The 249,424-nt window shown below is 33.6% G+C and overlaps 1 protein-coding gene and 2 long non-coding RNA genes across 8 annotated transcripts; 1 reads left to right on the top strand and 2 right to left on the bottom strand.

Moving 5' to 3' along the window:
- Positions 1-48,189: 48,189 nt before the first annotated feature.
- LOC143222505 (uncharacterized) lies at positions 48,190-139,393 on the bottom strand. Of its 5 annotated transcripts, none has more exons than XR_013012277.1 (3): positions 136,598-138,642; positions 105,437-105,568; positions 48,190-48,375 (listed from the first exon to the last, which is right to left on the bottom strand). It is a non-coding gene; the product is annotated as an uncharacterized LOC143222505 (long non-coding RNA). The 5 variants fall into 5 exon arrangements; XR_013012276.1 differs by lacking the exon at positions 48,190-48,375 and adding an exon at positions 79,849-84,309; XR_013012279.1 differs by lacking the exons at positions 48,190-48,375; positions 136,598-138,642 and adding exons at positions 123,996-124,203; positions 138,664-139,393 and having other exon boundaries at positions 104,945-105,568.
- Positions 87,527-170,829, top strand: LOC143222507 (uncharacterized). Its single transcript, XR_013012281.1, has 3 exons — positions 87,527-87,809; positions 169,756-169,865; positions 170,153-170,829. It is a non-coding gene; the product is annotated as an uncharacterized LOC143222507 (long non-coding RNA).
- Positions 157,830-218,395, bottom strand: LOC143222504 (homeobox protein engrailed-1-B-like). 2 transcript variants are annotated; one of them, XM_076449109.1, is made up of 2 exons: positions 217,646-218,395; positions 157,830-160,484 (listed from the first exon to the last, which is right to left on the bottom strand). In XM_076449109.1, exons 1-2 carry the CDS (start codon positions 217,989-217,991, stop codon positions 160,156-160,158), a joined length of 675 nt encoding a protein of 224 aa, XP_076305224.1. In that variant the 5' UTR covers positions 217,992-218,395; the 3' UTR covers positions 157,830-160,155. The 2 variants fall into 2 exon arrangements, with proteins under 2 accessions (XP_076305224.1, XP_076305223.1); XM_076449108.1 differs by having other exon boundaries at positions 217,637-218,392.
- Between the last annotated feature and the right edge of the window lie 31,029 nt (positions 218,396-249,424).

The following is a 249,424-nucleotide window of genomic DNA, read 5'->3' as shown; positions in this document are numbered from 1 at the left end:
TTATGTCTGTGTGAAGTTTTAATATTTACTTAACATTGTAGGGGTGAATTAAATATATGAATCATAAGCTTTAGTAGCTTTTCAACTCATTTTATGTCTGTGTGAAGTTTTAATATTTACTTAACATTGTAGGGGTGAATTAAATATATGAATCATAAGCTTTTGTAGCTTTTCAACTCATTTTTATGTCTGTGTGAAGTTTTAATATTTACTTAACATTGTAGGGGTGAATTAAATATATGAATCATAAGCTTTAGTAGCCTTTCAACTCATTTTTATGTCTGTGTGAAGTTTTAATATTTACTTAACATTGTAGGGGTGAATTAAATATATGAATCATAAGCTTTAGTAGCTTTTGAACTCATTTTTATGTCTGTGTGAAGTTTTAATATTTGCTTAACATTGTAGGGGTGAATTAAATATATGAATCATAAGCTTTTGTAGCTTTTCAACTCATTTTTATGTCTGTGTGAAGTTTTAATATTTACTTAACATTGTAGGGGTGAATTAAATATATGAATCACAAGCTTTAGTAGCTTTTCAAATCATTTTTATATCTGTGTGAAGTTTTAATATTTACTTAACATTGTAGGGGTGAATTAAATATATGAATCATAAGCTTCAGTAGCTTTTCAACTCATTTCATGTCTGTGTGAAGTTTTAATATTTAGTTAACGTTGTAGGAGTGACCTAAGTATATAAATCATAAGCTTCAATAGCTTTCCAAAACAGTTTTATATCTGTGTGAAGTTTTAAGATTTACTTCAGATTGTAGATTTACTAATATATATGAATCACAAGCTTCGGAAGCTTTCCAACACATTTTTATATCTTTAGTTTTGACACGTGGTGATACCAAACAATTTCAGCTGTGGATACGTTATAAGAGAGATAACGAATCCAATTATTTGGTTAAGAGTTTCTTCTCAGGCAGCTAGACCTGTCACTGGTTGCCTTTCTTTAGATTTACAGTTTAAAATTAGTGATGACTGTGCCTGTACCTTAGTGGTCACTGACTTGACCGTGTAGCCCACGGTGTGCATAAGGTGAAGTTTGGATGAAACTTATCTTATGTGCTATTTTGTAAAGTTACTAAGATAAAAAGTAATAAATATCTTAGTTAACATAGAGCAGAAGAGAGTAAACACTTCTGTGTCTTGTTTTTCAACTTCTTCAATAACATCTTTGTACTCGGGAGTTTATAAAGTCATCAATCGAAATATCCAGATATGTAGTTTGTTGATTATAATTCTGGTGGCTCTTGGTGACCAATATTATATAAGTCGGCTTAAAGAGCTCATGTATTTATGCTAAATGCAAATAATGTGTATTTTGTGTGTATGTATAATAAACATAAGTATTTTATGAATACTGTACATATTTATTTGCTTATTACATTCATTTTGTGGAGTAACTTGATGGATAACAGCACTCGTGTTTTCTAACCAATCATGAAAAGCTTTACTTTAAAATCTATACTTTGTAGATGTCGCCTCACTAAGAACCTGAAGTCAATATTATTAGCATTCGATAAATTTATTGGAAGTTTACAATGATGTTTTCATTCATTTTGTAAACTATTACGCGACATTTATGGTCGTAAGGAAAGGGAGTGAAAGGAACAAGCGAAAACGACACATACATATATGAATACATAACACACAAACATATATATATGAATACATAACACACAAACATACATATATGAATACATAACACACAAACATACATATATGAATACATAACACACAAACATACATATATGAATACATAACACACAAACATACATATATGAATACATAACACACAAACATACATACATGAATACATAACACACAAACATACATATATGTATACATAACACACAAACATACATATATGAATACATAACACACAAACATATATATATGTATACATAACATTGTACGAAAATATTCTATTTAGTCTCAATGAATGGGCTTTTTATCATTTGATTTATCACTCAGTTCTTTTGTCTCACCCAATGATAAGACCAGATAACCCTGGTGACACGTTTCGAACAAAATAAACACAAATGTTACTATGTACAACCGATGAAAGCTTTTGTGAACTGAGAAAAAAAGACAATACATAGTTGTGTGTCAAGACACCTAAAGTAAGACTGTTGGTCTTACTAGATTACAATATGACTAAATAATAATAAACAGAAAATGCACATGGCATACTTACAATCAAATATTATATCTAATCCACGTTCATTTCGCTATTTTCTCGGTGGCCGTGAAAACAGACTTTTCTTCCATAATCTCGTATAATGAAGCACGATAACACGAACAAAGCTTCATGTTACAACAGTGTAATGCACACAGAGTGCTTGTTATAATAGGTTTATGCGTGTAGAACTAATGTTGTAAGTACATAAGTAGAGTCGTAATACGAGATCATATTTACTTGTGTTTAACTTTTTGGTTTATTTTTACGAGTTCTTACAAAGGAGAGACAAAAGGTTAAAGGAAGTCATACATGACTGAAGTAACAAAAGGAAGTCATGCATGACTGAAGTAACAAAAGGAAGTCATACATGACTGAAGTAACAAAAGGAAGTCATACATGACTGAAGTAACAAAAGGAAGTCATGCATGACTGAGGTAACGTCACAATTGAATCTCATTATTTCTTACTGGCCAAATGCGGGTTTCCAGTAAAAAACGTGTTTAAAAATAACATTTTAATTACACCTTTCATGATGTGCACTACTGTCGACGAGTACCTTCGTACAATACCAGAAGTCATTAGTTAAAACCTTACTTATAAAATAATTCCCAAGGTGTAGAAATCAACTGCGGCATTCTACTCCATATAAATTATAGTTCACTGTTACACAAAACTTTGTGATGTAAATAACTTCTTGGTATGTGCTGCTTATAACTGATGTTTCTCTTCCGTTTTCTCTTCGTAATGCAATTACTAAACACTGAATCGTTCTTCTATAACAATCGTAAATAACTAATGCTGTTTAATGTTTTGTTTACCTGTTATTTCAACTGTACATGTTTTTACAACATGGAAAATGTGGAGATTACATTGATAGAACGCTCTCTGGCGTAGCTGTGATTTAGGTAATGATAAGGTACTCTTGCAGTTTAAAATTTAATACCTGTTTCAATACTACTAAACACTTGTTATATAAAGGGTGTTAATAAATAAGAAACATTATCAACTTTACATTTATATATAGGTCTGAGTAAAGACGTATAAAAACCAAGGAACTCAGATATTGATTTTCTTGTGTTAACTTCTTCACTAGAGTGTGAGACAACAACACAACCAGTCACTCAAGTATCATTTTCGTCATTCGCAATAACTTTCACTATCTTATTTTATAGAACAGCTAACATTTTTAATGTGTTAGGTGCATGTACTTCCAACGACAGATGTTATCTTTTGAAAAATCATAAACATTTCTTCGAGCTAAAAACCAGTTTTCTTTATTCGGTAAACCACTACATCGGTTTTCACTCGCACTAAAGAATAGAGGATACAAAATGAAATCAATAACTGGATGCTTCCCCCCCCCTCCCGATTCTTTACATAAATTATTGTGAAAACCGCAACGTATTAGTTATTGAACTACGAGACTGCTCCACACGTTTAGGTCATAGGTGAACTTTAAGAGCGACAATCAGAAAATCTTTTATTTAATCAGATATGGCTTAACGACTAAAGGCGAGATGCTTTCTTTCCCTTTAGTCTACGAGTTAACATTAGGATCACCATACACAGCTAGTCCTTGTATAGCTTCCGGGCTGAGTTTGAAACAAACCAATAAACACCACCTGTTGTTATGAATATCTTCACTTTAAAGTATTTCTGTAGATAGCCGAGATATATTGCTTATAATGCAGAAGTTCGTGTTTCGATCTCTGCCACATGAACAGCGCGGAGAGCCTATTGTATTGTGTAGACTTACCCTTCAATGGACAAGAACATGGCGCCAGGTAGATTTTATATAAAAAATTTTTTTATATACTTTTGTTACGTGCATTAAACGGTATATCGTTCGGTATATCAGCACTAAGTTAAGGGAGTTACAACGCTCAAATCTGGAGTTCAATCCCTGCGGTGAACAAAGTTCAGATACGTTTAAAAACACACGATTATTTGAAAACAGCGATTGGTTGACACACGGTTCTGAAACAGTTTCCGGTCTGGAAAGTAAAATAAAAGACCATAACTTAATATATAGCATTAAAATCAATAAACACCGGAAAACATACACTACATATTTCGATGTATATTACTGAGTCATCTTCAGGCGTGTAAAGTTTTACACAATATAATTCAATATTTATACAATTATAAGAGTATAAATTTGCATACTAAAGAATGTCATGCCATCTACTGACAACATATTCATCCTTATTTAAAAACATAAATTTGCTTTAATTATATTTAATTATCTGAATAAATTCTCGTGTATTCATGCCAATTAAATTTCTATATTATGTTAATATGACAGTTTTTACTCCCATTGAATGGTTTGTCTAGTTTTACTGATGTGTCCAGATAAAGATAAAATAGTATTAGAATTGTTTTTAACATTTCGTTTGTGTTTGTTTATTCTGAATTTCAAATTTCTTCCAGTTTGTCTTATGCAAATTAGTTTATATCCAGAAAATGTGTTATATATACCGAATTTTTCTATTAAATCAATTTTACTTTTAATTGTATTAATAATTTGGCTAAATGTATTTCTCGGCTAAAATATCGGAAAAATATTCATTTGTTTCTCATTGTTTGATAGGATAAGTCTGGTATAATAACAAACACTCATTTTTACTTTTTTCAGCAAATGGTTTTTAATTTAATATTTTTATTCCTGTCTCTCGGTTTCTTAACAGCTCTGTCAACAACAACAGAATTAAAATATCTTTTTACAGCTGTGTGTTTAATTAATAATAACACATTATTAATATCATCCTGTTTAAAACATAATTTTAATTTCCTATCCACATAAAAGTAAAATAAAACAGTAATATTTTTAAAGATTTAGTATAACGATATTTCTGAAGTGACATACCGATTACAGAGAAAGGTCGGCGATAAATGCTAGTTTTCCAGTTTATCCAGTATGTCATTCAGGTACCTTAACCTCACTCCGGGATTTTTATCCTCTCTTTCTGATGTTTCAATCTCAAAACCGTCCATAAACTACATAATAACGTAGATAAAGGAGAACCCATAACTAGTAGATAAATGAAAACCCATAACTAAACCTTCGTTCTGTTTATAAACTTTGTTATTAATTTTGAAAACAAAAGAGTTTTCAACACTTACTTCTCCTAAGTTAATCTAATCCATTGTTTCTAAATCGGAGTTTTTGTTTTCTTTCAATTGTTTTTTTTATCAAAACGTGCTATAGTTTTTTTCATAGGTACTTTAGAACATTGACACAACATCAAACGAAAAAAAAATATATATTTTTGATCTAAAATTACATGCTTTGTTCTATATATTATATTTTGATCTAAAATTACATGCTTTGTTCTTTCCACAAATTATATGCTTTGTTCTTTCCACAAATTATATGCTTTGTTCTTTCCACAGATTACATGCTTTGTTCTTTCCACAAATTATATGCTTTGTTCTTTCCACAGATTACATGCTTTGTTCTTTCCAAGATTATATGCTTTGTTCTTTCCACAAATTCAAACGAATTCTTAACATAGTATTTGTTTTTATCCCTTAATAATCAGAATTTTTACACATAAATGTTGCTATATCGTAAGTTGAACTCTTAATATTGGACGCAATAGGTCTGAAACTGTTACCTATTTTGTGGACGTTAGATAAAGCATATAATCTAGATAAAATGAAATTACTTGGAGGTAAACTTTCCTTTCCATAAGGTATTAAAGTTATACAGATATTAATTTTTATTTAACAATTTCATGAAGTTTATTTATAAGATTAATATTATCATACAAAATCTGTTCAACTTTAGAAACGTAATCATTTTTATTATAAATTACAATATGCCCACCTTTATCGGCCTTGCAAGTAACAACAACTTGTTTCTTCAAATTTTGCAAAATTCTAAAGTCCTTTTTGTTATTATTTTTTAATTTAAAATTACTTAATAAACTACAACACGCACTTCAAACAATATGCGCTTTTTCATTATTTCATTTTTTAAAGTTAATTTCAGTTTCAGTAATGATATATTTTTTTCAACCTCTTATTAGACCAAACGAGAAATTTATACCTGATTTATTTATGACTTTTGGGTTATTTAAAAAGTGCAGATAGCCTGTTGTGCAACCTTGTACTAAAACAACAACTGTTTGTGTGTTTGCTTTTGAATTTCGCGTAAAGCTACACGAGGGCTATCTGCGCTAGCCATCCCTAATTTAGCAGTGTAAGACTAGAGGAAAGGCAACTAGTTTTCATCACCCACCGCCAACTCTTCGACTACTCTTTTAGCAACGAATAGTGGGATTGACCATCACATTATAACGTCCCCACAGCTGAAAGGGCGAGCATGTTTGGTGCGACCGGGATTCGAACCCGCGACCCTCAGATTACGAGTCGAACTCCTTAACACACCTGGCCATGATAGGCCACTAAAACAACAACAGTGTATTAAACAACGAAAAAAACTCGAACTGTTCAGTTGAAACCGTCTATACAGTGTGATATTTGGACAACTGTGCAATTTAATAGTAAATACCTTAATCACCTGATGTGTTAAAAATCTTTAACATACTGCGTAATTTAACTCAGCACTTTATTACATATGTGATAATCTATCTTGGAAATGAATTGAGACACTGATTTATTATTCCATCGACAAAACTGTTTCATGTGCATATTTTTATTGTTTTAGAGTGATATTGGACGAATGTGTAAACATGAACAAGACATTAATACATGTGCTCGATGGACGAAGGCTTAAACTAAAGTATAATTTAAGTAGAAATATATTAAATTTTGATTACAATTAGTATGATAAATACATGAAAAATCTTTGTCGACTTAATAATGAACCACTATTTTAACTCACTTCTAAGATAGATTATCACATATATAATCATACACTGATTAGACGCATAGGCCATGTCTAGATTAAAAACAGTACAAACTAAAACTTTATAGTATGTACATGAAATATTAATAAAACCGCTCTTTCTTGTGTTTCTTTTCTTACTAACAGATGGCAGCACAATAATTACAAATGTCGCGCTTTTCTTTTTGTTTCTATCATAAAATAAATGGTTTTTGGGCTAGTTCTCAGTTGCTATGTGAAAAGGTTTACAATGTCCTTTGCATGATACGACAGAAGAAAGTCGTATCTTAAAATAATTGATCGGAAGAGACAAATTTTGATGTTGATTCCGTTTTTTAAGTCTGAATCAGTTCGTTTTTTTTCTTGAGTCAACTATATTTCATAATACGAGTTTTTAGTAAGCGTGTCTTTTGCTATTGTCTGTTTTTTATGAACAACCAATCAAAGAAAGAGCTGGTGATAAAAGTTCTTCTGTACGCAGAGAGTCTTATACTCGCCCGGCATGGCCAGGTGGTTAAGGCACTGGACCATAAGGTTGCGGGTTCGAATCCACATCCCACTAAATATGCTCGCCCTTTCAGCGGTGGAGGCGATATAATGTGATGATCAATCCAACTTTTCGTTGGTAAAAGAGTAGCCCAAGAGTTGTCGGTGGGTGATGAGGACTAGCTGCCTTCTTTCACAATTTTAAATTAGGGTCGGCGGTACAGATAGCCCTCGTGTAGCTTTGGACGAAATTCAAATGGAACATACTTAAACCACGTTTTATTTTGTTTTCTGCGAAACTTTTGTCTTCTGAAGAGTAAAATAATTAAAAGATATACAGAAAAAAATGATTATTTAAATTAATTAATACCTCAATGAATTTTTGTTCCGTTTCGACAAAAAAAAATGCGTATAATGAGAGAAAGGCCCGGCATGGCTAGATGGTTAGGGCGTTTAACTCGTAATCTGAGTGTTGCGTGGTTAAGCTTACAGTGTCAGTAAACCCCAAAAGTAATTACTGCTTGTATTACTCTGACTTTAATTATTACAAATAAACATATCATGTTTTTAAATTTTATTCTTATCAAATAATTCCCTTCACCCAGTGGCAATTCTGGAAACTTAGAACTTTAAAAACCGGGTTTTGATACTATTTGTGGAGATGGAACATCGTGTAGCTTTGTGCGTAACTATAAGATAAAAATTTATAAAATAAATACAACAATTAAATTTGTTGATAAAATGTTGTTCACGGGTCGAGTATGTTACACTTAAATTAAAGTCTTATATTCGTAATTATTTCTAATAGTTATCTTTCTGCTTACCATCTTATTGTTTGGTTAATCTCTCGTGCTCAGGACCGGCATGGCCAAGCATGTTAAGGCGCGCGACTCGTAATCTGAGGGTCGCAGATTCGCATCCTCATCGCGCCAAACATTCTCGCTCTTTCAGCCGTGAAAGCGTTATAATGTGATGGTCAATCCTACTATTCGTTAGTAAAAGAGTAGCCCAATAATTGGCGGTGGGTGGTGATGACTAGCTGCCTTCCCTCTTGTCTTCTACTGCTAAATTAGGGATGGCTAGCACAGATAGCCCTCGTGTAGCTTTGCACGAATTTTAAAAACAAACAAACAAACTCTCATGCTCTTCCCGTACCATCATTCAAACAAACTTACTTTTAGGAACTTGCAGTTTTCATTATCTCGATTGTGAATTTGTCTTGTTCCACTGCCTTCCGGGACAGCGGTAACTCTGAAGACTTACAAAGTAAAAATCCAGAGTTAGATTCCCCGTGGCGGTTATAGTTAATAGTCTATCGTGATTCTGTTCTTGAGTAAACAAACACACACTGAATTACGTATACATATATTAACGAACCAATTAAAATGATTCAGGGAAGTTTGAGAACAATTACTATGTTAAGATTGTTTCTAAAACAAACATTTTAGTCACTACACATAAGTAATTTAAAATAATGTTAAAAATAATTATTTTAATCAATAAACTGTTTAGTTATTTCGGTCATTTATATATTTTCAGAAGAGAATTTTAACGTTTGTTTGACTACCTTGGTTATAAAAAATAGAAACTGTGAGTTTACAATATTAATTTACATTATAATTTTATCCCAATATCTGTAACATAGCGTGCCATCTATTGAGAGAAGTGCAAATCATAGCTACCTAGGTATTAAAGATTTCACAGGAACTCTTTTGAGTAGACTCGGAACTATTATCATCCAGTAAACTCATAAACTGAAAGGATGTACAGGAAAACACAACAATACATAAAAAATGTTGAGAAGTATATTAAAACACGCAAAGCATAAAATCATGTGTGTATACCAAAGTAGTTTCCGTATAAAACATCTATATAAATATAATAGAACTGTCTGTTGTATGTCCATGTAACTACTTCGCAGGATGTGCATGGATCTTGACCAAAATTGCTATGGAGTTGTATTAGGTCCATTTAGGGATACGTATAAATTTTCAGTTCTGTATTTTCCGGCGTTTGCGTTTTTTACCACTACTTCGCTCCCTGTGGACGGGTATTTAACAAATTTGGTGCAATGGCTAATTGGATCCATGGAAAAATACACATAAACACGCGGTTTCACATTTTCTGTTTAGAATTTTTTTATTGGCGTTTTCTTACAATTAAGCTTAAGGGAGGCAACTTTTCTTTTCCTGATAATTAATCACGTCATGACTTCCGTCCAGGGTAAGGGTACTACAGCTAGTATTAAATATATTAAAATAATTTGTTGTTGTTTTGAATTAAGCACAAAGCTACACAATAGGCTACCTGTTCTCTGCACACCACGGGTATCGAAACCGGTTTTAGCGTTGTAAGTCCGTAGGCATACCGCTGAGCCACTGGGGGCATTAAACTGAGAAATATAGAGTTAGTATGTACTGCTTCACAAGAATCATCTTTTTGAATAGACTTACAATATTACATAATTAATTTGTAACTTATTTCACACACATCCGTAAGCGGAACAGCGGTATGTCTGCGAATTCACATCGCTAGAAATCGGGTTTCGATACCTGTAATGGGCAGAGCACAGATAGCCCATTGTTTATCTCTGTGCTTAATTCCAAACATAACAGTGTTAATCTTGTTATTATAAAACGTTCGCTTCAGTACAAAGCCACACACTCTGTCCAACGCATGAAATTAAACTCATCTGATTTTAGTGTTGTAATTCAATAAGTTGACAGCTTATCCATCGGAAGATATTACAAAACAACTACAAGTATGGATAAATATGTCTGAAATCTTAATTCAAACAAAAACAAACGTAAGATTACCACGACGTAGATAAAACATGCTGACCAAAAGTTTCAAAATTACCTGTTAATGAAATCAGTATAATATAAAAATAACACTGTGCAACGAATTTCAGGTTCAAAAAATGTACAAGTTAAGTAAGACTTGTTTCTGGGTCAAAAAATTGTCCTGATTCTGAATCTGACCTTTATTCCTCCAGATTAGGCACCGTTTTCCTGTACCATGAACCATATATTTTATAATATACTGCAAAATATCGCGTATTGAACACAACATTGCAAATACTGAAAGTTACAAAAACAAAACAAAAATTTAGTTGGTGTAACAAAACATTTATTGGTTATGAATTAAAAACACACACCTGTCAGTTTAAACAACTTTTGTTCTTCTAAGCCTCTTGTGTGGAGTGTGATCTTCATTTTTTGTACCCCAGCAGTAGTCTGCCAACATGCCAGGGTTCCATTTTCCTTTAAATCGTCGCTCCATCACTGAAATATCCTGATGGAATCTCTCGCCATGTTCATCACTCACATCATCAAGATTTTTCCGCAAAAAGATCCAAATGAGAGTGGAGCACATGAACTTTTAGAGACATGTTACATCCAATATCATGATAATGACTCAGCAGATCATTCACAACTTGCACATAGTCTTCTGAACGATGGTTCCCCAGGAAATTATCACAAACTTTCTTGAATGACTAAGAGGCAAGCTTCTCTTTTCTCTTGAGATGTGTGATGAAGGTTTCATCAAGTACAATTTTTCGAATTTGGGGACCTATGAAGATACCTTCTTTAATTTTAGCTTGACTCAGGGAAGGGAACTTCTCTGCAAGATATGTAAATGTGGAGGATTCCTTGTCCAAGGCTTTCACAAATTGCTTAAACAAACCAAGTTTAATATGCAAAGGTGGTAAATATAATAAACCAGAAAATATGATTTTAAACTGTACTGTGCTATTTATCATATCACATTGTAGGTGTTACTAAGATTGGTCTCTAGCCCTGGGTTGAAAACCATTTTACAATGCGGTAGAGAATTTTATTTAATAATAATGACAAAAAGGGTATACAGTGACAATTATGCAAAAAACCATGCCTAATTCAACAAAAAGAAGACCAGAAATGGATTTCCCATGTCATTTTGCATATAAAAATGGCCACAGATCTCTTGTACTTTTTTGAGTGTTGCACAGTGTAATTAGGGTGAGATTTTATTGTTAATGTAATGTGTCAGTGAAAATGGAAGACATTTTTCAAAGATGGTGATATTTAAAAAAACAAAAGATAATTTACCAATTTTATTTGCTAATTTGTCCCGACATATTTATCATAAAGTATGCTACATTGTGAAGGCACCTAAACAAAACTTACATAATAGAAAAACGACTTTCTATTCTATAAATAAATGTTTTAAATATTCAGAAGTTTGCTTGCTGATAGAATTAAAGAGATTAACGCCATTTTGCTGTAATAAAAGTAAACCAATTTACACCGACACATAAGGTTCCCAATTGGTTTTAGTTAAAATAATTTAAATTTCAAAAAACACCCAACAGTTTTTTACACCCAAAAGCATCTCTAAAACTCTAGTTTATAAATCTTTGGATTTGTTTGTTTTACAGGTAAGCCAAAGCTTCACAACGGGCTATCTCTGCTCTGCCTACCACAGTTACCGAAACCCGATTTTTAGCAGAATGAGTCTGCAGACATGCCACTGTGCCACTTGAGGGGGGGGGGTACAAATCCCCAGAACTCTATCTTATAAGGTTACCATCATGTATGTTTTACTTAGTATACTGTTCTCCTACAATACAAATACAGTTATTATCTTATACATATGATTCAAAACTAAAATTGTGACGTGTGATAATATAAAACGTGTGTGTGTATTTTCTTATAGCAAAGTCACATTAGGCCATGTGCTGAGTCTACCGAGGGAATATAAGACGTAGATGTATATTTTCCCACTTAATCTGTAACTTTTCCAATTTCAATAGAAAAATCATAAATTAAAGAAACTAATCTATATACGATTTTTGAAATAATTTTTAAATATTTAAAAAAAAACATTTAGAAAAATGAACTTTAACCTCCAGATATATAGAATGTAAGGATCTCTTTTTGTTCTAAACTTTTTATTAAAATGTGTAAGTTCCTCCAGTATGCACTACAATTTTTTAATATTTTGTTTACATGTAATATTTCGCTGTTGTCAGAGTTCTTTTCTTGTAAGTAGGTACTTGAGACAGCCTGAAATGCGTTTCAAATTTTAAATTTTAGAGCGAGGTCACGTGCTTGAATAACAGATGCTTTCAACAACGTTACGAAAACAAAACATTTTATAGATATTTTCCGAGTTTTTTTTCGAAACTCACAGATACTGAACTAGCGCTCCCCGTGGCAACTTGCAGACCTACTAGGCAGAGCGCACATTGTCTAGTTTGTAGCTTTGTGCTTAACTTTAAACAAACAAACAACTGAACTTTGTTGAAATTCTTTGTTTTTTAATTTTGCGCAAAGCTACACGAGGGCTATCTGCACTAGCCGTCCCTAATTTAGCAGTGTAAGTCTAGAGGGAAGGCTAGACCACCCACCGCCAACTCTTGGGGTACTCTTTTACCAACGAATAGTGGTATCGACCGTCACATTATAACGCCTCTCACTTGATTGGCAGGCATGTTCGATTACAGAATTTGACCCACAGATTGAGAGTCAAGTGCATTAAGTACTAGATCATGCAAGGTTCCACACATTAAGGAACATAATAGAAAATTAAACCTTTCATATATTATCATTCAAGATGTCTATGTATTTATGCTGTAATCTTGTTCTAATGTAGACTTGTCTCGTCCTTAAAATATAACTCGTTTTTTTAACGTTCACAAATACTTTAAATAATGTACATTGAGATTTCAGCTCTATGTATCACGTTACAACCACAACCGGTATAAACTAGCATTTGTTAATGGTACATTTTGACATTGATTGGTATTTGTAGGTAGTGTGATGTCAAGGACAATTTTCAGTTTTTGTGACGAATATGCAACAACCTTTTCTAAAGCAAAATATTCAATAAAATATGTTAATATACGGGACTTAGAATGTCTAAGATGGGGATATCCATTTCCCTTATATTTAGCAGCACTAGAAAACAAGCGAATATAAATTAACTGGGGGACAAGATCCTCTAGAAAGAGGTACTAGCTAAAGATACAGTAGAAAGAGGTACTAGCTAAAGATACAGTGGAAAGAGGTACTAGCTAAAGATACAGGAGAAAGAGGTACTAGCTAAAGATACAGTAGAAAGAGGTACTAGCTAAAGATACAGTGGAAAGAGGTACTAGCTAAAGATACAGTAGAAAGAGGTACTAGCTAAAGATACAGTATTCTGAGTTAATAGTTAAAGACACTTTCTTATGAGCTGTTAACCAAAGATATAACCTTCTGGCTATTAGCTAAAAATATAGTCTTCTGACTATTAGCTGAAGATATAGCCTTCTGACTATTAGCTGAAGATATAACCTTCTCAGTTATTTTAAACGTGTACCATCTATTTACTCCACTTGGAGCTGATAACTTCCACAAACTTCTCTCTGTCGATTCCTTAATAGTTGTATCTATTAAATCAGAATTACAGCTGTTAATAGTTGTATCTATTAAATCAGAATTACAGCTGTTAATAGTTGTATCTATTAAATCAGAATTACAGCTGTTAATAGTTGTATCTATTAAATCAGAATTACAGCTGTTAATAGTTGTATCTATTAAATCATAATTACAGCTGTTAATAGTTGTATCTATTAAATCATAATTACAGCTGTTAATAGTTGTATCTATTAAATCATAATTACAGCTGTATCTATTAAATCATAATTACAGCTGTTAATAGTTGTATCTATTAAATCATGATTACAGCTGTTAATAATTGTATCTATTAAATCATAATTACAGCTGTTGATAGTTGTATCTTTTAAATCATGATTACAGCTGTTACTAGTTGTATCTATTAAATCATAATTACAGCTGTTAATAGTTGTATCTATTAAATCATGATTACAGCTGTTAATAGTTGTATCTATTAAATCATGATTACAGCTGTTACTAGTTGTATCTATTAAATCATAATTAAAGCTGTTAATAGTTGTATCTATTAAATCATAATTACAGCTGTTAATAGTTGTATCTATTAAATCATAATCACAGCTGTTAATAGTTGTATCTATTAAATCATGATTACAGCTGTTACTAGTTGTATCTATTAAATCATAATTACAGCTGTTAATAGTTGTATCTATTAAATCATAATTGCAGCTGTTACTAGTTGTATCTAGCTGTTATAGTTGTATCTATTAAATCATAATACAGCTGTTAATAGTTGTATCTATTAAATCATAATCACAGCTGTTAATAGTTGTATCTATTAAATCATAATTACAGCTGTTAATAGTTGTATCTATTAAATCATAATCATAGCTGTTAATAGTTGTATCTATTAAATCATAATCACAGCTGTTAATAGTTGTATCTATTAAATCATAATTACAGCTGTTAATAGTTGTATCTATTAAATCATAATTACAGCTGTTAATAGTTGTATCTATTAAATCATAATTACAGCTGTTAATAGTTGTATCTATTAACTCATAATTAAAGCTGTTACTAGTTGTATCTATTAAATCATGATTACAGCTGTCACAGTAGTCAGTGATATATTCAATTTTGCGAATCCGTATTCAAAATGTTAGTGATAGATTAGGTTTTGTTAACCTATAAAAAAAAAAAGGACTCAAGGCTGGTAGTGATGTAAACATTAATTAATCAAAGTACAAATTCCTGATTTCACTCAACCAAATGTAATTCTATGTAAGCCTGGAGCCAAAATAATTATTTGTATTACAGTTTGCGGGAAGTAATGTCTACAGTACCTCCAGCCTTGTTTTTTACTTTTTTACGATCTTTATTTTGCAGGTTCTTGCATTATCAATTTTGTATTTATCTTATCATCTAAAGATAAATTTGTATTATGTTAAAATGTTATAAATTTAGTTTAAGAATATTTTCTGGTTACTTATCAAGCATAGTTTTTTTCTATGACTAGTTTTAATTAATTTTTAAATTATTTTTACTTTTCCAACCAGGTTAGGATAATAACATTAGCACCTAAAACATGTTAACTTAAATTATGTTATTTATAGGAATGATACTGCAGACTTTTCGAAGGTTTATATATTTATTTCTGTCTTTTCCTATTCATATAGGGCCCAGCATGGCCAGGTGGTTAAGGCGCTCGACTCGTAATCTGAGGCTCGAAGGTTCGGATCCCCGTCACATCAAATATGTTCGCCCTTTCAACCGTGGAAGCGCTATAATGTGACGGTTAATCCCATTATTCGTTGGTAAAAGAGTAGCCTAAGGGTTGGCGGTGGGTGGTGATGCCACTGCTAAATTAGGGACAGCTAGCGCAGATAACCCTCATGTAGCTTTGTGTGAAATCCCTATAGTTGTGTTCAGTTGCTCATGATCATGTTTAACTGATTTTATGTTAAATTCTGTTAATTCTACTTTAGTCAAAAAGCAATGATACTGATGACGTGCACGAGTGTTTTCCTATTGCAAAACCACATGCGGCTATCTGCTGTGTCCACCGAGGGGAATCGGACTCCTCACTTTAGAATTGTAAATCCGTAGACTTACCCCTGTACCAGCGGGGAATACTGATAACATAAATTGTATAAGATGTTAGTCATGAAATATGTTAAGTTTTGATATTTCATGTGGTAAAACATCGTGTGGAACATGGTAAGTTTTAACAGTACATGTACAAAATGTTCTTGAAATAAGTATTTTATAGTATGTGAAATCATTACTTGAAGGTTATGGAATTGTTCGTGTGTTTGGATTTAAATGGCTGTAAATAATTTACTGTATCAAGTGATATAACATAACGTCTTGAATTCATTGTTTTTCAGAAACTATTTGTAATAACAATAGAAGGTTTGATATTTTATTACACTGTTATATTTCTTGAAAGTCCCCTAGTTGCACAACGGTATGTCCACTGACCTACAACGCTATAAATCTGGTTTTGGTACCCTGGATGGACAAAGCACAGATAGTCCACTGAGTAGCTTTGTGCTTAATTACAAGCAATCATTTCACATTTAAAACTTTTATGGTTGAAAAAAAAATCATAAAATTGTGACTCCATCTAGTGCTATACTGGAAAGTATGTTGCAAAATAATTTCAGTAGTTACACAGTTGACATAAAACTTCGAAACAAAACGATTCATGGATAGTCCTTTACATTATTGTTTTTGAATAATTTATAACACTTCTTAAATAATAATTATATACAGACATATATAGGGTGAGCTCTAATACCAAAGGTGATAATTTTATTGTTACACCAAACATGCTTGACCTTTCAGCCTTTGGGGCGATATAATGTTACGGTCAATCCCACTATTCGTTGATAAAATAGTAGCCCAAGACCTGGCGGTGGGTAGTGATGACTAGCTGCCTTCCTCGAATCTTACACTGCTAAATTAGGGACGGCTAGCGAGATAGCCTTCGTGTAGCTTTACGCGAAATTCAAAAATAAACAAAAATTTAATTAAATAGTATGCGCAATGTTTTACATATGTTTTGCAATGTTTTACGTATGTTTTGCAATGTTTTGCAATGTTTACATATGTTTTACAATGTTTTGCAATGTTTTACATATGTTTTACAATATATTACATGTTTTACAATGTTTTGCATATGTTTTACAATATTTTACATCTTTTACAATGTTTTACATATACTTTACAATGTTTTATATATATGTTTTACAATGTTTTACAATATTTTACATGTTTTACAATGTTTTACATATGCTTTACAATGTTTTACATATGTTTTACAATATTTTACATGTTTTACATATGTTTACAATGTTTTACATATGTTTTACAATGTTTTACATATGCTTTACAATGTTTTACATATGTTTTACAATGTTTTACATATGTTTACAATGTTTTATATATGTTTTACAATGTTTTACATATGTTTTACAATATTTTACATGTTTTACATATGCTTTACAATGTTTTACATATGTTTTACAATATTTTACATGTTTTACATATGTTTACAATGTTTTACATATGTTTTACAATGTTTTACATATGTTTTACGATATTTTACATATGTTTTTACAATGTTTTACATATGTTTTTACAATATTTTACATGTTTTACAATGTTTTTACATATGTTTACAATGTTTTACATTGTTTTACATATGTTTTACAATGTTTTACATATGTCTTTACAATGTTTTACATATGTTTTATATATGTTTTACAATGTTTTACATATGTTTTACATAACTTTTACATGTTTTACATATGTTTTACAATGTTTTACATATGTTTTACAATGTTTTACATATGTTGTTTTAATATTTTACATGTTTTACATATGTTTTACAATGTTTTACATATGTTTTACGATATTTTACATATGTTTTACAATGTTTTACATATGTTTTACAATATTTTACATGTTTTACAATGTTTTACATATGTTTTACAATATTTTACATGTTTTACATATGTTTTACAATGTTTTACATATGTTTTACAATGTTTTATATATGTTTTACAATGTTTTACATATGTTTTACAATATTTTACATGTTTTACATATGTTTACAATGTTTTACATATGTTTTACAATGTTTTACATATGTTTTACAATATTTTACATGTTTTACATATGTTTACAATGTTTTACATATGTTTTACAATGTTTTACATATATTTTACGATATTTTACATATGTTTTACAATGTTTTACATATGTTTTACAATATTTTACATGTTTTACAATGTTTTACATATGTTTTACAATATTTTACATATGTTTTACATACCTCTGAGTACTTTAATTCCATCTGATCAGCTAAGAAATATTTTATTTTTATATCGTCTTACATTATATATGAGCTTTCTTAATGTTTTAAGGAATAAAGGTAACTGTTTCCTCAGTTAGATGGATGAAAATTTAAAATGAATTACAATTTTTAAATATAATAGCATTTTCCATCAGAAAGGTAACCAATTTCTTACGAGTTAAACGGCCATGTAAGAGACCCAAAGGTAAAGAAAAAGCCTTTCTTAATTTAAAACTGCTCACCAGATCGGCCAGTTGGATATGCTACCTACGTGGCCACACTTTACCAAGTCGTGAGATTAACAGCCACATTTATTATAACCCCACAAGAAATCTCGGATCAAACCTTAGACCTGATACTTTGCTGTCTGACAGACTGGCCATATTTTTCCTATTTGAATTGAATTATAAAAACTAACGCCATCTAGTGTCAATTATTAGTATTACATTTGCTGTTTAGATAATATTTTTAATGCTTTACAAACTATTTCTCTTGAATAAATTCTAATATTAAATTATGTATATATATTATATCAAACATCCTTTTATGATAGAGTTAGGTGCTTGTTGAATGTTTAAAGTTACTTTTGCTACAGTTTGACTTAGTTTTAACGTTTGAATTTACATAGTTGTAATACATTTTGGTATATTTATAATGTTGTGTTTTTTATTTTCAAACAATTCAAGCATGCCATTATTTTCCTAGAGTTGTTGTACTTTGTTTTTCTACCCACTAACGGTGAGAATTTTCTTAAAATTATATGAATGTAAAAGAAAAAAAAACTTAACAAAGTACCACAAACTAAAGTATCTACCGAGTCATTTTGACAATGTTTGTTTGTTTTGAATTTCGCTCAAAGCTACACGAGGGCTATCTGCGCTAGCCGTCCCTGATTTAGCAGTGTAAGACAAAAGAGAAGGCAGCTAGCCATCACCATCCACCGCCAACTATTGAGAGATTGAAAGGGCGAGCATGTTTGGTGCGTCAAGGATTCGAACCCACGACCCTCAGATTAAGAGTCTAACACCTGCCCATGCCAGGCCTTTTAATAATAATTAAACGTCATCTGTAATCTTCACATAGCTTGCGTTTCTCAGAACTCTTAAACTGACTGTTTTAATACAGTCTACTATAACATTTTATCATTTTATTTGAATACAATACTGAATTTTACCTCGTCCTAAAAACACCTTAAAACAAGCGTATGAATGACAATAATAATGACATTTTATTTATTTAGAAACACGTAAACGTTTTTTTCGTCCAGTGGCAAGATTGGATGTAATATTAGTGTTTCTTACTGTATAGTTTGTATTTATTAATATCAAAACGTCGGCATATTTGACAACAATAACAAAGTACGGAAAACTGTTATGTATTTTTAAAATTACATAAAAATAATAATTTTGTATAGCTGTAATCGTGGCTCGGCATGGCCAGGTGGGTTAAGACATGCGACTCATAAACTGAGGGTCGCGGGTTCGAATCCCCCGTGGTACTAAACATGTTCGCCTTTTCAGCCGTGGGGGCGTTATAATGTGACAGTCAGTCCCACTATTCTCTCGTTAATAAGAAAATAGCCCAAGAGTTGGCGTAAATATACCTTCTGCAAATTATAGTTATTACTTCTAATTTGAATATGAAGGTAATTTTAGGCATGTTTGGTTGTGTTTTAGAGTAAAACCTTTGTCTGCAGTGCCCACCGTGTGAAATCGAGCCCTTGATTTAACGTTGTAAGTCTGTAAACTTACCATTGTCTCATTGAGAGCCCCCCCCCACTGGCGTAGTTGTATTTCTGGGGACGTAAAACTGCTAGAAACCGAGTTTTTAAATCATTGTGTAACCTCGTGCTTAATTCCAAAACAATCAATCAAACCTACCAGGAGACGTTTTTAAGATACAAAGTCATCTCTCATTTGTACACAAGAAAGTCAAAATGTCTATCAAGAAACTAGAAAAGCAAAAACAAGTCACGTATCAAGAACAAGAAAAACACAAATATATTAGAGAAAAAAACCTTCATATAAATATTCGTCAGAACGTTTCATGCTCATATCTTCTCTTTTGTACTACAAATCGTGCTGGTGAAGTTAATTGGAAACAAGGGAAGTTTCTGAGAATATTTTATTTCTAACGTTTCAGTGTATCCAGTATTTTAAATTATCTCATAAAGGTGTGAATAAACCTAATTTGTGATAAAATATATTTTTAATTTCGTTTAAAATAAGTTTGTTTTCTTTTCTCACATGCAGATCTTTACTTAAAGTAATTGAAGTTGAATTTTCTAGAGTAACTTCATACATTTCCCGAATACTGGAAAGCAACTGTTTGAGTTTCTTAAGAAGTCTAGATATGTTATCGCTGAGTTGGGCGTCCAGTGAAATCTATACGATCCAACAACATACATTCATTGATGCAGTCGAATTCTCTTTTCTTATTGGCAGCTGAAGATGAATGACTGGGAATAATTTTAGTGGAAGTTACTATAGAAATGGAACTTTTTACTTCATGTCAGATTTCATGATAATACCTGGTAGACTGTTCGTGGTTGCTAGGTTGCGCAAAGCATTTAGTTCGTAGCATGTGATTGACGTCTTGATGGAGACAATGAGAGAGTCCACTTACTCAGTAGATGATTTTGAAGCCTGGAGCCAAGCAGTTATTGATTTACATACCAACTCACTTTCCGGACATTTGTGCGGTTTGCTCGAGGACTTGCCCCCGTCGCTGTAGATCCTTGCCCTCGTACATCATACGTCGCGTTGGCCTTGACTGTGCAGTTGGTCGCGCTCACAGTTTGTAGCAAGAGTCTTGGACCTCCTGCGAAGGGTCGGTACTTTGGCCACCAAATCTTACGTCTACTCATTTTTCCTATTCTTAAAGGACAAGATAATAATCAATAGTAGAGAAATGAAGTTTCCCGAACCCTCGAGGCTAATTATTAAGAACCATATCTGTGCTAAATTCCTGGTACATTCTTAAAAAATATCTCACGGAAACATACTGTCCTCTCCCAGAAGAGAACCCGAGGGCGAAAGTGTGTTATGATTAAGTTTCTTTTTTTTTTCTTCTGATTACATACAAAATAATTCATTATTTTTTTAATGGAGTAAGTTTTAATTATGCTATTTTGATTTATATAGGCAGAACGTTCTTCTTTTCAAAAGCGCATGCAAGATTATTGATTAAAAATTATAGTTAAACAAGAAATCTGAGTCAGTTGATACACGACACTTCATAACAAAATAGATCATTATTTTCCTAGTGGCCTAAGTGGTTAAGGCGGTCGACTCGTAGACGGAGGATTTGTCGGTTCGAATCCTCGTAGCAATATATGCTTGCCCTTTCAGCCGTTGGGGCGTTATAATGTGACGATTAATCCTACTATTCGTTAGTAAAAGAGTAGCCCAAGAGTTGGCAGTGGGTAGTGATGACTAGTTTCCTTCCATCTAATCTTACCCTGCTAAATTAGGGATGGCTAGCGCAGATAGCCCTTGTGTAGCTTTACGCGAAATGCAAAACAAACAACTATTATTTTCTGTAGATGTTATAGATAAAAACAAAACACAAAAACTACGTTTTATTTGAAACTATCACTTCAAGATATAACTACTATTTTAGTACCAATAAAATAAAGTTTATGAATTTATTATCTCTACAAAGTTATGAACAAAATTCCTTATATAAAATAATTCTTTAAAACACTTTTTGTACCAGTAAGCAAAACTTCAACAGAAAACACACTGAGAATTACAAAGAAGGTTTGGGCATGTTGCATTTTTTTTTTTCAAAACTATGGAAAGCTAAACTTTCCTAGACTCACACTAAGAATCACAAAGAAAACGTGAACATGCTACGGGGTGTTTTTAAAGCTAAACTTTCCTAGACTCACACTGAGAATCACAAAGAAAATGTGAACATGCTACGGGGTGTTTTTAAAGCTAAACTTTCCTAGACTCACACCGAGAATCACAAAGAAAATGTGAACATGCTACGGGGTGTTTTTAAAGCTAAACTTTCCTAGACTCACACTGAGAATCACAAAGAAAACGTGAACATGCTACGGGGTGTTTTTAAGGCTAAACTTTCCTAGACTCACACTGAGAATCACAAAGAAAATGTGAACATGCTACGGGGTGTTTTTAAAGCTAAACTTTCCTAGACTCACACTGAGAATCACAAGGAAAATGTGAACATGCTACAGGTGTTTCTAAGCAAAGAAAAGCATTTTTTCTTTCAACAGACACATACTGAGAATCACAATGAACGTTTGAATATAATTACAGATGTTTCATGTTTAAGGTACAACTTACACCATGTAACTATTGCCTTTCTCATAAACTTACACTGTGTAACTATTGCCTTTCTCATAAACTTACACCGTGTAACTGTTGCCTTTCTCATAAACTTACACTGTGTAACTATTGCCTTTCTCATAAACTTACACTGTGTAACTATTGCCTTTCTCATAAACTTACACTGTGTAACTATTGCCTTTCTCATAAACTTACACTGTGTAACTATTGCCTTTCTCATAAACTTACACCGTGTAACTATTGCCTTTCTCCTAAAATTACACTCGATTTATTTATTTATTTTTCAACGACACGAGATTTGTGATTCCTTAAAACATTTTGAGAATTTTTCAAAACCATTCAAAACAGAGTAAGTTGTTAGGCCTCCCTTGAATGATCAAAATCAAATTGAACACAGATTTAAAAGCTGTTTGTTATTTTCAAATTTTCCATAATAAAGATCTCTTGATTTTTGGTGTGACTTTGATGTACTTCAGTTGGCATGGAATAACTACAGTTTTATAAGGTATTATTATTTCAAATGTAGGATTTCCTTTTATTTCACCCTATAGAGAAAGATTCACATCTTATCGTTTATACAGCTAAAAAAAAAAATCAAAATGTTTAGGATAATTATGACTTTCAAACAACTATTATGGACATCTGAGAAGCTAAGTGAAGTGGGATCAAAACCTTAACACAAAGTTGTATGTGTGAATGTGTGAAAAGTTGATCGCAGTCTTAACACAAAGTTGTATATGTAAATGTGTGAAAATTTTTCATCTACAGAACTATATTGTAGCAAGTACGACTGTAAGAAAAGAAGACAAAGCGAGGGAAGCAGCTATACTGTGTACTGCTTTCAAATGTTGTAGAGACAAAACCTTTGGGTAATGGAACTGTAGTTCTTTGGAGTTTCAGGTAGAGTTACGTGCATTGCTGTCACACTACGATTCAACTGCTTCTTTTAGTTTCTGGTCAGGAAGAGGAACCCGTTTTAGATTTAGTCTCTATCATCAACATGGTGAAATGGATCAAAATAAATAATCTAATTATGGGTCCGATGTTTTTGTTTGTTTCTTTTGGAATTTCGCACAAAGCTACTCGAGGGCTATCTGTGCTAGCCGTCCCTAATTTAGCAGTGTAAGACTAGAGGGAGGCAGCTAGTCACCACCACCCACCGCCAACTCTTGGGCTACTCTTTTACCAACGAATAGTTGGATTGACCGTAACAGTATGACGCCCCCACGGCTGAAAGGGCGAGCATGTTTTGTGAGACGGGGATGCGAACCCGCGACCCTCAGATTACGAGTCGCACGCCTTAACACGCTTGGCCATGCCGGGCCAGGGTCCGATGTAGTTTTTGATAAAATGATCTTTATACTTTAGTATCAAATTTTGCTATTTGATCATAATTCACCCAAGATTTACTGTGGGTGTTGTTAAGTAGTTACCTTCCTCTGATTTATGAATCTGAAGTTTGGAATGTCAAGGCACAGATGGTTTTATTTAGATTTTGTGTATGTGTACCATTTCATGTTTTCTCGGTTAAGTTAGAAAGGTAAAGTGTTTATTTTATCACCATTTTCATTTGTTTATATTTTTCAGAAATAGACACTTTCAAAGAACATGCCATCTTTCGCGTGTAGAAAACATACGTTGTGTATTATCTTATTTCCTACACTAGTTACACATAATTAAAACACACTTGAGTATTTTGCAGTGTTTCTCACTGGCAATGACGGCGGAATTATCGTTTGTGGTAATATTGTCTTGTTTAATTTTAGAATTGTCTGGGAGGTTTGTCCCTTAGTTAACTTGGGACAGTCAGTGGCGGGGGCGTAAGGTCTGTCCGTAATTTAACTTGGAACAGTCAGTGGCAAGGATGTAAGGTTTGTCCCTTAGTTAACTTGGGACAGTCAGTGGCAGGGGGTGTAAGGTCTGTCCCTTATTTAACTTGGGACAGTCAGTGGCAGGGGGTGTAAGGTTTGTCCCTTATTTAACTTGGGACAGTCAGTGGCAGGGGGTGTAAGGTCTGTCCCTTATTTAACTTGGGACAGTCAGTGGCAGGGATGTAAGGTTTGTCCCTTATTTAACTTGGACAGTCAGTGACGGGGTGTAAGGTTCGTTCCTTATTTAACTTGGGACAGTCAGTGGCAGGGGTGTAAGGTTTGTCCCTTATTTAACTTGGGACAGTCAGTGGCAGGGGGTGTAAGGTCTGTCCCTTATTTAACTTGGGACAGTCAGTGGCAGGGATGTGAGGTTTGTCCCTTAATTAACTTGGACAGTCAGTGACGGGGGTGTAAGGTTCGTTCCTTATTTAACTTGGGACAGTCAGTGGCAGGGATGTAAGGTCTGTCCCTTATTTAACTTGGGACAGTCAGTGGCAGGGATGTAAGGTTTGTCCCTTATTTAACTTGGACAGTCAATGGCAGGGATGTAAGGTTTGTCCCTTATTTAACTTGGACAGTCAGTGACGGGGGTGTAAGGTTCGTTCCTTATTTAACTTGGGACAGTCAGTGGCAGGGATGTAAGGTCTGTCCCTTATTTAACTTGGGACAGTCAGTGGCAGGGATGTAAGGTTTGTCCCTTAGTTAACTTGGGACAGTCATTGGCAGGGGGTGTAAGGTCTGTCCCTTATTTAACTTGAGACAGTCAGTGGCGGGGGTGTAAGGTCTGTCTGTTATTTAACTTGGGACAGTCAGTGGTAGGGGGTGTAAGGTTCGTCCCTTATTTAACTTGAGACAGTCAGTGGCAGAGGTGTATTTGCACTCTCTATAAATTATTTTATCTACGTCTGGAATAGAAAGTCTAGAAAAGAGCTTCAGAATATTTGTAGAGTCTTAAAAGATTCTCTACTGAATGAGCCTAGATGTGCCATCAGATGTTGTGTGCATTCGTTTTTTTTTTTTTGACGTAATATTGCTGTAAATACATATTGATTTTACTTTCTCTTAATTTGTGTTCAGTGATGACATATGGAAGACAAGAGCTTCTTGGAGACAAGAGGTGTTCTGCCTCAGCGAGTGTGATGTGGTAATCAGCACGAAAAGCAACAGGTTGTTTTCAATAAAACTTGTGGTCCTTCCCAACACATGTAAAAATTTTGACCTTGTCCTTTCTTATGGCAGGGATCCTGCAGCCAGGCCATGTTACGTGAATAAAATCCAATCTAATAACCATTAACACCATAGTGATGTTTTATCTTATTACTAGCCGATGTAAGTATTTCTCAGGTGAGGACAGAAGATTTAATGACACCTGACATGTTCTTTTAAACGTACGTGGTAATAGTACGTGCAGACAACGCTGTAGCTAATAACTAACAGTGGAAGCCCTCTTGATCACATCTTTTATGATTTTCATCCACATAAATGTCTAACTAATTTAATAGTGTAAGTTGTATCTCTGCACCATTCCGTCCGAAGTTGGATGAAGAGCTTTTCTCGTGGCTTTTTTTTTTTACTCTAACATTCCGATATATTTCCGCAAGCAAGACTGACTCACACTCCCATCTCTGATCTAAGTGGAGTTCTAAAAACGCCCCAAACCTTAAAGATAAATTCATTGACGTGTTGCCTTGATAGAATTTGTGCTTCCAGGTTGGGATCAGCATATACTTCTGACCACCTGGTGAAAATTTGTATCATAACCACTATATATTTTTTCCCAATACTAATTTGTAGCGAGGGAACAATCACATTAATAGCAATTCTTTTAAGTGTTTTCAACTTTAATTACTCAAGACATTTTTTTTTCGTAGATAGCATGTTCACAGATTTTATACCAGAAATCAGAACAACACTCCATCATATCCACAACCTTTCAACAGTTAGACTATTAGATGTTAAGAAATACTTTAAAGAAAGTAAGATAGCGTTTCTTCGGATGTTGCAGAATGTAGAATTTGAAGAAGTACCAACTATTTTTATTCACTGGTATGTTTACATTTCTCACACAATAAGTTTAATAAATCCCATTGTGTCCAGTAAACTGTTGTGTCTGGGATTTGTGTCGTAGTTATTTTCAGTGACGACTTTTCTCTACAAATGTTAATTCTTAATACAATATCAAACCCGTAAGTTTTTACTTAAGTGTGTATTGGACCACATCAGTTCTCCATCACCACCTGTGGATGTTACATCTTGCATGATAACTTAGGTTCGTCATGCTTCCTATTATGTTTTCCTTTTTTCCACAGTCTTTACACTCTTCAGTAACACGCGGGTTTCCTAATAATGTGTTATGAGGGAAATTCATGATGTTAATCTTGAAGTTTCTGGAGCCACCTTGCTATCTGGCTTAATGTACTATGAAACTTCATCAGCCACTTCAATGTTGCATGATATGTCCTAAGTGTTAAATTTTGTTCATATATATAATGGAAGGAATAACTGAAGGGTCGAACGACACTTAATATAGTTCTGGTTGTACAATATCTCTTATTCTGTAGCATTTAGTGTTTTGCAATAGCAGGCAAACACTTGCTTTTTTCTATGTCGTATTAGCTGTAACATTATTTCTAGGAGTTGTATATAAAATGAGTGGATATCTAAGAATTGGGTAAGTTAATATACGAGTAGTGGTCAGTTCCTTCTTCAGCTTGTTAAATGTTTGTTGAGAATCAGCAGTCAAAGAACGTATTTGAGTAACTTTTCTAGATGAAAAGTTATTCCAGAGAATGATTATACTTCACATAGGTTTTTTTGGTGTTGACCAGTTCTGGACAGAACCAGTTTTCAATGATACTCTAGACACACTCTCTCTGCTGAATATGTTTCCCAGGAAATTCATCTGTTGATGAAACGATTCACAATTTTTGAATTTCGTCTTTAGATTATCTTTTCTAAATTTATTCAGAAGTTTTCTTAGTTAATTACAAGCACTATCAAAGGTCTTCTTATGTGAGATTATGTTATCGATGTAAAGATGCAAGATACTTCAGTGTAGTTCAAATAGAGCAAAATCTTAGTCTTTAAAATGTATCTGGCATGTGCATTACCTTATTCAAATTGAAACGTCACAAATTACCGCAATCCATCTTCTGCAGTAAGATTATTTTCTCTCTACTTGCACTGCCAATGTTCACACTTAAAATCAAATGTTGAAAACTGTTTTAATCCAGATAGAATATCCAAAGTAGAGTTAATCATTAACAGATTATTGGTGTTGTACCTCCAGTATAAATTTTGTGAGGTATTTTATTTTTAGCCTAAGGTTTATAAACCAAATTATACTCTAGGCTTAAAGTGTTACACGTCCAATATTTGTTTTGTGAGGTATTATTTGTTCTTTCTTTTGATCCGCCTATCTTGGTTTATTTGTTCTTTCTTTTGATCTACCTATCTTGGTTCATTTGTTCTTTCTTTTGATCCACCTATCTTGGTTCATTTGTTCTTTCTTTTGATCCACTTATCTTGGTTTATTTGTTCTTTCTTTTAATCCACCTCTCTTAGTTTATTTGTTCTTTCTTTTGATTCACCTATCTTGGTTTATTTGTTCTTTCTTTTGATCCACCTATCTTGGTTTATTTGTTCTTTCTTTTGATCCACCTATTTTATTTTATTTGTTCTTTCTTTAGATCCACGTCTCTTAGTTTATTTGTTCTTTCTTTTGATTCACCTATCTTGGTTTATTTGTTCTTTCTTTTAATCCACGTCTCTTAGTTTATTTGTTCTTTCTTTTGATTCACCTATCTTGGTTTATTTGTTCTTTCTTTTGATTCACCTATCTTGGTTCATTTGTTCTTTCTTTTAATCCACGTCTCTTAGTTTATTTGTTCTTTCTTTTGATTCACCTATCTTGGTTTATTTGTTCTTTCTTTTGATTCACCTATCTTGGTTCATTTGCTCTTTCTTTTGATCCACCTATCTTGGTTTATTTGTTCTTTCTTTTAATCCACGTCTCTTAGTTTATTTGTTCTTTCTTTTGATTCACCTATCTTGGTTTATTTGTTCTTTCTTTTGATCCACCTATCTTGGTTTATTTGTTCTTTCTTTTGATTCACCTATCTTGGTTTATTTGTTCTTTCTTTTAATCCACGTCTCTTAGTTTATTTGTTCTTTCTTTTGATTCACCTATCTTGGTTTATTTGTTCTTTCTTTTAATCCACGTCTCTTAGTTTATTTGTTCTTTCTTTTGATTCACCTATCTTGGTTTATTTGTTCTTTCTTTTGATCCACCTATCTTGGTTTATTTGTTCTTTCTTTTGATCCACCTATTTTATTTTATTTGTTCTTTCTTTAGATCCACGTCTCTTAGTTTATTTGTTCTTTCTTTTGATTCACCTATCTTGGTTTATTTGTTCTTTCTTTTGATCCACCTATCTTGGTTTATTTATCCTTTAAAGGACCAGGATATCTTCTTTCTTTTTTTCTTTTGTTGAATTTTTGCCAATTGCTGAACCAGTCTGGTTATAAAGGTTGCATTGTTTGAAAATTGTGACCGAGTTACTTACAAAATGTAGTGATAAAGATATTTTGACAAATAAATATAAAGTTATTGGTTGTTTCATCTGCTGGTCTCGAAACATTTTTTCTTCAGTTAAGTATTCTGAAGATTATTTAGTATAGTTTCAATGAAGTATTTGTGTATTAGGTGTATTAAAATAAAATAACTGATCCTATTGTTTATTATTCCTTTCACTGTTCAAACCATTGCAAAAATATGAGTAGGATTTTCTTTCCAACTTAACATTGGACGTCTATTTGATCTAAATGTTTGTATAACGTTAATTTCAAGATATTTGTTAAATTTAGGTATTTTTGTTTGTTTGTTTTTAATTTCGCGCAAAGTTACACACAGTCTATCTGCTAGTACTAGTCCCTAACTTAGCAGTTTAAGACTAGAGGTAAGGTAGCTAGTCATCACCAAATCCGCCAACTCTTGGGCTACTATTTTACCAACGAATAGTGGGATTGACCGTAACATTATATTGTCCCCACGGCAGAAAGGAGAGTCGAGTGCTCTAACCACCTGGCCATGCCGGACCTTAGGTCTTTTAATGATGAAAAGTGTTAAATGTTCATTTAGCTAAATGTTAAGGTTTCAAGTAATGCTGTGTTTAGCGGGTGTATAAATCCAGAGAGAAGTAGAAAAATCAGAATCTCTATGGAAAAAATGATGTTATTAAAACCCAGAGTCATAACCCAATGTTAATCTCAGCTAAAAGTTAAACTCATAATTAAGAGTCGTGTTTTCGTTGTATTGTTAGAGGTTAAACGATGTTGTTTGATATTACAAGTTGCAGGTAGTCATTGCTGTATATAATTTTCCCGAGTAATAGATCCTAGTTTAGTAAGTTCTGTGCTTTTGTTAATAAATGGAATATCGACGAATGTCTCATTTTTACTTTTCTCCGTTTCATATTCATTTCGAAAGACTGCTGGCAAGTGACACGTTATAACTAACTTAAGCTCATTATGAACAAATTGAAAATATAATATAACACAAAATCAACAGTGATTCGTCTACTGTGCTTAATAGTACTAGTCCTAACACCAAATCAACAGTGATTCTTCTACTGTTCTTAATAGTGCTAGTCCTAACACCAAATCAACAGTGATTCGTCTACTGTGCTTAATAGTGCTAGTCCTAACACCAAATCAACAGTTATTCGTCTACTGTGCTTAATAGTGCTAGTCCTAACACCAAATCAACAGTGATTCGTCTACTGTGCTTAATAGTGCTAGTCCTAACACCAAATCGACAGTGATTCGTCTACTGTTCTTAATAGTGCTAGTCCTAACACCAAATCAACAGTGATTCTTCTACTGTTCTTAATAGTGCTAGTCCTAACACCAAATCAACAGTGATTCGTCTACTGTGCTTAATAGTGCTAGTCCTAACACCAAATCAACAGTGATTCTTCTACTGTTCTTAATAGTGCTAGTCCTAACACCAAATCAACAGTGATTCGTCTACTGTGCTTAATAGTGCTAGTCCTAACACCAAATCAACAGTGATTCGTCTACTGTGCTTAATAGTGCTAGTCCTAACACCAAATCAACAGTGATTCGTCTACTGTGCTTAATAGTGCTAGTCCTAACACCAAATCAACAGTGATTCGTCTACTGTGCTTAATAGTGCTAGTCCTTAAGCTCTGTTTATTTACCAGGACTACGGAGAATATTTTTAACAGTCTGAGAAAATAAGGATTTGTGTGAAAATTGAAATTTGAAAAACTTTACCTCGTTTTACAACTACATTTTATAAAATGTGAATTGGTAAATAGTTTGGCCATCCAGTAGTGTACCGTTACATTTTTGTTAATTGGCGGACTATTATGTCTAACACGTTTAATTGGTTGAATTAGAATTTTTCGAAACTGTAACCAGGAGGGTTAAACTTCTGAGGCAAAAAAAAAATATATAAATACATATATATACACTGCTCTTTAGTGATGTCGAGAAAAATATATATGTAAAAACGGCTCGTTTGATTTGAGAAAATTTTTTACCTAGAGGAGCGAACAACGTTTCGACCTTCATCGGTCATCGTCGGGTTCACTGCTTTTTAATATAAACTGTGTGTCTATTGATTCCCTTACGTAAATATAGAGGTGTCTCTCCCCCACATATCACACCCTAGTTTGTTTACAGCTAACTAAGCAGGTTATATGTTTTGTTCCACAGTGTAGTTTTGGTGAGTTTCAGTTATGAACCTCAAAAAGTTTTATTTGTGTTTAGCTAAGAAATGCATTTTAGCAAACAACGTTATAACATGTAAAACCATTTTTATTATGGCACAGTGTTCCTCCTGTGCCATGACTAAAGCAGGTCTTTTCAGTTAAATCCTGCCTGTGATGATATGCTTCGAGATGCTGGAGGAGTGAATTGAAGTTATAACTTCATAGATGGCGCTACAGTATTGGAAACCCGGCTACCGAGATACAGCTCGTAAAAGAAACAGTTGACGTTACCATGATTATCGTGTGTTAGTCCTAAAACAGTCTGCTGAACACTCTTAGCGTATACAATGATAAGTGATGTTTTTATATGTGTATATTGCATTATAATTAAATGGATATATTTGTGTGCGTGGTATATCACCCGTGCATAAAGTTTCGTACATGAATCCGTTACACACAAAAAAAGAAAAAAAAAAAAATTGTCAATCAATTAATACACAGAAATTAAACAAATGTGCAATTTGACTAATTTTGTTAGTGGAAAATTGCATTCTCAACTGAGCCCTTGGTGAAAGCCAGACAGTTTCGGTGAAAGTCTGCACGTGAAAATACATAATACGTTTTATTTTTGAAGCTCTTCTAATGCACTTGAAATATTTTGCCTGAAACGTTTTTCAGGTAATTTTAAGGAGACTAAACTTCCCCGTCTCCTTTCTCGTGAAAACTTTGAAAACATGTACAAACACGAGAGGATTTTCAGTAGCATACATTATCTAAGTAAATTGTTGTAAGATGGGGGAAGTTAGAAGGTGTATCAGTCAAGTCTAGAAACCTGACAGAAGTGGTATAGTAATGTGAGAAAACAAATACCTTTCTTATGTTATGATTTTGTTCATTATTCGTTTGTTTCTTATACCGTTTATTTGATCTATATGTTTTTAGTTACATTACGATAACCCACCTTCTAACTAATCAAGTCCATTGTGAACAAATGTGTATCTATTATGAAACTGACACAGATTTCCCTTATGGTGAAATGGAGATGTTATTAATGTATCAAAAGATTACGTGAATTTATGATCACAAGAGATATATTCTCGTGACCTAAAGTTGTAAATAAATGCCCTGCTATAAGCCTCATAAACTGAGTCACGAGATAATTAGTGACAGATATAGTTAGTAAATTATTACTGTTTATAGCTCGATATTGTTATTGATATAGAAAGGTGATTTTAAAATATTGTGTTTTTTTATAGAAGGTTAGTTTATTATTTTGATTCGTATTCCTCATTCCAACAGTTCAAGTAATTAATATTAATATTTATGTTCTATTCTTTATTATCATTGGTATCAAGTCCTAGACAGGCACATGTTTATTAGCACTTAACAAAATTTTGTTCCAAGTGCTGTTAGAGTTTTATTTTTTGTGGAAAATTGCTATTATAGACCATTAAAGCAGTTGTGTTACTTATTGTTTAAAGCAACTCATTTCACGATAGAAATATAGTTAATGTTTCTACTGTCTGAATTTGATACATATAATACATTAAATTTAACAATACTCTTGAATTTTATTTTGACGAAAACAAACACATTATATTCTACATCAAGAAGTAAGAGATATTCTAAAAATAATTTAAATTATTAAGTGCTTCTCTAATTTAGGCATAAGTGCTTATTTTAACCCTAATATGCACCAAAAGTTAAATGATGCGAATCAGAAACTTAAACAGCAGCACTGTCTTTATTCTACACATTGTAGCCGGGTATTTTATTACCGTGTATTTTGGTTGTTATGGGAATCAAACCGAGATGCTGAAATTTGTGCTTACAATCTTCAACTTATAGAATGTGGTTGTGGTGTGAGTTTTGTTTCAACTCAACTAATTAGTATAGATGCTGCAGTAACAATATACTGGTTATTATATAAAACATTTTTATTTTTCAATGTATAGCAAAGTTTGATGTGAATGTGATTTACTTTTGGACTTCTAAGTTAGCTTGCCAAATTTGGTTTGATCGACCGACTTCTTTTGGTGTAGATGCTTCGACAAAAAATAAAAAACGCTTCCCTGATGTTTGTTTGTTTTTGTTTTGTTTTTTGAATTTCGCGCAAAGCTACTCGAGGGCTATCTGCGTTAGCCGTCCCTAATTTAGCAGTGTATAACTAGAGGGAAGGCAGTTAGTCATCACTACCCACCGCCAACTCTTAAGCTACTCTTTTACCAACGTATAGTGGGATTGACCGTCACAGTATGACGACCCCATAGCTGATAGGACGAGCATGTTTGGTGCGACGGGGATGCGAACCCGCGACCCTCAGATTACGAGTCGCACGCCTTAACCCACCTGGCCTCCCTGATGTTCTATAGTTACCAAATTAGTATGTCTGAGTATGTATAATGGATATGCGAAGAACGTCTGTAGCCCAGTTTTCATATGCAGCTGTGCCTCGTTTCGCTCGCTGGTCTTGGATAAAGAATTTCATACGAAGTTTAGAGCACAATACATGAAGTGAAACAATGATTATTGATTTGTAAAGCATCATTGGAAGATAGTTTACCAGGACTTTCACTAATATTAGTGAGAAAATGTTTTCAGATTAGACAGTGAAATATTCAGCGGGTAGTGGATTTTAATTGAACAGATGAAACTAAGAGATGAGTTCACACTACAACTGAAGAAGAAAACAGTTTGATTTTGTGTTTTACAATGATTGTAAAGAATGATTTAGGTTATTTTGATTATTGTTAAGCAGAAAATACATAATGGACCAGCTGTGTTCTGTTTACCACGAGTATCGAAATTTTAGTTTTACTGTCGTAAGCCTGCTGGATTTCTGTGGACATTTTCAGTTAAATAGAAATGAAATATTCATGAGTTGGCAAAATCACGTTTAATAAATGTTTTTTGATAGACATTGTTTTTATTCGGTTTACGAGACCGAGATTTTGTACGAACTTCTAAAACTTATGGTAATTAATTGTAATATAATGATACTAGCTGTATTAAGGTAGTTTTCGACCTTATTAAGGTTTTTAAGAAATCGTAAACATTTATTATCCAAATGAACTTGGCATCCCAGTTGAGCTTGTTATTTGAATAAAATTCGACGGCACTTGAGATATGAAAACGTTTAAGATATGACTACATTTAAATTGTTCAATTTCATAAAGATTAGCACTTAAGGCATTAAATATACTAGACGATTTATAATAGTTTCAACCTGGCATGGCCTGATGGGTTAAGGCGTTCGACTCGTAATTCGAGGGTCGCGGATTCAAATCCCCGTCACACAAAACATGCTCGCCCTTTCAGCCATAGGGGCGTTATAAGGTTACAGTTAATCCCACTATTCGTTGGTAAAATAGTAGCCCAATAGTTGGCGGTGAGTGATGATGACTACCTGCCTTCCCTCTTATCTTACACTGCTAAATTAGGGACGGTTAGCGCAGAAAGTCCTCGGGTAGCTTTGCGCGAAATTCAAACCAAACAAACAAACAATCATGGAGTAATATTAACTCTTCAATTTTCACTAGATTTATGATCACACTATTAGTCTAGGTTCACAATGCAGTTCCACTAAGCTGTCATATAGACACATAATCCTATTTTTATACACAAAAATATTTTATAATAGAACTACACTTATGTTTAGAATTCAGTTAGCCAAGAAGTGTTTGGCTTGTAAGTTTGTTATTTATGATGTTTAGAGAAAGGATGGCAGGTTCATCACATAACTCTTTAATTTACTCATCAGTTGGAGAGAGAGGAGGGCAGGTTCATCATATAACTCTTTAATTTACTCATCAGTTGGAGAGAGAGGAGGGCAGGTTCATCATATAACTCTTTAATTTACTCATCAGTTGGAGAGAGAGGAGGGCAGGTTCATCATATAACTCTTTAATTTACTCATCAGTTGGAGAGAGAGGAGGGCAGTTCATCATATAACTCTTTAATTTACTCATCAGTTGGAGAGAGAGGAGGGCAGGTTCATCATATAACTTTTTAATTTACTCATCAGTTGGAGAGGGAGGAGGGCAGTTTCATCATATAACTCTTTAATTTGCTCATCAGTTGGAGAGAGAGGAGGGCAGGTTCATCATATAACTCTTTAATTTACTCATCAGTTGGAGAGAGAGGAGGGCAGGTTCATCATATAACTCTATAATTTACTCATCAGTTGGTTTCTATTAATATATTTCTAATAATATTGAAGCAAGATATCCACAAATCTGTGTGATAGTCTTAGAATGTTTGAATATTTTTGTAAAATCTTAACCGTTTTCTTACTCGTTTGATTTCATACGCTTTCGTTAAAACTTTCGTATTTGCAATAGTTTGTTGATACATTTATCCATGTTATATAGACATATACTTCCACCGGTTTTAGATACGTTCCGTAAATTGTGATTATGTTTTCTGGTGCAGGTCTTTCTTTGTTGCCAGTCTCACTACTCGGGTAACTTGTTCTTTTTCAAATTTTTGTTTTTATGTTATTAATGTGTGGTATTCAGTTTAATATTAAGAACTTCACTGATGTTTCTAGTGTAAGAGAGTTGTGTCCATATGTAACCGTGGTATTACTTTGTTTGTCTTGTACGATTTTGTAAATAATATGACTTGTGTTTCGTCGCGTTAATTAAATTCTCTGTATATTAACAGTGAGATTCCGCTAATAGTGGCTGTATATTATATGAATCAGCTATATGATGAGTTTGTGTGAGATTCCGCTAATAGTGGCTGTATATTATATGAATCAGCTATATGATGAGTTTGTGTGAGATTCCGCTAATAGTGGCTGTATATTATATGAATCAGCTATATGATGAGTTTGTGTGAGATTCCGCTAATAGTGGCTGTATATTATATGAATCAGCTATATGATGAGTTTGTGTGAGATTCCGCTAATAGTGGCTGTATATTATATGAATCAGCTATATGATGAGTTTGTCTGGTTTGAATTTCGACGGTTATCTGTGCTAGCCGTCATAACGTAGCAACGAAAGATTAGAGGGACTGACTGTCCCATTATAACGCGTCAAATTATGTATATAAAGGACAAACATAGTCAGTCGGACAGAGATTCGAATCCGCTATCCTCGGATCGCGGGTCAAGCGCCCTAACCACTTGATTATACGTTAGTTAACATTTTTATTTAACGCATAAGCAGTTTAGAAAATGTGTCCATTTGAACCTTATAGTTAATACTTAAGCAATCATGATCAAAATGTAAGCGACAACCCAAGTTTTTTATTTTATCTCGATGCAAAATTTAGTGTTAACATATTTAACTCATTGAAGGAAGCTGTTGTCTTTTGTTTATCAGATAAGTACTGAAGGTTCTTATGAAGTCATGACTGATGTTCACACTTGTTTAGTTATGCTCAACATTTACCACACCACTGTCATACGGCTTATATTTACTTGTTTTTAAATGTTACAAAAATGTAAATGGCTAAGTTCTCAAAAATAGAGTATATGTTTAATTAAGCTTATGAAACCTCGCCACCAAAATATGTACCTCAAAAATGACAATAGTTTGGAATTAGTTGAATTAACACCATGCAGAAGTGTTAGTTAGTGTTCCTTCATTTTGTGTTGATTATAATTGGTTTATATTTTACTTATTTTAACTCTATTAATTAGTTGAGCTATTTTCCGAGTTTATTTATTAAATTTCAGCTATCTACTGTTAATTAGTTCATTTTAGGAGTGACACAAAATGGCTGACATTACGTAATTTGAGGTTTTTGTCACGATAGTTAAAGAGCGTAACTACAGGTGAGATAGCTTGTTCCAATATATAAATACGTCGATCTGAGACCCCCGTCATCAGTCAAGATGAATCCTTGTTGAATTGTTATCATTCAGTTATTATGTGTTATAAATATAGCAGCTATTTCATAATAACCTTCGAAATTAGGTTCATATACCAAAATTATATTCTTCAGTGGAGGTTATTTTGTGGAGATAAAGGTTTTGACGTTTCAGATGTGTAGTTTGTAAAAGTCTGTTCCCAAGATATGTTTTAGATTGTTGATATGTTATATTTTGCTTCTGAAGATTTTAATAAACCATTGTTTTGCTAAGAATCCTAAAGTAAAGGTTCATTTGTTTTTGGTTAGAAAACAAAGATACTTGTTATATTTGGCGCTTGAGCAGGGGGTTGTAGAAACGATGTCAGTAGTTATTTGTTAATCAGGGGTAGTTATTTAGTAGTTGAGGCGAGAATTCGATCAATATTGGTTATTGCTCCAATCATAGATGTTACCTCTTGTGAATAGAAGTAATAATATTTATCCGTGAATGAGTTGTTGCTCATCTGGCTAGAAACGTCGCTTCCTTTGTACAATAAGTAAAACTATTAATACTTCACGTTACAAACTTGACGTCACGAAAGCGACGTCAGCTGTCAATCTTTGACATACCATGCAAATGATAAACCAATTATTACAACCAGGGTACAAATCTAGCAACTTGTCATGTACAACATTTGCAAATACAAATTGCTACACTTAATATACCAAATAGCAAGTGGAAAAATTTGGTGCTAAGACAGATTTAATAAAAACTTCGAAGTAACTTGTACTACTGAACTAATATCTAGAACTACATCGTGTTAGTTCTGTTGCTAACGTTTTTAAAGTAACGAAACCATACGAATATGCCTGTATAACTAATTTGAAACGAATATCTAACTACCCATCGCAACTTGTCTCAAAATAAAAAAGTTAGGTAAAACTACTTTTTGCTCGAAAAGCAGCATATGAAAGAATAAAGTTTAGAACCTCGTTATGAGTTAAGCCCGTCGTGTGTTATTTTAACTACTACACAAAGGGCTTTCCACATATTGCAGTAGAAAGAAATGCTTAGAAATTGCAATAAATGAAAGGGTTTAGTTAGAAATAGAAGAACAATATTAATGTTCCATTAATAAAATTAGAGAAAGGAAAAATATTACTTGTTGTATAAAAGGAAAAAAGCTACAAATAATTATGAATTTATACGTGTTGTTCCCAATCTGTAAGACTAATTGTATTACATGACCATCAAACAGCTTGTCATTTAGGAAAAATAAAAACGATAAATAAGATGGTAAACAGGGGCTATTAGTCTGGAATGATCAAATGAACTAAAATTTGTTTTATCTCACGCCATATTAAAACAAAAATCAATCAGGAAAGCGGCAGGCCTAATGGACAGTTCTGAACCATTTGAGTTTATTCTTCGTCTAATGCAAGAAATTGTTACTTATTAGTTGAGATAGATTATTTAGTAAATGGGTTGAAGTGTACCCATTAAGACAAATTAACACAAAGTGTTGTAAGGAAACCAGTAAATGAGTACTTCTACTTTAGTTTCAAACAGGGTACTACAATTTATTTCTCATCTAATGGCAGAAATTCTGTAAAACAATGGGAATAATCACGTGTTTGCTAACGTGAGAGGAGGAGTAATGAGGGACACTGGGGGTGGGTGAGTGATATCTGCATATGTTCATAAAGAAATTATAACTTTGGATATTCATTTACCTGTTGTTGTTTTTACTGCTATATCTTTCATCCATAAATCAACCAGTTTTACACAAAATGACCTGCATTGGGGGCGTGAGATCCCCCTGCCACAGGATTGGCTTGCCCAGTGTCCAACAAACCCCAAAACTGTCAGAAAATGTACTTAGAAGTTACCAAACATTTTACCGAAAGAAAAAAAAAATGTAGTCCAGCATGATAGAGATGAGTCTAACGTTGCAGAAACTAACCACTTGTGTTTTAATTGAATGAATGAAGTTTTAATGAAATATCATTGTATATGATCTGTTAAAAGTTTACTGCTGAATTCGTTCAAAGCTGGACAGGATCTTAACATGTTGTGATATGGGTAACAACATTACTGTATGAACCAATAAGTTCTACAAGTTGTGCTGTATATGTTAAATACCATGAACTACAACATCTTAGTAGGATGAATTCAGGTCATACGACAGTTACTGCCAATAACTGGCCAAATGAGAAACAAACACGTGTCGAGGGAATTTCTGCTCTTGAGAAGAGGTGTATGTATAATGTTATAGTAAGTTGAACCAGATCAGAACCGTTTCTGTTTTTATAATCATCGTTGATTGTATAACTTCTCTGATAATTAAAGCCCCAGTGGCACAGAGGACAATTAACGCCAGAAATCGGGCTTCGAGACTCCTGGTGGGCAGAGCACAGATAGCCCATTGTGTAGTTTTGTGTTTAACTGCAAACAAACAAACTGATAATTAATCTTCATTATTCTCCTAGTAAGCCAAACCAGAGTCATAACAAATGTGGGTAAGAATTTATAACAATATCATACACGATACCAAGAAAATAGAACGTGTACAAAATGATTAAAATCTGGAGTGGTGGTATTCGTTCATGTTCGGCCCGGCATGGCCAGGTGGGTTAAGGCGTGCGACTCGTAATCTGAGGGTCGCGGGTTCGCATCCGCGTCGCGCCAAACACGCTCGCCCTCCCAGCCGTGAGGGCGTTATAATGTGACGGTCAATCCCACTATTCGTTGGTAAAAGAGTAGTCCAAGAGTTGGTGGTGTGTGGTGATGACTAGCTGCTTTCCCTCTAGCCTAACACTGCTAAATTAGGGACGGCTAGCGCAGATAGCCCTCGAGTAGCTTTGCGCGAAATTCAAAACAAAACAATCGTTCATTTTTGAATAATTAGTAATACGTATATTCTTCACATATTAAGTTCTGCTAGTACATTTCAGGAAAAAAAATAGAAAGTAATGGTAAATTTAGTTTTGTTATTTATAGCTAGCTTTCAAGGATAGTTTTGTTGGGCGAATTACATTACCTTATATTTGAAGTTATGTATAGTATTAAAGGATAGTCGTTGCAACTTATGATAAACTTCATGAACTATGTCCGCGCGCGATTATTTCTATATTTATTGAACGTGCTTAAGAAAGGTGCTGTGTGGATCTTATTGTTTGTCTACGTTTGTGGCTTTCGTTTTCCTCTGGGAAAATATAATTCACATTGGTGCTATCTTGAGGACTCGTTCTTCCTGACTCCCTTACTAAAAGACCCTGGAAATTGCCAGTCATTAATACTACGTACAGCGCGTGACATCACAGCCGACTGGTTCCGCCCCACATCTCTTGTTTTGGACCTCGGTTACTTTTCTTGTCCTAAAGTTCATCTCTCCACCTCTCCTTTTACCAGTTTTCATTATTACCTTACTTGACCTTTCTTCTTCCTCCTCATTCTAAACCTTCTGTTAATGTTTGATTAATAATGCCAAGTGTGTTTTGTTGACAAGCCACAATTCTTTATTTGTTTTTTGTTTTCTGAAGAGGAAAACTGCCACCTTGACGCCCTTGTATATATCAATTACTCTGCCAATGACAAGGCGATCTTTTTCAGTTAAAATTATTAATGCTCTTAAAGTTTCAAGAGGTTCGTTTTTAATTTGGCGAAAAGCTACACGAGGGATATCTACGCTAGCTGTCTCTAATTTGGCAATGTAAGACTAAAGGGAAGGCAGCTAGTCATCATTACCTACCGCCAACTCTTGGGCTACTCTTTTACCAACGAATAGTGGGATTGGCAGTCACGTTATAACGCCCCCAGGGCTGAAAGGTCGAGTATGTTTGGTGTTACAGGGACTCGGCAAGAGGATAAATTATAATTTGTTATTATGTACATAATTTTACGTTCAGTAAGACGGTATTTTAAATTACGTTTAGTTTGACCAATATATTTTTATTGCATCCACAACTAACTTTGTATATATATATATATATTATCTAAAATATTCTTTCTTGTCTTTTGTATTAGAAACTACTGTTTTAACTTTGTTAATTGGTTTAGAACTAAGACGGTTTAGTGAACACACTGGCGATTTGGTGGTTCACACTTTGAATATCTGTGGTAATATTACTGTACTATTTATTTTCTTATCGTAGACTATCTCCGGTTGCTCAGTGGTAAATCTGATGGTCTAACTGTAACGCTAAAAGCCTGATTTATATACCTGTGTGGGGCACGGGGACTAAAAGGTCATCGTGTAGTTTTGTGTTTAACAAGAAAAACAAACAATTTTGTTGTAGATGTTGCTTATTTTAATATATTGATTAATGAAACATGAGTTATATTTTTATATTTGATATTTTTTTATTATTAAACATTCAGTGGTGTCAAAATTATAACCTCTATCAATAGAAACGCTCAGTGGTGTCAAAATTATAACCTCTATCAATATAAACATTCATTGGTGTCAAAATTATAATCTCTATCAATAGAAACATTCAGTGGTGTCAAAATTATAACCTCTATCAATAGAAACATTCAGTGGTGTCAAAATTATAACCTCTATCAATAGAAACATTCAGTGGTGTCAAAATTATAACCTCTATCAATATAAACATTCATTGGTGTCAAAATTATAATCTCTATCAATATTAACATTCAGTGGTGTCAAAATTATAACCTCTATCAATATAAACATTCATTGGTGTCAAAATTATAATCTCTATCAATAGAAACATTCAGTGGTGTCAAAATTATAACCTCTATCAATAGAAACATTCAGTGGTGTCAAAATTTTAACCTCTATCAACAGAAACGTTTTTTATTTAATCAAATTAGTGCTCTGTCTATTAAGTATAAGAAGTTGGTAGTTTTGAGTCTTTTGATGTTGGTCGTCGGCCAAATGAAGTTTTAATGTGCATTTTAAACACAGTCGTTCTTTCAGTTTCGGTTGGGTTGTTTGTAAAAGTCCCCGTCCATAATTTTTTTAAGGTTTTAATAAATACACGTTTTACTTAGAATCATGCTAGTGTTATTTCAGTTGTCCTTAGCAAGAATAACATTTATTACAGAATTAGTTCGTTGAGACTTGATGATTATAATAATATATTAAGATAAATAATAAAAATATATATACACGTGTAGATGTTTCACACACACATGCACACTGCTGTTTCTGTTGTTTTTGTTTTCATCAATTTCAAACGCTGGCCTTAAAGATGCCCCATATCAATGTACACAAAATACTATTGACCATTTACAAAACGCTTTGAGAAACAATCTATGGACAATAAAAATTTCTTACCCAGGAACATATCTGGACATCGTTACATGAAGCCAGAATCGAATGAACTATACAAGTGAAATATAATAAAGCTCATTCACTTTTAATAATTAAGTTCATCTAAGTTTTCAGTCCATTATTAATTAATTATTGTGTATGTACACTAAGCAAATAGAAATATATTTTATAAATACAACCTGTTTAAAAGAATAAGTATTTGAATTTAATTCAAATAACTTAATGCTTTAATTTAAATTACTTAAATAGTGCCATCGACAATACTTCAATGGCCCTTTGTTGAGAAAGGTAGAAACCTTTCCTACACTTGTGTTGATTTTGGCAAAGCTTTGCTGTAGTTCTAAGATTCAGATCATTATAAAATATCTGGGAATGTTTACCAATTCACTGGTTTAGTACATATACAATGCTTTGTAAAAGTATTAACTTGCTAACTATAACACTACATTTTGATGAAATACAAGTAATGTAAACAGTTCTTTTTAATGGACTTGTTTTTATTCAAAACTGTAATAATCAAACTTAACACTGTTATGTGTGAAGGAGGTTGAATGTTAGCAAAACCTGCAAAGAAAATATATCAATTGACATTTGCTGAATACATAAATATTCAGCCTTTTAAGTCAGCAACGACTGTAGTGTGTCTTTTGGAATAAGTCTCTGCTAGCTTTATTTAAGGGGATTGTGTAATTGTTGCCCATTATTCCTGCCAAAATTGCTCTAATTCTGACAAATTCGTCGAGGATCGTTGATGGTCTGCAATCTTTAAGTCTTGCAATAAATTTTTCATTGAATTCCAGTCAGGGTTTTGACTGGGCCACTCTAGAACATCCACTTTCTTCTTTGGAGAGCACTCCAGTGTGTGTATTTTGCCTTGTGCATCGGGTCATTGTTTTGCTAAAATGTGAATTTTTGACCCAATTATAGAGTCTTGTCTGACTCAAGCAGGTTTTCCTTCAGAATTCATCTGTACTTTACACCATCCATCTTCTTCTTAATACTTACAAGCTTCTAAATCCTCGCTAATGAGAAGCAGTCACATAACATAGTGCTGCCACCACCATTCTTAACAATTGGTGTGATGTTGACTGGATGATATGCTGCTTTAGGCTTGCACCAAAAAACCTTTTGCTGCTTTTCAGTAGTATCATTTTGCATGTTTTCTCTCAAAGTCATTTTTTGTCTTGTCTGACCATAAAACATTCATTCACATGTTTGCAGTATCACTTACATGCTTTATTATTGTCACTCGTCCATACAAGTCAGCTTTAGGTAGAAACCAGGATGTTGAGGATACATGAACATTGACTTCCGTCTCAGATGTGAAAAAATGAAAATCTTTCAAAGTCAATGTTTGCTTCCCAGTGGCATCCTTAACCAGTTTTCTGTTTACCTGGTTGCTTAGTTTGGAAGGATGGCCTGATCTGGATAGTATCAAACACAATACTTCTTAATAATGGACTCCACTGTACTCAAAGCAACAAAGGGAAAATTTGTGAATTGGAAATTTTCTTGTAACCTTCTCTTGATCTGTTCTATAGAAAGGAATTCATTTTGTCCAAGGAGAGGACATTCTATCTATAAAAAAGGATTTATTTTATCGAAGGAAAGGGCATTTTTATCTATAGAACAGAATTCATTTTATCCAAGGAAAGGACACTTTATCTATAAAAAAGGATTTATTTTATCGAAGGAAGGGGCATTTTTATCTATAGAACTGGATTCATTTTATACAAGGAGAGGACATTTTATTTATAAAAAAGGATTTATTTTATTGAAGGAAAGGGCATTTTTATCTATAGAATATAATTCATTTTATCCAAGGAGAGGACACTTTATCTATAAAAAAGGATTTATTTTATCGAAGGAAGGGGCATTTTTATCTATAGAACTGGATTCATTTTATTTAACTGTAAAGAACAGTAAAATATATAAGCTGCTGCTTAGAATCTGTTGTATTAGCACTATTAATAACCATTTTTACATTAAATTTTCAGGCAGTTGATAAAGAAACATAGTTCGTAATAAGAAATATCCTGAACTTGAATGATGATTTACCAATTCACAAGAAATGTTAGGTGTTATTATCTTCCCTGAATTAAGAAATGGGTATATAAGAAAATGTATACACTCTTGTATGTAATAAAACAGCGAGCATTCATGATTGTGTTTGTTCCTTTCATTTGCTATCGTACAGACTAATATGACAGATATACAGTTCGCCAGCTCACTTTTTCCATATATATATATATTATTCCACTTCGTTACGTACTACGAAGGGTAATATGACAATTTCACAATAGCTTGTTTTCATCTCCTACAAACTTTGAAAATGATACGAAACTGACTCCTTCTCTACCTGCCTTCGATGGTTCAATAAAAGATTTGAGAGCGTATACGCTAGAACTTGTGGTTCGATACGTAAATAGACCATTGTTAGTAGCTTTGTGCTTAAACACAAACTAAAAGTCTTTTTAAAAATTACCTTACGATTGATAGTTAAGCTATGTACCTGATAAGGGTCTAATTTCAATATATTTATTATTTTCTTTCATGAAATCAACACTGGTTAGCTTTACTAAAATATACTATCTGGCAGACACATTTCCTTACAAAATTATTAGAAAACCTACTGCGGAGATTAAGAATGGTTAAGGAATTCAACTTTGTTCGTATTTTATGAAGTTAAATTATTCTTTGATATCAGTGACGTTTTGATTTATTATTTACCTTAGTTTGGGATTTTACAAAAAAAAAACAAAACGAAACCAAAACCTTCCTATGTTTCTTTTTAGGTAATTGTTAAATTCCTGTTAAACTCCTGTTTTTACGACTATGTTGATGACTTCTTTCACGCACGGTTTCATTTTACACTTAGTTACGTTTTTCTTCTCTTGATAACATTTACATTCGACAATGGAAAATTTTTTCATGGTGATAAGGGAGAGAATGTGTTGACAGATTCATTAATTATATACTAAGAAATGTTACATATTTCTTTTGCTGATTCATGGTGCAGAACATTTTTCAGGTCAGTATGTTCTAGCGGTATCTGTTTTGTGCTATTGATTCATATCTTAGTACAATTGAATTTCAGGGTTTAGTTTCCGGTGGCGGACAGAGCTCAGATAGCTTATTATGTATCTCTGAACTAAAATAATATCTCTCAAATTCAGGCCTGCCATGGCCTGGAGATAGGGTACTCGTATCGCATTCTGCAGCTCGCGAATTCGATTCTCTACCACACCCACAAAAAAGATGATGTCACTTTACTATACGAAAGACGTTTTCCACCATAATTCCCCACTTAATTGAAATGGTTATGATTTTTTTCCCTGTTTACATATAGCAACGTAACGCTTTACATTAAGAACCCACACTTTAATTAAACGGTTATTAATTTTTTCCTGTTTAAATAGAGTAACAAAACGATTTACACTAATAACTCACACTAAATTAGAATGGTTATAAGTTATTTTCTTGCTTAAATTTACCAAAGAAACGCTTTAAACTAATAACCAACACGTAATTAGAACAGTTATAAATTATTTCCTTGTTTAAATGCCCAACATGACCAGGTGATTAGGGTGCTCGACTCGTAATCTGAGAGTTGGGGGTTCGAATCCCTGTTACACGAAATTTTCTCGCCTTTTCAGCCGTGAGGGCATTATAATGTGACGATCAATCACACTATTCGTTGGTAAAAGAATAGCCCAAGAGGTGGCGGTGGGTGGTGATGACTATTAGGGACGGCTAGCGCAGATAGTCCTCGTGTGGCTTTGTGCGAAAATCAAAAAGAAACAAATTTGTTTAAATATAGCAAAAAACGTTTTATACTAATAATCCCCAATTAATTAGAACGGTTATGAATTATTTTACTGTTAGAATATGGCAAACAAACGCTTTTGACCAGTGTTGAATATGGCAAACAAATTATTTTGACCAGTGATCCCTTACTTAATTAGAATAGTTATAAATTATATCCTTCAGTCATGACGAGAACTATATCCTTGTGTAAAATCTAAAAATCAGCCCTTACCAGAAATTACTGCATTACGTGGATAATCGTCGTATTGGATGCGTATTTATAAGGTATTCCATGTGAAACGCGCATCTAATATATTAATCTTGTGAAAAATGATTACATTCATAAACATGGCCAGATAAGGGAAGTATGAAAACAGTTTAAAATTAAGCCTTTTTATCTCAGTTTTTGTGACACCTTCATTAACAGTTTATTATAAAATAAAAGAAGGCAGAAGAGATCCAAATCGCACGTTATCCTCTCGTGTCGCGATCTAACATTCGATCGGATAGCACACGTTAACATTCTCAAACTGTAGTACGTGTTCCCCCTGAAAGTAAAGGTGATCACTAAGGGCGTACGCGAAACGAAAGGGCGGGGTGCTAATGATTCGAAGTGTTATGATAAGGTTCCTGTTTTAATAATTAAGTATAGCAACGGTTTAAGTACTGAGCATTATTTACGTTTGAAATTGTAGTATTGAACCATTGTGTGCTCTCCAAAACAAAAATATCCGTCCTGTTAATCAGGTTTGTTTGTTTGTTTGGGAATTTCGCACAAAGCTACTCGAGGGCTATCTGTGCTAGCCGTCCCTAATTTAGCAGTGTAAGACTAGAGGGAAGGCAGCTAGCCATCACCACCCACCGCCAACTCTTGGGCTACTCTTTTACCAACGAATAGTGGATTGACCGTCACATTATACACCCCCACGGCTGGGAGGGCGAGCATGTTTAGCGCGACGCGGGCGCGAACCCGCGACCCTCGGATTACGAGTCGCACGCCTTACGCGCTTGGCCATGCCAGGCCATGTCTGTTAATCAGGAATTATCACGAAATGTTACTGTCATTCAATCCAGTAAAACCAAGAATTATCACAGAACTTTAATGCATGTCAAATGTTACTGCCATCCAATCCAGCAAAACCGAGAATTATCACAGTACATTAATGCATGTCAAATGTTACTGCCATCCAATCCAGATAAACCAAGAATTATCATGGCATTTCTCTATCATACAATCCAATTGAAACAAAAACTATCATGATATTTTACTGCCATACAATACAGTTACATCAAGAATTGTCATGCCATTTTACTACCATACAATACAGTTAAGCCAAGAATTATCATATCATGACATTTTACTGCCATACAGTACTGTTAAACAAAGAGTTATCTTAGAAGTTTTCTACCATGCAGTCCAACTAAAACAATAATTATCATGGCATTTTACTGCCACACAATACAGCTAAACCAAGAATTATTACGGCATTTTTCTAACATACAATCCAGTTGAACGAAGACTTATCATGACATTTTACTAAGAATTATCATGAACGTTTACTGCTATCAAATCCAACTAAACAAAGAATTATCATGACATTTTACTGCCATACAATCCAGCTAAACAAGAATTATCATGATATTTTACTGTTATCCAATCCAACTAGACCAAAAATTATCATCGAATTTTTCTTCTATCCAATCCAGCTAAACCAAGAATTGTCATGACACTTTTTTGCCATACAATAAAATCAAGTCAAGAATTATGATGAAATTTTACTGCTGTACAATACAGCTAAACCAAGAATTATTATGACATTTTATTTTATCAAATTCAGCTAAACCAAGAATTATTATGACATTTTACTTTTATCAAATTCAGCTAAACCAAGAATTATCCTGGCAGTCTCCTACCATGCCGTCCAACTAAACCAAGAATTATCATGACATTTTATTGCCATACAATACAGTTAAACCAAGAATTATCATGACATTTTATTACCATACAATACAGTTAAATCAAGAATTATCATGACATTTTACTGCCATACAATACAGTTAAATCAATAATTATCATGTCCTTTTATTGCCATACAATACAGTTAAACCAAGAATTATCATGACATATTAATGCTATCCAATCCAGCTAAACCAAGAATTACCCAGGGCTGAAAAGGCGAACTTGTTTGGTGTGACCTGGATTCGAATCCGCAACACTCAGATTGCGAGTCGAGTACCTTATCCTCCTGGCCATGCAGGGCCCGGTTGAGCCTGGAAAGTACATATTACATTTTTAAAATAAAACCCATCCTTTATGAAAAGAAAATCACTTTCATAAATGAACACAAAACTTGTGAAGGTGGAAGTAAGTAGGAGTTTGCTTCCGTTTCATATTAGGAGAGACGGGCGAGTAACCCACAATTACATTATCGTTTGGTCCAACATTACTAATTACTTTTCCAATAATAATATTGGATTAAGGTAGAAGCTCTTCCACGATACAATATTTTTATTGCGCCAGAAACATAAGGTCAAAAGGTGTTATACTCTTTCTGGTCACTTACGGAGCTAAAGCATACGCATCTATATTATATTCAAACCAATCAGCAAGATGTTTCAAAGAGCGATGAATTTTTAATTCATTTTTTTATCTAGTAAAGTTTTTCAATAAAGCGCTTCGTTAGACAGATTAAATGTTTGACGTCTATAGCGAATAAGTGGGTGAGGAAGACCGTTTTCCTTTTCACCATTAATTGGTTTAAGTGCCATTAAACATATCGAAATTCAACTAACCATATAGCTGTGGTATTTTAAACAACGGTCCAGGATTGTGAAATATCGAATTTGTACTTGAAAAGATGTTTACAAAATATCCTTTTTAATAACATTTTCAATATATGTACCTTGAGGGATATAAACATTTAACCTACAAAATGACGTTATTTCTGGATAGAGCTACGAAGAGGTAACCTTGAGATAATATTGGCTCCTCGAAGTGAAATTCCAGAGACCAGACTATGTTTTCTCACGTTATATCATCGCAAGATATAACCTTCTTATTAAGAAAACACTGCAATAACACAACGTGAGGTTATGTTTACACCAATAGCATATGATTCTCAACTAATTTACAAGGAAGCAGTGCTTTAATATTAAAAAACACTTAAATCGGTGTTCTCAGGTAAAATTGATACTAATTAGCAAACAGGGGGGATTTAAGCGTTGAGATCTATACAACAATTCTTATAAACTGTACATGTGTTGAGATCGATACAACAGGTCTCATAAATTGTATATGTGTTGAGATCCATACAACGGTTCTTATAAACTGTATATGTGTTGAGATCTATACAACAGTTCTCATAAACTGTATGTGTGTTGAGGTATATACAACAGTTCTCATAAACAGTATGTGTGTTGAGATCTACACAACAGTTCTCATAAACTGTATGTGTGTTGAGATATATACAACAGTTCTCATAAACTAAAAAGGTGTTGAGATCCATACAACGGTTCTCATAAACTGTATGTGTGTTGAGATCTACACAATAGTTCTCATAAACTGTATGTGTGTTGAGATCTATACAACAGTTCTCATAAACTGGATATGTGTTGAAATATATACAACAGTTCTCATGAACTGTATATGTGTTGATATCTATACAACAGTTCTCATGAACTCTGGGTAAGAGTTGAGAGCTATACAACAGCTGCAAGAAACTTAAAATTGGTTTGTTATTGCAATTAAAAGCTCTTGTTAGACAATATTAACTATATGCATTAACTCTATAATGTTATTTTCACTTCCTATTAATATATAGCTTTAAAAAACATAGTTTAAGATGAGTATTGAGATGACAACACTTGTACAAAGCTTAGCTTCCTGCTGAGCCCGATGTGGCGTTGCTATAAGAAAATACATATATAAACAAATATATTTGTCTTCTGGCGAAATAACGCTACGTTTATGGACCTACAACGCTGTAATCTAGGTTTGATTCTTCTTTGTGAAAATCTTATATACATCCCAACAAATAAATTTAAACTCAAACATTTCATGTGGCTCTTGTTTTACAAATCGCTGGGTTGTAATTATTTACTCAAAAACAAGTATCTTCGAATTCTTATAGAAGATTTTGTAATGACAAGTACTAATAACTTATTATATAAGCTATATGTCTTCCCATCGCACAATTTTGTATTATTATTACTGAATTCAAAATACATGTGTTCAAACCAGTTATTTAGTTACTGAACGCTACCTCTAGTCTTTAACTGACAAAATTATCTGTGATCTAGAAGTTTAAAAAAAACCTCGATTATTCATCTGTTTTACTCAGAATCTCTAAAGCATTAATACATATAAATGACTAGATTGCAAGTAAGTGTGATAAAAAAACACAACAACAGAAAGTTTGGCTTAATTTCGAAAGTTTGTTTTGAATTTTTTTGTTTTTGAATTTTGCGCAAAACTACTCGAGGGCTATCTGCGCTAGCCGTCCCTAATTTAGCAGTGTTAGGCTAGAGGGAAGGCAACTAGACATCACCACCCACCACCAACTCTTGGGCTACTCTTTTACCAACGAATAGTGGGATTAACCGTCACATTATAACGCCCCCACGGCTGGCAGGGCGAGCATATTTGGTGCGACCGGGATTCAAACCCGCGACCCTCGGATTACGAGTCCAACGCCTTAACACACTTGGCCATGCCGGGCCTGTTTTGGAAATTGTTCCATTTATGTAAAAAACTTACACACAAAAAACAAAGAACAGGTTATATTGAGTAATTGAAATAAGACATTTATTTATTCTTTAGAATGTGTACAACAAACAGAATACCGTGAAAAAAATGAATATATATGAATGTAACTAAAGGTTTGTACGAAATCGGGCTGAGTGCGGAATCTGACAGTTGAAGAGAGAACTGGATTAGCTTAAAAAGATCTGTGTATGTTACAAATATCGTGGTCTTCAATAAAAAGTTAGGCTTGGCGGGTGGTCGCTATTCAAGGAGGTGGCTAATTGTTTTCGAAGTTTGAGGAGTAAAGAAGACGCAGAATAGTAGGGGGGGGGGTGATATTCACATTACACTTACTCAAACACACCAGAGGAATAATAATAGAAGCGATCCGGTGCAGAACCTACATTCCTTCCACTGCCCTGGTGACCTCTAGTGAGCACGTGAGAAATCTCTAAAAAGCGGAAATACGGATGTATCTGAATATATTTGATTGCGTGAGGTTACGCTCTGCCGGGGGCCTGAATACTAGAATGTTGGGTGGTCGGGGGAGGGAGGACGGAGACATCCCCAGTCATTAGATACATCAGGTAGGCGGGACTTGTGTCTTACCCGTAATTACTTAATTAGCAGCGCTTCACCGAAATCCAGTGGACATCCACGGTTATCATGTTTCTAAGATTAGGTTTAGCTGAGCCTAAGTGAATCTCGTAAACAACGGAAGTGGGCCGTATGATCTTCAATGAAGACAGTTGAATGTTACTCAGTTGAAAATTATGGAGAATAAGTAAATGTATCCCTACGCATCTCCCTTCATTGATTTGCTTTGAGGGACAACAAATAAAACCTTAATATATGGTTATCTTTTGAATATAAAAAAAGCTATTGATGTACTTGCGTCATCGTTATAAGCCATGAAATATATATATATATTCTTTAACAAAGATTAAAGACCACCAAAGTCCAAACGTAGCGAATGGTAGTATTCAAGTCAAACTTCTTTAATCATATTAGAAAATCAATTATTCTTTTGGCTTTATTCGGTTGGTAATTTGTGCTGTCCAAGGAAGAAATTTGTGGTGGTTTATAGACGTTTAACGAAAATGATTGTTATGTAGCTGTGCGGTTATTTAAGTTCTGCCATCCATATTTTCTCGAATACAATGTGTGTGTAACCAGAATTCGCAATTGCTGTATCTACACGAGAGCTATCTATGATATCCGTCCCTAATTTAGCATTGAAAGACTAGAGGGAAGGTAGCTAGTCATCATTATCCATCGCCAAACCTTGGGCTACTTTTTTACCAACGAATATTTGGATTGACAGCACATTATAATGCTAAAACGGCTAAAAGGGTAAGTATGTTTGGTTGAACGGGTATTCGAACTCGCAACTCTCAGATAACGATTCATGTACCCTAACCACCTGACCAGCTGTGAGTCTGCAGGCTTGTGACGCTAAAATTCAGATTTCGATACCTGATGTAGACGAAACTCAGATGTCCAATCGTGCTGGTTTTTGCTTAACAACAATAATAAAACCATAAACTAGTTTTTTTTAGGTCTAGGTCCGAAATGTCAATAAACTTGCTATAATTTCTTGCACCAATTATTTGATTCTTTCTTCTTTTAAAAATCTTAAACAATTTTTATCAGTCTGAAATTATTTTTGTGCATTGTAACTCAGTTTTCCACAAAGTACAAAAGCCTAGTGTGATGTAGCATCATTCAACTGTTTATTTAAGCTGCGAACACGTACAAAGGCCTAGTGTGATGTAGCATCATTCAACTGTTTATTTAAGCTGCGAATACGTACAAAGGCCTAGTGTGATGTAGCATCATTCAACTGTTTATTTAAGCTGCGAACACGTACAAAGGCCAAGTGTAATGTAGCATCATTCAACTGTTTATTTAAGCTGCGAACACGTACAAAGGCCAAGTGTGATGTAGCATCATTCAACTGTTTATTTAAGCTGCGAATACGTACAAAGGCCTAGTGTGATGTAGCATCATTCAATTGTATATTTAAGGTGTGAAGCATTTTCCATTATACAAATATGAAGAGAGAGTGAGAGAAAAGAACATTGCCTGATTAGTCGAAAATCGAACAGTTTCGAACCATTTTTTAATTATCAAAGATCATTAGTTACTATATGTAAGAATTGTACAGTTTCTGTGTAATTTCCAGGGACCACCAATTCTAAAGAGCGTAACTTGGAGTGTAGTCTCAAGTAAAGGTTTTATTACATTGGAACTTAACCACTTAACCCGATTACACCTACCTTAATTTATGAGTTTACTGCCGTACATTTTTTAATCTTAGGAGCTAATAACGTTTTTATTTTGTAAATTTCAGTTCGTAGAGAAAAATATCGGTGCGAGAGAACTCTGCGTCAGTTTCTACCAAGGAATTTGGAAGTATCGTTAACTTAACCACAAAATAGACTTAAGAAAAAAAAGAGGTCATAGATAAAGGTGCGTGAATAATTGATTAATAATCGTGTTTAAATGTTACTTCTATTTGTTGCTTCTCCAGTGACAACATCGCTAGCAACAAGATTTCGACACCAGTGGAGAGCAGAGAACAGATATCCCATTGTGAATACTTGTGCCTAATTCCAAACAAATAAACAGACTATTTCCTGTGACGTGTACACTGCTCTTGACGTAATGATTTACAAAGAATTATATCGCTCAATATATCACAGTCAACTGAATTATGGCACATTTAAGTTTTAGTTTATAAAATTATTTAAACAAACAAGTTTTGTTGATATTAGCTTTCAACATTTCTGATTAAAATAAATTAATTGTTGGCATTACTACTATGAAAGGAGGACTGTTTGTTGTTTTCGAGTTTCGCGCAAAGCTACACGAGTGTTATCTGCGCTAGCCGTCCCTAATTTAGAAGTGTAAGACTAGAGGAAGGCAGCTAGTCATCACCACCCACCGCCAACTCTTGGGCTACTCTTTTACCAACGAATAGTGGGATCGACCGTCACATTATAACGCCTCTACGGCTGAAAGTGCGAGCATGTTTGGTGCGGAGGGGATTCGAACCCGCGACCCTCATATTATGAGTCGAGCACTCGAACCACCTAACCGTGCCGGGCGAGTGGAAGAAGGAAGTTCCATAACTGGTTCATAAATTATTTGAGTAATAACGTTGGAATAAGAGCAATTGGAGAAATAATGAGTGATTATTAAATATAATATTCCACAAGGTTTTATACCGGGTTCACTAGTAATTAACTTATATGTTAATGATATTGTAAATACAGGTTTAAAGAGCAAAATATATCAGTACGCAGATGATAGAGCTTTAATCGTAACTCATGGTGATGTGGAAGTTGGCGAAAACAAGTTTGAAGATTGATTTCATCAAACTAAAGAATTGGGTTAATATAAATGAAACATATATAAATACTGATAAAACAAAAGCTGTGATAATTCACTCACAATGTACAAATATTATTAACATTTTTTTTACAAATTATTAGTCAAAGAAGTAATAATAAATATAAACGTTTATTTGTAGATAACAAGTGGTATTTGAATTGTAAATGTATGTATATAGCAAATATTAACACTAAGACTATCTAGGGCTAATTATAAATGACATTATTATTGGTCTAAAATATAAAGAACTTACAATAAGCTAAGACGTGTTACAGCAAAATTATGAATGATATAGAATATTCTACGAGTTAATATAAAAACTATTTACGTATCATTAGTATAACCTGTTATACGTTGTGGATTGACAGTATATGGCTCAAGAAGTAACATTCTCATAAAACATTATGTTTAACATAATCTTAAACAAAGTAGACGAAATTTTCGCAAATGTTACTTTAATAGAATAAATTATTTTATTTGATATAAATACACTGTTTAAATAAATTATAACTTTAACTTTATATTATAGTCTAAATTATAAACTACTAAAATTATATTTATAATACTAGAACATTAAAAAATGAATATTATAAAGTTTCAACTTACGATAATAACTATAGGACAAGTGTTAAATAATATAAAAAATACGATATGTAATGAACCAACTCTTTAAAGGCTTGTGGAATATAGGTAAAATTATATGGTTGAATAACAAAATCAAAGGATTGGTTTCTAGCCTGTTTACCTAGACAAACTGATTTATATTAACTACATGATATTTTAGCCATATAGAATTAATATTATCATTAACTTAACTGGTTTACTGTGTAGCTAACTGATTGTTTGTAATAATTGTGCACAAACGTTACATGATATTATGTTTGTTTGAAACTAAACACAAAGCTATCGAAAGTGATGAGTGTGTACTGCCCTCCACATGAATCGAAACCTGGTGTCAAGCAGTGTGAGACCGTAGACATACCACTGTGCCATTGGGTGGCAGAATAGTATGTTTTTCTGTGTGTTTGTGTATTTTTTTCTCACAGCAAACCCGTGTGGAGCTATCTCCTGTGTCCACCGAGGAGAATCGAATCCCTTATTTTGTAAATCCAAAGATTTACCTCTGTCCCAGCGGAAAAAATGTTTTTCTGTTATGTTCAACAAGTTGTTAATTTCAGATGTACTTTAATATAGATTAATATAGATTTCTGATACTACTTCACCTATTTATTAACATCTGTAGTTTGGTTTGTTTTGAATTTCGAGCAAAGCTACTCGACGGCTATCTGCGCTAGCCGTCCCTAATTTAGCAGTGTAAGACTAAAGAGAAGGCAGATAGTCATCACCACCCACCGCCAACTCTTGGGTTACTCTTTTTACCAGCGAAGAGTGGAACTGATCGTGACATTATAACGCTCCCATGGCTGAAAGGGCAAGTATGTTTGGCGTGACGGGTATTCGAACCCACGACCCTTAGATTATGAGTTGATTGCCTTAAACACCACATCATGCCAGGCCAATATATATGCAAAAATATATAATTACAGTTATTAAGAAATATTTCTTCATTTTCTACATTTACTTTTATATTAATATGTAATATTGCGTGTAACTCAAATAAGTCTAAAATAATTTATTAACCACTATTAATTATGCGACTAAGTGCCTTAATGCTTGAACGAATTAAACATTTTTTAGCTTATATAATGTGTGATGAAAAATAGCTTTGCTTATTTCTTTGGACGTATATTTGGCAAATCGGTTTGATAACTCTCAATAAATAAAAAGAACATCTTGAATATTCATAGCGTATAACATGTATAAGTACTATAGCCCAATGGTTGTATATTAATTCCTAAGGAAAAAACTAATATTTAGTGTTAGCTCTCACATTATTGGCGTGTTTTCTTATTTTTACATTATATTGAATAATTTTTGTCATAACTGGTCCCTAAAAGTTTTAATAAAATTAATTATTATGTGAATATTACAAGGAATCCAGTAGCAATTAGAGGGATTAATTGCGCTATTGATAATGTTTTAATACATTTTTTTACGTGTGCGTGATGCGTGTGTTATTAAGAACCCTGAAATTAACAAAGGTACGAACCCAAGAGTAATTAGGTGCATGAATAGTTTAGAAAGATTTGTTAAAAAAATCGATTGGCTTCATTTATTCCATAGTTTAGTTGTCAACCTTGCATGAGCTATGATTAAACACCATGTTAATACAGCAGCATATAGTGCACATTAACAATAAAAAAAAAAGACCACAAAGTTTCTGGACAAAAAAAAAAACGTTATCTAATAGGACTGAATGAAATAGTGTAAAACACACGCGTGTTTACATTATGAAGTTAAAACTTCCAATAGTATATATATATATACTGCTGGCCAAAATGTTAAGGCCAGTGAGCATAAAGAAAAAATATGCATTTTGAGTTGTCAGACTCAACCGCTTATTTGAGTGGAGCTTCGAAAGATGAAAATAAAAAAAGGAAAAATAAAAATAAAAAACATTTTTAGCTTTTAATAGGGAAAATGTGAACACCATGAAATTAGCCTACATACTAACTGGTCAAAAGTTTAAGACCATACTGAAACGAAGCGTTAATTGGTAAACATGTAACGATATTTAGTCATTTGTATTTAAGCATTAGCGTTGTCAACATCTCCCACTGACATCTCCTGTGTTGCATTGGGTAAAAACATGGCAAAGGCTAAAAAGTTGATAGGGTTTAAACGTGGAAGTATTGTCGAACTGCAAAAGCAAGGTCTCTGTCAACGTGCCATCGCTGGTGAGATTGAGCGTAGTAAAACTGCTGTTGCAATTTTTTTAAAAGACCCTGAGGGATACGGAACGAGAATTACAAGTGGTCGACCCAAAAAAATTTCGCCGGCGTTGAGCAGGAGGATTCGATGGGTTGTCCGGCAAGACACCAGCCGATCGTAGAACCAGATTGAGGTCCTTACGGACGCAGAATGCAGCTCAAGAACAATAAGACGGCATCTACGAGAAAAAAAGCTTTAAAATCCGTAAAGTCTTCAAAGACTACGCCTCCTTCCACACCATGAAACAGCTCAGTTACACTTTGCTGAAAAGCACCAAACATGAGACGTAGAAAAGTGAACGAAGGTTTTGTTCTCTGATGAGAAAAAATTTCATCTGGATGGTCCAGATGACTTCCAACGTTACTGGTACAATAAGGATATCCCACCGGAGACATTTTCTACACGTCACAGTGAAGGAGGTTCCATCATGATCTGGGGTGCTTTCTCCTTCCATGGAACAATGGAGCTTCAGGTTATACAGGGGTGTCAAATAGCAATTAGATACATTGGCATGTTGGGGAGAGCATCCTTATTGACTGAAGGCGCTCGCTTGTGTGGAAATGACTGGATTTTTCAGCAGGACAACGCTGCGATCCGCAATGCCCGCAGGACAAAGGACTTTTTCATAGCGAATAACATGATTCTTTTGGACCATCCAGCGTGTTCGCCCGAACTGAACCCTATTGAAAATGTTTGGGGGTGGATGGCAAGGAAAGTCTATAGAAATGGACGTCAATTCTAAACAGTGCATGATCTTCGTGAAGCCATCTTCACCACTTAGAATAACATTCCAGCCAGCCTTCTGCAAACGCTTATATCGACCATGCCAAAGCGATTGTTTGCAGTTATTCGCAATGACGGTCGTGTACCTCACTACAGAGACCTCTTGTTGAGTATTTCCTACCCTGTTTAGGACTTCTTTTTGGTATACTGGGCTACTCTTTTACCTACGAATAGTGGGATTGATAGTAACATTATAACGCCCCACGGCTAAAAGGGCGAGCATCTTTGGTGTGATGGGGATTCGAACTCGTGACCCTGAAGGTCGAGTGCCTTAACCCCCTGGTCATGCAGGGCCTATGATAGAAACAAAAAGTAAGAAAACGGAGATAAAAATTAATAATACAATAAAACAACAACAAGATGTGAACAAAACGGTTTGTTTTGTTTCAGTGTTTCACAGAATACTACTCAAAAGGCTTTCTGCACATAGTTATCCCTAAACGTGAATGATAGACTGGAGTGGGGGATAGACTACGTTGTGAGAGACGTTTCTTTTTGAGCAACGGTTGCGAAATATGAATCCTTGGAATAAGCGGTGTAGATTTTTTACACCCGATGGGGAGTGGATGATTTTTGCAACCACTTGTGTGGACTGTTCAATTTGCAAATTGGTAATCTCTGATTACGTAAACCTGAAAGCTGTAAACATGCAGTTACAGAGTAATCTTGTTGCCACGATACTTGCATGTATACTTAGGCCTACTGACTGATACTTACTTACGAACTATCGCTTAGATCGAAAAGCTCAGAAGCACGCCTATATTAAAGATGTACATTTCGGCTACTGAAAAAGACTACATCTAGGCCTAATTATGTAATTCGATTGGTAAGAACACGAGAACCACAAGAACAAACACACAATTTGTAGGCCTGTGGTGTAATAAAACAATTCAACATTCCAAACTGTAGGGGAGATAATTGTATACACCATGCCCCCACCTAAAATGAAGGGGGGATGTACACCCTCCATCCTCCCCAGGATCTACGCCCCTGCTTGGAACTGACAGCTCAATCAGGCTGACCTCTATCAACGAAACAGAAAGTGCTTTGTTTCATTTCAATACTGTGTGTCTTATTTAAAAATAATAGAAAAGTTTTTTCAATTTTTGTTTTTCTAAATGTTTTGAATAAATATTTTAATACATTTTAATTTGGACATTTTGGGGAAAATACGAAACTATCGCTTTTTGTGTGTTGTTTGTATCAAAACGTTAGAAAAACTTTATAAATTTGTGGCGTTAGATTCTAATACTGATAACAGAAAATCAATTTTGAGACTGAGTTATAAAGTTGAATCAAAAATTAGTTGAGTCACAAACACACAGAGACATTGGTTTTTGATGGTTGAATTGAGAAGGTCTACCCGAAGTCTTAAATGGAATAACAAACGCACACAAACATTCATTGTTAGTTGTTTGTTTTGAATTTAACACAAAGATACATGTGGACTATCTGCGTTAGCCGTCCCTAATTTAACATTGAAAGACTAGTCATGACCATTCATCGCCAACGTTTGGGTTACTCTTTTATCAACGATAGTGGTAATGATCAATACTTACAATGCTCCTACGGATGAAGGAGAGAGAGTATTTGGTATAACTAGGATTCGAACCCGCCACAATTGGAACTCTAACCACCTGGCAATGCTGGGAAGGTGGGGAATTCGTTTCTAAGGATTGTTTGAGAGGGCTACCTAAAGAGGATTCTCCAATATTGAGATCTTTTATTTCGTCTGTAATTTTCTCGAAATTTTTTACGTAATCATGTTATTAACCGTTTCAGAAGTGTGTGGACAAACAATAGTAGGTAAATCTCATAAATATTGGCGTATAATTTTAATTAGGAGATATACAATGAAGTTTATGTAATATTGACGGTCAGCATCTACACTAAAGCACAATTAAAGAGACTGTGAAATAAAAAAAAAAAAAAGCCAGTTTCTAGCTATCGCCATCTAGTGGAAACCTGAGGTTAGTCATTTCAAATATATCATCAGAAACAAATTTAGTATACCTGATCCTTGAAAACATTATTGGATCTTAACAACGTATATACACATATGTATACACAGATTTACGACTGATTAGCTTTCATAGCTTACTGTCGTATTTAAATAAGCAGTTATGAAATTTACATATATGTAGCTGCTGTGCGATCTGTTGATGTTTAAATTTTCGAGAAAGATGAAGGATTTTTTTTTTAAATTTCAAATTATTCAGGTTCATCACGACGTACTCTTAAAAATATTAATAAATATCAATCGTTAAAAGTTACTGTTACAGTTATGCTTTCAGCGACTTCCAAAGAACTGAATGAACTTATTTTCAAAATAAAATATTATCACGTCTTACGTTTTGGGTAAGGCAATATTAATTGACTTAAATGATAATTTTGGGATATTTTTGTGCATTTAGTGCCCTCTAACTGCAGTGGAAGTAAATTACCTTTATTTCGTTTATCCCAGGTAACCAAACACCACTTTATAATCAATCATTGGCGCAGAAACTGCTTAATGTCAGTTTAATAATAAAAAATCACCCAGTCAATAATTTCCCTCTTCTCTTATTATAAAAAAAATTAAAACACACAAACATAACTTTCATTTTATAATATTCCCGGCCGTCGCAAAGTTTATTTTCAGGCCCGGTATGGTCAAGCGTGTTAAGGCGTGCGACTTGTAATCTGAGGGTCGCGGGTTCGCATCCCCATCGCGCCAAACATGCTCGCTCTTTCAGCCGTGAGAGCGTTATAATGTGACGGTCAATCCCACTATTCGTTGGTAAAAAAGTAGCCCAAGGCTGTGGGTGGTGATGACTAGCTTCCTTCCATCTAGCTTATACTACTAAATTAGGGATGACTAGCCCAGATAAACCTCGTGTAGCTTTGTGCGAAATTATAAAAAAACATTTTAGAATAAAAATAATGCCTTTATTATGAATTTTAAAGAAATGTTTTAGGGTTGTTAGATTTATTTAGACTAAGAGCTAGGAATGAAATTTTAAGTAGAATATGTATTTTGCAATTATTACATTACTGCTACAACGTGGTTCCAAAATATTGTTTTTTTGGATATTGAGATATAGATTACTTTTCATACGGATATCATGAAGTAATCGTATTATTACGTGGTTATTACAGAACGAGTTTCTCTACGTATGAATGTTGTTGTTGTTGTTTTGAATTAAGCACAAAGCTACACAATGGGCTATCTGTGCTCTGCCCACCACGGGTATCGAAACCCGGATTTTAGCGTGTAAGTCCGCAGACATACCGCTGAGCCACTGGGGGCACGTATGAATGAAAGAGACCTGCAATATGAAGAGAAAATGTTAATGTTTTTCTGTAATTAAACGAACTTTCAAAATAAGTTTTCAATTTCAGATTGGAACATTATATATTCGTGGTATTTGCTAACTTATATCGTTGAGGAATTACATTTTTGCTGTTATTATAACTCATATTTATAACTGACATGATAATCTGTCCAGCTTTAGTATAATTAAAGTAACTATCCGACGAAAGTGTGCAACAGAGGACTACTAGTTTCAAACGCTTTATTTTTTTATTTTTTTTTTTCAGAAATGAGCTGCCCACAGCATCATAGGGTGGTCCTGTTATTGTCGTTCCGTGATGTTTGGCCCTGATAGATTTAATTTGCTTAGAACGCCATCCAATGGGAGACAGAATAAATGATACAGTCAAGTTAATTGCAAGACTTTGTTCTCTCTTCACAATAGGAATGATATATTGTAATTACCTGAAGAGGAAGATAAAGTGAACCCATTCATTATTGGCAATTAGAGTCTAGCACAGACCTGGTGTAAGGTTAATAAAACAAAAGAAACCAACGTTGTTGAAGATCTTACCTGCATCCTTTTGACCAGTGACTGATTCGTGAAGTTTTGGTTTCGTTTTGTCAGAAGGTATTAGACCCTCTAGCCATACATTAGCCATAAATGTTCTTAAATTTATTCTGTGAAGTTTGTATTAAAGTATAGACTATAGGGTATAAATTAGTGTTGAAATGTGATCAGAAATTCCTAAAATTTAAATTGATCATAATCAGATCTTAAAGCTTTATCTTCATTATAGAAATAAAATTATAAACCGATCACGCTAGGAAAGATTTCGGAATACAGTGCGTAGTACAATCCACAAATACTTATTTGTTAAACATTTGTAATTCTCAAACAATAAAAATATAATAAACAATCAAATACTGTCACGCACATTCACTTAGACAATCAGGAATAAGATAATTGTGCTATAAGTCTCAACGTAATGTTGTAAGCTGTATTTTCAGTGTTTTAGTTTAGATATTAAGACAGGTTTAGTAAATTTGATTACATTAGTAAGAAATACGAACAAGCAGTTTGTTCATGTTGGATCCAATCAGTTCATAAAGTAATGAATAAGTAATGGATATCAAAGTGAAATATCTAAAGAGAAGTTATTTAGATCGGTGAATTATTCAGTTAATTACTGAGTGAAAATTCTAAAAGTTAATAAGCGATCGCATATAGTCAGTTAGATCGGTGAATTATTCAGTTAACTACTGAGTGAAAATTCTAAAAGTTAATAAGCGATCGCATGTAGTCAGTATTCAAAGGGTATTAAATTAACAATGAGTTAGCAAAACATTCTGTTAAAGTGTAGCATTACTCATAAACTTAGGCCTGCAATTATATACAATTGAAAATAGCCTGGGGCTAGCCAATCTTATCTGAAAACAGTCTGGGGCTAGCCAATCTTATCTGAAAACAGTCTGGAGCAAGCCAATCTTATCTGAAAACAGTCTGGAGCAAGCCAATCTTATCTGAAAACAGTCTGGAGCAAGCCAATCTTATCTGAAAACAGCCTTGGGCTAGCCAATCTTATCTGAAAACAGTCTGGGTCTAGCCAATCTTATCTGAAAACAGCCTTGGAGCAAGCCAATCTTATCTGAAAACAGCTAGCCAATCTTATCTGAAAACAGTCTGGAGCAAGCCAATCTTATCTGAAAACAGTCTGGGTCTAGCCAATCTTATCTAAACACAGCCTGGGGCTAACCAATCTTATCTGAAAACAGTCAGGAGCAAGCCAATCTTATCTGAAAACAGCCTGGGGCTAGCCAATCTTATCTGAAAACAGCCTGGGGTTAGCCAATCTTATCTGAAAACAGTCTGAGTATAGCCAATCTTATCTGAAAACAGCCTTGGACTAGCCAATCTTATCTGAAAACAGTCTGGGTCTAGCCAATCTTATCTGAAAACAGCCTTGGGCTAGCCAATATTATCTGAAAACAGTCTGGGTATAGCCAATATTATCTGAAAACAATCTGGGTCTAGCCAATCTTATCTGAAAACAGTCTGGGGCTAGCCAATATTATCTGAAAACAGTCTGGGTCTAGCCAATCTTATCTGAACAGGTTACCCAGACTTGCAGACATTTTGGTTCCTTCCCTCCCCACTTCTTATAACTCATTTGAAGTATCTGCTGATGGATTAATAAAAGGATTGTAAGATATCGCAGTGTAACCTCAGTCTGATTTGAAAGATTAATATTATTTTTTTTTCTTATGGTGTTAAGTGGATGTGAATCGTAGAACCTTAGCTCCACAGTCTAGTTTGTTTGTTTTTTTGAATTTCGCGCAAAGCTACAGGAGGGCTATTTGCGCTAGCCGTCCCTAATTTAGTAGTCCAAGACTAGAGGGAAGGCAACTAGTTATCATCACTCACCGCCAACTCTTGGGCTACTTTTTTACCAACGGATAGTGGGATTGACCGTCTCATTATAAATCCCCCACAGCTAAAACAGGCGAGCATGTTTGGTGTGACGAGGCCACAGTTTAGTATAATAGTTACTGAGCTGTGCTCGGATCCAAAGGTTACTGAGAAAAGACATTTATTCAACAGTATCCACAGTGTACTCTTTATCTACTCGATCGTATATCTTACCAACCACCTCAGTAATGAATTCCCATTAAAGAAAGCAAATTACTGTTATAATAATTTCGGCAAAGGTTTATTTTCTTTCAACTTGTTTTAAAATTATTTCTCATACTTACTTGACTCTGTTGTGATCATTTTGTCTTCTTGTCAGTATTATTTGCTTTATTATTTTTTATTGCAGGAAAATAATAACGTTTAAACACTTCACATGAAACAAAACATTATGACGTAACGTAACATGGAGTATACCACATGATGTGCAATGTTACAAAGTTCACAGATACATATATCGAATCTACACTAAAAAAATAAACCATTTTGATCATTTTTATTATTATACTAAACTATCCTGTTGTATATTTACAAATACTTTATAATAGTCCCTCTAAAAATCATTTAATAACATGAACGTTTAAGTCTTACATTGTATCCCTCATTCCTTTCTTTATCAGTTTTCTAGCTTGGACGTTTTTAGACGAATTTTGTGAAACCAAAATAGCTGTTTAGCATAACTAATATTTTAAGAAAATATAAATATCTCTTTAAAAACTTTTAAACTTTACATAGAAAAAAATGAATGATGCAACATTGACCAGTAAGTGTTTGTGAGTATTTTGCGTTTATGGAAAAAAACAACACGAAAAACCTATTTATAATTTTATTCACAATTTTGATCATAAAGTAAATATATTTAATACAGTTTTGTTACTTTATGTTTTCAGACCTTAACCCCAAAACTAAAGTAGCAAAACTTCTTAAGGTGATGGTTGATGTAATTTTTCATCTGTACCGACATGACTGTTTTTAATTGCTGTACAACTCATTAATGGTGATTACATTATTAATTTGTTCTTAATTTTACACGTAAATTAAAATCTTTATATGGGATAAGAACTGGATTGATTGAATATTTCAAAATTAAACTCCCAAATAGCAACTGACTTTAAAACACAATGGGGATTACTGGTAAGTTAAACTGAACTTTGTTTCAACTTCCAACTTTAATGTGTCTTAAGAAGTTTACGTATGTAAAAAGACTGGACCGATTTCACTTCCAGTTCCATGTTTTTATAATATATAACTATTCATCACCACCCATTGCCGACTCTTGAACTACTCTTTTACCAAAGAATAGTCTGATTTACTATCACATTATAACGCCCTCACGGCTGAGAGGGCATTTGGTGTGATGAGGATTAGAACCTGAGACCTCAGATTGCGTGCCAAATGCCTTAACCACCTTGCCATGCCAGGCTTTATTATTTCGAATATGGAGACAATTGTAGATAGTTCAACATAAAAACTTTGCATTCGAAGTTTCACATTTCTATTTGACTAGGCATTGCCCGAAATGTGAATCGAAGAGTTTATGTCCCCTTACCGCCAAAACGCGCTTAAGACTTTTGAGTCAAAACAGACAAATCTCACTATTCGGTGAGACAAAAATAGCTCAAGCATTGGTGAAGATGTTTTTATACGAGTTGTTTTCTTCTCTAGTCTGTTAGCTCAAAACGAGAGAATACAATGAATACAATGCTCAAACATCACGATGCTCAAACATCCCTTTGTGTAGGTTTGCACGAAGTCAGGGTCAGACGAAACATTAGTTTAAGAATTTCATCGCACTTAACAAAGATTTATTTAAGATACCTAAACATTTAAGCCTAAATACAAACATATATAACAAATACCTTAAAAATTTAAGCTTAAATACAAACACATATAACAAATACCTTAAAAATTTAAGTAATATTTTTTAATAAATCTAGATGACACTGAAAAAAAAACTCTAACCCTTCTATTATCTATGTATCGAAATAAAAGTAGCACGTTATTTGCATTTGTTTTGCTGTTTTTGTTTTTTAACCATAAAACCGATTTATGAAATTAGTTCCTCATACAGAAGTTGAGTAAGTTATATTTAAACGAATCTGGAGTATCTTCACGTCATCATAGTTGATGTCACCACGTTCAGTTGCCGTTTCATCTGACGCCATCATAGTTGATGTCACCACGTTCAGTTGCCGTTTCATCTGACGCCATCATAGTTGATGTCACCACGTTAAGTTGCCGTTTCATCTGACGTCATCATAGTTGATGTCACCACGTTCAGTTGCCGTTTCATCTGACGTCATCATAGTTGATGTCACCACGTTCAGTTGCCGTTTCATCTGAGGAGAGTGTATCCATTTCAAGACACAAAATGTTAATATAGTTTCCATTACGGAAAGTCACATTTTTAATTAAGTTTTCTGCAATATGTCTAGTGAATGAAGACGATAGCTTTCCAACATTTTTTTTCAACAGTGCGACTTCTGTCTACTTAAGGTGTTTGATAGTTAGGCTGGTATATAGTGAAAACAAGTGTTGAAGATATGAGTTGTCACAGATGTACATCCTCCTATGGACGGGTTTAGCTATTGACGACTTTGTTCTTGGATTTTTCATCTGTTTATACGTGGGTCCAAGTTTTCTTAAGGCATCTTAATTAAATCTTTGTCAAGTGCAATGGCATTTTTTATCAAAACTTCGTTTGTTTTGGAATTCAAGCAACACTATTTATAGGCCTATCTATGCATAGGTGTCTCTAATTTTGAACTAATAGACAAGAGAAAAAATAACTATTCTTTCTTTGGATAGCCTCAGTTCCTCTGCTTTTCTATGCCATCAGTTGCAAAGAATATCCTTGTCATAGAAATTCTAAATCCCTGATTTGAACATTTTTTTCATAATATTAGTGTAAAAATATTTAACGACAGAAAGGACTGTTACATGTCATTTCCAAAAACGATCACTTTGCAATGACATCACGCTACCTACGAAACAATGTCAAATTATAGTTCTGATGCATGCCGTTCCATCGGCTATGATAATCACTTGAATAATCAAACCTCTACTTTAGAATAACGTATTTTACCTTGTATTCCTTGCAAGACAGGTCATTAAACATGGAGGCGCGGCATGACCAGATGTTTAAGGCACTCGACTCGTAATCCCGTCACACCAAACATGCTCACACTTTCAGCCGTGGGGCGTTACAATGTGACCGTCAATCACACGTATCGTTGGTAAAAGAGTAACCCAAAAGCTGCCGGTGGGTGATGATGACTAACTGCCTTCTGTCTAGTCTTACACTGCTAAATTAGGGTCGGCTAGTCATCACCACCCACCACCTACTCTTGGACTACTCTTTTACCAAAGAATAGTTTGACTTACCGTAACATTATATCGCCTCCACTACTAAAAATGAAAGCATATTTGGTGTGATGGTGATTCGAGCTCGCGATCCTTGGACTATGAGTCGATAAAAGGTTCATCAAATGTTACAACCCAGACAGATGAAGTTAGTAGGCGGTTCAAAGCTAGTGGATAGCTCAAACGTGTTTTTATTTTTGATAATTAATTAACAGCGTAATTCAACACCAGTAAACAGCTCATACTTCTTTTTACTTTTTGATAATTTATTAAAACATGATTCAACACCAGTAAACAGCTCATACTTCTTTTTACTTTTTGATAATTTATTAAAACATGATTCAACACCAGTAAACAGCTCATACTTATTTTTACTTTTTGATAATTTATTAAAACATGATTCAACACCAGTAAACAGCTCATACTTATTTTTACTTTTGATAATTTATTAAAACATGATTCAACACCAGTAAACAGCTCATACTTCTTGTTACTTTTTGATAATTTATTAAAACATGATTCAACACCAGTAAACAGCTCATACTTGTTTTACTTTTTGATAATTTATTAAAACATGATTCAACACCAGTAAACAGCTCATACTTATTTTTACTTTTTGATAATTTATTAAAACATGATTCAACACCAGTAAACAGCTCATACTTCTTGTTACTTTTTGATAATTTATTAAAACATGATTCAACACCAGTAAACAGCTCATACTTGTTTTTACTTTTTGATAATTTATTAAAACATGATTCAACACCAGTAAACAGCTCATACTTCTTGTTACTTTTTGATAATTTATTAAAACATGATTCAACACCAGTAAACAGCTCATACTTGTTTTTACTTTTTGATAATTTATTAAAACATGATTCAACACCAGTAAACAGCTCATACTTCTTGTTACTTTTTGATAATTTATTAAAACATGATTCAACACCAGTAAACAGCTCATACTTGTTTTACTTTTGATAATTTATTAAAACATGATTCAACACCAGTAAACAGCTCATACTTGTTTTACTTTTGATAATTTATTAAAACATGATTCAACACCAGTAAACAGCTCATACTTCTTGTTACTTTTTTGATAATTTATTAAAACATGATTCAACACCAGTAAACAGCTCATACTTGTTTTACTTTTGATAATTTATTAAAACATGATTCAACACCTGTAAACAGCTCATACTTCTTTTTACTTTTTGATAATTTATTAAAACATGATTCAACACCAGTAAACAGCTCATACTTCTTTTTACTTTTTCATAATTTATTAAAACATGATTCAACACCAGTAAACAGCTCATACTTCTTTTTACTTTTTGATAATTTATTAAAACATGATTCAACACCAGTAAACAGCTCATACTTGTTTTTACTTTTTGATAATTTATTAAAACATGATTCAACACCAGTAAACAGCTCATACTTATTTTTACTTTTTGATAATTTATTAAAACATGATTCAACACCAGTAAACAGCTCATACTTCTTTTTACTTTTTGATACTTAATTACAGTGTATGATGTGTTTCTTTAGCTCCCGCTGCAGGTTTTATTGGAATTTCTTGACTTGCTATGGTTTTTGTTGTTCCTAGAGGCGGAAAAACAGGTTGCAGATACATCCGCCATATTTGATTTCGAAATACTTTCTGTTGTACTTCTTTTGTTCTACGAAAGTATCTATTAATGTGAACACCATTAGGATTGTTTCTTACCAAACTTTTACGTTTATTTTTATATTGATATTTCATAATCAAAACAGCAGTTCTCCTCAGTTCTGTAATCTGTTTAAAATGCTCTTATTTTCTGTTTATACTAAAAACAAAACCTTGTCGTTCATATTCTAAAATTTAAACAGAAGATAGAATTGAAAAACAAAAAGAGGCTTATGATTTTTTTTTAAAATGCATCACCCACTTCCCAAAGAGAGGTAGTGACGATATATTTACCGCTATCCATCATTTGATCAGACAGTGTATCACGATGTTGGCCCGGCATGGCCAAGCGCGTTAAGGCGTGCGACTCGTAATCTGAGGGTCGTGGGTTCGCATCCCCGTCGCGCCAAACATGCTCGCCCTTTCAGCCGTGGGGCGTTATAATAGTACGGTCAATCCCACTATTCGTTGGTAAAAGAGTAGCCCAAGAGTTGGCGGTGGGTGGTGATGACTAGCTGCCTTCCCTCTAGTCTTACACTGCTAAATTAGGGACGGCTAGCACAGATAGCCCTCGAGTAGCTTTGAGCGAAATTAAAAAAAACAAAAAACAAACAAACATCACAATGTTAAACTTCTTTATCAACGAGAGGGCGCTTGTAATCAGTTGTCAACTCTTATCTACCATGTACGTAAAGTGTAATGAAAAGTAGGTCAAAGTTTCATCTCCTGTGGGCCATCAGATCTAAGAACATCTAACACATAATAATCCTCAGGGTGAAAACCCTCAACACGTCAAATCCAATATTCTTTCAAGAAACCATGACTTTGATTTTTATACAGTCGATGATTTGTATACAATGACATGACATAAAATACAATGTTATTGTTTTCTGATAGACGAATGCGTATTTTGTCAACTTGGATGAATCGATATAAATTATCTTCATGAATTCAAAACGAGACTGGTTTAGAAATAAGTTACTATTAATAACTATTAATTATGTAACTGTATATAATCCATGAACAGAAATAATATCACATATCTATGAAGACAGCTAGAAAGAGTAAAACCCATATTTTAAACGCTAACAAACAAATTACACCTGGTAGGAATTATGATAAACTGACAAAACAAACTTTCATAAAACTCTCGTCTTTACGGATTCGGAACTACGTACATTTTTTTATTGTTTCTATTGGCACAATTTCAAAACAATAATTTCTTCTTATACGCTATCAAGGATAATTCTTTTCTCACACAAAACCACAGTGGCACGGCGGTATGTCTGCAACCTTACAACACTAGAAACTGGGTTTTGATACCCTTAGTGGGCGGGGCACAGATAGCCCTTTGTGTAGCTTTGTACTTAATTTCAAATAAGCACAAAATTCCTTACTTCAAGCTCTCACTTAGACGGATAATATTTCAGACATTACGAACCTTGTGACTAAACAGATAACAATGAAATAAAAAGTATAGAAAATTTAATATTTAACGATATTAACCAACATTCCACAGTCTGATATAATGTTATCATCAATAAGTTCATCCAAAAATTAATAAAAAATCTTGGACTTAAAAAATAATGTCTCCTTTAATTGTCAATCCATAGAGCAAAGAAAATAGGCAGAATGAATCGAGTAAGTAATTTATGATCAAATATGAATTGAAACATAATATAATTAAGCAGTTGCGGGTTTTCACTACTTTCCAACATGTGTGTATAAATTTAAGACCTAGCGCAAATGGAAAATTTACTCTTCTATGATATAATTAAATACTTATTAAATACTATGTTGAATAATGTTACAATTTTCGGAAAATGTTTGTGAAATGGTGACAAATTAATAATGTTTCTAATTATTTCTTCACCTTCAAGGTGCGGCCCGGCATGGCCAGGTGGTTAAGGAATTGGACTCGCAATTTGAGGGTCATGTGGGGATGTTATAATGTTACGGTCAATTCCACTCTTCTTTGGTAAAAGAGTAGCCCAAGAGTTGGCGGTAGGCGGTGATGAATAATTGCCTTCCCTCTAGTCTTACACTGCAAAATTAGGGACGGATAACGAAGATAGCCCTCGTGTAGCTTTGCGCGAAATTAATAAAACAAACAAACATTATAAACAGAAAATATGTTTTTAGCGTAGAAATACACAAAATATACAACGAGAAACGCTCGATGTCCAATTATCAGCTAAGAAATACTAAGACAAATGTTATAATAAAATGTATGTACAACTGATTGGATCTGATGTTAAACAAATCCTGCTCTTCCTGATGGAGGTAACTTGGAGCTAAAAGTGGCGTCTTTGAAATATTTCTGCCTATACAAAATCATTAAAACTAATATTTCGAAATAAGGTCTAGAGTTACTTCCGTATATTATATATATTTCCAAATAAAGTCTAGAGTTACTTCCGTATATTATATATATTTCCAAATAAGGTCTAGAGCTGCTTACGTATAGGATACTACATTATCACTCTATATGTAGGGAGGGCACAGACGCTCGAATTAATGCAAGACAAAGTTCATGTGGAATTTCTTCTCTAAAGGACATCAAACACTGGACATGAAGAGCTGCCTACAGTATTCACTCTGTATGTGCTGCTTTTCAACTATCCAAAGAGTCCCAAAGACGAAAACCAGCGAATAGAGTCAAACCTGAGATTTCTAACTTCAGTTTATCATCATCTTTCTCCCACAGGCCTAGCGTCTGCTTTGTTCTAGTTGTAACTACAGTTTATCATCATCTTTCTCCCACAGGCCTAGCGTCTACTTTGTTCTAGTTGTAACTACAGTTTATCATCATCTTTCTCCCACAGGCCTAGCGTCTGCTTTGTTCTAGTAGTAACTACAGTTTATCATCATCTTTCTCCCACAGGCCTAGCGTCTGCTTTGTTCTAGTAGTAACTACAGTTTATCATCATCTTTCTCCCACAGGCCTAGCGTCTACTTTGTTCTAGTTGTAACTACAGTTTATCATCATCTTTCTCCCACAGGCCTAGCGTCTACTTTGTTCTAGTTGTAACTACAGTTTATCATCATTTGAAGGAGCAAAACAGTCTTTAGAATCTTTAACTACCTATTTTATTATTATTATTATATAGAAAATTGGCCCCCGCTAGCAAAACGATATGTGTACGGGCTTACAACGCTAAAATCAGTGGTTCGATTTCCCTCGGTGGTCTCAGCAGATAGCCAGATGTGGCTTTACTATAAGAAAACAAACAAATATATAGAAAATTTATAAAACTTTAGAATAACTTATTTAACCTAGTAGCCCACGTACGCCATCTTGTGAAAAAAGTAAAAATGTCAACAAAAAATAACTTGTTAAATGAAAAATATATATGTGGGACTGGTTACTGACCAAACAAGACAGGGATGAAAAGTAGACTTACTTCAGCCACTGATCATGCAGCAGACCAGACTAGCTTGACTTTATAAGGAGAATAAAATACATACATTATTGGTTTATTAACAACAAAACAAAATGTTTCTCAGCTGTAAAACAGTCATAACAATAGTATTGTAAGGTTAACTAAAGAAAGGTACAATGAGGAAAGCTGAGATTCCATTCAAACGTCAAGTTTTCAATAGACAAATTGTAGAGATTTTATTCTCTATGTAAGTCGTGTCGGCTTAGTCTGCTATGATCATTAGCCGGATCAAGTGGTATGTCCACCTCCATCTCTATTTTATTTGGTTTCTGTTTTTCAAACTCGGTAGCCAGCCCCACGTGGCTTTTATATGTAACGATAAATGTTTTTCTAATATTTGTGTAAAACGTTTTCAAATAAACTCTATAACTCCTTGCGCATATAATATCTTAACTACTACACTAGTCACCCGCTGGGACAGCGGTAAGTCTTCGGATTTACAATGATTTTAAATCAGGGATTCGATTCCACACGGTGGACACAGCAGATAGCTTGATGTGGCTTTGCTATAAGAAAACACACACACTTCTATACTGAAATACACTTTCTACCATATATGACAGTGTCAAATTTTCTGAGTAAGTTAAAACATTAAAATTGATCCCAAACGTGACTCGAACCCATGAATCTGTATGCTGACAGATTCATTAAATTATGAACAAATCTACAGATTTTAAATTCGATTTCTAACAGTTCTGTGAGAATTAAACATGTAGAATAAGACACACAACCATTGAAAGTGTCTTGATGTTAAGTTTCCTCCTGTCGTGTGTTTTCTTATAGCAAAGCCACATAGGGCTATCTGCTCAGCCCGCCGAGGGGAGTCGAACCCCTGAAGTTCCGGAGACATACCGCCTCCTGTCGTAGTGATGGCAAAAATATTTAATCTTTTCAGAGTAACACAACCCCATGAGCATCTATAACCAAATTCACTTCTACAGATAAACCCTGCAACTCGTATTTTCAATTACTTACTGTTGATTCAGTGGCACTCACACTAATACATGTTTTTAGTGCTTTAAGTTTTACTATTGGTTATATCGGTTACTTTAAAATCCAGCAGTTGCTCATGTAGGATTTAACACTTTTGATATAAAAAATAGCCTACTAGTTTTTATCTTATCTGTCGAAAGGTATAGGATGTATTTATTTTCAGACAAACAATAGAAATATAATACAGAGTTAGAAGATAAAATCACATCTAGAATAATAATGAATTTTAGCAAACAGTACTAAGGACTTTGTATATCAAATATCGTATGATATTATTTTAAATAATGAAATGATTTGCCAAGGAAATCAAATTACTGCCTTATGTTATTTATTCTAAAATTACTCAACAGCTACCAGTCCAAATAGGCATTAGAAAAGTAATTATTTTTCCATCTATACATTGAACTTTCTGTATTTTTCATTGTTATTTTAAGTGGATGAAACCAGTGATAAAAACCAAGACAATAGACAAAAAGTAGGTGTCACTATCCTTAGAAAATTCAGTATACGGGATATACAGCTTTAAAGACGACTGTTGAAAGTACGAACGTTCCTCTGTAATATATATCTATATATCTTTTTGTGATGACAACTTCAATTTTTTATTTCATTGCTAAAATTCAAATATTTATATCGATTATGTATTTTTAACTATGACCCCGCTTAAGCCCGCTTTCACTTTTGAGTTGAGTATCAATCTGTATTGCATTGTCGATCTATTCGTGAATTTATTTGCACATATCTAAAGTTGGCAATAGATGGCGCTTTAAGCTTAAACATTTTTATGGCTTGGTTCCTACGTGATTAGAGACCAATTGTAATGAGTTTCTAATAAATAATCAGAGAAATATTATTTGGCGACAAAAATTAAGTTTTCAAAACTTTTATCTGTTGCTGTTGTTTTTAAGATGGTACGAAAATCAAACTGATGGAAAGTTTAAATTCCAAACTCGAATTATATTTTTAAAAATCCTGTTCAAGATACCCCTGATCCATTATTGTCGTCTAGTCTTAGCTTAACACTAAATACTCATTAGAAGTGGTTTAAATAGTAGTTGGTTTTGGTTTTTACTTTTTTTTAACATACCAAATATACTGCTATATATTTAAACCATAGGTTTATAAATAAAACTTGAATGAGATAAACGGATTTAAATATTCTTTATAACAAGTTTTGAGTGAAAACAAAGCAAAATTATAATATGTCAACCACACAACACATGCCACTTCCGGTGACAATGAGAGATTTTCCACAATACTACTAGGACTGCTCTTTAAGTTGGCTGTAAAACACAATGACCGAATCACTCATGGAGACAAATGAGATTTATTCCCTAAGTAGTAAAGTGTAATTGACAAAGACGAGTAACTTGTGATCTCTGATTTTGTTTAAAAACTTTTCTGAGTAATTTGTGGACAATACAGAGAAAAACAATCATAATTCTATATTTTCATTGCTTCAAACGCACCATTTCTCTCCATAAAATATGTGTCTAGTCGATGCTTATTCATATAAATCTAATTATTTAATTAGTACAAAGTATCATTATTGCTGTACAATTAGATACAATAGCACGCAATTAGATAACAGAATATGATTAACCGTGAGCGATTAAGGTAATTTGTAATAAACGTAATTAGCTCCATAATTAATTATAGACAATGATTAACATCGTTTACAAATAACTTGTAGGTAAGAAATGGTTCGTTTCTTTGCCTGAATGCCACATTATACTCAAAATGGAAAGACAATCAGTCGGAAATACGTTAGGGAAGTAATATTAATATTGTAACAGTCACACTTACAGCTAAGCACAGCTAAAAGTTCGAAAAGTGTTTGATAATACAGTGTCTCTTTGGTCCTAGGCCTGATACAGTCACTATTAGTCCACACTCAGGTCCATCAGAAGAGATGGATGGTACATTATTCTATCTTTTATAAATTAATCAGTACATTTCAGACATTTATATCTTTGTGAAGCCAACCGTCGAAATTTGTCCCATAAAAAATGACAATGGCTTTGAATTACATAAAATAGCCCCATAGAAATAGTGTGTTGAAAATTATTTGAAATAAGTCTCACATAAGTGATATGTTAAAATTACTTGAAACAACTCCGTCGTAATAGACTGTTGAAAATTACTTGAAATAACTGTCCCATAAGTAATGTGTTAAAATTACTTGAAATAACTGTCACATAAGTAATGTGTTAAAATTACTTGAAATAACTGTCACATAAGTAATGTGTTAAAATTACTTGAAACAACTCCGTCGTAATAGACTGTTGAAAATTACTTGAAATAACTGTCACATAAGTAATGTGGTAAAATTACTTGAAATAACTGTCACATAAGTAATGTGTTAAAATTACTTGAAATAACTGTCACATAAGTAATGTGTTAAAATTACTTGAAATAACTGTCACATAAGTAATGTGTTAAAATTACTTGAAATAACTGTCACATAAGTAATGTGTTAAAATTACTTGAAATAACTGTCACATAAGTAATGTGTTAAAATTACTTGAAATAACTGTCACATAAGTAATGTGTTAAAATTACTTGAAATAACCTCATAAAAGAACTGTGTTAAAATCGATTGTATCTCACAGATGACATCTCACTAATCAAGTAGAAACTGTTTATGTTGTCGCAACATTCAACGTGTTAAAATTAAATTAACACACAAAAATAAAGGTATTGTGTAAACTCATAACTCTGTGAATTTATGGAGATAAAAAAGGGATTTTTTTTATATTTTAATTTGTTTTTCCCTCGACTTTTCTTAATTAATCAGGTGTCTGTAAGTGTAACAGCAACTCTGCCGCTTTATCAGTTAATGTTTTGATTTTTAGTAAGAAAAATGACCGTATTTTAGATAGGAGACTGACAGTTTTACCATATTTTAGATAGGAGACTGACAGTTTTATTTTCATCCAAACTGATGGTTGAGTGCACGCTATTCCGGTGTGCGTTTTCAGTTTAATGTTATTTGTTGTCAACATTCGAGGTTAATCTCTACCAACTCTGACTAATTAATGTTATATGTTGTTAACACTCGAAGTTCATTTCTGTCAAGTCTAACTAGTGTTATGTGTTGTTAACTCTCGAACTTCATGTTTATTAAGCCTGATTAACTAATGTTATCTGTTGTTAACATTCGAAGTTCATGTCTATCAAGTCTCACTAATTAATTTTACCTGTTGTTAACACTCAAAGTCCATCTCTATAAGTTCTCACTAATTAATGTTATGTTTTGTTAGCACTCAAAGTTCATATCTATCAAGACTGGCTAATTAATGTTATGTGTTGGTAACACTCGAAGTACATTTCTGTCAAGACTGACTAATTAATGTTATGTGTTGGTAACACTCGAAGTACATTTCTGTCAAGACTGACTAATTAATGTTATGTGTTGGTAACACTCGAAGTACATTTCTGTCAAGACTGACTAATTAATGTTATGTGTTGGTAACACTCGAAGTACATTTCTGTCAAGACTGACTAATTAATGTTAACACTGAAAGTTCATCTATACCAAGTCGTACTACAACCGAAATACATATTTTGAACGATCAGCAGTTTTTTCTGTGATTTGTTATGAGATTTTTACATTTTTCAGGGCAACCTGACTTTAACCAATAGAAGACAAAAATAGTAATATGCTCAATTGGTATTGTATTAAATTGTTCTGAATTAAAACGTTTGGATCTATCTCTAAAGTTTGTTTGTTATTAAGCACAAAGCTACACAAGTAGCTCATCAGAAGTTGTTTTTTTCTAATCTAACATTGACACTGGTTTTTTATAAGATTCGTCTTGAATTATATATCAAATAAAGTTTTTTTGCTTTGTTTTTTGTGGGGGGCGTCAGAAAAAAAAACGCTTAGGGCGAGAGAGAAATTAAACATAGAAAAGGATAACTGTATCAACTGGGCAAGCACTGACACTGTACAGAGTGTAGTTATTAAGTGTCTGCAACTATGGCGTTGGATCATGGAATGCGCGAGCCTCACTAGACCTCCCAGGTAGAAAGCCCTGCAGGTACATTCTGAATTGCTGGGTAAATGTTGGGAAATTACAGAACAATGCCACGAGCACCCGCACGATATACTGTTATCAGGCCAACCGTTCTTTAGCCGATAGAGGTCGAAAATAGTAGTATGTTCACTTGGTACTGTACTAAACTGTTCCGAATTAAAATGCTTGGATTTATCTCTATAGTTTGTTTGTTGTTAAGCGCAAAGCTACGCAATGGGTTATCTGTGCTTTGCCCATCAAGAGTATTGAAATTCCGTTTCTGGCATTGTGAGCCCTGCAGACTCACCGCTAAGCCACTGGGGCGTCTCTTTATAAAACAAAACAAAAAACGTTTTATTTAAACATATTTTTCTAATAATAAGACAAAACATTATTAGTTCAGCAAAATCAATCATATATTAGAACAGAACCTGACGAAAGTGTTTTCCTCATAATTAAATGTAGTTTTCTTTCCGTAAAGCGACATAATGGGTCATATACGCTTTAACTACCGCGTGGAGGCCCGGCATGGCCAGGTGGTTAAGATACTCGACTCGTAATACGAGAGTCGTGGGTTCGAATGCCCCTCGCATCAAACATGTTTGTCCTTTCAGCTGTGAGGGTGTTATTATATATTGGTCAATCTCATTATTCGTTGGTAAAAGAGTAGCCCAAGAGTTAGTGGTGGATTGTGATGACTAGCTGCCTTCTCTCTAGTCTTACACTGTTAAAATAGGGACGATTAGCGCAGATAGCCCTCGTGTAGCTTTGCGCTAAATTTAAAACAAACCACCGCGTGGAATCAAAATCCGAACTTTATTGTTGTAAGTTTGTCAAGCTACCACTGGCTATAATTAAAAGAGGTCTTATTTTATGTCTATACGTTTGTTCCTGTAAATTTGAATAATAAATATAAAACTGCTAGTCAAAGATGATCTTAACACTAAATTTTCACTATTCGAATCCATGATTCTATTGATATTTAAGAGAGTATCTCATTCTAATTTTGATCCTCTATAGTAAGAAATTACGAGAACTATATATTTATAGGAATTATTGTTGTAGTTATTTGCTCACTGCGAAGATACACAATGAACTATTCACTGTTTCTATCGCAAACGATCGAGACCCGGATGTTAGCGATGTAAGTCCGTAAACTTTCCGCTGACTAAACGAGGACTGACTGCTAATTACCAACAAGTAGAACTGTTGCCAAGGGCAACGTTAATGTAACTTTATGTAACCAGAAGTAGAGAACGTGTAGCGTCCTCTATCTCCCCCCCCCAAAAAAAAGAAAAGTATGGATTTCGATTTTTTTTAAAAAGCAAATATAATTCAGTTTCTGAAACATGGGTTTACTGATAAAATGATGTACGCACATTGTATAAAGTTTTGAGAATAATTTCATATGACGTAAAAAGTATTATTTCTTTATGAATTTATTTCATATTTTCACATCTTATTTTTATGGTAATTTTACTTTGTATATATTCTTTTGCAAAGTACGACTATATTTCACTTAATGTTTAGTAATTATGGTAAATTTAGCTCGTGAAAGTCAGAAAAAAATTAGTGCAATTACAATAAAGCAATAACTCTTCAAATTTTTCATATGAGCCAGACGTGGCCAATTGTTTGCGTGAATATCTGGGAATTCGATGGTCTCAAGTTCGCGTTCTGTTGTTGTAAAATCGTGCTCCGTACTTTGGGGCCGTAGATGCGACATAAACGTGGTGTTCATATCCCACTACCCAGTTCTTTGGAGTAGTCAAAGAGTTGACGGTGTGTGCTGTTAATTAGCTTCTTTTTTTCCAGTTTATCAGTTCAAAATTAGGAACGATTATCGCAGATGGTTCTTGCGATAAGAAAAGTGATAAATTGTGGATATGTTCTTGAGCTGTCTTTATCTCGAACCCCAAATTTTAGCGATATAATTTATATTGTTACACGTAATAAACGTTGCAGGTAAATCGTTGTAAGAAAGTTGAGAGATTTTTGGCTGTTTACTCTTTGAAAACAAAATTAATATATTTTACAAAACTGAGAGTGGAGGTGTAAAGTCTTCTAGTGAAGTATTACAGTGGATATAGTTTCACAGGATTTAATTAGAAAAGACTAATTAAAAGAATAGCAGCTCATGATTTTTTTATGTTAATATTACCTGAAACTAAAAGCGATATATCTTACGAAACAATATCTAATTTAAACACAGCATTTACAAAATCTTTCGGTTGACAAAGTTATAAAGGATCTTTCTTTTATTGCAACCGAATTTCTCTCAACAACTTATTCCAATTAAGAGTAAAATGTAAGACGATAAATTGTATCAACTAAACCCGACGTTTCTAGCAGCAGTAACGCATCTGCACGTATCTTTATTTTCCTGTTTTAGCCTGAACTTTACTAGTAGTAACGGGATTTATATTTTAGCCGTTTTCAAAATAAATAAAAAATGTTCAGAATAATTTGCAAGATACTGGCATACCATCCTGTCTGATGGCGTACAAACATCACAAACACTTTCAATAACATATTATCTTGGTATAAACATCTGTTGTTGTGGATGTGATTTACTTCCTCGTCCATCCTTTATCAGCACAACAAAGAGAAACTTGTAGCTGTATTGACAACAAATAGTTCATTGTGGTGGTCAAACAATTTGAAAGTGTATTACGTATGTATCTATAAGACACGAACAGTGACATGTCACAATGTTAACCAAAAGACAACAAAGAACAAAAAGTGCCAAGGAACGTTCAGTATTTATTGATGGTTGTTTACGGTCCCCTTCATTCCCTTTATCGTATACTTAATTATTTCTCGATATTTATCGATAAATGCTGATGGCCTCTTTCTCCCTTTATCAAATACTTTTTTTTTTCGATATTTATTGATGACTGTTAACAGTCTCCTTTTTACGTAATCTTCGGATTTGATAACGCTAAAATGAGAGGTTCGATTCCCCTCGGTGCACACAACAGATAGCGGTATACTATAAGAAAACACACTTTTACGTGATCGTATAGTTATTTTAAAATATTTCAATAAAAAGGAAAATTGGTAGCAATTCAATTTGATGGTATAATGTTGTTCCATTATCAATTAATGGTGGAAATCTGTGTTTCATACCAATAATTTAGTTTGTGGATTTGTTTGTTTTTTGAATTTCGCGCAAAGCTACTCGAGGGCTATCTGCGCTAGCCGTCTCTACTTTAGCAGTGTAAGACTAGAGGGAAGGTAGCTAGTCAGCACCACCCACCGCCAACTCTTGGGCTATTCTTTTACCAACGAATAATTGCATTGACCGTTACATTATAACGCCTACACGGCTGAAAGGGCGGGCATGTTTGGTGCGACTGGGATTCGAATCCGCGACCTTCGGATTACTAGTTTATGGAGTACGTATAACAAACAATACATGCAGTTAATATAATCTCGGACTTGTATGAATGGATCGTTGTTATATTTTTAGGAATTTGTTGTTTGGAAAGCAAAATGAAACATAATACATGACATCATTTTATACTTAACGGCTAAACAATTATCGCTCAAGAATGTATTAACAATTAAACGAATAATATTTACAGTTTGTAACCTTTCAGTATGCTGAACAAAATTTTTGTTTATGTATAATTATATCAGAGTGTTTATTGGATATAAAACTATCTTTCATAAAATATCTAGTTTAAAACATTTTGTCGTTGAGTCAAAGTCTACACAATGGGCTATCTGAGCAGTGCCTAATGAACCCCGAAATTTAGCTTGATGAGTCCACAGACATATCACTAAGCCACCAGGGAGAATAATAAAAAGTAGTTGAACATAATTATTTTGAAAGAGAAAAAAAAACAAAACTTATCGCAATGTCTATGGTCATTAGAATACTTCTTGTTTGTGTGTTGTGAAGTTACGCAATCGGTTATCTCTGTGCTGCGTGTATGTGTTTTTATTATAGCAAAGCCACATCGGGCTATCTTTTGAGCCCACCGAGAAAAATCGAAACCCTGATTTTAGCGTTATAAATCTGTAGACTTACCGCTGTAGTAACGGGGCGCTCTCTGTGCCAACAACAGGAATGAAGCTCAAGTTTTAGCATAACAGACTCTTATTAAACATAACACTGATCTACCGGAAAGCGGACATAAAATTAACTCATTCTTTTGTAACAAAGAAAAAGTATATTTTATTCATTGGTTTTTATGCATTAGGTCGAAAAATTTGACTGGACGATTTGAGCTTTTACATCCGAAATTTGTTTAGTCACGTCAATTTACTGGTCCAGGAATTACGCTGACATTGCGAGTATATATGTATACAAAGAATATGTAAGTAATTAAATAAATTCGAAATTAGGTCATTTTAGTTAAATGAGGTTTTTATCGACTTGCAAACGTATAACACTTTGAGTTCTTTAGTATTAGAATGTTTACATGATTTCTAAGTTATTGCAACAGATCTGAAACTTGTAAATCTTTTAATGATGTTTTATTTCTGGTTCAGTTGTTTTTTTTATGTACTTTCGTATCAGCTACAACTTCTATGTTAATTAAATCAAAGTTCAATAACAATATAACCTCACATTTGTACTTAAAATCTCATATCAGTTATGTATTTATAAATTCTAAGCTACCTTTATAACGTGTAGTAAGTTCATAGTGCCTTCCATGGTGGCTCAACGGTAAGCTTAAGAGCTTATAACGCTAAAATTCGATGTTCGATCCATGCGACTGACATAGCGCGTATGTTTCATACTGTGCTTCATAGTGCACAGTGTAATAAGAGACTATTACTATAGCGCTCGAACTTTGAGTTTGTGTTGACATTAGTAGTGTATAACATCTAAATTAAATCACATTCATCAGAACTTAAAAAGCAAGCTTGAGTAATGATTTGTACATACAATGTTGTACGAGACAGCCAATAGGCCTAAGACCTCAACATAGATATTAAGTTATTGTTATTAATATAAAACATATAGAATCATTCTGACATTTATTCAAAAGTATGGAAACTATGGATTTAAGTTATAGCTTTACAAAGTTAAAACAGCTTAGTCAAACTTATCATTTATGGTCTTAATCTTGATGCAAATCTAATATTTGTATTCGAGATGTTTAATACCTCAACGTACCTGTAGGTGTGTAATAAGTAGACGTTGCTTATAGGTGTATAATGGTTGTATGGTACTTTTAGATATCAAATGGTTGGACGATACATATAGGGTTTTTATATCTGTGTCATGGATGGACAGTACGTTTAGATGTGTTATGGTTGGATGGTAAGTCTAGACAAAACGTCTAGGTGAGTAATAGCTAGACAAAACGTCTAGGTGTGTTATGGCTAGACAGAACGTCTAGGTGAGTAATAGCTAGACATAACGTCTGGGTATGCAGTAGCTAGACAGAACGTCTAGGTGTGTAATGGCTAACCAGAATGTCTAGACGGAACATCTAGATGAATAATGGCTAGACGGAACGTATAGGTGAGTAATGGCTAGACAGAACGTCTGGGTATGCAGTAGCTAGACAGAACGTCTAGGTGTGTAATCGCTAAACAGAACGTCTGGGTATGCAGTAGCTAGACAGAACGTCTAGGTATGTAATGGCTAACCAGAATGTCTAGACGGAACGTCTAGATGAATAATGGCTAGACGGAACGTATAGATGAGTAATGGCTAGACACAACGTCTATGTGTTAATCGCTAAACGAAACGTCTAGGTGAGTAATGGCTAGACAGAACGTCTAGGTGAGTAATGGTTAGACTGAACGTCTAGATGTTAATCCCTAGACGAAACGTCTAGGTGTGTTATGGCTAACCAGAACGTCTAGGTGTGTAATAGCTAGACAGAACGTCTAGGTGTGTAATGGTTATCGCAGCATACTTGAATTGCTTTTATTTTCCACTTTTATAACACTATGATCAAATCTGACAGACAGACCACCCCAGTTCAGTCTTATATCATTATAGCGGCACAAATAAATTTCAAGTTTGTTTATTATTTTAGAATAGCACGTGTTTTGTCCGAAGAAATGTAAATATTTCAACTTGCATACACCGCTTAAAGTCAAGAATTTTAATTTGTCATTTCTTGTAATCGAGAATGTATTTTTCACAAAAGGTTAGAAAGATCACCAGGATACTGAGAAAATGATAGAGAATGTTGAACTAAAGTAAAATAAGGCGCTACTTCGTTCACTTTCACCCCTTTTACCACTTCTCAACCCCTTACCAAAATTACCTTACCAAGTAATTTCTCTTGGCGTTACGTTGAAATGGTCACGTGTTTCGTTTATATTCTTGTCTATTGTTTGCTATTAAGCACAAAACTACAAATCAGTGCTCTGACCACCATGGGTATCGAAACCCGGTTTATAGTAGCATAAGTCCGCAGACAACACCGCTGTGCCACGACGGAGGGGATTCGTTTGTACTGATTCTAAACGAATTGAGTGAGGGGAAAGGGAAAAGTCCTTTATCTATCCTGATTTTTTTCTCGTTTTCGAGATAAGCATGCAAAAAAATTAAAATATATCTTAAAACAAAAGCAAGGTTCCTGACCTGAGGCCCGGCGTGGCCAAGCGTGTTAAGGCGTTCGACTCGTAATTTGAGGGTCGCGGGTTTGAATCCCGGTCGCACCAAACATGCTCGCCCTTTCAGCCGTGGGGGCGTTATAATGTACGGTCAATCCCACTATTCGTTGGTAAAATAGTAGCTCAGGAGTTGACGGTGGGTGGTGATGACTAGCTGCCTTCCTTCTAGTCTTACACTGCTAAATTAGAGATAGCTCTCGAATAGCTTTGCTCGAAATAAAAAACAATCCTGACTTGAGGTAGAAAGCTAATTATTTTTTGACCAAAAAATAAATAAAATTATTTAAGCCAAATTTTGTAAAAATTACTAGTAGTATATTTCTATAATTTATGAACGTTGGTTTGAAACGTTTCATAAGCCAAATTTTGTACAAGTTACTAGTAGTATATTTCTATAATTTATGAACGTTGGTTTGAAACGTTTTATCAAATTCAGAAAATCAAAAAACACTAAATCAAGAGCGCATTTTTAACAAAGACATTTCAAAGGACATTGTTTATCTGTCTTTCTGAGTAAAATATGTGTCATTCTTTTATGTATTTAACACTAACTGGTTTGTTAAGTCTTCAGAGAATATGCCGCCAGTATAATCCAATCCAGGCCGGTGTTTTCCTGCAAAATAAAAATAATCGCTTACATCTTTAAAAATGAAGTTGGCTCTGTCCAGACTGGTTTATCATTTGTAATGAAGCAAAGGAAATCAACCAAAACGAATTAGGTAAACACGAAAATGTTTGTTGTTGTTTTCATTATCATGCAAGACACAGGTTATTTTCTTTGTCTTGTGTTCGTATTGCTATTGTGTTGATTTTGAACACTTCATTTCTAATGTAAACTATTTTTTATTATGTTTGTCTAAATACATTTGTTCATGAAAAATAAAAGTGTCGTTGTTAGTTTACAGATATGTCTATTGGACTATCATGATATGCGTACCTTTAACAGATTAAGGCATGGTTCAAAGAGGTTCTATCGCTTCACTGAGCTCTAATCTGATCGGGGTATTGGCATGCACATACAAAGGGAATAGAGAACGTTAATATAATCTTGGAATTTGTATACTCATAAAAAAGAAATATAAAAAAAATTGATCTGATATGAATTTGTTATTAATGTGCACATGCAAAGAGAATAGGTAAAGCTAATCTGATCTTGGTATTAGTGTACACATAGAAAGAGAATAGGTAAAGCTAATCTAATCTTGGTATTAGTGTACACATAGAAAGAGAATAGGCAAAGCTAATCTGATCTTGGTATTAGTGTACACATAGAAAGAGAATAGGTAAAGCTAATCTGATCTTGGTATTAGTGTGCACATAGAAAGATAATAGGTAAAGCTAATCTGATCTTGGTATTAGTGTACACATAAAAAGAGAATAGGTAAAGCTAATCTAATCTTGGTATTAGTGTACACATAGAAAGAGAATAGGCAAAGCTAATCTGATCTTGGTATTAGTGTACACATAGAAAGAGAATAGGTAAAGCTAATCTGATCTTGGTATTAGTGTACACATAGAAAGAGAATAGGTAAAGCTAATCTAATCTTGGTATTAGTGTACACATAGAAAGAGAATAGGCAAAGCTAATCTGATCTTGGTATTAGTGTACACATAGAAAGAGAATAGGTAAAGCTAATCTGATCTTGGTATTAGTGTACACATAGAAAGAGAATAGGTAAAGCTAATCTGATCTTGGTATTAGTGTACACATAGAAAGAGAATAGGTAAAGCTAATCTAATCTTGGTATTAGTGTACACATAGAAAGAGAATAGGCAAAGCTAATCTGATCTTGGTATTAGTGTACACATAGAAAGAGAATAGGTAAAGCTAATCTGATCTTGGTATTAGTGTGCACATAGAAAGAGAATAGGTAAAACTAATCTGAACTTGGTATTAGGATGCACATACAAATATAATAGGTAAAGTTAATCTGAACTTGGTATTAGGATGCACATACAAAGATAATAGGTAAAGCTAATCTGAACTTGGTATTAGGATGCACATACAAAGATAATAGGTAAAGCTAATCTGATCTTGGTATTAGGATGCACATACAAAGATAATAGGTAAAGCTAATCTGAACTTGGTATTAGGATGCACATAAAAAGATAATAGGTAAAGCTAATCTGAACTTGGTATTAGGATGCACATACAAAGATAATAGGTAAAGCTAATCTGAACTTGGTATTAGGATGCACATACAAAGATAATAGGTAAAGCTAATCTGATCTTGGTATTAGGATGCACATACAAAGATAATAGGTAAAGCTAATCTGAACTTGGTATTAGGATGCACATACAAAGATAATAGGTAAAGCTAATCTGATCTTGGTATTAGGATGCACATACAAAGATAATAGGTAAAACTAATCTGAACTTGGTATTAGGATGCACATACAAAGATAATAGGTAAAGCTAATCTGAACTTGGTATTAGGATGCACATACAAAGATAATAGGTAAAGCTAATCTGATCTTGGTATTAGGATGCACATACAAAGATAATAGGTAAAGCTAATCTGAACTTGGTATTAGGATGCACATACAAAGATAATAGGTAAAGCTAATCTGAACTTGGTATTAGGATGCACATACAAAGATAATAGGTAAAGCTAATCTGAACTTGGTATTAGGATGCACATACAAAGATAATAGGTAAAGTTAATCTGATCTTGGTGTTAATGTACAAATATGTATTCGCAAGGAACAGATAATCAGAATAAGAATAAATGAAAGGTCTATTGATTAATTATCTAAATGTATGTAAATATCTCTGGCAGCAGTTGTTTTCTCAAACTGTATTCTAGCATAAGTTACTACCGTAAGCATTTCGCGTTTCAAATAACAGTAAAGTTAATGACAAACGCAAAACTTCGAAATTTGAGAAAGGCTATGCAATTAAAGACAAAGTTTCAAAACTTCTTTTAACCCAAGAATGCATCATAATTACTTCATTTTACGTTCACCTAATTGTCATCAATATGAAAACAATACAGTTTGCTACACACTGGTATTAATGTGACACACACTGAAAAATATGTATTCCTTTTGCTTCATTTCCATGTGCTATTGAGCTGGATAAACACACATACACATATTGTTTTTTCAATGAAAACTTTTAAACTTTGTATCAACAAGAAACAAACTAAATAACTTATAGATTACCTAAACTCCTCTCTATAGATAACCATAGCGAGATATTTAAAAAAAAAAATTATGTTTGTAAAGACAGTAAAATAATGACAGTTTTTCATCATATTATTCTAAAATAACTGAAAATAGAAGAGGCTATTTTCTAATGTAAACCTACAAGAACCGACTCGAAACTTTCAGCCAACATTTTGCGATGTCGTGACTAAACTTACAGAGAATTCTTCTTACGTACAAATCACATTACATTTTACATATTCTATTTAAAACTTTAAAACATTTTCTACTTTTGTGAATTTACTGTTTTCCAACGTTTTGCTGTCGTAGTGCTATTCTAACCTGTAATAAACCTGAAAATAAAGTGAGTCTAGTTTCATTTTGATAGTGTGCTGAGAAATTAGTTTTGGCTGGCTGTTTATTTAATGACTGCCTCAGAGACTATAATATTGTTAGGACTAGTTAGGCATGCGTGTGAGAAACTAAATATAAATAGATAATTGTTTGAAAATGCTTAGGATGTATTGTTAGACGTTCTTACCTAGGTTAAGAAAAACGATAAGCATTTTACTGTGAGAAAAACAAAACAAACACCCTGTCAACTTATCTTACGCTTACTCTGTTAGCCCATAGATGGCGACAAACGACAAATAAGCAATCACTACCTTCACTCGCTTGAGGTAAGTTTTGTGTACATCCTCATTGCAACTGGACTGTTTTAGTTTAATTGTAAAATTAATGGTGTCGATTAATGTTAAGGGCTCTAATTTTAAAGATAAAATGGATTTGGAAAATTATTTAAACAAACAAGAACAAAGGTAAACAAACGTTTAAAAAAACGAACAAAATCGTGTGTACTTGTTGGTCCAGATATGGCGGCCGTTTGTGGTGAAGTTACTCGATCCTGGTTGTGTGATACCATAAGGCTGTACGTGATAGGGTTTTTGTCCTTCACGAAGTAAATGGGTTAGTGTTTTCTAAGCTCTAAACTATAAGCAAGGGATATAATAACAAACTTTTGAGTTACAGGTTTATTTCACAAGTAGATAGCTACAAACCACAGAGGAAAAATTATTATATTAAAAACGAGGAATTATACATCATGTTTTTATTTCAGTTTTATGAAGAAACTCGAATCGTCTTTGTGTGAACCTGAAAATACATCGCCAATAATTCTTATGTATTTCTTTAGTTATGGAAGGTTAGGTTAGGTTAGGGAAGGTTAGGGAAGGTTAGGTTCGGTAGGAATGTGTTACGGGAAATTATATTTTGCATCAAATACAAGTAGAGATTTGTAAAAATCTGTTTGATGAAGTTCCAGGTGACTTCTTCAAGTGTTAGCTTTCTGTAAGCTTACTGTTATTTATACTGAGTATTTGGTTACGTGACCTATCTGGTCATCCATTTCCGCGTTAAAGTTTCGGTATATTTGGTTTATCTTTTCTAAATGTTTATTTTGATTGTGTACAAAGCTACACGAGGGCTATCTGCGCTAGCCGTCCCTAATTTAGCAGTGTAAGACTAGAGGGAAGGAAGCTAGTCATTACCATCAACCGCCAACTGTTGGGTTACTCTTTTACCAACGAATAGTGGAACTGGTCTAAATACAGTGTAACGCCCCTACGGCTGAAAGGGCGAGAATTTGGTGCGACGGGGATTAATTTTTCTAAATATATTATTTCTAGTTAGAAAATTATGTTGTAATGGTTCGTTGGTATGAAAAAAAAGACCTTTACTTCTATCATGGTATACTCATAGCAAATTATGGTATATTATGGTATATTTCTGGCTATAATTTACAATAGAGAAAACAGGATTTTTTTATTTTAAGTTATGATCGACACGGGATCGAAACTTGGTTCCTAGAGTTGTAAATCCGCAGACTTACAGCTATGAATATTTTAACATTCTACTGTTGTAGTGCTATCCTAACCTGTAATAAATTTGAAAATAAAGTAAGTTAACCTCATTTTCATAGTGTGCTGAGAAATTTGTTTTAGCTGGCTGGTTTTTTAATGACCGCAGCGGAGACTACAATACTGTTAGGACTAGTTAAGGGTACTTATAAGGGGATAAATCATTAAGTATTGAGGCTGTATTTGCGGTTTTAAGTTATGCCATGATTAAGTGTAACTTAGTAAGCACTGAGCCTGTGTTTCTGATTACAAACTGTGTAATACCTAAATTAAAATTGTGAAACACTTAGCCTGTATTTGCGTTTTAAGTTGTGTCATAGAATGTAAATTACGAAATATATATATTTTTGGTTTTAATCTACGCCATTGTATCGCAAGCTGTGAAATAACAAGCCAACATTTCTGGTTATGTTATAGTTATCGTAGTGGGAAAATTCTGTAAAATCATCTGTTGAAATAAGATATAAAACAAAATAAATGTGGATTTACTTAAGGGAAAAGTTCCCTTAAGTACGTTATTAATGTTTTTTGAAGACGTTTCGTGTTATCGGAATGATGAAAAAGGTGTAGACTTAGTGTACGTCGTACTTTTAAGAATCTATTACAAAAATTTCCATGAAACATTAGCTACGAAAATCACATTCTGTGGGCTGGGAAGATACTAGTAAATTGGACCGTAAGGTGGTTGAATGAGTGGAAGCAAAAAGTTATTATCAATGGATTATAATCAAACTGGATATTTTTCACTAGTGAAGAACGTCGTTTTTTTTATTTCGCGCAAAGCTACACGAGGGCTATCTGCGCTAGCCGTCCCTAAGTTAGCAGTGTAAGACTAGAAAGAAGGCAGCTAGTCATCACCACCCACCGCCAACTCTTGGGCTACTCTTTTATCAACGAATAGTGGGATTTACCGTAACTTTATAACGCCCCAACGGCTGAAAGGGCGAGCATGTTTGGTGCGACCGGGATTCGAAACCGTGACCCTCAGATTACGAGTCGAACGCCTTAATCCACCTGGCCATGCTGGGCCCACACTAGTGAAGGACATCAGTGTTTTAGCCTGTTGTTATTCCCGTTAAACATACTGATGTTGACATAATTATTGAACTGGTAAAGGTAGATTACAATAAGATATTGAGTATTTCTAGCTGTATTTAAGATTTTGAGGTACTACATAATAACTCGTATCAGTTGGTTAGTTGGACAAATACTTGGCAAATTACTTTTAGTTACAATTAGTCCAGAATAATGTTTTTTGATTATCGTGATTTGAATCAACATTTCATATTGATCATGATCAGCTAAACAGCATGATGGAGGGAAATGATTTTAATATAGTGATGGATAAGTCGCTCAAGCCATCGAGTCAATGAATTCTGTGATGACGAGAAACCTATTTGAAGTAAAAATGTATTTTAAAGACGGCTGGTACGAGTACTAAAATGTATATTAAAATAAAGTAGAGAATATCGTTTCAACCCTAAGACACGAATCTGACAACGGTCAATTGAAAAGCCTCTCTTTGTTGACATGAAGATGACCAGAAAGGTCGAAACGTTGTTCTCTACTTCATTTTGATACAAATTTTAACACCCATACCAGCCGTCTTAAGAAACACGAGTCAAACATATGTTAAACTAAAAAACGTATATTTTAGGATGCATTTACCGACATGTTAATTACAAGCTAAATGAGATAATTATTTTATTTTATATATGAATTGCTAGTTAGGTTTCACTTCTAATACTGAGAAAAATATAGGCTTATTGGAAAGGGCTCACAGGAAGGACGATTCCAAGGATAAAGAATGATTTTTGAGAAGAGTAACTTATACCCATCCCATAATTATTGAATTTTCTAAAACTATTAAGGGTATCAATAGAACAAAAGCTTCTGGTTCTTGTGATGTATTCTGGATACCATAGGATGATGAGAGGACATAAATTTAAGCTTTGTAACTGGCAGGCAAGACTTCAGTAAAGACAGTTTTATTCTTCTTATGAAATATGTAGTATAGTGGAATTGGGCAACTTCATTGGAGTTCCAAATGGGATGATTGATAATTTCCTAAAAACCAAAGATGGGATCAAATTCTTATCTTTTTAAGATGAGTGTGCAGGAACTACCTTGAAAGACCAAACTGTTACTTGTTGTTCATACCTTATATCTTATATCAAGTTAGTATTTGTTCGCTTAAGTTATATTCACAGTTAAATATAACTTGTGAAATACTGAACCATATATTTGTGGTTTCAAAATATGCTATTATTATGAAGTACTGATTTATGTCGCAGTTTAATCTAAGAAACGAATAATGAGTTTGTATCCGTAGCTTTAATGAAAGCTAAGTTGTGGATTACTGGCTCTGTATTTGTGGTTTTAAGTTTATATCATGGTTAAAGGTAAATTATGAAACATTGTGCTATATTTATGGGTTTAAGATATCATGTCATTATGAAGTACAGAGTTATGGATTTTTGTGACGTAAGTTATGAACTACTGGGTCTTTAATTCTAGCTACAGTTATAATAAACATTAATAGTTCGTAAAGGAGTATTTCATGAATTTCTCACTTGAGTTTATGTTAGTCTTTCATAACGCAATAATATGTATTAGTAATGTAATACAAGCATGAAAGGTTCCGATACTAATATCACTTTATCCGCATATATAAATAGTCATACATAATTTAGATATAATAATACGGTTTACGAATACTTCTTACGTTATGCACCCACTGAAAAAACGTACACATTTCTTTTATGTACTTAAACTATATAAACAACAAAATGGATCGAAAAATACGTACCTAATATGGAAGGCAGTTTTAAATATATGAATAAATTACAATTATTTTTTACAGTGTAGTTTCTCCTATTTGGAATATCACACGCTTATTTCAAAGTGTCAGATAACATTATTTCAAACATTTTTTCAGATTATTTTTGAAAGGTGTTCATTCTTTCTCGTACAAAATTAGTTCATTGTGCTAAGAATGTTCATTTTCGGCAAAGTTAGATTGTAAAATATAGATTGAAAAGTGTTACATTTTCCTCAAAATAAATAAGTTCATGATAATAAAACGAAGGTTTTTATTCTTGAATGACCTGTTTAAATATCTTTGGTTTATAAATTTACTTTTTTAATGCATATTCAACATTGATATGTTTTATGATACGTTTGCATCGTTACAGAAGTACAGCTGAAACTGATTTTATTTTAATATGGACAGCCGTAAAGCAAACGAAATACAAACGTATTTTGTTGGACTTTTTAAGTTTACCTTTTTTATTTATTTTTTATCTCCCGTTTAGAAAACCCTAGTGCCGCAATGTGGGGCTGAGGTTCCGTGTTTCGTGTTCCGTTACTGCCAAAACAATACAAGCAAACTGTTAAAAAATTGTATAGAGTAACTTAGTAATTTATATATGCAAAATTTAAAAAAAAAAATTGCTTTCAGAAGTTAATGTTGCAACAATAGTGAATGTGTAAATGTTTCCATCAAGAAAGGTGTAAATTGTTGTTTCACAAAAATAAATCTACGTTTTTTATAATAATACACACAAATGATATAGTAATTAACAGCTAGAGGCTCGGCATGGTCAATGGGGTTAAGGTGTTCGACTCGTAATCTGACGGTCAGGGGTTCGAATCCCCATCGCACCAAATATGCTCGCCTTTTCAGCTTTGGGAACGTTATAATGTGACGGTCATTCCAACTATTCGTTGGTAAAAGAGTAGCCCAAGAGTTGGCGATGGGTGATGATGACTAGCTGCCTTCCTTCTAGTCTTACACTGCTAAATTAGGGACGGCTAGGGCAGATAGCCCTGGTGTAGCTTTGCGCAAAATTAAAAACAAACAAACAATTAAGAGTTAAATTTTTGACGCCAAAATTAATTGCAATTGTTATCCTATAAAGTATTGAAAATAACTATGGTAACGCATTATAGAAAACACAAAAGTAAAAGTGAATAAATTACACAGCATACCAGTATTCTGTATTTATTTTAACAGAGCGACACACTTCGTTTTAATGCTGTAATAACTTTGTATATCATCACCCTTTTCAGTTAAATTGTTTGGTTTCTGTTTCGTCTTTCCAGTTCCCTTATCAGCCTATACAACATTAATGATATTTGTCACCAATAATATATGAATACAAATAAAATGGAAAAGTTTATTGTTACTAATAATATACGAATAAACATGGACTATAAGAGCTCAATTTTACCAAAATATATGAACAAACATGACTATAAGTGTATTTTTTTTTACTAAAATGCACTAGTAAATGTTGAGTGGAAGAGTATGTTATAACAAATAATATATGAAAAACTATGGAGTGTAAGACTTTATTGTTAACAATGATATATGAATAAATATGGAGTGGAAGAGATTATTATTACCAACAATATAGGAATATCTATTGAGTATAAGAGTCTGTTGTTACCAATAATATACGAATAAATAGGGAGTGAAAGAGTTTATTTTTAGCAATAATATATGAATAAATTTGGGGTATAAGAGTTTATTATCACCAATATTACATGAATACAAATGGAGTGGGAAAGTTTATTGTTACAAAAATATGCTAATAAACATCGAGTTAAAAGAGATTATAATTAACAATAATAAATAAACAAACATGGAGTGAAATAATTTATTGCTACAAATAATATATGAATATACTTGTAGTATAAGAGTTTACAGGTACCAAATATATGAATAAATATAGAGTGAAAAAGATTATTGTTAATAATAATAAACGAATGAGCATGAAGTATGAGAGTTATTGTTATAAGTAATATATGAATAAAAACGGAGTAAAAGGCATTATTTTAACAAATAATATACTAATAAATATGGAGTGAGAGTGTTTATTGTTGCCAATAATATATGTGTAAATATGCAGTGGAAGAATTTATTGTAACGAATAATGTATGAATAAATGTGGAGTGGAAAACTTTATTGTTATTAATAATATATGAATAAATATGGAGTAAAATGTATATTCTTATCAATAATATTTGAAAAAGTGGAGTAGAATAATTTATTGTTACCAATAATATGTCAACAAACATGGAGCGAAAGAGTTTTTTTTACGAGTAATATATGAAGAAACATGGAATGAAAGAGGTTATTGTTGCCAATAATACATGAATAAATTTGGAGTGGAAAAGGTTATTGTTACCAATGATATACGAATAAAGATGGAGTGAAATAGTTTATTGTTATAAATTATATATGAATAAACATGGACTATAACAATTTATTGTATACCAGTAACAGATGAATAAATATGGAGTGAAAACGTTTATTGCTACCAATAAAGAATATATTAAAGAATATGAAGAATAATATGAATAAACATGGACTATAGAAGTTTATTTTTACCAATAATATATAAATAAATGTGGAGTTGAAGAGTTTATTGTTAGCAATAATATATGAAAAAATATGGACTATAAGAGTTTACTGTTACTAATAATATATGAATAAACAATGAGTGAAATAGTTTGTTGTTAACAATATTATATGAATAAATATGGAGTTGAAAATTTTATTTTACCAATAATACATGAATAAATATAGAGTGAAAACGTTTATTGTTACAAATAATATATGACAAGATATGGAGTAAAATATTTCATTTTCACCAATATCATATGAAAAAGCATGCAGCGGAAAAGTTTATTGTTATCATGAATTTATAAATAAATGTAGAAGGTGAGTAAAGAGTTTATTGTTACCAATAATATGATAATAAATATAAAAGAAAAGATTTTATTGTTTCCAATAATATATTAATAAACACTGAGTTAAAGAGTTTATTGTTACCAATAATATATGAATAAACATGGGGTATAAGAGTCTATTGTTGCCAGTAATATTTGCATAAATATGGAGTGGAAGAGTTTATTCTTACCAATAATATATGAGTAAATATAGAGTAGAAGTGTTTATTGTTACCAATAATATGTTAATAAATATGGGGTAAAATAGTTTATTTTCATCAATAATATATGAATAAAAATGGAGTATAGGAGTTTATTGTTACTAGTAAATTACGAATAAATATGGAATAGAAAAGTACACTGTTGCAAAAATATGTCAATAAACATCGAGTAAAAGAAATTATTGTTACCATTAATAAATGCACGAAGTAAAAGAGTTTAGTATAACTAATAACATATGAATAAACATGGAATACAAGAGTTCATTTTCACCAATAATATATAAATAAACATAGACTGTGTGTATGTTTTCATATAGCAAAGTCACAGCGGGCTATCTGCTGAGCCTACAGAGGGCAACCAAACCCCTGATTTTAGCGTTGTAAATCCGGAGACATACCGCTGTACTAGCGAGGGGCTTAAATACAGACTATTGCAGTTTATGTAACCAATAATATATGAATAAATATGGAGTGAAATAGTTTGTTGTTAACAGTATTATATGAATAAATATGGAGTGAAATAGTTTGTTGTTAACAGTATTATATGAATAAATATGGAGTTAAAAATTTTATTGTTATTAATAATACATCAATAAATAAAGAGTGAAAGAGTTAATTGTTACAAATAATATATGTTTAGATATGGAGTAAAAGACTTTATTGTGACCAATGTTGCGCAGATAGTCCTCGAGTAGCTTTGCGCGAAATTCGAGAAAACAAAACAAAACAAACCAAGGTCACCAATGTTATATGAATAAATATGGAATGGAAAAGTTTCTTGTTATCAATAACACATGAGCAAATATGGACTATAAGATGTTATTGTTACCACTAATATATGAATGAATAGGGAGTGATAAATGTGATCTATGAATAAACATTTAGTGAAAGTGTTTATTGTTACCATTAAAATATCAATAAACATGTACTAAAAGAGTTTATTGTTACTAATAATAAAGGAATAAATATGGAGTGAAAAAATTATTGTTACCAATAATATGAGAATAAATATGGTGTAAAAGTGTTTATTGCCATCAATAATATATGAATAAAAATGGAGAACAAGAGTTTGTTCTTACCAATATTGCATGAATAAATATGGAGTGGAAAAGTTTACTGTTGCAAAAATCAATAAGCATGGAATAAAAGAGATTATTGTTATCGCAAATAAATGAATGAACGTCGAGTGAAAGAATTTATTGTTACCAATAATACATGAATAGACACTCAGTATAAGAGTTTATAGATAACAAAATATATGAATAAATATGTAGGGAAGAGTTTATTTTTACCAATAATATACGAATAAACATAGAATATAGGAGTTATTGTTACGAGTAATATATAAATAAAAATGGAGTGGGAAAGACTTTTTGTTACCAATGATATATGAATAAATATGGAGTGAAAGAGTAAATTGTTACCAATAATACATGAATAAATTTGGAGTAAAAGAGTGTATTGTAACTAATAATATATGAATATACATGGACTATAAGAGTTTTTTTACCAACAATATATAAATAAATGTGGAGTTGAGGAGTTTATTGTAAGCAATAATATATGAATAGACATACACTATAATAGTTTGTTGTTACCAATAATATATGAATAAATATGGAGTGAATGAGTTTATTAATACCAATAATATATGAATAAATATGGATTGGAAGAGCTTATTCTTACCAATAATATATGAATAAACATGTAATGAAATAGTTTGTTGCTCACAATAATATATGAATAAATATAGAGTGAAAACTTTTATTGTTATCAATAATACATGAATAAACATAGAGTGAAAGAAATTATTGTGATGAATAATATGTTACCAGACATGGAGTAAAAAAGTTTATTGTTAACATTAATATATGTTAGAATAAGTGTGTACTTTTTCTATAATGAAGGAATAACTATGGAGTGAAAGAATTTATTTTTACCAATAATATATGAATAAACATGGAGTGAAGGAGTTTATTGTAACCTATAATACATGAATAAACATGGAGTGTAAGAGTTTTTTTACCAATAATATATTAATAAATATGGAGTGGAAGAGTTTATTGTTATCAATAATATATGAATAAATATGGTGTATAACATATTATTGTCACCAATATTATATGAATACAAATGGAGTGGAAAAGTTTATTTTTACAAAAATATGTAAATAAACATGGAGTAAAAGAGATTATTGTTACCAATAATAAATAAAGAAATATGAAGTAAAATAATTTATTGCCACCAATAATAAATAAATACATATGTAGTATAAGAGTTTGCAGATACCAAAATATATGAATAAATATAGAGCGAAAAAGATTATTGTTAATAATAATATGCGAATGAGTATGAAGTATGAGAGTTATTGTTATGAGTAATATATGAATAAAAACAGAGTAAAAGACATTATTTTGTCATATAATATACGAGTAAATAGAGAGTGGGAGAGTTTATTGTTAACAATAATATATCAATAAACACGGAATAGAAAAGGTTACTCTTAGCATAATAATTCAATAAACATAGAATGAAAGATTTTATTGTTATCAATAATAAATGAGCAAATATGGAATAAAATAATTTATTGTTACAATAATATATTAATGAACATGGATTAAAACAGTTTATTGTTACCAATAATATGTGAATAAATGTGGAGTTAAAAAGTTTATTGTTACCAATGATATGTGAATTGTAAAATTGTAATTGTAAAAATCTGTTGGTCTTTATAGTTTCTATGGGATTCCTTACTATTCATGCATTTATTAGTTTAAATATTTTAGTAAATGTTTCTAAACTTTCAGGTGTCATAGATACTCTGGTTTAAAGTGACATCTGACTAGCTGTTTCTGAAACAAAAATATAATAATATATTTTACTTAACTCCATGTTAGGTATAGTTTTTTTTTTATTTGAACAGCATCTTATTCAACAAATGGGAAAAGTGTACAGGTCAGTAACCCTTAATGTTGAAGCATAGTCAGAGTTAAGTCAGAACTGCAGTTTAATCAGAAGGGTAGTTTGTTTGTTTGTTTTGGAATTTCGCACAAAGCTACTCGAGGGCTATCTGTGCTACCCGTTCCTAATTTAGCAGTGTAAGACTAGAGGGAAGGTAGCTAGTCATCACCACCCACCGCTAACTCTGGGGCTACTCTTTTACCAACGAATAGTGGGATTGATCGTCACATTATAACGCCCCCACTGCTGGGAGGGCGAGCATGTTTGGCGCGACTCGGGCGCGAACCCGCAACCCTCAGATTACGAAGCGCACGCCTTAACGCGCTAGGCCATGCCAGGCCCTCGCAGAAGGGTAGAGTAGAAAGTTATCATTCATAGAAAGTTAGTAAAAATATCAGACCTTATCCACTATGACACTAATTTCTACCAATTAGCTCTATTGACTGGTATTATTACAACATTTCCACAGCTGAAAATGAGAAATGTGTTAAGTGATATATCATGTCTCGAGCCTTGGACCTTACTATCTGTAACATCGTACACAAATTTAATATTTCAGTTGATCCGATTTTACTCTACTGTAATTGCTTAATTCTTTTTGCATCTCGCTGGCTAATTGGTAAAAAAGTCTGTTGGTTTGTAATGCTAAAAATCGAGTTTCTATTACTGCAATGGACAAACAATAGATAGCACAGTGCATAAATTTGCGCTTAACAACAAACGCTTTTGTTTTAGTCTTACGTGATCCAATGAATTCTGAATACTCCTTTTTTTTCTTAAACTGCTGATAATTTTGTTTTTGCTTGTTACTAAGCCCAAAGCTACACAAAGGGTTATCTGTACTCTGCCCACCACGGGTATTGAAACCTAGTTTTTAGTAGTACAAGTTTACAAACATACCGCTTTACCAGTGGAGGATATTTTAAATTTTTATCTTTAATTACATTCTGAAATTTCATCAATATTTGATTTAACAAAACATTAATAGGCTATGATAAAAGTTTTAGTTTTAAATATACTGAGACAAAAGTCGTGTGTGTATGTGTGTGTATGTGTGTGTTTATTTCTACAACGTTTATATAGTTGATCTTTGACCTTGAGTTTTACTGCAAACCAAAATCGAAACCTATTCTAATTTTCCGCTGAATATAAAACGAATGAATCAGCTATAATAGGATGCAACACAAAACCAATCAAATTCGTTGTAAAAAAATGTTCAGATATATGTATATAAAGAATAATGATCCAGTTACACTTTTGGCGCTTGGTGTTTGTAGCACAAACCCTATTATCGCTTGATGTGATCGCGTGAATGTTTTGTTGATATACAGTTTACATATCGGCAAGGGAAAAGTTAACAACTATCATTTAGAATCGCCCCGTATTATCAACATCCCATTAGGCCTATCACAACAAACTTAGAATAATACGGGTGAAGACTGTACACGTATGTATATATAAGGATGCCACTTTTTGTCTCATTCAAATCTCTCCTTTACTACTCTCTGTGCAATCACTTGCTATATGTGTATGTGTTATAGTTAGGATTCCAAATTGGTTCGTGAAATAATTCTCTTATCGCGATAAAAAGTTGAAGTCGTTTCGTATCCTATACAGCTGCTTCGATTAATCCAACTGCAATCACATTCAGTGAAGTGATTGAACACATGTGATTTACTACAACTACACGTTAGCGTTGGCTAATCTTTAATTCACGACGTGCAATCATCAAAAACATATTTTACACTATTCTACAGATAGCTCTGCTTTCGTTTGTATAACCATCCTTGTAGATAAAACTAGAAGAAAACAATTTTTATGTTTTAACATCTCTTCAGCTTCATTTCCATCATCAATCAATTCAACTTTTACAGCAGAATATTACAGAAGCTGGATAAATGAGTCAATTATGAAGAAAACATTGTTACAGCTCCAATATCCATCAGTAAGTGAAATACTATTATTACGTCTTATTTACAGCTTAGGGATTTATTGTGGTAAACAAGTTGTTTCAAGAGTCCATATAAGGTAATTAAACCTTTAATTGCATATTGTAATTTCATTCTGTGGATTTGCGACAAACCGCGCAGTACTCTAATTCTACAAACTTCTTGCTTTTCTGTGTCAGACAGATATTCTGTGTTTTTTGGCATGTTCAGTACCTAGGCTGTTTCATCTTACCAGCATTACGTTTATGTCGATCTGAAGATTCATTAAAAATAATCCCGTAAGTTCTGACACATGATCAGAAAAAACTACGAAAGTTCGTTCTTGGTATTGACTGAAACATATTCCAGTTTTCCATAATTAAAAACACAATGCACAAAAAACGAGTTCTAAAAAACAATAGAGATAAAACTCATAGATGTTACAGTTTTACGCTGGAGGTCCGGAATGGCCAGATGGTGAAGACACTCGACTCGTAAGCGGTAGGTCGCGGATTCGAATCCCCATCGCACCAACTAAGCTTGCCTTTTAAGCCGCGGAGGCTTTATAATGTTTCGATCAATCCCACTATTCGTTAGTAAAAGAGTAGCCCAAGAATTGGCGGTGGGTGATGATGACTAGCTGCCTTCCCTCTAGTCTTAGACTGCTAAATTAGGGACGGCTAGCGCAGATAGCTCTCGTGTAGTTTTGCGCGAAATTAAAAACAAACAAATAATTTTTACTCTAGAAATGAAAGCCATATTTAATTAATTAAACTAACGGTCTCTGACAAGTCAGGTAAAGTTAAGGTTCGAATTGTCAGTAGTAAAAATATAAACGTAAAAAAGAATTCTTTGACGTCCAAGAATTTTCCAGACCCTCAGGATATAGGTAATTTCCTTTGCAAAAGTCTATATTTCTGTATAAGGTTGACGATAATATTTTTTACCAAATGAAATTTACTGTGAATCTCTTGCTTTGACCCATACCAGAGCCCTCTTGTGAAAAATATGTACAGCTTTAAAATACTTAATAAAATATTTTTAAAATAAACTTCGTTATTTGAATTGCTATAGTATATTCTTTTAACACTGGTGCACGTTATGGATATTTAATAAAAACATATTTTATTTTCACAATACTTGTTTTACAACTTAATTCAAAATTCTAGTCCTTACTTCTCTGACCAGTTCAAAAAAAAATAATTGGCGTTCGACTCGTAATCTGAGGGTCGCATTATTCCACTATTCGTTGGTAAAAGAGTAGCCCAAGAGTTGGCGGTGGGTGGTGATGACTAGCTATCTTCTCTCTTGTCTTACACTGCTAAATTAGGGGCGGCTAGCGCAGATAGCCCTCGTGTAGCCCTCGTGTAGTTTTGCGTGAAATTCCAAAAAGCAAGCACTTCAAACTTAATGTCCGTCACCGTTGAGTAGCTGCCTTTTCTCTATCACTTGAAAATTGGGCACATTACCATTAACTAGCTGTCTTTCCTCTAGTTTATCACTCTAAACTGGGGTCCGTCACCGTTGAGTAGCTGCACATGGAAGAGAAAACGTTAAGCTCACGAACTCTTTGATTCTTCATCGTTGTAAGATACTCAAGGAAGTAATTAGTGTTTTTATGTTTTAAGCCTCTAAAATGTAAATAAAAACATCCTCTTCGTATGTGTAGAGGGTCTGAGGAATGTTGTATTGTTACTAGAAAATACTTCATTTTAGTAGAACTTGTCAAAAGTTACTTTATTTTTAAGAACTTCAGATGGACTAGTAATAAAGAACTTACTAATGTGGCTGTTAATGATAACGTTCTACGCAAAAATATGACCAATTTATTAAATTACTGTAAAAATAAAATGTGAATCAGCCTCGTTTTCATCACATGAGTTCGTTGGTTGGTTTGATCTTTAAGGCGCAAAGCTACATAAAAGCTATCTGCGCTAGCCCTCCCTAATTTAGCAGTGTAAAGCTAGAGAGAAAGCAGCTAGTCATCACCACCCACCGCCAACTTTTAGGCTACTCTTTTACCAAAGAATAGTGGGATTGATCGAACATTATAACGCCCCCACGGCTGAAAGGGCGAGCATGTTTGGTGAGACGGGGATTCCAACCCGCTACTCTCGAATCACTAACCACCTGGCCATGCAGGACCATCAGGTGAGATTGAACATGCCAACGATACCGAAACTCAGACTGACGTTTAATACAGAATAGAATTATAACATATAATCAAATCGCTAAACGATTTATAAAGCTGAGTGATTAATTAACATTGTGCAGGTTATTCCGAAGATGTTTTCAAAGGAGAAAAATTCTAAAGTGCTAGAGCTAAGAGGGAAAAATGCAAATGAATGACAGTCTCTTGCTTTATGATCTCAGTGTATGAAACATGTTTCACTTGGACTACATGCATAAATGTTGCGACGTTCTGACAGATTTTCATCGTTGCGTGTTTTGAAACGTGCTCTTTTCTAACAAGTTATTTATGAAAGTGGTGTGAGATAATTGCCATCTTTGTGAACAAGCAGTTTCATAAGTATTCTCATATATATATATATATATATATATATTTATTTAAGGCTTTTTTTGTATTATTATAGTTATGAGTTGTACAGAAGATTTCTCTAAAATGACTCTGTTGAAGTTGATTAGTTGCTTAACAACAAAAAAGCACAAAAAACGTCTCATGCCGTGATCAATAATTTATTAAGGAATCTGAAAACCACCAGAGGACGGTTTTAATGAATGACTACTGGGTAAAAATAACCCCATCAGAAGAGTGTATGACGAACTCGCTACGCTAAGTACATGGTAATTACTTGAGGAAACGAAAGCGTGAATATATAGTTCATTAGTTCATTAAGCGATGTAGAGTGAGAAATAAAATGCTGAGTTCCCGCATAGCAAGATTCTTGGGAAATCAGGTAGTAAAAAAAAAAAAAAATCTATTAACGAAAGCGAGAAAAGAGGTGCAGATATTAATATAACGTTGGACGTGATTGGGCCTTCGTGAAAACGTATATGATTAGAGGACACTATTTAAGAGAGGAATGATTATGTCAAGATATAAGGTCCCACCCCTGGTGAACCATCTGTTTTTCCCATGTGCCTTGGATTTTTGTTCACAGTTTTAACCACGCCTCAATAAGCAGTACCTTGAACTAGCACGAGATCTGTAGTAAAGAACGGATCAGCGCCATTAGCATGCGCTTTTAATGATACTGCTTACCCTTACTTCGATTCATTTGATGCGAACTCAGGGCTAACTCGTCCAGTATCTCAATCACAGCAATAAGCCCACGCGAGTTCACTAATGTGGACGACGCTGACCCTTGAGAGACCAGCCTCCAACGTTCGAAATTCCCTGCTGTCAAGGGTAACAAACGATCATTGCTTTAAAAAATCTCTGGAGTGACGGAATGAATTTATTTGTGGTCCGTGATGAGCAGAGTGCGTGAGGTCTCTGAGCTCTTCGTCCTGTCATCACGTATGGTAAACCACTTCAACACTTTTACAAACACGTCGTTTTCGTTATAAGTACATATAGACAGTCACTATTGTTTTATCCTTTCGTGTGTTTTATTTTCTCTAAATATACAATATATTGCGTTTCTCATAAAAAAAAAACAACAACAACGCGCGCGCGTGTGTGATCAAATAAAACTAAATTGTATTATTCGCTAAAATTATTGTAGTGACGTACGAAGTTCTATTTTATAGTTTGTCCAAATGATTGTCTAGTCCTACAAGTTCTAAAATTCCCATTTGATTTCTGTGTTTTCTCGATAGCATGAAAACATTCTAAAAATATTTCACAACAATAAAAACAAATGTCCATCTGGTGTGGTCCTTTTTCTTGCTAGTCTACACGGATAATTAAAAGAAAGTGTTCTGTCTCACGTTATGCTTAAACATTAATCATGAGGTAATTTCTAGTTAAATCGAAGTTTTATTTACATACAAAACAAGCGATAATGTTTTTAAAAGCTTATTTTTAATTTTACTTGAAAGAATTAGAAAAACGAGACGTTTCGCCGAGTTAATTCAGAACTACCAAGTGATTACGTATTCATCTGACGATAAAACACAAGTATATATTTCATTCGTAAACGAAACATTAATATTTTGTTAGATGTCGTGAAATTTTGTTCTCTAGATAACTTCTATTCTATCTTGTTAACTACTTTGTTTCTAACTAAAGTTAGAAAATTCATACACACTTTTCGTTGTGTTATCTGATACAAGCTTGTCTCGAGTTACATATATAACTATGCTAGTTATATATATATATTTCACGATATAGGGAACTGTGGCAATATAAGTTGAGGTTTACAATGCTAAACACTTACTTCCGGTATTTTTTACACCAAATGTTTTCCTTTATTTCTTATATTCGCTCTGACAATTCATTAAGCTTCATAATGACTGCCAGCTTGTCAAGTTATATCAAACATTCCTTTATCCAAGCATCTAGATTTTCTGCGCGGTCTGCGTCACGCGCGGAAGTTGGTTTCGGCCCGGCACTAACAGCCCTACCGCACAGGAAATAAGCGGGTAGATGGCGCTAAGGTTATGATAGGTCAACAAATTGGCAGCGATCAGAGCAGACCACCCAAGTTGAAGACGCAGCGGCCATTACAGGGCTGTAATCTGGTGGTTGAGGGCTGACCGCCCGTTGAACACCTGCCATGGTTTCCCGTTTTTCGGGCGTTGACAGGCTGGTGGTAGAGCGGGTGGTGCTGGTGAAACACCCCCACATTATAATGTCTTGGTAATTTAGGATAGATTTGTTCTTGATGATTCGTGAAGGAAATACATATTTCTTGACTATTCTGAGATAATAAAATTAAAGTTTTATTACAGATGATTCAAGAGGAGATAAACATACTTCTCTTGGTGATTAAGGAGAAAAAATTAAATGTTTTTAGACGATTCCGAAGTAGTTAAAAAAGTGTTTCTCGTAATGATTTATAGGAAATAGAAATGTTCATAATTCAGGAATAAATATAAATATTTTAACGATTTCTTCTACACGTGTATTAAACTTCTTTAGACACTTACTCGTTTAAATAAATACAAACAATACATTATTAAGAATGTTGAAAGCAAAACTCAAGAGATGTCATAAACATTCGAAGTATTTCAGTGTTTACAAGAACATTATTAATTCAGTAAGGATTTTGAATTAAAGACCTTATGCAATTAATTATACAAAATGACAGAACGTTCCAGAGTAAAGAAAGTAAGGGCCAAAGGTTTGTATATGTGAATCAATGAGATTAATAATATAAAGTTTTTGAGTCTGAGTAAAACAATGTTATTAAAGTATTTGTTTCACACAAAACAACCATGACATTTTATACCACCAAACATGCTTTATTTTTTCCAACACTGATTAAGGAATATGGTATCGTAATAACAAGGAAATAACTTTTCTTTTACATCTGAATTATTCCCATTTTTAAATTTGTTATCCTAGAACTTAAAACGTACTTGACTTTCTCCAACAAGCCATCCGCTAGCATAGCGGTATGTCGACGGATTTAAACGCAAAAATAAGCGGTTCGACTCCCCTCGGTAGGCTCAGCAGATAGCCCGATGTGGCTTTGCTATAAGAAAACGCACACACATTCTCCAACAAAGTGACAAATTTCTTCAACATAAGTGATGCGCAGAAAGCGAAACTATCTGACGTCACGAAGAATCTTTAATTGTTGAAATAGAATTAACGTGATCAAAACGTGTAACATGAAAACTATGGTAAGTGAAGAAGTGAGATTTAATTGTACAGTTTAGGGGTGAATCGTGTTAGTATTGACTTATAGAATATTTCTTACTCATTGTTAAACCTTATGGTGGATTTCTCATGATCATCCAGTTGGAAAGCATTAATTCAAGGATTGACAACGGTGGACCCTATGGTTCGATTCTCGTTATGGACATAGCAGATAACACAACGTGGTTTTACCCTAGAGAAAAAAACAAACAATTAAACAAAAAAATAAACTTGATAATAACATAGTTAATAATAAAAAAATAGTATGAAATTAATGCGCTAGGACAAAAACTAATTAACTATAATTAATTTATCATGTTCATATATGTATATAATCCTAACGATTTCTCAAAAACATATGTTAGTAATGAATCTAATTTTACTTTACCATTACCTGTTAGACAATTATATCTAAAACTCCGATAAAGAACACCAGAACTTTCGTAGTAATAAATTTGCAATTATTTAAAACTATCTCCTAATAACCTGATCGTATCTAATAGTGACTGTTAAGCTAGGGTTTTCTAAGTTTTGCTCCATATGTCTAATGAACAGAAATTTTTAAAGTTTGAGGCTGCATTCCTTATATTTTGATTTCTTGCTTTACTGCCTACAGTTTGTTCATTATTTCATTTAGTTGTATGTTTTAGCTTTCGATTTATTGCTTATGTTGTTATAAATGTGTTTGTATTATAGTATAATTCCATGTATGTATCTTGGAACTGATACTGAATATACCTTTGTCAGTACGAACGTCTTTCTCTTATATATTACTTTTAGATAACCCTAAAACTTGAAACTGATACTGCATATATCTTTGTTTGCCTTATGTATTATTTGTAGACAACCTTGTGACATCAAGTTCGTACTGAAATATCTATTTTGTTTTTACACATGTTGTTAAATATCTCTGATTACTTCAGTTATTCGATCATAATAATTTTATACACAGCCAGTGGAAGTCATTCATTTCTATTCATCTTTATATAAACCTAGCAGACTAAAAGTTTAAAAGCATGCCCTCAGCAGTAGAAATTATCGATCTTACCGATTCTCTGTCCATTAACCCTAGAAACTGCTCAAATGTTAATTCAGAACTAGAACACGAACAATAAAATGGAAATGATTACTCGTAACAGGCACTGCATAACGACAAATAATACAATGTACAAGGTGCCAGCTTCACCAACGCCTGCAGACATACTTCACACTAACGATTCTTAATTATTGCAATCATTGTAAACAATCGGTTAAACATGACCAATAAACAAGGAACGTAAAAATAAATTATGGGTCTGAACTTTAAACATAAATAATCTTCGAGTCTTTAATCCAGTTTTATTGGATATACTAAAGTATTACAAATATTAAAACACTTTGACCAATTAGCCAAATGAAATTTGTTATTAACCCTTTTAAAAAAAAAAATACGTGATAATAAGCTAGTTCGTCATATATAAATAACTTGATGGAGTGGATGCAGAGTGAAACTTTAACAATAATAAAATTCTAGGTGTGTACAAGCGAACGTCACAGTTTTCTAATGACACACTTTTTACTTCTACATTCCTTATACGTTCTATTTTAAACAAAATCAGTTTTAAAATAAGCTCATTGAATGACAAAATTATGGAGATTACAATGGTAAAATTGTGTATTCTTACCAGATAATAAGAACAGACGTGAAACTGTTCTACAGACACGTACCATCCAGAAGAATCTATTTTCGACTTCGATGTTATTTCAGTAAAATATAACAATATTCTCTGTTTATTATTAAGCACACTATTTGTTTACAATTCATGACGTTGAAAGTGACTATGGGTAAAAATTGTTGAGAAGGCATTTCCAGTAAGGTACTTGTGTTAATAATGTTATCATATTTATACAGTGCAAACCACGTACCACGTGAACACTTAACTTTTTCTGTGAACTTGGAACAGATCTATAAGACGACTGATCTAATCACATAGCACATAGGTTATGGATGTTATATTTTAATATCCTTGATGTCATATCAAATGATACAAAACTTACGAACAATTTGTAGAACTCATTTTGAAATATTGTAGTTAAATATTCAGTGTAGTTTAAATATCCTCGATGGCATGTTAACAAGTAACGACATGGCACAAAACTCATGAATTTTTTGTATGCCACATTTTGAAGACTTGACATAATTGTGTATATGTTTGCTGTCAGAAAATAATTTTTACTTGATATATTATTATAAAATAATTTTTCAGAAACTGAAGGACAGAATTTCACTGACGACATTTATAGCACAAGAAAAATTAACAGTTTCAGAGTAAAGACCATCAGAATAACTAAAAATGTATTTCCATAAACACTTTTAAGCATTCCTACTAATGTGCTATAGTTTTAAACACAACATTTACCCTTGTGTTTATTAGGATTAGTTATGTTTAGCCATTCCGCATCAACGTAACTTATTAGATGTAATCCAATACTGTCATTAAGACACAAATAAATGGAATGAAAACATACAAGTTCCAGATGCACTTAAGAAATATACACATTTGATTTCATAAACTTTCTTCTTAAATTTAATACACATTTCTAAGCAGTTAATTGAATTTCTCAACACTTTTAAATACCCAAGATTAATTACTATATTTTCTCTTTCTCTCTATATAAAAAGAGCAATAATCGAACAACACAAAAATATACTTCATAACTCATTGCTCGTGAAGTTAGAAAGGACCTAGCGAACGACTTTCGTTAATATTTTTTATGTAATCAACTCAGAAGATAAAATATTTTAAAATAATAATAAATGAAGATAACAATAGAGGATATTAAAAGGTGTCGCTTTTTAGGTTTACTGTTATTAGAAAACGAAATGTAATATTAAAGAGTAGTTACTTGTGGTTGTTTTTGAAATTACAAGCTTAATTATTATAGTTCTAGAAATAATAAGTTAACTTTCTGTTTTAGAAACATTTTAATCTTATTATACTTGTTTAAAACATTTGTAAATAAGGTGAGGAAGAAAAATTATTGGCAGCTCTTGTATCTGACAGACCTTTATTAGATTATTTATAACAAGTTACATTGATGTTGATAAGGGTTAATGTTGTGCCTGACAGACCTTTATTATATTATTTATAACAAGTTACATTGCTGTTGATAAGGGTTAATGTTGTGTCTGACAGACTTTTATTATATTATTTATAACAACTTACATTGATGTTGATAAGGGTTAATGTTGTGTCTGACAGACATTTATTGGATTATTTCTAACAAGTTACATTGATGTTGATAAGGGTTAATGTTGTGTCTGACAGACATTTATTGGATTATTTCTAACAAGTTACGTTGATGTGGGATAGATGTCGATAAGGTTTAAGTAGTGCCTAACAGACCTTTCTTAGATTACTTGTAACAAGTTATATTGACGCGGGACAGCTGTTGACAAGAGTTAATACTGTGTCTAACTGACCTTTATTACGTTACTTGTAACGAGTTACATTGATGTGGGACAGCCGCAAACAATGAATGATACACATACGGTAATTATGATTACTTTATGGAAAATAATTAAGTATCAAAAACTACTTGTCTGGAGAGCAGAATTTCACTAGAAGAAAGTCTGGTTTGTTTAGGAAAGTCTGTACAAGATGCAGACTCTTTCTTATCTATCTCCTCTGTTTCTTTTCCATCAAGACTGGTAATTTCAGCAAAATGTATATTGCTCTGTAGAATATTATAAGGATTACAGATTGTACTCGTAGTAATTTGATTTAGAGATATTGTTGTTGTTTTGAATTAAGCACAAAGCTACACATGGGCTATCTGTGCTTTGTCCACCACGGGTATCAAAACCCGGTTTTAGCGTTGTAAGTCCGCAGACATACCGCTGAGCCACTGGGAGACAATTTATAGATAAGGGTAATATACCAAATGAGATGGTTGTTTTAAGGCAAAGCCATATTGGCTTATCTGCTATGTCCACCGCGGGGAATCGAGCCCCAGATTTTATCATAAACAATTCGTAAACTTACCGTTGTTCCACCGGGGAGAAAAATAATTGGGAATAATTAGAAGTATTCAGTGATAATAACTGACGTAATTTGTATCAACACCAAACAGTCCCGAATAACACATATAACAAAAAGAAGTATTCAGTGACAATAACTGACGTAGTTTGTATCAACACCAAACTGTCCCGAATAACACATATAGTGAAAAGAAGTATTCAGTGACAATAACTGACGTAGTTTGTATCAACACCAAACTGTCCCGAATAACACATATAACAAAAAGAAGTATTCAATGACAATAACTGACGTAGTTTGTATCAACACCAAACTGTCCCGAATAAACATATAATAAAAAAGAAGTATTCAGTGACAATAACTGACGTAGTTTGTATCAACACAAACTGTCCCGAATAAACATATAATAAAAAGAAGTATTCAATGACAATAACTGACGTAGTTTGTATCAACACCAAACTGTCCCGAATAACACATATAATAAAAAGAAGTATTCAGTGACAATAACTGACGTAGTTTGTACCAACACCAAACTGTCCCGAATAACACATATAATAAAAAGAAGTATTCAGTGACAATAACTGACGTAGTTTGTACCAACACCAAACTGTCCCGAATAACACATATAATGCTTTATGTGACTTAGGGCGATTAATTTTTAAGATATATTAATTTTAAAAATGGGATTTTTATAATTATTGCATTTGTATCTTTTACTTTACCAATTAACTGTGATCATAAACTTTTTATATAAATTTCAAACTAAAACTCACTTTGATATAGCCCGTTGCTAAGAAAGGGCAAACTGTAGATAATTATAGGTAAAAATGTTGTGAAATAAATATATGGATTTGTTTATAATAGAGAAAGGTAATATATTAGAGTTGCTTTTACAGTTCCATTAATGTCCAGAAAAGAAACGCCATAAATATGAAAAAGAAGATTCATAGAAATGCACGAAACCCGTTTTGTCTTATGTAAATGAAGGGAAAACAGTTTGATTTTTTTTGTTGTTGTTTTTTTTTGGAATTTCGCACAAAGCTACTCGAGGGCTATCTGTGCTAGCCGTCCCTAATTTAGCAGTGTAAGACTAGAGGGAAGGCAGCTAGTCATCACCACCCACCGCCAACTCTTGGGCTACTCTTTTACCAACGAAAAGTGGGATTGACCGTCACATTATATGCCCCCACGGCTGGGAGGGCGAGCATGTTTAGCGCGACGCGGGCGCGAACCCGCGACCCTCGGATTACGAGTCGCACGCCTTACGTGCTTGGCCATGTCAGGCCAAAGCAGTTTGATAAAAAAATAAAATTTTCTCCAAAACACTAGGGAAATATTAAAAAAAAACAACATTTCATGTATATGATTGTCTGTAATTCATTTACGTCCTCTATTATAGATGCTAATGAACCAGAAGAAACTGAAAGTTGATAAGTGTGATGTTACGTTTGATTTTAATTAATCAAAATTATGACATTTCCACATCCTTAAATACTTTCTTTTTTCAAGACCGACAAATAATTTAAGTAGTTGTAGTTAACAAACAAAGGTGATACGAAACAAGGTAACGTTTTTTTTTTTTCCACAAGTTCGGTGCTGATTAAAAGTATGAAGAATTATTAATTTAAAAAAAGAAAGGTGTATATTTTCTTTTCTGTGTATTTACGATGATTTATGATAATGATAAAAAATAATAATAATAGAAAATGTAGTTTTTCCTTAAAAACAAAAGTCATCACTGAGAAAGAAAACTCGACCTTCCAAATTCATAACAAAAACAAATATTAATAAGGAAAGGTGGTCCATTTCTTTTAGAAAGAAGAGTACGCTTTAGTAAAGAGAAAAAAAACAAGAATTTTCTGATACGCAGAAATACAAACAACAATATGGAAAAACTGTCCAATTTTCTCAGAAAGTTGGGATGTCGAAATGAGAAAAGAACAAGAAATGAGTGATAAAAATGATCGTTTGTTTCCTATTGGTTACTTATAACTTTACTCCTAAAATATTTATTGATTGAATAACCAGGAAATAGATAAAAACGTGTGAAGGTCTTGTTCCAAATATACAGGTGTCCGTGAACTGAGGTAAAGAATCTTATTAAATCTAGCATTCTGTTCAACTAATTTTTGGACACCTTGTATCTAAAATTATACAGTGAAATAAACACAAAAACGAGAAGAAGAAACGGGCTTATGCCGTTAGTAATTATATTATATGGAATATTGATTTTTATCCTTAACCAATACTTGTAGATAAAGATCAAACAGGATTATAGAATCAGTCTAGTTTTATATTAGGCAGTGTAATAACGTTAGTACCTTCATAATAAGTCTAGTTTTGTATTAGGCAGTGTAATAACGTTAGTACCTTCATCGGTTTTCAGTTTAATGTTTTGATGTATAAGAATCAAATGTGTTTGGTTTGTTTTGAATTTCGCGCAAGGCTACACGAGAGATATTTGCCGTAACCGTCCCTAATTTATTAGTGTAAGACTAGAGGAAAGGCAGCTAGTCATCACCGCCCACCGCCAACTCTTGGGCTACTCTTTTACCAACGAATAGTGGGGATTAACCGTAACTTGATAACGCCCTCACGGCTGAAAGGGCGAGCATGTTTGGTGTCACTGGGATTCCTACTCGCGACCCTCGGATTACGAGCTGGAGTGCCTTAACCACCTGGCCATGCCGGGCCGAATTAAATTTACGGATGGATGAATATTATTTTAATTACGAGTACATGATATGGAATTACGTAAAAGAAATAAAACCGATTCGCACTTTACCAGTTACGTGGTGGTGCATGATTCATACAGTAGCTCATCAGACATGTCTTAATGTTTTTGGTTGCATAGATCAGCTCATCATGCGTGTCCTAAAGTGGTTCAGAGTCAATTAGACGATAACCATGTCGGCGACGCTCAATTCATCGATAATATTGCTATTCGACAGACAATCCGACGACAACCCATTATCACAATATTATCACTTGCCAACAAACTCATTGACATACCAAAACTTCTAATATGCCGGTAGTATTGCCAATAGTAGACTAGGTGAGTTATTATGGCTTTCGGAGTAAACTAAATAGCTCAATTTTTTAGTAAGATTGTAAGTCTTTTACTGTGTAACTCATTATTACGTCATTTTTTATTTTTGCTATAAGGCATCTATTATAGATTATATTTCAATATTGTTTGTTATTTTCTTATTCGGTTCACTTTTGGGTTAAAAGTTCAATGCTTTGAAAACTTGTTTCGTCTGGATTAAATCATTGTATTTTGTATTTATCTATTCAACATGTAACAAATTACACATGTAAACCTGATTCATGTACTTATAAACATGCATAAAAACGTAAATATAACAAAAATCCATCTCATGACACAGTTGTCGACAACTTAATTTTTCAACTATTTGTATTTTGACAACTGTCCAGTTGACAAACTGTCTTTCGATGTCATTTATTGTCGCTGAATTGTTCTGTCATCGAGTTGGCTATCGCTTTAGTGTCTTTGGATCCATACATTAACTCATCGGGCATGTCCTTGTGTTTGTGGATCCATACATTAACTCATTGGGCATGTCCTTGTGTTTTTGGATCCATACATTAACTCATCAGACATATCATAGTGGTTTTTGGATCCATACATTAACTTATCAGGCATGTCCTAGTGTTTTTTTTGTTGCATACATTAATTCATCAGGCATGTCCTAGTGTTTTTTTGTTGCATACATTAACTCATCAGGCATATCCCAGTGATTTTGGATCCATACATTAGCTGATTAGACATGTCCCAGTGTTTTGTGATTGCATAGTATTCTCTGGAAAAATAAAGAATACGAAAGGCCAGAATGGGGGACAGTAGCTTAAGTCATTAAAATTTATAACAGAATGCTTTTAAATGAATTTGTCAAAAAATCAACACAAAGTTTCTGTAACGTATTTTTAATGTTGCATTCAGGCATAATATCTCTTTAAATTGTGGTTCCAGTGTGTCAGCTGTAAGGTACTGACTTACAACGTTAAAATTCGCAGGTTGACTTCTCTTGGCAGTGGAGTGTAGCTAATCTATTGTGTACCTTTGTGCTAGAAAAGCAAATCAACCTCAATGTTACATTCGATAAAAACAATCTTAGTGTTATTTCGATAATTATTGCTTTCATTTTACAATAAGCAAGATAAACGATAATTGGCAGAAACTTAGTGATAGAGTCTTAACTGAAAGAAATCTTATTCACTTACTAGGACACACTTTTAAAGTAATAGTTACTGCTAAACTCTCTTGACTTAAGTCTGAAAACGATTATAGTTGAATAAAGAGTTCTTTTTAGTCTGAAGATGGTTCTAGTTTAATAGAAAGCTTTCTTTAATCTGAGGAAGTCTTTAGTTGATTAAAACATTATCTTTAATGTGAAGATGATTCTAGTTTAATAGAAAGCTTTATTTAATCTGAGGAAGTCTTTAGTTGATTAGAACATTCTCTTTAATGTGAAGATGATTCTAGTTTAATAGAAAGTTTTATTTAATCTGAGGAAGTCTTTAGTTGATTAAAACATTATCTTTAATGTGAAGATGATTCTAGTTTAATAAAAAGCTTTATTTAATCTGAAGAAGTCTTTAGTTGATTAGAACATTCTCTTTAATGTGAAGATGATTCTTGTTTAATAAAAAGCTTTATTTAATCTGAAGAAGTCTTTAGTTGATTAAAACATTATCTTTAATGTGAAGATGATTCTAGTTTAATAAAAAGCTTTATTTAATCTGAAGAAGTCTTTAGTTGATTAGAACATTCTCTTTAATGTGAAGATGATTCTAGTTTAATAGAAAGCTTTATTTAATCTGAGGAAGTCTTTAGTTGATTAGAACATTCTCTTTAATGTGAAGATGATTCTAGTTTAATAGAAAGCTTTATTTAATCTGAAGAAGTCTTTAGTTGATTAGAACATTATCTTTAATGTGAAGATGATTCTAGTTTAATAGAAAGCTTTCTTTAAGCTGAAGAAGTCTTTAGTTGATTAGAACATTCTCTTTAATGTGAAGATGATTCTAGTTTAATAGAAAGGCTCTCTTTACATTGAAGATGATTCTTGTTGAACTGGAAGTTATTTTTAGTCTTTGTAATTAATCTACGGACTTGACAAATACTACTCTTTTGAAAGTAGAAGTTATAAATTGAATAAAGATCTTTTAATGTATTTTTGTTTGTAGATTATCTGAAACATGAACATCGTATCTCGTTAACGGGTAAGTATATTACTATGCCAACAGAACTAATATGGTTATTGAATTAGAATCTTTGGTTGGCGGAATTGAAACCTATCACTGAATATGCTTGGGGACATTAAAAGGTGACAGTTAATCCAACTATTTGTTGGTAAAGAGTGGTCCCAAAGTTAGCAGTAAATGAGGTTATCTAGTTGCCTTGAACGTATCACTTCAAATGTATGAACGGTTAAAAATCATACCCATTTAGTAGGCTTTTACGAAAATTAAATAAAAAAATAAACAGTATTTCTAATTTTTGGCAAAGTTCACTTACAATTTGGTTACCAGAATTCTGCACTAATAGTTTTACACATTAACATGGTTATAAAGAGTTTGATAAAAATACGTAAATGGACGAAATTTCTTGTTTTTCCTGGTGTTTTCAGGTTTTAAGTTTACCGAGAAGGAAATAGTCGTGTGTCGTGTCACGTCATCTATCTTCACTATGATAATAACATATTGGCAGCTAAACAATGTACTTGTATAGATAGGCATGTGGTTTCCCATCTTCTCGCCATTTCTCATTAATTTGCCGTGAGGGTGCTTGATGACATACTCCTGTTTCTTTCTTATCTCACTAGAGGGGAACAATTGATTATACAGTGCTCTAACTCTGGGAATCAATAGTTGAGACAGCAGAGTAGAAAGTTTGGGTAGTTTAGAAACATCAACCAGAGTTATGGAAAACAAACGACGACCTGTTTACATGATGAAGCCTCATTAATCAGCGACCTTCCTGGACTGTGAAATTAAATTAACAGAATTAACCTCAATTACCTCAACTGTTTCTGCTAGCTGCATCATTTGCTTAGAAACTAGAGAGAGAGAGAGAGCTCTCCTTTCATACTGTAATTATATACACCGAATGGAAACAGATTTCATTCAGTTGTAAACATTTTCTGTCCGAAATGCGACCGTTTTGCGATCGTTCATGTGCATGGACATAATTAGATTTCTGTCTAATGTAATTATCCTTCGATGGAATATCATGGAAAACAGGTCATACCATTCAATGTCATTCCGTTAAAACAACGAGAAGTGTTGTTTTTGGAACATTTAACGTACAAGACCACACACACAGAATCGTTTCTCCCTGTAATCAAAGTAGGCTTAGCAATAACATTTTTCTTGCTGTTTTAATTTCATTATAATCATGGGTGGTAATGGCTTATGGATAACTAATACTAACCTTATGCAATGTCCCATAACCAAAAAATACGGTGTGGTTAAACGCATGGAGTAGTTAAAATCCATTTGTACTGTTTTACTAATTCGTAACCAATAATATATCCAATGTATTTGTAATGATGCTTAAGACAAGGTGATAAAGAAAACAACAAAATTTGGGGAACAAATAGGAACGCTTTTGATAAGCTTATGTTTTAACGTGACAAATGAAGATGGTTAACATAAAATTAGTAAATATTATTAATTATTTTTATTAATAAACACAGCCAAAAAGATGGAAGATTTACAGAGTCAACTGCAAGCACGTGCTCATCACGTTTTATACAGTAATGCCGAGAACAGCATAACAAATTAAAATTCGTTAAAATATTTCTAAAAACTAGAGGTCCTACAAAAAAATTTGTTGTTTATTTACTCGATGTGAAACATGTGCTTGTAGTAACTAATTAGTTTATTACCTTTACGAAATACCACTGAGAAAATTCTAAGTTATGATGTTAACTTAATGAATGCTTTATCTGCAGTTTCGTTTCGTTTTGTGAAAATATAACTGTTAGACTTAAGTTAAACAAAGTGATAATAGCGTCGTTCCTCTTATATTTCTGTTCATATAAAAAGTTATATGTATGCTGTAATACTTTAAATATGTATTTAATAATTGTTATTTCTATAGAACTGTAAGATCTTCTATTGAAGTTAAAGTTGCATCAGGTGATTTTATCTTTAATCGTCGTATTGAAATTTTGAACTATGGACTAATCATAGTCATGTTAATAATAACAACTATGACTTTTATGAAAAACAGACAAAAAATACAATCTTATTGGTGTTCGTAAATTTCAGTGTTAATTTTAATGACTGTATTTCTCTAAAAGCAAAATATGATTTTCAAATACAGGACTGTTATCTCTTTATTTTAGAGCAAAGCAAAACTGAGCTATCTGCTGAGTTTATTGTGGGAATCGAACTCGGAATTTTTGCTTTAAAAATCCGTAAATTTGTTGCTTTCCCGTCCGGTGGAGAGGGGGAAGAATTGTTATAACATAATCAACTGTATAAAATATGAATATTTCTACTTTTAACTATCACTTGAATATCACGCTCTGTTACTCCTACTTGATTATTTTAATAGAATGTTATGGTGGGAACGTATAAAGCTATAAAAATTTCATTTATACTGAAGAAGGCCCGAGTGTAAATAATGTATCGAATATCGAACTTCTGCACATATATCAGATTCATATTCTACAATAATTCATTACTAATCTTTTAACGCGATATTTTGATTTACTTCCAGACGTAAGAAAGTAAAGCAACATCACGTTAATTGAACTGAAATAAATTACTTTGTTGCTCTACGTGATATCGTTTTTTCTGGTATTCTTTTGTAATTAAAATTTCTATTCGTATTTTAAATTAAAAAAGTTGAATGATGCTACAGAAAGATTATTGTTGTAAGTGTAACAATTACATTGTTATAGAATAGAATTAATTTACGTCGTTAGTATTGATAACGAAGGTTGGATTTTATTTCTTGACAAAATAAGAAAATAAATTGGCCACACCGGTATAGCCAACAAGAATCGTGAAACGTCTCGAATTCATTACAATCATAACATATATTTAACGTGGTCACCGTTCTGCAACTCCGTTGCTTTGGAAATAAAGGTCTTCAGGTAACAGTAGTTCAGAACCACTACCGCTGTGCTCTGCTCATAAGAAGGAGAGCTCTGACTGGCTGTTTTACTCCTGTCAATAACGTTAATGGGGTACACGAAATCACATTTCATGGGAACAAGGTTTCTGCACAAAAGAACGAGCTGGATGAGAAACATGAAGCGATCAATATTCCTGGCATTGAGAATTAATTTTCTACCACGTGGTGCTATTAGAAGAACTGTTCCTCACGCCCTGTTTTTGGTTTTTCCTTTTTATAAACGCGAAACATCAGCTTGGAAAGCTTGAAATGTTTTCTGATTATTTTATTTGAGAATTTTAGCGCAATAGCTATACAAGAGCCACCTACGCTAGCTATCCCTAATTTTGAGCTGAAAGATTAGGAGGAAGACAGCCAGTCAAAAGCGTCCATTTCTTTGCTCACTCTTGCCTAACCAAACATTGGGATTTTACAGTCACTCTTATACCATACCCACTGCTCACAAGTACGAAGAAAAGACACGAATATCTATAGTGTGGGACACTGACTATTAGAACACGCCCAGCCATATTGAGGTTCAGCACGTGACTAGAAGGTCGTCAACACCTCTCCGATTTTTGAATAAACCAATGTAGAAAGTCCTTTGAATCACAGGTATCACAAGTATCACAAGTTCTTCCTAGGCACAAGTCTCTGAAAAAGAGGAATAGAAAATTAACTCATACTGAAACGATGTCGGGTCGAAAGACTCTGACTTGTGTAAATAGATTTGTTCGTAATTCGGTATTTGTGCAAATAATGTTCATCAGCTGAATGAGAGAAAGAAGTTACTTGGATTGAAGTCTGAGCAGTCTTCAACCACACAAACAGGAAATTATAATCCAGACTTTAGGGAAATATTATGGTACAACTGATTATAAAAGAAAGAAAAATAAGAAGAAAACGCAGCCATTTTGTTGCTTGTGGGAACATCTCCAGCTGCCTAAAGTAGGTGCCGGTTCTCTTCAAATGGTAACGACCATCAATTTCTCAGCCCAACCCGTACAAAACTTTTCGCCCCTTGAGCAGACTTGATGTTGGAGAGCACCTACACATATTCTCTGCCTATACAACCTCTGGTTGGAGTTCCACTTTTCTTTTCTATTATCACTCTTTATATATCCTTGTGTTTTTGTTTGGTTTTCTTTCACTTGAGAAGAAAGTTCTTTTTTTATATATATAAAACTTTCTCCAGCTTATATTCTTACTATTTCTTCATGTAGATACAGACCCGTGTGTTTCAGTTTATTTTTTTGAGGGGGAAGTCATCCGATATTTCTGTAATTTCACTTCATTTCAGAACCTTTTTTATCATTATAAATTAATGTCACACAAAATCTTACATCTGATGCATTGTTATATTGTTATTCGACAGTAACTTACGAATGATAGTTTTTGCTGTCGATCGAAATTTAGAAAATAAAATAAAAGTTAATATAGACGACATTGTCTTACTTCGAAAGAATGAGTACTACAAAGGCAAATTTTAATTTAAATAATAATAAATGACTTGTGTTGTTGATCAAAGTGCGCAAAATCATAATAGTTTTATTAAGGTTATTATATACAGGACTGCGAGGGTTTATTGTCTTGAAATTTTTACGTGTTCTATGGTAATTCCTGTACGCTGAATCTGAAGATTACATCTATTTTTATCCATCACGTACAGGTGTTTCACAAACGTCAAATGTACTTTTAACATACGGGAACCATTTTCATTCAGATCGGGTCACAATCTGTGTAAGTATAAGATGTTGACAACCAGTGGCTATATGTTTCTCTAGACCAGGCCCGGCATGGCCAGGTAGGTTAAGGCACTCAACTCGTAATTCGAGGGTCCGGGTTCGAATCCCCGTTTCACAAAACATGTTCGAACTTTCAGCTGTGTGGATGTTATAATGTTACAATCAATCCCACCATTCGTTGATAAAAGAGTAGCCCAAGATTTGGCGGTGGTTGGTGATGACTAGCTGCCTTCCGTCTACTCTTACACTACTAAATCAGGGACGGCTAGCGCAGATAGCCCTCGTGTAGCTTTGCGCGAATTTAAAAAACAAACAAACAATTCTCTAGACCAATCGCAACATGAGGGCCTTATCAATCGTTCTTACAACCCAAACATGACAATAAAAATGTTCATTGTGGTAAACGAAATGATAATTTGATATAAATAAGAGTTTTTCTTTTTTTCCCCGATGGCCCGGCATGGCCAAGCGTGTTAAGGCGTGCGACTCGTAATCTGAGGGTTGCGGGTTTGCATCCCCGTCTCACAAAACATGCTCGCTCTTTCAGCCGTGGGGGCGTTATAAAGTTACGATCACTCCCACTATTTGTTGGTAAAAGAGTAGCCCAAGAGTTGGCGGTGGGTGGGTGATGACTAGCTGCCTTCCCTCTAGTCTTACACTGCTAAATTAGGGAGGGCTAGCACAGATAGCCCCCGAGTAGCTTTGTGCGAAATTCAAGAAAACAAACAAACAATTATCTTCCAGATTTGTAAAAAAAAACAAAAAAATTTACGTCATAGAAAAAAACATTATTTCCGAAATCCGTGTAATTGAATTAAGGAAAATCCGCTATTAAAAACCAAAACAACATTTAAGATTCGCAGGCCTGTATTATTAAAATATAATCAAAACTTTGCTAAATATTAGAATATTATTGCAATGACAAGATTTCTAAATTTACATTATTATTTTTCCATTATTTGTAATTGTTTTTTAAAAAGTTACTATTTTATCAGAGTTTTAAATTTTATATGTGTCTGTGTACAAAGACCTTTACTATCGTTATTTATTGAAACATGAATGCTAACACAAAAGATGTAATGAAGTTTTAAAGGACTTTTATACAGCTTGTTATAAAACCTCTCCAACCAAATAACCTTGACGTTTACACAGTTCTTACAATGTTGAATATAAACCACAACGATCTTGATTTTGTATAGAAATTTGGAAGATCAAAGCAGGGTATTTAAACATCATGCACTCTATGCACTTTGAAATACCAGCAAAATTTCTTGTAATTAAAGTGTGGAAGCTCGACCTGCTTAACGGTGTAAATATTTTATGTAGTGACACAGCCTTATGTATGGGACTCACGTCGCTAGAAGCCGTGATCGGCGGAGCACAGATGGTCCATTTTTTAGCTTTGTGCTTAGTTATAAACAAACGTTTGAAAAGTATATTATAGTAACATAAAGGAATTTAGTTTTTTGAAAAATAATTATGCACGTGAGCTTCAGAGACTTCATTTTTGTGCACAAAGTTTTGAATAACTAAGTGGTGATGATGGAGGTTTATTATGTTAAAGGTACAGCTAACATATTAAAAAGGTCAAAAAGTTCATAATGTTTTTGTGTTGTGTTTTAAATTTTAGAATTACTAATGGGTTATACATATACTCTCCTTGAAAAATGAAAACAGAAATCATGTTTTTCTTCTAACGCTGTTGTTTGTTTGTTTTTACTATCTTTAAGAAAACATATTGTTAATAATTTCTTGTATGAAGTATCTATATAATTAACTTATGCGTTACGTCATTATTTATAATCATTGCCTGTGAATTTCTGTTTCGTTGGAGATTGGAACAAGAAAAGGTGTGTTCTCCACGTGTTCTAAAAACTGTTATGTGATTTAAATAAATTTTAATTTTGTAAAACAGTAGTAACAGTCTAACCAATAATTAAACAACAACATTAATTTAAAGACTGTTACTTTTATTAAACTTCCATTTTTTATATTATAACATTTTGATTATGACTGCTTTTAAAATATAGCTTAACTCTTATATATTAAAGTTAGCATCAAAAATGTATCTAATCATGTATGTTATACATATTATATTTCACGCGAACTTAGTGTAATTACAATAAGATAATTTTAAGCATATTGTTTGTCATAGAATTAGGCCTAAACTATAAGCGGGAACTTCTTCTTATAGAGTTAATGATAGTTCAAATGTTTTACCATAATATTGATAATGATATATATGTTCATTCTCAGTTTGAAATAATGTTAAGATCGTGATTTCTCTAACAAGCTCTGGTCAGCCACGGACTAATTGTTAGTATGTCGATCTGTGAAGGGTTAGGTCTGCTCAGAACTTTGAGATTGGGGATGTATTATAATAGACATGATTAAACTTTGGTATTTAATTACAGGAACACACGATGTAGCTGGAACTGCTGTTCACTAGTTTTTCTTCCTCTAGTTTATGAGTCAAAAATTAGGGACAACTATTGCATATTGTGCTTCTGTAACTCTGCGCGAAACAAAGTAACAAACTCATTGTAGCTGTACGCCGATTGCTTACAAGTGAAGAGAGGCTTTATAAGCTACGCCAAAAATCACACACGGCTGACGAAATAAGGCGTTTTTTGTTGTTTTTGTTGATTATTTTTCTTCTCCTGTTCTCGGTACAAACAGCCTTGACAGTAAATAGAACTGCTATAAGATAATATTAACTCTGTCTCCCATATTTTCTTTTGATCTATTTTACACAACCCCTGGTGGATTAATGTGTTAAGTCTTAGAGCTTATGACGTTAAAAGTCTGGTTTGATAGCCTCGATGATCATAGCCCACTTTGTGTTTGTTTGTTTTTAAATTTCGCGTAAAGCTACACGAGGGCTATCTGCGTTAGCTGTCCCTAATTTAGCAGCGTAAGGCTAGAGGGAAGGCAGCTAGTCATCAACACCCACCGCCAACTCTTGGGCTACTCTTTTGCTAACGAATAGTGGGACTGTCCGTAACATTATAACGTCACCACGGCTGAAAGGACGAGCATGTTTGGTTTGACGGGGATTCGAACCCTCAGACTACGAATCAAGCTCCTTAACCACCTGAGAATAGCTTTGTGTTAAAAAATAGACAAACTATCTTGTGTAAACATACATACAATATAAAATAAATGTGAAACTGTATAGTTTTTAAATTTAAAAAAATAGGCCTGCAAGAAGTATAATGCCATAGATTGCGAGTTTTTATTAATTCCAGAAAATATGATAATTGATGTTATTTTGAAATCATTTATTTACCGATTCGTTACAATATTAATTTAAATAAATCATTAAATATTTCCCGTTGTTCTGATATAAAACGTATTCAACTCTGGTGAAACATTGAATTTTATTGTTTTTAACAAATGATTCGGCGGTAAATCTAAGAGACTTATTTTACAACGCTAAAAATTGTGTTTCGATACTCGCGTTGGGCACATCACAAGTATCCTATTTTGTAGCTTTTTATTTAAGGATAACAACTATGACCTAAATTTTAGTCCAAATATATTTTTTAATTTAATCTACTCCTTTATTGACATGAACACAACAACTGATGACAGAGATATTATTCAATGTAATTACAAACTGCTAAATAACTCACACTAATGGCGGACTTTATGCAACAGTTTTCAAAGGTATTTCTCGAACAATAGTAACCGTTACTTTTAATTATATGAATAACAACAACTATTACACATTATTAAAGGTACATAAGACTGACTGTGTTTTAGAAGGAAATAAAATTTTCACTTTAATCTTACAACGTTAGGAAATTTTCTAAACTTACTACGAGTGCCTAGACTCGAAACCAAATTCCTTGTAAATACATCTATAATCAGTGTTCCCAAAAACCAGGTTACCTGCATTATTTCCAAACAGATCAAACATGAAAAAATATATTTACCATACTTGTGAAATTTACATAGAAAATATTATGTGGAAATTAAAAACAGGTCTTGTTTTATATCTACACTCATGCCAAGTACAGATTTATACGTTAAACTATTAGTTTCTATTCATAGTGATCTATTTCCTGAAGCGTAACTTACTATAGTCTAAATTATAAGCTGATAGATTATACAGGCCTGCGATGGTTTTATTTTCTTTAAATTTTTGTGTTCACAGTAATTTCTGTATGCTGAATCCGAAAATGATATCCACTTTTCTTTATCAAGTACACATTTTTTTTTTTTTTTTTTTTACAAATGATCAGACGTACTTTTACATAACTAAATCATTTTCATTGAAATCAAGTCACGTTTTATTATGCTTAAAAGGTTGACAACCACTGACTATAGATTTCTCTGGACCAATTGCGACGTAAGAGTCTTATCGATCGTTGTAGAGCCCAAACATATTAATAAAAAATGTTAATTGTGGTAAACGAAATAATTTTGTTCTTTCCGATTTGTAAAACAAATTCTAAGGGGACAGAAAAAAAATTATTTTGTTAGATTTGGGTAGCTGAGTTATGAAAAATTCGTTAATAAAACCAAAACAACATTTATGAAGTTTAAGTTCACACGCCTATGTCATTGTTAATTATATTGTAAATACAATGATAAAATAAATTTTAACTTACAATTCAGTGGCCACACTTCTAGTGGCTTCTGTTACACCAACCTTCACTATTTTACAACTTTAGGGGTTGGGTGTGACCCTGTGGTTACCTTTCTTAGAAATGGGAATCCTCGGATCACGTCCGTTGCTGTTAAAACGAGCTCCGCATTTTTCAGGCCGTGTAAGAGTGACGGTCAACTTTTATTATTCGGTCAGACAACAGTGGTTTAGGACTTGGCGATGAGAGCTGTTGACCAGTTGACTTCCTTCTTAATCTATCAGCTTAAATGTAGCTACGTCTACGTAGATAGCACGTAGCTTTGTACGAAAATGATAAACAAACAAGTCACATTAGACAAACAATAAAATTTTAAACGTGGCCGTTTAATAAGTAAGTCCTTCCAAGTACAGATTGTCCCTTGTCTGTTGCCCACCCAGGGGTAAGTCTGAAGCCTTATAACGCTAACAGCAGGTACCTGTGGTAAATACAGCATACATAGCCCATTCTATATAACAAAAAGTAATAAACTCCACCTTATTGTGCAATAATTTTATCATTTGGGCGAAAATTTTACTGTGGGGTAAGTACAACTTTACCATTTTTTATATGTATTCCAGTTTTACCATTTACTGTATTGTTTCCTCTAAATACAGGACCGGCATAGCCTGGTGGTTAAGGTACTCGACTCGTAATCCGTGGGGACGTTATAATGTTACAGGCAATCCCGCTATTCGGTGGTAAAAGAGTAGCCCAAGAGTTGGCGTGGGTGGTGATGACTAGCTGCCTTCCCTCTAGTCGTACACTACTAAATTAGGGACGGCTAGTGCAGATAGTCCTCGTGTAGCTTTGCCCAAAATTCTAAACAAACGAAATTCAACAACGATATAGTTTTGTTGTCTACGTGGTCTTGTTTCAAATACTGGATTTACCACCTATAGAAAATATTCATACAATATTAAGACATTTATTTAACCCTCTTTATGTTCTTGTGAGACTAGAACATGTGTTAGTAATTATGGTAAACTGATGAAATCTTTGTGAAATGATTTTAGACAATTTTTTAGGCTATATTGCTACAGAAAAGCCATTCAAGTCGTTTAATACGCTGTAGAAAAATTAGTTTGAAGGTTAAACTACTGGGAGATTTTAAAAGCACTTACAGAAAGTATCTTACACACAACGCGTAGTTCAAATGTTTCCGTTGATGTCTAATGAAAATGTCTTTAAGACAAAGTTAACTGGTTCAGAAGTTTATGTTCGTACACGATGAGTAAGGTATTCAAGCACAGTTATTTACTTCAGACACTTCAATACCTCAGTGATGAAAGTTTAACTGATTCAGATCTTTATGTTGTTAACTGATGAGAAGAGGGAGTTAATTAACTTTGGCAATGGACTCTACCAGAGATTATGGCACTTAAACATTGAAAACCAAGCCAGCACGTTAGATCTATTCTTACATAGTTCTGCAGAGATAAAAAAGCGTGGGTTAAGAGCTTTACAACCAGTACGAAGGTTAAAATTGGTTTATATTCTGCGCAACCGCTAGTTTAAGTTGTTCGAAAAAGGCTTATTATTAGTAATGGATGTGTCAGCCTTTTAGTTCAGTTTATTAGCACATGTTATTTTCTCTGTAAGATGCTTGTAGTAATGGTAGTAATGTTGGCCTTTTAATTAAATGTATCAGTACAGGTTATTTTCTCTGTATGATGCTGGTGGTAATGGATGTGTTGGCCTTTTAGTTAAGTGTATTAGTACGGGTTATTTTCTCTGTATGATGCTGGTGGTAATGGATGTGTTGGCCTTTTAGTTAAGTGTATTAGTACAGGTTATTTTCTGTATATGACACTAGTAGTAATGGATGTGTTGGCCTTTAGTTAAGTGTATTAGTACGGGTTATTTTCTGTATATGACACTAGTAGTAATGGATGTGTTGACCTTTTAGTTAAGTACATGTTATTTCATCAATATAATTCTAGTAGTAATAAAGGTAGTTCAGTCTATGAATGTATAGTATTTATTCAACATCATACTAGTAGTAATGGATGTGTTGACCTTTTAGTTAAGTGCATGTTATTTCATCAATATAATTCTAGTAGTAATAAAGGTAGTTCAGTCTATGAATGTATAGTATTTATTCAACATCATACTAGTAGTAATGGATGTGTTGACCTTTTAGTTAAGTGCATGTTATTTCATCAATATAATTATAGTAGTAATAAAGGTATCCACCTTTTACTTCAGTATATGAGTGCATGTTTTTCCTCTATCGTAAACCACAATAGTGGTTCATAATCGAGTTCGCCCAGGAACTTCACAAAAATTATTATGAAACATTGGAGTAAAAACACCTTAAAAACAGACTTGTTCTTGAAAAAAACGCTCAAATATTCTAATTTAATGCGTGATCTAAAAAAATCAAGTGGCATTCACTCTCTCATACAGAATACACACAAAATGTTAACATAAATTAAAAAATAACAAATTTTAATTAACTTTTATTACACACTGACTTGCAAAATTATCCCGTAATAATCACGTTGATGAATTCAGTAGACTGTTCAACGTAACTAACACGTTCAGAACCGTTACTTTCAAAGCAACACTCGACTTAATCTAGAAAATCAACGAAGATAAATCAACACAAGAAAAAATGTGCTAGACGTTGTAGCTTTCTTGTGAATGTAAAACCAAAATTTGATTGAATTTTTAGCCACAAATATTTCTTTAGAACATGATCATACATAGCGAAGTAATTTTACCGTTTGTTATTATGGGAGAAATTTTATTTTCATGGTCATAAGATCTTCAGAAAACCTAAATCATTAGAGATTTATTTTTGTATTAAAATCTATAAATTCTGAGTAATAATAGGTATATTGTACTTTTTTCTGGATTACAACTTCCTATTTTTTATTTACTAGGATAAACATTGAGTGTGAAAAAGTGTAATTTAAATCTGTAATATTACCACTGAAAGCTGAAGATTTTGTTTGTGTTTAAATTTATTTTGTTCGAATCATATATTTTCGAAAAAACAAACAAACACGAAGTAAATAAAGCAGCATTTTACACGAATATCTTCACACATTAGTGAAGCCTTACGAGGGTGGTTTAAGAAACAATTTTTGAAATAACAGTCGTACATTGGCGTTTTATGCACAGATTATATATTTAAGCCTTGTTGACAGCGTGACAGTAATTTATTTTGTTAGAAAGCCATGTTTGCAAATATTGTTTTCTTAAGAAAAACTTGTTTTTTCGTACGGCGTTGTATGCTCTAAAAATGGTTTAACAAGACGATGGTGTCTTATTTCGAACATTCCTGTTGTTTGACCTTTGTAAATAAAAAAGGGGATGTTAGTCCAATATATCTTCAACTCTGTCCTTTACTGGCCATCATCGAGATACCATAAGGGTTTGGTTTGTTTTGAATTTCGCGCAAAGCTACACGAGGGTTATCTGTGCTAGCTGTCCCTAATTTAGTAGTGTAAGACTTGAGGGACGACAGCTAGTCATCACCACCCACCGCCAACTCTTGGGCTACTCTTTTATCAACAAATAGTGGGATTGACCGTCACATTTAACGCCCCCACGGGTGGGAGGGCGAGCATGCTTGATGTGACACGGATTCGAACCCGCGACCCTCGGTTTTCGAGTCAAGTGCCTGAATCACCTGACCATGCCATAAGGGAAATGTTCACTTTTCTCCACACGCTAGCTAAGCGCTCGTAACACTCGAAGTAAGCAGTATTGATAAAACAATTTTAATAGCCTTCTTCTTGCGAAAGGTCAAACTAAAACTACCTCGACTTGGGTGTTCTTTCTACTCGGAATTATTTATTACCCTGAGAAGGAGTTCCCCTTCAAATCGTATCCAAAGCGGAGCTTCGTTACCGCCAATGAGAACCACCTCGTCCGGTAAGAGTACGACGGAAGCCCGCCCAACAGAGATACAATCCCTGTCATGGCCGTACTTTAGGGCTAGTGTAGATCGTCAGTCGTTTGTTCGCTTCGTTTAAAGACGTGAGTAAGACGACTATTAGGGTATTATCAGTTACAGCCATGATCGGGTTGAGTAGATAAACCCGTTTAAGTAAAGACACAGAATTGTATTTGATAGTCGAAACAAAGATATAAAGAATAATTTCTGATACCGTATACGGTGATTACATTCAGAAATTGGTCTGTTTTGGTAACTTTAGAGTTCTTGTTAATAAAACAAAAAATATATAGCTATTTGTGTGTTGTATGTGCGTTGTTTGTAGACATCAAAATTTAACGAGTGGTAACGTTATAAAACTTACGTAACGCGGTACACACGTTGAGCTCAGATCCGCCAACACGACGAAAGATTGGGAGATTAAAAAATATATGGTTTCGTAACGTACTAATGATGTGACGAAAATCTTATTGCATATTTGATACAAAAAAAGTCCCAGTGAACCTAGGATATGGTCTTGCATACATATATATATATTCGGATGAACAGGTTCATGTGTCCTTTGGATTAAGACATACGGCTATATTGTGTGGGAACATGCTATTCTCGGATATTAGTTTCATCAAATTTAACAAGTTTGACCTTTTAACTTTATATTTAATTTGTAGCCAAAGAAAACCTATTAACCTAGCTCAAGTAATAATAGCATGTCGGGGTCTGGAATGAATTAAAACGTAGCTTATCGAGTTTTGAATTTAAAGGCCCGTGGTTCGCGTCCAGTTAATGAAAAAAAGAAAAAAGTGCTCTTTGGAGCACTTTATGAATGATAGCTAAGTACCATTAATTATATAGAGGGGTTTGGAGGTGATACTTAGCCACTCTTACTTATCTGTCTTTTCTCTCTATCAGTTTAAAACTAGGGTCGGCTATTGCTCTGTGTAACATTGCGCGAATTTCCAACAGAAGTAGAGAAACGTAGCTTAAGTCGGCGCCTTTGATATACTTGTTTCAAGTGTTTTATCTTTTGACTCAGCTTGCATTTAATATCTAGCTGTAATACAGTTGGCCACTGTCTGGTTAGTATACCATCATTTTCACTTACTTTTGTCGAATGTAACTGCAGTTACTTGTACATCAGTATATGAGCTATCGGATACTGACAAGAACCCTCCAATCGAACATTTTGTAATCCCTCATTCTTTTTAGAGGCGCTATTCTCCTTTCTGCTACTCCTTGGTAACAATAATCAGTGTTGCTACGTATATCGTAATAACACTAATCATTACTCCTACATTATAACCTTGTACCACGAATGACTGCTGTTACGCATACCTCGTTAACACAAATAAATGCTGTTATGTATATCTTAATAACATTAATCAGTGTTGTTACGTAAGTTTTAGTTACACAAAGCAATGCTGCTTCGTATACCTCGGTAACACAAATAAATTCTATTACGTATGTCTTAATAACACTAATCAGTGTTGTTACGTAAGTTTTAGTAACACAAAGCAATGCTGAGACGTATACCTTGATAACACGTATAAGTGAAGCTACTTTATAACCTAGTAACATGAATCATAGCTGTCACTATGATTATTAGGTTCTTCACAGCATTACTGTCCTAATTATTAATACTGGATATATAACTGTTTATCATACGATTGTTACGAGGTCCAAGTTAAGATTCTTTGAGATATTAGCAGCATTAAAAATGTTCTATAATTTACCCTCATCAGAAGCTCTTAACGTTTATAAGATATTGGTTGAATTCTAATGAACAAGTTCTCATGCAGAGTAGTAAAGTGACTACAGCTATTCTGTAACTTGCTTTGATCAGAAATTATTAATAATTGTTGTCTTGTATAAAAGAATGATTAAATCCTAATGAATGCGCAAAAACATGTGGAGTATTAGCCTAGCTATAACCATATAGCATGGTTACGTCTGTTCTCATAGGATGAATTTTATTACAAGCTAACATGGTTACGTCTGTTCTCATATGATGAATTTTATTACAAGCTAACATGGTTACGTCTGTTCTCATATGATGAATTTTATTACAAGCTAACATGGTTACGTCTGTTCTCATATAATGAATTTTATTACAAGCTTTTATTGCTGCTCTACAACGTAAACGTTTATCTATAGAAGCAAAGTATTTATAATGTGTTTATTATCTATCGTCGTATTTTCATAACATATAGATTATCTATGGTCGAATTTCGTGACGAATAACACATATTTTCTTTTCATCATCTGTCGCATCTGTCGTAATGAATAATGTATATATTGTATCTATCATCTTATACCATATGTATTGTATCTATCATCTTATACCATATGTATTGTATCTATCATCTTATACTATATGAGCATAATACATTCGTGTCCTTTCATCTAATGTCGCAATGTGTAATGGTCATTGTGTTTCAAATCGATGATTACAATAGTTTCATAACCATAAGTATCTGTTGTCATGTATTGTACAGTTTCATGATCAGCAGGTATTAATCATTCGTTATTTTTTCATTAATACATACACTGTGTGCTATAAAGTAGTTTAATCTACCCATGTCGTATCCTTTTCAAATTTATCATCCATTTTTTAATTCCAGACCCGAAGTTTTTGTTAAGCTTTTAATTTTTATTGTATGCTGGTTTATAAACCATTGCTGTAACACCATACGTGTCATGCTACTGCTCTGTTTTGATGTAAGCAGGTTGTAAGATTCGGCTCTAAAGTATTTAGATAGGTTTTGCTTGCTGTATTACTAATGGTTTATTTTGTAATACTCCACCTATACTGTTGGTAATTCTATACAGCTTTTCAGACCTTCTATGCAGGCCTTATTGAATCACGTATGTGTTAGTAGAAAGAAAGAACACCAGTCTTACTTGGAAATTTGAAAAAAAAATTTAACACAATTTAATACAATGTTTGTGTGTGTGTGTGTTTTCTTATAGCAAAGCTGCATCGAGCTATTTGCTGAGTTAACTGATTTCAGCGTTATAACTCCGAAGACTTACCACTGTCTCAGCAAGAGACAATACAGTGTTTTAGAAATTTGCAATAGACTGAAATGAATTATGATTCATTAATTTAGATAACAAATGTCTGCATGTTTATTAACGTGAGTGCCTAACACAGTTAAGAGTGAAGTATATTTATACATTAAGATATTTAAAATGCAAGTACTGTAAATTCACTTGTTTATCATATATATTTAAACACTGAAAAGTTTTAAATACAAGCAGCCAATTAAAAGGTTGTTAAGAATTATTTAATTTTAGACACCAAGATATTTGTAAATACAACCTCCAAACACAGCTAAAATGGCGTATATAACATACTGAGATATTTGTATATTCACTTACCAATGAGCTGAAATGACGTATGTTAGACACAGAAATCTGTATATACTAGTACCAAACAGTTACACTGACATACTGAGAAATATGTATATACAACAGTAAACGCAGTTAATCATGACGTATGTTAGACACAGAAATATGTATATACTAGTACCAAACAGTTACACTGACATACTGAGAAATATTTATATACAACAGTAAATACAGTTAATCATGACGTATGTTAGGCACAGAAATATGTATATACTAGTACCAAACAGTTACACTGACATACTGAGAAATATTTATATACAACAGTAAACACAGTTAATCATGGCGTATGTTAGACACAGAAATATGTATATACTAGTACCAAACAGTTACACTGACATACTGAGAAATATTTATATACAACAGTAAATACAGTTAATCATGACGTATGTTAGGCACAGAAATATGTATATACTAGTACCAAACAGTTACACTGACATACTGAGAAATATTTATATACAACAGTAAATACAGTTAATCATGACGTATGTTAGGCACAGAAATATGTATATACTAGTGCCAAACAGTTACACTGACATACTGAGAAATATTTATATACAACAGTAAACACAGTTAATCATGACGTATGTTAGACACAGAAATCTGTATATACTAGTACCAAACAGTTACACTGACATACTGAGAAATATTTATATACAACAGTAAACACAGTTAATCATGACGTATGTTAGACACAGAAATCTGTATATACTAGTACCAAACAGTTACACTGACATACTGAGAAATATTTATATACAACAGTAAACACAGTTAATCATGACGTATGTTAGACACAGAAATATGTATATACTAGTACCAAACAGTTACACTGACATACTGAGAAATATTTATATACAACAGTAAACACAGTTAATCATGACGTATGTTAGAAACAGAAATCTGTATATACTAGTACCAAACAGTTACACTGACATACTGAGAAATATTTATATACAACAGTAAACACAGTTAATCATGACGTATGTTAGACACAGAAATATGTATATACTAGTACCAAACAGTTACACTGACATACTGAGAAATATTTATATACAACAGTAAACACAGTTAATCATGACGTATGTTAGACACAGAAATCTGTATATACTAGTACCAAACAGTTACACTGACATACTGAAAAATATTTATATACAACAGTAAACACAGTTAATCATGACGTATGTTAGACAATAAGAAATTTGTAACGACAAATACCAAACACAATTAAAACGTCGTATGTTAGATACTGAGAACGAGTACAAAATTACAGTTACAATGAGGCATGTTAAACAATGAAAAATTTGAGTATACAAGTACCAAACACAGTGAAAATGGCGTAAGTTAGATATTGAAAAACTTGTAAAGTACCAAACACAGCTAAAATGACGTATGTTAGAAATTCATTAATTTGTATATACAACTACCACAGTTAAAAATGAAGTATGTTAGTCACTGAGAAACCTGTGAAGGCAGGTAGGTACCAGTCACAATAAATTATAAATTATATTTAGGCATTTCATAATTTGTAAGAATTAGTACCAAATACAGTTAGAATTACGCTTATTTAGACATTACCAAATCTGTAAATTAAAGTGACGAATATTTCGACACTTATGAATTTATTAGCGTAAAAACTAAACAACACAATTAGTAAAAATACGTCTTTAGACATTGAGAAATTTGTGAACGTAAGTACTAAACACAATTAATAATGGTATATATTTGTACATTGAGAAATATAAACCTAAGTGCTAAACATAGTAAATAATGGTATGTATAGAAATTGAGAAATATATACACGGAAAGCCTAAACACAGTTAGTGATAACGTATATTTAGACAAACATTTAAATATTTGTATGGAATAAGTTCCTATCATTTATGAGAATTGTTCATAGCCATAAATCGAGGCTACAGTAAAAGTAATAAAAGATGATGGATGATTTTTCATGAGAATTTGATTGGATTTTTGCACGTTGATTAAGTGCATTTAATATCTTTCATCCACAGAATATTCTATTCTCATGTAAATTACACAAAAGCAAATCCATATTTATAAAGAAGACATTGACATGTGTGTTTAGTGTAGTAATAAGGACGCTTACGTCAAGTAGGCGATAAGTGGTAACCCCAAGGCTGGAATAATCAGTGTTTATAAAAGAAAAATACACATGTCATGTAGGTAAAGGCATGTGTACATTTATCACGCAATTCTTACGCACGGTTAATTTTGAGTGTTGTAAAAAAATACGTTCAGAATTGCTCTGTCTTCTCTCCCACATATAATATTTTACGCATTTGTGATGCTTTATTCTAAGTGATACTGATGTATATTCATTTAAGTTATGGTGCGCATACGTGCAATTTAGCTTCTATTCGCTGGTACTTCAAGAAGTATCTATAAGCCTCGTAATTTAGTTTTAATAAAAGCCTTGTAATTCAGTTTAATTATCGATGATAGTTCAAGAAATGTCTTTAAGCCATGTGATTCAGCTTTAGTTCTCTATTGTGCTTCGAGAAGTATCTGTAAGTTATGTAATTCACTTTCAGTGATACTTCAAGAAGTAGCTACAAATACGTTACATCGAGAATACCTAGAAATCATCGGTACTTGCTGATACTTTTAGACGTATTGATAAGTTAAATAAGCCAGCAATTACATAAACTGTAACCTGGTGAAGTAGTGTGGGGAAACAGTGAATGAATACCTGATGAGCCAGTTCAAATAATCATGAAGGTACACAATAGATGTTGTTGTTTGATATTAAGGTCAAATACACAAAGGGACCTCTGTGCTCTGTCCACCACAAGTATCTAAACCCTGTTTCTAGCAGACTAAGTCCGTGAACATACCGCTGCGCCTCTCAGGGGCCGGTACACAATAGATAGAGGAATACTTACTTATGTGTGCGTACATATACGTTAAATCAGGTCAACGATTAGAAATTAGAGAAATTGGATAATTAATATTAAATTTCGATCAGAGTAAGTTATGTACTTCAACCGGCACTGAAGATTACCAGTTCATAATGATAATTAATTAAACATACATTTATTATTACGTTTTTAGTTAAGTTAAGTCAGTCCCGGAGTATAAATACATACAAAAGAAAGGACAAACAAACCAGACGAATGGGAACATTGATATACAAGTAATTCTCAGTGTAGACTGAACGTAAGGTGATTCGTGCGCGAAATCATCCCAGTTGTTCAAAGTCATGCATTTAAGAAAAGCTTTGTTTGTTGAGAAGCGTACGATGGGTTGAGCCCAACTACAGATATCGTAACCCAGTTTTTAGCGTTATAAGCCCCCAGACTTACCACAGAGCCAATATGTGCCAAGAAGGAGGAATTTATTTCTTTTCAGAGGCAGGTTTGAGGAATAATGGTTCATCAACTGTATCATTTCATGAAAAACTTATATTTTAGTCCAACACAAGACAATGAATCAATGCATGTATTGACGATTTACTCCAGAATATCGTAAAACGTACAGATGCTGGGTGCAATGTTTTGTTTTTTATATAAAATCTAAAGTGATTTCACTTGTGTTTACGCGAGTTTGTGACGTGGATTTCGGGGTAAAATCACGTTGCATAGAATGACTTCTGATACGATTTATTACAAGCATTCTCTCTTTTGACTCACCACCTGCTTTTCTTTGAACATTTTGGAAACTTGTGGCAAAGTGCGTGTAACTTACTACACATCACTGTGCAACTTACACGTTTTATATTGCGAAACGAATTAACTAAAGTTTTTGTTGAAAGGGAGGCACACGTTATTATCGTCACATTTGTAAGAAGTTTTTGTGTGGTTTTTTTGGTTTTTTTTTACATTACACGTGTTTAAACACAAAATCCCACAGCTGTATCGTTGTGATATTCACACGATGTACAGCGCTTCACACGAATGTGGATACTCACCGGCCCATTGTGTCGTTACATTTTAAATATATATATCATTTCACCTATTAGCAATTTACTGGCGTATTTTTAAGAAGTCACATTCATGCCTTCGAAGGCATCATGTCCATTATGTACATTTGTGTCTACAGAAAAGACAGCACAAAATCTGATAAATGCAGACATGAACTGCAGGGAAATGATGAAAATGGCGGACCGTGTACTGTCCACGTGCCAGGTGTTTAGAGCTACACCACCTTATGATAATGGCGTCTAGCGACTGAAAGGTGATTGGTGCAGCGTAACTGCTCTTCAACACACAATCTCCTAACTGTACTAGTTTAGCTATATTATAATTACAATTATTTATGGAAGGTTTCTTAATATCTTAAAGTTTACCGTCACAGAACCATTTATTTCTGACTTTATGCGGAACCTGAATAAACAATTGTCTAAAATATTACAATAAAACAACGCTCAGAATAAAATCAGTATAATAGAAGTTGACTTTTCCTTTTTTCTTTAATAGGAGAAAACAAGTGTCTTACACCCGAGCATTTACTGAATTAGTAACTGTAAGAAACACATTTGGAATCAGAGCCTTCAATATCTACATATTATTGTGAACTATTTTAATAGCGTGTTCGTAAGCAAAGCGAAAGCATATGTTATGTAAAGCAGGGCTGGTTAGTAGTTTGTTTTTGCGGTATTTGTTTTTAACTCACTGCTATTAATGCTAAAATTCTGAATAACAGAATAAGAATATTTCAAGTTGCTATTGAACAATTTTATAATCACACTGTACATAGAGGATACATTTAAACACAACTGAATTTGTATTATAGCACTGTTATAATACATTAGACTCAACTCTGTAAAATGTAAACCTTCAGTCATCAGTAAAGACAAAACCAACAAGATATCAAAATATACAAATGTATCTATGACTGTATGTAAGCTTTGGATGTATAGGTTCATCTATACATAGAATAAAATATGAATTCCCTTATCTGTACTGGAAAAGTCACTTTAAACTCAAGCACTTGTCATGTTTTAACGTTATTCTTAGCGTCAATACATGTGCTGCTAGGACTGTGACTACCATGGTAACAAACGGTGATTGTAAGACTAACAGAAGTTAGCGTATTTTATGTAACCAGTATTAAAGATAAAGTGCTTATAACAGTTGATTTAACTATAACGTTTGATTTTCCATTATTCCTTTGTACGTCTTCAGTAAGTGTTTAATAGTTTCGGAATCGTCTGAGATATGTTTTAAAGCTACGACGCTATTCCTTTTATAGTTGAGAAACGTTTTAGGCTTATGAAAAAAAATCTAGCATGAAGCGACAAAATGTTCGAGATAAATAGATAATCTTAGAGAAAACATAACGATAAAGCGCATCACGATCTCGGAGCACCCTTGTTGCACTATTCTAGGTGTTTCCCGATCACTCACCTATTGTTACTGCTTTCTGGAACCCCACCACCAGGGTGCGAAGGACAGGAACGGTTATCTGTCGTTGAAAAGGAACAGATTGTTCTATTGACGTTTGATTGGTGAGTTACATACCGTGTGTGAACAGGAAACCTCAAAGCTGTCATTAAGAGCGGTAACTTCACTGACACAGACGACTAAGAGCATACTATTAATGTTTCTTTTCCTTCTTCACTAAGGCTTAGTGACATAAATACCTCCTTACCGTCCTTTGTGACACAAAGCTTTACGGTCTTCTATTCTAGAACCTTCGTTTTAACTCGTGTACAACAAAAAGACACATTGTAGCAATCTTTTAAAATCCATTGTCACACTTTACAGAAGGAAGCGCGAGATATAATGTTGTAGCTTGCTTGGCTGACACCTCTTTGTAATCAACTGTTACAAACCACAACACTGTGGAGCAAATACGATCCAATGCAATAAAAATCATTGTTACTGTGCACCGTGTTATCCACAAAAGATTCTTACCTATTGTTGCAATGAATTTAACCAGTGTTTTTTTTTTTCTCCAGTTAAACCAGTCACGTGTAATGTGTACATTGAATCTTTTGATAAAAACTGACTTATAACTTATAACTGTGCGCGAAATTCAAAACAAACAATAATCTGGTAAAATAAAACAACAGAAAACTTACAGGCTTAAAGTAATACATGGGTGATGTCTGTATCTTTTGTTGCTCTTAACACAAAGAGAGATTGCTTATTTTTATACTTGTTGTCAGAGGGTCGAACAGAAGTTAATTCTTTAGCTAGATAAATATACTTATCTTTATAAACATTGTGCCAAGTTCGTCAACATGAACTAGAATGGTGATAAAATGTTTTGATCAAAATATCGAAATGAAAGCAGTATTGGAAATAACCAATAACATAAATACACGTGTAATTTATAAATTATAGACGTTGATTGTTTAGTAAACTCTTTAGGTAAAGATCAAATATGTAAAAAAATTTATCGAAGAAAATATACATTTTTACTTAACGCTCTGGATAAAGGTCAACTGTTTTAAACAGTTCAGACAAAGTCCAGATATTTATTCATCAGACTGAGTAGATGTTAAATTTCTTGCAATTGTTTTAAATAAAGGCTAGATACTTTACACTTTATATAAAGTGTGGATTTTACCTTTTTTTAAAGGTAAAATGTTTTGTAAAAGTTTCAAGTTATAATCGCTCGTTTGTTTCTTTGTTTTTTTAATTTCGGGCAAAGCTACACGAGGGTTATCTGCGCTAGCCGTCCCTAATTTTGCAGTGTAAAACTAGAGAGAAGGCAGCTAGTCATTACCACCCACAGCCAACTCTTTGGCTAGTCTTTTAGCAACGAATAGTGGGATCGACCATCATATTATATCGTACCCACGGCTGAAAGGGCGAGCATGTTTATTGCGACGGTGATTCGAACCCGCGACCCTGAGATTACGGGTCGAGTGCCTTAATCACCTGGCCATGCCGAGTCATGAGCGTTCGTAATAGAAGTTAACTGTTTCGTAAACATTTTTTAACAAATGTCAACTATTTATTTATTACATAGTTTTAAATAGATCTGTTTCGAGAATACTGAATCACTATAAACAACATTATAAATAATTTTGATTTAAAAAAGAAAACTGTAAAAATTTGGCGTGTAATAAAGGCTAAATATTTAGCGAACACTTTTGATGAAATCCAACTAGTTACAGCTCTGTTCATAATCGTTAATTGCTTATCGTGAAAGTCTGGCCAACAATTTATAGCAGGTTGCTGGAAACTGTAAGGTTTTTGTTAATTAACAATTATTATTAACGCACGTAATATCTGCTGAACCTGTTCTGTAAAATCAAACTTATCAAAGGGCTACCACTTATAGTTTAAATATCGGCCAACATCACAGTCTGCAGAAAAACGTTACTTTTTGTTTATTAGTCATTATTAATGGCACACGTGAGTTTTATTGTAATTTACAGATCTACTGTATTATCTATTACGGCTTTGTCCTGACACAATATGATATCAGGTATCTACAAAACTTTCACTGTTTGACTTACCTTAAGGAGTGGTAGTAAAATAGGTGTGAAGAAAGGCAACAAAAACCTGGTTAAAATTCTGTCAGTCAATCTACGCAACGTGTTTCAAAATCTTCTGAGTGGATAAATATAAATTATATTATTTTTTATCCTTACCATTTTTATGGATTAAAAAAAATCTCTTATTGACTTACATACTTGAGTGACCATTTTAAAACTACAGCAACACAAACGTGAGAATAGAATGAAAAGATAGGGCGAGATAGACCACACACGTCGTGTGGAATTAATCACTCATGAGAAGCCAACCCCCACGCTTCCCCTCGTTAAAACACACATAACTAAGGCTGATTGTTTCAAATTTAAGAAATATAATCATTAGTTGAAATAGAAGAAAACATTTCGAGCACCATTGGTGGAACTTCGCTAAAGCACCCATCTAGGGGGTGCCATTTCATTCAGAGGCGGAGACGTAGGCCTCTAGCCGCGCGGACACCAGGAGGTGCCAGAGCCGACTCAGTATGACAGGTCTACAAGGAACTTATTACGTGGTCAACGTAGGCAGCGAGATGCGTGTAATTATTCATGGTAAGCAAGGGGCCTGTTTCTTGTTCCTGGTGTGAGGCTGTAAGTGGTTAAGGTGCGAATGAAAACACCCCTTCTCTATGACCTTTCAGATTAATCGCCATAGGCAAATGGTTTCTGTACACACATACCTAGCAAAGAAAATGAATGTTTTTGTATAAATGAGTTTACCTTCTCTGTTTACTTGTTGCGTCTCCAACGCCCACTTAGTAAAAATGCTTATTAGATGGAGAATCCACATGAAGCTCTTAACAAATGAAAGTCTCACGGAAAGAGGAGAAAAACACACAGTCGCATTACAAATATGCGACATAAAAAAGTTCATTGTAAAATTGGAAAATAACATCTAGTTAGATTGTATGGCTTTAAAAAAGGAAAATGTGGATAGCTATTTTTAGCTAGCATTATGTTGTTTACAGGCCTCACAAGGATTTAAAAAAATCTTGTAATTTCATATTATTCACCAATGTGTGGATCTTGGATATTTCAAAATACAATGTCAAAAGTGATAAATTTAGAACACAATAGTGAAAGAAAAACTGAATAGGTACATGACATATGCTCGGTTATACACTTTCTACTGATGATTTAATTTTTCTGAACTATATATTTTCTAACAATAAAAATATTGTTGTTTTTTAAATTTCAAGATACTAAAAAACTTGAATTAATAATAGAAGATGAATCATTTATATTTATTTAAAAAGTGAAACACTACAAAGAGGTTTCATTTAGCGTCCATTTAAAAGTTGTGGTAAAGGTCATTTGGCGATCTTATGGTTTTGGGCTGAAGCGTAATGAACACTCTTTCTGAGGTTATAAAAGCAGTTGGTGACAAATGCTTCTTACTGCATAAGAATTCTAGAAATCCCTGTTTAGATTCGTAAGGGAACTTTATGAGGGATTCTTTAATCTATTACACAATAGTTTAATCGATTATTTGCGGTCTTGAATCAAATGAGACAAACTTGAATTTGACAGGCGAACAAGGCCCGGCATGGCCAAGCGTGTTAAGGCGTTCGACTCATAATTCGAGGATTGTGGGTCCGAATCCCGGTCGCACCAAACATGCTCGCCCTTTCAGTCGTGGTGGCGTTACAATGTTACGGACAGTCCCACTATTCGTTAGTAAAAAAGTATCCCAAGAGTCGACGTTGGGTGGTGATGACTAGCTGCTTCCCTCTAGTCTTACGCTGCTAAATTAGGGACGGCTAGCGCAGGTAGCCCTCGAGTAGCTTTGCGCGAAATTCAAAACAAACAAATAAACAGAGACAGGCGAACATATGATTTAGAAATAGCAGTGTTGGTATCAAATTCAGGAGAAAAGAAACAGGAATATCAATTATAGAGTTTTGTTTTCTCGACTAGTTTATAAACTATCTCAGATGAAAAGAAATCATTGCAGACAAAGATAAGATCTAAAATCAAATGCTTTAACGTCACACAACGAATGCGCTATGCTTTAAAGATATTATTTTAAAAGGATAATCCTTGTTAAAACCTTCTGTAAGAAGCTTGTCTATCCCATTTGAAAGAAACGCCCCATCATTTACCGACATTGTAATTTTTAGTACTTATAAAGAGAAGTTTTGTTTGTTTTCAGCAAAGCCAATTTGGACTTTCTTCTCCTGTCTTTACCGCGGGGAATCGATACATGGAATGGACTTTTGTGTTGTAAGCCAGTAAACTTAATGGATTTGATTCAGTAAGGTCTCTTCAGAAACCTAGTTTGTCCTTCTACTAATGTCAAGTTCTGCTAGTTCCTCAGAAGGTAGTGGCTACTAATAAAAAGTGTAGTGAAAAATGCAACGTTTTGTAATCATATCAAGTTGCACTTAATTTTTATACATAAGTAGATAAGGTATATATATACTCATTTCTGAAATTGTATTAAGTAGTTTGTTTTTCTGGATTTTTTTCTGACTAAACTGAAGCTGAAAGAACAATGTCCGTATTATGTATACACCCACCCAGTATATTGAACGTTCCACTCTCAAAATACCATTTGAACACAGATTTTCATCCAAGTTATAATTGTATTTTGTTCTCAATTAAGCACACGTTTGTCTTTTGTGTTAAGTTATTATTGTGTTGTATTGGTCAGAGCTTTTACTAAGTTTAAGTCTTTGTTGGTTTGGTCAACTTTTCAGCAAAGTCATTGTTGTATTTTCTTCCTCAACAAAGCACAGTTTGTGATTAAACAGATACACTTTCTTGGCTAAAGTGTTACATTGCTGTGTTGATAAGGGGGCTTACTTTTTAGTTAAGTCATTATTGTATTATTTTGATATATTATTGATGAATTTATTTTCCGGTTTATAATGCAATTTTAACATGTTACAACTTTCATACATATATTTAGATATATTAGGCCTAATGCATTTGAAATAAAACAACAGATGTATTGCATATAATTTAAGTATCTGTTATTAGTGTTTGACTTTTATGTTTTGATGCTAATGCAATTATCTTTCAAAATAAACGTTCACTATGTACAAACGTACTGATTATTAATACTATATTAAAAACAAATACGATCTTAAAGTTGGTTGTCCTACATAAAACCTACTGAGATGTCGTATTAATCTTTTTTATTGTTTGTTCATGACGTAATGAAATAGCGTCTTTTTTTTTACACGGAACCTATAACGAACCTGTAGATGTGGCAGAAAAATTAAAAATAGCAGTGATAACACATGCAAACGATATTTATAAAAACGTTCCAAACCAAAACAAACTTGGAATAGTGTACGTGTTACATTTCTGACGTGCAAAGGCAAATAGATGAATACCAACAAAGAAATGAATATCATTGTATGTTACACACACACAAACGTATACCTTAGTCCTTTACTGATAATTTGTAGATCTGCCTTAGTTAACGGAAACTTTCGTTTGCAGCTTGCGTAACGTCACTGTTATATAAACATTTCTTAATGATCGTTTCCTCTGCTCGTGCCGTACTTTATTAAAGTGTATTCTTCCGCCATCACAGTACTGGATAAAATACTGTAATTACACAATATAGTCTTCTATTACTCTAGAAATTAATTTTCATACATATGCACATTAGGGCAATACTTTCATTCTCATACTTATGTAGTGTAGTGTCACTTTGTTTAACTACAGAATTATTATGAAACGTGTACAGTCAGCATACCTACGTAGTGTAGTGTCACCATGTTTAACTACAGAATTATTATGAAACGTGTACAGTCAACATACCTACGTAGTGTAGTGTCACCATGTTTAACTACAGAATTATTATGAAACGTGTACAGTCAACATACCTACAAAGTGTAGTGTCACCATGTTTAACGACAGAATTATTATGAAACGTGTACAGTCAACATACCTACGTAGTGTAGTGTCACCATGTTTAACTACAGAATTATTATGAAACGTGTACAGCCAGGTTTTATATATATTTATTTTGAATAATGCTTATAAGTGTTAAGGTATTAAGTAGATAATTATGATAATTATTTAATTTCTGTAATGTATATTGGTGTATATAATACATATTAATACTAGAAATAAATAACCTTACAACACTGAAATATTGTTTTATTTAATTAGATACTCAACGTTTCGCTTTACAGATTTTTCAGGAGTGTCACACTAAAACACAAAACTTAAGTCACAACACAAAGCTTCATATGGTTTAAATAATAAATCTATTGATTCATTTATTTCTAAAGTTAAAATGTTAAGATGAGGTATCTGAGTGTTTTATATAATATTTATGAATGTTCACCATAATGTTGTGGTAGTATTGAGATAATATTGATGAATTTTTAACATAATGTTATAATAATGTTGATGAATGTTGTACATAATGTTGAGATAATATTGATGAATTTTTAACATAATGGTATAATAATGTTGTACATAATGTTAAGTTAATTCTCCTGAGTTCCTAGCATTTTAAGTGTTAATTAAATATTTTGTTTGAGTAAAGCTCGTGAGAGTTAAGTTTTGGTGAGGATAATGTCACGAATGTTAAACATTACTCTTGGACAACACGGGTTGCTGTTCCAGATGGTGGTTATAAGTGTTAAGTATTATGTATTACTACGGACTACATAAACCACAAGTAAAAAAACACATACTTCAGGTCAGTAAGTCCGGTTCTTCGTTATAGGGTTTTAACAATATAAGATATCGTTTGGTAAAGTGGGAAATGGTTAGGCCTAATTTCGACACGATGAAGTGCGATACAGTCAGAACTGTCAGCGTTTGATCACTTTTACAAGATATTCAGAAGTGCAAAAATAGATTAAAAACAAAAAATATTCATTATTAAGACCATCCAATCAGTATAGTGACTTAAACCGGAACGAACATAGTCCTCCGGGTATTATTTCTCTTCTTAGTAGCCGCGCCCTTTTAAACAGTACCCGCCCATTTTGACTTGACATGGTTGAGAAATTTACTACAGTGATTGACTGTCATTTCATGTACTTCTACCAACGTCTTGCTTTTATGTTTCATTCATGGTTAACTTAAAACACAGTTTTACATATATATATATATTTCTCTACAAATGGGTTTTCTCGACATCACTGATTGCAGTCTTACTTTGAAGTTCTTCGGTCTTAAGGCTCTGTGAGCTTGTAATTATGTTGAATAAAGAATGTTCTCCATGCCTTTTACAACATGTTTAATAAGCAAACAATATATACATGAAATAGTAAAGTATTTGTATTTTGTATTTTGAATTTCACGCAAAGCTACTCTAGGGATATCTGCGCTAGCCGTCCCTAATTTTGCAGTGTAAGAAGGCAGCTAGTCGTCACCACCCACCGCCAACTCTTGGGCTACTCTTTTACCAACGAATAGTGGGATTGACCGCACATTATAACGCCCCCACGGTTAAAAGAGCAAGCATGTTTGATGCAACCGGGATTCGAACCTGCGACCCTCATGTTATGAGTCGAACGCCTTAATCCACCCGGCCATGCCAGGTCTACGAGTTAGTAGAGTAGATATATATACATACATGTTCTAAATTCAGGGAAGCAGAGAAGATAAAATATTACTTACGCCTCCTATTTGAAATAAAATGAGTAAAAGAAACGGGAGTTGTCGTGAAATATTTTAGGTACAATTAGGTTTGTAGTAACTAAAATACATATAGAACTATCCAATAATTTAAGATTAATATGCTAGCTATTTGTGACAGTGTTTGAGGCCTTTACAATCACTTAAGTTTAGTATGATACATATCTGTTTCATAGTTTTTTGCCTATACAACCACCTAAATCTAAATGTTAATTAGTTACCATATTTTATTATTATTATTTTTAAATATAAGTTACAAATTCGAGTACATAGTACACTTACTCCTCTGAGAAATAAACCCAGGACTGAAAAACCGTTCCTGCCACCGCACGTAGTTCTTCTCAGAAACCCATTGAAGTCGGAATCAGGTTCGCTGCTTTGCTAATGACTGTTTACTTTTACAGTTCGCGTGTATAACAGGCATGAAACATGGAGTGCTTGTCATGGTAAACTGTTCTTAATCAGTAAAACACTGTCGTGTCGTGATGTGCAGATTATGCAGGAAACAATCATATATTTATATATATATATATATAAACACCCATTGCAGGTTTTAGCTTCGAACTTAATATAGTTTTAAATATGTTCTAATTCTGGAAAAATCTGTCATTCAAACAAAATTACCTTAACATACTTATCGCAAAGTTGTGACATCGGATATAAATCGTTGCTGTGGTCAGTAGCTTACGCAAGACAGTCAATCCCATTATTAGTTGGTAAAATAGTAGCTCAAACGTTGGCGGTGGGTGGTGCTGACTAGCTAGCTGCCTTCCCTTTAATCTTGCATTGTTAAATTAGGAACGGCTAGCATAGATAGCCCTCATGTAGGTTTGTGCGAAAGTCATAGCTCCTACGATCACACAAATCGTTGTTGAACGTGAGCCAGAGGTTAAAGTGCCGAGTTGTAGAGCTGAAATTACGTGATTTTTTTCGGTTTTACCTCCCCCCTAAAATGAACTACAAGCCGCTCTCCACACTTTTGATGCGTTAGAAAAGTAACAGTCAAATTCCATTCATATTTATGTCTTCGGTCTGACAAGAGTTGTCCAAGGAAAGATGATTTTGTCTGACTTCCCTCTGATCTATATCTTCAGAATTAAGCTTAAATAATGAATATAAATCTTTATGCAAAATCCAAAAATCAAATCAACACCAAATTTTAATTAAAAATTATATACTATTTTGTTAATGTTACTTATTAACTATTAAACTCAGGTGATCGTATAAGCTACTATCTATATCACAGAGGTACATACCATATTATATACTCCTTTTGTTTTTCCATTACATTACAAAGTATTATGCATTATCTGCGAATACACATGTAAATTTAATTCGATTTTATGTGATAAAAGTAAAAATAATCCACTAAACTCAACACTCTTCCCCTCCCCAGTGGCACAGCGGTGTTTGCCTGCGGACTTCTACTCCTAAAAACCAGGTTTCGATATCCTTGGTGGGCAGAGCACAGATAACCCTTTGTGTAGCTTTGTGCTTAATAACGAACACCAACTAATTCCAGGCATAAAATAACTTTTTTCTTTAGTTGTAACAGTCGGTAAAATGGGACATTAGAAACGAGGACAATTGGCAACAACATAAACATGTAATAGAAACAGAGAGAAAGGAAGATAGTTCCCTAAGGATATGAGACACACTTAGGGCTACTGGCATCAGGAGTTACTCGGAATCTAATGTCAGAAAATTTCCTACCCTAAAAGTGTCAAGCTAGTCAGTAATTTCAGCAACTGAATGGGCTTCTCTGAAGCTCGTGACGCTAAGAAACCATTGTAGGTGATGATAATGGGTCGTATATTTCTTTTTAAACGAAACCTCTGAAGTGAAAACATGGCATTATGTGAAACAAGAGCGTTGTCTAACTAGATAATTGGTATACCATCCCGGTGATTTTCATGGTGTATCCTCTTAAGTACCTGCTTGGCTCGCACTTGTCAGCACAGAGGAATTGTATATGTATATATATATATATTAATGCAGTGAAAATTATACGCGGAAAGTTTTATAAATATTTAAGTAGAAAATTCGTTCTTATGCTTAACAGAACTAATATTTTATGGTAATGTAATTAACGAGAGAATGAATTCTGGGGTGAACACTGGTGTAATTGTGATTGTAACATTAGAAAATGTAGTTAATTTTGTTGTATTCATCTATCTATCTATCTATATATATACGATACTGAGAACATTTTCACTGTCTTATCTTCTTTACTACACCAAAGTAAACTTTTTATTAAGAAGTTCCTTTAAGTGTAAGATAATCTCAAAGTCCTTTTACTCAAAACAAATGTGCATTAATAATGTGATGATGTTACTCTGGCTTGAAATGTATCTTCTAACTGTTCGTTAATAATGTGATGGTGTTACTCTGGTTTGAAATGTATCTTCTAACTGTTCGTTAATAATGTGATGGTGTTACTCTGGCTTGAAATGTATCTTCTAACTGTTCGTTAATAATGTGATGGTGTTACTCTGGTTTGAAATGTATCTTCTAACTGTTCGTTAATAATGTGATGATGTTACTCTGGCTTGAAATGTATCTTCTAACTGTTCGTTAATAATGTGATGGTGTTACTCTGGCTTGAAATGTATCTTCTAACTGTTCGTTAATAATGTGATGGTGTTACTCTGGCTTGAAATGTATCTTCTAACTGTTCGTTAATAATGTGATGGTGTTACTCTGGCTTGAAATGTATCTTCTAACTGTTCGTTAATAATATGATGGTGTTACTCTGGCTTGAAATGTATCTTCTAACTGTTCTCTGGCTTGAAATGTATCTTCTAACTGTTCGTTAATAATGTGATGATGTTACTCTGGCTTGAAATGTATCTTCTAACTGTTCGTTAATAATGTGATGGTGTTACTCTGGCTTGAAATGTATCTTCTAACTGTTCGTTAATAATGTGATGGTGTTACTCTGGTTTGAAATGTATCTTCTAACTGTTCGTTAATAATGTGATGGTGTTACTCTGGCTTGAAATGTATCTTCTAACTGTTCGTTAATAATGTGATGGTGTTACTTTGGCTTGAAATGTATCTTCTAACTGTTCGTTAATAATGTGATGATGTTACTCTGGCTTGAAATGTATCTTCTAACTATTCGTTAATAATGTGATGGTGTTTAATTTGGTTTAAAATGTATCTACATTTTAACTGTATTCGCCACAAGCCCAGCTCAAACGCCAAAAATCCTTCTCTTTATGAATCTGTTTCATTTTCGAGCTTCGAACTACACATGACGCATGCGTAAATAATCAGCTACCATATTCAGGCCAAAACACTGTCATGGTATGTAACTATTTTCTAAATGCGAATCTATATAGTTATTGTCATACGTTTTACTTTAAAAGACAACTGAATGTTATATAGGGTATTTATATATATTTCTTAAGTGTCTGCCCACATTATGTCACTCGGAACGTCCTGAATAAATTACTATGTAATTCAGAAACCAAGACTGTAGTTTTTAACTTTTGTCCTACTTGTAACGTAGAGAAAATTCGCGTAAATACTTATTAGTTTATATCATATATTTATGCTATTGAATCTACATTTTTTAAGACTGTAAGTCTTAGAGTTATAATTAGTAGCCACATAAATGTATCAATGTTGGTTGTAAGTGAGGCGAGAAGTGCAGGTTATTGGTGACTGCATAGGTAAATAGCTTTACTTAAGAAGCAAAAGAAACGCCACTTAGGAACTTAAGTATAAATTTACCAAAAGCTAAGGTTAAGACACGTTTAATGACGGAGGTTAAGCAGTGTCTTAACAATAACGTTTCGTCCAGTAATAGTTAATGAAGATGAAGCGAACTAGGAGTCAAGGTTTCACGGACCGGTTGTGTTCCACGTACTGTCTGACTTCTGTGGACCAAAAAATTATTTATTGGACGAAAATTGTGAGCATGTTTCGATAACGAAGAGACTACGATATGAAAAAACACTATAAATAAATAAATCAGACACCCTCATGTTACGCTAGTTAAAGTAGACTTGTTACCTATTTAGATCATGTTATACTAACTAAAGTAAGTTATAACTCGTGTAAGTTGATTTAAATGTTTTAATATGTTATATGAACATTAAAAGACGTTTTCTAGCAAACTTCATAGATTGTTTGACTATGTTAAGGTATCAGTCAGTAGACCCGTTATACGACTTTGCTATCAGAGAGCTTTTGTTTTCTTTAATAACACGCTGTAGTAAATAGAAACAGTTATATATAATAAGGGAAATAACATCTTCAGAGAATAGAGTAAACTATCTCTCGTTCACTGTGTTTAAAATCATCAACTGAGTGTCTTGTATGGTTGTCTCACGTTGTATCGCAGATACATCCCATTCAAGTCTTTTAACCCTAAAACACACTACTGTAATATGTGTAACATGAAAACGTACTGTTATCTACCTTTATTTATAGTATATTAAAATTGATAAACATTTCTCGGCTGTAATATATTTAAAAAGTTGCCACTGACCATTCTAACCAACGGCCTAAACTAGTCGTTTCTAGCTTATTCCCAGACTGTATTGTTAGAGCCCAGTTACCTTGAAGTGAATCTTGTATGGCCTTTGGCTTGCATTTTCTGTGGGAATACTGCCCTATTTTAAAATCATGTTTTAGGTTTTGTGTCACTCAGTCAGGCAGAGGTTTGTAAGCTATGTATTTTGAGAAATTGTTTTAAACGAATTTGATGTTTAGTAGTCATGTTCAAAGTTAGTTCGGTTTCCTTGGTGTTCCAATTAGTCTTACGGTTAGTAAACTAAAGCAGTGAACCTTTAAGTAATACAGTTGTATTTCTATGTTTTTCGTTTACAAACCAAATTCGCGTAACAAATAAATCAGTGGGCAGGAGCTGCTGAGTAAGTCGGTTAATGAGTTACGTTTTAAAGAAACAAAAAATATTTAGAAAAATTATTTTCTCTAATGTTTCGGAGAGAAGGTGAATGGCTGAAAACCACGAACGTTTTCCCCACTTCTTTCTTCTGTGATGCGTCAAATTCATCACGGTTCGATATAAAATAAAAACGTGGTTCGTGTTGTTCTCAACATTCTCGAATCTTTCTTTGAAATATTTGTTGCTTACTTTTTCGTTCTAACACTTTGCAATTCCATCATTCACAAGAGACTGTTTTTTTTCCATCTTCACTTCTACCTTTCGGCACTTGGTCAGAACTGTAACAGTTTACGTTAGCATATATCTATTTACAGTTCGCGAATGTCATATGACAAAAAAAAAGATATGAAAGTGAAGTATTGTTTATGTTATATAATATAAAAATTGCTCACACTCGTGTAAATATTATTTCTAAATTTTTGTATTCAATAGGCGCGTAGCTTACGAGTAATTATTACATGCGAAACGCATTACATTTTTCAGTATACTAGCTTATATATTCAAACGTTGTTTTCGCGTTATTGTGAGCAAGTCGAATAATTTAACAGTAAAAACAAAACATAATCGCTTTTATTATATCCATATGTTCTTCATATCTCTTCTGTATCTAACCAGACGTATATGTAAATCCAATATTTCAAACATATTACAATTTTGTGGAAATTTGTTACAAGTGTTTTAGAACTTTCATAATTACTCAGATTCGTTTTTAATACTTACGAAGAATACATATTACTTTTGGTGAATGTAACAGGAGTAGTCCTAAACAGCAGTATCTGTCTGATTTAAATGTAAATGACAGAAATAGAAAGTAGGCTTAGATCAATTAATAAATGATATGTTATTTGAACATTACAAGACGTTTTCTAGCAAACTTCAGAGATTGTTTGACTATGTTAAGGTATCAGTCAGTAGGCTTAGTAATGACTAATATGAAATACATCCAAACGTGAACAACATGCCATCTTATCGATGTGTTCAAGTTATAGTTCAGTTACTTGTTTGGAATTTCGCGCAAAGCTAAACAACAGCTATCTGCGCTGACCGTCCATAGTTTTGTAGTGAAAGGAGGGAATGTACCAATTCATCACCACACACCGCCAACTCTTAGACTACTCTTTTGCCAACGAATAGCGGTATTATAACACTCAAGCAGCTAAAATGGCGAGTATATTTGGTGTGACAGGGATTCAAACCTGCACCCCTTAGATTGCAAGTCGAGCGCTTTAAGTATCTGCTCACAAAGGTTGATACAAATGTTCGTCTTGAGTCTTTAGAGCTATCATTTTCAACATTCAACAGTTTGGGAAAACACGCCCTGAGAATCCTTATTCAAAACGTAAAATCTACAGGCAACAGTGTTCCCAAATAATAATTACTTAACCACACAATGTAATAAAATGATTTAAGTATATAATTAGTATTTATATTTCGTAACATTCGTAACGTTGGACATCATTTTTTTCACAAATTTTCTTAAAACTCTCGAAAAACAAACAAGAAACAAACAATACAAACCAGTTACAAAGGTCTGGAGAAGGTACTTAAAATTAAAGTCTAGCCTACAGATTGTTATATATATACATAGGTTAAACTTTAATTTCACGTACCTTCTCCAGACCTTTGTAATTGGTTTGTATTGTTTAACACTATTGAGTGAATATCAGTAATTCACCATATTTAATACTAGAACAGGGTTGTATCAAATCATTTTAATACAACATGAAAATAATTTTCTTGAGATGGTTTAGCTTTGTGAATTTCTCGTAAAGCTACACGAGGGCTATCTGCGCTAGCCGTCCCTAATTTAGCAGTGTAAAACTAGGGGAAAAGCAACTAGTCATCACCACCCACCGCGAACTCTTAGGCTACTCTTTTACCAACGAATAGTGGAATTGACCGTCACATTATAACGACCCCACGGCTGAAAGGGCGGGCATGTTTGGTGCGAAGGGGATTCAAACCCGCGACACTCAGATCACGAGTCGAGTGCCTTAACCACCTGGCCATGCTGGATTTACTTTGTTGAGAAAATCGCTGAAAGTATTATGAAGTTTAGAATTTTTAAAACTGCTTAAAGATAGAATATATTTTAAATAGAAATTCAGTAAAATTTCATTTTGAATGTTAGTTGAGACTGACTGGAAAGTGAACAATAAAAATCTTATTTAATATTTTACATATGTATAATTATTACTAATAATTTTATGACTTCATAGATAATAAAAAATCTCTAAAGTGATTATACAATCTTAGAATAAATATTTGAACTATCTCGAAGGTTTAAAGAACGAGTTCAAATCATTTTTTCGTTTTGTTTTAGTTTATTGTCTTTATGTTTAAGACGATAAAAAAGGACACACCAGTAATGCCGGTACTTATCAGCCATTAATATAGTATCATGATGCTGACCAATATAAGCGATTCCAAAATAGTATTTTATTACCTCATATCACTACACAATATCACAGTAAAATGGGCAAGAATTACCTAAGGCCGTTTTTTTCTTTCGCGAATGTAGGTCCTTCATATATGCACAACACTTTTCCTTATTTTACCCTTTCTTTAGCAACGTTCTGTAGCAACGGAACGTACGACATTTACTTTCGAAAAATATGTTGTACATTCCAATTAATTTTGCAAATACAATTAATAGAAAATAATGGATATTTTTTATAACCTCGTAGACAGGTTATTTTTACCCAGGTTTCCTCGAGTTTCGTGCAGTTCCAGATACAGAGCTATAACAATTTCAAATTACTTTAGCTTGGAACTTTTCTTAATATTTGCACAGAATGAAACAGCAATCAGTAACAAAACAAGAAATAAGGATTTTTTACTGAAATAAGAAAGATAGAAGTGATATAAATGGTATGTGAAAGGACAAAATAACCATTAACTGTTTAAAACGACAACAATTTCTTCAGTTAGTTAAAATGTTATGGTGATATTTTAACATACATTTTACGGTCATAACATTCTCATTGGGTTTAAACTCACTGTTTATCAGGGTGGTAATTTTCCTCTGCAGCACCTCAATCAGTACGACACAAACATAAAAGTGAGAAATTACAGTTTTTCAAAACGTATTTCCGAACACCGATAACACCAGAGTTACATAACAAGTAGGACGTTATGTAACAACATCCAGTAAATGTTGACCAGACTTTAGTCTGATTCAAATTACATGTCGTTTAAGATTTGAACCATGGGATGATTCCAGTGTGGTCAAAGTAACCATTTATGTTTAAAAAGTCAGTTTACCTTATAGCTCGATAATTTTCCTGAGTCCAGACGCCTTTGACTATCTGTTTCATTGTTTACTTTGGTTACTAAAGTTTCATACTTCCCGTTACAAAGCTTTTAACAATATATTACACCATCTTGTCCAACCCAACATTACTGGTTCTGGTTGAAGCACGTGCTTGTTAATTTTGCTCTCCTATTCTTTTCTTGTTCCGATTTTCCTTATGAACCTCACTGAGTAAAACTGAATACTTTACTTCATACTGTCTCCATATAAGTAAACATAGGAGATTATTAAAATAAATTATGTTTTTTTGAATAATTTTTCTTCAGTTGTAATTATTTATGAAAATTACGAAGAAATTAATATTGGAGTAAATCAGTACTAGCTACTTTTCAATTGCTCAAACTAATTAATTCTTAAATATAGTTACGATTTACATTTATTTAAAAAAGGATTAAAAATCATTACCTTGGTATGCTTAATCCAGGTTTAAAATTTTCCATGATGTTTATTCACTGCAATAATTATTTTTTCTGGATTATTTGAATTTTATTCAGTAAAATAGTATTCAGATCGTTACTGCAGCATTTCTTTGTGACGCAAGATGCTGATGTGTTTGTTAAGTTTTGATTAAAAAACTTTTCGATTGCTGTAATATATATACAGTAATCACATGATAGGCTCTTACACTTACCTTGGTTTAAATTAGAACTGCAGATTGATAGGCCTAAAACTCAATTCATGAAATGGTGCTAAACACGCTTTGCACTTTCAACTATAGGGGCTCTGTAAATGTGACAGTTCAATCGTATTATTATGTTACGAATAAACGTGCAGGCAGTGGGCGTTACTGACTGGTTTGTTCTGTTTCTGGTCAGTAGCACTAAGTGGGCGTTACTGACTGGTTTGTTCTGTTTCTGGTCAGTAGCACCAAGTGGGCGTTACTAACTGGTTTGTTCTGTCTCTGGTCAGTAGCACCAAGTGGGCGTTATTGATTGGTTTGTTCTGTCTCTGGTCAGTAGCACCAAGTGGGCGTTACTGACTGGTTTGTTCTGTCTCTGGTCAGTAGCACCAGATCATTTTTAGAGGTTATTTCCTAGTAGATGAAATGAAAATCAGGATTCGAAATTATCATGTTGAGAAAAATGCACCAAACCCTTCTTGTTTTTATTTTATTCGTTTGAAGACGATTTTAATAATGAAACTGTGCGAGATTTATTTTTATCTAGTAAACAAGGACAGCCCTTGTTTCGCAAGTGACTATAATAATTATCATACGACCATAGCTGTTGTGAACAAAGAATTACGAATACTGTTTGCGAAATTTGTTCTACAGTGTGACACAATATTTTAACATTGGTATACTTTTGGAATACTGATGACACCATTCTCTCCTTTACGACACCTCTTCGAGAATGGTAGAAAGAAGTCCGAAACGTTGTTCGAGACATTTAATGCCATATGGAAAGTTCCACACATTCGTGACAGTGAATCGAGTGTAGCAAACGTGTGGCATAAGATACTGTCGAGGGTAGATGCATTACACATTTACCAGGTCACATCAAGCCTGGTAGTTTTATACTAACTTTAGTCGAATTACACAGTGACACTGGGCCTGTTTGCAATAAAAACACGAGCACAGACTAAGTCTCTAACTCTCTATTATGATCTCTATAAGTATTCTTGAATTACGCTTTGTAATGTAGACTGAAGATCAAAATTGATATCTAGTCCCAGGTTATTCCAGCTGATATCCCTAGATATCATACTATCTACATATTCTATACTGGTCATCACTAACTGATTTCATGACCTACTTATGATAAAATATTAAGGTATATTTTAATGAACTACGATGTCATAAAATTTAACATTTTCAAACTGTAGTGAACACAAAGGGTTTTTACAGTTTTATTTCTACCTTAACCATTGCGTGTATTTATGCTGTTCCAATGAATATTTTCTTTAAACGATGTTACACTATAGTCAATGAAAATTACACACAATCAAGTGCTGAAAATAAGCACAACATTGCAATCGATAGTCTAAAAGAGGAATGTCACACTATAATTAGTAGTCCTGAAGAAAAAATATTACATTATTATCAGTAGTTTTCCAAAGAAGTATTATATACAATCAATAGTCCTGAAAAAGATCAGACTCCAATCAATAACACAACCTAGAAGAAACAGATTACCCTACAACCAATAGTCCTGAAAATAAATATTGAGCTACAATCGACAGGCCTTAATAAGGATATTACATTACAATAAACAGTTCTGAAAAGGTTAGTGATACTGAATGCGATTGTTTGAACATGAAGAGATTTCAGTTTCTCAACCTAATATTTACTCTTTCAAATAGATACACGCGTAAAAATAAATTACGATAATTCTTCTATACGAAATTAATGTGTTTTAAAGTACCGCAGTGTTATTTCACGTCACAGGCCACGTGCATAAGCCAAAGAAAATGCTGGTAAAGAAGACTTGGAAACACGAGCTCTAACTTATCAGTGGTCTCATCGTGTGAGGTCCAGACTAGTGTGATTTCTGACAACATTAAATAACTGCTTTAAACAAACTCTTTTCCTTTTAATGAGTCTCTAATAGGAAGCAGTGCCTACGTAGCGGAGAGGAATTCCGTGCTTCCTGCAGGGGTACGGCTACTCTCAAACCCAGTGCTAATTAGTCCCAACTGTGAGGCAAAAGACAGGGCGTATGGGACGGGTTTTTAACTGACTTCTCAGTGTTGGGAAGTATGACACAACTAATGACAGGAGGAAGTTTGTGATCCAGGAAAAGCAGACTGAAACGTAGAGGTATCAAGTGTATTTGCTACATCTTTGTCTCTGAGTCAACCGACTTACACATTCAGAATATAACGTGTTTGTCAGTAAACATTTTGTTCTTTTGCTCTCGTGTTTTGGATGGTGTTGTCATAAGTAATTTACATAAATGTTCAGTGGTAAATATCATCACATGTACAAACAATTAATCAATGTTCGGTTTACTCAAGAAGTTAGTAAAAACAACAAACTTTAAATACCATGTTACTCACGCATGTTCTTATTTCATTAGTTGTTCCTGTCAAAGGCAACCCTGGCAGGACCCAATGGCTAATGCACTTAACTCGTAGTTTGAGAGTTGCGTGTACAAATTCTTATTACTACTGAACATTTGAGCCTTGAGGGTGTTATAAAGTTATGTTCGATCCCATTTTTCGTTGATAAAAGTGTAGCCCAAGAGGTAGAGGGGTGGATAATTTTCAGTAGCTGTCTTTTCTTAATAAGTGCTAAGTTAGACCTCGTATATCTTTGCACGAACTTCAAACAAACAAACATATGCGCTAGCTGTACATACGTTTTAAAATTAAATAACTTTCGAATCTTCACTGGAAACATGATAGTTAACTAGAACAAGTAATTAAATAATAGTTTAATCCTTTACAAATACATAATCGAGTGCATTGTCGGAACAAACTGAGGAATACACCAACTAAAAGTCTTCTACAAGAAGTTGCTGTATTTTTAATATATGTACTAACACGTCTGTGCTATAGCGCCACCTTGTGTTATTACTAACTGTTGAAGATAACTAGCAACTCTTAATTTTAAAATCCCCAACATTTATTTCAAAAACTAGAAAATTTTAGTTTAGATATCTGTAATCCGTTTTTCTCTTACTATTAACTGTATTAAGTAAAAAACATGTTTGTTGTTTTATCATTGTGAGGCAGCGCAATCCTAAATACGGAGAGTGACAGGTTATATATATAAAACTTTATTAAGTCTTTGTTTCTTCTGACAGCGTCGCTGCTTTGTTTTTTACTTTTACTTCACGAAATACCTTGCTATGTTTTCTGTGAATATTTCACAATAAGCAATAAGAAGAAATATGGTACCTTCTACCGTTTTGTATCAGTGTAATAAATGTAGACGTAAATATAGTATCTGCTGTTTATTAAACTGTCAAAATGATGCATAAATAAACAGATTAATAAATAAAACAAACTACAATTGGACAATAAAAATTGGTAATTTAAGCTGGAAGATTCTTACTTTGATGTTTCGCTTTGATCAATCATCCAGAAAGAGTTGAATACGGTTGCAATGCTACAGTAGAATGGGTAGCTTTTCTCACACACAAAGGCATAGGTATTCCATTCAAACTTATCATTCTCGCTATCTTCGCTGCTTCTTCGAGTTACCACTGTCCGCCATATTGTTTTCTAATCACCATGTGTTTCTTGTTCCCTGGTTACTCGGCTGTTAATCTTAGACTTATTATGTTAAAAATATATTTCTAAGCCCGCAGTGGACAAACAAACTTTTTTCTCTTTACTGGCAGATTCATGAGGCTTTGCACAGAAATGAAATAGGAGAATTATTGTGTTAAGGAGGTAAAAAAAATTATATTTCGTTTGAAAACACGTTTCTTCTTTACAGTCATTAATTTGAAATATAAATGACCACAATGATTGGATATAGTTAATTTCCTACGTTACTGCAAACATTATTAACACTGAACAATACCGTAATTAGAAACAAACAAAATCAGAATGTGAGCGTATATATACATATATACGTAAACTTAAAACAACGTTTTTATATTATAATTACTGTGGTTTGTAAAACGAATAGAAAACCACCATGAACAAAATAAGACGATTTACTTTAATAGCTAAGGTTAATTTCTGCAATGAGACTATTGCTTAACCGAGCTAATTAGATTTAATTGTTTTCATTTAGAAGTTCATGGTTTTAGTTGAACTTGGTTTATGTTTCAAAGAAAGGCAATTTTCTTCTTTACTGTTATTATTTTTCAATCAATTTAAAGCTCTACTTCGTATTAGGTTGTTCTAATTATTGGCACGTGGATTTGTTGGTGACCACGTGGTTTAAGAAAACATAAAAATAGGAGGAATTTGTGAAAGATTCAAGTCCAATTTTCATGAAATTTAATTGTTCTTTTGCGAAAAATTATAAACTAATCTCCTTCTACACAATTTACATACTGATCTAGTTATTGGGAAACATTCATAATGTTTGCAATGCTATTGTTTTTTTATTGACCAACGTTCACTCAGTATTCATATACAATTAGAAGACATAAGGAAGTCTTGTAAATTTTCATAATTTGTAATTTAAAAAATTATGTTTCGTAGTCCCTATTTTACACCGACAATAATATTCAAACAGTGTTTTATTATCTTGATGCGAAACTCTGAGAATTTCACCGTAGCATCGAGGAAATTCTACTAAATATCATAGTAACTATGCCATATTTGTTTCCTCAACCAACTAGCGGTTAGAATAATCACGAATTTTCAAGACTGCTTACGTTTGCCTAACATATTTAAACCAAAAAGTTTACAGCAATGAAAATATTTTATTTCAAACCATGCGAGATTTGTACAGAAAACTTATATGTACACTCAAACTCACAAAGGGGTAACTACAATATACAACTAATTTTATCATAAATACCAGTAGAGATCAGACCAGCAATGGACACTAGCGACCCTGGTGAAACACTACTGCATGGTTAATCGTAAAACAGAGGAAATGCGAAAAAAGCTCTTCTTAGGACCGAAACACCGACTATGTCAGCATAACTTCATTCAAAAATTTACATTTAGCTAATTTGTTTTGCTTAGGGTCTTACAGTGATATAAAGAGATAAACAGATAACATTATTTAATTTGTTATAAATATAGCTGTTGTTCCATCTGTTTGAATCCCATCTGGCTTTTGTAATATTTCTATACACAACATGAACAGGTTTACTCTTCTGCAAAATAAGAGATTATAATTTGGCTGACTGGTTACATTCCACTGGTATTATAATCAAGGGGATAATAAAATAATTTTGTTAATGCGCCCTTCAGTATACGCATCTATAATTTTTTTTTTAATTCAGTTTTCGATTTTCAGGTGGTGATGTGATCGTTGCGTTTAACATCGTGAAGTATTTAAAACAAAACCTCCTGCTATAATAACACGTCAGTTGATATGATGTATTACAGTATATGTAACACTTTTATTTTCCTTGATGTTTGCTACCTTTGATATGGGGTATGACTGACACGTTTGAGGGCTGGGTTGAAGAGCATTTTTGTATTTACATATAGATAATAGCCAATGTCTTAGTTTAGTTTAGTAATACATCGTACACAGTGAAGGAGACGTTGGATTAGCACCTTACTTTACTGAAACACGAATGAATAGTAAATGCAAAGACCAGAGATGCAAAAAGGGAAGGAACAGAAGTGACTGTTTGGGAATATCAGAGTTCGGATGTTTCGTGGCGAAGATTGATCGCATACTAAAATACAGAAAACGTTTCAGACCTCTTATTGAAGGCTCTAGCGTGGTGTTTGTTCTTCAATTAAATTAATCAGTATATACTTTACGTTAAGGGTGTTCAACATAATGGAGATTCAGTGTGTTTTTCTCTTTATAAGAACATTCTTATGAGAGAGAATTAAATTATTTTCAAATACAGGGTCCTAAAGATTCATTTGTTTGATCTTTAAACACACTTCATCACTATCATACAGAAATAGTGCTTGAATGAAACAGGAATATTTGTTAATTTGTATGAAATGTTCCATTCTTAGTCGTGCTCTCTATTACTTTCAAAATAAATTATTATGCACAGATGCTGGACCAAAAGGATGAACGGGACAGAAAATGGGATTAGAAACAGATTATAACGTGAGCTCCGAACTGATCCTCTGGATAAAGTTTAAACAATTTGATAAAGAATGTCATTGCACACCAGATACAGATGATCAGTGTTACATGCAATGAAGTCTACCAGTTCATGTTTATGTTAAGAAAGAGGTCCACATAAACTAAATAACCTGAGACACGAACGGAAAACGAAGCAATCTTCGACAAGTTGCATCTAGCCAATTCTGAGATCATTTGAAGATCAACGAGTGTGAAACAAACTCGAGACCAACAAAGCTATGTGAATACTGCAGCTTATTTATTACAAATTCTGACCAGATCTAAAAGCCAAAGGTATTAGTTGAAGAGAAGTAGAGACTAGTTGGATGTGACACAACTTCAAGACCCACTAAGTCAATGACAATCTGGACCAGGATCACTGGACGCCTTGAACTTTGTCATAAGAAAACCAACGACGAATTTCATGAATGGGACTTTTATAATTAAACTATATTCCAAAAGAATACCAGTCATTGTGACTTTATGAGACGTTCAAGGGCGACATGTGCTGATCTCATGGTTTACTATATATATATATATATATATAAGGGATACACATTACACAAGACATAGCACAAAATGACTTAGAAACTAGCAGATTACTTGTTAAGTCCGTAATCTTTGTGTGTTTGTACGACTGTGTACTAATATACAATAACTTTTGTTATTTAAACTTTTTATCTTTTTATGTCACGATGGTGTCAGGGGACGTGTAGACTGGACGACAAAATATATGTTCGTTATCAAGAATAGTCTCGTCACGAGTTTCACTCCTGAGAAACTGTCATACTACTAAGTTTGATGACGTTACATCTCCATCATTCCACACAATATTTAGACGACGAACTGAGCTTATAACATACATATGAGCGAGGGCTTAGTATGTCGTGACGTTAACAAGTCTTCAAACGGCGATATGTACATTAAAGGTGGTGAGATGTGTGACGTCAACACATCAGTCTACGACGACTCAATGTCCTTGTCGTCCATATCATCACGAACAGGGACTGTACTATGGTTGTACAAGCCCTGGGCCATCAGCTGGATGGCCAGCGAGTTAGTGTGGCCAGAGGCCTTCTTGATCTTGGCTCGCTTATTCTGAAACCAAATTTTAATTTGAGATTCGTTAAGCTGTAGTTCGCGAGCCAAGTCTTGCCGCCTCTTCTCCGTCAGATAACGGTTTTCTTGGAACTCTGCCTTGAGTCGGGCTAGCTGGTCTGCTGTGAAGGCAGTTCTTGGCCGTTTCTCGTCAGGCTTCAATTTCTTCTTTATTCGTCGAGACCTGGGACCTGGTACAGAGAAATATTAGGTTAGGTGAAGAAATGCTCACACGGTAATTTCACTACAATCTGTATTACAACAAGTTAAATGTGAGTTTAAAAAAATGTTTTTATGAGACTGATATTTGTATAGGTTCCTCAACATGGGATTACCACGTTATAATTTACTGTCCACCCACAATTTACTGTCCGGAAAACAATAAAGTAATTTCGATTTGAAAAGCAATGACATTAAATTTCGTATTAAACCTGGAGTTAACACTTACAAATAATTGACTATAGAATTACCGCACGTGTCGCAATTACTGGAAGTTATGGTATAGCAACAATAGGTTTCGAAGTAAACCTATAGTTAACACCTACAGATAACTGACTATAGATTCACCAAATGTGTCACAATTATTGAAAGTTATGACATTTTTAACAATTATACATATGACATCACTTACGCGTGGTTCCGCTCATTGTTGTTGCAATTTCCTAAGGAGTTTGTTTTATTAATTCTGTGAATTTGTGAAAAGGACTTTATGATAAAATTACTACTTGTTCAAAAAAAGATAAATAATATTTTAACGTAAAAGCTGTGCACTTCTCCATTAGAGCTAACAGCACTAGTTACGTTTCCAAACCTGTGTAAAGAACTGATATACCACCTATTAAATCAGATGTAGATACGACAATTCACCGAAACTAAATTAGATTTGCAGAGCGTTGCAAAAAAAAACAACAAAACTGAAACGTTGCGGAATAAGCTATTTAAGTTACAATATTGTCTTGTTTCTTAAAGACACCCCAGTGGCTCAGCAGTCAGTGATCTTATAACGCTAAAAACCGGGTTTCAATACTCGCACTGGACAGATTGAAAAAAAGTCTCCCGTTGGGACGGCGGTAACTTTATGGATCTAAAACGCTGAAATCCGGTGTTCGACTTTCCTCGATGGACGCAGCAGGTAGTTCAATATGGCTTTGCTCTAAATCAAATAAATATTCCTCAGCGAGAGTTATATGTTTATAGCTCATTTCAAAATATGTCAACTGATAATATCTAAACTCGAAACAGCTTCTTGTGTCCGGACGGCTAAGCATGGCCAGATGATCGTAACCTGAGGGTCGTAGGGTCGAAACCCTGTCACACCAAACATGCTCGCCCGTTCAGCCGTGGTGCCATTATTATGTAACAGTCATTAACATTATTCGTTAGTAAAAGAGTAGCCCAAGGATTGGCGTTGGATAGTGATGACTAGCTGCCTTCCCTCTCATTTTACACAGCTAATTTTGGGACGGCTACGGAGATAGCTCTAGTGTAGATTTGCGTGAAATTCACAAACTAAACCTCTTGGTCTTTAATTCTCATAACAACCACTAACTAGTGAAAGTAGAAATCGTCCAGTGAATCTTAGCTAATCAAACAGATATTTTCCTACATTGTGATCGTATGTCACAAAGAGTGGTCTAAAAATATACGTTTGTTTCGATCAAGTGACTTATGAAATATAATTAATTAGTATTTTAATTAGGACACGTGATTCGTTTGGCGCCTTTTCCCTCCCATTTCTTAGACGATTGATTAATAACACAAATCTGTGAATTTAAACTTAATAAAAGTTGTTTTGGTTTTAACAACGGATTTTCCATAACACAGCTATTTATATTTTGAAAATAATATTCATTTACTTCTATTACGTAAATATTTTTATACAAACTGGGAAGATGAAATAACTCTTACTTAAATCAAGTTTACAACAAATTTACCACAAATATAACAGAATATATTCGGGTCATTTACACAACCCCTTGTTGCCATAGTGATCGATGTACAATACTGAAAAAAATTAATGTTAAAGCACACATACACGCGATTAAATACTATTCAGAAATGGCATGTCATGCGGCTTGTTAACTGTTTATATACTAGAGGTGTGTTTCTCGTGGGTTCTAGAACGAGCGACAAGATTCACACGTCGCGATTGGTCCAGAGTAATATATAGCTAGCGGTTGTAAACCTCTTAAGCATAACAAAATATTACCCGGTTTGAGTAAAAATGATTCACTTATGCAAACGTGTATACGACATTTTGTAAAACAGTGTAAGTGATGGACAAAAATGGATATCGGTTTCAGTGTACAGGAATTACTGTAGAACATGTACAAATTTCAAGAGAATAAAACAATTGATTTTCGGGCTCATTGATGTTTCATTTCAAACTATGGAGAAATCTACGTTTCTTTGTATGATTGGTTAAAATTAGAAAAAAAGATTCTTAATGTTGCAAAACGTGCGGCAAAACTCATTACCATTACTAGAGGCACAATGTCACCAGTGGCTCAGCGGCTAGTCAGTAGCTTCAAACTCAAAAATCGGGTTTCGATATTCGTGGTTGGCACAGCATATATGGCCTATTAAGCAGCTTTGCGTTTAAAAACAAACGAACCAAAAACGTAGTTTAATCATTCAAAATTTAAGAAAGATAATTTTAGGTTTATATTTTTGATTAATTATAGAATTAATATAATTTATAGAATTATGTAAAGTAGACGATGTTCATTCTCGTACGTCATATACAAGATCCGAACACCAACATTTTAAATTCACTATATAATGACTACTGGAAGAACAGAGGAATCCTTCACGTTTCGTTCACATTACTGTATTCATGGTGTCAGACATCTTGCGTTATTTAAAACGACTGTCAAAAAACATGTACGTTTCGTAATTAATTTCATTTTTTATTCATACTTGACTACCGAGTTTAATGAATGGTGCTATTTGATCAGCTAAAAATAAATAAAAAAATTGTTAAACTCTATGGTATATATGGAATATATAAACTCTCAGTCCATGTAATGTACCTCTTTACTGTTCTGTCACGCTCTAACCGCTCCCCCTGTTATAGGGGTGTGGGTGGTCTCCTTCAATACCATTTTTTTTCTATTTAAAAAGCCTAGGTGACATTTATGACAGTAAGAGTTGCCCTTTTCTCTACTGCCACAATCTACTATCTATCCTCCATGCGTCAAAAAATGACGAAAGAAAACACGTTGTGCCATTTACGTTTAAATAGCCAACTTACATAACTATTTTTTTCAGCTAAGACCTCCAGGATATGGAAGTAAGTAAAATAAACTTTAAAATATTTTCTGCTCGAGAAAGAAAAAAAGAAAAGAAAAACTGTTTAAAGGAAGGGGAGTACAAATAAAACATTATTGTGGGGAGTCAACCATATCTGGGGAATTTACCTTCCTCAAAATAAAATATATAAAAAGGCTAAGCGTGGCCAAGCGATTAGTTTACCGAACTGTAAATTCGATGACTCATATGTGACTCGTGTACAAGTACAGCAAAAACGTGCTCCGCACTTTGAAACCATGGACGCATTTTAAATGAAAGTTCAATTCTAATATTCGATTAAGGTAACTCTAGAATTGGCGGTGCGTATTATTGATCAGATACCTTCCTTCTAGTCTATCAATTAACGCACGTGTACCTGAATATTTGGTTCCTAGTGAGCTGAACATACCGATATTTTTCGTTTTTATAACTAATTGATTGATTAATTACTGCTTGAACATCCATATAGATGGTTACCCGTTTGAAACTATACAATATTCTCAGCCAATCGTTTACTAGTAATTTTTTATGTTATCTATGAAAGAAAAAAAGAGGCAATAATCGCAGCAACAAACATAATGAGTGAGGGTTTATTACGAAAACACAGTACTGTAAAGCTTTCGTATTACAGATTTTAAGCCTTAAAGCAACATAAGGGTATAATATAGATGACTGAAATCAACGTTATAAATCAATATCTTATATCGAAAGTAAGAATACGCATTGTAACTACAAAGTATAGCTGGTTAATCTAAGCGAGTTATACATAATTCTCTATTTACAACCAGGTAATCTACAATAGTTGAATTACTAAACGTGTGACTACCCTACATAAGGCTTAACTCACAACGTTTCGACTTGCTGAACTAACATCATCGAGTATCAAGTAGTTGGTAATGATGACAACTAGATCATCAACACTTGACATCTGATGAAAACACAGAATTAATATGTCCAACCGTTAAGTATTGTGATTTTGTATTTTATTTACTCTTTTAGCCATTTTTAACTGTGTATTTACAACCTTAGAAACCTGATTTGGATACTCAATGTGGGCAGAGCACATTGTGTACTTTATACTTAAGTTCAAAGAAGTAAACAAACCATTTTAAAACAATTAGGGCTGAAAATGACTCAGTAATTAGCATTATTAGATTACAAGTACATGATTTGGGTCTCACCACGTAAAATTAGTATGTATTGTTTGTTTGCTTACGTTGAATTTCTCGCAAAGCCACACAAGGGCTATCTACGCTAGCCGTCCCTAATTTAGCAGTGTAAGACTAGAGGGAAGGCAGCTAGTCATCACCACCCACCGCCAACTCTTGGGCTACTCTTTTACCAACGAATAGTGGGACTGACAGTCACATTATAACGCCCCCACAACTGAAAGGGCAAGCATGTTTGGTGTGACGGGGATTCAAACCCGTGACCCTCGGATTACGAGTCGAATGCCTTAACCACCTGACCATGCCGGGCCTTCAGTATGTATTGAGATGTCACCACATGTAAACTTAAGTGTGCACTTCCTTGAGTTTCAACTAACCTACGTTAACATTCGCAAATCTGAGTATGTCGTTTCTTAAGCTTGAGCCTCGCTTATCTGAGTGTGCTGGACAATTTTTCATTATAAATTAATTCTCGTTAAAATTTTAAAATGTTTATTTTTTATTTATTTTAATTTTTTAAAACACAAAGCTACACTATAAACCGTCTGTGCTGTACACACCAAGAGTATCGAAACCTGGATATTAGTATTATAAGCCTTCAAACTTTACGCTCTGTCACTTGCCCTGAATCGGGTAGTTTCGCGTTTATGTTCATGTTCATATTTACTTTGACATCTGCTTTTCGGGAGCTGGTCTGGCTGGTCTCTCCGGTGCTACCTTTATCTTGCTCATCAATATTATGACCAACCTCACTCCTTCACCTAAAAAGAGTCAAAATAAAAGAAAAACAAGATCCCCCTGACAATTTCACAAATCTTCCACGAAAGGGGATGAAGAGGAACCACAACGTTCCTGAACACCCCAGTTGGAGAGAGAATTCTTCAGATTTCTCTCTCTCTAAACTAAACCCCTGCCACGTTAGTTTGCGTTTTGCATTGCTGAGTCACAATACATTATTGTAGTTCTTATGCAATCCTCTCTGTGATAAACTCTGTCACACTGACATGTGGAGTCATTGTCTAGTACATTATCTAAAACAACAAATACGTGTTACCTAAACCATGATCAAAGAATCAAACAGTCTCTTTTTCCCTCGTTATAACTACAACAAATGTTTGTCTTCTTCGTCATAAAGTTATACATAATAAGCAGATAATATTTTTGTCAGCGAATTTAATTATAAACTCTATTTTGCGATTAGAAATTTCGTACCCGTGACACTAAACTGTTAAGTTTAATACACGAGCTTTTTAACGATGTACTACTGTGTTATTCATCAGTGCTATAATTCAGATACCTCTCAATGAACCACACTTAACGCAGCCAGTCTTTGAGCCCTAGAAAGAAAAAAAAAGCGGAACACATCGATGACTGGTTAGTGTTATTTACTGATGTGACGATCCTTCACCGTGATCTACTAAACGACTGACCTGCCATCTGCTGTCCATTCATCACTGTCAACTCTGTTATAAGTAATGCAACGTACAGACAACTTAATATTCTCGTGAAGTGCTGTCACCAAAGAATTAATGCGTGTAACATCCGATCGTTATAACGCCTGTTACACTATAACATCATATGTGTGCTATTAACAGTGCACATAGAATGACTTAACCCAAACAATAACGATGTGGTAAAATACACAGTTTAAAAATAAAATATTTACTATGGTGAATTTGAGCATGCGTACTTCTGCGGTTTAAGCATACAACTTGACATTAAACAAATACAAAACTAACATAAATCAACTTAAGAAAAAAATCACATGTTTTAATCTTTTTTGATACTCAGTGGTTTCAGTTTCAACTTCCTTAGAAATTCCCAAATTTCACGGAAAAGTGTGATGCTCCAATAAATGAATGAATTTGGTTACTTTATACTGGTGCGTGTTATATAGATAGTTCTATCTATCAATTATCGCAGGTAGACTTCACGATTTGCTTCGTAAAACTATTCCATACGTATAATATGCGTTTCCAACATGATTAGTGTTATTAATATTGACTTCCAATCGGAACAAGTTACTTACCTTAAAACCACCAGAATTCTTCACCTATAGCTTTAACCGAATCACAGAAGTAATTTTTTTTTTTATAATGAAGACTTATACTGAAGAGACAAGTGAGCAAGTTTAATCCGAAAGTTACAGCGATAGGCTTCGTCAACACTTACCCATGTTTCAGTTTGTTCTTATTTTTTTAATTGCGCGTAAAGCTACTCAAGGGTTATCTGCGTTAACTGTCCCTAAATTAGTAGTGAGAGAACGTAGCTAGTAAACACCCCCATCCCTGCTAACTTCTAAAATACTCTTTTACCAACGAATAGTGAGACTGACCGTAACATCATAATGCTCTCATGGCTGAAAGGTTTAACATATTCGATGAAAGTATTCAAATATGCGAACCGTATATTGCAAGTTGAGCGCCTTAATCATCAGGCCATATCAGACCTAATACAGTGTATCAGAATTAAAGAAAATCCCGAAATTAATGTGAAGATTTATTAAATTAGTGGTATACACGACGTATTAATGTGGATATTGATCACTGCACATTAAACCGAAATCACATCATAAGTAAGTAAAACAATAAAAATGTAGCTGCTGAAATAATAAACATATACCGGGGAAGAAGGGACGTCAAGCTGAGAAAATCCGGTTTGTAGTAAGATTAGCGAATTATCGTACAAACACAGGCAACAAAGTGACATGTCTGTATCTAGTAATAACAGGTCATTTGTGTATAGATTAATAGATAAGTTTCATCATAAAAAAACTGACTAAATTAAAGTCTACCGAAAATAGATTTGTCAGTATTATAATAATAAATTGCGATTTTATTTTCACGTATTTTTTAATTAATTAATAATATCAAACGTGTATATATATATATTATATAGAGTTGTCTACATATTACGTACTTGGTGGCTAGTTACTCAAAATATAATTGTCTAACGAAATAAAAAGGCATGTTTTCATCTCGGACGGCAAGTTCTTTGACCTCTGTCATTGGTTCTGATTTATTACAAACATCACGAAACGGAAAGTGATTAATTCCTTACCAGCAACATTGAACAGCATTATATCTTGTAAGAATACATTCATTTTCTGGACAAAATACGTAGAGCAAATACGTTACAGTTTGCAAAGATACGTAAAAAACACATGTAACCAGTCACGATATATGTTCTTTGTATGAGTGGGTAAAGCATATACGCTGTTTTCCGACTTATAGCATTTTGCGATTTGAAAGTTGTATTATACAATTTGATAAACTTTTCCATATAATACTTTGACGAGTATGAATAGCCATCTTACTATCCAAAACGGACAAAAGACTATATGATAATCCTTCCAACTAACTATGTCATTAAATGACAAAAGTCCATAATTTTTTAAGAGAGACTGACAAGTATAATTTCGCAATTAAACAAAGAACAGTTACCAAAATAAATTACGTTGTGTTTTATCCAACAACGTGTAATGAAGACGCTAAACACGTGTTTAGTCAGTGTCGATATTCTATAAACATATCGTGGAATAGACAACTGCATTAACTGTATGTTGAAGTATCAATACGAGTAAGATGATTATCACTAGTAAAATGTAATGTTCGAAAACACAGTTTCAAAAAACATCTTTAGAGGTCTATAATTTAAAGGTTTAAAAACAAAGAAAATTTCAATAAAGCCTAAATGTATAATAAAAATATTTTAAAAAAATTATTTCGAGAGGTTTAATAACAAGTCAATGAAAGGAAGACATTACAAGTAGGGACGAGGGGCATTCTCTATTGAGTGTGATTTACGAAATAAAACTAGAAGAATATGAAACTATGAGGTTTTAAAAGTATCAAACTTTGTGTATAAATACCATATACAAATATCTTAATAACGTATCCGACACGTATGGCAATACGTTAACCACGTATTAAAATTGGTGTATTTCACTATGTAAACTAATACAATAACAGTGTGTTTCAATGTTCAGAACAATATATCAACAATGTATTCCAATACGTAGACAAATGAAGTGTACGTTAGCATGCAAATGTTTTTTTTTTTTGTACTAACCCTATAATCGGAAGTTGATGGCAACTGATTTGGTCATTACAATGTCCAGCAAACGATTTAAAAAAAAAACACATTGCTAAAACTTTTTCAACGATAAGCAACTTTTAAACGATACGACTTTTGCACTCAATATTCTTCGGTGATTAACTGTTACACTGGGAGGATTTGCAAAAGTCATATATACTGTAATCTCAATTGCAAATGCGAGGTTGGAAGATGTCATATTTACATGAAATGTAAAGGTTCTAGATGCAGTCGTGATAGTTTTCTTGTTGAAGTTAAGCTGACCAAATAGAAAAATTAATGTTTGAATTCAAATAAAAAAGGACAATAAAACTGCTAAGTAGTAGGATAACCTGTTATTCTTAACGTAACCATTGTTATTGCGTTAGACCATTCAATTATTCATAGGTGTGATGGGTGAGACTTAAACGAAGGAAAGTTATAAAAAAACAGTTCAAGGATGTTTATTATTATTTATACTTAATACATAGTATGTTCTGGATGGCACAAACATGTTGAAAACCATTTTTACATTACATTTTAGGGCCAAAATAGAGATGATCTCAGCAAAAGTAGTCTTACTTATGGAATATTTTTCATTACTACCAAAAGAGCAGCTTTACTGTGCTTTTGAAAACAAGATATCAAACCCTAAACATCCATAAAATCTTATACATGTATTAGAAATTGCTACTAAATCATGGCGAGTTAGACGTAATAGACTCACGATTCAGAATTAAAACATGATTTACTTGACCGTTTCTAATTTTAGCACCTTTTTAAAGATAATGCTGTGTGTTAAGTATTTCAGTGACATTAAACGATGAATATACATTTTTTTTCTTAAGTTACTCCATGTATTCAATGTTATAAACACACGGTATTTGTTATAATACCCAGCAGACTGTATGGAAGTTGTTTCTTTCAGAGCTGCTTCGTATTAAAACAGAGGAAGTTATTTGAAGTTAAGCACAAGGCTACACAATGGACCATATGTATGCTGCCCACCACGGGTATCAAAACCATGGTTCTAGGAAGGTGAGTCCGCAGACATACCACTGTGCCCTTTGGGGGGGACAAAGAAAATACGAGTATTTTAACAAGAAACGCAGGTATATGCATGGACATCGATATAATTAAAATATATTAATAATTTCCTGAAACACGATTATGATGCATTGAAGTTTGTATCGAAGCGATTACTTTAAGTTTGTAACTTAAGAAAACAAAACAAAGAATCTTTGTATAATGTTGATAAAACACTATGCATGATAATGTTCCCTTCTTTACATTCCAAACTACAACCAGATGTTGAATAATTCCAGAGAATGAACGGGAAATAACCATTTATCAGGCATGCAGCTGCCAAAGTGACGTCACACAAGTTCTATGGCTTGTCCACATCAGATAAACTGGTAGAGTGTGTGCCACTTGACCCCACCACCCAGGCGAGAACCCATCAGCGGCCAGCCCACCCGGGACGATGGAGATCAGGGCTTTAAATCTTCACTGTAGTCAGACGACATGGGTTAGTTTACCTGCCTGTTGGAATCTGAAGGGAACTTCTTTTGGTGACTGTGCTGACCTCTAGGATTTCGAGGAGATTGTTTCCGATACCCAAGAGTACTTAGAGGAAAGTTCAAATTAGTCAAGACAACGAAATAAATCAGATTATGACATATAGATAACACTGCCTATCCTTTATTTTTCAGAAGTATAAATCACAGTATACAAGAAAAAATCGTTTACGCGTAAACACCACAAAGCCTTACATGGTAACTGTCTAACTTAAAGTCACATCACAAAACAGAAGACAATTTAAATGCAGATTATATATGTAATGAAACTTCACAATAACTTTCGTGCTGCTGTGTTGAATCTGAAAATAAAATAAGATAAAAATAGTAGACATTACACGACTCACCACAATAATTTCCGTGTTATTGTACCGAAACTGGAAAATGGTACAAAAATGATAGCTGTCACACTACTCACAATAATTTCCGTATCGTTGTACTGAAACTGAGAAATAAAATAAAAATAATAGGGTTGCACAACTCATCCCAATAATTTCCGTGTCGTTGTATTGAAAATTAAAAATAAAAAAAATTAGTTAAACAAATAAGTCACAGTTGAATAGGTTAGACAGTTCTTTTTTAACGTGGATTGATTTTATGAATTTCATTTCCGAGATGACAACACAAATGAATGTGCAGGTAAAACGCACTGAAAAAAATTTGTTTTATCTTAGAATGAATGATATGCACGTGCATTTTCTCAGAACTTCCTCGCGTGAATATTTTCTTTCCTATAAATTATTTGAACCATTTATCCTGAATAAATAATGGATAAATACTGTTCTAATTTAAAAATCAAGTCTAGAAAACAACAACAACATTTCTTTGGGTATGTCTAGAGGAAATTACAAACTAAATTAGACCCAATAAGAAACAAGATTGTGTTCTGAAAATCGATTCTAATATAATATAATAGAAGGAGGGAATACGATATGATATACGTAGCTAGTTCGACGCGGATTCTTCATACGTGTCCAGTGTTTACCCTTGATGTCATTATTTTTACTTATATTTCCTGAATTATTCACATCTACACATTCAAGTCGATCATAAATTGATTATTTAGCCCTCCCCCCAAAATAAGATATATACAACTGTTCATAAATTCAACCTAAACACTGCAACGTTTCAAATCTAACTTTGTCAAATCGTGCCAAGATTTTATAGTAGAGAGATTCTAATCTGTCATCGAATTATAACCGACGCCCGAACAGCGCGGACGGTAGCAGTGGTCGGAACAAACAGGCAGATCACGCCTTTTCGCGACAGCATGACGTGAATTTAATAAGACAACAAATTAAAAAAAATTATGTCATTATGAATAGAGTTTATTAAGGAATAAAACAATGAATAATGTAACGTTGAGTTGTTTGAATGTTATAACTAGGAAGTGAATATATTAGCTTCATTTTTAATTTCAAACGAAGCGCGATCATAACGCTGCCAATAACAGACACGTGTGATTTAATCGTTAGGTTTGGTTTGTTTTGAATTTCGCGCAAAGCTATATGAGAGCTATCTGCGCTAGCCGTCCCTAATTTAGTAGTGTAAGACTAAAGAGAAGGCAGCTAGTCATCACCACCCAACGCTTTGGCTACTCTTTTATCAACGAATAATGATATTAACCGTCACATTATAACGCCCCCACGGCTAAAAGGAAGAGCATGTTTAGTGTGACGGGGATTCGAATCCGCGACCCACAGATTACGAGTCGAGCGCCTTAACCACCTGGCCATGCCGAGCCTAATCATAAGATAAAATATTATCTCCAGTGAAGTAAGATCGACTTTGGTAACAAGAACCTGAGAGCTTCAACCGAGGTAGTAAATTAACTGATAACTTTGCTGTGAATTAATGTATATATTGTTTTATTCGCCACGTCTATTCTTTGTACCGAGTAATTATGAGAATACGGTGGGCTATTAAAAGCAAACTGTAGCAGGCTACAAAATTTGACGTGATTTGTCCTCTAGCTTGTTTTTCATAATTTTACTTAATAATGAACAGGTAAATATAGCTACTTGGCTGTTCAAGTGTGTACTGGAATGTCCAAAATGACGATATCGTAAAGTGGACATTTTATATTGTAATTAGAGGAAGGTTTGTTCGAAATTGAGCACAAAGCTACACAATGAGATATCTGTGCTCTGCCCGTTACGGGTATCAAAATCCGGTTTCTAGCGTTGTAAAACCGCAGACATATCGCTGTGCCACTGGGAGGGGTTTAGAGGAGGGTATTTCAAGAAACTTAACCCATCGTACTTAATTTATCTCTCTATATTTATATAAAGTTATACGTTGGTCGGTATTTGAAAGTCCATATCATAATGTTTCACTTACGTTATTATGCAGTTATCATCGCTTCTGCAAAGGGAAATAAAAGTAAAAGTCATTTATCTAAGTTTATATATATAAGAGAAATACACTGAGTATAAATCTTTTCGAGGCCATCTGGTACTAGTTCATATGAGAGAAAAATCGTTTCTTGATATGCTACACACGTAGACAGATAATAGAATTAAATCCGGCTGCATAAAGACAAGACACACGCGAAGATATTTATGTATATAGGAATTAATATATATGTAGATCAGTATGTACACAGCAGTGAGTAAAAGTATGTATGTAAATGTAAGAGTACACATGTATAGAGATAGATAGGTGTGGAAGTGTGCACACAAAAGCGTGCAGGTATGTTAGCGGAGTGAACCAGTAACAATATATAAAAAATCATAGTGGAAGCATAGGACTCTCTAGGCCTGAAAGTAAGAGAAGATGATTGTACATGGAAGATACAGAAAGATGTGAAAGTGTGTAGAATACACATCGGAACAATAAGGACGTCCTAGCTCCAGTTACCTATTATAAGGTGAATATAAACATACCCGGTTAATATTTAAACGTTTATTCGAGTTTCACTAGCTCACAATCAAGCAGCAAAAATACAAGTTTATCAGTCACTATATATTTATATTTATTTATATAGAGTGACTCCTAGAAGCCTCCCAATAAAGATACTAAGAACTAATTTTGTTGTCTTTGGTACAACGTTTCTTATATATAAAACAAACATTTCTTATTGCTCGCGTATCGACAACGATAACTGACACTGAATATTTATTTATTACATTAATTCAGAGATTATGGAAATGCAGCTTAGTTATAAAGAAATATTTGGTGAGTTACAGTAGTTTCGTTTTGCTGGGTTACAGTAGTTTCGTTTTTTCTTTACGAGTTCTGGTCTGTTTTTTTTTATAAACTTGTCAATTTCTTTTGTGTTTCTTCAGTGGGTAGAAAAAACTGCCTTTTTAAAACATCACTTTATTTCTAATTGTGTTTGATAAACTTTTCCGTATCTTCTTAAACTAATTAAGCTGGATTAAGACATTTGTGCAGCTTTATTTTTCATGTTTCTATTATTTCGCTTCCTAGTTCAATAAAGACAGGCCTGGGACGGCCAGGTGGGTTAAGGCGTTCGACTCGTAATTTGAGGGTCGCGAGTTAGATTCCCCGTCGCACCAAACATGCTCGCCCTTTCAGCTATGGTGTCGTTATAATGTGACGGTCAATCACACTATTCGTTGGAAAAGAGTAGTCCAAGAGTTGGCTGTGTGTGGTGATGACTAGATGCCTTTCCCCTCGTCTTACACTGCTATATTAGGGACGGCTAGCGCAGATAGCCCTCGTATAGCTTTGCGCGAACTCAAAAACAAACAAACAATAAAGACGGGTTTTAATGGAAGCAGACTTGATCTATAAATAGTATGTTAACACTCAAACTACCTACGTGTCATATGTACAACTGATTTCACTCGCACACATGCAAGAAAAAAGAACACCCAATGAAGTATTTGTTTGTTTGGTTTTGAATTTCGCCCAGATCTACAAGAAGGCTATCTGCGTTAGCCGTCCCTAATTTAGCAGCGTAAGACTAGACGGAAGGCAGCTAGTCATCACCGCCAACTCTTTGGCTTCTTTTTTACCAACGAATAGTGGGATTTACCGTACCATTATAACGCTTCCACAGCTGAAAGAGCAAGCATGTTTGGTGTGACGGTAATTCGAACCTGCGACCCTCAAATTACGAGTCAAACGCCCTAACCACCTGGCCACGTCGGGCCAAATAAAGTGTGAAATCCACAATTAAAAATTAGATATATAAACAGAAAAACTGTCATCTAATAGTTGTTATATATAATGAACAAAAGTATAAACAAATATGCATATATAGAGATAAACTGGTATTATAGTATATATACATGAACATAGTTACAAAACAGAAAACAAATTTAACCCAAAATTCTTCTAGTCGGGTATATTTCGAGAATCTAAGATAACGTTGGTTTCTGGACTTAAATTCTTTTTGTCAAGGTATATTTTCAACAACATAACTTTTTCTCCTAATTCTACAGTTATGACCATACAAATCCAGGGCCTTCATTTGCACTAAAGTTGCGAACAGAAGACAGCATGAGATACGTTCTCCTATCTTATCAGTGAGAGAGTTAAAATATATTGTGAACAAAAACAGCTGACCATGACACATGTATACGGGTTTAATATTCTGGCGTGTTCTAAGAAACCGAAGGTCGATAAATAGGCGACAGACATATTCTTTTTTGGTTATGTGGTGCAGAGAATCAAAGTATTTCCATACTCTATTGATACAGAAAAATAGGAAGGGGGGAGTAAAGAACTAACAGCGATCTTTCCTCTAATAATCTTCTACTTGGGTGATTCCATACTATCCAAGCTTTAATGTCTCATCCTGTTTTCTTCACCATTGGTTGATAGTTGCGATATATGTTATCACAACATAAGCTCTAATCACAGAACGAAGCCGTTTGATATTGAAGATAACGGGGGGCGGGGATATGTGTCTTCGTGCTGAACAAGCCTCTTTGTCGATCAATAACCCCTGGGTAAATGAAAGGATGGCTTATTTACTGGCACGCGCCACCTACCGCAGTTCGATTAGGTAATTACATCGTACGAAGAAAACTAAACTGGAACATTTCAACAAGCGCGTAATAGGCTTGGATCTGTCAGTTAAAGAAAAGTTTTTGTTTTAAAGTAAATATAGTTTTATTTTATTTTTCAGTTATTAATTTCACTAGAAACTCCGCTATCGCGTGTCTACTCTTATGTTTAGCGAGTGTGGTTCCCAACGCGACTTGCTCGTCAGATACGAAACAGCAAATGAATATAAAATACGATACAATGTCGAATCACCGAAACTAACAAGTAATTAGTTGATTAACGAATCGTATAACATTTATAAGGTTATTTAATGAACTAGATTTTTAGACATTGTCAGTGATGAAGAGCCATGACATCTACGATGCCGAGTTCGGTACAATCATCCAAGACGGTTGTCATATAAAGGAATGTCTTCGTGCTGTCTAGGCTACTTGAAGGAAGTGCGTGACCAAATATTTTGCAGCAGTACAATTTTTCATGTATTTAACTGGTTACCATGACGACAGAGTTTTATCCCCCCCCCCTAACGACGATAGGAACGAACGGTTCCACCCAGGTCAGTTATGACACGCTATATCCTCGACTTCCAACAATTTCAGCAAAATGACGATATGATAAAAATGTCTTATCCGTGATTGCCAACTGTTTATTCTAGTTTTAAACCTTTGGAGTCCGTAATCGTGAGTAATTTTGAGAAGCTCGAAACAGCGCGATTCTGCTCTCGCTAACCCTCACGGCTGTCATGCGCAATGACCACTCACTATACATAACAGCTACATGAACATAATACGGTAAAAACCAACGGCTTTGAACCGAATGTTCACCTTGAGGGAAACTCCTTCAAACGGTATGAACGATAAAGGATAATTATTGGAACATTTAACATATAAACATATATAATATTTATATGGTTTATTTCTTATTCCTTCAATTATAGTTGTGTTCTCTAAACAATTCATCGGAAGGATCAAAATTAGTTGATAGAGCTGTGAAGTGGTGTTTGAATAATTCCAAATACATACATATAATAGAACCTTCTACGAGTTTGTAACCACGACAGTAACATGGAACATCCTCACCACAGGCCTGAACCACACTCAATCAATCATACCTTCGATTGGTTGGTTAGTAGCAGCCATTAAACTTCTATCTTCCTCAGAATGATTTCGATAACCAGTTTCATATCGAATTATTTTTAGGAAAAAAAAACTAAACGTATTTTCTGCCATAAAAAGAAAAAAAAATTGACCAGTAACTTCTATATAGAAAGACGAGGCTTCAGCAAAAAAACAATATATTGTCCAGTTTTGCTTTGAAATGTTGAATCACATAATTCCCTTTTCGAACAAAAAAGAAAACCTAAACCAAAGTTGTGAAAAACGAAAAAAACAACATTGTTTTGTATTAATTCATTTGAAATCTGTCATTTGCCAAGATTAATATCGTAATATTTCAAAGATATTGTTACACAGCAGTCCAATTAATGACGTCACTTAAACGACATTGAGTGTTATAATTAGCCCTCAGGTAAAATTGACTGATAAGTTGTCCAACAGTTAATTATTAAGAACAAATGAGTGTTAATTTTCTGGTATTTACTTGTTTTTCTTACATGTTAGAATGTTTTTTTTTTTTAATTTCGCGCAAAGCTACTCAAAGGCTAGCTGCGTTAGCCGTCCCTAATTTAGCAGTGTAAGACTAGAGGGAAGGCAGCTAGTTATCAATCCTTTTACCAACGAATAGTGTGATTGACCGTCACTTTATAACGTCCCCTCGACTGAAGAAGATGTTTGATGCGACGGGGATGCGAACCCGCGACCCTCAGATTACGAGTCACACTCCTTAACCCACCTGGTTATACATATAAGAGAACAAGTAACTTCTATAAATGGAACAGAATAAGTTCTATACAATTTAACGTGAAGAAGGAAAATTACGGGAAGTAATACCCTTCCAATATTAGTAATACTCATACAATATTAGTAATACCCTTCCAATATCAGTAATACTCTTCCAATATCAGTAATACTCTTCCAATATCAGTAATACTCTTCCAATATTAGTAATACCCTTCCAATATCAGTAATACTCTTCCAATATTAGTAATACTCTTCCAATATTAGTAATACTCTTCCAATATTAGTAATACCCTTCCAATATCAGTAATACTCTTCCAATATTAGTAATACTCTTCCAATATTAGTAATACTCTTCCAATATTAGTAATACCCTTCCAATATTAGTAATACTCTTCCAATATTAGTAATACTCTTCCAATATTAGTAATACTATTCCAATATTAGTAATACCCTTCCAATATTAGTAATACTCTTCCAATATTAGTAATACTCTTCCAATATCAGTAATACTCTTCCAATATCAGTAATACTCTTCCAATATCAGTAATACTCTTCCAATATTAGTAATACCCTTCCAATATCAGTAATACCCTTCCAGTATTAGTAATACTCTTCCAGTATTAGTAATACTCTTCCAATATTAGTAATACCCTTATATTAGTAATACCCTTCCAATATTAGTAATACTCTTCCAATATTAGTAATACCCTTCCAATATTAGTCTTCCAGTATTAGTAATACTCTTCCAATATTAGTAATACCTTCCAATATTAGTAATACCCTTCCAATATTAGTAATACTCTTCCAATATTAGTGTACCTTCCAATATTAGTAATCCAGTATTAGTTCCATATTATCTTCCAATAGTAATACTCTTCCAATATTAGTAATACTCTTCCAATATTAGTAATACCCTTCCAATATTAGTAATACTCTTCCAATATTAGTAATACCCTTCCAATATTAGTAATACCCTTCCAATATTAGTAATACCCTTCCAATATTAGTAATACTCTTCCAATATTAGTAATACTCTTCCAATATTAGTAATACTCTTCCAATATTAGTAATACTCTTCCAATATTAGTAATACCTTCCAATATTAGTAATACCCTTCCAATATTAGTAATACCCTTCCAATATTAGTAATACCCTTCCCCTTCCAATATTAGTAATACTCTTCCAATATTAGTAATACTCTTCCAATATTAGTAATACTCTTCCTCTCTTCCAATATTAGTAATACCCTTCCAATATTAGTAATACCCTTCCAATATTAGTAATACTCTTCCAATATTAGTAATACTCTTCCAATATTAGTAATACCCTTCCAATATTAGTAATACCCTTCCAATATTAGTAATACTCTTCCAATATTAGTAATACTCTTCCAATATTAGTAATACTCTTCCAATATTAGTAATACTCTTCCAATATTAGTAATACCCTTCCAATATTAGTAATACCCTTCCAATATTAGTAATACCCTTCCAATATTAGTAATACTCTTCCAATATCAGTAATACCCTTCCAATATTAGTAATACCCTTCCAATATTAGTAATACTCTTCCAATATTAGTAATACTCTTCCAATATTATTGAATTTCATTTGTTTTTTCCTTTATCGTTAATATTCCATACACGATATTTCACTGACAGAAAATCTCAAATGTAAAAGTATTTTTCACAACTTAAAATAGGGCAATCAGTTATTTCTGTATTTTCTAGCTAGTAATTAAACAGTTTTAGAGTGGCGTAACAAGGTTCACTTATAGCTACTTCTGTTGATTCATGTAACTTTTCAATTGACGTGCGCACACAATTAAACAGTTTCTTTATCGGGACATATATCCTTAACGTTTGTACGGTAATAAATACATTGTTTTGTTTGCACTACATTTTTTTTAATCCGCAAGTTAAAGTTTACTATCAGTGAACGCGTACTTTTTAATAGACTTTCCAACGATAGATATTCAACAAAATATTTCATAAATATAAAACAGTTGCAGTTTTCTTTCAAAAAAATTTTAAAGAAAAGCATTTAACCTTTTACAACGGTTACATATATCGCCGTGAAAGTATTATAATATAGCCATTCAATAATATTGGTTCAACTGAAAGCAGCACTGAAACAATTGTAGAACAGCCTTTCTTATCGTGATAATCACGCAACTTTCAAAAATATGAATAATTCGTTTCACCTTCCGGCAATAGCAATTTCCCTGGCGGCAAAATAGTAAAAACCAAAACGAAAGACAACTTGGAAATCTGGTGGAACTTGTATGTGTCTGCACGCCAACTTCCCCTTTCAGATGTTTATATTCTGCCAGTAAAAATTACTACAGCTGATTCATTTATAATGAAGTCATTAAAATGATAGAGGGCGTAGTCGTAAACAAACTACATCTTTGTTGTTGTGTCTGTTTAGGATGGGAATGATATATATGTTGTAGTAAAAATAAATATGAAACGTGGATTCTAGATAAATACGAATAAAAATAAACGTATTTGAAATTACCGAGAATTAGGCTTAAGTTAAAAGAAAATGAAGGCTATAAAATAGCACATTTTTGTATTACTTATAAGATTTTTCTTCAATTAAACCAGATATGAATAGCTAACACAAAATTTACACTGTTGATTGACAGTTCAATCAGAATTTTTATTGGAAACTAAACATTTCAAATGTATGTTATTAGGATGTTGGGTGAGGATTAGAATGATACAGTGATAAATAACTGAAAGCGACAAATTAAAGCTTTGGAAAACACGTGCAAAATTAGAACAACAAATTATAAACATATTTACATAATATTAGTTATTTAATAGCTTTTGCATACGTATGATCATTCTAGTCTTTGAATAAATTATACGACGTGAGCGCTACGAAACTTAAACCTAGTGTAATGTTGAAATAACTTCAAATCTAAAATTGTTTGGATATGTTAAATTTCAATCTAATTAGAGATGAAATTATGGATTATATAAGTTTTATTGAGTAGCATTAGCAAGGAGAAACTTAAAAGTCGGTTTTAATCATATATTTAACGTTATATGTACCTTACAGTTTTGTTAGAAGTGTACAAAGTGTCTGGTTGATATTAATTAACCACGGTGTAATTATAATATAAATAGAGTAAAAATAAGTTATAATTGAGTATGAACTCAGTGCACACTCGATCATTCAATCAGAGTACTGTAAGAAAGTCTGAACTGCTGTAAACGTATTTCATATTAGGAAAACGTTTAGCGCATACGTATTTGCGATAACCGTATTAGGTAAGAAACAGTAAATTACAGCTACTGATCATGGTATCATTTCTAGTTTTACTTGTAATTATCTTATATTGTCAGTATTAAAAAACAAATACTACATACTACGCTGTATTATAATATTCTTAAAATATTTATGTCGATTAAAAGTATTTATAAACAGCCTCAGTCGTAAAGAAACGTGTTTCTTATTAGCTGAACTCAGTCTCCGGATTTACCCAGCTAGAAACTGGGTTTTGATTCTCGAGGTGGGAAGAGCACAGATAATTCATTGTGAAGTTTTATACTTAATTCGAAACAAGCAAACCAATCACGTAGCAGCCGAACTAAAGCACGCTTATGCATTAAGATTTGTGCTGCTATGCTGTAAACAAGGAAAATAATATTATTATTTAACTGGTTAAGTTCAAAACTTAAACAGCTCTATTACTGTTCGTTTATAGTTAAGCCTTTTGCATTACAGATCTGTATATATATATATATATATAAACCATTTATTTCATAGTTTCATACAAATACTTTTCGTCACGTATAGGTGTGTCTTACACAATATATTCTCACCCTTTCAGCACAAATATTGGTATAGGTGTAGCTGAAGTTGCCTTAACCCTAACTTTGATATTAAAGGAAATGCTATGTTATGGCAAACAAGGTGAGAAAAATTATGAAGTTCTATACCACTGTTCGTCAAAAAACAGTAACCCATATGTTGAAAACGAAAGCTGTTGACCTGTGATCAGAAGCTCAAAATTAGATATGGTGACAAGTATATTAAGTAGTTTTACCATACACAAATAAGCTAACTAATAAGTAACCACTGAAAATAGCAATTAAAATTTGTGTCATTGGTATAGGTGTAGCTGAAGCAATCTTAACCTTACCTTTGCAAAGTAATAAGTAACTACTGAAAATAACAATTACATATTATGTGTCATTGGTATAGGTGTAACTGAAGTTACCTTAACCTTAACTGTGATATTAAAGGAAATTCTATATTATTGCAAACAAGGTGATAAATGATCATTTTATTTTCTCTTCAGATAAGGGTAAGGTTACAACATCTGTTCAAATATTATTAACATATCTTTAACAAGTGTAATTAGTTTAGTCTTTCAATAGTTGGTATACCAAGTTTGTTTGTTTGTTTTACCTCAAATTCATGGTTTACAAACAGCTCTGGTTTATGTTTATATCAAGCACGATTCAACTTTGATATTTTTATTGGCAAGAATCAAAAAGATCCATATCTTATGTTCATTTTGAATAAATCTGGAACCACACAAAATGTTTACATCTAGCATTTAGTCGTAAAATACAGTATTTAAATTCGCTAATTTTACGCCTAATTTATTACAACTCAAAACTATTTACATTTTTAAAAAGCGAAACTTTTACAGTAAATAAATATTTGAGGGTTCAACCTAATGAGGTTAGCTTATAGTTCAACGAACGCACCGCGTACGAAACTGTAGAAAAGGGAAAGAACAAAAATGAAGTTTGGCGCATTTATTACTTCAAGCGCCCTCTATAAACGACAACAGAAGCTAAAATGGTAGACTCTAGTGACTTGTTGATGGGATAAAACGTAATTGCCCATAACAATTAGTTTGTAAAATAAACGGGATTAGAGTAACGCTTGGTGTTTGAAGCTTTCAGTTAGGCCTTATCGCTTTACAGCCACAGCTAATATTCCATTATCATCCAATGAAACGTGAATTTAATCCTCAGATTTCAGCTTGAAGGGACAAACATGACATCCCCGTTAAAAAGACGACTGTGACCTGGCTTATCTGGCAAGCCGCCCAGCTGTACAATGGGTTAGGCTTATGTCTCTATAGACACCAAGAACGAGCAGTTTTACGGGCGACTGTCGACTTCCATAATTAGAGTACAAGACGGTCTAAAATTGAGATACGCGAGCTCGGGGAAAAATAGATCATCGTAATCGGGCGCGAACAGCACGTCTGGCCTGAGCGATACGGCACCGAGTGTGCTGGTTAACGCGCACCACGGCCCATTAATTCACTGCCAGTTGACGGGCTTACTTGACACTCGAAAGCTGTGTTTCTGGCTAGAAACCCGTTAAAAGATGCTTCGATAACACTACGCGTAGAAGTTAAATATTACACGCTAAAACTACCTCTTCATATAGTAACATGCATTAATCATTACTGCCTGACAGTTCGTGAAAATAATATAAATTCTAAAAAGGATATATATCCCCTCTAAATTACATCGTTAATGTGTTCTAGTTTGTGTGTTGTGCCAACACTATAAACTGTCGCTGCTTGAGATGATTAGTAATAAGTGGTTGTGATTAAACACTGTGTGTGTATGTATGTATGTATATATGTTTGTGGTGGAAAATGACATTGTAATAATTCCTAGATCTACTTCATACAATCATGAATTTCCTACAATAAAAGAAACAAAGATAAACATACCGGCTGTTGCAACGATTTAAACAGACGCTTTGTTTAGTTTAATAGAACGACTACATGTTGTATCAATAAACGTCTAGACTGTTACAATGAGTTAAACATACGTTTGTTTGTTTTTTAAATAGTGCACCTATATACTGTATAGATTAAGTACGTTGATGTAACTCATCACGTGGTAATTAGATTACAAAGTCCACAACTTACTATTTGATTTCAACAACGGTATATCTGCGGACTCATGCCGCTAGACACCTTGTTTCGATGAGCAGAGTACATATAGTTTTGTGTAGTTTTGTGTTTAATAAGAAATAAGAGCAACTAACACTTAAAACTACGTATTAAAACTACGCTCTTGTCAATAAATATGTATATATACATCGTATAAATTTCTACTAAACACCGAAAGTGAACTTTGAAATTACACTATTTTAAATTAATTCGTGTATAATGTTTAGGGATAACTGGGTGCCTGGCGGTCCACCTCGGCTGTCTTTAAACCAGTCCTTACCATTCAGATAGTTATCATATTTTCTCTTAAATTTTCACTGCCTCACATACAAAGGCAATCTATTCTGTAACAGAAAACATAACTGTCTTAGCTGCATATGGTTCCTACTTTTCCAAAATCTAGACCAAAGAAGAATATTATATATTTGACATATCAACAGTTTATTTATTCTACTGTACATGTTACACATGTGACGAGAAATATCTTAAATCTCCCATAGTATTCACTATAAATTCCTATTCAAACTCCAAGTGTTTTTATACAATGCACGACATATATTTTTAAGCATTACACGGTTTAATATGCTTTTCTATATATACACAACATTTTGTAATATGTATTTAAATGATGTTTCTTATCTTCCAACTCAACATGACGTAATATCTTTATAAACGGCAGAGTGTAATGTGTCTTTACACACGACATAGTGTGAGCTGTATTTAAATACGTCATTGTGTAATGTACCTCATACACATGACAAGGTTTAATGTATATTTACACACATCATGATGTAATGTACCTTTTACATACGACAAGTTTTAATGTATATTTACACATGTCATGATGTAATGCGCTTTTTACACACGACAAGGTTTAATGTATATTTACACATGTCATGATGTAATGCGCTTTTTACACACGACAAGGTTTAATGTATATTTACACATGTCATGATGTAATGTACCTTTACACACGGCATATTTTACTGTATTATTCTTTTTAATAGTGTACAATATATTTGCACAGGATATGGAGAATAGTATGGTTTACACTCTGCGTCTAAATATGATGTACTGTAATAATTGTTTGTATGCTACATGACATACCGTAACAATTATTTGTATACTACATGGCGTACTGTAATAACTGTTTATATACTACATGACATACTGTAATAATTATTTGTATACTACATGACGTACTGTAATAACTTTTTTGTATACTACATGACGTACTGTAATAATTGTTTGTATACTACATGTACTGTGTCTTTGCTTGTTGTCTTTACAAACTTTCAACATTCAGTCTCTCAACACTCTCATAATACTTAACTTTGTTACTGACATCGTGTCTTCCGTACGCTTTGCTCTTGCTTTCATTGGTCAACTGTACGAATCTTAGGGCAAACAGTAGCTTTGTAAGCGTATTTTTACGCATTAACATGTTCCATTTCGTTTATCGCTATCTTTATTGATATTATGAGTTAAAAGTTTAAAACGGTTTCGAACATTATTACTGAGTATTATAATTATGTTTTTACGCAAATTAATCTTATTGGACATTGTCACCTGACAATTTAAGCCCAACACAAATATCCTAAGTTGGCTAAATCTGGTGAGATACTATTGGGATTAGGGTCGAAAACATTGATAATAACAAAAATAGTCAACTTATGATTCAGTGTATCATAATCACTACAGTTTTCGTGTTGTTTTTTAAATCGATTTAAGGTGTTTTGTATTTCAAGTCAGTTTATTATAGAACTAGCCTTATTCATGTTTGAACTATGTTTTTTAGTTCTATCCATAAACTAAATATCGAATTTTTCTGTTTTTCTCCTTTTTTTTTACCGGTTTCGTGACTGCACAAATAACTCCTTATGATGTATGCATTTATATATATATATATTAAGATTATGGAAATAGTATGCTATTCTATAATTACAGGGAAAAGTATAATTAATATAAAGTTTTAATCAACAGAAAAATGACTTGAAAATGAGCAAAAATATATTTTGAGAAAATATGTAAACTTAAAACTAATTTACTTTTCACCATGTTTTGATGCATTTAACTTATACAATAATTATACTTTGTGTGTGCCTTTTGAGTAAATGCGTATTTAATTCGTGTTAGTTACATTTAGTTGAAAAGTGGTAAATACTTGTTTTCTACTACAGGTTTTCTGTATAATTATATCCCGAGGAGAAACCTATGGAGTCATGAAACCGGCAGAAAATAACAAAGAAGGAAAACTAGAGATCAGAATTGTGACATATTTTTGAAAGTATATTGAATTAACAATACACTGAAAACAGTTTATTTCATTATATCAATAAGCGAATAATAAAATAATTAGTCTGATACTAATTCCATGATATTCAATGAGAACGTTAGTTGAAATAGGGCGCCACTCTGAAATGAGTTGGTATCTGTCTCTCTGTTGAACAGTGAGTTGATACTACAAACGTAAACAAGCAAAAGATCCACGAGAGGCAAATCGTAGCAACGAATTGCACAACAACAGAAGTGACCTAAGTACACTGAATATTTTATCGACAGTTTAAGGTTTTGTTATTGTTTCTTATCGTAACCTCTTAAAAAATCTATTATCATAGGTACAGTATGCCAATTTCTAACGATTTTAACGACTACTCGAACTTTCAGTTGTTAATACACACTTTATATTTTATGATTGTTTGTTTGACAACATAGACAGTGTCGCTAGGAGGTCTACTTTGGCCATTTTTGTTATTACGAGAGGTCATGGCTGGACAACATCACCTATGAAACCAAAATTGAAACATCTGTCAGTCTCTCTATCTATCTCTCTGGTGTTTCGGTATATATATTTGTATACCCAGGAAGGTCAGGTACATTAGACCTCTTCCTCCTTCCATTACATTGTTCGAATGGACTGATTAATATGTTATAATATTAACTTTAAACTGGTCCTTTTCAGGGCAATGTCCATTTATATTGTTCTTTTTTCAAAATAAGTCTAGAACGTAGGTGGTCTGTTTTATTTTAGTTCTATTTTAATAAAAACAAATTTATATTGTTCTTTTTTTTAAATAAGTCTAGAACGTAGATGGCCTGTTTTATTTTAGTTTTATTTTAATATTACTATTATTATTATTTTAAATGATTTTATCTTAAAGATCTGATGTACAAGTTTAACGGGGAGAGGTGTTTAGGTCTTTCTTCATCATATATGCAATACCTGTCTAGTTCACATAACAACTCATTTTTTCGTCAATATTTATCAACATATTTTATTTTACTATGTAGAAGTCTATCTGGTATTGTTTGTGTATTTGAGTAATTGTGCATGAACTTTGATGAAGTGGTTTTAGGTACTCTGTATGTTGATGTAATTAGTGTATTCTGTAATGTTTGGAGTTTGGTTTGTAATTGTTTTTCACTTACATTAATCCATGCGGGAGCTGCATAGTTTATTACAGGTCTAATGTATGTCTTGTATATTTTAATGATGTTTTCTGGTGTTGTTCTAGTTTTTACCAGTTAGACTCCTAGCATAGTTTATTCTTCGCCAAATTTTAGTTTTTATGTTATTTACATGTTTTACCCATGTAAGTTTCGAATCATATGTTAACCCTAAAAATTTTGCAGATGTAGCAGTTTGGAGAAGCTTTCCGTTCAAGTAGATCTCAGTCTCTCTAAAACTTTAAAAACTGAAACTCAATTTACGTATCTCACCCGTTCATTCACACTCTGATAGCGCCCTCTATTACACTTTATTATTAGAGAAATTTTATTCGTCATAACTTACATTTATGTAATTTGTATCTTTTGTTATATAACTGAAATTATGAAAATATATATATATATATAATATTTATGTAATTTGTATATTTTTTTTATATAACTCAAATTATGAAATATATATCGTATCGGATATAGCAACAAACAACTTGTTTGCCTTATCCTTGAATACAAGGCTTGAAGACACCTCAGTAATTTTAAACGCCAAATCTCTAAGGTGGTAAAAAACTTCAAATATAACCAAAATTGTATTTTCTCCGGACTTTTGTGATATAGAAAAACCTTCAGAACTAATCATATTCAGCGTTACCCGCACTTGTTATATATATATATTATATATATTATAGTTATATATATATAACTAACAAGAATTGTGTTTTTCTCGTCCTTCTGATATAGAAAAATTTCAGAGTTAACCAAAATTATATTTTATCTGGACTTGTTATTAAAATAAATGATATCGTATTGCCTTCATTGGAATCTAATAATTCTAAACACAGACAAAAACGTTTAATTTGGACTGAATTAAACAGTTTTCTTTATTTGGGTCTATTTTGTTACTTTTTCGATGCTGTTTGTCTACATTTAAACGTTCTTTATCTTTAGGTAGGTGATTTTACAGTTTATTTAAATATATTTGTAGTTTTATCTCTACGATATTATTTTTGATGTAAGTTCTTTAATAGTTTTATGTAAATGTTGTTATAGTTTTGCGTAAACATTCTAGTAGTTCTTCGTAAACTTTTTATAGTTTCATGTATGTTTTACAGTTTTATTCACACGTTTTTGTGCCTTGTCTAATTGTTGTCATAGATGTATATAAATATTTTTATAAAGTTTACGCACGAGTTTTTAGAATTTCACTGAAAAAGGGTCGAAGTCCACCTAGAGGGATTACTTGTTTTAACCATTCACAACAGTATACAGTAGTATATTGTCTGTCTGTCAGTCAGTGAAAAGACACTAAATTCAAGTCAGTAGAAATGTGCACATGCCATGAATCACGAGAATAATTATGCACTCTGCAGGCTACAACACAGTATGATATATAAATTTCAAAAATAATAAATAAAAGTATTTGTTACTCTTAATTTTGTTTTCTTTACTCTTGAATAATAAAGCTTTCAGAGACCCTGCATGGTCAGGTGGTTAAGACACTCGACTCATAATACGAGAGTGGCGGGTTCAAATCCCCATTACACCAAACTTGTTCGCCCTTTCAGCTGTAGGGGTGTTATAATGTGACGGTCAAACCCACTATTCGTTGGTAAAAGTGTAGCCCAAGGGTTGGCAGTGGTTGGTGATGACTATCTGCCTTTCCTCTAGTCTTACGCAGATAGCCCTCGTGCAACTTTGCGCGAATTTAAAAAATAAACAAACAAATAAAAAATGACAAAAATAAACATTTCCGCTATATGCAACTACAAATAAACGAAATAATGACTAAAACTATTTATACATACACAAAAGCTGCTGCTTACGTGAGTTCTGTGATTCTGTGTTCATAATTAAATTAGAATGAACAGAATGAAAGACGCCCAAACGTATTGGTTGATTGGAAGTGTTCACATACGTAGAGTGAAAGAAAAAAATTACAGTTTCAAAGTAAAGCAGCTGTAAACATTTTTATCACTAGATTAAAAGTATACGTTCAGTGAATCCTATGTGTTGTTAACCTACAATAATGAAACTTTTATTAAACAAGCCTGATATTCATTACAACTGAATTCTTAAAACCTTCAAATGTTTTATGACACAAAAATTACAGAAAAAAAAAAAGTAATTTGCTAATCAGATCAGTAATTGAAATCTTATTCTACAATGTTCTTATGTGTGATTACAGCAAATATTCATTTACAGGCTTTAATAAGCTCTTCCAGTCCATAAACTGATGTCGTATAAAAATTAACCGTTAAATTAAATCACTCTAATTTCACCATCATGGAAAAACATCTCTACAAAAACGGGAAGCATACCACGTGTTTGTAACAATCACTAGCGTCAGAGGAAATCCATGTGGGCAGACCATACCAGATATAGAAAAAGAAAGAAAGGTTGGTGAATCTCTCGTGTCTCTATTAATGTTGGACACGTGTAATAATAATGCTGCACGGGGAAGTCATTCACCTTGGCTTTCATTGTGTAGTTGGTCTTGGTTGACGACTGAAAACATAACTGTTAATGTATATCCCAAGTTCCTTCAGCACCACTCTCGAACCACACAGTGATGAAAATATTTAACTAAAAGCCTTCTTTACTGTGCTCGTGTTTACTTCATACGCCTCACCGTAAAGAGTTTGTTTCGATATGTTTTTTTTTCCATTACGGAACTGTTATACGATAGTTTAGTTGTTTTTTCCACTCGGTTCTTTCTACCTGTCAACATGCACACAGGTTCACAGCCATCCTGACCGAGAATTATGTACTCACTATCGATCAGAGCAAACAAGTTTAACTTTTCTTCCAACTTGCTTTCCTGGAAGATGAAACATCAACTGAAGCGGGCTCGAGGAAAATGGAAATAAGGTACGAATATGAAACCCAGTTTGTTTCTTTCATTTATATGATTCAACTGACCACGTCTTCTCCATGTTTTATATTTCCAAACTTTATAAATCAGTGCATTTAACTGGTCTATTGATATACCTTCCACTATGTTAAGAATGGTATTGCTCACTCACTCAGTAGAATTATCTCTCTTTATCAAGACATAATTGTTTCAAGCTGTCGCCCTCTCATAGTCGTATTGGTTTATTGACGATAATTGATCGAAGGTCACTTTTTCTTATAAGCACGACACCTATTCATACACACTTCAGTATCCAATATCGTACATCTCCATTTATTCCTTATTATGAGCCCTGGAGTGGCTCAGGAGTAAGTCTGCGGATTTATAACACTAAAAATCTGGTTTCGCTATCCACAGTTGGCAGATCACAAAAAAACTCATTGTATAACTTTGAGTTTATAATTGCGCCTCGATCATCGACATATGCAGGATGCAACCCTCTCTCAGATTGCTACAATAATGATGTGCTGGCGAGACATCTTATCAGCGAGCATGTTCGGTGACGAGATTCGAGCTGGCGAGTTGCAGATTGCGAATAAATTTCTCTAACCACCAGGCCACGCCAGGCCCTAGCTGTGAGCTGAACAACAAATAAACCTTATGAAAAGACCGTTGGAGATTTTCTCTTACTCTTAAAATCCTAAAACTGGCACAATTAAATCTCTTCTGTTGTTTTAGTTCTGAATCTGACGATGAAACAACTGTAATTTGTACATTTATGTCACGTTTGGAAGAACTCGATAAGAATATAACGTCCCTTTGTTATTATTTGTTGCTAACGATGAAAAAAGATCGTAGTTCTTCGTGGTAAGGTTTAATTTTAACACAATATGTGTTGTTTTTATGGCCAAACATGAGAATGAGAACATTTTCATGATTATAAGTCATCTCATTTGTCACAAATTGTTATATCCAATTTGATCATTACTATTCAAATGGTTATTTGGAAAATTTATATAAGATATTCCCCTCTCTGAATACACATGTAGACTTTAACCAACGTTTCCTGCCTTTTTATCATCAACAGTGTATAAAATTATGAGCCCTGGCTCAGTGCTCAGGCCTTATTTAACTCAGAAAACATCTTTTCTAAATGTGGATAACTCAGTTAACAGATTCGTCCTCCGTTTGAATATTTATCTCTTCGAGATTCTGCCAGAAAACCATCTCATTATCCTAACAAAGTGGTCTTTTATTAACATTAACAAGTTGTGTAGGTAAACCAACGTGTGATTCTTTGCAATAAACTACGAGTGTTAAGAATATCTTCTCGTCAGACTTTACTCGTACTAAACCATTTGTTTATTCTGTTGACAGCATTGCCTTGTAGAGTTTTAATTAATCAAAATAAAACTTGTCAACTATCGTGATGACTTGTTGAGTATTTATCCTTTACCATCCCCCCCCCCTTTGTGAAGAGTGACATCTATGTTCATACAAATAAGTTACACGTAAATGCTCATTTGTGGCTTCGCTGTTTCATACGTTGTCTTAGCCCAAATTCATATGCTGATATTTTAGCATTCTTTATGAAACGAAAACAATTAACTAAACCAGACTTGTTTAACAATTAACACCAGACTTGTGGTGTTACACAAAATAACTCATAAAACATTTTATATGAGAAACTAAAAGTGCTTGTTGATAATAAATAGTAAATATAGGCAATATCAACCATTGCATTAATTATCGTCTGTAACACATTCTATGGAAAGAAAATCAAAAACACACACTTTACAATACGTAGTGACAACAGACACATACAAAATATTATTTTTCATTAAACCCTCGGGGAAAGTTTTTTCGTGGCTAAATTATCCTTGCAAATAAACTTACTTTTTTGTAAGGTGATAAAAACAGCCTACAATAAGACCTTAGTGATATGATCATTCCACATTAAACTGTAACACTCTCCGCGTGTTTCACATAAATATTTTAAAATTACACTGTGGCTTATAATGCTAAATTTAGAGTTCGATACCTGTAATAAGAACATCAAGCAAATTTTGCAATTTTTTGCTCAAACAAATAGATCACGCTGGGTAATCGCCGTAAAACTTTCGAGAAGAAGCAAAGTTTTGGCTGTGGTAAACAAAGGTTAAGAACAAACATAATGTTTAAGTAAGAAAACAATAAAACCCCAACTTTTCATTACTACGTCTGGACGATGCGTTTAGATAGGAGACAACTTCATACACAAAATAATAATTGATTAAATAACACATTTAAACCAAAAGTAAACTAAATAAAACAATGTTCGCACAATTTTCCTTTTTTTTTTTTTTTTTTTTGTCGTTAACGCGAGGCATATTACCGTTCATACAGTACACACACTTTATGACGGGGTTTCAACGTGCCCAGTGTTTAACCTTGGAGCTCACTGGCCACACACAGTGAATACAACATGGCGTCTGTTGTGAGCAAGCTAAACTGGTAGCTTACCCGGACACAGGACGATGGGGGGAAAAAAAAAACTCGTTTAATTTGTCACCATGAACTCTACTAGGTATGACGCCACACCTTCAGGACAGTCACAAGCTTCTTTTAGTTAATAAACAGCCAACCGTATGTAACGACAACGAATTACTGTTATTAACGAAAATCATGACGTTCGTCTCAGGCTAAACTCCCATCATTAACGACGAAGATGATGCCAATGCTGGGTAGGATGCTAACCGGATTAACACAAAAAAATGAGCTGTGTTTATAATTTATCAACCTGTTTTCTTTTTGTAAATGAAACTCAACCTTCTTCTACTTTTAAGTAAAAAATCAATTTATATTTTACAATAACATGTTTTCAGATACTGAATCGTTCGAAAAGTCCTCTTTTTAACACTAAAAAGATATATACGTCTTCTATTATCGAATGTGTAATAACTGTTGACAACAAAAAATAATTCTTATTTAATTCAGAAAACTAAGAATATAAGAAACACCAGCTAAAGCTACAATTATTAGCTATTATTTGTTTAAACTGCCTTCTTTAATACTTACTAATTATTAGCATATTCTCACGTACTATGGCCGAATAATTCAGCTAAACGAGTAACACTGACAGTCAAAACGCTACATATCCTGTATATTGTAATGAAATTGGGAAAGTGAGATCCTTCCTATCGTTTACTAAAAATGGAATATCGAACAAATATAAAAAAAACACCTTAACTTTGCCACGTTGATTGGTATTTTAATATTTTATTTAACCTTTATATAACTATATCGTACTATAACACTTATATATCTATTTTTAACAAAATTATTTTACTAATCTGCTGCTTATGATGGATAACAAATAATAATAAGTAACCCAGACGGACTGAAATAACTTGATTCATGCTCGATAAATCGTTATAATAACTCTATCGTTAACTTAAAGGCACTATAATTGGACAGTGAACTACGTGATTACTCTGTTTAAGTTAACACTGTGGAGAACTGCAAGAAACAGTGGATTATGTGGTATGCTTTACTGTTTCTGTTAACACTGTGGTACAATCTAAAGAAGAGTGGATTATGTGGTATACTTTACTGTTTAAGTTAATACTGTGGTACAATCTAAAGAAGAGTGGATTATGTAGTACACTTTACTGTTCAAGTTAATACCTTGGTACAATCTAAATATTGAATTACGTGGTACAATCGACTGTTTAAGTTACATTGTTAGGGCAACATTGTACTATTTAAGAAAAACTTCCTTAGTTTACTGTAAAATGTGTAACTTGCAGTAAAACACTCTTTAATTAGTGTTACAATATTATATCTGGGCGAAATATTAAACGTTTTAATTAAGTTGATATCGTGTTGCAAAACCGTCGAGTAGAAAAGTACACGACTTGCTTTATTATTTAGTTTAATTTTGGTTATTATATCATCTTATTTTCTAACTTCATGCAGTGATGCAGTGTAAAATAAAACTAATTATAGTATTTATTTAATATAATATTAATTGTTAATTTGATGTCAATATGAAAACAGAGAACTGCATACGTAATTGACTTTATTGTATAATTTAATATGGTGCGAAAAGAGCAATAAGAATCGATGTACTTTATCCATTTACTTATTTAAATAACTATAGTATTGTACTTTCAAGAAAGAGTTGAATTCCGTTATTCACCTCATTGTTAATGAATACACTGTTACAACAGTGGTAAGGTTAATAACATTAATTTTGTGTTTACTTAATTATGATTTTGTAACATCATTAAGAAAATACATTATTTATCTTATTACTGAATACTAACGTACTTACAGTAGTTTCATGTTGTTCCTACGAAAAGCGAGCTGTTAGTCTTAGCCTTAATTTTACAGTGTTCCACGACTTATGAAGACTAAACAACTGACCTAAACCTAGGCTTTATACGATGACGCAGTGTTTACAAAGAATGAACGTTTCGGTTTAATTTTTTTAATAACTTAATACGCTACTTAAATACCGTACTCTATGGTTGTATAATTCAAACATTCCATGAATAAAGTGTGGGGTTAAGATATAGAACGCTACCTGTTTATTCGTGCCCCAGCACATAAATACAGAGTGGTTCTCTGTTGCTTAGTCAGCGGCAGAACCAATTCGATCATCTCTGAGACCCCTACGAAACTGGGATTATATAATTCCAAACAAGTGAGTCAGACCGACCTGGCCGGCTGAAACCGTTGAACGAACAGGAGTCAAGTCACCAATACGTAATGGTTGTGTCCCAGTGTATGCATTACGCTGGTGTAACTGTCATGGGTAATATTAACCGGTAAGATGTAGGATAAACCTAGGGCTTATTCTAAAGGCCTCGCGTTCTTTGTACCTGACATCATCCACAGGGCTACGACAGTCAGAGTCAAGAATGTGTTAATAAACTGTCAATATACATCTGTGGAATCCATTAACTCCATAACTGTTCAGTGAGTCTTGTATATACCGATACAACGCCAACTCGTCACTATTATAGTTGAACCGAGCAGAAAAGCCATCTCTTTGTTGGCCTAAACATTTTCTCCTATGTAGAGAGATTATGTGAACAGCAATACAGTAAGATTATTATATATTGAACAACGGAGTTATAAAATTATCGGAATCTTTAACACGTACTTCACATTACACTATAAATGTGGCTACATTCCACGGCTTATATATCATGGACAAAGTGTACAAGTCTCTATAGCACACGGTTAATACAACTGATTGTTAAGCGTACTTATCTACAAGTTATGTCTCAAAGTTAGTCCAGCCAAATGTAAGGCTATTTGATAACTTTGGAGCAAGATATGCTATAAATAATATTCAAATAATTTGACGTATATAGCAATAAATAAAGAGTTAAGAAATAAGTTTCTCACCAAGTGACAAAGCTTCGGTCTTCACATACACATAAACAACAAGAGCAGAACTAAGACCCTGCGACATATCAAACATAAAACTACACCCTAACATCAACTTTTCTCTCTACCTCGTGAAATAGAATATAACACACAAGCCAACCTAGCCAAACGACTCTAGTGAGTTGGGTTGGGCTAAGGCGGAATGACCCAATAGATCGCACGCAGCCACGCCGATGGTGGTCTCGTCGGCTAAAATAGGCGCCAAAACGTCCGGCTGTATTACGCGAGATCCAACATTCGCTTTCTAGCTAATCTCAAACGAAATAAAAAAAGAAATGACAACACTTTGATTATATCACTGAAACAAAAAGTATCTTAGATTTAAAACGTAAACTTTCATTTCTGCTTTCGTTAATGGTTTTACCATGGTAAACAACTTAGAAATACGTATCAATGAAATAATTCTGAATTAGGGTAATAGCGGACGTATTTTCATTGTTTCGAATTGTTCGTCAGATGAATTAACTGTGTGTGCAACACTTACACTGTTATGGTTAATGTTCATCTGCACTTTGAAACAACCAAAGTCGACAGAGATATCAAAAAAAAAAAAAGAAGAACAGTGATCTTAATGAACCGATATGTATACTTGCAGACATAATTCGAATATGAGAGAAAATGTGTAAAATTTACCTTAGAACAGTTCAATGTTGGCTTAATAGGTGGGCTATTTGTAGATAGAGAGAACATGCCACTTTCTTTTTCACGAGCTGGTGATTATCCTCCTTAAATTTCAACAGAGAATCATTGAGTCATAGTTTGTTATTGTAACTACAACCCCTTCTCCTATTACCCTACTTTTGTAAACAAAGTTACGCCTCTGATTGTCGTAATTTTGATATAAGATGACTAAGCTAATGACGACTGAAATCAAGTGTTCATTTCAGAGCAAAACGTTTTTCAATCTATGATATATGTATATATTGAAACAACTAAAATATGAATATCTGGATCACGCATTAAAGTTTTAGTCACGCGAACAGTTGTTCCTCTTCAGCCTTGATGACCATAAAGACTTCAGGGCAGGGCGTGGCTTAATAGTTAACGTGGCGGGATGCGAATCTAATCGTCTTGGGTTCGAGACCTGACGTCGCCATATATATGACATACTTCCATCTGTGGGAGAACCATAAAAAATATTGTCATTTAGTGTAGAGAGCCGCGTAAAGCCATATGGCGGAGGGTACTGCTTAGTAACAGCCTTCATTTTGGTAAAAGAGGTTCAAAATTATGGCTATCTATGTATGAATCCTAAAGAGGATTCCAGTCTGATCTTTCAGCTCATGTACGCATGGTGTTCCTTCAAATTCAAAATTCCAGCTCCAATTCTGAAAGACGTGAGTTGGAATATTAAAATATTATTATTTTTTACCTAAAAGGTTACAGAAATAATCCCAGTATATAACCTATGAATAAACGCCTCTTATAAGGAAGGTAGATCGCTTCCTACTGTATTTAGTCTGTTCGTCGTCTGATCATGTACGATTTACTTTTCCCATTTATAATTTTTATTATAACAAAACATGAGGTGTATTCAGATATTCAGAGTTATTTTCTGGTTAACCACTCTGTAGTTACTCTGTGAGCCAGAACGTATACACCCATATTATAGAATAAAGCAAAAAACTCGCCTGAACATTCAGTTGTTTCGTTGTGATAGTGAATTCTTTACTAGCAGAGAATAGTCATGGTGGCATGGACGTCCGTTTAGGGTGGTGGTGGTGTATGAAATTGTGAATTGAATAAAAAGAAGAAGTGTATACATATGTCCTGTTTTCGGGTAAGGGTAGGGCTTGATCATTGAGTAGTGAAAACAAGTTTAATAAATTAGCATATATTAAAATATGTTTTGCAGCGGTCTGTGACCTCTGACTTATAGTGTGTACTAAATGTGTTCCACTGGTCTTCGGAAAAACACACACAAAAAATAATATTTTGTTACGCTAAAAATGAAGATGAAGGCGCAGTCTAAATAATGTGAATTAGTCACAGACACTCTATCAAAATTAGCTACAGGACATCCGCCCAAATTCTAACGATAACCGTCGATATCATATTGTAGGATGTGAAAGGGCAAAGGTGGAGCTCTAACTTCGGGCATTTATATACGTGTGTAGGATGGAATCAATAAGACCAAAATATTGTCTGATGAAATGTTTATATCTGCACTGAGATACTTTTACTTCTGTTTCTTGCAACGAATCTCTCACAATAATGACAGCAACGACAACTGTTTATAATGTTCTAAATGTGAAAACAAACCAGTCCTACCGTATTTAACTGAAACAAAACGTCTCTGTTCCTGTTACCAGGACAACTGTTTATAATGTTCTAAATGTGAAAACAAACCAGTCCTACCGTATTTAACTGAAACAAAACGTCTCTGTTCCTGTTACCAGCGCTACAAACATTTCAGAGTCAGTGATAATAGCTCTCCTGGGGGCAGACCACTTCTCTTCTACCCTGTTCCGGTGCTGCCTGAACATCTCGACAGATAAGCAATAGTCCCTCGAGGTTTGCCCCGTTGTTAAATTAATAACTTTCGCTCTGGGTTCGTTCCCACGATCAACAGTATTAAGAAATTGAAATTATCGGAGTATATCTGCCAGTTCAGGACCATCTAGAATCAGTTACCTGGATACGTTTAACAAGATGATCAAACATTTGAGTGAAAAACTGTTTTTAGTATACTATGTCACTAATCAATGTATGTGTTTACATTATTGGGCAACACAAACAGTCTGTGTTGAGAAACCAGCAACTACATGTTTCAAAACGGAGCTAGAATACACGACATTGAAATGGTGTATTATTCTTTTATCACGACTTCATTAGTGAAACGTTTCCAAACAGGTAGCAGCCATATTGAAATAGGCTTTTGCTTGTAATGAAAATGTACAAGTAGAAAGAAATAACATCACGTACGTGTTTTAACTTTCTTTTTATGTATGCATTTACATATAAGTAGAAACATATATACAGATACGTCTGTACGTCTTTATATTATATATATGCTTAAATTACGTAGTTATCTAAAGACTCAGTCTGGTGTGATCCTGACAATGAATTATAATCCTGACCTGAAGCTGGTCGTGATGCATACGCCATATAACATGACGTATTTTATAAAGTTTATTGCTTTCTTATCAAAGACATGGTTGTGCATAATGATCTTCGAGAACCGAACAATTAATCAACATGCATTGTTAGTCTAGTACAAACATAATAACATAAAATATTACTGGGAGAAGTCCTTAACACGAACCCAAATTAGACCAGTTATTTATTATGATGTATGAAAAATAACATACTTTACAGAGCGAAGGAAAAATTCAATTAAGTTCAGTAGATGCAACTGTTTTATAATTTTAAAAATAAAATAAAATTTAAAAAAAATCAAGTTTTTCGAACATTTTCTTTGACACTCCGTTCCTGACAGAATGTTGATGCAATTATAGTCGAATTTTTCCCCCTTTTAAAACTTGCATAGAGATCTAGATTTTTTTTCAGCTACCTTTATGAGTCAGGACTAAAATCGAGTAAGCCTGAAATATTGTGTATGGAATTATAAAAGCAGCTCTCCTTGTTAGAGCTTGAAGCTCGTTAGTTGTGAAAAGGTTGAATTTGACCGATATCATTAATAAGATGTAATATGTAAAGTAATAAGATGTAATATGTAAAGTAATAAGATGTAAGATATAAAGTAATAAGATGTAAGATGTAAAGCATTTTGATGAAATATGGTGATAACGGTATTTAAAATGAAAATATTTTGTATAGTGAAGTTACTATAAAACTGTTTACATCCTCTGTGCATACTGGATTCTAATCAGGAACAGTACCAGATCTTATCTATCCCTTTCCTCTCACACACAGTACCAGATTTTATCCACCCCTTTCTTCTCACACACAGTATCAGATTTTTGTATAGCTCTTTTCCTCTTACATACAATACCATATTTTATGTCAGCCTTTCCTCTCCCACACAGTACCATATTTTATATGTAAGTCTTTCCTCTCACACACAGTACCAGATTTTATATCCACCCCTTTCCTTTCATACACAGTACCAAATTTTATCTACCCCTTTCCTATCACACACACTACCAGATTTTATCTATCCCTTTCCTTTCATACACAGAACCAAATTTTATCTACCCCTTTCCTCTCACACACAGTACCAGATTTTATCTAGCCCTTTCCTTTCACACATGGTACCAGATTTTATATCCACCCCTTTCCTTTCATATACAGTACCAGATTTTATCTAGCCCTGTCCTCTCACACACAGTACCAGATTTTATATGTAGCTCTTTCCTCTCACACACACAGTATCAGATTTTATCTACCCCTTTCCTCTCACACATAATACCAGATTTTATCTACCCCTTTCCTTTCATACACAGTATCAGATTTTATCTACCCCTTTCCTCTCACACATAATACCAGATTTTATCTACTTCTTTCCTTTCATACACAGTATCAGATTTTATCTACCCCTTTCCTCTCACACATAATACCAGATTTTATCTACCCTTTCCTTTCATACACAGTATCAGATTTTATCTACCCCTTTCCTCTCACACATAATACCAGAGTTTATCTACCCCTTTCCTCTCACACATAATACCAGAGTTTATCTACCCCTTTCCTCTCACACATAATACCAGAGTTTATATGCAGCTCTTTTCCTCTTACATACAGTACCATATTTTATATGTAGCTCTTTCCTCTCAGATACAGTACCAGATTTTATATGTATCTCTTTCCTCTCACATACAGTGCCATATTTTATATGTATATCTTTCCTCTCACATACAATACCAGATTTTATATCCACCCCTTTTCTCTCACACACAGCACCAGATTTTATATGTAGCTTTTTCTTCTCACTTGCACATTCTGTTGTTATAATCATATAGTAAGCCAAAACAACATGTGTAGTAGCACTGTCGAAACACACGTTGTGATCTCATCTTCAGACAAGCCTGAGCAGTTAGTTATACATCACACAGTTTTCACTTATTGACTTATATAGAAAAATTAAGTCCAATATTTTAAGATTAAACGTACTTTTTAAATGATTTATTCATCAAATTTAACTTTTTAATTAATTTTACTTAGTAGATCGCTGATGTTTTTATTCTCACAAGTAAAATCTCTTGTGAAATAATTATTTATCAACAGCAGACTAAAGAAAATATCCATTTCAGTACTTAAGCTAAAACAATATAACCAATTACTATACACAAAGAAATGTCACCCAGTCCATCATATGGAAAGTAATTAACGCGTAACCTCAAATAAAATTAGTAATCACAAAATTCAGATGCTCTAATTTGTGAGTAATCGATACACAGTTTGTAACAACAAATCTAACCACGAAATCTAAAGAAAAATAAAACCTCTAATTTGGGAAACATTTACCACGTAAGTTCTAACAAATAGTCATACGTGCGTTTTTATGTGTTGGTTCAATTTTATAGCTTTAATCTAAACGTTTACATGTGTAGCATGTAATAATTACCATTAGTAAAAGAAACATGTTCGTCATATTTTGAAAGTAAGCCTAAGCACCGTGTAGGCTACATACATACAAGTGAATTTTCTGTTCTTTCAGATCTGCAGCGAACTGAACTGGACGTAGGGCCATTGTTCAGAGTTCAAAAGAAATGCATAATTCATTTTCTTTTCTTTTTTGTTTGTTATTCCATCGCTGTATTGGCGATCGGTTTACACTAAAGAAAAAATTCTCAAAAGCATGAAAACATACACGTGGTTTGTGGCCTCAAAGTCATGCTAATGAACACCTTGTACAATTATAGTCTTTTGTTTCGTTCTTATATCTCTTCAGGCTACACTTTGGACCAACCGGATAAACAGGGTAGTACCCCCAAGCCCAGGTGTCTTAGTGACTGACAAGGATGCACCGCCAACATTGTGGCATAGAACAGGATAATTTCCGAAAATAAAAATAAACCAATTTTGCTTAATATTTGAATTCCAGTATTCAATCCACGTGACCAGCAAAGTTCCAGGAAAAGCATAATGTATGAAAGTATTATTTGTCATAGATTATAATTCAACTAGCGTGTCTCAAAGGGACACCCCACAATTATAAACTGTGTTCACATTAAACATATGTATCCTACAATAATTTTAGAGACATTGTGTATTTTATTTTGTCTTTCAGCTTCACCTAGAAATTTGCACTTGGACCTGCCACACGTGGTTTAGCCAAGTAGTAATAGTCCTAGATATATATTTCACGGCTTCAATAATGGATAAATACAGATCAGTCAGTGGATGTCGCTGCTAAGGGTACTGATGGAATTTGTCCAGTTTCCTCTTTCATTATATGTGGTATACATACAGTTTATGCACTTTAAACTATTACTGTTATGTTCATAACAGAAACACTATAACTGGTGAAACATTAATTCCATAACTGCTATGAATTGTTAACTTTTATTAATCTGTCACGTTCACATCGCATGGTTACATCTACTAAGTTTACATCTTAGTTGGATATATTAATGTTTTTAATAATATCAGTAAGTTTCATACAAAACAAAACACTGCCAAGCGTTTGAAAACCTCTTATTAAATCAGCAACTTTCAATTTTTATGTTCGACTGCAAACAGTCTGTTCACTAATCTCTTGTTAAATGTTAGTACCATAGGTCCAGATGTCTCACGTTAATATTACCTTCACAAATTTAAATATTGCGTGCGGTTTATTCTAATAGCTACAATAAGCTGTAGAGATGAACCTTGTTTTTATTGCGTTGTAATTATTCATCAACTGATGAAAACACCCACGATTTTGCATAAGTATGCAAAAATCATCACATGACAGGATCAATTTGTAACCAAACTTCACTTAAATGATACACAAAGATTAAAATGGAAAGTTTTCAAATTGTATGGTAAACAAACTTGGCACAAACATGAACATAAACAATACTCTGTATTTCACGAAACGTTTTTTAGTATATTTCAAAAGTAACTTAAAATGAAAAGGGTGGTCTTACGCAAGCCTTCAAAATGTCATACTAGTTATTTATCAATGTGCCCCTAATTAACCTTTTAGTTAGCTTTTCCACATTAGTTATCAATGTGAACTACAAATATGCTGATCAAAGAATGTTTTAGTTGAGGCCTGGTATGGTCAAGTGATTAAGGCGATCGACTCGTAATTTAAAGGTCGGGGTTCGAATCCCCATCACCTCAAACATGCTCACCCTTTAAGCCGTGTGGACGTTATAATGTGACTGTCAGTCCCACTATTTATTGGTAAAAGAGTAGCCCAAGAGTTGGCGGTGGGTAGTGATGACTAGCTGCCTTCCCTCTAGTCTTACACTGCGAAATTAGGAACGGCTAGCGCAGATAGCCCTCGTGTAGCTTTGCAGGAAATTGAAAAACAAACAAACAATCATTAGTTGATCCCAATAGTAATGAACTGGTAAAGTCCTATTTGGTCCTATTTCAAATAATTATAAAACAACATCAGACATATAAAATGATATTATTACATTAGAAGAGCAAATGATGACAAAATAAAAGAAATAAGAAATTTCAGAATTAAATTGTACTTTAATAAATATTCTTTCTTATCGTAAGTATTAGGTTGAGGAATAATTCGTGAGCGTTTTTAAACAATTTCATTCAAGCATTACATGCAAGACTATACAATACTTCAATGCATGAACACATTACACCCAAAACATTTATTATGATACTTTATTTCATGTAATACCTAGGTATATAGTATGCATTGTTTTAAACGAAATTGCAAGAAATTAAATGCGAAAAGCAGATGGTGTTGAAAATGCTCGATTTTGTCCACTTGACATTCCATTTAATGAGCTGAAAATGAAAGTAAAAATTAAAGACATATGAAAATCAAACACACCATCTATTAGAGCAAAAAATTATCTACCAAATGACATGAAATATTTTGCGAAAGCGTTTCATTTATGAATATATTTTTTTAACTTGAAAAAATGCTCACGAATTATTCCTCAACCCAATACTTAAAGTAGGAATGGGCCAGATGTGTAGCATAAATTAAACTATCAAACACACTGCACACATCATGTGAACAAAACTTTATGGGCACTTAATACAAATTGTGCAACAATAAATACACCAACTGCAGAGTAACAAGCCTTCAAAGTACTTGAGAAAATCGGTAAAGTTAAATTTCACAAATCTGTCAATCTGACTATTTGACTGACTGACTGCTTTCACGTTATGCAAATCCAATTGCACAAGGTTGAATTATGCTACCGTGGCTAAAAGCGTTTCTTTAGTTTTACTTACAATCTTCGTTACAACAATAACAATTATGCAGCACAATTAATGAGCTAACAATATACTAGCAGCCATATTCTATTAGTGAGAGTATGCTCTGCGACCAACCACGTAACAATCTCCTCACATCACGTGCGGGTGCACAGTTCCTTATGTGTACGCGCAACGTGATCAACCTATAGCTATATCAACCAGATAAAAAAAAAAGTGAACTATGTAGATTTTCTAGATCCAGATTATACTTACAATCTTGTTTGAAAGATAATTTCAGTTCTATACACCTTACTAGAATGTTCAGTGTTGGATATATCAATTCTATTATAGTATTAGATGCCTAAGACGTGAGATTCTCACGCGAGAACAAAGAGTTCCACTATTGAAGCTTTGCGCGAGCGCTCTGGACAAGAACGATAAGATGTGTGGGTTACTTTAGCACTGTTTTCAAACCACGTGACCTATTGAGTTGTATGACTGAACTTGAAAGAGTACGATTTTAAATATGTCTTTCAAGGAAATAAAAAGGCAGAGAGAAAAAAAAGGAAAAAAGATACTAAACTTAAAAAGTCTTTACTTCAGAGAATATGGCATCAGTGCAAGAATAAAGATAAGGCTAGAAACAAGGTTTAGTCATTAATCCAACCAAAGAAATGGTTGCCAACCTGGCTAGGCCCACCATGGCTAGGTGGTTAAGACACTCGACTCGTAATATGATGGTCGCGGATTCGAAGTCCCGTCACACCAAACATGCTCGCCATTTTAGCCGTGAGGGCGTTATAATGTGACGCTCAATCCCACAATTCGTTGGTAAAAGAGTAACCCAAGAGTTGGCGGTGGGTGGTGATGACTAGCTGCCTTCCTTCTAGTCACACGCTGCTAAATTAGGGACAGCTAGCGCAGATAGCCCTCGTGTAGCTTTGCGCAAAATACAAAACATACAAACTCTGGCTAGATGGGAGAACAACTATAGTAAATATATCAGTAAAAGCCAGTAATTGTCGAAAAATAACTCAAAGAAAAGCTACGAGAAATAGGCCTAGATAACAGTCACTCTTGAGGTTTAGTAAAAATAAAATCCTATGAAACAGGTGTAAAAACTTTTAAATTAAAAAAAAAATCATGAAGTAGGAATGAAAGCGTCAAAAAGTAAGGAAACAAGGTAGGAATGGGCAGAATAACATTACAACACCTGGTGGTTTTTAACACAGGGCTGCAAAATGAATGTGGTTGTTGTAATACACATTCCTACTTCATGTTTTACTTTGAAATTTGATCCAATTATAGACTTGAATTGACGTTTATCAGTATATAATCAATTTTAAATACTAAAAATTTTAAAAATCAGCGGTTTACTATTATTTTGGTTCACTTCTTATCATTCAAATAGGTGTAATGTCTCTCATAAACAAAGTATGAATATTGGAGCTTCCTGTCTCACTTTCAGTATCAACCATGGTTATTGTCACGTGTGTTCATTGTATACATTTAGCTGTACTTAGTTATTAAAACAATGTTTAGAACAAAGGAAATAGCTATATAATATTTTCTTTAGTTTGAACAATTATCACGTTACACAAAGCACATCAAATAGAAATGGGCGGATCATATTAACACCCACTTTGAAGTCACACTGGGTCAAAAACGACCAAGTATTACAATGTAAACTCGCCCATTCCTCCTTTGTTTCCTTACTTTTGGTGCTCTGATTCGTACTTTCTTCTAATTTTTTTCTAAATTATTTTACACTTGCAATTCTAATATTAAAACCTCAGTTCCGTAAAGTATGTTACAGTCACTGACTGATACGAACAAATTGGCATAATTAAAAGAAAACTTGTATTTCATAAACAAAGATAGTGACAAACTTATCTCAAGATTAGATAAATTTAACAATAATAACACTTATATTCTACCTATGAAAACAAATATGACTCACGAAACGTTAACAATAAAACGGTACTTAAAGGACAGGTATAATAGCAATCGAATTATATTGTTAATACAACTAAGCAATATAACATTGTATGTATAATTTTTAGAAAACTGTACTATCAGAGACATACTATATTGTGTTTGTATGTTGTACCGTGAAACTTTTGTTTACGAAAGCTCTTGGTTTAAAACGTAATAACGATAATATAAAGATATTAGTTATGTGGGTAATATTGTAAAGCAGTATAATGTTACTAAAGATATTTTGAGAGAATCAGTAATAAAAACGTTGTTAAATAATTCTTTGAAAGAAAACTAAAGCTAAGAAAGTAAAACAATATTTTAAATTAATAACGTTGTAAGAAAAATAAAAATGAAAATTATTTTGTTAAACACCTTTTTGAGAGAAAACTAAAGCTAACAAAATTCCGTTATTCAAGTGCCTATTATTTTATTGTTTTTTTTTTTTTTTTAATTCGCACAAACTACTCGAGGGCTATCTGTGCTAGCCGTCCCTAATTTAGCAGTGTAAGACTATAGGGAAGGCAGCTAGTCATCACCACCCACCGCCAACTCTTGGGCTACTATTTTACCAACGAATAGTGGGATTGACCGTCACATAATAACGCCCCCACGGCTGAAAGGGTGAGCACGTTTGGTATGACGAGGATTCGTACCTGCGATCCTCGAATTAGGAGTTGAGTACCTTAACCACCTGGCCATGCCGGGACTAGTAAATCAAATAGCTTTATACATTGTTGTATTGTTATTACACACTAGGGTGCTTAGAAGGAAGATTTTGTTTGGAAGACGTGACACAGGAAAGATGGGGTGGTGGAAGTATACGGAAGTTCTTAGTAGTTGTTTTACATACATTCCTGCTATAAAGGGGTTGTTGTTGGGGAATGACTGTTATTCTTCCTCTCTTAAATATCATTGACTGTATCATTGAACGACCGTTACTGAGGAAATACACTTAACGTACAAATACCCATTTCCTTTAATGGTATGCCTGAGTACAGGGTTGTGTTATAACAACAGCTGATAGGAACTGCATATAGCCTGGGTATACTTATGGTTTCTGGTTAATGAGATGAAATTTGACAATGCTAAACTGTTTGTAACCATAATTTTTGAAACGGTGAGCATAATGCTATGATATTATGATAAAAATAGCATTGAAACTAAAACTAAAACAAGTTTGAAAATCTACATGACAACAATCCATATTCAAATCGTGTTGGTACACATCAAGACATGTGGAGAGAGTTTGACTCAACGTAGGGTGTAGGAAGGATACGCACACGTGGTATAGTTGGATGCCTCAGTCATGCGTATAAAAATATACGATATTACTGTTCATTTTTGGTTTATATAAACATATATCTAAACATAAACATTTTGTTATTGTTAGATTGGTTTATTTCCGAAATATACTCTATTATCATTATATTCCTATCCTTATATCTGAAATACAACTTATATATATATATACACACATATTATAAATGTATATATGTTATAAGTATATACACACGCTATAAATTTATATGTATACAGGCAGTTATTCTAATTAAAGTATAAAAATTCATAGTAATATATATATATATAACATATATACATATGGTTCAAATTATGGGCAATAGTAAAATATTTCTGTTATTTATATTCATACAAAAGGCTCAGATGTCTTTGTTAAGCAAATGCTTTTGTTTGAAATTATGCACAAAGCTACACAATGGGCTATTTGTGCTTTGCCCATCACGGTTATCAAAACCTGATTTCTAGCGTTATAAACCCGCATACTGTGCCACTGTGAGGCATAAGCAAATGAACTATAGCCACAATTCTCAACCATTTATGGTTCCATGAATAATCTAATTGTAATAATCTAAGTGTAAGTCCACGACTGAAAAGATCGAGTTGCCTTATTCGTAGTTAGTAAACAAACAAACAAACAAACAAAATGACAAAATTATGCTATGTGCGAATAATTAAAATAGTACTTTAATTGAAAATGTTATTGACTTATTGCAACCTTGAAATACATACATCAAAGTTAGATATTATTTATGTAATATACAGCTTCAATCCTAAGAAATTTTATAAGGCGACAAGTTAAATCGGCAGATATCTAACCATAATTTAGGGCTTAGCAGTTAAGAGACAGATTATAGTGAGAGAGCCACGCATACTAAAATGTATGTAGCTTGTGCTGTCCGAAGATCACGTAAATGTCTGTTACAATAAACAAGATTTCTCTTCCTCGTGTAGTTATTTGATATCAAGAAGTGTCACAAAGACTTTACAGTTGTCACTTTTATCAAGACCGAAGCATTTTTAGAGAACTTGATTGTGGTACTCAAAAAATATTAAGTAAAGACTGTGTACTGTTGGATAAGTTTACCATTTCATCTTACCATTGAAGCTGAGCTGCATAAGTTATGATACACAAACTTAGTTGTTTTAATCAATTTCTTTGAAATGGATGATATAGTCTGTGGCATATACAGGTGACTAATGGTCACCTTTTGTTAAATAGGCCTTACGAAGAGACTGGGCCTTACAAGTTAAAGCCAGCCAGTCTAGTCCATATTCGCTAGTAAGCTATGATTACAGTATTTAATAAGTAAGGACAAGAGAAAGAAGTAAAGTCAGTTCAACCATAACCATTTGTACTTAACGTTTGTTTCCAGGTGACTCAGATTTAAGCTCGAATGTTTAAAAGAGCACAGATAATCATTTGTGTAAGTTTTGGATTTAACAGTTCCAACATTAATAACATTGGAACAAAACACTTGTAAAGTTTCTGTTCTTGTAGAACAACAGTAATTCTATTTCCAGAAAATAAACTTATCAGATTTCTCAGTTTGGCAAATATTGTTCAATAATGCACGTTAGCAACAAGCTTAAATGTTCTGAGTTCCAAAATGAGGTTTTTACTTCGGCAATAATTTAAGTCTCTCAACAGGAGCTTTATTATTTTGAAGCCACCTACCGTCATGCAAAAGAAATACCTTTTTTCTTTTTTCTACCGTCAGATAACTTTACTTACAGCCTTAAGGAAGAATAATAATTATTAAAAACAGCACGAAAAAGGAAAGAGAGATGAAAAATAAACAACTGACGAACATTGATTTTGCTTATAAATCTGCAGATTAGATTATTTTGATAAATTGTTATTAGTAAATATTACTGGCACATGCACTAACAGTCATCGACAATTTCATAGTTCTACTGACTTTAGAATTATATTTCTTTAAAAGCAATAAAAAATCTTGACAAGTTTGTTTTGAATTTTGCGCAAAGCTACACGAGGGCTATTTGCGTTAGCCGTTCCTAATTTAGCAGTGTAAAACAAGAGGGAAGGCAGCTAGTCATCACCACCCAACGTTCTTTTACCAACGAATAATGAGATTGACTGTCACATTATAACCCCCCCATGGCTGAAAGGGCGACCATGTTTGGTTCGACTGGGATTCGAACCCGCGACCCTCAGGTTACGAGTCGAACGCCTTAACCCACCTGGCCATGCCGGGCGTAAATCTTGACAAAGGATGCATAAGTGCGATTTATACAGAATGAATAAACAAGTAATTCTAACTTTGACTAGTTTTATATTGTTACTGTACAGATATTTCGTGTTCTGAAATGCTTTTCATAGAAATTTACCTAGTTCTTATGAGTTTTCTTAATACTCACGAATAATCTCCAATTGTTATAACATAATTTAGATGATATAAACATAGTTAGAAACAATTGTAGTTCAATATTTTCTTAACAAACTACTTATATTGCTAGTTTGTTCTATAATATGCAGATCATTTCTTCTAGTTTGATTTTAGGTCAGTTTTACATTGGAAGTGAAAACCTCAGGACCTCTGAGCAAGAGGGGCCGTTCTCTAATACTAACTATCCAAGCGCACAAGCCATTAGTATTAATGTCCACTTCTAAAGCCTCTTACTATGAGTATGGTCACTATGCTATATTATCTGTGTTCAGTTGTTTAAACTTAAGCACAAAGTTACACAAATGAGCTATCTGTGATGTGTTCACCACGGGTATCGAAATCTGGCTCCTAACGTTGTAAGTTTGCATACGTATCGCTGCGTCACTGGGGGTTACTAAATTATGAGAAGTACGTAAGTCATCTCGTAAGAAGCTTTTCCCAAATTTATATTTATTTTTCAGTTTCGTTAGGAACTTACCTGAAAAAGCCAATAATCAAATACAGACTCCAGAACCAGAACTCGTTACTCAGAGGTCCTGCGATCACGTCTCATAGCCACATTTGTTATTTATCAGCTTTTTCACGCAACATTTAATGCTAAGTATTGTCCTTTCATTGTTTCGCTTTAAATGAAGAATTTGATCAGATTTAAAACACTTTCACTTAACCATATCGCATTTGCTTGTGCATTTAGATTTGGAAGTTTCTAAATAGAAGGTGTTTCAAACATGTTTATAATTGCTTAATATTGGTAATATATAGTGCAATATTTATACTAACACTGACAGTGTATGAAGTGATCTCGGATACTTAAATAGTGTGAATAACCTGAACATTTTGTAAAATAAGTAGACGTTGCTTCCTTTATCAGCAGATCTAGGCTTAACAGAATGATATTTGTCTTGCTTAATACCCAATACGACTACCTCAAGTTAATTACTAATTATTTACTTTTTGGTTATTAGTTCATAACCTTTATTTTTGGCTGCTGATCTTCCACCCCACCCCTGGTGAGTAAATGACATATAGGTTTATTATAGAAAAAAACAAACAAAAAACGACCAATGTTTGAATCTATATATTACTATCACAAACAGTTATTTAAGATTTTCCTAGAGACTGTATTAACATAGCAACCGTTACATAAGATATGAACAAAATGCGTACCTACTACACAACAATAAGGCCCGGCATGGCCAGGTTGTTAGGGCGCTCGACTCGCAGTCTATGGGCCGCGGGTTCCAATTTCCGTCACATCAAACATGTTCGCCCTTTTAGCCGTGAGGGCGTTTTAAAGTAACGATAAATCCCACTATTCGTTGATAAAAGAGTAGCTTATGAGTTGGCGGTGAGTGGTGATGACTAGTTACCTTCCCACTACTTTTACACTGCTAAATTCGGGACGGCTAGCGCAGGCAGCCCTCGTGTATTTTTTCTCGAAATTCAAAACAAACAAATAGAACAACAACAACAATAAAATATTACCTAATTAGTCACTACACGTCCACTATCATATGGGCTCCTAAAAATGTTTGGCAAATGATCGCTACTACCTTAAAAACGTACTACATAAAAAGGAGAGTTTATACTTGGAGCGCCCTCTATGACCTAGAATCTTGTTTTAATATATGACAAAGAATTTAAAAAAAAAAGGTAGAGCTAATGTGATGTTAGTACGATGTCGTGCTTGAGAGAAACTAAACAAAAGGTTCTGCTGTAGAAACAAAAATGATTTTAAAATATATTTTTACATAAGAAGACGTGATCATCTGAAATAATGACGTCTAGGTCACTTAATTAACTTCATTCCTGGACAGCCAGGCATGACGGAACGATAACACATAAACGGGACTTCACATAAATTATTCAGACATGCATCGTTGTTGTTCAGAAAGTTTCTGGAACGGTATTACCTTTTACACACAAATTACCTGGTTTTGTGATAATCGGTACTTTACGTCGATACAGCGTTATCTTTTTAACACAAATTAGCGTACAGTATCAACACAACAAATGAGGTATCGATATTACAAGATAATAATGTTAATTAAGTAGTTTCCTTTTTTAAAACTAATATATTAATCATAGATTTATATTTACAGCAAGGTCATTCACGCTATCTGTTGCCGTCCCTTATTGTAATTACGGACCAACAACAACAAAAAAGCAACTAGCACTCTACCATCTTCGCAAAGGAATTGACTGTCACTCCCATAATGCACACACGGTTTAAATTGAGAGACGAATGAATACTCTGTGGTATTGCCAGCTCCGAAATCCAGAACAAAGGGCTAGCCAGTGACCCAACTTATAAACATATTTCATTGCTTTCAAGGTCGTGAGAGGGTTAAGGTGAGGTTAATACATAACAAAAATTAATTCTACTGCCACAACTCACCAAGTTGTCTGCAAATACAATACGATAAAATGATTTTTTTCGGTATGAAAATTAATCACGTGCTCATTAACACGAAATAAGAGTGAGTGGGACAAACGTATATTTAGTGATTACTGAATAAAACATAAGTAATATTGACCCATATGACAAACAATAAAGTTTAGGAATTGTTCTAATCAGTAATTTACTCGTTTTGCCTAAAGTCTGTACTAAAACAATATCCAATTATCCTATCTGAAATACACGCTAAGAATGAAACGTTTTTGTTTTGTTATTAATCGCAAAGCTATTCAATGAGCTGTCTGTGCTGTGCCCACTATAGGGATTGAGCCCCGATTTTTAGGACTATGAGCTCTCAAGCTTATTTATTAGTTACCGAGGGCTACGAAGTAAGACACAAAACATACGATTGGCTCATAATTATTTTCTATGTTTTGAGAACTAGTTGATGTACTCTTCAATGCATGATAGTAAATACTAGGCCTTTGTATGTTAGTCCCGAGAAATCTCTAGGAATACGTTCCAACTTTGGTAGCGCTCAACAGAATGGCATCAGGAACACCGAGATTCCCCAGGGGGGTCACATTCGAATGCTGACCCCCGTATGATAATACACGGGGTTTCTAAGGATATATGCCAAGTTTGGTGGGAATCGGCTAAAACGCGTAGACGTGAAATGCGAATATATTGACGAAATGTTCTCTTTACATAAGTATATAATGATTTCGGAAAATGATGAATAAGTTATAATCGGACGGAATCACTGTAGTAAAACTATAGCTATTTCGTAAAAAGACTTGGCTTTATTTTAAGTTTCCTTGTCGGATTGCAGAGAAAATTAATAATGTTAAGATGAGCCGTGAAAAGTGGAGTTTTAGAGTGAACGTAGTTAAGATAAGAATGGTAGTATTGCAACATTAATGTAAATAATGTTGGAGATCGAGTGAAGAACATCGCTAACGGAATATATATGTTCAGGTGTGAAAAACAAAACTTGTCGACTGAGTAGTGTGTAACTGAACAAAAAAATTAAAATTTTAACGCCAGTACAGGATTTTTAGATACAATGAAATGAAATAATGTTTCGAATATTATTAAGTCATCAGAAGATTCAACGTGTTAGTAACCGGACTATACATGATGAAGTGGAAAACTCTTCTATATATTAAGTAATCACACGGTTTTCTGAAAACAAACACATATTTAATATGGATAAGAGTTGACTGATTGTTTGGGATTTAACACAAAGATGCATAATGGGCTATCTGTGCTCTACTCACCACGGGTATCGAAATCAGGATTCTAGTGGTGTGAGTCCGCAGACATACTGCTGTGCCACTGGGTGGGGGACATGGGTAAAAGAACAAAGTATTTGAAAAGCATTAAAAATGTGAATGTTCAGTAAACCATCTTGACGATCAACTATAAGGAAATAAAGGCTTGAAATCTGTTTGGTTAAATTACTGTTAAAGTAGACGAAATTAACGCTGTGTTTGATTCTTCCTCGCACAAGACTATAAGACGAAACTTTACGGAGACTGGTTAAGACGAAACGTTACGGAGATTGGATGAAACGCTAGCTTGATGTAACTGTTAAAAGGACCGTATATTTGAGGGATGTTGAGTACAGTTTTAAGAAAAATGTTTAGTAGAATGTACAGTTGAAAAGTTATATCTATGTATATAATATGATCCAGTGTCTGTGTGTTACGTAACCCTTCGTAAACTGCTGGTGATAACAATCGAATTGTCTATATTACAAGTTTTTTTTTTTTTTTTATAAAGGTAAAAGTTTTCAAACATACCCTTTAACTAAGAAGCCTAAATATTTTGCGAAATTTTTTTTTAGGGAGACTACCCGAAAGCAAACCCCAAATTTGGCATTGATTTACATCGGAGTACTCAAATAGGCCTACTAATTACCGTTATAAATACCGAATTAAATAAATTAAATTTGCTTTATAGCGACAACGATCGTTAAACTGAAAAGGTTCAAAATAGTAGTTCAGGCATTAACTTACAGATTCGCTAGTTTTTATTGGCCCGTTTAAATCCAGATATTATATATAGGTGTAAAAATAACTTCACGATTGAATACCGTACAGACATTTAGCTGAACAAGCCCTATTAACAACTATCTACTTATACAAGGCAGTAGAAACTTGTAAATTATTGTTGGTACAGTTCCGGGATAATAGATAAATACACAGAGACTGTACTACACGTACAGTATTTTGACACAACCACGAAAAAGCTGCCGAAGTACAGAATGTAGGCAGATTACAAAGACTAAACACGAAGATCCTAAACGTCAGTGAGTAAGTAATCTATTTACTTGTCATATTGCTCGGCGCAGTGGCAGGTAACATACAAAACAATTTTCTGCTATTCGCTTGTTAAAAAGTTCAAACTAAGGTCAAATTGAGCATGAGTTTAGAAACAGTTTAACGAATAACACGTTTTCTTACTTGTTTTCTTTTTTTTACTCGCATAAGTACTGAATCGACACATTTAAATATTTGGTTTTTATTATCCGAGACATATACAGTAGTCAGCTGTTTCCGTGAGAGAGTACTAAAAGCATAACACTGAACCTCAATTATTCTTCTCCGTTTAATTATCACAACCAGAAAGCCACGGGTGGGGGAGTGAGTAGTGAAAGTGGAAAGGGGTATATTGTTACCACGCGCTAATAGTTGGGTTTAGTAACCAGAAAAAGTGAAACCTTAACGAAAGCAAACAAACAAAACAAAACAACACTTTAGTAATGCCTAACTTAATACACACTTTGCCACTGAATTCAAGTAAACCTTTCCACTAAACCCAACTTTTAATAGAGAGATGTTGCAAGACAGAAATTATGGTTTGGGGAACCGATCATGATTTACGCGTTGACTACTGGGGACAAAGAAATTTTTTATAGCTTACACTCTCAGAACCTTATTGCATTGTTTATCTTGTGCGATTTATACGCACTTTTCATTTGCGAAGACCTCTAAGATTGACATGTAAACCATTCTCAAGACTAAATGTGTATTTCGATAGGTTTAATATACACTGTGCTTACCCATAAACACTCTGACCGAGTTTTCCACCATTGTTAGCAAACAATTTAGTAAGCAAGTAAAAAGTTAAAAACTAAACAATAGTATCTACTGTATAGTACTATACATTAATTTTTGTGGTGTAATTCTGCCACATCGGTGGTATTCTGGTGTAACAAAACAAAGTATAAAGCTTCCAGAAACTCAAAAACTATACTTAAAAAGTGCTGTGAAAAAATGCACTTGTGGAAGGTATATCTTTTTTCATTACAGGTATAATATATTTAGAAATATTTAAAAAACAACAACAAAATTTTATATTGTGTATTAATTTCAAAGATGTTGGGTTTCATTAAAACTTTATATATTGCATTTAAATATTATTATATACATATTTATTGATTTTTACTACATATAAATATTGATATTTATAAGCTCCTATGTGACTCAGCGGTAAGCCAGCTAGTTCACGACGCTAGAAAGTAAATTTCGATACCGCTGGTAGACAGAGCACAGATAGCCCATTGTGTAGCTTTGCGCTTGACAACAACTAGCTGATATTTTAAAATTATGTTTGCATTATTATAACTATTTTATAGGTGGCGTGTTGATATTGCTACATTGAAAATTCCAAATGGTATTAGCTGTTTTTTAATATTTTTAAAAAAAATAAGTAATGGGCTATCTATAATGTGTACACTGCAGTGTATCTAACCCAGAATTTTAGTGTTATAAACTTTCAAGTTTACCGCTGAGCCATCGAGGAGAAATATGTAGCTGCATCACATGTTCAACATTCATTCCCTGCTAAATATAACGTCTGTCATTAACTGCAATGTAATGTTTTTAACAGTACCAGTACTAATAGTATATTGACAACATAAAACTATATGTACTTCCTCGTGGGCCCCAAAAGTCTTCTATTTCAAGAGTAATTACAACCAAAATTAAGAGAAACAATATTTGTGTTTCTTGCTTTTCACGCTAATATATTATGCTGTGTTGTAGTTTCCAGAGTACACAATTCTTCTCGTGATTCATAGCTTGCGTACTTATTACTGACGTCAAGACAGTATAAATTGCAATGTAATGCGTCCTTTATCTGATGCCATTTTAGTGTCTACTGATCGACTGACAGACAATACATTACTGTATAGTGATGCGACTGGTTAAGATAGGTGATCCCTACAGACGGACTATGGTCCACTTTGGGGTAAACAATTACCTTGCATTATTTGTTCTGTAAAATTAATGCAATTATGTGTTATTACTGTATTTAACGATTCTTAATAGTGTTATTTTACTTGATACTCAGAGTTTCAGTAAAATGAGAGACATTGAGTCCAGTTTTCTGAAGCTAGTAACACATACTTTCAGCTAACAATAATAATAATGTTCCTGATTAAGTTTTTTATCAGATTCTGAACTTACCGCGTTCTCGAAAGACGTTTGGTGTATCTCTGTTGCAACCGTGCAGGAAAAGAAATACGCGGTATTATAAAGTTACTGAGTCATTCTTGTGTTTAGTTTATCTGTATTTACAAGTTATTCATATTGTATTTTAGCTTTTCACCCATATCCCCACACTGCTCAAATTGCATTCTGTTAATTACCAATATCCACAGGTGACTCAAATTGTAATCCGTTATTTACTTATAGTGCCAGTTACATTCTATTATTCATGCATATCCCTACGTTACTCAAATTGCATTTAGTAATTCATCCATATTTACATACCGTATTTAGTTATGTCTTGATTGATTTATGTGTCATGCAGCTTGTATCATGAAAAAATATGCCTCTTGACGGTTGTAACAGGCTCGTATTTATATTATCATGTTTCATTCTACTCTCTCTCTTCGTGCTAAGGTAAGAGGTTAACTACAATGTTGATTATATTCTACGGCGTTAATTCACGTTTTTGTAAATAGGCTGTGGTTTTAAGCGTAGCAATGTACGCTATTAGTCGAAGCAAGACGAATTAAAATCTTTACTTTATAACACCTTCGTGACGACGTATGATGAATAATTTGATGAATCCAGTGCTTTCTTTTGCACCATAATACTGACTACGTTCGAAGGAACATCTTGAAGAAATGAACGAAGATATGTTAAATAGGGAACTAATTATTCATTATTCAAGACTTTCAAGTTACTGTACGCAAGAAAATTTCAATCGTGATTAGCAAGAGCTGCTATTAATTTTTTCATATCACCTATAGTGAGGTTACTTGTTCCTTCAAAATCTCCTTTCCACTGTAGCATAGGGCGGTAAAAAATTATTATAAAATATTCGCTTTACCGAGACCAGTCGAGAAATATTTATAATCGTACATACATGAGTTACTATTCTTACAACTTGATAACATACAAGAACAGTGTAGTCGAATCTCAAAATAAAAGGCTTCTTAACCCGAGTTCTTTCTGAAGATAGATTTTTCTTTTTCAGCTGGAATTGAACTAAGATGTCTCAGTAACATTGGATGAAATTATTTATATATAATTGTTTAATTTAGTAAAGAAAAAAAACACATTAAGCTATCGGCACTAAAGTGTTAGGAATGAAAAGTAAAACTTCTTTGTGGGTTCTTTTTTGTAAGTGTTGAGAAAAAAAAACTTCACTACTTTCCAAAGATTTATTGCCAGTATTTCTACACTTTATGAAGTCTTAAACTGTTTACTGTGACTATTATTGATGACACAACTATTAACCCCGACAGTGCTACAAGAATAATTTTATCTTTGCACCCTAAATAATATAGGCTAAAAAGTGCTCATGAAGACTTCATATTTTGATAAGTATCAGAGTTATGAATGTTTAAAGTGTCATATTTGTGAGGTTGTAAAATTGATCTCGAGCTATGCTACAAGTCACTTGATTAAAGTTAGAATCATGTTTTCTTTCAGAGTTGGCTGTAAACTATCTCGAAATTGTCTGTTGTTGACATTTTACTAGAAACAAAACAAACCAACCAAACAATCCTTATCTAGAATCATACAGAGCAGAGAAAAGAAAATATGAATTTATTTACCTTATTTCCAAACAGGATTACAAATTAAACCTTTCAATTTTTGTTGAAATAGAAAGTGATGAAGAAAAAAACTGTAGTACACAGTAAGCTTGAGAGCTATTGTGTCTGTTACTGACCTTACTATGGAAACTGTTACTGTTGTTACCGACATAAGTCAGTCCATAAAAACAGTAACTTCGTGTGCTTCATATCACTTTGTTGCCGTAGCTATCCTTTTCAGTCAGCTAGGCCCTCAGTTACATCTAGAAAATAAGAAAAATAATCACCTCTCCTACCTGAGGACGGCCTGTCGGAGTACCGAGTGCAGTACACCCAAGCCGGCCACACCAGCGGTGCCATCGTTTTACTGGGACTAGGAGGCTGTGGGGACAGGGCTTTGTCGGCGCCGGCACTGTCAACCCGCTTCTTTCGAGCATGTCGACCAAAGTCCGGAGACAGGATTTTCTCGATTGAGAATTTCAGGGCTCGAGTTGTAGCAATAGGAGCGGCGATGTCCGATCCTTGGTTTTCGGGACTCGGTGCCATAGACAATTCTTGCCGCTTACCCTCTGTACGCTTCTGCAAGTCTTGGGGTTCGGGACTGTTGGACGTACTGTGTGGATGGTCAGTGTCTTGAGCCATCCTGTTTGTCCACGTGCACACTTTTAGCCTGCACTGTTCAACTTATGTTTGTCTCAAGTTCTCTATCCTCCAAAACACCTCCTCATTCCTATAGTATGTAGATCAGCTCCCCCCAGCGGCAAATATAACTGTGAGTCGGTTGACAGTAGCCGCGTAATCTGCCTTGTGTGACGTGGGGTCAACTGATGTCTCCTGTATTTCTCGGACGACACTCTTCTCTGCTTTTTATAGACGGTTGTCTCTGAGCCATGAGTTGAGCTGAAAGGCACGGCTATCATTACTCCCGCTAACTGCGGGCAACAGCACCCGCTTTTGCTATGGCCCTTCCCCCCTCTTCTTACCAGCACGAAGCCACCAATCACATTGTGTGCAGTGCCACAGCCTCGTCGGTGTTGGCTGGTGTTATTGAAATATCATCGCGTGTTGTTTCCGAAGGTGGACCAAGTCTCAATCTTGGTGCATGATGGGATAATTTCTCCACTCGCTTTGTTCTTACGTCACTCGTGGAGATTTAACATCTAGTTTAATTAGAAAAAGAAACCAACTGAAGGTAAGATTGTTATATTTGATGTAACGTTGAACTCCGAACAGTCACTTTCCGAAAGTATAGGAGAAGGTAAGCATCTGTTACTAGGATGTTGAAATACCGAAAACACTTATAAGAAAAACAAGTACATCGTAGGTAAAAAATATTCATACAATTTCAATAAACGGTGTCACTTTTACATGTGTTTTTATATGAATATAATCGTTGCAAAATTAATTCAAAGTAGCGACTAAATCCCATATACATTCATATATATTATCAAACCTTTTTTTTTTTCAGTGGTTAACGTTTCTGGACTGTGAATTACAGAGTTTATGGTATGTGTCTCGCACTTTGGGGCTTTAATATGCGTTATAGATGTGATAGTCAAATACCACTATAGGGTCAATTAGGAATAGCTGTTGACCATCTGTTTTCCCTTGAATTTAATAATTCAAAGTCAGAGGCAACTACGAGTAGACAATAGTTCGTGTGTAACTTCGCTGAAAATTCTAAACTGGCGAAAACGAGCAAACATATTTTTTCAATATTACTAGTATGATCAAGAAACCCAAAAAACAAGGAAACTGTAATTTATTCAGCGCGAATTTCTAAACTTTGAGAAAAACAATTTCTGTTTTATAACAGAAACACGTGGTAGACGTAGTATTGTATGTTTCTAATGAAATAATGTTAGTGACTTGCTATTTGTAATTTTAAAGAATAAATATTAAAAACGTTGCTACAAACGTTTTTTTTCATTAGCACAAAATCAATTGAAAAACTTTTTCTCTAGCGCAAAATCAATGTACAGAAAATTTTATAAATTAACACATTGTATAACATGTTTATATTAACAAGTTAGTATCTAAAAATGTGAAGACTTGTAAGATGTGTGAAATAAAGTGTTTATACTATTATCAATACAGCTAATAATAATTGTATTAAGGCGTAAAAAACTAAACCTACACGTTTGTCTAATTCGTTTCGCGCTAGTTATTAGTTGATCCTTTTTACCTCATACTATTACCGTGAACAACCGTTTATCGATAAAATGAAATTTGGAAGTATAGTTAAGATAAGTTTTAAACTATAAGGGTTTAGAACCACTTAAAATGTACCAGCCATTAAAATTAGCATTTAGTAAGAAACTATATACCCTTTACAACCTTCATTAGGTTTAACAACCTGTATTGATATTCAGGTTAAAGGTACTGAAACGGCTTTTTATACAAACATCAGATATTTTAATATATGTATATAGGTATACACTTATACGGTTAAAATACAAATTGCAAAGCGTCAGAATCTGGGGACCACTTAACTAGCAAATATGGACAAAATTTAGAATGAAAACAAAATTTGTTGTTTTCTGATGAAACAACAGCTGGTTTCCTTACGAAGACTTAGATAAAAATATATAGTAGGCCTCAAGTTTTGGATGTTTAAAACACTCACACAAATAATTCACACGTTATTAAGTAAATATAAATCTTATGAAACATTCAAAACGTTGGTTTTTGCCAGTCAGAGCAGCATGAGCCAAATAAGAAAAAAAAGTAAAAATATATTTTCGAATCATTGTGCCGAAATAATTTATAAATGTTGTAAATATATTGTAGTCCCTTAATAGTTGTCAAGGGAACGTTGATGAAGACAGTGAATACCATAAACAATGAGATGTGGGAATGATTAGGAACGGTAAATATATCAGAAACTAGATTGAAAAAATTTATGGTGACCAATAAACTCGAGTAACCGTCATAAAACGATTCCCATTGTATTCTGAACTGGAGTTTCTTCTGGCATACAAGACTGGCTATGATGACCACTGGTCAACGCGTCTTGACCCAATTAGGTTTGTTGTGCACCAGAGTACCTTCGCAGTGTGTTCTGTATCACTAATTATTATTATTATCTTTTAGGCCTTAGACTGGTAAATTGTATAGGTAGGGCAACATTGAACTTCAACTGCAACAAGATGTTCCAAATTTGAACAGTCGACAATATTTCAAACACTCCCATTCTAAATTACAAGAAAGATGATGTGCCTTTTATGAAATGCGTAAAAATGCATATCTAATATTTAACTTTCGATAGGGAAGCTGTGAAACAAAAAATTAGATTCTTAAATAAAAATGTACAATTCGTGTACTATACACATTTTTCGATTAAGTTCAAAAGTACACGCACGAAAATATCGACTTCACAAATTGGGATTCAAACAATGTGGAACTTGAGCTTTACCACGAGAACCTTCCTCCCCCCGAAATAATAAAATCAAATACCATGTTTCAAATACCAGTTATCAAAGATATACACTTTCTGATTAGGACTGAAAATACTAGATTTAGACTCGTTTTCTTTAGGCTGGTACATGTAATACATTAGGCTTAACTTTGTTGAAGAATATTACTCTGCACTGATTTAATAGTTTTCAAACATTTGTTTTGTTTATTTGTCTTTGAATTTCACGCAAAGCTACACGAGAGCTATCTGCGCTAGCCAACCCTAATTTAGCAGTGTAAGACTAGAAGGAAAGCAGCTAGTCATCACCACCCACCGCCAACTCTTGGGCTACTCTTTTACCAACGAATATTGGGATTGACCGTCACATTATAACTCACCCACAGCTGAAAGGGCAAGCATGTCTGGTGTTACAGGGATTCGAATCCGCGACCCTCAGTGCACTAACCACCTGGCCATGCAGGGCCCAAACGTTTTTTTACTGGAACTTTATTTTTGGGATTCGAACCCGCGACCCTCAGTGCACTAACCACATGGCCATGCAGGGCCCAAACGTTTGTTTACTGGAACTTTATTTTTGGGATTCGAACCCGCGACCCTCAGTGCACTAACCACCTGGCCATGCAGGGCCCACACGTTTTTTTACTGGAACATTTTGGGCACCCGCGACCCTCAGTGCACTAACCACCTGGCCATGCAGGGCCTAAACGTTTGTTTACTGGAGCTTTATTTTTAAGGAAGCTTATTAACGGTGAAATGAAATGCCCTCTGCCTCCTTGAAAAATATTATGCGTCACTTACAAATAAACTTTTTGGAGAAGACACTGTCAATTCAAAGTTGTCCCTTGCTGGTACAGCGGTAAGTCTACTGATTTACAACGCTAAAATTAGGGTTTCGATTTCCCTCGGTGGGCTCAGCAGATAGCGGGAAGTGGCTTTGCTATAAGAGAGCACACACAATTCAAAGTTATCTTTTACGAAGTTTTGTTTTCTCCAGGTTCAAAGTGAGCGACATGTACACATTTTGACAAATAGGTACATCGTTTGACATTTCTTGACGAGCACATCACCTTTCTAGTTACGTAACTCAGCAGATGTCAGTATGTAATATATTACCTCCGCCACTGAAGGCTCACGGAGGTTATGTTTTCACCCCTGTGTGTGTTTATTTGACAACATGATTTCTTAAAAACAACTGAATGGATTTGGACAAAAGTTGGTATACATTTGGAACTATAATAAAACTCAGAAGTGATTAGCTTTCGAAAGGTCAAGGTCACGAAAATTTGAACAAAAAAAAATCCCTATCTGTTTATCCGGGGTCCGATTTTTCACATTATTTTTACTCAGTCAAAAATGATTGGTTTTAATGAATCTCGGTGGACATGTGTAAATATCATTTCTCATTGTCATGCCACAAGTGATTCGTGTTCGTGGGTAACTACGAACATATTGTTTTAAAGCTGAATATGATCAACAATGCGTGGCGGATGTAATGCTCCTCTGGTTTCTAATGTTGGATGTAATGCTCCTCTGGTTTCTAATGTTGGATGTAATGCTCCTCTGGTTTCTGATGTTGGATGTAATGCTCTTCTGGCTTATGATGTTGGATGTAATGCTCCTCTGGTTTCTGATGTTGGATGTAATGTTCCTCTGGTTTCTGATGTTGGATGTAATGCTCCTCTGATTTCTAATGTTGGATGTAATGCTCCTCTGGTTTCTGATGTTCGATGTAATGCTCCTCTGATTTCTAATGTTGGATGTAATGCTCCTCTGGTTTCTAATGTTAAAAGTTACCTTTACAATAAGCAAGACGCAAATAAATATATCACACTGGTTATCATATAATTATATTTTTTTAATACAGTAATTAGTACATCATATAATTACAATTAACGTATACAGCTTAGGGGTACACAATAATTGTTTAAGAAACTCTGCAGTTTTTATAGCACACCCTCTGTAGGAGTTCCACAGAAAATCAAAATATAATTCAGGTACAAAATGACCATATGTTGGTCTGTATGTTTGATAGCTAGATAATAGTGTAGTTAAGGTTTATTTGTTTTAAGAGTAAACTAAACTGGGCTATCTGCTGTAAGTCTGTATAGTTATTGTTGCCTAACCAGGTGACGGGAGTTAAGGAAAACAAATTGTAAGTGTTACGTTTTGATAATACATATTAGGTAACATATAGTTTTAGAAAACAATTCAGAATAATTACAAAAATGCGTAATCATATTAATGAATCAGTTTTAAGATATAAAGATTTCATTACGTGTTTTGGTTGTTTGATTGCTACAAAGTCCTAAAATAATAGTATCATGAAACTACTTCTAAATATAGTCGTTTATACAGTACAGGAGTTTTTGCATTGGACTATAACACTTTAGGCTGCATGTGATTAAAAACCTCGGATAATACTTAGTTGATAGATCAGGTTACATCTAATGACCGCACCTAAATTCCGACAGATAGATCAAATTTCAGCCAATACCAACATACAAAAGAATCCTTCACAGAGCTTTCCTGAGTGCTGCAGCAAATTAGTAACCGAAACGATGGAGAAAAATTTATTCCTAATTAGTCTTTAGTTGGTTAATAATAAGTTAGTAAGTATATTTAGATAACTGTATAGGCTAGTAACTATGACAATGATTATTCTTAATGTTTCAATCACTCAACGTTTAGTTACCACAATCTGGCAAGCCTCTTTCAACTACTACTGTTTTATTATATTAAAATGGAATGTCTTGTATTAAATTAAATTTCTAATAAAAATCTTGTATTAATATTAGCAATGCTCAATTGTAAAGCTGTCACTACTTCCTGCGTGGTTTCCATAAGCCATCTATTGTATGAGGACGATGGGTTTCTAGCGCCATTTTCTCATAGTTCATTCATACATAATTCCATAGGTTCTACTTCTGGCGATTAGACTGATATGGTTTTGTATATATTAGCAATAACATCCGTTTTATTCTCTAGCTCTTTGAGGTATGTGACGACTGAGTGGATGTATCATGCAAGAAACTAGCAAAAACGTGACTTGCTTCTCTTTTCCAGGTTGAAATACTTCTTCATTATCTTGGGTACTGTTGCCTGAGTCGGGTAGAAGACGTTTGCCACTGGTTTTTCTATTCATGAATCCCCATCTATTTCAAAACACACTTCACTTCGCTTACACGACTAGAATATGGCTTGTTGCAGTCCTCTTTCTTTTTGGTCCTGGTATTCCAAGTTGATCCAAGTTTATTTGTTTTCTCATGCCATTAAGTACAAAGGATATTCCGATCTTGAAAGATCTAGTTCCATGATCTAAACACATCTTTATAATCTCAATGTATTAATATTTTGCGTTGTAAAGGCTTTTTAGTCTTTCCAAAAGTGACAACACACTACCTGCAAACGTTCAATAATGTCAAAATATAGTTTTGATACATTCCGTTTCACCGCGACTTCTTATTAATTATGGTTCTTGTAACGTAAACTACTGATTTACATGTTTAAAACGTTATTAATCCTTAAATAACGGCCATCATGAATTGATGTTGCTACCTTCAACATTCCCGCTGTTTAAGGGTTAATATAACGTATTCAGCCCTCAGTAATACAGCATGACACTTAAAAACAGTGTACACAAGGTGGGGTAAAAGTTACTGTATGGTTGTTAGAGTTGGTGTAGTTAGTATTATATGGTTGGTACTGAGCACGATATTATGAAAAAAGAACTGAAACCAATTTAATTATATTTTACGACGTTAGAAATAAAACTGTTCTAAATAAAACAATTGTTTAGTCACTCTTCCCACTCTGCATAACTTCTACAAATAGAGCACTGATAATGTGCTACACACAGTACCCTATAATGTGTGTATATCTATTAATTAATATAGAACAGTTAAAAATGACCATAACCTAACAATAGTACAAGGCTGTATAAATATTATACCAACCTTCATTACACTTAACAACAATACTACAGTTTATTGAATAATTATGACAGTAATTCACCTCACAATAACACCAGTCCAACCTAACCATAACAACTGTTTGTAGACTTATCAATAAGTTTGTCTAATGAATACAATTGCAACAATAGGCCTAATAAAAATAATATTTGTATAATATTTATAACAATCACAGTTTAAGTAACAAAAGCAGTTTGTATAATGCTTAGAAAAACCACAGACGAACACAATAACAATAACTAATAATTTACCTAAGAGTAACCGAGGTTTATGCAACGATTATAACAGTATAAACCCGATACATAGGTTATGTATATAGATTAATGATTATTGTTTTTATTAATTACAACAATTATGCAATAAACAATAACAGTAGTTTGTATAATGGTTAGTAAAACTGTACATAGCGCCTAACACAACACTATTTACAGTTTACAACACTCACTTTAAACACCGGACAATAACAGTAGTTCATACATTCGCTATAAAGAGCTTTTCATATTTCTAACTTCAACAGCGGTTTCAAAACATATCTGTGTATATAATAGCTTCAGTAAGACTTCTTTCATAACTTGTTCCTGTTAATGACTTGTATGAAGTTTGACCAATATTATGTGTTTTTGTGTCAAAAGAATGATGGATCGTGCACGAAAGTGGTAACGCACGGTGGCGCCAGTATCAATGCGGTCCCAGCAATAGGCCAGCATGTTGCAATTTAACGGTTGCCAATCGGTAAGCATGTTTGAGAGTTACATGAATTTCACTTGTTTTCTGACATTTATTCAACACATTTTACTAATATTAGTGAGAAAAGGAACCTTAGCGCGATTAAGACAGTAATTAAATGCAGTAGAACTAAAACTACTGTCGGAAAACCCGATTTCATTGACAGGTAAAGAAAATAGTAGGAGTGACAAATACAACAGCCTTATTGGTTTGTTACATGAAAACAAGCATGGTTCCGATATGTTGGTAAGAACCTTGTGCTAAATTGCTGAATAAAACAATATAATTGTATATCTGAGTGAAAATAATGATAATAATTAACTGTTGTTTGCATTTAAATATATGTATATGACTGTCACTGACATTTTATAGGCCTAGCTAGGGCTAACATAGTTTCCTCTGGTGTGTCAACTACTAGCTGGTTGAAGCGTTTTATCGTTATCTGTATTCACTTTTCTTGTCATGGACTGCAGTGTGATTCTCTTGAACTACCTGAACACCCTCTGAACGGCACTTGGTTTTACTTGTCTTTTTTTTTTTTAGGTGAATCTCCAAACAACGAAATAAAATTTATACAGATGTGTTTACTTCTGTAATATTTACTGACAATCACTTCCTAGGCCTACTATAAACTGTAATATACGAGATAAGTATTGTTTAAGTACTAATCTCTACCAAGTACAATGTATTACGTAAGCCTAGTCATAGGCCTATAAAATAGTTTTGTAGACTAAGCTTAGCTAAATGGGATGTGATGGGAGAGAGTATTTTAAAAATAAAATTTTAAAATTTGATTCAACACAAAACAAATTATAAAATGGGAATAATTTTAGACAAACTTCTAATTGAAAAACACTGTTGAAAACTTTATTAATCATAGGCCTACCAAAGCTATTTCAAATACATAGATATCAAGCACGAAGTGGCCATGACAAACAACTTCTTTCTTCAGTTTCCACAGGTCAAGTCTGAACGCATGAGGCCACTTTCAAGACAATTCCAGATTTGAAGGCCACGAATGACCAACTTTCTTAGAACATCCAGGCGCACAACAAGTCATTTTAGGTATCTTTGAGTTATTACATTTACGAAATAAACAGAAAGTACAATAACATGGTGAGAACAAAATACTTAAAAGAATATAAACATTCGGGAATTTGATGACAGATAGAGACGGCATATCTACTAGCGTCCTCTACTGGCATAATTATCCCAGTCTCTTATTTTTATAGATACCGGATTAATATGTGGTTTTAAATATTACGATGTTATTTTGTATGCTAAAAGTGACAACATGAAAAACAAACTATACCCACATGTCTTTGTTACACAATAGAAAATGCTGTTATATCAACTTAGTTTTAGAACTTATGTATCGACTTGGTACCTTGTGATATGTACTTTTACAAAGTGTTTAATATTTCTTGACCCTTACAGTAAGCTTTATTGCTGCAAATAGTAATACATAATGTCGACATCGTTACATTCAATAGCTTTTAAATCCAATAGGATTGCATGAAAAAGCCTACAATCTTGCAATTCTGTATCCACGTTACTTATAAGTATGTTAAGTGGAATATATTCATTGGCGTCATTATTCCTAAAATGCTAAGAAACCAGGTATTTTTTTGTGTGTGTTTGTCTGTGTAATGAAGCACTCCCATTATACACTATTTTTGAAACGCTGAGATTACCTACCTCAGGTTTGATCTAACTTCCAGTTTCAGTGATTGATCTCCTTGATGTTTTTTTCCTCATGAGGATAGATCAGTGCCATTCCGAGGAAGTGTTGCAAGTTACAACACTGAATTCTATTCACTGCAAATGAATTACAGATCGAAACGTAGGTAGGTAATATGGTTCAAGTAAGAAGCTTTATCGATCAAATAGAAAGAACTCCATGTACAATGAAAGAAATCATTTAATAAAAGAAACAACAACTCTTTATTTTGTTAAATTTTCTTCTATTGGAGTAATGTGTAGTGGTAAGTCTTGTTACAAATACATAAATGAGAGGATACTTTTTATCATGCACAGCAACAAAGAGCCTTTATAATTTAATAAGCTGCATTTACGTACGTTGTATTTTAATATAATAAATATGCATTTTTCTTTCTCAACAACTTCGATGTCAAGATTGTTATATTTACTTTCTTACTCTTTGTATAAAGGCAGAATATTTTTCCATTTTCGTACATAAAACGCACTGAGTAAATCACTAACTATTACACTCATACACTCTTGGCATGCCTAGTATCTCTTAGTGTAGTTTCTTTGAAAAACTGATTTACTTTACTAAAGTTACAGGGTTTATACAACATATAATTACCAAGAAAAATATATCTATTGTTCCAAAATTGATTAAATCTATTAGAGTTGTTTCTTATGTATTATGGCGAATGGATTCTGAAGAGTTGAATAAACTTATAACAATTGTTTTAATAAAATGTAAATGACTGTAAGCTAATAGCCTTTGTGTCAAGTGTAATATCGCACAGAGCCTCAAAAAGTAAATCAATAAATGTATACATATCAAATTATTTCACACATACACATGAGGGTGGTGTGACAGACTAACAACCTGCATTTGCAACTATTCAAACTGATGAAACTAAGACCAGTTCATTAGGATTTCCCGTGCTTTTACTCGTAATACATTAACTATGCGTTGCATCTCTGTTTGTTAAAAATAGAATATTTATAAAGCTAATATCTGGTTTCGATTCTCTGTGATGAACACAGCAGATAGTTATCAATAAAAGCTAAAATTTAAAATGTTAACTACTTTAACCATTTTAAAATAATTTTACATCATTATTTTTTTAAATCCGTGTCTTTCTTTTTTGAACCACACTGAGCTATATGTCACGTCCACAACGAGTAACGAAGTCCATCTTTTAACGTTGTAAGTTTTACCTTACTCTGTCTCATTGGGGTACTCAAACCTGTGTAAAAGGACTTATAGTCAGGAGGATATACCAGATTTAAATGTTAGTAATAACACAGGCCTGCGATGGTTTTATTGTTCTGAAGTGTTTGCAGGTTCTACAGAAATTTCTGTACGCTGAATCCAAAAAATAACCATTTTTCTCCATCACGTACAGATTTTTCACAAAACTTCATATTTAAGTGAATAATTTCATTCAAATCGGGTCACATTTTGTTATGCTTAAAGTAACTAGCTACATATGTTTCCAGACCAATCCTGACGTGAGAGTTTTATACCGTTCTAAAACCCATGTGAAACACACCGCTAGTATATAAATGGTTAACAGGCCACATGACGTGTCATTTCTGGATGATATTTGTTTATGCGTGCACTTTGACACCGTTTTTCTTTTCCATATTACTTATTCGTTACTATGGTAAAAATAGTTACAAACATATTCTCATATATTTGTGGTAACTTTTTCATATATAGAAACAAAGGCAAAACATTAGAGAATTCATCGAAAAGCGTATTACGTGCCTTTTTAAATAAAACTCGGGGATAAAGACAAATCATGGGCTCCGCAAAACGTTTACACCATTTGTGTCGAAGAGCTGAGACAATGAACTAAAGGTAAGAAAAATTCTTTGCCTTTTAGAATTCCAATGGCTTCGTGTGAGTCTAGAAACCATGGAGATGACTGTTATTTTTGCTTATGTAATGTGCAAGGCTATAGTACTCTAAATATAAAGGAAATATCTCATCCAATCCTTTTGCTCTTTGACGTAATGTACCTTTATCTATTCCACCAGAGACGTTTGATACAGTTTCATTTGATTCTGAATCTCATGTCAATAGAAGTGATTATAAGGACTGTTTTCAACTTGAAACTTCTGGTAAACCACAACTTTTCATAAAGTGAATTTAATGATTTAGTAAGAGATTTGGGACTTCCAAAGCATTTTTCAGATATTTTGGGATTACGACTTCGGGCTAAGAACTCTCTTTCTCCAGAGACATCATCTTACTTGTATAGAAATCGTGAGAAAGAGTTTATACTGTACTTTGTGCAAGAAGGTTCACTTATTTATTGCAATATTGATCATTGTTTCTACAAAAGAATTCTAAAAGGTGTTCGCCTTCACAATGGTAAGATATGTATCTGTTTCTGTTGCTCATTTGATTTAATTAAAAGAATCATATGAAATATTGAAAATACAAAGAACGTGGTTGGCTGCTGTGTGGAAATTTAAAAGTCCTTTTTATGTCGTTGGATCAACAATCAGGTTATACAAAGTTTCCATTTTTGTTGTGTGAATGGAACAGTAAAGCATAAAATCATCACTGGCTAAAGAAGCAATTGCCATGCAAAGTCAGTCCGATACCAGTATAGAAAAACATTGAACGTGAAAGTTTGATTGACACAAAGAAATTCCTATTACCTACACATCATATAGAACTGAGTTTGATGAAGCAGTTTGTAAAGGCTTTAAATAAAGATGGCGACTGTTTCAAGTATCTATGTGGGAATTCCAATCTCTTTCAGTAGCGAAACTTAAAGAAGGGATTTTTGTTGGGTCTCAGATGAGAAAATTGACTTCAAAAGGGCAGATCATAAAGACAACAAGGAAAGATGGAAAAGAAGCGTGAATTTCCTTTAAAATGTTACTGACAAATATTTAGGAAACAAGAAACGAAATCACAAAAATATGGTGAATAACCAGCTCGATAAATCGAAAGAGTTGGGACGTCATATCAGCTTGAAAGTTCATTTCTTACATTCACATATTGATTATATCCATGCAAATCTCGATACTGTCAGGGAAGAAAAAAGGGAAGTGGTTTCATAAAGACATCAACGAAGTAGAGAGTTTATAGCAGGAAAGGAGAAACATTAGCATGATGGTTGACTACTGCTGGTCATTGCAACGAGATACTTTGGACGCAATACATAAAAGAAATACTACAACACGTAGTTTTAAGACTAAACGATGCTGATTTCATACAACACAAAAATAATAATGGCGTCTGTGTTCTTCTATTATCTTCAGTTTGTATTTTTGTTAACAAACATAATAATAAAAAAATGCTCATTGTGGTAAACGAAACAATAAGTTCATTTCAGTATGAGTTTGTTTTTCTTCCAAATTTGTAAAAACATTCTTACGGGCTAGAAAAAATGAATGTTATTTTCGAAATCTGCGTAGCCGAATTATGGAAAATATGTTATTAAATCAATACAACTTATATTAAGTTTAAATTCGCAGGCCTTCAAAATGTTTCTATGCGGTTAAAAATACTGATTATTAATCCTCTTTTCTTGCATTTTCTAAAAGACCAATGAATTAAGTTAGAGTTTTGGCTTTCACGAAAGTCGTTTAGGAAAATAATTAATTGCTTTGGAGATACTATTTACTTTGGTCCCTTGGCAATCAGCAGCAAGCTCGAGGGCTTATAGTATATTTAACAAGGGGAGAAGAAGGAATCAATCTTTCTTTCTCTTGTTCATATCAATGAGTATGAAAATCTGAAAGACTAAAATTAAAAATAAAGTTTTGACTAGTTAAATGTTATTTCACTTCGGTTGGAAACACATCGATTAATATTTTGTTTCAGAATTTTCGCTCAAAACTAAACAAAGAGTTTTCTGCGCTGACCGTCTCTAAATGAAAGTTATAGACTAGAGAGAAGTTAGTTAGTCAACAGCATCCATTGTCAACTCTTGGATTGCTATATCCCAACCAAATAATTGGCTTTGACAACCCCCTTTTATAACGTACCTATAGCCCCAAATTGTATTGCACGATTTTTTTTGGAGGACCAGCAATACAAAATTTTTATTTTTTTCTTGTTCCTGGCCAGAAAGTGTTATTTTCTAGTTACTTATGCCTAAAATAAATAAAAAACCTATTTTTCTCTTCAAACTTTACTTTTGTGACCTAGGTAATGAAATTTTCAAATTAACTCATTTTCCAGAACATTTCAGGTAGTTTCAGCGCTGAGTAGCTGATAGAGAATTTTTCGAACTTCCTTGAATTTTCAAGAACTTTCTAGAATGTTGTAGAACTTACGAGAATTTTCAAGAACCTTTTAGAATTTTCTAGAACTTTCCATAGTAATATATATATATACAGTTGCTCACCACTTACAACTTTAGTTTAGTTTTAGCTGCCGAAGTGAACACATAGAGAAATCTCATTTTATCAGAGATGGCATCAAGAAGATGCAAGCATTCTCCAGACGCATTCTGCTATGAATGTGGCCAGTTTATCAAGACAAGAGCGAAAAAGTACTCTGTGACAGCATCTGCTAAAATGCCTGTCAGGGATCAAGACAAACCCTGGGAACCTCATTGTACCTGCGAACACTGCAAAAAACTGTAGAAGGTAATACGGACAATTTTTGTTTGCTTGAATGGTAAGATTTTACATTAAACAATTTTAGACGTTTTAAAATTTAAATATATTTTAATTTTTAAAATTTTCAATACCATAGAAAAATATCACATATAAAATATTTCGCATGAACCTCTTACACATTAGTTGTGGATGAAATAAATTTATCCTCCATAATAACAATTTTATTTTGCTCTTTTACAACATGGTACAGAGGGGAAAAGAGAGCCATGAAGTTCGCTATTCCAAGAATTTGGCGTGAACCCACTGACCACTCAAGCAATTACTACTTCTGCTTGGTGGATCCTTCCAAATTTCGGGTTGGCAAGAATACATCTGCTATCATGTATCCAGACCTTCCATCGTCCCAGTGCCACACTGTCCTGAGATCCTTGTAACTACTCCGCCAGAGAGAAAGCAGCCATCTCGAAAAACTACTCATTTCTAAATATCTTTGTATAACTTTAGTATAAATCATGTAAATCTTGATTCATATGTTATTTTATTCAGACCTTATGTAAATGAAAATGTACAAATTTGCCCGTTTTTACATAGAAAATAGGTTAATTTCTAAATTTCATTATCCAGGTCACAAAAGTAAAGTTTGAAGGGAATACTGGCCATTTTCTGTACTTTTACAACATAAGCAACTAAGAGATAACACACACTATCCAGGAACAAAATTGTGTTACATAGGGTAATCAGAGGTTGATAAACTATTTGGAATTGAGCACAAAGCTACACAATGGGCTGATTGTGCACTGTCCACCACGTGTATCGAAACCCGGTTATCAACGCTGTGTGTGTGAATCCCAGACATACTGTTGTGTCACTGGAGGACGATAATTAGAGGAAATCCAATAAAAGAGAGAGAAAAGTACAGATGAAATATCAAGAAGGAAGAAAAAGGAGTTAAAAGAGGAAGTACAAGCATGAGACGTGAAACTTAGAAACTAATTACAAACCAAAAATAAATTTGATCAAAGACAAGATGGAGAATTATAAAACATAATTGAAGAATTACAAGTGGACATCAAAGATATAAAAAGAGAAGTCAGAATGATATCAACGAAATAAAAAGGCAGTGGAAAACGATATCATTGAATTAACCAAAGCACCAAATGACAGAATGATTGAATTACAAAAGTACACTATTGAAGTGCAAGTGGACATTATTGAAGAATGAAAGGACATCAGCGCCAAGATAAAGCATTTGGTAGTTGAATTGTAGTATCTCTTATATGTCGTTTCTTTGAAAAAATTGATTTATTTTATGAAAGTTATGGTAGCTATACCATATATTAGGTGCCAAAATCATAAATAATTTTATATTGCAACACGTAATTACTAAGAAAAAGATATTTGCATCTACTCAATATTTCGAACACCAAACGTTGTTAACTATGCCGTACTAGTTACTCAGAACGATGAAGTAAATCGTAAAGCAGAAGATGTTTCATTTGGAACTTAAAGGTTGTCAGGAATTGCAAACCAAAGCCAGTAAGAAATGAAAATGGCTTCCTAAGGATGACAGGAGAAGAACAACGCCATAATTGTGGAAAGTATAGATGTTTTGTAAGAGACTGTGGTGAATCAACGGATGATAATAAACCAAGGAGATGATAATCTGATGATGAACCACAGAGCCAGAATAGGTCAGAAGAACAATATTGAGCTTATTAACACCAGAAAATAGTTGTATTAAAAGAACAAAGTTCATTTGAAAGTGTTCCATATGACTTAAGTGAGATAGGGAACTCACCATTTAAAGTCAAAAGATATATTTATGAAAAATCATGTAAGATATTGAGTAGCGCCGGTTTTATAGCTGCTATTGCTCGACCTGCTTTCATAATGAAAGCTGGAAAGTTGTCTCCAGGGATGAAGCAAGATGAACAAGTTATGCGAATAACGAGTGGCCATAAGGTTGCACTTAAAGAAAAGTTATCTCCACTATGGGAAGAGCTTTTGAACCACATGATGCGTGTATGTAAAAGACAAAGAAAAAGAGTACATATTGGATTTAGAACTCATCTGGAAACTTGGATTACAATTAAATTTGCTTCAATCACTTTCACAGTCTATGACCAGAAAATTCCTGTGTATTACATGACAATCTCAACACTACAGTTTGAACTTTTAGCAACAACATGAATGGTAAAACTAAATGGTGAATACAAACAAACTAAAGAGTAGAATCTACATGTGTTCCAAAACAAAGATCACCTACCATGATCATCTTTGGAAGTTTATCAAAGAATCAGTGACCAACTGGTTAGCCAGATTTGCCAGAGAAACTGAACTTATTGCATCATTAGGAATGGAACTATCAACAATTAGCAAGGCCACCCATCTGGAAAAACTCCTTCAGGGACAGAACAATAAGTAATGATAAAGGACTAGAGTCATCCAATCTTTGCATCGCAATCATAGAAAAGAAAACCACAAAGAGACTGGATAATTCGACAGTTTAGAAATAGTGTACGAGTAAAGAAAGATTTATTAGTTAATCGAATTTTTATTGTATTTTATCTCACTCATTTAATTAATCACTGGAAAGTTCCAAAGTCTATATTTATTGTATATTTATGGCTATTAATGTTGTTAATTGTCCAGAAACATTTTCTTATTAATTATGAAATTTCAAATTAACGTATCGTTTTTTTTTTTTGTGTGTGTAATGGAGATATTCAAAAGATTTCACAAATTAGTAAGAGCAAAATACTTTATCCCATGTTCTTTTATTTTAAATGTTTGTATTGTTATTTTGTCAGGGGAAGTTTGACGTCATGTGATGAGTGCGTGGCTTAATGACTAGAGTTTTCTTGAAACGAATTTAGCAGTTAAAATTACGAGTAAGACTAAGGTAGATGGTGACAGATTATGTAGGTAGCGAGTTCACGAGTCTGTTTGTTTGTTATCAGTCAGTAGCTTTTCAGTTTTGTGAATATCGAGTTTGTGTTGGAAGGAAATAAAACGATAAAAGAAGTACCGTTACATAAGTGAATTTGTTGTTTAATGGGAACATAAGCCTAACGGTAAAAATTAGTTAAAGTAACCCAATAATTTATTTCAGGAGTTATATAATAACACGTGTTTTGTTATCATTAAGTGGAATTATTTTGGGATATTGGTTTAACCAATTAACCCCCAAAATGTCGTTTTGTAGCGTAAAGCAACACAATGGGCTATAAGTGTTTTGACTATTCCGTGAAAAATAACCTCGAATTTTAGTACTGTAAGTCGATAAACCTACACCTGACTTACTAGGGGATTAATCCACCCAACAATAGAAACTGTTCAAATATTATATTTATAATTTAAGCAACATTTTTATTTTTCTTGTTATTTCAATAGAAGCTATCGTTATTTTTGTTTGCTGGGATTAGGAATACAGATGCAGCATTATTTTTAGCAGAATAATTTTATTTATGTGAATATAATAGTAGTGGCTGTTGTACGTTTATGTGACTACTTATCTTTTTGAATGTAATAGTGCTCTCTGTTGTACGTCCTTATGTATATGAATATAATAGTAGTGGCTGTTGTAATTCCATGTAATTAATTATATATGTAAATATAATAGTAGTGGCTGTTGTAATTCCATGTAATTAATTATATATTTAAATATAATAGTACTGTATGTTGTACATCCATGTAACTACTTATCTGTATAAATATAATAGTATTGTTTGTTGTACGCGTATGCAACTATTTTGTAAGGTGGTGATAGATTTTCACCAAATTTGTTATGAAGATTTATTAGGTCTGTGGGGAGATACATACAAATTTTCAGTTTTGCATTTTGCGTTTTTTTTTACAATTTTTTATGCGTTTTTTACAATTAAATATAAGGAAAGAAATTTTTTATGTTCTAAAATAACCTTTCATTAATCATGAATTTACACAACTTTCGTCACAATATTTATCAATTATAATTTCTATTTCATACATATTTGAATATTTTAAACAGTGTATATATGTTAAATTAAAAATAGCTTATTAATTTTTTTCTAAAGATAGATTGTTTGTTTGTTTTTTAATTTCGCGCAAAACTACACGAGGGCTATCTGCTCTAGCCATCCATAATTGAGCAGTGTAAGACTAGAGGGAAGACAGCTAGTCGTCACCACCCATCGCCAACTCTTGGGCTACTCTTTAACCAATGAATAGTGGGATTGACTGTCACATTATAACGCCCCCACGGCTGAAAGGGCGAGTATGTTTGGTGCGACGGGGATTCGAACCCACGACCCTCAGATTATGAGTCAAATGCCCTAACCATCTGGCCGGTTATATTGGATAATGCCTTTTTAGTACGTTTTATTTTGATTTAATTTGAATTGTGAATCTTAAGAATCAATACTTTAGCTGTGAAAAATACACTTTAATGTCAGTTATAAGTTAATAGAAAATTTTAAGATAATTGTTTACTCTTTCATTTACTGCGGTACTTATTCTTTATTCACTCTTTCAGACGAATTGGACGGTTGTAATAAACCGCGATGATTGTGACCTGTATAACCCATGGCCACGTGGTTAGGGAACTCGATTTGCATCTGCGAGGCGTGGGCTCCAATACTCATTCCACCAAATAACAGTGGGAGGCGTTATGACCTGCGGTCAATCCCCTAATATCGTTGTTTAAAATAATAGTCCAAGAGTTTGCGATTGGTGGTGATGACTTGCTGTTTTTTACTACTAAATTAGAAACGGCTAACGCAGATAGATATCCCTTGTGTGGCTTTAAGCAAAATATAAACAAACAAACTGTATATCCGCTTAAACGATAGTAAATGAAAGTTTTACCTCAACAACTAATGCCAAGTCGTATCTACTCTCATGAAAATTAAATCAATGCACTGTAGATTCTCGTGCACAGTAGGTCGTATGTAAATTATCATTACATACTAGTAGTATATAAAATTAATCAGTCTACACATTCAAACTGATGTATCAATGCATTATGATCATCGTAAGTTTCTGTTTTATAATGTTGCATCCCCAGTGGCTCAGCAGTATGTCTGCGAACTTACAACGCTACAAGCGGTTTTTTATATCCGTGATGGGCAGGGCACAAATGGCCCACAGTGTAGCTATGTACTTAATTACAAAACAAATAACGCTACATACTCTTACCAAGCCTGGTATTTTTAAGTATTTGACTAATTTTTAGTTCTAATCTGTGTAGGTGTTCACTTTGATCATAATTTAATAATAATATTTATCTACCAACAAAAGAGAATACGTAACTATTGCCGGTGCCCCCTGTTGACAGATAAACCAAGCTAACGATAGACTTATTTGATAAAGCTATATGTTGTTTTTCAGGTGTGCTATATCACTGACATTGTTCTACTTTTTGTGTACGTCCTAACTGTGTGTCTTCAAATCGAGCCCGATTGAAGATGTGCAGAACATTGTTTTCAAAACGTGCTAAAACTTTGCTAATTATGAAATCCAGTAACAACCAACTATTTACTGTGTAAACTTCTATTGTTGCAGTGAATTAAATAATAATTAGTGTTTCACTTTACCAAGATACACAATACCTTAATTAAGCTTTCATATAATATATGACTTCAATGGATAAAACTATAAATTGCCATTGAATAATGTTTAACATTTTTAACCCTGTATAACGACATTTATAAATTAATTTGCTTTTCAGAATTTCCCGCAAACCTTCACGAGGGCTATCTGCGCTAGCCGTTCCTAATTTAGCAGTGTAAGACTAGAGGGTAGGTAGCTAGTCACCACCACCCACCGCCAACTCATGGGCTACACTTTTACCAACAAATAGTGGGATTGACCATCACATAATAACACCCTCACGGCTGAAAGGACAAGCATTTTTGGTGTGACGGAGTTCGAACCCGCGACCCTCAGATTAGGAGTCGAGAACCTTAACCACCTGGCCATGCCGGACCTTCTAAATTAGAACTTCAAACCAGATCAAGAACAATGAATCAGTAGCCTCCACTTCCACAAGAGCTTTGCCCGTGCACTGGATTGTTGCTTTGTAAAAAAAGTCTGATGACTTACCGCTGATCGATCGGTAACTTATACAGCTTCGGTCAGTTCTCATTATACTGAGAGTACAAAATACCACATCAATACTTTCATTAAGACAAACTGAATTATTAATAAATGCTTATTTAAAATATTGATGCGAGTAACAAAAGCATAGGTGCGGCATGGCCAGATGGTTACGGCTCTCGACTCGTAATCCGAGGGTCGCGGGTTCGAATCGTCGTCACACGAAACATGCCCGTCCTTTCAGCTGTGGGGAAGCCATAATGTAACTATCAATCACACTATTCGTTGGTAAGAAAGTAGCACAAGAGTTGGCAGTGGGTGGTGATGACTAGCTGCCTTCCCTCTAATCTTACACTGCTAAATTAGGGATGGCTAGCGCAGATAGCCCTCGTATAGCTTTGCACAAAATTCAAGACAACAATTAGGGAGATTTGAACCAAATATTTCACAATTTTATATCTTATTTAGAGACAACTGTCTGCTGTGTTATATACTCTGTCTTTATCGGATAACTTGACTAAAATGTAACTTTTTTCTCAACATCGTGTCGTGTTTTAAAAATGTAAGTTTAAAATACTCCATGTTTTGCTTTTCATCTTATTATTTAACCATTTACCTCTTTAAGTCTTTATGTATTGAAACTTATTTTAACAGCTGTTTTCTTCGTCTCATAACGTTTAGACTTTTCGTTTCGCATGGTGTATTTTCCTTTATTAAAGATTATATGTCCACAACTCACTCCTAACGTACAATTTTCTCATTGTTGACTCGTGGGAAAGTGATGGGCTACGTAAAGAGTTTTTTTTTAGTAGTTTAAAATTTTGAAAAATGTAAGATTTTTCTCAGAACGAATAGACATGAGGGACTCGATACCTATTATTATTATTATCTTCACGTTCATAGTTTTATATTTACAAAAACCACAAAGAAAATTGAAATTACTAATGCATAAAACAAATTTTCTAAGGAAAATCACTGCACTTCTATTCTTATCTACAATGAAGGAGAGATGGATACATTATTAGTATATTGCACCGTAACGTTTCTAATCATTTCTCTCCATCTTTGTCATAAGTGAATTTGGAGACTTCTGTAAAAACTCAGTATCGTGAATGCATTAGCTGTTGAACACGTGGAAATTAGATAGTTTTAAAAGTTTGTTCATCTGTGACCAAATTTAAGCTGTTTATAATGTAATTTGTATAATCGTCTTGTTCTTTTCTTTTGATTCCTGCGATAACATAATTTGTTGGCGAAGAATACATGTTGTTTAAGAATACATGTGGTTTAAGAAAGTTGTATTTTTGAAGAACAACTCACCCGTTTATGTGAATTATAAAATCAAAAGCAGTTTCTAAATTTAAGCTAACTGACGTCTATTGTCTCTTCGAGTTCCCTGCTGGGACAGCGGTAAGTCTTCGGATTTACAACGCTAAAATCAGACGTTCGATGAATCTTGGTGGACACAGCAGATAGCCACATAGCTGATGTGGCTTTGATATAAGAAAAACACAGACACTTTTCTCTTCGGTTCTTTGAGCCAACACTGCTCAAAGCAATTAATATTGAAACAATTTTCAACTTTTGCCTGTCCACTTATCTGCCTTTCGCATTCAGGACTAATCATGTTTCACAAGAAGGATGTTCTAGGTTCTGTGCTGCGTTGAAAATATACCCTCAACTATTGATCATGCTTAATAGGACAGGATAAACAATATAACATGTTTAATCTTCGGTAATCCTTCTGTTTATTGGCTACCCTTTTTTCTCTGTGTTAAAAGTTGTGATATTTCTTACTTTATAGATATATACAGTCATGTGAAAAAGTTAAAACACCCTATGAAAGCCTGTGTATTTTTGTAACATTTTTGTATATATAGATATTTTATCTCAATTTCAACAATACTGAAAGAGTATAGGAATATAACTAAACAATTAAAACTGAAGAAAAGACTTTTCAAAATCTTTTGTAAATGTAATTCTACAAAAATGCATATTCTAACTCAGGAAAAAGTTAGGACACCCTACCCACTAACAGCTAGTGTTACCCCCTTTGGCTGAAATAACTGCAGTGAGACGCTTCTTGTAGCCATCTACCAGTCTCTGACAGCAGTCTGAAGAAAGTTTGCCCAACTCCTCAATGCAGAATTCTGTCAGCTGTAAGATGTTTGAGGAGTTACATGTACAGCCGGTTTCAAGCCACCCCACAGCATATCAATGGGATTAAGATCTGGGCTTTGACTTGGCCATTCCAGGACTCTCCATTTCTTAGTTTTCAACCAGTCCTTGGTGGATTTACTGGTACGTTTTGGGTCATTGTCGTGTTGCAGGGTCCACTTCCGCTTCAGCTTTAATTTTCTTACAGATGGTCTCACATGATCCTCAAGCACCCTCTGATAGACAGTAGAATTCATGGTGGATTCTATGATTGTAAGCTGTCCAGGTCCTGCTGCAGCAAAGCAGCCTCAAACCATGACACTTCCACCTCCATGCTTCACAGTTGGTATGAGGCTCTTTTTTCTGGAATGCTGTATTTGGTTTACGCCAAACATGTCCTCTGTTCAAGTGTCCAAGTAATTAAAATTTGGACTCATCTGTCCAAAGAACATTATTCCAGAAGTCATGGTTTTTGTCTACATTCTCTCGGGCACACTTCAGTCTGGCCTCGATGTTTCTCTTAAAGAGCAAAGGTTTCCTCCTTGCACACCTCCCATGCAAGTTAAACTTGTGCAGTCTCTTTCTGATTGTAGAGGCATGCACTTTCACATCAACAGTAGCCAGAGCCTGCTTTAGGTCCCGTGATGACATGCCAGGGTGTTTGGAGACCTCTTTTAGCATCTTGCGGTCTGTTCTCGGGGTGAACTTGCTTGGACGACCAGACCTGGGCATGCTGGAAGTTGTTTTGAAAGCCGGACAGTGAAATGGCTGATTTCAAAATCTTTTGGGATCTTTTTTAAGTCCCTTATCAGACTCATAAGCTGCTACAATTTTCTTTCTGAAGGCCTCAGACAGTTCTTTTGCTCTCACCATGGTGCTCACTCTCACTTCAACAGTCAGGAGCACACCAAACTAAATGTCTGAGGTTTAAATAGGTCAAGCCTCATTCACAATACTGAGTAACGATCTTCTAATCATGTGCACCTGGTGTGTGAGTTGAGCCATTTTAAGTTGGAAAATTGTGGGGGTGTCCTAACTTTTTCCTCAGTTAGAATATGCATTTTTGTAGAATTACATTTACAGAAGATCTTGAAAAGTCTTTTCTTCAGTTTTAATTGTCTATTTATATTCCTATAATTATATATATATATATACGCCATAGCTACGTTAAATAATTTTACAGAATGTGTTCCATGTGCCGCGCATGTAATTCGAAACTACTTTGAAGACGGTATTTCCATTCTCGTGTCATCGGTCTGACATTCGTTGTTTCACATGTTCGTTGTCCTGATCTTCTCTTTTCACACACGACAACAACCTTCCGCTGAGACCAACATTCGCTGCCAAACAGCAGGATTAACCACTCGACCTTCTCACGCTTTGACAGCGCCAAAATCAGTCACGACTTTGAAGTGAAGAAAACTGCAAGTCACCTCTGGTTCTAGAGTTTTCAGACATCCTGTATACTACGCATGTATGCCCTATGAAAAACCTTTCTGAGATCGTTTACAGTGAAATATATAAATTCCAGAACGTCCGACGATCAAACATGTTATTTTGTCATTGTGATCCTGACACTGCACTTTTAAAGTTTCTGTAATAGATGGACAAGTCAACCATAGACACAGATATTCACCAAGTCTTGAGAAACCCAACATTAAACTTGGATGTCAGGATCTAAGACTATGAATGAGCAGTGCAGAAGTAAGGAAAATCGCTGAATTGTATTGTGTAGGGTATACTGTGGTTTATATTTTTAGAACTACTTTTCTCATGTACAGAATTTCAATAAAACTTTGTAGAATGGACAGCAACTGCCTGTTGTGGAGACACAACTGTAGAGGACAACGTTTAGAAAGTCTTCCTCTACACTTGTATCTCCACAACAGGCAGTTGCCGTCCATTCTACAAAGTTTCATCATGAACACTCTGCCAAAACAAGTTATTAAATAATTTCGATACGTGGCTGTGAGCTTATGAACGTTTGTCAAGTGAACTTTCATAATTTTTAAAATACTGTTTATTATCTTGTTAACCAATAAATATTTCCAGTTATATTATAAAGGCGTTTTTGGCTAGAGGGGTTTCTTTCGCAACGACATCAAGAAATATTTCTAGTTACATCATAACAACGTTTGAGGTTAGAGGGTTTTTTTTCGTAGTCACACCAAGAAATAACTCCAGTTACATCATAACGACGCTTTGGGTTGAAGGGATTTTTTTCATAACCGTATGAAAAAGTGTTTCCAGTTACATCATAACGACATTTTGGGTCAGAGGAGTTTCTTTCGCAACGACAGCCTTGGATTGGTTTGGTGTATGGTTTCAGAATCCATTGCTGTCCTTGGTACACTCCTGTGCTATTATGCTTTACGTTATATGTTGCATATGGTTTATTAATTGTTCATATGTAACATGACAAACATGATATTTGTGCAATTTCCATCATATGTAGTTCTTAAAATACATATCATGGCTGAGCGTGGTTTAGTGATTAGCATGTTGAGTTCCAATGGGAGGGTTCAGGTTTAAACCCGCGATATTATCTGCATATTCCTGGATGTCTTATAACTCTGACAGTCAATCGCGCTATTCTCATTGTTGGAAGCAGGTGAGGATGACTGTTTGCTCTCCCTCTGGTCATTATTTGTAAATTAAGGAGACTACACCATAACTTTGGAATCTTTGATCTATTTATTTAACCTATTTGTAGCAAAAAGTGCCACTGACCTCTTTATTGTGAACCTTTGAAAGATAAACATACTATACAGTTTCACGAAGACAAGAAACATAAACGACTTTCTAAATCCGTGAAAGCTACAAATATTTCCCACAGGTGTGGCTCTTGTGCGAAACGCATACTGGAAAATGGGGTATTTTATATGCTGTATGTGATGGAACATCTATTAATTTTCGGAAGCTTGCATGTTCAAAACATCTTTCGGAATCGTGTCGCGTGATCATGATGAATATTCTGACAACCTACTTGGGGGAGGGGCAGAGAAAATTTAACATCCATAGTTTTGTGGTAATACAAACATAGTTAACGGTTAATTTTTCTTCTGTTTCGATCACTAAGGCTGGACGTCAGATGGACAATGTGGCATGATCGGTGCTTACGTATCTAAGCCTAAAATCCAATTACACGCTTTTCTGGCAGGTAAGAAAGTTGTGGCGCCGCCTGGTATGCATGCTTGTCAGAAAGTCGCTACAGCTTTAGTTCGAGCGTTGATTAAAAAAGCGTGCCTTATATGCATGATTATCTATCCGTAAGTCGGACCGCTGCTGACCTCGGCACGCTGGAAACAAGTCAAAGAGCCGCCACCCACAGAGCCGAGCTGTGTGGGGCCTGAGACGATTTCGTACACGTGATACCTGTTACAGAGTAGCTGGGATACTATTATCACAACCTTCATCAACCGTTGATCTTTTAATGTCGAAAGAACACTGATAACATTTACAAGTGAAGTAAAAACGAACTATAACGCCACCTGCGAACAGTATCAGATGCTATGATTGTGACCTCACACACACACACATAAATATATGTGTGATCTGAGATAAGGGTATATACTAACTAAATGTATAAATACGTGGTTAACATTATGAACTCAGAACAAGGAAAGATGTAGATATATCTTTCAGTTTCTTGGATGCGTGAGTTTTGAGTGGCAGGTGAATGAAAGGCGATCTGATCATGAGTATAAGAAGGAAAGTGCCTCTGAAAAACTATTATTATTCTAAGCCTTTCTTGTTCTCGTTCAGTATGCGTTTTCATTATAGTTCAAAACGTAGGCTGAAAACGGATTAAATAAGTCAGACTTACCGTCGGCTAAAATATGCTCTCCCAATCAAAATTTAAATTAAAAGCAAATATGGTATAAAACAAACATACTTACATGACAAACTGCACATCAAGAGATAGATGTCTGTTTACACAGTGATTTTTCACTTACTATTTTACATAATTTGTTTTACAAGATGGAGAACCAAAGTGTCATCATAAAAACAAGCTCAATATTTGTTTTACTTTAGTGATTGGAGTTCACCTTTAAGCGTATTTTGCATCAAAAATCTTACTAGGAAAATTCAAAACACTTGATGTGATCCACAACGTCTTTACTCGTGTGGTTCACTGTTTCTTTAAAAAGTTAAGCTGGCTATAATAAATAGTTTTATAATAAATTGTTTGTTTGTTTTGAAATTTCGCACAAAGCTACTCGAGGGCTATCTGTGCTAGCCGTCCCTAATTTAGCAGTGTAAGACTAGAGGGAAGCCAGCTAGTCATCACCACCCACCGCCAACTCTTGGGCTACTCTTCTTACCAACGAAAAGTGGGATTGACCGTCATATTATAACGCCCCCACGGCTGGGAGGCCGAGCATGTTTGGCGCGATTTGGGCGCGAACTCGAGACCCTCAGATTACGAAGCGCAGGCCTTAACGCGCTAGGCCATGCCAGGCCTGTTATAATAAATAAAGGGATAATTGTATTTTCTTCAGTAGTTCATTATAAAGCTTTTGGGCTCCTACGTTTCGATACTCGTGGTAGACATGGCACAAATTACCTATTGTAGGGTTAAATAGCGAACAAACATTACCAATAATACACAATCGACATTAATTATACAATATTCTAAACAGTCAACAAGAACATTGAACATGTAAAAAGTTAATACTATTTTAAATATTCATACAATTTTATTTTGAATTCAAGTATACATTATAAAGATATTTCTTGGCTCATCCCAATTGGTTATCTAATGCGAATATAATATACATATTTTTTTCCAATAATTAGCGATTCTACTTTATATGGAATATTATGACGACGCTGTTTTGGTGCTCAACACAAATTAGTTTTTAAAAATATTTTATTTCTCGTTTTTCTTCGAGAATCAAACAAAATCTCGATTGATGTTATATATATATATTTCATTCATAATAACATAGTGTTTTTATTGTATTTTGTCTTTATAAATGATGTATATTCGAATACTTAACACCATTTTTTACTTATAATTTGCTTTGCGCTATTTATGAAAATGCACTAGAAAAATTCACATACAACTAGGACTAATCATTAACTTTATTATCTACTGAAATACCTTCAAATTCTCTAGAACTCTAATTTTCTTCCACTAATCTCACTAATTATATTCCATTATTTTTAATATATTTTATTGTCAACTATTGTTTCATTTTAAATTTATTTTTGTTTGATTTATAAGGCTAATTAAGCTATTTTTTATAATTTCTAAATTTATGTGATTAATAACAGATTGGTAGATTTTGTTAGATATTTCATACCTACATTAAATATATTTTAGAAATCTATTCGTTAGCCAAGATCTCAAGTTCTTCTTCTGTTTTGTGTTTACAAATTGTATAGATAAATTTTACAGTCTTTAATATCGCAACAAAAAGATTCATATGCATCTTATATGTTTAATGTTTCATAAAGACTACCAGAATTAATTTGTTTTATTAATGTATCCATTCTATTATAACTTCTCGGTGGACGCGGAAGATAGCCCGATGTAGCTTTGCTATAAGAAAACACACACACACATTATTATAAAACTTATTTTATATTTCACTATTACTTAATGTACCACAATTATTATATACAATAATAGTTTTATATTAAATTTAAGCTTTACTAACATAATCCGTAATTACAGTTTTTATAACTGCTGTTTGTGTTGAATCCAACTTATTTTTGTTTTTTCTTTCGTATAAAAATGTGACCAAAACGTGGAGTTGATTTTTCTCTGAGAACAGAAGATATAAAACATGAACTTAACTTCTTAACATTACATAATACACTTCACAAATTAATTGGATATCACGTAAATAAAACACTTTCTGTATTTCATTCTTTATCTCAGAATTTTACGCAAAGTTACATTGGTACCATCTTCGCATTGCTAACCCTAATTTTGGAGTGATAGACTGGAAGGAATGCAGTTTCCTCACCAATGTTTGGATTACTTTTGTCTGACTAAATAATGGAATTTTACTGTCACTTTTGTAATAGTTCACCCACATCTTTTTGTGGCAACGGGTCACGAACCATGAATCATTGTATTCACGAATCGTGGACGCTAACAGTTAAGTCTTGCTTTGCCCTATTTTGTTTGTTTAAACTATAAAAAGGTTACATAATACATGAAATTTTCAGAACATTTGCCTTGTTGATAAATATTTCTATAATATAGTTACACTATATTGACTGTTTATCATATTGTTTCTTTGTTATTAAGCACAAACTCGCACTCTTGGCTATTTATACACTCTCTACTGCCCACCGTGGTTATCGAAACCCGATATCTAGTAAGAGGCTTCTGTTGTAATACGAACGTAAGTCAAATTAAGTGTATAATCAAAACATATGATTTATGTTGGTTTTGGTTTCATCACAATTTTAACACGTTAGAGCGCGTAGCGTTTAGAGTATTGTATGTTAAAAACAGAAGACCTGTAAGGCCAACTTCATCACGTTCTATTTGAAAGCTACGTCTTTAATTAGCTTAATGATGTCTTAAGTATTCATCAGTTGATATCACAAGCCTGCGAATTTAAACTTCATAAAAGTTATTTTGGTTTTAAAAACAGATTTGCCGTAATAGAGCTACGAAGACTTTAAAAAATAACATACATTTTATTCTATCACGTAAGGATTTTTTTTTTTTTTACAAATCAGGAAGAAAAAACTCCTGCTTATATCAAATATTTATTTAGTGAACATTTTTATCATTGTATGTGCTACTTGTGGGTTCTAGAAAGATCGATAAGACTCTCACGTCGCGATTGGTCTAGAGAAATCTATACCCAGTGGTTCTCAACATTTTGTGTATAACAAGATGTGACCTGATTTCAACGAAAATGATTAACTTATACAAAAATAAATATGATATTTTCTAAAACAATGTACGTGATTATGAAAAATGGATATCATTTTTGGATTCAGCGTGCAGGAATTATTGTAGAACATGTAAAGATTTCAAGACTATCGCAGCTCTGTGTTATTATTATATCTGTTTTCTCCTGGGCGTGCTTTATATATATATATATATTCACATGCTCAAGGCTTTGTTATAATCCTACATTACGTCCCTCTATCTTCTAATTCGACTTCACTTCCCTCTATATCTTCTAACCCTACTTCACTTCTTTCTATGCTTTAACCCTACTTCAATTTTCTGTATGTTCTAACCCTACTATACTTCTCTCTACGTTCTAACCCTACTTCAATTTTCTCTATATTCTAACCCTACTTCACTTTTCTATCTTTTAATCCTACTTCACTTCCCTGTATGTTCTAATCCTACTACATTTCCTTCTATGTTATAATCCTACTTTACTTTCCTATATGTTCTAATGCTACATTACTTCCCTCTATATTCTAATCCTTCATTGCTTCCCTCCATGTATAACTCTACTTCAGTACCCTCTGTTCTAATCCTATTTCACTTCCTTCTATGTTCTACTTATACAACCCTTAACTTCATCTTTCTATTTAATATATAGTTGAACCCCATTTATCTTCATATGAACTTATCTAGGCAACTATTATACGTCACCCCTAAACATATCTTCTTTTCTACATCTTTAATATTTAGACGATGCCCGCACACAATCTCTAATCTTAATGTCTACCTATGTGTATTTAATATGTAAACGATTCCCATATACAACCTATAATCTTGACTCGCCGTGTATGCTTAATATGTCGGCCCAGCATGGCCAGGTGATTTAGGTACTCGACTCCCAGTCTGAGGGTCGCGGATTCGAAACTCAGTCACACCAAACATGCCCTAGCGTTATAATATGACGATCAGTCTCTCTGGGTCCCAAGAGTTGGCAGGGGTAGTGATGACTGCTTTCCCTCTAATCTTACATTGCTAAATTAGGGACGGCTAGCGCAGATAGCTCTCGTGTAGCTTTGCACGAAATTAAAAAAGACAAACATTTGATATGTAGATGGTCTCCATATAAACCCCAAATCTTACTGACTCTCTGTGTGTATTTAATATGTAGACGGTCCCCATATACAACATCTAATGTTATTTCTTTTCTTTATGTATTTAATATGTAGACGGTCCCCATATACAACATCTAATGTTATTTCTTTTCTTTATGTATTTAATATGTAGATGGTTCTCATATACAACCTCTAATGTTATTTCATTTCTTTATGTATTTAATATGTAGACGGTCCCCATATACAACATCTAATGTTATTTCTTTTCTTTATGTATTTAATATGTAGACGGTCCCCATATACAACATCTAATGTTATTTCTTTTCTTTATGTATTTAATATGTAGACGGTCCCCATATACAACATCTAATGTTAGATTATCTTTTCTTTATGTATTTAATATGTAGACGGTCCCCATATACAACTTCTAATGTTATTTCTTTTCTTTATGTAGACGGTCCCCATATACTCTAATGTTATTTCTTTTCTTTATGTATTTAATATGTAGACGGTCTCCATATACAACTTCTAATGTTATTTCTTTTCTTTATGTATTTAATATGTAGACGGTCCATATATGGAACCCCATAACACATTCTTTACTTTGTACATATTAGTATAAAACGCACCCTCTCCACTGCTGGGTTCATAGGTCTCTCTAGTGATTCACAGAAATCCCAAGAGCCTACGTTATCTGAATTACCTACATGTTTCTCTCAAGGGGTCTATACCAAAAAATAAACCCCCGCCCATGATCCCACTAGCTTGTGTGTGGGAGTAAAACACAGTTTTAAACATAATGCTCCGGAATCCCCAAGGATTCTAGGAATACAAAATGACATACCAGATTTAAGTTCAGAAACCCTGAACACCTATTACTAAACCCCATCATGCCTGAGTGAGCCATCGGGGGTTTTAGGCTCTGTTGGTACCCGTACAAGTACTTTCTCCGTCACCGGCCCACCCCGAGTCCGTCTGCCAACTTACGTCTACTGACTCCAAAATTTTGTAGGAGTTTAAAGGGGAAACAAAAAAAATCCGAAAATTCACACACAGTATAAATTATTATTGGATTTAATATGTAGATAGTTCTCATATTCAGAGGCTGCAACCTTTTTTATCTCTTTCTGTCCATACATATATATATTTACCTTTTGATAAGTCCTTTAATTATCAAAAGTTTTAGTAGTTAATTATTTTAATTGCACATATAATTCATTCCAAAGAACAGAATGACCACAGTATCTAGATAAATTGGTGTAGTCAAAAGAATCCATATATGTTTTAAGACGGTCCCGATATGTAACCTCAAATCTTATTAATTTTCCGTGTGTATTAATATGTTCCAAGAACAGAATGATCACAGTTTGAAGATACATTGGTGTAGCCAAAATAATCTATATATATCTTAAGAAGAGGAATATGTTCAAATATTGGAGTAAACAATGTTTATGAAA

The sequence above is a fragment of the Tachypleus tridentatus genome, chromosome 8 (assembly GCF_004210375.1).
Source record: "Tachypleus tridentatus isolate NWPU-2018 chromosome 8, ASM421037v1, whole genome shotgun sequence".
Classification (NCBI taxonomy): Eukaryota; Metazoa; Arthropoda; class Merostomata; order Xiphosura; family Limulidae; genus Tachypleus; species Tachypleus tridentatus.
Note: the sequence above shows the minus strand (reverse complement) of the source record. Positions and strands in the feature narration are given on the sequence as shown.

Coding starts and splice junctions, on each gene's coding strand:
- LOC143222504 (XM_076449108.1), bottom strand. CDS start 217,991: ATGGCTCAAGACACTGACCATCCACACAGTACGTCCAACAGTCCCGAA. Junction 160,485..217,636: donor GCCGTCCTCAGGTAGGAGAG/GTGATTATTTTT, acceptor TCTCTGTACCAG/GTCCCAGGTCTCGACGAATA.